Raw genomic sequence first — 288,358 nt, forward strand, 5'->3', positions numbered from 1 at the left:
AAAAAACCCAGTTTGCCAAGACAGAGCAAACATCAGAACCAGACCCAGATATGGCAGGGATGTTGGACTTACCAGACCGTAAATTTAAAACAACTGTGATTAATATGTAAAGGGCTCTAAAGGAAAAAATGGAAAACACACAAGACCAGATGGGTAATAAAAGCAGAGAGATGGAAACTCTAAGAAAGAATCAAAAGAAAATGTTAGAAGTAAAAAATACTGTAACAGAAATCAAGAATACCTTTGATAGGCTCATCAGGGTACTGGACACAGACAAGGAAAGAAACAGTGAGCTTGCAGGTATGTCAATAGAAATTTCCCAAAATGAAAAGCAAATGGAAAAAGGCCTTTAAAAATAATGGAATATCCAGGAACTGTGTGACAACTACAAAAGGTGTAAAAAACACATTATCAGAGTCCAAAAGAAGAAAGAGAGAAAGGAGCAGGAGAAATATATGAAGGATTAATGACTAAGAACTTCCTCAAATTAATTTCAGACACCAAACCATAGATCCAGGATACTCAGAGAATGACAAGCATGAAAAATACTAAAAAAAACCCCTACACTTAGGTATATCATATTCAAACTGTAGAAAATCAAAGATAAAGAAAAAAATCTTCAAAGAAGTCAGAGGAAAAAATAACTTACCAGAAGTGGTATAGTATTATTTGAAAGTGGACTTGGATTAATTGTAAATGTATATTGCAAACTCTAGAGTAACCACTAAGAAAAGGTTATTTTTTAAGCAGTATATCAAGTATACATCAATAAAGCTGTAAAAAATTTTAATTGATATGCTAAGAAAGGAGAGAAAATGGAATTATATAAAATCCTCAATTAAAACCTCAAAAGGCAGAAAAGAGTGGAAGACAACAACAGGAACAAAGAACAAGGGCAACAAATGGAAAATAGTAACAAATATAGTAGGTATTAATCAAACTATGTCAGTAATGACTTTACAGCTACCTTGGAAGACAGTTTGGCAGTTTCTTAAAAAAATAAACATTGTCTTACTGTACCATCCAGCAATCACAACTCCTTGGTATTTACCTAAATGAGTTAAACCTTATATTCACATTTCAAAAGCCTGCACACGAACGTTTATAGCAACTTTATGCATAATTGCCAAAACTTGGAAGCAACCAAGATGTCCTTCAGTAGGTGAATTGATAAACTGTGGTGCATCCAGACAGTGGACTATATTACTCAGGGCCAGAAAGAAATGAGCTATCAAGTCATGAAAAGACATGGAGGCATCTTAAATGCACATTGCTAAGCAAAAGAAGCCAAACTGAAAAGGCTACATAGTGTATGACTGCAACTACATGGAATTCAGGGAAACTCAAAACTTACAGAGACAGTAAGAAGATCAGTAGTTGCTAGGGGTTGGGGGAAGGAGGGATGAATAGGCAGAGCACAGTGGGTTTTTAGGGCAGTGAACTATTCAGCATGATACTATAATGGTGGATACATATCATTATATATTTGTGCAAACCCATAGAATGTACAACAGCAAGAGTGAACCCTAATGTAATCTATGGACTTTAGGTGATAATGATGTGTCAATTCAGGTTCATCGATTTTTGCACATGTGAAAAATTGCAATGTAAAAAAATTTTGCACGGCTGTGGTATAAGATGTCAGTACTGGGAAAGGTGTGCATGTGTAAGGGCAGGGAATGTCTAGGAACTCTCTGTACTTTCTGGTCAATTTTGCTGTGAACCTAAAACTGCTCTAAAAAAATAAAGTCTATTTTCTGGGAAGTTATGTTTTTTTCCTTCAATTTAAAAGACTTTCATTGGGTGTTAAATCCTGGTTGACAGCTTTTTTTCTTTCAACACTTTGAAGATCTCACTCCATTATTTTCTGGAGTACATAGTTTATGAATATGTCTGCTATAATTTTTAATCTTTGTTTTTCTGTGTGTAATGTTTCTTTTTTGTCTTGCTGCCTTCAAGATTTTTCTCTTTGTCTTTGGTTTTCAGCAGTTTGAATATGATATGTCTAAGTGTGATTTTTGGGGAGGTAGTATTTATCCTGCTTGTGATTTCTGAGCTTCTTGTATCTCTAGTTTATATTTTTCATTGTTTTCTGAAAATTCTTGCCTAACCTATCTTTAAATGTTTATTTTTTTTCTTTAATTATATTTCTTCCTTCTAGGATTCTAATTACACATATATTAGACCACTTGATATTGTCTCATAGCTCCTGGATTCTCTGTTCTGGTTTTTACACACCTTTTTCTCTTTGTGTTTACATTTGAGTAATTTCTATTGCCCTATCTTCAGGTTCCCTGATTCTTTCCTTGGCTGTGTTGAGTCTACAATGAGCCTGTCAAAGGCATCCTTCAGCTGTCTTATTGTATTTTTTATTTCTAGAATTCCCATAGTGTAATATCATGATGTAAATATGATTTTTTTCTGGAAGTATGCACATTTCTTCTTTTTGTAAGCCATTAGTGTGCAGAATTGAGTCAATTTAGTTAGTATGTGACCTGGGTTTGAGATCATTTTTGGTTATTATATTTGCCTTCAGTGTACTTTCAGCTTCAAAACACTTTGCTTAGGTAGGGGTGAAGTTTCCAGAAGTTTTGTGTTTTTTAAATACTCCTGCTTCACCTGCAGCTTTGAGACTTCTCAGTGGACTTGCACCTCAGAAGGATTTTCTTGATGCATTCTTGCCCCTCCCCAGCAGTAGTCTTCTTTCGCCTGGTATTCATGCTTGCTAGCCTAGTGGTGGAGACCAGTAGGGATCCTGTGTTGTCCTGGTCCAGCCCCAGTTATAGACAGTTTGCAAACTCTATTGCCCTGTGGGATGTCAGGAAATTATCTGGCCCCAGATCTTTAGAAGTGTTCTACCATTGTGGGAGAGGCATTATACTTTTTCCTGCCCAAGATCCACCAAAGGTACAAGGAAGAGTTTTGAATGTCATGGAGAGGAGGGTCAAGATCACTGAGAAAGCTCCAGGGACAGGAATAATCTTTCTTGTGAGCATCCAGTGAAGGTCTTTGGAGAAGAGATGTGAGAGGTGTGAATTTCCCTTCTGTCTCTGACTCCCAGGAGTCCCATACTCTCACATAACCCATACTTTGCCTTTAGCAATTTATTTAAAAGTTTTATGTGAATTCTTCTTATCTTCTTCTGTGGTACCCAGTGTTTCATCCTTTTGTGTTCTGCCACAGGTGAACATGTGCTTTTTTATTGCTCTATGACTCAGATCTCTGATGGATTCAGGAAAAGTTACCATTTTGTAGTTTATCTGGTTATTGTTGTTGTTGTTAGGGTGTGAGCAGTACTCTTCCCAGCTTTCTCCATCCTGGAATTCTTCTTTGTGTTTTGAGGAATTTTTTCCCTAATCCATTCCATATGTATTTAATATGTAGCATGATAACTGATGTTTCCTTTCATTTACTTGCAATTTTGATTCCCTCTTTGACTTACAGTTATTTAGATAGTGACTTAAAAATTTTTTAAAAAAATATTTATTTATTTGGCTATGCCGGGACTTAGTTGTGGCGTGCGGGATCTTTGTTGCAGCATGTGGGATCTTCAGTTGCAGCATGAGGGATCTTTTAGTTGCAACATGCAGTATCTTTAGTTGAGGCATGCGAACTCTTAGTTGCAGCATGTGAACTCTTAGGTGCGGCATGGCATGCAGGATCTAGTTCCCTGACCAGGGATCGAACCTGGGTCCCCTGCATTGGGAGTACAGAGTCTTAGCCACTGGACCACTAGGGAAGTCCCTAGATAGTGACTTTTAAAAGTCACTATCATTCTTATGACTTTTTGGCCACAAAATATATTCAATACTTATAGGATATAGTGTTTAATATCTCTATTAAGCCAAGTTTATTAATTATTAATAATAGTCAAGTTCTCTATATCTTTATTTGCTTGATCTGTTAAGTATGTTAAGGTATCCATTGCGACAATAGCTTTACACGTTTTTGGTTTTTTTTAAATTACCTTTCTTTCTTCCTGGCTGTTTTAGTTATTTTGTAAGCTGTTTTTCAGCCCAGAAATATTCATGAATGTCTTCGTTTTGGAATATCATAACAAAATAACCCTCTGATTTCATTTAGTTGTTTTTTTTCTATTACAACTTCTGATTTCTTCTTGTTTCATGTATCTTTGGCCACCTCTTTATTTTTAATCTGTTTTGTCCATATCCACTGAAAACTCAAGGGCATGTTTACTGTCCTCCCTTCCCTAGACTACTGATATAGGCTTCTCATTGGTCTCCTCGCTTCTCCTTTTACCTTACTATAATCCATTCTCCACTCAGCAGCCAGAGTAATAATTTTCCAGCTGAAAGCTCTCCTGTGGCTTCTCTCACACTTACACTTCTTACCATGGCTTATGTTAAGTAATGTACCCCAGCCTATCTCTCCAACCTCATCTCATCCGACTCTCCCCTTTGCTCCCTATGCTCTAGCCATGCTGGCTTTATTTCATTTCCTAAACCATGCCGTGTTTTTACCTCAGGGCTTTTACACAAGGTAGTTTCTCTACCTAGAAGGCTTCTTACCATGACTAATGCCCCCTTTTGCTTCAGAACTAAGTGCATTTGTCACCTCACAGAATTCTCCCTGACTACTCAATCTAAAGTAGCCATTCTATCACCAAGTCTCTCTATTATGTTGCTTTATTTTTTTTCTTTAAAGCATTTACTAATATCTAAAATATTTTTAATCATTTATTTGTGGGACTCAGTGAGAGTGGGTACCTTGTGTGAGCTGTTTTCTGTTGTATCCCTGGCACCTGTAACCCTGTATATCTCAGGGAAGTTTTCTTCAGCTATTTCTCTAGGTCTTCATTTAATCAGTTTTCTCCTTCTAAAATTTCTTCTGTACTCACTTATCTTGTCTGGAGTTTTCTTCTAGATGTCATAATTTTCTTCTTTTATGTGTTTCCTTGAATTTCTCAGAATTTCTTTTTAAGTTTGCTCACTAATACACTGATTCTGTTTTCTGTAGTACATAGTTCTTATGTTTACTGCTTCCATTGACATATAAAATCCTCAATTCTGTAATCACATTTTTTCTCTCCGCAATTTTTTCATTGATTATATTGTTCCTCTTGATGCAATGTCCTTTTGGAATTTGTTGGAAAAGTTATTCCTCAGGTTGGGTCACTTTTTTTGAACTGCTAAATTTTTTTTGTTTTGAATTTTATTTTATTTTTTTATACAGCAGGTTCTTATTACTTACCCATTTTATACATATTAGTGTATATATGTCAATCCCAATCTCCCAATTCATCACACCACGACCTCTGCTGCTTTCCCCCTTGGTGTCCATACATTTGTTCTCTACATCGGTGTCTCAATTTCTGCCCTGCAAACTGGTTCATTTGTACCATTTTTTCAGTTCCACATATATGCGTTAATATACGATATTTGTTTTTCTCTTTCTGACTTACTTCACTCTATACGAAAGTCTCTAGATCCATCCACGTCTCAACAAATGACCCAGTATCGTTCCTTTTTATGGCTGAGTAATATTCCACTGTATATATGTACCACATCTTTATCCATTCGTCTGTCAGTGGGCATTTAGGTTGCTTCCATGACCTGACTATTGTAAACAGTGCTGCAGTGAACATTGGGGTGCATGTGTCTTTTTGAATTACGGTTTTCTCTGGGTATATGCCCAGTGGGATTGCTGGATCATATGGTAATTCTATTTTTAGTTTTTTAAGGAACCTCCATACTGTTCTCCATAGTGGCTGTATCAATTTACATTCCCACCAACAGTGCAAGAGGGTTCCCTTTTCTCCACACCCTCTACAGCATTTGTTTGTAGATTTTCTGATGATGCCCATTCTAACTGCTGTGACGTAGTACCTCATTGTAGTTTTGATTTGCATTTCTCTAATAATCAGTGATGTTGAGCAGCTTTTCATGTGCTTCTTGGCCATCTTTGTCTTCTTTGGAGAAATGTCTATTTAGGTCTTCTGCACATTTTTGGATTGGGTTGTTTGTTTTTTTAAAATTGAGCTGCATGAGCTGTTTATATATTTTCGAGATTAATCCTTTGTCTGTTGATTCATTTGCAAATATTTTCTCCAATTCTGAGGGTTGTCTTTTCGTCTTGTTTATGGTTTCCTTTGCTGTGTAAAAGCTTTGAAGTTTCATTAGGTCCCATTTGTTTATTTTTGTTTTTATTTCCATTACTCTAGGAGGTGGATCAAAAAAGATCTTGCTGTGATTTATGTCAAAGAGTGTTCTTCCTATGTTTTCCTCTAAGAGTTTTACAGTGTCCGGTCTTATATCTAGGTCTCTAATCCATTTTGAGTTTATTTTTGTGTATAGTGTTAGAGAGTGTTCTAATTTCATTCTTTTACATGTGGCTGTCCAGTTTTCCCAGCACCACTTATTGAAGAGACTGTCTTTTCTCCAAAATATATCCTTGCCTCCTTTGTCATAGATTAGTTGACCATAAGTACATGGATTGATCTCTGGGCTTTCTACCTTGTTCCATTGATCTATGTTTCTGTTTTTGTGCCAGTACCATATTGTCTTGATTACTGTAGCTTTGTAGTATAGTCTGAAGTCAGGCAGTGTGATTGCCCCAGCTCCGTTTTTTTCCCTGAAGACTGCTTTGGCTCTTTGGGATCTTTTGTGTCTCCATACAAATTTTAAGATTTTTTGTTCCAGTTCTGTAAAAAACTGCCATTGGTAATTTGATAGGGATTGCATTGAATCTGTAGATTGCTTTGGGTAGTATAGTCATTTTCACAATATTGATTCTTCCAATCCAAGAACATGGTATATCTCTCCATCTGTTGGTATCATCTTTAATTTCTTTCATCGGTGTCTTACAGTTTTCTGCATACAGGTCTTTTGTCTCCCTAGGTAGGTTTATTCCTAGGTATTATATTCTTTTTGTTGCAATGGTAGATGGGAGTATTTCCTTAATTTCTCTTTCAGATTTTTCATCATTAGTGTATAAGAATGCAAGAGATTTCTGTGCATTAATTTTGTATCTTGCAACTTTACCAGATTCATTGATTAGCTCTAGTAGTTTTCTGGTGGCATCTTTAGGATTCTCTATGTATAGTATCATGTCATCTGCAAACAGTGACAGTTTTACTTCTTCTTTTCCAATTTGTATTCCTTTTATTTCTTTTTCTTCTCTGATTGCCATGGCTAGGACTTCCAAAACTATGTTGAATACTAGCAGTGAGAGTGGACATCCTTGTCTTGTTCCTGATCTTAGAGGAAATGCTTTCAGTTTTTCACCATTGAGAATGACGTTTGCTGTGGGTTGGTCTTATATGGCCTTTATTATGTTGAGGTAGGTTCCCTCTCTGCCCACTTTCTGGAGAGTTTTTATCATAAACAGGTGTTGAATTTTGTCAAAAGCTTTTTCTGCATCTATTGAGATGATTATATGGTTTTAATTCTTCAGTTTGGTAATATGGTGTATCACATTGATTGATTTGCATATACTGAAGAATCCTTGCATCCCTAGGATAAATCCCACTTAATCATGGTGTATGATCCTTTAAATATGTTGTTGGATTCTGTTTGCTAGTATTTTGTTGAGGATTTTTGCATCTATATTCATCAGTGATATTGGTCTGTAATTTTCTTTTTTTGTAGTATCTTTGTCTGCTTTTGGTGTCAGGGTGATGGTGGCTTCATAGAATGAGTTTGGGAGTGTTCCCTTCCTCGGCAATTTTTTGGAAGAGTTTGAGGCGGATGGGTGTTAACTCTTCTCTAAATGTTTGATAGAATTCACCTGTGAAGCCATCTGGTCCTGAACTTCTGTTTGTTGGAAGATTTTTTTTTTTTTACATCTTTATTGGGGTATAATTGTTTTACAATGGTGTGATAGTTTCTGCTTTATAACAAAGTGAATCAGTTAGCCATATACATATGTTCCCATATCTCTTCCCTCTTGCGTCTCCCTCCCTCCCACCCTCCCTATCCCACCCCTCCAGGCGGTCACAAAGCACTGAGCTGATCTCCCTGTGCTATGCGGCTGCTTCCCACTAGCTATCTACCTTACATTTGGTAGTGTATATATGTCCATGACTCTCTCTCGCCCTGTCACAGCTCACCCTTCCCCCTCCCCATATCCTCAAGTCCGTTCTCTAGTAGGTCTGTGTCTTTATTCCTGTCTTGCCCCTAGGTTCTTCATGACATTTTTTTTCTTAAATTCCATATATATGTGTTAGCATACGGTATTGGTCTTTCTCTTTCTGACTTACTTCACTCTGTATGACAGACTCTAGATCTATCCACCTCATTACAGATAGCTCAATTTCGTTTCTTTTTATGGCTGAGTAATATTCCATTGTATATATGTGCCACATCTTCTTTATCCCTTCATCTGATGATGGACACTTAGGTTGTTTACATCTCCCGGCTATTGTAAATAGAGCTGCAATGAACATTTTGGTACATGACTCTTTTTGAATTTTGGTTTTCCCAGGGTATATGCCCAGTAGTGGGATTGCTGGGTCATATGGTAGTTCTATTTGTAGTTTTTTAAGGAACCTCTATATTGTTCTCCATAGTGGCTGTACCAATTCACATTCCCACCAGCAATGCAAGAGTGTTCCCTTTTCTCCACACCCTCTCCAGCGTTTATTGTTTCTAGATTTTTTGATGATGGCCATTCTGACTGGTGTGACATGATATCTCATTATAGTTTTGATTTGCATTTCTCTAATGATTAATGTTGTTGGGCATTCTCTCATGTGTTTGTTGGCAGTCTGTATATCTTCTTTGGAGAAATGTCTATTTAGGTCTTCTGCCCATTTTTGGATTGGGTTGTTTGTTTTTTTGTTATTGAGCTGCATGAGCTGCCTGTAAATTTTGGAAATTAATCCATTGTCAGTTGCTTCATTTGCAAATATTTTCTCCCATCCTGAGGGTTGTCTTTTGGTCTTGTTTATGGTTTCCTTTGCTGTGCAAAAGCTTTTAAGTTTCATTAGGTCCCATTTGTTTATTTTTATTTCCATTTCTCTAGGAGGTGGGTCAAAAATGATCTTGCTGTGATTTATGTCATAGAGTGTTCTGCCTATGTTTTCCTCTAAGAGTTTGATAGTGTCTGGCCTTCCATTTAGGTCTTTAATCCATTTTGAGCTTATTTTTGTGTATGGTGTTAGGGAGTGATCTAATCTCATACTTTTACGTGTACCTGTCCAGTTTTCCCAGCACCACTTACTGAAGAGGCTGTCCTTTCTCCATTCCTGCCTCCTTTATCAAGGATAAGGTGACCGTATGTGCATGGGTTTATCTCGACTGGTCTTTCTATTCTGGTCCATTGATCTATCTTTCTGTTTTTGTGCCAGTACCATACTGTCTTGATTACTGTAGCTTTGTAGTATAGTCTGAAGTCAGGGAGCCTGATTCCTCCAGCTCCGTTTTTTATTCTTAAGATTGCTTTGGCTATTCGGGGTCTTTTGTGTTTCCATACAAATTGAGAAATTTTTTGTTCTAGTTCTGTGAAAAATGCCAGTGGTAGTTTGATAGGGATTGCCTTGAATCTATAGATTGCTTTGGGTAGTAGAGTCATTTTCACAGTGTTGATTTTTCCAATCCAAGAAGATGGTATATCTCTCCATCTATTTGTATCTTCTTTAATTTCTTTCATCAGTGTCTTATAATTTTCTGCATACAGGTCTTTTGTCTCCTTAGGTAGGTTTATTCCTAGATATTTTATTCTTTTTGTTGCAGTGGGAAATGGAAGTGTTTTCTTGATTTCACTTTCAGATTTTTCATCATTAGTGTATAGGAATGCTAGAGATTTCTGTGCATTAATTTTGTATCCTGCTACTTTACCAAATTCATTGATTAGCTCTAGTAGTTTTCTGGTAGCATCTTTAGGGTTCTCTGTGTATAGTATCATGTCATCTGCAAGCAGTGACGGCTTTACTTCTTTTCCAATTTGGTTTCCTTTTATTTCCTTTTCTTCTCTGATTGCTGTGGCTAAAACTTCCAAAACTATGTTGAATAAGAGTGGTGAGAGTGGGCAACCTTGTCTTCTTCCTGATCTTAGAGGAAATGCTTTCAGTTTTTCACCGTTGACGATGATGTTAGCTGTGGGTTTGCCATATATGGCCGTCTATTATGTTTAGGAGAGTTCCCTCTATGCCTACTTTCTGCAGGGTTTTTATCATAAATGGGTGTTGAATTTTGTCAGAAGCTTTCTCTGCATCTATTGAGTTGATCATATGGTTTTTCTCCTTCAGTTTGTTAATTGAAAGGTGTTAGCTCTTCTGTAAATGTTTGATAGAATTCGCCTGTGAAGGCATCTGGTCCTGGACTTTTGTTTGTTGGAAGATTTTTAATCACAGTGTCAATTTCAGTGCTTGTGATTGGTCTGTTCATATTTTCTATTTCTTCCTGATTCAGTCTTGGCAGGTTGTGCATTTCTAAGAATTTGTCCATTTCTTCCAGGTTGTCCATTTTATTGACATAGAGTTGCTTGTAGTAATCTCTCATGATGTTTTGTATTTCTGCAGTGTCAGTTGTTACTTCTCCTTTTTCATTTCTAATTCTATTGATTTGAGTGTTCTCCCTTTTTTTCTTGATGAGTCTGGCTAATGGTTTATCAAGTTTGTTTATCTTCTCAAAGAACCAGCTTTTAGTTTTATTGATCTTTGCTATCGTTTCCTTCGTTTCTTTTCCATTTATTTCTGATCTGATCTTTATGATTTCTTTCCTTCTGCTAAATTTGGGGGTTTTTTCTTCTTTTTCTAATTGCTTTAGGTGCAAGGTTAGGTTGTTTATTTGAGATGTTTCCTGTTTCTTAAGGTGGGCTTGTATTGCTATAAACTTCCCTCTTAGAACTGCTTTTGCTGCATTCCATAGGTTTTGGGTCGTCGTGTCTCCATTGTCATTTGTTTCTAGGTATTTTTTGATTTCCTCTTTGATTTCTTCAGTGATCACTTCATTATTAAGTAGTGTATTGTTCAGCCTTCATGTGTTTGTATTTTTTCAGATCTTTTCCTGTAATTGATATCTAGTCTCATAGCGTTGTGGTCAGAAAAGATACTTGATACAATTTCAGTTTTCTTAAATTTACCAAGGCTTGATTTGTGACCCAAGGTATGATCTATCCTGGAGAATGTTCCATGAGCACTTGAGAAAAATGTGTATTCTGTTGTTTTTGGATGGAATGTCCTATAAATATCAATTAAGTCCATCTTGTTTAATGTATCATTTAAAGTTTGTGTTTCCTTATTTATTTTCATTTTGGATCATCTGTCCATTGGTGAAAGTGGGGTGTTAAAGTCCCCTACTATGAATGTGTTACTGTCAATTTCCCCTTTTATGGCTGTTAGTATTTGTCTTATGTATTGAGGTGCTCCTATGTTGGGTGCATAAATATTTACAATTGTTATGTCTTCTTCTTGGATCGATCCCTTGATCATTATGTAGTGTCCTTCTTTGTGTCTTCTAATCGTCTTTATTTTAAAGTCTATTTTGTCTGGTATGAGAATTGCTACTCCAGCTTTCTTTTGGTTTCCATTTGCATGGAATATCTTTTTCCATCCCCTTACTTTCAGTCTGTATGTGTCTGTAGGTCTGAAGTGGGTCTCTTGTAGACAGCATATATATGGGTCTTGTTTTTGTCTCCATTCAGCCAATCTGTGTCTTTTTGGTGGGAACATTTAGTCCATTTACATTTAAGGTAATTATCGATATGTATGTTCCTATTCCCATTTTCTAAACTGTTTTGGGTTCGTTATTGTAGGTATTTTCCTTCTCTTGTGTTTCTTGCCTGGAGAAGTTCCCTTAGCATTTGTTGTAAAGCTGGTTTTATGGTGCTGAACTCTCTCAGCTTTTGCTTGTCAGTAAAGGTTTTAATTTCTCCATCAAATCTGAATGAGATCCTTGCTGGGTAGAGTTATGTTGGTTGCAGGTTTTTCTCCTTCATCACTTTAAATATGTCCTGCCACTCCCTTCTGGCTTGCAGACTTTCTGCTGAAAGATCAGCTGTGAACCTTATGGGGATTCCCTTGTGTGTTATTTGTTGTTTTTCCCTTGCTGCTTTTAATATGTTTTCTTTGTATTTAATTTTTGACAGTTTGATTAATATGTGTCTTGGCGTATTTCTCCTTGGATTTATCCTGTACAGGACTCTCTGTGCTTCCTGGACTTGATTAACTAGTTCCTTTCCCATATTAGAGAAGTTTTCAACTATAATCTCTTCAAATATTTTCTCAGTCCCTTTATTTTTCTCTTCTTCTTCTGGGACCCCTAGAATTCGAACGTTGGTGCGTTTAATGTTGTCCCAGAGGTCTCTGAGACTGTCCTCAGTTCTTTTCATTCTTTTTTCTTTATTCTGCTCTGCAGTAGTTATTTCCACTATTTTATCTTCCAGGTCACTTATCCGTTCTTCTGCCTCAGTTATTCTGCTATTGATCCCATCTAGAGTATTTTTAATTTCATTTATTGTGTTGTTCACTGTTGTTTGTTTCATCTTTAGTTCTTCTAGGTCCTTGTTAAATGTTTCTTGAATTTTGTCTATTCTCTTTCCAAGATTTTGGATCATCTTTACTATCATTATTCTGAATTCTTTTTCAGGTAGACTGCCTATTTTCTCTTCATTTGTTACGTCTGGTGGGTTTTTATCTTGCTCCTTCATCTGTGATGTATTTTTCTGTCTTCTCATTTTGCTTCTCTTACTGTGTTTGGGGTCTCCTTTTTGCAGGCTGTCGTAGTTCCCATTGTTTTTGGTGTCTGTCCCCAGTGGCTAAGGTTGGTTCAGGTGGTTGTGTAGGCTTCCTGGTGGAGGGGACTAGTGCCTGTGTTCTGGTGGATGAGGCTGGATCTTGTCTTTCTGGTGGGCAGGTCCACATTTGGTGGTGTGTTTTGGTGTGTCTGTGGAATTATTATGATTTTAGGCAACCTCTCTGCTAATGGGTGGGGTTGTGTTCCTGTTTTGCTAGTTGTTTGGCATAGGGTGTCCAGCACTGTAGGTTGCTGGTCGTTGAGTGAAGCTGGTTGCTGGTGTTGAGATGGCGATCCCTGGGAGATTTTCGCCGTTTGATATTATGTGGATCTGGGAGGTATCTTGTTGACCAGTGTCCTGAAGTTGGCTGTCCCACCTCAGAGGCACAGCACTGACTCCTCGCTGCAGCACCAAGATCCTTTCATCCACACAGCTTAGAATAAAAGGGAGAAAAAGTAGAGAGAAAGAATTAGTAGAAGTAGGAAGAAAGAAAGAAAGAAAGGGAGGGAAGGAGGGAAGGAGTGAGGGAGGGAGGGAGGAAGAAAGAAAGAAAGAAGGAAAGAAGGAAAGGAAGAAAGAAAGGAGGGAGGGAGGAAGGAAGATAGGAAGGAAGTGTTGCAAGATTTTTAATCACAGTTTCAATTTTATTACGTGTGGTTGGTCTGTTCATATTTTCTATTTTTTCCTGGTTCAGTCTTGGAAGGTTATACCTTTCTAAGAATTTGTCCATTTCTTCCAGGCTGTCCATTTTATTTGCATAGAGTTGCATGTAGTAATCTCTTAGGATGCTTTGTATTTCTGTGGTGTCTGTTGTAACTTCTCCTTTTTCATTTCTAATTTTATTGTTTTGAATCCTCTCCCTCTCTTTCTTGATGAGTCTGGCTAATGGTTTATCAATTTTTTTTATGTTCTGAAAGAACCAGCTTTTAGTTTTATCGATCTTTGCTATTCTCTTTGTTTCTATTTCATTTATTTCTGCTCTGATCTTTATGATTTCTTTCCTTCTGCTAACTTTGGGTTTTGTTTGTTCTTCTTTCTCTAGTTCCTTTAGGTGTAAGGTTAGATTGTTTATTTGAGATATTTATTGTTCCTTGATGTAGGCTTGTATAGCTATAAACTTCCACCTTAGAACTTTTTTGCTGCATCCCGTAGGTTTTGGATTGTTGTGTTTTCATGGTCATCTGTCTCTAGGTATTTTTTGATTTCCTCTTTGATTTCTTCAGTGATCTCTTGGTTATTTAGTAACATATTATTTAGCCTCCATGTGTTTGTGTTTTTTATGTTTTTTTTCCTGTAATTAATTTCTAATCTCATAGCGTTGTGGTCAGAAAAGATGCTTGATATGATTTCAATTTTCTTAAATTTACTGCGGCTTGATATGTGACCCAAGATGTGATCTATCCTGGAGAATGTTCCATGCCCACTTGAGAAGTAAGTGTAATCTGCTGTTTTTGGATGGTATGTCCTATAAATATCAATTAAATCTATCTGGTCTATTGTGTCATTTAAAGCTTCTGTTTCCTTATTTATTTTCATTTTGGAGGATCTGTGCAATGGTGTAAGTGAGGTGTTAATGTCCCGCACTATTATTGTGTTATTGTCGATTTCCTGTTTTATAGCTGTTAGCAGTTGCCTTATGTATTGAGGTGCTCCTATGTTGGGTGCATATATATTTATAATTGATATATCTTCTTCGTGGATTGATCCCTTGATCATTATGTAGTGTCCTTCCTTGTCTCTTGTAATAATCTTGATTTTAAAGTCTATTTTATCTTATATGAGTATTGCTACTCCAGCTTTCTTTTGATTTCCATTTGCATGGAATATCTTTTTCCATCCCCTCACTTTCAGTCTGTATGTGTCCCTAGGTCTGAAGTGGGTCTCTTGTAGACAGCATATATATGGGTCTTGTTTTTTTATCCATTCAGCGAGCCTGTGTCTTTTGGTTGAAATTTTTAATCCATTCGCGTTTAAGGTAGTTATCGATATGTATGTTCCTATTACCATTTTCTTAATTGTAATGGGTTTGTTTTTGTAGGTCCTTTTCTTCTCTTGTGTTTACCACTTAGAGAAGTTCCTTTAGCATTTGTTGTAGAGCTCGTTTGGTGGTGCTGAATTCTCTTAGCCTTTGCTTGTCTGTAGAGCTTTTTTTTTTTTTTTTTTTTTTTGTGGTACGCGTGCCTCTCACCTCCACGGCCCCTCCCATTGCTGAGCACAGGCTCCGGACGCACAGGCCCAGTGGCCATGGCCCACGGGCCCAGCCGCTCCGCAGCATGTTGGATCCTCCTGGACCAGGGCACGAACCCGTGTCCCCTGCATCAGCAGGCAGACTCTCAACCACTGTGCCACCAGGGAAGCCCTATCTGTAGAGCTTTTGATTTGTCTGTCGAATCTGAATGAGATCCTTGCCAGGTAGAGTAATCTTGATTGTAGGTTCTTCCGTTTTATCACTTTAAATATGTCATGCCACTCCCTTCTGGCTTGTAGAGTTTCTGCTGAGAAATCAGCTCTTAACTTTATGGGAGTTCACTTGTATGTTATTTGTCGTTTTTCCCTTGTTGCTTTCAATAATTTTTCATTTTCTTTAATTTTTGTCAGTTTGATTATTGTTTGCCTCGATGTGTTTCTCCGTGGGTTTATCCTGCCTGGGACTCTCTGTGCTTCCTGGACTTGGGTGGCTATTTCCTTTACCATGTTAGGGAAGTTTTCGACTGTAATCTCTTCAAATATTTTTCCTGGTCCTTTCTGTCTCTCTTCTCCTTCTGGGACCCCTATAATGCGAATGTTGTTGCATTTAATGTTGTTTCAGAGGTCTCTTAGGCTGTCTTCATTTCTTTTCATTCTTTTTTCTTTATTCTGTTCTGCGGCAGTGAATTCCACCATTCTGTCTTCCAGTTCACTTATCCATTCTTCTGCCTCAGTTATTCTGCTATTGATTCCTTATTGTGTAGTTTTCATTTCAGTTATTGTATTGTTCATCTGTGTTTCTTTGTTCTTTAATTCTTCTAGGTCTTTGTTAAACATTTCTTGCATCTTCTTCATCTTTGCCTCCATTCTCTTTCCGACGTCCTGCATCATCTTCACTATCACTATTCTGAACCTTTTTTGGAAGGTTGCCCATCTCCACTTCATTTAGTTGTTTTTCTGGGGTTTTATCCTGTTCCTTCATCTGGTACATAGCCCTCTGCGTTTTCACCTTGTCTATCTTTCTGTGAATGTGGTTTCTGTTCCGCAGGCTGCAGGATTGTAGTTCCTCTTGCTTCTGCTGTCTGCCCTCTGGTGGATCTAAATTTTTTTTGTTTCTCTCACATTTTGATTCATTTGTTTACTTTTCATTATGGAGGAAGACCTGAGTTTGCCCAGAGATGACTTTGCCATAGATTGTATCTATCCTCCCTCAATGCTTTCAGGCTTCTGAGATGAGCAAGAGCATTATGGGGATTGAAGTTATGGTAAAGGGAAGAGTCAGATCTGATATGGGGAATAGTCTTTTTCATCCAAGGGGGACTCTCTAGCCTTGGAGAATCAGAGGAATTGGGGACTGGTTTAGCTGTATGTGAAGATGGGATAAATGTACTAATAAAATAGAACCGCCTCTCAGTTATCTGTATTGACTCTGGCAGAAACATCTAGCATGGCTCCTGGCACAGAGTTAATACTCAGAATATGTTTGTTGAAATGAACCAGAGCACACTGAGTGATTGCTGTATGCCTGGCTCTGTGCTGGGTGCTGTGGGAAATTCAGAGACTATAATCCCATTCCTGCAGTGGGCTTTATATGGTAGGAATTAATAGCCATTTGAAGAGTTAAGAAACAAAGGAAGAAATTTCTCAGTAAATATAGATGTGTTAAAAGAAGGGAGAGGTCCCTTTGAACTGGTTTGTTGGGTAAGTTTTCCAGAAGGGGACAGTATTAGCTGGGTCTTAAAGTGGTTGGAAAAAGGAAGGATGTGATTAGGGTGAACTCGCTTGGTGGAGTAGCTGGTATAAAGGTGACATAGAGGCCTTAATCAGCATGATGTGCGTGGGAGAAGTAAAAGGATCAATTCGTCTGGAACAGACAAGATGTGGGTATAGAGTAAATAGGCCCTGGCCCCATGAGCCTGAGCCTTGATTTCTAAGTGTAGGATTTTAGCCTTTACCCTGTGGCTGCTGAAAGGTGTTAGAGGCCTTTGAGCCAGGAAGAAAGAACTAGGGTTAGAACTGCTTGAGGAAGCTCCATCGGTACATTTCCACTGGTGTGAGGTGGACAGGATGTAAGATGTCTCCTCTTGTGTTTTTCCTCCTTTCACCTCATCTGTCTCTTCTCTGTTTCTTTTCTTTCTCCAACCTGCATCAGTCTCCTGGGATATTCCCTGGAGTGACTTCTGATTCCTACCATCTCCAAAACAGTAACAAGATCAGCACCACACTCTTTACTTGCTAGTAGCTGCTGCAATCAGGGCTGCGGGTAGTATGCTAGATATGGCAGAGATGTTAGAGTTTTCCAGAGGGAAGTTCTGCATCCTGAGCGCTGAGCTGGGAGCATACAAAATGGATGTTATATTCTTGTCATATGGCTTATGAAAATTGGCCTTAAACGAAATAACAAATGGAAGGAAGTTATTGTCACTCTGTGGCTTGGGGATGGATGGGGAGGAGGGAGTACTGGGTTCACCAGTTGTCTGAGCTTCTAAGAGTTTTTGCACATCTGAAGAACTGCCTTGCCTAAAAGGCCCAGGAGACCATATAGTCTAATGGTTAGAAAGTTGATGCATCTCTCAACCCATCACTCTGCCTCCTGAGTCACTCCCTATGGATGACAGGGAAGTCCAGTCCCAACACTGTGTCCAACCTGGTGCTTCCTTTGGCCACTTGCCAAAGTGGGCTTCTCACTAATGGGAATGGAGATGAAGATTTCACCCAGATATCATTAGGATTACACTGTTCTACCATTCTGAGTTTGTTACGCCTGTTCCACATCTCTCAATTTTACTAATATACTCCCTTTCCTAGGGTTTTTCTGAAAACATCACTTTGTCAAGGTTTTTTTGTGTGATCAGCAGATGCTTGAGAAGATTTGAGGTACTGCAGCTGTTCTGTGCTGTCATGGCACTTGCTCTGAGCTTCATCCATCATAAGGGCTTTGTTTCTCATGTGTTTCATAGTGTTTTCTGTACCAATCTCCACTGTGCATCTCCTACCCTTTGGCAAACTCTGCGTCAAACAAACAGGACAGATTTAGCCTAGAACTGTGCTGTCCAGTACAATAGCTACTAGCCATATATGGCTATTTAATTGAATGTAGCTAATTAATTAAAATTAAATAATATATGGACTTCCCTGGTGGTGCAGTGGTTAAGAATCCACCTGCCAATGCAGGGTACACAGGTTCAAGCCCTGGTCCGGGAAGATCCCACATGCCGCGGAGCAACTAAGCCCTTGCACCACAACTACTGAGCCTGCACTCTAGAGCCTGTGAGCCACAACTACTGAGCCCACGTACCACAACTACTGAACCCCCCTGTGCCTAGAGCCCGTGCTCCGCAACAAGAGAAGCTACTGCAGTGAGAAGCCCATGCACGCGACGAAGAGTAGCCCCAGCACACCACAACTAGAGAAAGCCCGCATGCAGCAATGAAGACCCAATGCAGCCAAAAATAAATAAATAAATTAATTAATTAATTAAAAGTTAAATTAATATAAAAAAATTATCAATTGCCTTAACCATATTTCAAGTGTTTGATGGCCACATATGGCTTGTGGCTCCTATATTGGACAGTGCAGATACATAATTCTCATCGTCACAGAACATTCTATTGGAATGCTGGTCTAGAATAATATAGCCAAATTCCAGCAGGACTGTCCAGGTAGATGTAGGTACTCCAAGGCAGGTTCAAGTTCTTCATTGCCACTATGTGAAGCAGATGTACCTACCTCTTCATTATTCCAGTTCTCCATCTGGTAACTATTAGATTAGACACACACACACACACACACACACACACACACACACACACACACACTCTTGCTTATTAATTCTTAAAGACTGGATATTCTAAACCCATAAGAAAAAAGAGAAGCATTTTCCAAATTGCTCCATAATTTTTCTTACCCATGATATGGTTAATACCCCATGTTATTATTGCAAGGAAGTCCTTCTTTTTCACTGTGTGCCCCTTTGGGCCTGTCATGAAGAAGAAAATAAGCCCATTTTTGAACTTCTCTCCTTTAGTATCAGGCCACTCAGCTCTTAAAAGGATGCAATAGAAGCTCTTCGTATTCATTCCTTTTTAAGAGCCTGATGAAGTCCTCTCTACCTCCCAGTCTCTGCTGAGGCTCTGGAGGTAGAGACCGGGAGTCTCAGCATTGGGAAGTTCTTCTTAGATGCTGTAGTCTTTTGTCATTTCACACCTTAACCTCAAAGGAAGCCCTTTTTCCTGGGATGGAGCACTTTAGTTCCCACAACTCTTCTCTGAAGTCACTGTAGAGTGGGTGGAGGGAGATGAAGGCGATTCTTTGGTCTGAACTTTTTGAGTAACCTTAGGAGTGGATCTGTTAAAACCGGAGGGTTTTTTTCTTTACCACACCACCCCCAGGATTCCATTTCCTGCACATGTGGCATCAGCACCTCTAGTTATCTTGGCCCAAGCCTTTGGACCATGCCTTGGGAGGGCTCTACTCTCTGCATTGAGCTCCATTTATACCTCTCCAGTGGAAACAATGACTTTCTTTGCCCTGACCTGGTAGGAAGGCTCTTTCCTCTTACTTGGTTAACCAAAGTGGGAATTAGGATTACTGCCTCTGTGGGTAAAAGACATTTTGCATGTTGGAGAAAGAGGTACGTAGTGGTTTCATCTGCCACTACTGCCCATAGATGTGACTAGAACCTCCTCCTGATGCAGAACCCTGTCTCTTCCATTGGCCCTTTCCCAGCTCCTATACTATTTTGACTTTCTACTCACCCCTTTTTCTAACCCTGATGCCATCCTAGACCATTCTTTTCTGTCCCTTCTCTTGCCCCAGTTCTAGGCACTGCCCTGGACTCAAGGTCAGTTGAGGGGAACAGTCTCTCAAAATCTGAGCAAAGATCTTTGGGGGTGGGGTGCTGCTGGGATGCAAGGTGAGGACATGAGGAGAGGCACACATAATCTGAATGCTGGTATTTGCCTGACAGGGCTGGATCTTCCATGGCCTTCCTCGCTGTCTGTCTTTGAACTTATTTCATAAGAGGAACCTTTATCTTCTGGCCCCCTGGCTATCCAGTACTTTGTGCCTGCCCCTCATTCCCTATTTGAGGACATTCAACTGTGCTGCAGGAGAGAGCTGGCCCATGCCCCCACCTTCAGGGGCCAGGGAGATCCATGAGCCTGGCAATGAGGCCTAGGCAGAGACATGGCAGATGAACAGAGACTCCATGGCAGGTGGAGTCTAGTCACCGCAGGGACCCCTGCAGAAGAATCAGGCTCGAAACTTTAGCCTTTGCTTGACCAACTCCTAATGATTTTATAAAAAATAGTTTTGTCTTTTAATTACCCAAGTGATGTACGAATACATTCTCCTCTTGTAACGTCTAGAGGAGAATATTATCTTCCTGTAACAAAAAGAAAGCAGTTCAGCCTGACAATTATAAAATTGTAAAGCTAAATAAAGTGCCCTTTGACTGCCTCACCTGATCCTAATCCCCTCTCCCAGTTCCCACAAGTAACCACAGTTCTCAGGTGTATATCCTTCCAGATCTTTTTTTATACTGACCCTGTATATATATATAAAAAAAATAGATAGGGTTCTTTTGTGGTTTTCTGCTTTTCTTTCCTTCTCTCTTTTTCATAAATGGTGTACTATACCTATCACTCTGCAGTTATCAGTCAGTGATATATTAGAGATCACTCTGGGTTGGTTGAAAGAGAGCATGTGCATTTTGGAATTGCTGCACAGTATTCTCTAGCATGAACATACCTCAGTTTATTTATTCATCTCTGGTTGACGGAAATTTTATGCGTCTGCAGAATTACACTATTACACACGGGCTGCAATGAATATTCTTGTATATGCTTCATTAAGCACAAAAGCAAGCATCTTTCCTGGTAGATACAACATAAGAAATTACAGACTCATGGGAATATATATATTTACATTTAGTAGAGTCTGTCAACTTGTTCTCTAGAGAAAAGTTAGATCCACTAACATTACATACCTACGAAGCCTGTTAAAACCATTGTCTTCATAGTATCAAATGTCACATACAGAATTTCTGACTGTTTATTTCTTAAGTTCCTTAGTGATGCTAAACATCTCTCTATATATTTAGTGGGCATTTCTGTTTCATCTTCTGTTAGTTACCTGTTCATATCCTTTTCCTATTAAGTTGTTAAGATTTTTTTAAAAATAAATTTATTTTATTTTTGGCTGTGTTGGGTCTTCGTTGCTGCGTGCAGGCTTTCTCTAGTTGCAGTGTGCGGGCCTCTCATTGCGGTGGCTTCTCATTGCAGAGGACAGGCTCTAGGTGCACAGGCTTCAGTAGTTGTGCCTCACGAGTTCTAGAGCACAGGCTCAGTAGTTGTGGCGCATGGGCTCAGCTGCTCTGCAGCATGTGGGATCTTCCTGGACCAGGGCTCAAACCCGTGTCCCCTGCATGGGCAGGCAGATTCTTAACCACTGTGCCAACAGGGAAGCCCAGAATTGTTAAGATTTTACTTGTTAACTTTTTAATACTCCTTCTATACTCTGGTTATTAATTCTTTGTCTATTATAAGTGTTACAAATGTTTCCTCTCAGTGTTTCACTTGTCTTTTATTTTATAGTATCTTTTATTATACTAAAGTCTTTGATTTTGATGAAGTAAAATGATCGATTTTTAAAGGGACTTGATATTTTTGTGTGGTCTTATTTAAAAAGGCTTCGCCCCTCAAGGTCATAAATACATTATTATATATTTTTCTCCTATGTCTATTCTTTATATTTAGGGCTTTAATATCTCTGATTTTATTTTGTGAACAGTATGAGGAGGACTCTATCAATAGCTTAATGTTTCCTTGTAGGTGATAATTTTGTAGAAGCTTTGTTGATTGTCTTCCCAGTACTTATCCTGCCCTCCTCCCTTGCTAACGGCATTCTGAATTTCCCAGATATGTAGTTTGTGTGGAATTGATCTCACCCTCACCTCTTAAAGTGGCTTAAGGCAATCAATGCATCCCATCTCCCTGGCTACAGGGCATGAATGGTTCAGGTGGGTTAATGACCCTTTGGGCGCCGAGATACACGAAATAATGTTTGTTGGGAGCTTCTGAGAAAGAGGCTTTTCTTCTTTATTGGCTCAGTTGCCACTGACAATTATCTTACTCCCACAAGGGAAGCTAATCTTAGGATGAACCAATACAGTAGAAGACAAAGAAGAGAAATCAGGTTCTTGATAACATCATTGATCTGCTGGACCAATCCTGTTCTGAAATCCAGCCTACCTCTGGACATTTCTTTTACATGAGCCAGTATATTTTCTTCATTATTTAAGCCAGTTTGAGTTAAGTTTTACTTAAAACTAGAAGTATTTCTAACCTATTTAGTCACAGTTGTCTCAATACTGTTCATTGAAAGATTCATCTGTTTCACACTTACATGAAAGACGACTTGTGGTAGACTCAGGCTTGCTTACTGAAAGACCGAGAGTATACATGAACAGAAAGCTCCAAGACTTGGGACTTCCCTGGTGGCGCAGTGGTTAAGAATCCACCTGCCAATGCAGGGGACATGGGTTCAATCCCTGGTCCGGGAAGATCCCACATGCCATGGAGCAACTGGGCCTGTGTGCCACAACTACTGAGCCTGCACTCTAGAGCCTGTGAGCCACAACTACTGAGCACGCGTGCCACAGCTACTGAAGCCCGCGCACCTAGAGCCCATACTCCACAACAAGAGAAGCCACCACAGTGAGAAGCCCACATACTGCAACGAAGAGTAGCCCCCGCTCGCCACAACTAGAGAAAGCCCACACACAGCAACAAAGACCCAACGCAGCCAAAAATTAATTAATTAATTTAAAAAAAGAAAGGAAGAAAAAGAAAACTCCAAGACTCTATAGCTAGGTAAGGATAGGTTGCCCAAAAAACTGGCAACAAGAATTTTCAAGGTCTAGAATATACGTATTAGGACTCTGTGATGTGGCTTACTGAAGAGCAGAATTATTGCTTTATTTGGTAGTATGAGCTGGAGGGATTGCAAAAGTCAGTAAGTGCTCTTCTGGACTCTTCTGACCTGGTGGACATGTCATTCTCTGCAGGCTGCCAAGACCATGAACTTGGGGGTTGCCTTTGTGAGAAAGCAAGACACCTCCACTTGCATCCTCATCTCACTAATATCCTTTGCACTACTAATTAGTAACTACTTAAGGAGCTAACCAAAATAAAACCAACCTTAAAGAGGGTCCAAGTCAGTATTATCACTCATCTCTGAATCTAGACTTTGTCTTGTCTCCATAAATCCCATAAATATGTGGGTCTGTTTTCTGGACTCTTCATTCTGAGTTACTGATTTGTTTATTCATTTAGGTACCAGTACCACACAGTCTTAATTCCTTTTGCTTTATGACATATTTTGAAATTATATACTGCAAATCTTCCACCATAGTTCTTCTACAGAATGATCTCAAATATTCTCCCTTGTGAATTTTAGAATCAGTCTGTCAGGATCCATGAGACTTTCTGTAGGGATTTTGATTTTAATACAATTAAGATGGAATTTATAGACTAATTGGAGGAGAACTCACTTTTGTGGTATTTGGGAAAGCTGCTAATTTTTTATTTATTGATCTTATATCTGGCCACATTGTTCAACTCCTGGGCTTTGTAAAGTCTCACATCATCAAGAGGTAATATAGTATAGCGATTAATAGTACAGAGTCTGAAGTCAGACTTTCTGGGTTTATATTCTGGCTCTGCCGTTCACCAGCCAAGTACCTCAGCATCTCTGTTAGTTTCCTCATCTGTAAAAATTGCTTCTATACTAATACCTACCTCATAAGGTGGTGGTTAGGATTAAATGAGTTAAATGAGATACATAAAGCATTTAATATAAAGCAAGGAGTGATAATAATCATCATCATTTATTTTAAAATAACAAGTTTATCTGTTGTCTTTTTAATCCTCATACGTGTTTTTCTTATCTTAATGCACTTGCTAGGACTTCAGTACAGTATTGCGTGGTAGCATGGGTATCAGGTATTGTTGTCTTGTTCCTGACTTGAATGGAATTTCTTCTAATGTTTCACTATTAAAATATATTTGCTATAGATTTCTGGTATAATCCTTGGTCTTATTAAGGATGCTTTCTGGTGGTCCTAGTATATGAAGAATTGGCTGAAGCAGTGAGTGAAGGCCAAGCCCTGAGCACTAGGCCAACCTTGCTCGCAGCCTATTAGGAATAAAGTACCCAGGGCAAGAGAAGAAGAGACAAGGCTGCAGATGCTTAAAGCAGGCCAGACACCCTCCTTCCTCTGTTGGAGAGTCCCATGCTTTGAAGGGGCATGATGGAGATATGCTTGGGCTGTGCATGTGGTAGTCTGTCTGTAGCAATAATGAAGGCTCTGGCCTGTGTATACAAGACATATGAGGGGTATGTACCTGTGTGCATGGGTGCCCATGCATGCTCATGCTAGTCCTGGTTCCTGCAGCCTCATGGGCCCTGCTTAGCCATCGTTTCTGCAGTAGACGGAGAGGGACTCCTGTATCTCTTTTGGATTGTCATAGTTTTCTGTGTACAGTACCCTTATTTCACCTGCCCCACCCCCTAGAGGCAGTCAGGGTGATGACTGAAGCATCAGAACTGTGGTTTCTGTAACAGGAAGTGATTTCGATGCTGAAAGCTAATTTTAGATGAGTTGATATGGGGTTTTTAAAGAATGTTTCAGGGGTGGTTTCAGGCGTAATGCTCAGCCTCCAGCTCCTCTCATTTATGAGGGGCTGGCAGTTTCCCACTGTCATTGTCATTGTCTAGCTGCGTGAGCTCATGCCCAGCTGGTCAGCACTCTTGGGTGGAAAGCCGGGGCTGGTTTTCCCTGGATTCCAGCCTGCCTGAGTCATTGTTTTTGGCCTTGACCTCAAGGCAGACTCTTGAGACTCAGCATAGGCTGGCTCTAGGCCAGGCTGACTCAGGACCTTTTATCCCTGGCAAGAACTGCCTGGAGGCTCTGAGGGTCCTGTCAGGACAGGACCCCCATCCAGGCTGAGGCGTAGGCCAGTGATGAGATGAGGCTTTTGGGTCAAGAGAAGTGTCATCTTGGATGGCAGGCATTTAGTGGGGCATCTTCTCCAGGTCAGCACTTTCTCGAGCTTCTTAGAAGGGAGAACACTCGGACCCATGATAGCTACACTAGAGATTCCATCACTGCTTCAGACCTGGAGTTTGGGACTCCTGCTAGTAGCAACAGACACAAAAGCAGAATAGGCACAGAACTTTCAGAGAGTCCTGTCTTCTTAGAGCTAAAGCCCCACTGGTTGGCACCCTCAGAGCTGAATGATTTCTGTCTCTGCCAAGGCCTGAACACAGGAAATAGGAGACAGGGGCAGTATGCTCATCTCCACAAGGGTCTACAAAGCCCATTTTCATCTGCTGTCGTGTACCCTAGGGCTTCCACAGCAACCCCTGTAGCAGAGAATGCTGCCCCCATTCTAAAAGAAGACGGGCTTCACTGTGCTAAGAGAGATGGCCCAGGGTTACACAGTTAGTGTGGGTGGCATTAGAGCCAGGTTATGTGCTGACCCTTGCACCATACTGCCAATGGGATACCCAACATTCAGGGAGGGAGCTCTGCATGTCTGATCCAGGCAGCAGCCAGCCATGAACACCTGCCACAAGCCTGGGGCCTCTCAAAAGCTGAAGGAAGCATAATTAAAGTCTCTGCCAGTGCCTAATCTACCCGTTGCCCTGCTTTTGTGTGACGTGTAGCCTGGGAGATGAGGCCAGGCCTTTAGGCCTTGGTTGGTATACAAGAGGAAACACTCTTGTCCCAGAGAGGCCTGTAGACAGGCTTTCTGGGGGCAAAGAGCAGGAAACCTTCTCTTTGGCCTCCATAGTCAGTCAGTCCCCTGAGGAGGATCAAGGAGGGCAGGACTGACGACCAGCCCAGAGCCAGGGCTGGGCTCAGACCTAGAGATGATGAGAATATTCTCACAAAAGCTCCAGTGTTTGCAGTGTATTGACACAGTTTGATGGTATGAGCTAAGGCCTGCTTTGAGAGTTACATAGAAGGTGTCTTTGACCTATTTTCAAGGGCTGTGGTGGCAGGAGGAATTTTTGGCCACATCATAAAGAGTTTTGTGGCCACCTCTGATAGACCAAGCTCAGGAAGTTGTAATTTTCCACAATTAACTTATTAGTCACCAAGATAATCCTTGCCCCAGCTCCTGGCTCCTGCTCCTCTGTGAGAGGCTGACAGGGATGGAGCTCCAGTGTGGCAGCCCTGCCTCCTCAGGGTAGGCCTCAGCAGCAGGCCAGGAGCCCTGGAGGCCTTGAGCACTGAGGTTGGACCATCTGTGTGCCTGTCTTGTTTGTGGAGCTTCTGCACAGCCAACTTCTTTTTTTTTTTCGGTACGTGGGCCTCTCACTGTTGTGGCCTCTCCCGTTGCAGAGCACAGGCTCCAGACACACAGGCTCAGCGGCCATGGCTCATGGGCCCAGACGCTCCACGGCATGTGGGATCCTCCCGGACCGGGGCACGAACCCGTGTCCCCTGCATCAGCAGGCAGACTCTCAACCACTGCACCACCAGGGAAGCCCTGCACAGCCAACTTCTTGTACACTTTGTCCTCCTCAGGAGATTTAGTTTGGACAAGAAATCCTTTACGATCTCAATGAAGGGATGTGGGTAGAGAGTAGATTCCAGAAAATCCACTCAAAGGAAGACCTTTGTACTCTGTGAAGTAACTGTGAAGGCCCAATCTGTGACCTTTCTGGGGCATTTTCATTTTAAGAAAAGAGAATGTCTTAAGCCAAGGAATACATTAATGGAGGCTTTCATAAAGCACTTTCAGGAAACTATATAGTGTTCAGAGCTCCTTGCCCATTAGAAAGATGGGGCTGTGTGGTGTTCACACTTGTATCCCCAGGGTGGACCTCACTCAGGGAGACAGAATTAGGCGAAGGCTACCCCTCTGTGGGAGTTTTGCCTACTCAGCCCCTTCTTTCAAACTACTGGGTTGTCTCATCACAGCTCCTGGACTCCATCGTGTGCCTCTGAGGGGCATTCCTGCTCCTGGAGTTGGGAGCACTGCCAGGCTGAGGGCTGAGGAGAGCTGACCCCTGAACCTTGCCCCCAAAGCCATGGGGATAGTCATGCATCTCGGTTGCCAACTGGTGGCATTTTCCTAAGTGGAAAAGGGTGGAGTGGGGGTCCCCTCTGGCCTCTAGGCAGGCCTCTCCTCCTCAAGCTTACAGCTGGCTCCAGCTTGTCCTCTGTGATGAACTCTTCAGTTGGAGCATGTGTGTGGTGGATAGGAACACAGGGAAGCAGGAGTTGCTGCCTTTGAGGCAGGCAGAGTGGGATGCAGCTAGAGAACCTAGGCTTTTCCTGGTCTTATTTCATTCAGAAATAGTCTTAATGTGGCAAAAGGAATTTGTTTGTTGGTTTGTTTGCTTGCTTGCTTGTCTGAAAGTACCCTTCGTTTTTGGAAGTCTTGGCTGCTGCCTCAGTTCTGGTGGGACCAAGGATTAGCCCAGTGTCCCAGATGTTTGGGAGACTCCAAGGCCCTTTTACATGCCTGTGAAGTGACAGAACCCATCTACCCACCTTACCCAGGCTCCTGGTGCTGATGTAGGTTAGAGGAGGGGACTGAGAAATAACTTAGCCTCCAAGCTTTGGACTGCCTTCTTAGAGTGTACAGTCTTCTTAGGGGAGAGAATTCATGAAGAGGATGGCTTGCTATACATGAGAAGTAGGAGCAGCAAACAAGCTGCCACAGCCTGGGAAGGTTTAGAGGGAGGCTTGTCAGGCAAATGGTGGTTCGTGTACAAACTACAGACAACAAATCGAGAGGACAAATGGGTAGAAGTGAGGTGGTCACTCTGCTCTCAGAAAAACAGGAATCCAAGTTCATAAGGAAGTGACTCTTTTAAATACACAGGTGGGCCAGCCCCAGACATTACTCTAACCTTTCACAGACATCCTTTTCACAGTGTTTCTCATATTGCACCTTAATCAACTGACGCCTTTCGGGGTGACCCAGGGCCACTGCTCAGGCTGGCCATTGTGTGTTGAATCTAGGCGAGGGTACAGTTATAGCTGGAGGTGGGCCCAGCTCTGAATGCACCAACCCCTAAAAAGTCCCCAGATTGTCCTGTAAGCAAAAGCCTCATAGTCAGTTTGCTTTTGGATCCTTTGCCTCCTTCTTTCTGAGAGACATTTGGTAGAAATAGCCCAATTTTTGGAGTCCAAGGGACCTGGCTCCAACTTCTAACTCAGCCACCTACTAGTTGCCAGACCTTAGGTAGTTTACTAAGTCTTCATTTTGCCCCGGTTCATTATTCATTCATTCAGCATATATTGCTTGAGCATCTTCTGTGTACCAGGTACTCATTTAGGTACTTGGGAGTCATCAATAGAGGAAACAGAGAAGTATTCCTGCCTTTAGAAATGTGTATCATAGCATGAGAGGCGGAAAATAAGCAAGCTTGATAACATGTTAGAAGGTGATAAGTGCTACAGGAAAAAAAAAACAGAGCAAGATAAGGGGGATTTGGGCTGCTGGGAGTGCTGGTAGAAGGGGCTTCAGTCTCAAATAGGGTGGGCAGGGCAGATCTCTTTGAGAAAATAACATCTTTGAGAAAATAACATCTGAGCAAAGACTTGAAAGTGGTTGAAGGAGTTTGGCTATTCCAGACAGAGAGAAGAACCAGTGCAAAGGCCCTGAGACTGTTGTGTTCAAGGAACAGCAAGGGAGCTGTCAAGGCTGGAGCAGCATGAGTGAGGGGGTGGGGCACAGGGGAAAAGTCAGAGAGGTAATGGAAAGATGAAGGGGCAGATGACGTTGGGCCTTGTAAGCCATTGTGGGAACTTTGGCTTTTGCTCTGATAAAACACAGAGCCACTGGAGAGTTTTGAAGAGTCCCACGATCTAACCTAGATTGTAACAGGATCACTCTGGCTGCTGAGTTGAGAATAGACTATAAAGCAGAGCACAGGTAGAAGCAGGGAAATTAGCCAGGTGTTTACTGAGGTATATTTTAGGCAGAAGATAATAGTGGCTTGAACCATCACTGGTGCGGTGGAGATGGTAAGAAATGTTGGACTCTCGATGTATTTTGAAAGGAGGGCCATCAGGAGTTGCTGATGGATTAGATATAGAATATATGAGAAAGCAGAGTCAATGTTGACTCCAAGGGTTTTACTCTGGGCAGGTGGAAAGAAGGACTTGACATTGCCTGAGATAAGGAAGGCTACAGTAGGGCAGGTTTGAAGGGTAAGATCAGGAGTTCACTTTCAAACATGTAAGGTGGGATAATGTTATCCACTTCACCGGGCTGTAGTGAGGATTAAATAAGATAATATGTGAAAGTCATTAGCACTCACACATAGCTAGCTCTCAGTAAATGTCACTTTCCCTTTTCCTTTCTCATACAGGTGGGTGAAGCATGAGCAATTAGGGGTCCTCTAAGCCAATTTGACTAATTGCCTTTCTGTAGAAATAATGAGTAGATGTCAAAACAGTCTCCTCCCCAGTGGTTTTCTCACCCTTCAGAAAACTTTCACTGTTGCTAACAGGGTCTTTCAATTTGTCAAAAGTTTCTTGGCAACGTTGACACACCAACGTGATGATGAGCTTCTGCATCAGTGGCACCTTGGTGCCCAGGCAGCCTCTCATCTGTGCGCTCATCATTTCCATGTCAGTCGCTCTGCAGGTGTCAGCTGAGCAAGAGGCAAGACCTTCTCATCACAGTGAGCAGAGATTAAGGGAAGCAATTTCTCCAGAAGCTACACTTTTTATTATCAAAAGAGAGTTAGCTGACATAACATTTGGTCACAACTTTCTCTTAGCTCTTTGAATCATTTGTCTCTGAATAAAGTTGCTGGCATGTGGCACATTGCAGTTACTGAATGAACAAAACAAAAAGGTTATAACATGTATTGTAAGACATTTTTTTCACAAAGGGTATGAATGTGTACTTGACTCTATGAATAAGGAAAGAGAGGTTGAAGGATATTAACCAAAGAGCCATCTCTGGATATGGGATGCTTTTTGCTTTACTTGTTTGGACTTTTTTTTTGTGAGCGTATTTTTTTTTTTTTTGGCTGCGTTGGGTCTTTGTTGCTGTGCACAGGCTTTCTCTAGTTGCGGTGAGCAGGGGCTACTCTTCGTTGTGGTGCGCGGGCTTCTCATTGCGATGGCTTCTCTTGTAGCAGAACATGGGCTCTAGGTGCCCGGGCTTCAGGAGTTGTGGTTCTCAGGCTCTGGAGCACAGGCTCAGTAGTTGTGGTGCACAGGCTTAGTTGCTCCACAGCATGTGGGATCTTCCCAGACCAGGGCTCGAACCCATGTCCCCTGCATTGGCAGGCAGATTCTTAACCACTGTGCCACCAGGGAAGGCCCCTTGTTTGGATTTTTAACAGTAAATTTATATCATTATTAAGACAATAGAGTAATTTTTAAGAAGTCTGTGAAATGTTCAAGTAAGATTTGTGTGGTACCCACGTGATGGATAGGCTTTCTCATGAGGTGTTTTCAGTGGTGACATTTGCTTCATCTGAGGGACAGCCTGACCCTGCTGTAATGCAGTGGGACTGGCCAAGCAAGGGCACGTGAGATGGCAACAGCTTAGGAAAAGAGATAACCTTCCCCAGAAGTGCTCAAACTCCCCTCTTCCATTGCGGTTGGTGACTGCCCAGACCCAGGTCTGTGCTCACTCTCACTCACCTGCACACTTGGAAGGAGCCTTTGCTCCAGGCAGAAGTGTATGAACAGCTCTACACTAGTTGATAGTGTGAGGGCTCCAGGTACGTATATGAAACATCTTTGATAGCTTCAGAATAACAAAATCTTCACGTCCAGAAGTTCTATTTGAGGGCTGCTGATAGGACTGGCATATATGAGAACAGTGATCTTATTCTTATTCTCTTTAAATTCTGGATATTTGGTTTGTGGGCACCTGCCAGTGTTGCCACTTGGTGTTGGCAAGTGAATCTCCAATATACAGGCTTCTTTGGCCTGTAAAATAGTTCAAGGGACAGGCTAAGTTCCCATATGGTTTCTCAAGAAAGCTATCAAATAGTGCAGAAGCAGAGTGCTTGAGTACTTGCCTTTGGAGACTTGGGGTCCTCTAGATCGGAAGCCCATATCCAACAGTGTTTCCTTTCCCTAGGCTCATTCTTAGAGTCCAGAGTAGTCCAGTTCCTGAAAATGACTCCATTCTCATACTCTCTGACCTTTGGAATCCCACTGCAGAGTGCCAAACTGGTGAGGGGGAATATCACTAAACAGGTCACAGATACCTGACCTCTGCTTCCCCGTGCCTGCCCCGCACTGAGGTGTGCTGATGGGAGTGACTTCAGTGACTTTTGCCCCAACACTGAATGCCCCCATGGGGCCTCTGCCTCAAACCTGATATTGCCATTTATGCTGCAGCTGTCGCTGTTTCTGCCCCCTTCATCTTGACACCCCAGCCCTCCTGCTTTGGGAACTTTGGGGCTTGGATGCTGAGTAGATATCCTCCCCTTGGTGGTGAGCAACAGTGTGAGCAGGTAGTAAGCAACAAGCCTCTGCTGACCGCTGACTATTCTTCCTCTGGCAGCCATCCTCCCCTGGCCCTGTGTTGCTAACCTCTGTCTTACACTCCTCTCTGCTCTCCCGTGGCCAGGAGGTCAGAAGCTGCTCCAGATGGGGAGGATGCCAGCTGAGATGCCTGATGACCAACATGCTAGAGCTTCAGTGGGCATCACTCTCTGGGTGTCAGCCTGGATCGTGGCCAAAGTGCTGAGTGGCGAGCAGTGAATAAGCAGCAGCTGTGACATCCACGCTTGAAAGTTCCAGGATTTTGAGGTACAGGAACATTAGGAAGAAGGGTACTTGCTACATTTCAAGTCCAATTTCTCATATGACCAGAATCAGGGTGCCCTGAGAGTGAGGACAGAGCCTGCTGGGTCAGGCCCCACATGCCCTCACAATCTGTCCCCGCCTCCTTCTGGATACTCTGGCTCTGTCCAAGGGCATTCAGTGGAGGCCTCCAAGAGGCCAGGAGAGTCGAGGAGCAGAGGGTGGGAAAGTTGAGGCAAGTGGTATCCACCTACCAGGCCACTGAGCACTGCACCCTGCCTCCCTCCTGTGCTCTGTCTTCTGTTCCCTATTCTCTGTGACCCCTTTCCTGACCCGTCTTGCCCCTTGTTACCCCCACTGTCCAGATCAGTTCATCATCTCTGGCAACCTCCTCACTGATCCCCCTTCCAATGCATTTGGCCAGTACTGTAGCATGAGTGATCCTTTAAAAATGTAAATCCAGCTCCTTTTTGTCAGGTCTCAGCCAAATGTGTCCTCCCATTGATCACTCCAAAGATTCCATGCCATCATCTCTTTTATTATCTCCATTGCTCTTATCTCTGACATTATCTGGGGAATTCTTTTGTTTACTGCTGTGCTATCTCCCCTACCAGAATGTAAGTAGCAAGAGAGCCGACAATCTGTCTTATTTCCCACTTGTCCCCAATGCCCAGGACAGTGCATATGCAGCAGGTAGGTGCTCAATAAGTATTTATTTGTTGAATGAATCCATCAGTCCATTCATCATTCTATCCATCCTTCAGAAGAACTCACATTCCAGTCACTAGGTTGTTTGATAGTCCTTAGAGTGATCTGGGTGCTGAGTGGAGAGGAGACAGCCTCTCCTTGGTGGCGAGCAAGGGACGAGCCTGCTATGACTCCAGGAGATGGGGCAAGGACCTCTTAGCAGGGTGGCAGTCAGCCAGTGGTAGGCCACATGTCTCTTCAAAAGCAGCAGGAAGCCAGGCTCTGAGATAAGAAGCGTGACTGCCAGTGTGATAAAGGTGGGGAGAGGGCCAGAGAGCGGAGAGGTAAGGCTGCTCCGTGGGGATGCCCAGGCCTCTGTGGCTGGCCGGCCAACACCACATTTCCTGTGGGGAACAAGGAGAGGAGATCCCCTCTGAAGGCCCTGGAGCTGGGGCTGCCCCAAGTGCCTCACCCTTGTCCTTACTGAGGTGGCTGAGATACAAGGCTGCTATCCCTCATATCTGCCATTCATGGACACTTGGGGGCCTGCCTTAGGGCAGGTGTTGGACCCATGTGCTCTCAACTGCCCTGGCTCCCTGGGCTCCTCTGTGTTTTAGTCTCTCTGTTGGTAAAATGGTTCCACCATACTGGTGGTTGTGAAGAGTCTGGGTCATCTAGGAGGAAGTTCTCAGTGGGTACTGGGGGCTGACGGCTCAAGGAGGAGTAAGGCTGTGGAAGGCTGAGATGTGAGATATAAGTGGGAGCTCGGGGTGCTAGATGGGCCATAAAGCTCACGCTCAGGGTCCTGAAGCAGGCAGGGGGCAGACACTTAGAGGACCGAGGTCCAGCTGGCATCCTGATGCTACATAGCCAAGACCTGCCATCCCTCTTAGTATCTTATCCTGGCTGGTTCATGCTGAGTGGCAGAGAGGGTAATGGAAGAACACCTGACAAGGAGTCTCGGAGACTAGGTTCCAAGTCTCATCTTTGCTACTCTGGGGCTTTATAGATCTCAACTAATTATTTCTCTGCTTGCAGCTTCAGTTACGCCATCTGTGAAAGAGGGGTGTCATGGTCTCACGTGATTGTGGTGAGCCTTAAAGAAATGATGTAACTCATTCCAGTGACTATGGACTTCAGCTCCCCACTCCTATAGAGTCATCTTCTGGGGTGCAGATGGTAGGGGAATGTGTGGACAGAAAACCGCTGTCCTGATTCAGTGGCTTGCTCCACCCTGGCCTCTGGCCCAGATTCTGGACGCCTTAGTCAAGGGGTGGGGGCCAGAGCTGGGATTTCCCTTTAGGTTCCATGGGACAAAAGCACTGTATCTCACTGGAAAGCCTTCAAAACTGCTGGATATAGCCCTGCCTAAGAAGAGCTCAGAATGGACAGGCGGACCAGTTGAACCCACCCCCGGGGAAACCCAGGGATGAGCTGGCACCTGGACCTGAGTACAGTTCCTGTCCATCCTGCTCCAACAAGCCTCTGGGGGAAGCTTGAGAAAGGAAGCTGGGGTGACCCACAGGCTGAGAGCTGCTCTACCTGAATCCTGCTCAATATCCAACCTGTTAAAAGAGCCCAGCCTCGGGCTTCCCTGGTGGCGCAGTGGTTGAGAGTCCGCCTGCCGATGCAGGGGATGCAGGTTCGTGTCCTGGTCCAGGAAGATCCCACATGCCGCGGAGTGGCTGGGCCCGTGAGCCATGGCCGCTGAACCTGCGCGTCCGGAGCCTGTGCTCTACAACGGGAGAGGCCACAACAGTGAGAGGCCCGTGTACCGCAAAAAAAAAAAAAAAAAAAAAGAGCCCAGCCTCAAGGGTCTGAACTATCTAGGCCTCTTCCACTCACATCACCTCCTCGTTCCCCATCGCCCCTCACCCCCAGCTGCCCCAAGGCCCTGCCAGTAGATGCCATCTCACCCTGCACTGACCTGCTCTCTCCAGGTTCAGGGAAGTTTTCTGACCTCTTGGTCTTCGCTGTCTTCATGATGCCACCACTCCTGGCTCCCTCCCTCCCTCTCTTTTCAGTCCCTAGCGGTTCTTCTGCAGTTGCCTCCTCCTCTGCCTACATTCTAGGTTTGCAAGTTACTTGGGACTCGGTCCTTTCTCTCCTTGGCTACATAAGTGTCTCAAACTTTGGTCTGAGGGCTAAATGAGGACCTGTACCCTCCAACTGGGGCCCCTATCTTTTCTTAATATACTACCCCTAAACAGCACCTCAGACTCATGGTATTCCCCAGACATACTTCTGCATGCCCTTCTCTGGGGAGAAATTGCACCATTTTGAAACCACACTAACTGTGAGCTACTGGGCCCAGAATTCTCCTGTCTGGCTTCAGCCTCCACCCTAGTATTAGCTAATCCCTGCCATGCTTCTCACCAGGACTTCTGCCATGAAGGAAAGGCTCTCTCTTACTCATCCCGTCACAGGCATGTTCTTTCCTACCCCTTTGCCACCTGGCAGATGACTCCTCCTCCTCCCTTCAAAGACTGCCCTGGGACTACCTGCCCAAGAAACTATACCCAACTCCCCAGCTCCCTGACCCAGATGGGGCTGAATCTGCTCATTGCCTGATGGGTGTCCCTGGTACCTGAAGGCTGAGGCACAGTGAGTACTCACTGGCTGCCAGTGAGGACCCACCCCTTCACAGTTTGTGAAGCACGGTCTCTGGCACAAGGTAATAGTGCAGTTGTTAATGTTTCTACTCCTGTTGGAAGAGAGTGCATTAGCTGGTGCAATTTATCAGCTGTTTGAGAAACATAGGGGAATTAGTTACTCCAAGGATAATGGAATTGGGTAACTATTGCTAAGCTTAACTGATTCTCAGGAAAAGATAATGAAAAGCTTAGAGCAAATTTGGATAAACGTTTATGGATTTGAGATCACTGTCCAAGGATGCAGTATTTAAAACTGTGGCAAGGACCCCAGGAGATGATGCAAATACACCATTAGAATGGTTCCTAGAAGCATGGAAAAATAAGTGAGATAGGCATGTTAGAATTGCTGTGGCAGACTGTGGAGGAAGTGGGTGTGCAGGAGTGAGGTACTAAGTAAGGTTGGAAAACCCACCCAAGGACCCCAAAGATACCAAAACAGTAAAGAGTGTCCTGGAGAGAAGGGCACCAGCCTCACTAAGAAGTAAAGCAGTGGTTGTCCTCAGTAGGTCAGGACTGACAGTAGGAGATATTGTCACAGAACTGAGCTCACTGAGAGTAGTACTGCTCATTCAGTACAATCAAAAGAAATCAATCAAGGATGATGAGCCTAGTCATCCCAATCACAAGTCCCTTGCTAAGTTTCCAGACCAGAATCAGTTTTCAGACTCAGAATGCATTGATTGAAGAAGAAGCCAGATCTCCAGAAGGAAAGATCCCATAATACCACAGCAAATGTGCATGATAATGATTTCCCCAGCCCTTCCCCAAGGGAACCTGTGGCCATTTATTTGGATATTTATTTAGATACTGGGAAAAGAATACACCAGCATTTCAAGGACTATGAAACACAGGATTTGAGTTGAAATTATTCTCTAGAGACCTGAAATAGCACCTTCTTGTTAGAGTTGGGGGCATATGTGGTTCAGATAATTAATAGATTCTTGGTCTGAATCCTGCTCATAGCAGGCTCTCTAGGTCCACACACTCACCCGGTGATATAATCAGATAAACATACTTCATGGCTAGCATAATCTTCTATATTGGGTCCCTGGCCTGTGTGGTAAGAGCTATCATAGTGAGGAAAGCCAAGTGGAAACCTTAAAAACTTCTCCCTATTCCAGCCAAAATAGTAAATCAAAAACAATATCACAGGGCTTCCCTGGTGGCGCAGTGGTTGAGAGTCCGCCTGCTGATGCAGGGGACATGGGTTCGTGCCCCAGTCCGGGAAGATCCCACATGCCGCGGAGCAGCTGGGCCCATGAGCCATGGCCGCTGAGCCTGCGCGTCGGGGCCTGTGCTCTGCAACGGGAGAGGCCACAACAGTGAGAGGCCCGTGTACCGCAAAAAACAAACAAACAAACAAACAACAATATCACATTCCAGAGGTGATGGCAGAAATTAGTGCCACCATTAAAGACCTAAAGGAAGTCCATTGTATCTTCTTTAATTTACCAATAAAACTCAGATACACCCTAGAAGATGGCAGTGGGCTACTACCAATTCAGCAAATAGTAGCCACAGTTGCAGCCACTGTGCCTGCCAGGTGTTCTATCTTTGCTGCAGTAGATTAACATGACCTCAGGCATACAGTGTGTGGACACTGATCTGGTGACTCCATTCTTTTCTACCCTTATTAGAAATAGTTTGCATTTACTTGGAACAAACAGCAGTATAAATTTCCAGGGTTAGGTTATCGCTCCTTCCTGCAGAACATCACACTGGTCTACTCTATCAATAATGTTATGCTGTATATACAATGGAATATTACTCAGCCATAAAGAGAAACGAAATTGAGTTATTTGTAGTGAGGTGGATGGACCTAGAGTCTGTCATACAGAATGAAGTAAGTCAGAAAGAGAAAAACAAATACCATATGCTAACACATATATGGAATCTAAAAAAAAAAAAATGGTTCTAATGAACCTAGGGGCAGGACAGGAGTAAAGACACAGATGTAGAGAATGGACTTGAGGACACGGGGAGGGGGAAGGGTAAGCTGGGATGAAGTGAGAGAGTAGCATTGACATATATACACTACCAAATGTAAAATAGACAGCTAGTGGGAAGCAGCTGCATGGCACAGGGAGATCAGCTCGGTGCTTTGTGACCACCTAGAGGGGTGGGATGAGGAGTGTGGGAGGGAGACACAAGAGGGAGGGGATATGGGGATATATGTATGCATATAGCTGATTCACTTTGTTATACAGCAGAAACTAACACAACACTATAAAGCAGTTATACTCCAATAAAGATGTTATAAAATAATGTTGTGCTGATCAGACACGATGATCAAGAAGTGACTAACACATTGATAGCCATGACAAGATACACGTACTCCAGAAGATAACCCCTGTGAAGATTCAGAGCCTGCCACATCAGTAAAGTTTTTAGGAATCCAGTGGTCTAGAGCATGTCAGGAAATTTCCTCTGAAGTATAGGACAAACGACTACATGTTCTACTTCTCACCATGAAGAAGGAAGCACCATGTTTGGTAGGCCTCTTAGGGTTATAGATGTAACCTACTGCACACCTGGGAATATTACTGTGACCCATATACCTGGCAGTAACACAAAGGCCTGCCACCTTTGAGTGGGGCCCCAGGTAGGAAAGGGCTCTGCAGTGTTTTCAGGCTATAGTACAAATAACCCTGCTATTTGGACCATATGAATCATCAGATCCTGTGGTTTTTAAAGATATCAGTAGTGGGAGAATACATTGTGTCCCTGAGGTTATGGAACAAAGCCATAGCATTTGCCTTGAGGAATTATACACCTTTTGAAAAACAGCTCCTGTTATTTTCCTGAGCCCTGATAGATCTGGAGGGTCTGACTGAGAAAGTCAGGCAAGCCTAGCAACAACCCATCATAAAATGGAAGTTGTACATTGGGAATCAAGTATGAGCAGGATTGGAGGGCACAAGTAAGCTTCACAAACAAGTAAGCCAGGACTTCATGTGTCTGCTTCTGTGGCACCAGAGCCTCTCCCTGGGCTCACACCTATGGATACATGGGTGATCCCCTAGACCAGCTGATGGAGGAGGTAAAAGCCCACACTTGGTTTACAAATAGGTCAGATCAGTATGTGAGTCAGGCCAGAAATGGTTAGTTACTATACTACAGCTCCACTCAGGGGTGACCTTGAAAGACAATATTGAGAAAAAATCCGATGGGCTAGAGCTTCAGGTGGTATACCTGGCCATTGACTTTGTGTAGAAAGGTTGTCTGAAATTAAAATATATATGGACTCAAGGGCAGTGGCAAATGGCTTGGCTGGCTGCTCCGGGACCTGGAATGAGAAAGACTAGAAGACCTGGGACAAGGAAGTGTAGTACAGAGGCATGCAATGGAGGGACGTTAGTGGCGTGAAGTATGAAGAGCTTCATGTTGCATGTTAATGCCCACCAGGAAGCATACCACAATGTAAGAGGTACAATAATCGGGTAAACACAATGACTCTACCAGCTAATATCATCCAGCTTCTGTCATTGTACCCCAGTGCTGGCTCAGTGGGTACATGAATGGAGTAGCCTTGGGGACAGGGATGCAAGCTATACATAAACCCAATACCATGAGCTCTTACCACAGTTGAATTAGCTATCGCCATTGTCAGATGTCTAGCCTGCCAGCAACAGAGACCAACTTTGAGCTCCAAATACAGTACCGTGAGTCAGAGAGATCAACAGGCCACTTGGTTGCTAATTGACTACATGGCCCTCTAAAACCCTGGAAGGGCAAGTGATTCATTTTGACAAAAATAAATACACATTCCAGGAATGGGTTTGCCTTTCCTAGCTTCAGGGCCTTAGCCAAATCACTATTCAAGGGCTTTCAGAGTATTTGATCCTCTAGCATAGGATCTCATATAGTATGTCAAACCAAGAGATCCACTTTATGGCAAAGAAGCAGTAAGTCCATGACTCTAGGGACCACTGATCATATCACATACTGCACCATCTAGGAGCTGCCAACCCAATAGAATGTTGTACAACAGCTTGTTGGAGGCATAGTTGAAGCTCCAGCTTAGGAGTGGTACTTTACAGGGATGATAAGCCATCCTCCAAGACATAGTTCTCACTGTAAGTGAAAGACCCTTATATAGATTCAAGTTCCAATAGATATAATACAAGGGTCTGAGAACCAAGGGACAGAAGCAGGAATGACCCATTTTACCATCACCCAGTGACCCACTTGGGAAATTTGTGCTTTCTATCCCTGCAACTCTGGACTCTGTAGGTTTAGAGATCCTGTTTCCCCAGTAAGGAACACTTCCACCTGAGACCACAGCAAGAGTCCCATTAAACTGTAAGCCAAGACTGTTGCCAGGGAATTTTGCCTCCTTTTTTCCAGAGACCAACAGAAAAGAAGTACTCTTGGCAGGGGTACCTAAGCCTGATCTTCAGGAGGAGGAAAGGGTACTGCTACACAGTGCTACACAGTGGGATCCACTTGAGTGAGTCTCTGGTACTCCTCCCCGCAATTTTGACAGTAAAGGGACAAGTGCAGAAACCCCAGGCTAAAATCGAATCAGATCAGGAATTAGATCCTCAGGGATGAGGGACTGGGTTATGCCACTGGGGAAGCCATCAAGATGAGTATATGCTCAGTGCTAACTGAGGGAATCTGCAATAGAAGAGGAGGAGTTGAGTGCTAACTGTGGCCCTGAGATCAACTACAACAGCAGGGGCTGTAGTTCATCTCGCTAATCTTTCTCTTCTATGCTTCCTTTAAGAAGAGAAGCACATCAGAATCATCGGTGATTCAGCCTGGCTTGAGAGAGCCCATTGCTAAGTTTTTGCCAACCAGTTTTCAAACCATTACAAACTTCAGATTGCCTTAGTGGGAGTATTTACACAATGATAATTTATAAATGTTCAAATCAAGGTTTGGCCTTTGTTTTTTAAGAGCCAGTTGTTAAACATGTAACGGCATACACAGCACTAAAATCCTGGAGGAGCTGCTCACAGAACCTATGGGAAGTGGTTATATGAAGAAGTGGATCCAAACAGTTCAAGGGGTCGACTGGTGGATGTGATGGTGTGCTATCCAGAACACCCTTCAGGAGTCAAAGGCTTATTCCCCCAGCTTAGGAGTTCTGCTGGAAGGCACCTCTTGGCAGGCATCCCCTCTCTTTGGGGATTTCCTTGGGTGAAAAAACATTGCCATGCCTGAAGTCATGCCCCCTTCCGGGGACAGCCTACATCTAATTACTGATCAATATCAAGGAATATGGTTTAACCTCCTCACCCCAAATGAGAAAAACTCTGAGGGATCATCCCAGCTCTAGAACTCTCTGTTGGCTCAGCTGAGACTTTTGTTGTGACTGCATTGGATCCAGCTTCTCCTGTTCAATCCTGCCCCCTCCCCTCCTCTCCCCTTCCACGAACAATGCTACATGCCAGTCTCTGTCTCAGAGTCTTCATCCCAGGGGCCCAACTGAGGCAGGCATCCTGGTCATGGTTTCAGCACAAAGGTCCCTTCAAGGTAGGAAAGTCTTACCCCTTCCCAGGGGTTCTTGGACTCTACAGACACAGAGCTGAGTGTGTCCAAGTCAGTCTCAGTCTCAGTCTCTCTAACTATGAAAGAGGCTAATCTTCCCATTCTTGTCTGGCCTGGAGTCTCTCCCCTTGGCCAGGACCTTTTAGGTCCTCAGGTCTCTGGGCCTTGGAGGTCATGGAGGTGAAGAGAAGTTGGCCAATTGGAGCTAAGCATCCTCTGATAACCACAGGAGCACTGGACTGCAGCCTCTACCTGGTACTGTCCACTGTGCCCACAGAGTCTGGACTCACAGTGGCTCCTAATAAGACCTTTTCCAGGACAAGCAGTTCCACTGTGCTGTGAGTAGGTGGCCTCAGGAGGGATATGGGGGAGCTGTTCCTGCCCCACAAGGTTTGGAAGGGGGCATGTGACAGGGATATGAATTGATTCTTGAGTCTGGCCCTGTTGCTGACTCTGTTCACCGGTGCCAAATAGAAACGCGGAGACAGATTTTTGGGTGAAGTAGAAAAGAATAGTTTTATTTCTTTGCCAGGCAGAGGGGACCACAGTGGGCTAATGCCCTCAAAACTGTGTGTCCCACCCTGGAACGGGTAGTGAGGAGTCTTACAGTGTTCAAGGAGCAGGGCGTGATCAGCTCGTGGGCATTCTTCTGATTGGTTGATGGTGAGGTAATCGGGAATCAGCATCATCAACCTTCTGGTTCCAAGTGGTCTGTCTGGGGTCTGTGTGCTTGTGGGCAGCACACAGTTAACTTCTTTCACCTGGTGGGGGTTTCAGGATCTGCAAAACAGCTCAAAAGACATGGCTCAGAATATTATCTATAGCCCTTGAGGAGGAACTAAAGGTCCTTGACTTTATTTAATGGATAAAGTATTATTATTTTGTCTTGCTTGACTGTTTTCCTTTCTTTCTGTATTTTCTCACTTCTCTGATAAAATTTATTCTTTGACTAAAATTTTTCTACAGACAAAAGGCAGGTGGAGGACATGGGTGGGGGTCTATTCTGGGAAGGCCTCATAGGGTCCTGCTCGGTTACAGTTCCAGGGACAGTGAGGGCCGCAGCTTTCTCCATTCCTGAGGATCATGGGGCAGAGGGAATTGTGGCCCTGGAAAGAGTCCCTCAAAGTCTCTGATTGCAGTGCCAAGAGAGAGAAACTCCAAGAACCTCTAGGGCTGAGCTCAGGGCAGAACTGCCACCTCTCACCCTGACCACAGCAGCAGCTGTGTCTTTGTCTGTACCTGCTGGGACTCTAAGTCTGTTCATCTGCCTGTATGTCTGTCACTGCAACTGTCCCCAGGTGGTCTTTGCATCTGTCCCTTCCAAGCTTTGCCTGAATCTGTCAGTGTCAGGGTCTGTCCATCTCTTATTGTCAGGAGCTTCAGTCTGTGTCTCTGTTTGTCTGTCACTGTCATGGGCCTGTTCTGTCTGTCTGCCTGTGACTCCTGGACTTTCCAACTGGCCGACACCAAGGAAAGATACTCCTTCCTACCACGGAAGTTCATGATAACTAGGGGACCCAGGCCCACAGCCATGCCTAGTGTTTTTGTTTGGTCTGGAGCCCAAGCCTGTCTCTGTCCCTAAGCATCAAAGGTGCGGGAGCCTTTGGTGTGACTGTGGCTCGCGGCATGGCCTGAGGCTCTTGCAGCTTCCTTTGATTTCTGCCTGGGTTCCAAAACTGGTTGGTATGCATTTCCAGGGGTTAGACCTGTGAGAGGAGGTGTTAGGGTCTGAGTCACAGGTCTTCTGTGAAGCTAGGCTGGGCACAGCCCCACCTCTGGCCTTGAGGAGGGCTAGAGCTTCTGTTTCAGTTGAAGACCTGGGAGGACCTACAGCAGCTTCCCTACGGAGATCCCAGTAGGAGAAGGGGCCTAAGAGTTGTGGGGTCAGTCAGGGAGACCATCCTGGGTGTGGGGGGATGGGCAAGACTATGAGTTATCATGTAGTTTTTGAGTTGAAGCTGTGGCTCCAGCAACAGTTGCTGTTTCCCTGGCCTCCACTCCCAGCACATGAAATGACCCCACACTTATCCAGCCCTGCTGGCGCAATAGGCCTGGGCGGGAGTCAGGGCCTCCACCGGGACAACTTGGGGCTGCCCCAGGTTCTGGGCAGGAGGAAGTATGACACATTGCCAGGGAGCTGGGCTTCCCTCCCTTCTTTTGCTTCCTTTAAGATAGTTTCTAAATCCGTTAAGTGGGAGAGGGAGCAGGCAGCTATGCTGATGTTGGGTTCTCAGCTCCACCGCCTCCTGGGTGACCCAAGGTCATCCTCTTGGCTCATCTCTCAGTTGCTGTTGTTGATAAGGATAATGATAACAACATCCCTGGTTGTGTATGGAGTACCTTATAGCCTGGTGCTGATCTTTGCCCCACAGAGCATTTTCTAAACTTAGGGAAATTCATGCTGCCTTTCCATCCTGACTTCCATAAAACCTGTAAATATTTCTATTAATCAGAGGTGAGAAGAGGCTCACTTTCCTCAGACTCTGGAACACAGTCACTGCTGGCACCTATGCAGTGAGTGGTCCTCCCCAGACCTGGGGGATAGAGCTGCAGTTCAGAGCAGAGACCTAACAGTCCCCCAACAGATGATAGTGCTCCCCTAAGGCCTAGAAGGTAGCCAAGCAAGCCCCAGAATAAATGTTGAGGAGGAGGATGCCCCAGTAAAGGACGTGTCCACCTCCCACTGGACACTGGTCTGTCCCACTGGGAGAAAAATGTCAGCCATTTGACTGGGATACATTCCAGGCACAGGGGCCTGGAGATGGTAGGAAAGCTGCAGCTGGTTCCTGTTCCTGGAGCCCAGGGCTGTGGTGTGGGAAACAGAGCTACGAGCAGTGAGCCTGGAGGGGTCTCTGGGACCGTGGGGCCAGAATGGCAGAGCAGGGTCTTCGACCAGACCAAAGGGCTTGGAGCTCATACTGAGCCGGCAGGCAGCCCATATGGGACACAGTCAGACTAATGCACTAAAATATAAGCACCTTAAGTGTTGGGTTCTTTGCGGCACCTGGCATAGTTCTTGACACTTTGTAGGACTCAGTCAGTATTTGTTGAGTGAATTAATAGGTGCATGAATCCATCTGGCTGCCTGGGGAGCAAAGCAGGAGGGACCTGTCAAGAGACAAGTGCCCATGGGACAATCGTGGTAGACATCTGTGTGGGAGAGGTGGGGTGGGCCAGGGTGAGGCTGTAGGATAGAGAGGAGTGGAAAGATTTGAAAGGGACAAGGAAGGTGAAAGCACCAGGACATGGCAGGAGACTGGAGACTGACTAGGGAACTGAGACCCCGAGAGGACCCCAAGCTGAGCTCCTTGGCCTGGTCTCTCTCCTAGGACAGTGGTACCTAACAGTTTCTTCAGGCCTCCCAGAGGCTCTGGGGCCAGAGACTTGTGGATGAGGGCTGCACTCCACAGTGCACTGGCAAGACAACATCCACACCCAAGTCAGATCGGGCCCTTCTTGAGCTAACTGCCCCAAGGAGACACTGGAAATGCTGGAAGTAGAGGCAGCCCACCCACAGCCATGACAGCATGGGCAACTGGAGAACAATTAACTGGCTAACTTCTGCTCTTCTCAGTGCACGTGCTTCACTGCAGCCTGCCCAAGCCAAGCCCCCCAAGGGCAGGCCCCACAACCCTGTGAGCAAGGGCTGACCTCGGACCAGGCTTAGTCGGATTTGGGTTTTGTTTCCCGGCAATTGGCTTGTCAGAATGTTGATGGTTGGGCAAGACTGAACAACGTAGAAGAGAATTTCTAATAATGATGAGAATGTTTGGGAAATAGCTTCAGACCATGAGAAGGAAGAGGAGAGATCCAGTGTCTGATGGACAAGCAGTATCTACAGAAGGCAGGAAAATCCACAACAATGTTGTTTATAAAAGACTTCCATGCAAAAAAGTTTGGCAGTACCAACTAAGCTAAAATATGTATATCCTATGACCCAGTAATTCCACACCATTCCCAGCATTTCCAACAGAAATGCATACATATGCTCACCAAACTATGAGCACAAGAGTGTTCATAGTAGCTTTATTAATATTAGCCAGGAAGCAGAAACAGCCAAAATATCCATCAGCAGTAGAATGAGAAAATATATTTGGGATGCAATGGAATACTATACAGAAACAGAAAGGAACCGACTATAGCTACATGCAACAACCAGAAAGAATTGTACAGATATAATACTGAACCAAAGAAGTCAGACATAAAAGAGAGCACAGCCTATGATCCCACTTAAATGAAGTTCAAGAATGGGCAAAACGACTTTATGGTGCTAAGAGGTTGGAAAGGTGGCTATACTTAGGGGAGTGGGTACTGACTAGGAGCGAGAGAGCGCAGGAAGCCTTTGGGGTGCTGGAAAATGTTCTATATCTTGCTCTGGATGCTGGTTATATCGGTATAAACATACGTAAAAGTTCACTGAACTGTACACTTAAGATTTGTGTACTTTATTGTACAATGACTCTATTTTTAAAAAGTAAAATAATTTTAAAAGGTTTTTCTCAGCCTCTAGAAGAACTGCAGGCTCTTGAAGGAAATGCCAACCTTCGCCTTGGGTGAGGACCCAGGAGCTGTGTTTGAGGGCAGAACTTAGGGAGTTTGTACTCATCTTTCTTTGAATTTGAGAAAAAGAAAAGTGAGATAAAATGTTGATTAATCATTTCCAGGTTGAAAGAACAGGTCTGGGCCAGAGATAACATCAGTGGCAGCAACATGAAACTGTTTCACTGTTGTTATCTCAAACCACAATGAAAAATAACTTGTGAAGCTGCATATTTACTGGCAGCCATAACTCGGGGTCTCCTCATAGGTAGGAAGTTGGTCAGTCTTTTCCAAGGGCAACGTCTGTGCCCAGCAGCCCTTCTGAGGGCCTAGAAAGGGGGCTTCTGTGGAACCAGTTTTGAGGATTCTGTCTGGCTCACCTTACTGTCCTGAGGAAGTCCTGGGCCTCTCTGGGCATTAGGGCAGAGAGCTGCCAGCACTGACAGTAGGTGAGATGGCCCTTCCTCATCCCCAGCTCCCATCTTGGGGGCTGGCCCTGCTCTGCAGACCTTGATGCCATGAGCATTCTGGCCTCCCCTCTCCTCAGAGGAATAGGGCCAGTATCAGGGTGCTCTCAGCAGAGCTCTGACCTAGGCCTCGGGCAGCAGGGCCCTGCATCTGTCTGGGCCTCCTTGTGTCAGGCCGAACTAGGGCTGGGGCCTCTCTGCTCCTGCCACAACCCCATTTCACAGATAAGAAAACTGAGACCCCAAGAGACCTACATGCCAGATTTCTTATTTGTGAAGCCCGTGTAACAAGGTGGGAGGGTCCAGAGGAGGAGCTTCTGGATCTACAACAACCAGCCTTGTGCATTCAACACAAATAGCAGGTTGGCACAGTATGCGCCTGGTCCATGCAGCCCCTGCCTTCCACTTCCAATTATATGGACCTCGAATTCCCAAGCACATACATGTGCAGGCAACCAGGAAGCAAAAGGTGTAAGGGCTCAGGCCCTGATTTCCAGGGCCAGTCCTGCTCACTTGGGGCTGGGTGGCAGGCCAGATGTATAGCCCCAGTCAGAGACTCCACGCACAGGACAGTTGTGAGGATAATCAAGGTTGCCTGGACAGCGCCTTGCAACCTCCAGGCCCAAACTGAGAGCTGCCCTGCCTGACAAGGAAGAGCAGACAGGCCTCTTTTGCTATCCATGCTATGTCAGAAAGAAGGTAACAGTGCTCTGGGCTTTGAGAGATGCAGTCCCAATTGCGCGCTAATCACCAGCATCTTGGCTGAACAACCAATTTGGGGAAATCAATCGATGCAATGCAAGCCATCACTGAGGATCCCATTTAGCTGGGGACACTGAGGATGCAAATTTTGTATAAGCAAGGAGACCACATGATGCCCACTGACCTTGGCACTCAGCCTCTCTCCTCAGATCCAGCCGTGGCCACACTAACAGCCATCACAGGGTAGAAAACCAAGGAGAGAACTCACCTGCCATCCCACCACCTAAATCATCATCTAAATTCTCTTCCGGCTCTTGACCCACAGGGGGTCATCCGGGCATCAGTGCCATTCTGGACCTTTCACAGGTTCCTTGACATGTTGTCATGTTAGCTTCATGTCCGTCATTTTATTTCATGGATTGGCAGATTGGTTATTTCTGTGGATGAAGCTTCCCTCCTTCTGTCTTTTGTGTGATCTCCCTGAATGTGAATGCTGAGTCAAAGGATGTGGACACACTATGGCCCTTGAAAGAGACTGCCATGTGGCTGCCAATGGGGCTATTCCAGTTCTCAAGGTCTAGCATATGAGAGAGGGCTGCACTGCTGCTTTAGGTGCATGTTTTCGATTCCTGGTTCCAGCCTCAGTACCACTGATTTCTGAAGGGGGATGGGGCACCCAGGAGGAAGAAAGCGATAGCAGGTTGGGGTGGTCCCTGGGGAGGCCCCCGTGAAGGGAGGGGACTGTTCAAGTGTCCTGGGAAGTCTTGATGTATGGATGTGCCTATCTCCTCAGACCACCCAGCCCTGTTCTTCCTTCTGGCCTAGAGGTGGGCCTGGCACAGCCAAGAGTGTTTCCTTAGGGTTAAAGTGGGCCTGCCGCAGGCCTGCGCATGGTAATCTCCCATGGAAGAATATAATTTGGACCTGTTTCCTGGCCTCCTAGGGAAAGGGGGTACCCAGGATGGTCAGGGCTATGCCTCTTGTGCGTATGTGTCCAGCCCAGAGCTCTGGCCTTCCAATGTGCCAGCCTGTCCTTAGCTCCTGAGGCAGATGTGCCAGTAGGCTCCCAGGGAACTGTGGGCTCAGGCCTACCTAGGGGACCACACGATGGTGGGTCCAGAGCGGTACCCACATGGCCCTCCCAACTGGCAGTTCTTCCTGCCCGCATGTCTCAGCAATTCCATGCTGCCAAACACCCCGCAGACCCTACTTCCAGTCAGAGAGTAGTGGCCTTGGGAACTCTGAGCACTTGTATGGTTTGCTCAAGGGACAGGAGCTCATAGCCTCTGGGGATTGGACCATGGGCTTCCTCTGGGCTGAAACCAGCCTTGGCCCCTGGCCCTGTACCAGCTGAACCTGAATCACAGGTCCATCCTCCACGTTCTGAGATAATTGGGCAACTTCCCTCAGTCACACTTGCTGACCTCCAACCTGTAGTGGCCCTCACAGTGGAGATGAGCAGGGAGAGGCGTGAAAATCCTGGGGCAAGGGATGAGGGTGGGCGGGGCTGTGCTGGATCTGTGTGCTGGCTGCAGGCACAATCTGAAGCTTTATAGCTGAGCAAGACCTGTCAATGGGTAGATGTGCAGACTCTGTACAAGGCTGGCCTGTGCCTAGTTGTGGTTACAGCTTGATGCCTAATTATAGTCCAAAACAATATATCTTTTATCTTTCCTGATTTGGTCTGAACGTTTGGATTGTAGGAAGCTGTTTAGATCGTGGGGTAATCCCAGTCACCTCTAATAAACTGTGCAAATGATTAGGGTTAGGGTTCGAATTGAGGGTGGGGGGGGTCAGAGCTTGGTAGCCCAGTTTGGCAGCCCTTCAGGACCCGAGTGACTGGCGGATTTCCCACAAGCAGGCCCCATGCTTTGAGGGTGTGAGGGTGTTAGTAGTCGGGGAGGAGCTATTATGCCAACGAGACACTGGAGGCTGTTGTGAGAGGCTTAGCCCCCTGACCCCCATGGGCCCCCCCGCCTGGTCCAGGTCCCCCACTGTGCCAAGTCCTCTGTGAGTAGCCTGAAATCCCCCATTCTCCTGAGCCATTTACTAAGGCTGACCCTTCTGTGGCCACAACGAGTCCTCGGGGGGTGGTGGTGGGGATGAACTAGACTTCGAGCTCCCCAGGAGCTGTAGTAGAGACCGAAGGGGGAAGGGCCTTGGACCTTTGGATCAGGCGTGGATGGGTGCTGAGTGAGGCTGGGGAGGGGTGTCTGGGAAAGGATCTGAGTTTTGAAGGACACAGGAAGAAGGGGAGCAATAACAAGCTGGCATTGGCCTTGATGGGGCCCCTACTGTGTGTCCACTGGCACTGGAAGTACAGTGGAGGGGCAGATGAGGCGGGGTTCCCACTCGCCTTCTTGAGCGTCCCTTCCTGAGAGACCCCTGGCCCTCTAGGTCAGGAGCCCTGGTATGGCACCATCAACCCCAGCCCCCTGCCCCTTCCAGTGTATCAAGGCCCCAGAGAGAGTGGACACTATCATGACTCTTACTCGTCAGCATTTCCACACCCCAGCTTTATTAAAGCAGCAAGTGCTGATGTATCAGTTACAGAAATATTTCCTCAAGCACACCCCCATCATTACCCACCCTCAGCCTCATCTGCTGACCCAGGGTCAGCAAAGTCTTACCCCACCCTGGCTGTAAATTGTTCCTGAGGCTACTCCAGTCCCATTTCCTGAAACTCTAGGGCACCAGGACGTGAGAGGATGAGGTCTCAGAGGATGCCCTTGGTCCTTTTACAAATTTCCATCCCTCTGTAGATATGACAACACTCTGTAAGGCTTCTTTGAACTTTGAGAAATTACTTATCTCAGTAGTGCAGTTCTTGTGTGGTTCTGTTGACTAAATAAGAAATACATATTTATCTTCTTAGCAGAAAAAAATAAAAGCAAATTCTGTTCTCCCAGTCATAAAGGCCCTGTAAGACCCCCCCTCATCCCCTAGGAGGTAACTCAGGCAGGCCCTCCCCATCTTTCTTAGGGAGGGCACTGGGGACCATCTGGTGATAGTGGAGCCCCAGGTCTGAGGACCATCCATAGCTCTGGGGAGAGACCCAGCAGGGTGTGGGGAGGTCTTGTGGCTTCCCAGGACAGGGACATGAGGACATGCAGGGCAGGAGGACACAGCAGACAAAGAGCAAGGTGGGCCAAAAAAGCAGGGCACCTCAGTTGTTTCCCCGCAACATGTCTCCCTAAGCCACTGCCCATCCCCACATTGTGGGCTCCCAGTGGAGCTCCTTAGCCCAGAAGGGGCCCCAAGGGCAGGGCAAACCGGAGCCAGTTTAGACTGGCCACCCAACTGGGGTTGGCCCTTCCCTTTCCCCAGGCTGAGTCTACAACCAGCCCTGCTCTTACTACTTTCAGCTACTTACTTTCAGCTTTGGGCAGATTTTGGTAAGTTCTTCCATGTCCTTTACTATGTGGTAATCATTGTTATATTTATTAGAGATTTCATTCAGGGTGGAGATGAAACCCTCTCTAAACTTCCCATAGCAGAGCTCCTAAAACAGGGTTGGGGGCATTGAGTTGGTGGTGGTGCCCAGCAAACCATCGGCTGACCCTCAACCTCATCCATTCCTGGTTACCCTGGCCAGATGGAGCTCTGGACTCAAATTCAGGCGCTACCCTGATTCTCCCACAGGAGACCCATGGACCCTGTGAGCTTTGCAGCGGGGATGTGGTCTCCCTCCAGGCACAGGGCTGCTCTGGGACGGTGATCAGAGAGCCTGGCAAAATCTGGCTGCTGGTTCATCTGCTGACTGAGCCGGAGACTTGATCTTCAAACTCCCAGCTTTCTCCCCAGATTTCTTGACCCAACAACTTTTGTTCTTGTCTCTGCCCTGGGTGATCCCTTTCAAATGTGGTCAGAAATGACCATGGGGTGACTTCTCCTTACCTCACTGGTGTTCTGGGGCCTTTTGAAGGAACCCTAGAAGTGGGAAAAGTTGATTAGAAACCCAAAGGGCCGCTGAGAGCAAAGTGATGTTTGATGAAGACCCAGACTTACGTTGTGTGTTATGTTGTCAGCCATGAGTTCTTTCTGAATCTCAGCACAGACTGCTGTGTGATTGTCCTGGGGAGACACGCTGGCTATCTTCATTGGGGTGGAATGGCTTTCCAAGCCCCAGGAGCATGTATAGGTTCACGGTATGAGTTGAGGGTGGCTCCAAGCTGATCCGAGCCCTGGGCTTGATAGCATTTTTTGGGGAGAGGTACCTATATACAAGTCTAAGAAAATGCTAAATCTCTTATCAGTTATCACTGGCTTATATGGAAGACAGAGAGGACCTACCTTATCTCTGGGCAAGATGTGTTTTTCATGCATTTTCTATGACTACAGCATACTTAGAGGAATCTTGTCTTTGCTGAAATTCAGGCTTTGTCTAAGAAGTTTTATTCATGATCACATCTGAGGTCATGACCTTTCTGCCTGTGTGTGGGGCAGGTCTTTGGCCAGGACCGGCGCTGTCTGCAAGTGAGATAGCCAGAGCAAAGGGAGCAAGTAGGACGGAGAAAGAGCCAGGCAGGAGCTAGAACTACACCAAACGAGCTTCCCCAGGCCCACCCCTGCTGCCCACTTGACGCTTGGGGACACACCCTCTTCCTCACAGACCCCAGGAGGGACACAGGAGAAGAGGTTCAGGAACAAGTCCTCCAGCCCCATTGGCAAAGCAAGGAGAGGAAGGAGAGCTACTATTTTCTCAGCCTGAAGGCCGTGGATTTGGGGGGAAAATGCCTAATTACATGCAAAACTTCATGTAAAAACAAAAACTAGCTCCAAAACATGCCACACTAGAGCCATGTACCAACAAATTATGAACTTAAATTCTGACTCTCAAAGATTAAGATCACTCATCTTGGGGAAAGTTTGGTAAATATACTGAGCTCTGACCCCTGTGGTTTGGTTTCTTTTCCCCTGAACAGCTAATCTATCTGCTGGTTCACCTTGGGAGTGGCTGAAGCCCTGAGTGTGAGGGACAGGGCATGGCCACAGGGTCCAGGCCTCTGAAGGGCACAGGTGTTTTGCCCATTCAGCCAGTGACCAGCCAAGCCCAGGAACCCCCCGCCTGCCCAGGAAGGGTGATCCCCCTTTTCTGGAGCAAGATTCCCACTGTCTGGGTTACTTGGACTTCCAAGTGAACCTGGAAACCTCTCTCTGGGGTGGGAGCCTTTGAGCATCCACGGAAGCATGTCCAGATGTGCAGAATGTTACACCCAGGAGGGCTGTCACCTCCCCTGTGCTCTGACAGCACTGCCTGTCCAATTGTGCCTGATCTGCTGCAGGCCCCTGTTCCCTGCCCCAACTCCCAGTTTCCTCCCCTCCCTGACCTGGGTAAAGGAGAGCACCTTAAGCATTCGCTCATGGTAGAAAACAAACTGAAAAACTGCACAAATAAAAACAGATTTTTAATAATTTATTATTATGGTAAAACATCTTGAATAAATATGGGGTATGAAATAAAATAAATAAATAAATAAATATTAAAATACATAAATATATAAATAAATATTACTGATCCCTGCCAGTGTAAAACATCTCCTGTTTCCCCTACCACACCCGTATCAGGGTCAACATGGCCCAGAGCAAGTCTGTGCTCCCTACAGCCCTGGCCCACCCTGTGGTCCCTCCAGGGTGAAGATCCTGAGTTTTGTTTGGCTCTTTGTGGATGGGAGGGCAGCGATCTGTGAGGTAAGCTCCCAGGCTGGCTTCTGGCCGGTCTGGCCTGCTTCACTTCTGGACTGCCTCCCAGCAGTCAAAGGGGATGGTAAAAAGAAAATCCTTCAGGTTCTCTTTGAAACTTTTAAAGGTGATAATCTGGGTTTCACAAGAAGTTTCCTTAAGAAAGAAAAGAAAAAATATATAAGTTGAGTCCAGGCATGAGTGGGTAATGTGGGGGAAGCATCAGCATGTTTCTGTGCTGCGTCTTAGAACTCAGAGGCCAGAAGGCCTGTCTGGGGCCCACCTGCTGACCTGGGTCAGGTGACATGCTGCCACCCATGTGCACAGCTCTATCAATGGCAGCCGGGGCCAGGGGCCTGATAAAGTGCAAGCCGGAGGCTGGTCTGCTGGGCAGCTGGGCCACTGCCTCTTTGGTCCCAGGCCAGGGCACAGCAGTTGGGCCCAGGCCATCTCTAGGAGCCCAGAAGGGGCAGGAGTCAAGGCCACAGGCTTTACTCTTTTCCCACCGGAAAGGAATGTTTGGGGCCTTTTTCCGTTTCAGGTAAGCTTTCCTCCTTGCTCCCGTGCAATCCAGGCAGTCCCAGGAGGGGCCAGGGGAAAGTGCTTTTAGGAGGCGGCACTTGGACCCCAGAACTTCCTCTGGGCCTTAGGCAGGTCTTGAGTTTGCTTGTATTTGCCTCACCTCTGACCTCATTAATGGTAATAATAAAGATAGTAGCAGCTCCTACTAGGGAGTGCCATAGGCTCTCGAGTCCAGGGTTTTAACTCCTAGAGTTGCTCCCTCTCAGGAGGGGCCAGTCATTAAAAATCTGTTGACTCAGAAACCCTTTGGGGTTGTGAACACCCACAGCCAAAGGTCTCTCCCCAACCATTCCTCCACCCTCCTAGAATGAGACCTTCCCACTTGGGGACCTGATGTGGGCACTCACCTGAGTGGGGGGGCAGTGCTGCTTGTAGTGGTTGGCCATCATGCTCAAGGGGCCCTCGAGACTAGTGAGGCTGCCCCGCAGGCCCTGCTTGTACAGCTCCAGGCGAGTCTGCAGGCATGTCGGCTCCTGGGGGAAATGTCCATTCTTTGGTGAGCAGTGGCCAAGTGTGCTCTGGTAGGCACAGAACATCCTCCCCATCACTCCTTCCTGTTGTCATCCCTATCTCCCAAGAGCAGGGCCTGGGAGGGGCACAGGATTATTCTTGACTAATCTCAGGCTGGACCTGGTTATACACACTGCCCTGTTTCCCTGTCCACTGCAGGCACGAGTCTGACTCGTCCTCACCACTCAGCTCAGGCCATTCCCAGCCAATACAGCCACATTCCCTTGGCCTGGCATCTCAAGAGGGTCCCAGTCTCCAGAAAAAAAGAGGTCACTGTCCTTCCAGCATTCAGGGGGAAGGAGGAGGGGACCCTCGCCCAGACCTGCTGTGTGAGCAAAGTTTGCTCCTGAAACCGTTCTGTGCCCGTCAGTAGCCAGCACCGTGTCCACAGGGCTTGGTCTCAGGCCACAGTGAGTGCCCCATGTCCACATCCCCTGTCTCATGACATAACTCCCACTTACCCACCTGTCCCTTGGTGACCCCTAGCCCCTTGAATGCTAGGTCTGTCCATGGCTGGTCAGCTAGTAAAGAAGCTCACATGACTGCCACAGGGGCAAAGCCAGTGGCCTCCTGAGCAGCCCTCCTTCTGGCAACCAGCTGACTGGAGAGAAAGTGGACAACCCTGTGACAGTCCATCTAAAATGGAGTCACTCCCCAGGGCCGAGGCCTTTGAGAAGTTGTGTCAGAGAGGTATCTTACCTGGGAGTCAAACATTTCAGAGATGACTTCTGTTGTTTCATTCTGTAGAAAAGGAAAATGTTGTGTTATCAAGCTGACAGGCATGCCAGGTCCAGGCCAGCGAGGTGACCCAGGCATGGCCTGTGCTCCCTCCCTCACTCACCATCACAGCAGCAGTGTCTTTACTGTGGTTTAGAATGCTCAGGGCCTCCTTGATGGCATCCACATGCTGCCAGGGCCGGGTGGCAGGGCTGGGTGGGTGGGTGGGTGCGGAGGTGCTGCAGACCACAGTGCTCAGGAGAAGCAGGTTCTGCAGCCACATCCTCCTTAGGACTTTAGCCTTTCTCTCTGAGCACTGGGCTCACTGGCAAAAGAGCTCTTATATACACAGTTAGAGGAAATGATTAATGGTGACCACAAAACACCAGGGAGGCGGGGGAACTACCTGAACTGTGGAATCTCCTGGCCCTTATCGGCTACACATGGAAAGGTGAGCCTTTCCCCAAGGTGGTCAGCCTTGGGGGTTTTCGTTAGTCTTTCCAAGAATTGGCAGCCCACCTGCCCGCCTTCTTGAGCGTTCTCCAGCCCTCCTGGGCAGTCTGACCTGCCAAGTCTTCCCCCTCCCTCTGAGGGGCCTCTGGGCACAGCATGGACTTCCTGGCCTGAAGTGGCTGGGGGGCAGGGCCTGGGAGACATTGAATCGAGCTCCTACCCCCGCCCTCCTCCCCGGCTTCCCATCCTGCCTGTTATCCCAAGAGACCTTTGGGCCGGCTGTGCCACACTGGGGCCCATTCCAATTCCAGCCTCCCTTTCTCTTCCTAGAGCCCGTAGCTGTGGCCACAGTGAGATATGAGTGTGAGGAGGACTCTCACAGGCCTGCCCCACTGTCCACCTAGGCAGATTCCAGCCAAATGACATAGTCCTGCGACAGCTCACCTCATCCCCCACCAAGGACCCAGAGCAGTCAGCAAGCTGTTCCCAGCCAGGAACCTCTGCCCCACAGCCCCTGTGAGCTGAGGGAATGACAACCATGTACAAGTCCAGCCAGCAAGATTCCAGAACATTCCTCCATGGTAAGATCTCATCTAACAGCAACAATCCTGGTTTACACAGCCATATTCAGCTCCCAAGCTGCAGAAGTGAGTTGGGGCTCTCAGTGGGGGTGGGTCAGGGTTCTGAGTTCAAATCCTGCTTCCAACTCCACCTTGCTGAGTGACTCTTCCCTTGAATTATGTGAACCTCGCTTCCCTCTGCAGAGCAGACTGTCCCCTCTGAGGTGGGCACTGTGCTGCTAGCTACAGCCTCTGGCAGGCATTAGGCACCAACAGGGTCATGGCTGCATCCACAGGAGGTACAGGGGACAATGGCTTTTCAACCAAGGTCTTCTGGGCTTAGCTTCCTATGTGGCCCCTGCCCCAGCCCACCTCCAGCTCCAGAGGCCTCCCTCTGGAACAGAAACTGCTTCTGGAAAAGTCACAGGCTCTTGAGGGGCTGACAAGTGTTTGATTTTCACAATGAACTTTGGAGAGCACAGCACGAGTTGGTGTTTACTTCCCCATGCCATGAGTTTTGTGGTCGAAGGGATATGGGTCCACACACTTACGTTTCTGAGTGTCTGTGTGCCAGGGTGGTTGATGTCTGTACTTAGAGATGTGTCAGGAGGGGAGGATGTTTTACATGAGGTACATCTGTGTGAGCCCCCATGCCTCTGCAGGTGCCCTTCTGATATAGGAGAAGCTCCCCACACTGGGAGCTTCTGGGCCCCAGAGGGTGATTTAACCTAGATTGATGGGGTCAGACATAAGTGAGGACATGCTGCTGAGCTCAAGTGGACAGCCCTGGGAAGCAGGTAGAACTCATGGTTTGAGTACTGTGGCCCGAGCCTGCAGCCCTGGCAAGTTTCACTGCATAGCAGGAGGGTTGTTGCCCTTGTACAGAGAAGCCAGGCCTCAGTCCTCCAGACCCCACTGGAGCCCCTGCCAGGATCTGGGGCACACTGTGAGGCCAGCCCTACCCTTCTGAGCCTGATGGGACATTCCTAGGTGGCCAGGCTGGGGGTGAGAGTGTGGCATGTCAAGGCCCTGGCCCTTCCTCTACCTTTTCCAAGAAACCTCTGCTCAGCCCCTACCAGGAAGCACTCAGCGGGGAACAGAGGGTCAAGGACACTGGGTGAAGATGCCACACAGAGTGGAGGTCTGTGTCAGACAGTGCCCTGGAGGCTGTGTGGTGGAGGATGGGGGCCACAGGCTATATGGAGACTGGCCCAGACACTGGCCGTCACTCCCCTCTCATCCTTTCTTTACAAAAGGGAGACAGAGGTGGGAAGAGGGAGGCACCCAGTCAGCCAAAACAGAAAATATCCCCTTATGCAGCCCAGAACTCCCTTGTTAGGGAGTTGTTACCTGCAAAGTGGGCCTTCACCTCCTTGCGGAGATAAACTAACTGGGACCCAGAGGTGGAAGTAACAATCCACAGTCATGCAGTGAGAAGTGGCAAAGCTTGAAGGCAGGCTCCAGCCCTCATCCAACACAAAGGCAGCTGCTGTACCCCTGGCACTGCACAGGGGACTTGGCACACTCTCGCTGAGACGTGGCCTGAGGGAGTAGGATGAGTGTGTGTTTAGGGAGAGGGAGTTATGAGTTGATGGCCCCAGGGCTGAGAGGAGAGATCCCCAAGGACCCCTCCGGTCATCCCAGAGACTTTGTGGGCCACCTCCCTCCCCTTCCCCACAGTTCACTGACCCCTTTATCACTACTCCTGCTGGGCCCTCAGTCTGAGTCCTGGGAGGGGGACTGTCACCCTTGTGAGGGGCTGGGGGGCCTTTGGGGGAGGTGCTGGAAGGAGGTGGGGGGCTCTCTCCAGAGGCAGAGGTACATAACAGGGAGCTCGGGGCTCAAGGCCACGGCCCTCTGGGACCTGAAGAACAGAACTGGAAACAGGAGACACACCTGCCCAAACAGGGCTGCAGGGAGAGTCTGAGGGAGCCCTGACACTTCAGAAAAGTCCTGAAGGAAGGTCGTTCCAGAACCAACCATCTTGCCCAGAATAGAAAGCTTGCATCTGCAACCTTAACTGGCCCATCAGCTCCAGAGGGACTGGTGAGGCAGCTGGGCCAGGGTCCCCAGGCTCCCACCCAGCACCTTTGCCTGGACAAACATAGAGGGCAGTGAGGGGCATCCTCAGGACTTTGGAAGTAGTAAAGGCTTCTGGTAATGATTTCTCTCTCTTCTAATTTTTAATGAAGCCTCCAGTGTTTTTTTTTTTTAATCCCAAGGAGGCAGATGAAGGCAGCAGCCCCTTCTAGCTATCTGATGACACTCCTATCTGGGGATGAGCTTAAGGGATAGAGATTCACAGGTGGGGAATGCATTTCCAACCCTGGAGGAAGTCCTCTGGGCGGGTGGGAGGCATAGGTTGGGGGAGGGCAGGCCTGGTGCACACCCACCCTTGGAGTGTCATTTCCTGAGTGTACAGTTGTTGGATCCTGGGAAACAGCAAGGAAGCTCCAAGAACCAAGGAGTGAAGTGAAGACATCTCATTATCCTTGGCTCTGCCTTAAAGTTGGCATCCCTGGGCACTACCCAAGGCCTGGCTCGCTCTGTGCAGTGCTCTGGTGCTGGGAACTTCCTCTTCACCAGTGACTTCCAGATGTCTTGTGCCATGACTTCTCTCCTACCTTTGGGCCTATGTGGCCACAACTGAGTCTTCTGAAGTTTCCCTGGCCTCTCAAACTTGCCACATCCAGTCCAGTCTGGACTGGCTCCCCAAACCTTTCTGATACCTTGGGTCTCCCCCATCACAGCAAGTGGCCTTGCTGTCCACCCAGCTGCCTGAACCAGAACCCCGATGTCAGAGGTTCCTCATTCACCTCCCACCCCCAACCCACACACCCAGTGAGTCCCCTCAAGGCCTTCTCTTAACTTGCTTCACTCTCATTTCATGACCGCCCCCTCCTGGCTCATTCTCTGTGCACATCTTGATTGGTACCCTTAACACTGTGCCCATGAGTCTGGGCCTTGTCCTCCCTACCACCTACCCAACATGAGCACCAGAAGTGAGCTCTGAGTGCAGGGGCCTGTGAGGTCGGCCACACCTCCAGCTCCCTGGAAGCTGGGCTATATGGATGTAGAGTCCGCACACACATGGTTGGGGGTTAACCACCCTCAGGTCCTCCCAGACCAATCAGGATTCACTAGTGCCAGCGGTCTGGGGATACCCAGAGAGCAGGACAAGAATTGCTCTTCTGGACAGCCTGGCCTTTTTGAGGTGCATCTCTGGAGACTTAGATGAGATGCAGGAAAGCTCCAACTGGAGCTGCAACCACAAAGGTCAAAGATGTAGCTTTGTGTGTATGGTATGGCCTGAGGTGACCAGAAACCCCTCTCAGGAAGGACGAGCCATTCACTGGGTTCTCCTGAGGGTGATGCAGGACCCCATGAGCCCTGAATCTGGGTGGTGGTTGGGCTCTCCACCTTACCACATCTGTCCAGAAAGATGCTATCTAGGTCTGCAGCTGGGCAAAGGGTAGCTATCCCTGAAACTTCCAGTAAGGCTGAGTCTCTGCCCAGTTTGGGCTTTAGAAACCTCCCAAAGTGGTGGGGAGAGGAGAAGAAAGGTTGAAGCACTACCTCCTCCCTGGGAGGATTCCCCCACAAAGTTTCCTGGGACAAGCAACAATTTCCTCTGTGAGGCAGAAATAATTAAACCCATTGTACAGATGAGGGAGTTGAGGATCAGGGAGAAGGAACTTTCTTGGGCTACCCAGGGATCAACGGTAGAGAGTCCAAGCCTGAGACATAGAGATGCCTGGATGGCAGGCTCTGCTGGGGAAATTGTGCCTTTGGCTCCCAGGACTTCCTGGGGACAGTAACAGGACACTCTAGCTTCCCTGCCCACACCTGGAGGAGTCTCCCTTTACAGCTGCCCTGAGGGGGACATCCCTCTGCTGGTCTACCCAGGTGACCAGCATTTCCTGGCTTTCTGATCCCTGAGTTAGAAGACATCAGGGGAGCAGGAACAGATACGGGTTCAAATCCCATCTCTGTCATCAATGATAGTGTGGACTGGGTGGGCCACTGGTCTCCTGGTCCTCAGGTCCCCAGGGAAGACAAGGGGTGGCAGGCCCAGGGAGGGTGAGATCAGCTGAGATGCCTGTGCAGAGGTCCCATGGGATGTGAGGAACTCAGGCCCATTTCCTTCCCCTTCATAACTTCCCCTGTGAAAAAGATTCCGGGGACGCCACAAGCCCCAAATTTTCCCCAGAGTCAGTGGGAGGGACACCCATAGGAAACCCCTTCCAGAGGGTTTTCTCCTGACCCTGTGGGAAACGTGCCAAAAAGGAGTCACACTGCCCATCTGGGTCCTCACCCCCCACCCTCGCCTTAGCACACCACCTCGATGTTATCGCTGTCACTTTCCATGCCATGCAATCTAGGAATGCCTGCCCATGTCATGACCTCAGCCCTGATGTCATCTTTCCAGAAGAAAGATGTGTGGCTCCCCACAAACCTCACTGCCAAACCCATGGACTCCTATCCTTCGTGTGCCAACTTCAATGCCCATAGGCCACCCTGCTGGTGTGGACCTATCCTTGTGGCTCCTGCTCCTCCTTTCCTACTCTCCAAGGACCACTGGCCACTGGCCAGTCTCTTGCCCAGCTATCATGCCTCTGGCCCCTGAACACTGCTGTCCTGGCCTTCAGCTCTTCTTCCCGAATAACACTCTGTGGCCTTAGCCATCACGTGAACGGGGACTGCTCCCAGTCTGTCTCCTACACAGGTAGCCTCTGAACCGTCGAACCCTCCTGTGGGCCCTTAGACCTTGCAGACCTGCTTTTTCATCCCCTGGGTCCTCACCTTTGACACATGGAGAGTAGTTCTAACTCTTCTCGCCTGCACTCCACAGCACACTTTGTAACCTGCCTCCTCTTCACCATACCTGTTCCTAAAACTCTCTGCCTGTCTGTGCCCCAAACACTCTCCCCCTGTCCTATCCTCCTCCTCCCTCTGACAGCCTGACTTGCCCACCTGACTCTACTTGCCCCTTCAGCAAGCACTGGGAGGCAGCATCTCCCAGGAAAAGTCTCTGGCCCCTGGGACCACCAAGCTGGGACAAGTGGTTCCTTGAGATTCCTCAGCTCTGAATTCCCCCCATCCCAGCCTGGACCATACAATGGGAGGGTCCACTGCTCCCCTGCAAGACTGAAAGTCTTCAGGGCCAGATGGAGGGCCAGTGGGAGGGTCCCGTCCTCCTCCTCCCCAGCACAGGGCTTGGTGCAGATAGGAAAAGTTTGTTGACTAATTGTCTGAGCTGTGACAACTCATTTCCAGGAGGAAAGTCACCTTCCATCTCAGAGAGGCCACACCAGCTCTCTGCCTCCCTGGCCACAGGCTTAGCTGGTAGAGGCTTCTGGTAAGGGTGGATTTAAAGGTTTCCTGTGCAGACCTTTCCCCAGTACCCCAACACTGCCCCACACCCAGCCCCAGGAGGCAAACCCTGCCAGGCAGCCTGGGTATTCAAGGTCAGCAGACTGGAAATTACTCAGTCAAATGGATTTTCCTGGAAAGAGTCAATTGACCACACGGCTACAGAGCACTTTCCTCCCTAGTCCTGCCCCCTGTCCTGGGTAGGAGGAGGTGGCCCTGCCAAGGGCCCAGGGCCTTGCCTTGTAGGAAAAAGCAGCCATTGAGTCCGGCCCTCAGCCTGGGGAGAACAGAGTCACATTTATTGGATGCTCACTGATGTGGGGTGGGCTTGGCCAAAGTGTTTCCCCCACCCCCGTTCAAGGCTCAGAGCCCCTCTGAGGGATCCATTGTTTTATTACCATGCTCAAGGGAGCCCTGGTCCTTTTCCCCACAGGGGTCAGGACAGATAACCGCAGAAGGAGAAGGAGCACCCTACCAGCATCACCCCCGGATGTGGACCCTCACTGCCAGCACTCTGCCACCAGTGCCCCAGTACCAGATGCTCTTACAACCCCGTGCTTCCCACCTGGGTACAGGTACGGGCACAGCCACACTCCTTTCCTGGCACAGCTCTCCTCAGAGGTACACATCTTCACTGTCACAGTCTTCTGTCCCTGGCTGCACCACTTCATCTCTGGCGTGGCCCATGTGGTGCCCTCCAGGGCAGGGTGAGTGGAGACACTTGCCCATTGTCTGCTGAAGGAAGTCCCAGGGGCAGCATGGTCAAGGGCGCCTGTCTGAGGAGGAGGCGAGAAGGCCTCAGGCTAGGATTCTGTGGACCCTGGGGAGTAGGGAGGGCTCCTGGAGGGCCACAGCATGAGCCAAGGCTGGAGGTGGAAGTTGAGTCTGGGATCTCTGAGGAGCTGGGTAGGAGAGAGGAAGCCTTGACTACCAGTCAAGGTAGGGGGTGGCTGTGAGCCAGTGGTCTCTCTCCCAAAAACTCCATGAGGTGTGGGTATGGGAACAAGCCTGGATCTAAGCCCAGTGTGTGTGCATATGTGGAGGGTGCTGGGTAGGAGAAGGGACAGATGTGCATGTAGAGGATTTTGGCGATAAACATGTGGTGATTCAATGAATGGAGGATGGAGCTGAGGCACCACGGCTGTGCTGTGCGCCCCTGGAGCTGAAACCAGGAGGTCTTGGAGCCAGTAGGTACTTCTGGAGGCCTGGGTCCAGTCAAGGAGGAGACCCCAGGTAGGCCCTAAACCAGACTTAAAGGGCTCCTCTGCTTCAGTGGGCATTGGCCAAAACACTGTGGCTTGAGGATTCAGAGGCTCTGGAGTCATATTCTCTGTGCCTCATTTTTTTTTCATATGTAAAATGAAGGCAGTCATAGACTTCATCTGGTCATTGAGGGGATTCTGAGTCCCTTTGCCTGATCCATCTTCCCCTCCATGAGCCTGACCTGAGGTTTTCAAGGAGAAAATTGAGATCCCAGCCCATGGTGAGAACTCACTCAACCCTCCACTCTGGCCCACACAACCTCTGCCTCTCCCTCCCTCCTTCCCACCATGGCCCCAGGGATCCGGCTCTGCTTGGCTGGCCCCTCTTTCCTCCAGCTTCTCTCCCTCTGCCCTGGCTCTTTCCTGTTGGCATTAAAAACAGTGATGTAGCCCCATCCTATCCCTCCCCCTCCATACACCCCCGACTCCTCAGGCATGGTTGTCTAGTCTTGCTGTCTCTACAGTGTCCAGGCCAGGCTGGGCTAGGCTAGGCAAAGAGAGGGAGGAATGGCGAGGGACCAGGCTGAGACCCAGAGGTGCCTGGGGCTCCCTGACCAAGGGAGCTCTGGGGGACTTGTCTCTACCTGGCCACCTGGCACCCACACTGTGGCCCTATAAACTGCCTAAACTCTCCTGTGACCCCCAACTCACCCTATGCTCTTAGACCTCCACACCCTTACTCCCTGGTACCATCTGCCTGACGTCCTTCTCTGCACCTCTGGCTGCCTGATGAACTCCTACTCCTTTATCAAGCTCCCTGTGCATTACCTCCTGAGAGAAGCACCTCTGACGAGATCCACACCCATCCATCCATGGCTCTGTATGTAGTAACCCCTCCCACACCATCCTGGGCCAACTGGACATGGCCAAGAGGCCCCCGGAGGCCTGACTCAGTGTCTCCCCAATCCCCTGCCCCAGCCTGGGTAAGCTGTGGAGGGTCCTCAGGGTGTTCGCTGAACTCAGTCAAATGCAGATTCAAGGCCAGGGTGGGAGGAGCAGAGCCCCTTCCTGGAGCAAGAGGATTTGCAGCATGGAGGGAGGTGGGCAATGCCTCTCTGAGTTCTCTCCTCAGGCGTTTGCCTTTCTGGAAATTTCTCTTTGCTTTATTTTTCTGTATTTCAAAATTTATCAGTAAAGCGCATCTATGCTCTCTCATATTGCCCTCGCAGTAAAAAAACAATAATTAAAAAAAATTGAAGTATAGTTGATTTCCAGTGTTTCAGGTGACAGCAGTTATTCAGTTTTAGTTTTATATACATATACATATATTTTTTTCTTCTTCAGATTCTTTTCCATAATATTTTTAAAATTAAAAAATAAAATTCCTGGTTGAGGTTATCTACTTTCCTGCTGAAGAAGCACCTTGGATTTGGGAAGGTGGGAACTTTGGCCTTCACTTGGACATTGTGGGACTTATGATGGGGCTTTGGTGCCCCCTTGTGGCAACTGGACCTATAGACCTGGCACTAAGGACAGTCTGGGCAGGCTCTGAAAAAAGACCTTCAGGAGAGACTCAAGCACCCCAGGGCCTCCTGTTGGGTCATGGAGTCATCAGCCCTTTCCCTGAAGGCAGATGGACATGATGTGAAAATACCCTAACTTGACTGGGAACTGAGCACCTGTTGGTTCTGGGCCCCAGGACCAGGGCCGTGCTTGGGCCTGGTTGTGTTAGACCCAGGCAGGGTCTGAGGTTTGGGGTCAAGGATGAGCCTGAGTGTGCTGGGCTCATGTTTGTCCCACTTCAGCCTGAAGCAGGCTGAACTGCTGTACAAGAAGGGCAATGAAAAGCCCCCAGGAAACCTGAAAAGGCCCACCCCCTTCTCAAGCATGTCACCTCCACCCAGGTCCTGCCTATACTCCATGTCCTCTGATCTTTCTGCACCAAGTCTGTGTTGTCTGACCTGACCACTGACCCCCACCTCCTGCAGTCATTCGCCACTAACACAGGTTGTGGTTTGGGGTTTTGGGGTTTTTTTTTAAATTTTTTTATTAACACAAATGGTAGATCGTTTCACACTGTTTTATATCTTTCTTTTTTCCCATTCTTAACCATGAAGTAGTTAATTTTATAACAAAATATACAGATATAAAGTGAGGGAGGTAGATAGCTAGACAAATACATAAATGTGCCTATAGTCAGAAACCAGATAGCATCCACTTCATAACTATGTTATTTAACAAATTATCTATTAAAGGACATATAGATTATTATTATAAAACATATCAATAGAGTAATAATTATTTGTGCTCATATATACACATGTATGTATATAACAAATAATCACAAGGTATGCCTATCACATTTAAGTAGATAATAGCAGCTTACCTTTCAAAGAGTTTGAAAATTTTACACTTTCATCAGTAATAAATGAGAATGTCTCTTTTCTACAGTATATTCATTTTTAAGCACAAGGTAATTCTAAGTAATATTTTTAAAATAAAATGTGAACAATTAAAATACAGCATTTAAAAAACTCTGGTATGTAGACAATAAAAAAAAAAGAAAAAAATGTGTACACTATGACAATTTCATGAGGTTTTTATTTTCAGGAAAAAAAGTATACACACCAATGTAGGTTTTGAATTTTTATAAAGCCTGAGGAGGGAAGGGAGAGAAACTGAGGGAGAATTGTGGGCTCTTCCTTCTGTTCCATGAGTGCTCTCAGCACATTTCAGTCTCCAGGCACTGGCTGTTGTTCCCTCTTTCCAGAGTTCTTTCCTCCCTGATTGCTGCATGGCTGGCACTTTCTTGTCATTCAGGTTTCAACCTATATGTCCCGTCCTCAGAAAGACCTTCCCAGGCCATTCAATCTAAAGCAAGCTCCCTGGATACTTTCCATCTGTCTAGTCACTGCCATATTCCCAGTGTCCAGTAGAGGGCCTGACACATAGGTGTTCAGCACCCAAAGCTCTTAAGGGACTTGTGAGGAGTCAGAGAGGATGACATTACTCCTTAGCATGGTGACAGGAAAGTTTGCTCTGCCTCTTCTCCCCTGAACCCCCAGACTGGAGGAAGTGCACCTGGGCAGGGTGCAGGGGAACCAGAGAGGGAGGCACTCAGAGCTAAAGGGTCAGTGGGACTCCAACAGTCAGGTGGCAGACTGAAGCCACATTCAGTGATGCCCCAGTCTCCATCATTCAGGTCAGTCTGTGCCACCTCAGGGCCACACTGGCTGTCCTTCCAGTGGGTCCCTGCCTACGCACCTGTTTCAGAGAAGAGCTCTGTCCTGGAGTAGTGTGGATAACCCAGAGGTATGCAACATTTGAGCTGGTCTTGTTTTCCTCCATGTATTCATTTTTTCTTTTTCAATAGGATTCCAAATCCCCCTAAGCACAGACATTTTATAGTAAATTTAAAAAAAAAAGAATTACTGCACACATTTTCGCATCCTTTATAAGATACAGGAGACTGTTTTTGTCTGACTTCTCTTTATTATGTTATTTCTTGTCTACTTTAATAAGAAAGATTTCAGTCTGATCTAATTCAAAAACTACATTGCACCTTCTTTTTCTCTACCTTTATTCATCCCTTTAATGACTATGCATTAGAAAACATGCTGGAAAAGGGCTCTTTAAATAATCAGAGTGTTACTTGTTACTTCAAGTAGTTAACAGCTTCTTTAAATGAACCTGGGCATGTTGAGTCAGGATCAGGGCATGCGAGGCTGAGGTTACAGTGTGGGTAAAGGTTTAGAGGTAGGAAGCAAGGTGTGTGGTTCCTCTAGGAAGCCACAGCGCTTCTGTTACCTGGAGCATCAAGGAGGTAGGTAGCTGTGGGAGAAAGGAAATAGAAGCACTGGGTGGAACCAGGCCTTTTATGCTATCCTAATGATCTGGACAAGGTCCAGAAGACCCTGAGGACTGGAAAATGAAGTATAAACCAACATGGTCATATTTGCATTTTCTAAAACTCAATCTGGCTCCCCAGTGGACCACAGATTGCCAGGGTGTGGGTTCAAGGCCCATCTGGTGGTAGGGAGGTGTGTTAAATCATCAGGCAAGAGAGTTACTAAGACCTGAGTAAAAATGAGACACTAGCAACAAAGCATTTGTTCAGAAAGTGTGGTTTATTTTCACAGATATATAGAAACCAGTTTAAAACCTGAGGTACAAATGAACATGCCCCGAAGTCCCCATCTTGAATTTTGTTCAGAAGGAGCAAGACATGACTCCTCTGCTAAAATAAATACCTCTGCTAAATAAATACATTGCACAGAGTAATAAATAAATACATAAATAAATAGTCTCAATAGAATAAAAATGAGAATAATCACAGAAGGACAAATGGGGGCTGCACATTTCAGGAATTAGGTAATTAACAATTAATCTGACTCCACAGGAGAAAATGAAATTCTTCCAGTCCCGGACTATGTGAGAGACATCCAAGAAACTTAGGACATCTGCTGTTACTGACGTTCCGAGGCTCCAGGGAGGGAGTTGAGCTTCGGACTTCAGACGTTAGGGCTCTGTGTGTTCTTACAATTCAGAGAGTCTCTAATGGCAGACAGATATTCCTTCAGTTTCACCCGGAAATCACCCAGGTTATCCTTCTCAATAAGGATTGGCTCTTCCTGTGAAGAAACCAAGAAGGTGGCATTAGATGGAGCCAGGTTGGAAGGTGGATGACAGGCTGGGGTCAGGTCATAGCTGAGGCCATCACCTGCAGGGACATCTAGGGGGCAACTTACCGTGGTCATGGTTGTGGGCAGGATTGGCTGGATTTCCTGTGGGAAGAGACAGAAGCAGACAGTCAGAGACTTGCCTGGAAAAGAAGCAGGACCTGCTACCCTCCTCCCCAGAGGCAGGGCAGGGCCAAGGCAGGGATGACAAAACCCTTGACAGCTTCACATACCTTAAGATTTTTCGTGATTTTCGAATCCTCTCCAAGGGAATTTGTGGCAAATGTCAGGAATTTTTCCAGGTTTGGCCTCCAGAGGCTTGTTTTCTAAGGGGACAAAGAATTCATGTAAGTGGGGAAAGGTTGGAGAGTGTCCTTCCCATGGCTGGGCTGAAGTCATCCCCACAGTTTTCCAAGCGTGCTTTCAGGGACATGCCTGGACAATCCCCTCCTTGTCCCCTTCTTGCCCCAGGTGGGTCCCTGAACTGCTCTGAAGGGCACAGGCCTAGAGGTGAGTGCACACCCCAGGCAAGCCTTATGTCACCCACATCCCGAGCCCCTGGCTCCTGTGAGCTGCATGAAGGGCCTGGGGGGATCTTTCTGAACTTGGGGAGAAAAAATTTCCCAAAACAGGCTCTAAAAAGGCAAAGGGTTGGCCAAGGATAATATTTGCAGCAAGAGGCCTTGACTGAATTAAGGGCTCCTAGAAATCAGGAAGACAGAGGCCCCAGCATGGAAACAGGTGCAGTGTGTGAACTGTGAGTGCCTAAGAGAGGGGGAATACAAATGGCCAGTAAACTCAGGACAGATTCCACCTCTTGTTTTACCCAAATAATGCCATGCAAGCAAAAGTGAGATAACCACTTTAGGAAAAATAGCTATAAATGATGATAACTAGGGCTGATCAGAGTTGAAAATACGACAATTATTCAAGGAAAAGGAGGGAAGCGAACATGATCCTGAGGGAAATTTTAGTCTGCCAGCCCAGAGGATGCTCCACCGAAAACTGAGCTTAAAACCTATGATATTGTTCACCTAGAACTGCCTTTTCATTTTGTAATTTAAAAAAAATCATTTTCATTATTATAGCCATGACAGGGGAAATGTATTGAGCAGCTGCTAAGCACCAGACGCTGGTCTGGGAACTTGACACACAGTGTGCGTTTAATCCTCACAACAACCCCACTGAGACAGGTGCTGTTAACCCTATTTACAGATGAAAACACCGAAGCTAGTCAAGGTGAAGTGACATGCCTGAGGTCACCCAGGCAGGAGGTGAATGGGGACCCACCCAAGTGCACCCATGAGTGGGGCTGAACTCTTACCATCAGCCTCCTCTTTTCGTTTGAGTTCAAGAAGTCCTGTAGGGGCAGAGGGAGAGAGCCCATGAGTCCTGTTGGCCTGAGGCACCTGCCAGCCCTTCCCTGCCCCTTGCCAACCTTATCCCAGCTACTCACTTCTGAAGCCACAGGTAGCTTGTCTAGCTCATTTATAATTTCCCGGATCAGGTTGAGTACATAGCATTGTTGGGTTCCTGGTGTCTTGACCGGTGCCCCTTGTGCCTGAGGGGTGTGGAGTGCAAGCAGGAACAGGAGCCAATGCAGGATGGGCAGGCTGCGCATGTTTGGGCTGGCAGGATGGATTCTGTCTTGTACGGGTCTTTCGTGGCATTATGAAGTGTCTGAGACAGCCGCCGTCTTTTATGCAGCAGGCCCGTGCCGCGGGCGAGCGGGGGTGTGGCGGGCGGGCTTCAGAAGAATCTTTATCTGACATGGAACCTCCGTAACAAACCACAGACTTATTCATCACTTTTTAGTACTCAAAATCAGTGAAACTTGGAAAAAAAAATTACTTACAGGGTATCTCCTCATCTTGCCAAGGAGGCTAAGAGACAGGCAGGTCACTGGGCAGAGTGGGGACAGGTAAAAGGACCTGTCTGACAGGGGAGCGGCCCCCTGACTCTGAGCTCCCTTGAGCCTCCTGCCCAGTGGGACCTGGTCCTGCCATCCCCTGGACAGCCCTGACCCTCTGCTGCCCGCCCCACCTGGCACTGCCTGGTTCTGCATGGGTGGCCAGGTGAAGGCCCAGTGGAACAGTCAAGAGTTTGTCTGGCAGCCGGTCACATGGCTAACCATCCACCTGTGGGCTCGTCCACTGAGAGCACATCTCTTGATACCCACTCCTAGCACTGAATTACTGGTGTTAAAGCCCCCAGTGGTTTGCCTCCCGGGCTTTGGGCAGCTTCTCCTCTACACTCTCTGTTCCTGGTGGGTGGCAGATGAAGCTCAGGCACCAGACGCCCATTCTCATATTGGTGTGATAATAGCACAGCCCAGCTCTGCCCTGTGCTGTGGGATGTTAGCCCCTGGTGGAGGCCTGGCTGCAGGCCCTGGGCAGTCCCTCTGGTAGCACAGAGGAGCTGGGCTCAGGGGCCCGTTGATGGGGGCCCTTGAGGAAGATGTCACTGGGAAGTAGGAGGAGGGGGCTGGCCTGGGTAGGTTTAGGTGGTGGGATTGACAAGGTCTGAAGGGCGAGGGAAAGGAAGAGAGGTTTCATGCTGGGCCTCTGGTGATGCGGTCCAGTGACCAAAGGAGAGAGTTGTGTCTCAGGGGTCTGGATCCCAGTCTGTGCTGAAGTGTGATTTGGCAGATGCAGGCCAGAAGGAAGGGTTTGCTGAACAGGGCAGAGGGCAGGGATAGACCACGGGAGAGTCCACAAAGAATCAGAGAAGCAGCAGCCAGATGGGAAGCAGGCAAACTAGGAAGGTGGGGGGCTTAGAGGGCAGCCCCTGAAGGAAGAGGTAAACTGCTGCCCCATGGGGCACGTCAGGCCCTGACACAGGCCCAGGGCAGGGGGTGTTGGTAAAGGGATAAGTGTAACAGGGACATGGGGAAGAGTTCTTTGAGATGATTGGGGCTGTGGCAGTGGGGGAGAAGAGAGACAGGATGGAAATGCCAGGGGCTGGGGTGCAGTGTGATATGATCCGTGTGGGGAGATGAAGGATAGGAGGTTATGCTGAGGCGGGGGAATTTGGGTGTTTCAGGCTTCTGAGCAGATGGAGATCTGGTGAAGACAAGGACCAAGATGTGGTTGCAGCAGAGGCAGGTGAAGAGGCTGTGATGCAAGGAAATGTCATGAGAATAATGCCTGTAGCCGATATACGTGGCTTCTAGCTCAGCCCTTGGATCTGGGCCCAGAGCATCCTCAAAAAGCAAGGGGAGTGTCTCAAAGGCATGAGTGAAATGAGGCAACAGAAACAAGTAGGGAGCCTTAGGACTGGGTACCCACTAAGAACAATTCATTCAACAAGCTTACGAAGCACTTGCTTTGTGCAGGCACTGTGAATAAAGCAGATACCGTTCCTCTCCTTAAGAGATGCACCATCTTGTGGGCAGAGATAGACGTAAAGCCTTCCTACTCAGCTTGGACCTCGGACCTGCAGCTTCACCATCAGCTGGGGGCTTGTGTGAAGTTCAGACCCTCAGACTTCACCCCAGACTTTCTGATTCAAAAATTGCCTTTTGACCAGGTCCTCAGGTGATTCACATGACATTTAAGAAGCTCTGATTTAATTGCCAAGATATAGAAGCAACCTAAGTGTCCATCAACAGATGAATGGATAAAGAAAATGTGGTATATATATATACCCAGTGGAATGTTACTCAGCCACGAAAAAGAATGACATTTTGCCATTTGCAACAGTATGGATGGACATGGAGGGCATTATGCTACGTGAAATAAGTCAAACAGAGAAAGATATACTATATTGTATTACTCATATGTGGAATCTAAAAAATACAACAAGCTAGTGAATATAACAAAAAAGAAGCAGACTAACAAATATGGAGAACAAACTAGTGGTTACCTGTGAGGAGAGAAAAGCGGGGAGGGGCAATATAGAAGTAGGGGAGTAAGAGGTACAAACTATGAGGTATAAAATAAGCTACAAGGATATGTTGTACAACAAGCGGAATATAGCCAATGTTTTATAATAACTATAAATGAGTATAAGTTTTAAATTTTGTGAATCACTGTACTGTACACCTATAATTTATATAATATTGTACATTAACTATATTTCAACTTTAAAGTGTGGAAGAAAAATAAGAATTAAAAAAAAAAAGTTCGGATTTAAAGTATTCAACTCAGGCAGGGGCGGGGGTTCATGTCCCAGAGACCCAGGGCTGCTTAAATACTCAACTGTGGTTTGGTATTACATTCTATATAAGAATTTTGAGACCTGTGCACACACACACAAAAATGTGATTTCTTATAGAGAAAAACCTCTTTTTTATGTAAATGAGCTTTTTGAGGGAATTTTAAAGCTATGGAGGCCGAACATTCCTGCAAGCCTTCTTAAACAGTCCTGACTTCACGTTGTATTGTAGCAAAGAAAAATTCTGAGTAGTGTTATTGTAAATCTTGACCTTTGTAGTTTGCCTCTTGTTTAAAAAATAGTTATAAAGCCTATGAAAGGAGGAGGAGGTTTAGGCTTCATGCTAGGAGCGCTGGAAGCATTGTGGGGTTTTCAGCCAGTGACAGGTGTGGTCCCTGGAAGGTTTGGGTCCCAGGAAGCCCAGTCTAGCTACTGTGGGGAGAATGGCTGGGAAGAATCAGGACAGCAGGTTGGCCAGTGCAGAGGCGGGGAAGTTGTCTGGACCACAGATAGTGGGAAGGCTGGAGCTGGTTGATTCTGGTGGGGATGGAGAAAACCAGATGCAGGTAAAGACTCTAACAGCTAACTTCCACTGCCGGGCAGAGTTCTTTTTATGGGTTAATTCATTTAATCCTCACAATGAGCCTGAGGCAGGGATGATTATGATCCCCATTTTACAGAAGAGGAAACTGAGGCTCAGAGAGGTTGAGTTCATGCAGCTAGGAAGCAACATCGCCCAGGGCTGAAAGCAGGCAAGTCTGTCTGACCCCAGAGGCTGAGCACCCACCATGACAGCACTGGAAAGTGACAAATTAGGAGGTGATGCCAGGTGGCAGGAGGGGGACAATAGGGTAAAGATAAGATGTGGCCACTGGGATTGTTGACAAGGAGGCCACTGGAGCCTCTGGGAGAGCAGTTTTAATGTATGGTGGGGGCAGAAGCCGGTGGTAGTGGGCTGAGGAGTGAAGGAGGGTGAGACAGAGACGGCAGGCAGCTCTTTGAAGATCTATTCTGAAGAGAAGGAGAGAAAGGCAGCTAGAGGAGTCAAGGGGTCAGAGAAGGATCTTTCCAGGCAGGGAAACTCGAGTATCTCTCTGATGGAGATGAGCTGGGACTAGGTGAGAGACCTGGATGTTGGGCCAGTGTAGTGAGTGCCTGAGGGGGATGGTCACAGGGAGGGCTCCCGACATCAGGTATCACAGGCCCACCTGAACAGAGAGCTCAGGGGAGGGCTGCCTGGGTGGGCCCAGTCTGGGAAGGTGCAGTGGGTTTGGTGGCAGGAGGGGACAATGGCTTCTGTCTTCCCTGGGAAATAGGAGGCCAAGTCAGCCATTGAAGAATGGAGGGTGGCATGGTTGGGGAATATGAACTGACTGCTAGGGATGACCTTGAGGGGCTGGCATCCAGGGGTCAGAGGGTGAGGAGGTTGGGACAATCCAAGGCTTCGCTGGGCTAGAGTGTAGAAAGCAAGGTGAAGGCAAGGTGAAGGGGCCATGGGAGGAGGCCATGAAGGGCTGGGAAGGGAGCAAGGATGGTGCATTTGTGCGAGGAACAGAGTCACATTCCTCCAAGCAAATGTGATTCAGAAGGGCTGCCCAGCTGCCCCTGTGGAGGACAGGTGGGAACCTTCCACAGAGCTTCTGCAGCTTCTCAGGGGAAGCAGGCAGAGCCTGGGCCTCCTCCAGGAGTCTCCTTTGAGGTTTGCCTTGACTCTAAAGAAGTTGCTTCAGGTGAAATCACAGGAACCCTCCTTTCCTCCCCTGCAGGCCACAGTCCTGCCTGACCCCCTGGGAGAGGCCTGGCCCCCTGTAAGGAAGTGATCTCACCCCAGGCACCTGTGTCAACCCAGCCCAGGGAAAGCTTCCTCCACAGGCTGGCTGATTGTGATCACGAAGGGAAATGAACTAAGGGTGCCCAGCCCTGGGCGGGCACAAGGGAGGCCCTGCTAGAGCTGGGGCAGGAGAGCCAGCCCAGAACTGCTGCCTGGGGTCTGCAGGAAGAGACCCTGTGGGTTTCAGAGTGGGTCCTTGGGCCCCGTCCTACAGACCCCTGCAGGCCTGGCTTGGTCCCGCCTGTTGCCCAGATGCATTCAGAGTGGGGCACAGTGTCCGTGGTCCTGGCCCCTGGGGCCCATTCATCCAGAGGTTCACTCCTGTTCCTTCCTGTCACTCACCCCCATAGACCTGGTGGAGTTTCTGGGTGCCCATCACTGGCAGGGACCCAGGGCTCCATCATCATGACTAGCTCCTCTGTCACGCTCTCCATTGCATAATGTGTCAGATTTATCTTCCCCATGACCTCACTTGCACTTTCACTGGTGGCCCTGACCACACCGCCTGGTTTTGTCAATACAGAAGGCAGCTCAGGGCTCCTGGCTGGCCAAGCAGTGTCATCAGTTTCACGTGTCCACCTCAGCAGAGTGCAGGAAGGAGCCTCCTGGGTAGGCTCAGATGGAGAGGACCAGCTTCCTGTCCCACCCAGCTCTGTACTCCTTCCCTGGGGCCTGTACAACCTCAACCTGTGCACCCTCAGAATTCTAGCCCATGCTGCAGGTATGCGGCCTCCTTGGGGCACACCTGTGCCGAGTGAACCTCCTCCCCAAGCTCAGTCTAATAGAGAAGACAGATGGAGAAGCACAGTTTAGGATGATAAGCCTGGTGGGGTCGGGGGTGGGGTAGGAAAGAGTAGGAAAAGCCCAGAAGCGGGGCAGCCTCTCCCATCTGGACTGTGGGGGAGGACTGGAGGAAGGGGCATCTAACATCTCAAGGATGGTCTGGAGCCAGGCAAGTCGCAGAGGAAGTGCTCCCAAGTAGATCTGAGTTTGGGGATGCAGATGTTCTGTCTGTTGACCTCAACCCTACTAGCCACTGCTCCAGTATCCGGGGAACTGGGGGTGGCCATGTCATTCTTGTTATTAATGTATAGGCATTTGGTGCCTGTCACTCTCTTGTTGCTCACCTGGAATACAAAGACTTGGAACATGTGTTCATTCCTACTGTGTTCATTATATTTATCTCAGACAAAACCAGGAGCCAGGGGAAGGACAGGCATATAGGCCCTTCAGCCCCACAGTCCCCATTCTCAAGGAAGCTGCCCCAAAACTGTGAGGTGACAATGTTGGGACTTAAATGCTAGTAACACAGTGTTCCAGGCTCTTGAAAAATATAGTTGACCCTTGAACAACATGGTTTTGAACTGTGTGGTTCCACTTATACATGGATTTTTTAAATAAATATATTGGAAAAAATTTTGGAGATTTGCAACAATTTGAAAAAATTGACAGATGAGCTGTGGAGCGTAGAAATATTGAAGAAATTAAGAAAACAGTGTGTCATGAATGCATAAAATATATGTGGATACTAGTCTATCCTTATGTAGGCATAAAGTGAGTGACATTTAATATAAAATTAATAATGTGTTAGTTTTCTTACTGTTTTATAACTTTGCTTTCAAAGAATCGCATTACGCTACAGTATGCCTCTCTCTCTTGTAATTGGAAAAATTTCATATCAGCATATTGTCACAGATTGGTGGATTTTAAAAAATGTAACAATGTTTCCAATACTGTATTATGAATATGACTGTAATACAGTATGCCATGACAGTTGTATAACGATTTATTCATTAGTGTATAGGCTAGGCTATCATGAAGCAATCCTGTTGATTACACTGGGCTACAATAAAGCAGTCATATTGCTGCTTCTTCATTATCAATGCATGAATCTTTATACCTTTAAAAAAGTATGAATTTCTTTTTCATATTATCTTTCCATTTTTGATGTCTACTGTTAGTAATACACATAACATCTACAGTGTTTGGTATCATATACGATAGCATTGTTGTAGGTATAGGTACTGACAGGCAGACAATTCATCTTAGAAACACAACATAAACTTGTGGAATCAATAAATACAGTACAGTACTGTAAATGTATTTTCCTTATGATTTTCTTAACATTTTTTTCTCTAGGTTACTTCATTGTAAGAATACAGTGTATAGTACATATACAAAATAAGTGTTAACTGACTGTTACATTATCAGTAAGGCTTCTGGTCAGCAGTAGCCTATTAGTAGTAAAGTTTTTGAGGAGTCAAAAGTTACGTGTGGATTTTCAACTGTGGGGATGTCAGTGCCCCTAATCCCTGTGTTGGTCAAGGGTCAAGTGTACTCTTCTACATGTTTGAGGCTTCACACAAATTGTTAGCCACGTAGAAGATGTTCCCAGGCAGAATCTTGTCTGCCTCTCAGGCAGAGTGGGAGGCCTGTGAGGATGGTGACAGAGAGTCAGAGCTGTCAGAGGGCAACAGGACCAGATCCCAGCTGGGAAGAGGCACAGATAGGCCTGGGCGAACTCAGAGCTAGGCTGCCCTCTCACCTGCGCCCGCTCTGTCCAGTGGGCAGTGGCTCTTATCTTCCTTGGTAAGGTGAAGTGAAACCCTTTGAGGGAATTCCCCGGTGGTCCAGTGGTTAGGCCTCCGTGCTTTCACTACCAAGGGCACAGATTCAATCGCTGGTCAGGGAACTAAGATCCTACAAGACTTGCAGCCAAAAAAAAAAAAAGAAGAAGTAGAAAAGAAAAGAAAGAAAGAAATGCTTTGAGAACAGTTTTTCAAGTTTTACTGATCTTGAGTACCAAAAAATGATGCATAGGTTGATTTGTTTGTCATGGAGGTTCTATATCAGAAAAGGGTATCAACCCATCTGGGGCTTCTTCACACACCCCACCATCACCCCATCTCCCAACCTCCCCCTGACTCCACTGGGCCTTTAAGAGAAGCCAGGCCATTTCAGATTTCCATAGGATCAGGGAGGACCACAGTCAATCCCAGCAGCTCAGAGATGTGGGGATCCCTCTGCCTCCTGCTTCCTCATGTTCCTTCCCTTCAGCCTCCCAAACCCCCGGCCCTTAGGGACCCCCTGAAACCAGCCCCAGGCCTGCTGCTACTGGTACATCCTCTCTGAAATCCAGAATAACCTGACGATCACCTCTGTGAGTAGCTGGGGCCATGCTGGGCATGGGGCAGGGACAGCCTGGCTCAACCTTAGGCCAGTGGCACTCATGGGTTCTCCCTTCTCCCCTGCAGGAATCTAAACACTTTGATCAGTGGCACATGCTGAAGGTGAGCACTGAAGCTGAGGGCCCACTGTCTCCTTGCTGGTGACTGCCATCGTGTTGCTGGTCACTGCTCTAGGCTTGGGTGCACTGGGGTCAGGCGCACCTGGATGGTCTCCTCTGAGTCTTAACTCTTTACCTGGCATATTAATGGGTCTCTCCTGAGTCTTAATCTTTACCTGGCATCTTAATGGCAGATACGTCCATCACCCTATTCTTTGTCTCATGTGGGGCTGTGCCGTAGTTGAGTTTTCCCAAGTGTGGGAGTTCTAAAATTTTATTTTAGCCAAACTGGCTTCCTTCCCTTTGGGTTCTTCTCCGGCAGCTGGTTCAAGAAGTGTTCTCCATTCACCCAAGCCCCTTCCCCAGGCCACCTGGAGCCAGGAGGTGGGATGGGCCCTGCCTTGACTGGCCTTTGCCAGAACATGCTGTGACCACCTCAGGTGTGTGCCCTTGGGGCAGCTGGGTTCTTCCTGGGGTTGGGGTCAGGAGAGAGCTGGTGAGCTGGCGGGCTGCGGGAGAGGGTGGAGGGCTCTGCTGAAGACCTCTCCAGGAAGAAGGCATCAGGGATGACAGACAAGGCCACGAGGAGGACAGCCACTCCCCAGCCCTGTCTCACACACTCTTGGTCCCAGCAGAGAAAAGCCCATCTGAAGTCTAACTTGGCTCCCTTCTGGAACGCCTTAGAGAAGTTTGTCAGTATCTTTAATGTGTCTTTAACCATCAGTAAAAATCTGAAGTAGCGTGAGGTATGTGAAGCTGGGGAGGGTCCCTCTGGCAACAGGGTCTCCACGTCCCCAGAAGAGTCCACTCCAGGTCAGAGTGAGTGACCTTGTCTTGCCCTTTCCCAAACAGGAGCAGATTTTCTGCCCCCGTTTCCCAGTTCCTACCCCCTCCTCTGTGACCAACCCCTCTGGGGCTGGGGGTAGAGCTGCCACCCAATACCTGCTTAGTCACAGAGGCCCCCCACTGCCTTCCTGGCTTCCCCCAAAGGCTGACTGGCTTCTCTTGTCTGTGGTCCACAGGAACTCCTGCAAACCCTGACCATCCCCAAGACCACATCCCAGGTAAGCTGCCAGCCAGGCTGGGGCGCCCACTGCCCCGACTGAGCATGGCACCTTCCACATTCCCCACACCTGACCCAAATTTGTGATTTCCTCAAAGGGAGTAGAGCACACCCTAGCAGAGAGATTTTAAGGAGTTCTTGAGGAAGCTGAGTATCTTCCTGAAAACCCTGGATGATGCCCTGGAGTCCTTACCGAGCTGCCCACTGCTCTCACGACCTTGTGTAGAGTCTCCGAGTCCAGGCCTTTGCCCTCCCAGGGAACAGAGCTGGGCTCAGGTCCCGGGTCTCAGTCCTCCTTGATATTCCAGTTACTGCCCTGCTCCGTCACAGATCTCAGCTGCTGAACATCTGGCTTCTGAACCAGGCTGCTCAAGTTTGGTCTCAGAGTTACCAACAATTGTGTCATAAGTTTATGTAACAGTTTATTTATTTTTTATCTACCCTATTGTGGAGTTATTTATCTTAATAATGGAGGCCTCTAAGGAACCTCTGAGCAGAGCTCACAGGAGGTGAGACACCACTTTCATTTTTATCTCAGATTTCAAAGGGGTTCCTTCTCCTCTGGGAAAAATAATTGCTTTGTAAAGAGTCACTTTGTGCCCAGTGTTGCATTTCTAGAGGTTTCTCCATCTGACTTGAGGCTGGATCATGCTTCCCACACTCTGCAGTTAATTTCATTAACGCTGCGGGGTTGATTCCTCTTGGGATTCTATCTCTGAGTGTATCCCTACTATTTCCCTGTCCTGTGCCCTGAGCAGGCTCACCCAGGACCTGCTCCTTCTCCGTGGCTTGGTCGCCACCATCGGCCTCACCCTCCTGCTCATCACTCTCTCCCCACTGCCTGCATCTGCTTCCTAGTACCTCCCTGCTCTGTCCACCTCTCATCATTCCCATGGGCACCCACATCCTGACCCAGGCCTGGCTGCCTGAGTTCCCACCACAACTCCCAAGCTGACCTCCGACCCTATTTCCCACAGCTGTCAGAGCGGCCTTTCTGGACACCTCTCTGCTCATATCACCCCGGCTTTGTCCTCCAGTGGTCAACCTACTTGGACCAGGCCCCAAGAGAAACATAGCCTAGTTTTCCTCCTAAGGAAATCCCCACTGAAGATCCACAGGGCTCCTTCCAGACCAGGAAACAAGTGGTCCTTGTCAGTTTGGGATCCTGACCCCCTAAATTCCCCTCACCTCTATTTAAATAGGCCTTCGATTCTCTCTCACCCCTCTTGCCATCCTCCACCTCCTGGGAGCCATACCCAGGGGTGTACAGGATAAGAAGAGTATAGCCCACACCACACAATATGAAAATGTGCTTTTTTTTTTATTGGGTGGGCCAAAAAATGTCTTCGGTTTTTTAAGTAAAAATAAGACACATTTTTCGTTTTCACCAAGAACTTTATTGGACAATGTATTCACCCTTTTGTTCCACTACATTCTGCCATTTTTCAGGCAATTTCATAATTACATCTTCCCAAAACTTTTTATCTTTTTGAGCAAGGAAGTGTTCCAGGTGCCTTTTACAGTCTTCCATGGAACGGAGATTTTTTCCATTACAAGAATTTTGTAAAGACCGAAATAACTGGAAATCGAAGGTACAATGTCTGGTGAATATGGTGGATGAACCAGAACTTCCCAGCCAAGCTGTAACAGTTTTTGCCTGGTCATCAAAGAAACATGCGGTCTTGCGTTATCCTGATGGAAGATTATGCATTTTCTGTTAACTAATTTTGGACGCTTTTCATCGAGTGCCGCTTTCAGTTGCTCTAAGTGGGAGCAGTACTTGGAATTAATTGTTTGGTTTTCCGGAAGGAGCTCATAAGAGAGGACTCCCTTCCAATCCCACCATATATACATCACCTTCTTTGGATGAAGACTGGCCCTTTGGTGTAGTTGGTGGTGGTTCATTTCACTTGCGCATGATTTCTTCTGTTCCACATTATTGTACAGTATCCACTTTTCACCACCCGTCAAAATTTGTTTTAAAAATGGAACATTTTCATTACGTTTCAGTAGAGAATCACATGCAGAAATATGGTCAAGAAGGTTTTTTTCCGCTTAACTTACGTGGAACCCAAACATCAAAGCGATTCACATAACCAAGCTGGTGCAAATGATTTTCAGTGCTTGATTTGGATATTTTGAGTATATAGGCTATCTCCAAAGTGATATGACATTGATTGTTCTCAGTTATTGTTTCGATGTGATCACTATCAACTTCAACTGGTCTACCCGACTGTGGAGCATCGTCCAGCAAGAAATCTCCAGCATGAAACTTTGCAAACCACTTTTGACACGTTCGATCAGTCACAGCACCTTCTCCATACACTGAACAAATCTTTTTGTGTGTTTCAGTTACGTTTTTACCTTTCTTGAAATAATAAAGCATAATATGCCAAAAATGTTGCTTTCCTCTTCCATCTTCAATATTAAAATGGCTACACAAAAACCCACCAATTTTGATAAGTCTTTTTTTAAATGCACGCCGGTATGACAGCTGTCACATACAATCTAACAAAATTGTTTCGAATGAAGTTAAAGACAACTAGGTGCTACTAGAGCCATCTTATGGAAAAAATCGAACGAACCCTTTGGCCCACCCAGTAATTGTACTGGCCTCTCTAATGGTTGGTTGTTTTTTTTTTTTTTTTGGCCATGCCACGCAGCATACAGGATCTTAGTTCCCCGACTAAGGATCAAGCCAGGGCCCCTGGCAGTGGAAGCACGAAGTCCTAACCACTGGACCACCAGGGAATTACCTAATGGTTGTTTTCTTAACTGAAATTGCATTAGTTCCTCACTTTGAAACATCTAGTCTTTAGTTATATACCAATGTTCATAGCAGCTATGTTAATCTGTATGGGCTGCTTTAACAAAATACCATAGACAGGGTAGCTAATAAACAACAGAAATTTATTTCTCACAGTTCTGGAGGCTGGAAAGTCCAAGATCAAGATGCTGGCAGATTTGGTGTCTGATGAGGGGCTGTTTCTTGGTTTATAGATGGCTGTCTTTTTGCTATAACCTCACATGGAAGAAGAGGCAAGGGAACTCTCTGTGGTTTCTTTTATAAGGTCACGAAATCCCATTCATGTAGTCTCTGTCCTCATGACCTAATCACCTTCAAAGGCCCCACCTCCAAATACCATCACTTTGGGGATTAGATTTCAACATATGAATTTTGGAGGGACAAAACCTTCAGTCTGCAGTAGCAGCTGTATTCACAATAGCCAAAAGTGGAAACAAACCAAGTGTCCATCAATACATCTAACAAAATATGGCAAATACATACAATGGAATATTATTCAGCCTTAGTAAAGGGAGGGAATTCTGATACATGCTTCAACATGGATGAAGCTTGAAGACACTGTGCTAAGTGAAATAAGCCAGACACAAAAGGACAAATATTGCACTCTGCTTATGTGAGGTACTTCAAGTAGTCAAATTCATAGAGACAGAATGTAGAATGGTGGTTGCCAGGGGCTGAGGGGAGGGGGAACTGAGGAGTTATCCTTTAATAGGTACAGAGTTTCAGTTTGGGAAGATGAAAGAGGAGATGGATGGTGGTGATGGTTGCACAACAATATGAATGCACTTAATGCTACTGAACTGTGCACTTAAAAATGATTTAAATGGTAAATTTTATGTTATGTATATTTTACTCCTAAAAAAAAATCTAGTCTAGATGTTTTCTCAGTTGACCTGGGACTCTTCTTGAGGTTTCCTATTGCTCAGATCTCTCAGTGTAGCGACAGGGCCCGCAGAGCACCAATCCTAGGGTTCTCTCCACCCTGATCCCTGGACCTTCTTCAGCTGGGGGTCCTTGGCTCCTCACTCTCTGGTGAATGCCTCTTCATCTTGAGACTCAACTCATGGTCACCTCTGTGTGGCCCTCCTAGCTTCCTCACCTACCCAGAGAGCAATATCTGCCCTCCTGTATGCCTCGGTTTTACCTACGGTTCTCTCTGTTGATGAGAGCATGTGTACTAGGCCCAGAGGTTTCCGTGGTGAGCCACATCGGCTTCCTCCTGTGCCCTAGGAGCCCTGGGTGGGGGATAGGGGACTAGTCTGGGAGTCCTGTGAGAATAAACATTCTGGGCTTGAACACCAGGCAATCGGGGTAGCAAGCAGGTGGAAGCACCACGTGAAGATGGCTCTAGTGGCTGGAAACCTATTGCTTATGGCAGGATCTGGCGCAGCCCCAGGCTGTATACTTTTGACGTTTGGGAATGTCTGCTAAGTAGATTTAGCTCTGCCATGGAATTTGCTCAGGGTGGAGGAAGAGAGGCTGGTGGAGAAGGCAATGAATTGTACTACCATCTTGCCAAACTCTCTTCATTCTAAAAGCTTTTCTAGTTCTCTTTGGTTTTCCAGACTTGAAAATGTTTTACCATCTGGTAGACATAAATAATATCTCATTGTGCTTTAAATCTGCCTTGTGCTGGTTACTAATGAGGTTGAGAACTTTTTCATAGGTTTATCAACCATTTGGATTTCCTCTGATGTGAAGCATCTGTCCAACCTTTTGCTCTGGGATTATCTGCAACTTTATTTGTAGGATTTCTTTAAATATTCTATATACTAACGCTCTGTGGATTGTATATATGCTGCATGTATCTTCTTCCACTCTGTTTCTTGTCACTCCGTGGTATCTTTTGAGGAAACGAAGTTCTTTAGTAATTTCTTACTTCCCTACCTCAAGGTCATGAGGTTTTCTCATATACTACATAAAAACTTTATAGTTTTGCTTTTCACATTGATGTGTTTAATTGACCTGGGATAGTATAAGGTAGGGCTCTGGTTTGTTTCCATGTTAATACTCATTTTTCCCAGCACCATTTTGAGAAGGCTGTCCTTTCCCTGTTGAATTGCATTACTATCACTATCGTATTTCAAGCGTTCATTTATATGTGGGTGTGGGTCTCTTTCTGGGCTCTCTTTTCTCTTCCATTGGTCTGTTTCTTTTTGAACCAATATCACACTGTCTTAAATTTTATAATTCATCTTTATTATAATGTATAATATATCTGGTAGAACAAATTTTCCCACCTGTCCTTTTTCTTCAAGAGGGTCTTGGCTAGGGGCTTCCCTGGTGGCGCAGTGGTTAAGAATCTGCCTGCTGATGCAGGGGACGCAAGTTTGAACCCTGGCCCAGGAAGATCCCACGTGCCGTGGAGCAACTAAGCCCGTGTGCCACAACTACCGAGCCTGCGCTCTAGAGCCTGCATGCAGGAACTACTGAAGCCCATGCGCCTAGAGCCTGTGCTCTGAAACAAGAGAAGCCACTGCAATGAGAAGACTGCACACCACAACAAAGAGTGGCCTCCGCTCGCTGCAGCTAGAGAAAGCCCATGCGTGGCAACGAAGACCCAACACAGCCAAAAATAAATAAATAAAAAAAAATAAAAAAAAAAACAAGAGTGTCTTGGCTATTCTTTTTTTTTTTTTTTTTGAGGTATGCGGCCTCTCACTGTTGTGGCCTCTCCAGTTGCGGAGCACAGGCTTCAGACGCGCAGGCTCAGCGGCCATGGCTCACAGGCCCAGCCGCCCCGCGGCACATGGGATCCTCCCAGACCCGGGCACGAACCAGTGTCCCCTGCATCGGCAGGCGGACTCTCAACCACTGCGCCACCAGGGAAGCGGTTGGCTATTCTTTATCCACGTCAATTTTAAATCAGCCTGTCAGTTTCTCCCCTCACTCCACCCCCCCCCGCAAAATGCTGGGAGTTTGGGATTGCATTGATTCTATATACCAATTTAAGTAAAATGGTATCCTTTAAAATATTAAGACATAATCCATGGACATAGTATATCCTTTTTTTATTTCTTTTCTTTCTTTTTTTTTTTATTTCTTTTTGTCTTTTTTTATTTCTTTAATGTCTCTCAATAAAGTTTAAAATTTTCTCAGTAGAGAACTTTTACATCTTTTGTTAGATTTATTCTTAGGAAGTTGGTATTTTGATGTAATATTAGTAATGATATATTTTTAAAAATTCACATTAGTAGGTTTTATCTGGTATAGAGAAATATAATTTATATAGATTGATTTTGTATCCAGCAAATTTATAAACTCTCTTATCACTATTAAAGCTTTACCTGTAGATATTTTTGAACTTTATACATATACAGGTAAACCATCTGTGAATAACGGCATTTTGCTTCTACTTTTCTTATTTTTATATCTTTTATTTATTTTCCTTGCTTTACTATACAGACTAGGACATCCTGTGCAGAGTTAAATAGAAGTAGTGGTATCATGCATCATTGTCTTGTTACAGATCTCAAAGGGAAAGATTCAATCGTTTTACCATTAAGTGTGTTTCTTCTAAGTTTAGTGCACATATCCCTTATCAGATTAAGGAAGTTCCCTCTATTCCTAGGTTTGCTGAGAGGTTTTTTTTTAAATCATGAATGGATGTTAATTGTACCAAAATCTTTTCCACATATATTGTGATGATCCTGTGTTTTCTTCTTTAATCTGTTAATGTGGTGAATCACGTTATTTTTAGAGTTAAAATAATCTGTATTCTGAAAAAGCCCAACATGGTTATCATATATTATTACCATTTTTATGTGTTGCTAGTTTGTGTGTCCTAATATTTTTTAGGATTTTTGCATCTATGTTTATGAGTGAGATTGAGGGGAACATATGTCCTGTTTTGCTTGGGACAACCCCAGTTAATACTTGTCATCCTGATATCATTATTAATAGCAGTTTCTTTCACTCTCAAAAGTGCCCTGGTTTGGATGATAAAGCATATCATTATTCTAGTGAGAATGCCTTCTCATATTGTCTGTCCAGTTTTGGTATCACAGCAGTGTTTCCTCATTTTACAGTCTCTGGAGGAGGTTGTATACGATTGGAACTATGTCTTCCTTGAATATTTTGGGAAGAATTCACTGTTGAACCCGTTTGGGGTCAGAGTTTCCTTACCGAATCCGTTATTTTATAGGTTGTAGAATTATTCATGTTTTCTATTTCTCCTTGAGTCAATTTTGAGGTTATAATTTTATCCTAATTTGCTGATTTTTTTCTAGATTTTGTTAGCATATGGCTTTTCATATTGGTTATGAATTCTTCTCTCTACTTTTTTAAAATTATTTCACTAGAGGTTTGTTAATTGTTTTAGGTTTTTCAAAAAGCCAGCTTTGAGCTTTGTTGATCCTTTCTAGCATATGCTCATTTTCTATTTCATTACTGTTTGCTCTTTATTATTTCCTTTCATACATTTTCTTTGGGTTTATTTTGCTGTTCTTTGTCACATTTCTTGACGTGGATGCTTAACTTGTTACCTTTCACTCTTTACTCCTTTCTAATGTATGTACTTAAGGCTCTAAACCAAATAATTTTTCTGTAAAAGACCAAATAGTATATATATTTTTTTTGGGGGGGGTGCTGCATTGGGTCTTCGTTGCTGGGCTCAGGGTTTCTCTAGTTGGGGCGAGCAGGGGCTACTCTTCGCTGTGGTACATGGGCTTCTCATTGCGGTGGCTTCTCATTGAGGAGCATGGGCTCTAGGCGCACAGGCTTCAGTAGTTGTGGCACACAGGCTCAGTAGTTGTGGTTTGCAGCCTCTAGAGTGCAGGCTCAGTAGTTGTGACGCATGGACTTAGTTGCTCTACGGCATGTGGGATCTTACCAGACCAGGGCTCAAACCCGTGTCCCCTGCATTGGTAGGCGGATTCTTAACCACTGTGCCACCAGGGAAGTCCCAGTAAATATATTTTAGCTTGACAGATCTCTGTCAGAGCTACTCAGTTCTGCCTTAATAGCATGAAGTCAGCAACAGGCAATAAATAAACAAATGGAAGTAACTGAGTTCCAATAAAATTTTATTTACAGAATAAGGCTGTGGCCTGGATTTGGTCCATTGGCTGGATTTTGCCAACCCCTGCTCTAAAATTTGCCATATTTACTGCTTTAGCAACATCTCACAGATTTTGGTAAGTTGTATTTTGTATTTTGTTATCCAGTTCAAATATTTTTTAATTTCCATTTTGAATTCCTCTTTGACATGTGGGCTATTTATGAAATGTATTTCTTAATATCCAAGTATTTGGGGATTTCTAGTTTTCTTCCTTTTTTTTTCCTAGTAATTCCTTCTTACTTGTTTTGTGGTCAGAGAATATGCTGTATTATCAGTGCTGCTCAATAGAAATATAATGCAAGCTACATATGTAATTAAAAATTTTCTAATAGCCACATTTAAAAAAGTAAAAAGAGGCAGGTGGAAATTAATTTTAATAATGTGTTTTATCTAACCTCATATATCCAAAATAGTATCAACATGTAATCAATATAAAAATAAATGCCATATTTTAGATTTTTTTTCATACTAAGTCTTCAAAATACAGTGTATATTTTACACATACAGCATATCATAATTAGGACTAGCCACATTTCAAGTCCTTGGCATGTGCCTAGTGGTTACCATATTGGATAGTGTAGCTCTAGATGATGTCACCCTTGGAAATCTGTTAAGACTTACTTTATGGCTTAGTATATAGTCAATTTTTATAAGTGTTCCATGTGTATTTGAAAAGATTCTGTATTCTTTAGTTAATGAATAAAGCATTTTATACAAAATGCATTCATCAAAATTGGTTGGGACATTTTCTTACTGTGTTGTTCAAGTCTTTGTATCCTTACTGAATTTTTGGAATTTTTGGTTGTTATTCCGTCAGTCACAGAGAAAATCTTCCACCATGATTGTGAATTTGTCTCATCATCCTTATAGTTCCCTTTCCTTTACATATTTTGAAGTTATGCATATAATATTTAAATTGTATACTCTTGAGTTGAGCAGTTCATTGTTATAAAGTGACAGTGAATTTTTTTTTGCAGTACACGGGCCTCTCACTGTTGTGGCCTCTCCCGTTGTGGAGCACAGGCTCCGGACACACAGGCTCAGCAGCCATGGCTCACAGGCCTAGCCGCTGTGTGGCATGTGGGATCTTCCCGGACCGGGGCACGAACCCGCGTCCCCTGCATCAGCAGGCGGACTCTCAACCACTGCGCCACCAGGGAAGCCCAGTGACAATGAATTTTAAAATCCTTTTATTTCTAAAAGGATGTTTGTCTTACTTCACATTCTTTTATTATTGTTTGCATGGTATATCTTTCTTCAGTCTTTTGCTTTCAACTTCTCTTACACTTCAGGTATGTCTCTCCTTTTGGTTTTTGTTTTTTGGCTGCGCCATGTGGCATGTGGGATCCAAGTTCCCTGACCAGGGAGAAAACCCGTGCCCCCTGCAGTGGGAGCTTGGAGTCTCAACCACTGGACCCGCAGGGAAGTCCCACTTCTTTTGCTTTTTAATCTAGTCAGACAGCCTTTATCTTTTGCTTGGAATGTTTCATTGTTTTTAATTCAAATGTAATATTACTGTCATATTTTGGATAAGTTTTATCATCTTACATAGTGACTTTAATTTTTCCTGCCTGTTCTATTTATTTATTTTTGTTCTTTTGGATTAGTTTTTTTGGGTTTGTTTTTTTTGTTTGTTTGTTTGTTTTGATCATTTTTTCATCTCTACTAGTTTGGAAAACCTCTAGCTAAACCAAACAAGGGAGTACCCTTCTACACTGAGATCCCTTAAATCCCTCTGGCCAAACTTAAGGAAGGGACGGGACTTTGGCTCCCCCTACCCCGAACACTCCCCTCCACCAGCCCAGGAAACCTTTATCAAGTTGGGCAAGAGACCTGGCACTAAATCATCTTGCAGTTGTACCCTGTGTCCTGAATCCTTAAGAGTCTAAGCTTTTGAAAGTTTAAAGCCTTTTCTCTGTTTCTGAGATAACATCCATCCTTGGAAGTCCTATGTGCTTCATATTCCATCTGCAGGAATTGGGGAAGCCTTGTGGGGCAACATAATTTACTGGGAGAACAAAACTAGCTTAATATTTGCCAGTGTTCTCCTTTTATGTAATTGTCATCAGGTCTTCCTTCCTTGATTTCTTGGGAAATATGGGAAGTTAATAAGGAAAGCAAGAGCCTAGGGACCACAAGTGACAAGGAGGGGGACTGAGGTCTGGGTGGCAGTTCTGTTCTCTCCCCAGCCTCATCTCTCCTTTTTTTCTGCTCCAGTGTGTGCTGTGAGCCCACTACCCAATAAGGCTACCCTAAAGAGAGCACTGCTGGAGGCCTTGCTCCCTCTGAAGCACATGGGCATTCAGGTCTAGTGATTTCATTCTCGTGCTCCTCAAAATGCTTCAGAGTTTCTCTGTTGCCTGGTGCTCAAGGTCATGGCTTCTCGTCCCTCCAGCCTCCTCTCCCATCACTCCCCTTGCCCCTGCAGCTCATGCTCCTTTCCCTCCCATCCAGGCCTGTACTCACTTGTTCTTGCACTCAAGAACGAATGCTGGTGTCCTCCCCTACCTTCCCACACCTCCCTCCTCTTGCCCTCTCAGGCTTGAGCTCAGATACTTCTTCCTCCAGGAAAACTCCACAGCTGGGTCAGACACCTACTCTAGGGTCAGAAAGCCCCAGTGCTTCCTCAGTGGATTGAAGACTTTATTCTCCTTTTCTTTTTTTTTTGCCACTCCGCGCAGCTTGTGGGATCTTATTTCCCTGACCAGGGATCAAACCTGCGCCCTTGGCCGTGAAATCGCGGAGTCCTAACCACTGGACGACCTCTTTTAATGGCCATTTGTCCATCTTTCTCACTACACTATGAAGACTATGTCTTCTTTCCTCTTATAATCTCAGCACCTAGCTCAGTGCCTAGATGACAGCAGTCCTATCATAAATTCTTGTTGACTGAGTGGTTAAATGTATTCTTTCCTTTCTCTCTGTTCTCTTTCTCTCCCTCCTTTCTTTCTTCCTTCATGACTTGTTCATTCATGTCTTTTGCCCATTTTTCCACTGACATCTCAAGTATTTTCCTTGTAAGAGCTTTCCATATTAGCACCACTTTATGTAATATTTGTGGAAAATATTTTCTCCAGAATGTTAAGTACTTGTTAATGTAATTCAAGGTAATTTTTCACACATAGAAGTTTTAAATTTGTATGCTAGCAAATCAACTGGCCTTTTTTGGGTTACTTTTGGGGGGATATTGTGTAGTGGGTGACATGAGGGAGCCTTCTGGAGTACTGGAAATGTCCCAGATCCTGATCTGAGTGTTGCTTACAGAAGTGTATACATATATAAAAATTCACTGAATTGTACACATAATACCTGAACATAATATTACATGTAAGGTATAACTCAGAAGTTTAAAAATCCATTTATCATTTTATCTGTGATTTTTTTCACTGACTTTTTTGAAAGCAGTTTTATTTAGATACAACTGACATACAATAAACTGCACATTTTAAAATTGTACAATTTGATAAGTTTTAACATATGAAGGCAAGTGTAAAGCATAACCACAATTAAGATCATGAACATATACATCACTCCAAAAAGTTTCCTCATACTCCTTTGTAATCTCTTCCTTCTGCCCACTCACTACTATATGCTTTACATTTTCTAGAATTTTATGTAAATGGAATCATACAGTATGTTGTCATTTTTGTCTGGCTTCTTTTAGTCAGCATAATTATTTTGAGAGTCACCTGTGCAGTTGCATGTATCAATAGTAACTTCCTTTTTTTAATGATTTTTTATTGAAGTATAGCTAATTTACAATGTTGTTTTAGTTTAAAGCATACAGCAAAGTGATTTAGTTTTATATGGCTCTTTTTCAGATTCTTTTCCATTATAGGTTATTACAAGATATTGAGTATAGTTCCCTGTGCTAAACAGGAGGTCTTTGCTGTTTACCTATTTTATATATAGTAGGGTGTATATGTTAATTGCAAACTCCTAATTTATCTCTGCCCTACTCCCCACTATCTCCTTTGGTAACCATATATTTGTTTTCTATGTCTGTGAGTCTATTTCTGTTTTATAAATAAGTTCATTTGTATCATTTTTTAAGATTCTACGTATAAATGATATCATATGATATTTGTCTTTGTCTGACTTACTTCACTTAATATGATAATCTCTAGGTCCATCCATGTTGCTGCAAAGGTATAGTACCTTCCTTTTTATTGCTGAGTAGTGCTTCATTGTGTGGCTGGTCCATAATTTGTTTAAACATTTATCTAGCCATGAAAATGTGGGTTGTTTCCAGTTTGGGAGCTACTATGCATAAAACTGCTATCATTCAAGTACAAGTCCTTATGTGGATATATACTTTGATTTCTCTTGGATGAATTCTTTCATTGCTTTTTGTTCTTAGAAAATCCTCTCCCACCAAATGAGAGGATAAATATTTTTTCTTCTATTATTTTTTTTTAACATTTCGTTTTAAGCAGCTGGAATTAATTTTGTTGGGTAGTGTGAGGTAGGGATTTTAACAGGCTTTTTTCCCCCCAAATAACCATTTTGTCCATCACCATTTAATGAAGAATTGGTTCCTTCCTCTTTTTTTTTTGTGGTACGCAGGCCTCTCTCTGTTGTGGCCTCTCCTGTTGCGGAGCACAGACTCCGGACTTGCAGGCTCAGCGGCCATGGCTCACGGGCCCAGCCGCCCCGCAGCATGTGGGATCTTCCCGGACGGGGGCACGAACCCGCGTCCCCTGCGTCGGCAGGCGGACTCTCAACCACTGTGCCACCAGGGAAGCCCCTTCCTTGATTTATATATGTAATTCCCCTCCCCACTGTAATTCCAGGAATTGGGACAATTGCAGGAAATGCCCTTTCCCACACACATCCAGGCCCCTACAATATCCCTCAGTTATTTCTGAGTATCCCCAGAGCATATCTTATGGTCACACAACTCACGCTGATGAAGTTCACACACTTGCTCAGATATTAGAATCATTCACACCCAGGTTCAACTCTCCACTGATGATTGGCAGGAGATTTGGGCATCTGTCCCATTCATGCAGTGATCCAGACATTGACAGAGTGGGCAGACAGGAGTGACCCACAGTGAGGATGGCAAAGCCAATGCATGTGGCCACCCTTTTAGCCATAACCACTTCCTTCCTGCTTTACTTTGCAGAATGAGACTGGCAAGAATCTTGGTTGTAGATGATGGGAGGCTTGAATGCCAGGCTGAAGGCTTTAATTTACTGATTCCTGCTCTGCACACAATCCTTGGCTGAGTGCTGAGGATATAGAGATTCCTTATCTTTAGGCCCTGCCCTAGAGGAGCTCACCAACAAGTAAACAGACAACTATGGTTCCTTTCTTCCATCATTCATTCCACTAATATATTTTGATCACCAGCTAAATGACAGACATTCTTCTGAGGGCTTAATATACATAAGTGAAAGGTCCCTGCCCTTGTGAAGCTTGGCAGGGAGAAAGACAATACAACAATAAGCTCCTAATAAAAAGTATATGGTACATTAGAAGGTGATAAATGCTTTGGAAAACGTAGAGCAGAGTAAGGGATCTGGGAAAGGGTGAGAAGAGGAGGGAGGGATAATGAATTAAAATACGGTGGCCAAGGCGGCCCTTGGGGAACTTGGTGGCAGCCTCCTTGAGAAACACAATGTGGTGCTGAGGTCGTGGGAGCAGAGAGAAGTGCCTCCACTCAGCTGGTGGGGTTGATGGAGGGCTTGCAGGAAGAAGGCCTTGTGAACTGATTCTTGAAGGATAAGATGAGGAGTCAGCCAACAGGAGGGAAGACGGCAGGGAAAGGAGGAAGCAACATGGGCAGCAGTGACAGAGAGAGTGGCCCAGTGGAGCACCATAGACATGCTCTGGCTGGAGGGCAGGGTCAGATGAGGGAGAGGTGTCCATCTTGGAGCCAGTGGGTGCTTGAGTGAAGCTCTCAGCCCAGGGTGGCAGACCACAGGCAGCCCCTCAGTACGTGCATCTGCGCCCACTGCTTAGTGGATCAGTGATTTTTTCCAGAGCATGGAGCTGGAGTGGTGGGGAGCTCTGCCCCGCCTGTGCTGAGTGCAGATCTGCCCAGAGCTCTCTCTGGTCCCTCAGAGCCAGAGCTGCCACTCCCGGAGGTATCGAGCGGGTTGTCACTAGGCATGCCCTGCTCTTAGGGCATCCACTTTGGGAAAGGTGGGGGTGGGGGCAGTGTGCCTGGCCCTGGGTCTCTGAAGCTAGTCTGGCAGGGCAGCTACTGAGACTGCAGCTGTGGCTTCTGATCTCAGAAGGAGGCAGGAAGCTGTGGCCAAGGCCCCAGCAACATTTGCTTCTCTAAAAGGAGAAAGGAAGTATGTGCCAGGAAACGTGTGCAGCAGCCCCTCCTTGGCCTGGGCCTGAGTGGCCTCAGTCCGGCTGAGTCCTGGATGTGACCCAAGGCCTTGTGATGGCAGCAGTACCCACTCCCTCCTAGATAGCACTGCCTGCCCTCAGAACGGCAGTGGCCAAGGTGGTCGCTGACACCAGGGACTCTGGGCCCCAGCAGTAATGGAATCTGTGACCAAAGGCCTCAGGGTGACTGGAGACCTCCCCACACACACCCCACCCCAAGGCTTCTCTGGGCTGGGGCTTCCTGTGACTGCAGCCGCAGAGGTTTTTTGGGCCCCTTTTCTCTGACGCTTTTTCCATAGAACAGCTAGGAACGAATGTGAACCACCATCTGGAGCCCAGGTCTCTGAAAGCCTCATGGATTCTCCCCTGGGCCCTGTCATCTGCCTCCACACCCCCGCTCTGCCCAGAAGCCTGGTGGAGGACTTGGGGCTTCCACTGCAGTGGGACACAGCGTCCTACATTAGCAAGGCCTCAACAATCTGCTGCTGCTTCGACGGCCACAGACATTGCTGAGATTCACAATCTGTCCAAATGCAATGAATGTTAGGTCTTAGGATACAATAATGAACAAGACTGGGCCAGCCATCAAGGAACAACCAGGAGAGGGAGAGAGACAGGCAATAAAGAAGTGAACACATGCACAAAAAAAGACAATTTCAGACAGTGATAAGTGTCATTAATAAAATAAAACAAGGCACTGTGATAGAGTTTGACTGGGTGAGCATCATGAGGTGTCCTGAAGCAAGGCCTCCTGCGGAGGGGACATCTGAGTCCACACCTGAGTGACAAGAGAAGCAACCACAGGAAGAAGTGGGGATATAGAAGAGCAGTGCCAAGGCCTTCCATGGGAGTACAGGGAGACTTTGAGGAAGAGGAAACCAGTGTAGTTGGGGAGGGGCCAGTGGAAGGGGATGACAATAAGGTAGGCAGGGCTAGATCCCATATAGTTGTTAGGCCTGGTAAGGACTCTGAATTCTATTCCAAGTTGGAGGATTTTAAAGCAGGCTAATGATGTAATCTAATTTTAGGTTTTTTAAAGATTCATCTGGCTGCTGTGAGAGAGTAGACAGCAGTGGGACAAGAGTAGGAGAGAATGGATTCTCCATATATTTTGAAAGCAGAACTGAAAGAGTTGCTGACAGATAAGACACAGGGTGTGAGAGTATAAAAGGAGTCAGGGATGAGTTGGAAGATTTGGGCTGAACCATTGAATGGATTGGGGTGCCATGAACTGAAATGGGGAAGACCACAGAAAAGTAGGTTGATAGGGTGGTAGGAACATGAGAGTTCTGTGTTTACTCTCATATGGTCATGAGGCTCCAATTGGAGAGTAACAAAGTACAAGTCAAACTGGCCTAAATATCAAGTGGAACGTATTGACTCTAATAACTGAAAAGTCCAGAATTCAAGCATGTTTTGATCCATGGATCCTTAATCTGGCTTTGTCCTCATCTGGCTTCCCTCAGTGGGATAAAATGACTGTATTGTTTCAGTCTCAACACCCATCAGAAGAAGCTTCTACTGCCTAACCATTAAACAAAATTTCTAAACTTTTGTTCAATTTGATTGGATCAATTTAGATCACCAATCACTGTGGCAAATGGGAATGGGGTTATATTAATTGTCTTCACCAATCAGAGACCATCCCTGGAGGTGTGGACAGGAATATCAGCTTACAAAAGGGGGAGGAACAGAATGGATGCTGGGAAAGCAGCCCTAAGGTCCACAGAGCCATGGTTCATTAGAGATGCCACTTAGATGTACAACAGGAACTACCAAGGGGAAAGCTGGATGTAGGAGTCCGAAGCTCAGGAGAGAGGTCAGAGTGGGAAATAAACACTTGTCATTGGTGTATAGATAGTACTTACAGCATGAGCCTAGAAGAGGATACCTGAGGAGTATAAATGCAAATCTGAGAATTCATTCCTGGGGCATGCCAACATTTCGAGGAAGGACTCTTCTTTTTTTTTTTTTTTTTTTTTTTTTTGTGGCACGCAGGCCTCTCACTGTTGTGGCCTCTCCCGTTGCGGAGCACAGGCTCCAGACACACAGGCCCAGCAGCCGTGGCTCACGGGCCTAGCCGCTCCGCGGCATGTGGGATCCTCCCGGACCAGGGCACGAACCCATGTCCCCTGCATCGGCAGGCGGACTCTCAACCACTGCGCCACCAGGGAAGCCCGGAAGGACTCTTCTAAAGAGAAGCCAGCAAAGGGAGAACAAAGGAGCAGCCAGTGAGATAGAAGGAAAGCCTGGGGAATGTGTAATCATGGACTTAAGAGAGGAAAATATTCAGGAGAATGTTTTCCTTCAGCTGAGTTGAAAGCTGCTGAGCAAAAAAGCTAGATGAGAACAAAGACGTGGATCCAACATGGTGCTCATCAATGACCTTGACAAGTGACACCTCAGAGACAGACTATGAGGTGAGGAAGTGGAATAGTGAATATAGATGACTCTTTCAAGGAGTTTGGCTGTCAATGGGGAAGAAGAAAGGTATGACATCTGGGAGGGTCATGAAATCAAGTAAAACTTAGGTCATCGTGGCTGGATTCAGTGCCCATGTGGTCCATGGAGTTGTGGTCCAAGGGGAGCAGCCTGACCACAGGACAGTCATTTTCTTCTCTGTTCTGGGATGAACTTGGACTCAGAGCAGCCCTGGGCTAGGAGCCCCTCTTTGCCCCTCAGACCACTTGGTGTTAGAGCATGCAGCCTACGATATTGTGACTACCCACATCCACCTCCTCTCAACACACCAGGCTTGCACAGGGGTGAGCAGAGTGAAGTAAAGGACTAAACCCTATTCACTGTGGCATCAGCACAGGAGGAAAGTCCTGGGTTCTGACAAAAATGACTGATAGGGAGTTGGGAGGGGTGGGCACCAGTGCAGCTGGGGTTGGACAGAAATGAAAGTGAAGGATGAGGGACAGTAGAGGTCCAATGGCCAGCATGGTGGGAAGAACAGCATGAGTGCTGGAAAGTCATGAGGCCCTGTTTGTGTGGGATGTATAAGGGTAAGGGCGATGAAAGGAGAGAACTGGGGTCGCAGAAGTTATTGACTGGAAGGGGAGGGCAGGAACAGGGTCCTAAAAGTCCAGGTCATCCTGGAGGCTGCCCTAAGATGATGGTGGTACCTGGCCTGGCAGAAGCCCTATAAACTAGTCTAAGCTATCGCATGTGCCATGTTAATGTTTTGAAGTATTAACCTCCTTCTGAGCTTTGTTTCTTAGTTCATGCTGCAAAGAGGAAATACCAAACTCCACCGCAGAGCTTCATTCACACCAGTGAAAGAAACCACCTGAGGGATGGTCAGCATGCAAAGACCATCACTCTAATTCCCAGGGGCAAGATCTACCCATGGCTGACTCTGGGACCTCAGGTCTCTTGGGAAGAGAGACTTGGCTTGGACGTGGCTGGATTGATTGTCACGGGAATGACAGGGGGGACATCTATAACAGCTGAGGGTGTGGGCAAGAATCTTGGCCACCATTGCCTGGACACTAGAAGGAGCCCAAAAGTGACAACATTTAGTAAATGAAAGTGAACAAGTGATCAAATGAGTGATCAACTCTGAAACCCAGTTTCCAAAAAGGCAGGAGAGATTCAAAAAGGAAAAAGCCAGGAAGGATTGAGTCAAATCAGTGAGCAACCTCTCTGTCCTCAGGGGAGGCTTGGGCCTCAGCCATGCCTGGGCATGAGAGGACACTGACTCATGGGAAAGACACCGTAATCAGGATCAATGTGATTTTGTGGGGGAGGATATTAGGCAAACACCTATAAGATGTTCCTTTGCCTGGACTTTTCTTTCCTCCCACTGTTCACCCTGCGTTATCTGGAGCCCACACCCACTTCCGCTAGTGCAGTCCTTCCCCTGCATCCCCTCAGTCCATCCCCAGAGCAGCCAGCCCACGCCTACCCAGCCTGTCTTCTCTACAGCCACTGCCTGCATAGGTCCCACTCACATTCTTTGAAAAGAGATGACATTTTTTGATTTTCATTCTGGCTACAAATGTAATATATGTTCATGACAGACAATTTGGAAAACTCAGAAAAGTACCAAAAAGAGTACAAAAACCACCCTCAATCCCAAGCTTTCTCTCTTGACACATCATTTTGTGTCTTTTTTGACTCCCTTATATAAAGGGCGATGTGGTTATAAACCACATCTTCCTCTTTTTTTTTAGTTGGAACCATGCTTAGAGTCTGGTTTATAAATTTTATAATGGAACGGAAGCTTTCATGAGAGTAGGAACGTTATCTTGTTCATTGCTGTTCAGTAGTACCTGGGAGTGGTTCAATAAATATTTGTCAGAAGAGTGGATTTTACAGCTTGTTTTCACTTAATGCCATGTGACCATTTTCTGGCATTATTGTGTATTCTCTTACGCCCTTATTTTTAATGGCTGCATGGTATTTTATCCTATGTGTATATAATAATTTTTAAAATATAACCCACTATTGGTAGATATTGAAGTTGCCTCAAATATTTTATGCTATAGGTAATATCAGGCTGAACATCTTTGACTATTCATATATAGCTATTGCTACACATTACTTTCAGAAGATAGATTCCTAGAAGTGCAATTCGTGGATTGAATGTGCTTACTTAAAACTTCTATACATTTGTCTAATTGCCCTGCCACCCCAAAAGGCTGATCCAAACACACGTCCTCAACCCTTTTCAGTGGAATCTATTACCATGTTTTAAACTTTGATAAATAATAGTAAACATGTACCTTATTTTTACTGAATTTTTCTTTGATTACTTGTGAGATTGGCTAATTTTTATGTTTACAAAAAGCTATTTGTATTTTTTTTTCTTTTCTCTATTGCTTGGTCATCTTCTTGCCCCTTATTCTTTTCAGGGTGTGTTTTTTCTAATTGATTTGTAAGAGCTCCTCATATAATAAATATTTTTGAGTTGCAAAATTTAAAACTTTCATGTACTATTTTTGTTTAGTGTTTGAGCTTTCTAGTAAATTGATCTATTTCTGTGCCACAGATTTAATTTTTGTGTGATTCATTATATTATTTATTGTGACATTTATTATTGTGGCAGTATTTTTTTTTTTTTTTTTTTTGGTTGCACCAGGTCTTAGTTGCAGCACATGCACTCCTTAGTTGCAGCAGGCAGGCTCCTTAGCCATGGCGTGTGAACTCTTAGTTGCGGCATGCGTGTGGGATCTAGTTCCCTCACCAGGGATCAAACCCAGGCTCCCTGCTTTGGGAGCGCGGAGTTTTATCCACTGCGCCACCAGGGAAGTCCCTAATTTTTTTTTTCTTTATTTTTTTTACTAGTTATCTATTTTATACATATTAGTGTATATATGTCAATCCCGATCTCCCAATTCATCCCACCACCACCTGTCCCTAATTTTTAGTATTATTCTACTTTAAAAAATGTCTCAGCCGGTATTGTACATGAACATTCTTCAAATTAAATTTAAACCCATTTTGTTAAGTTTTAAATTTAACAAAAGAGATTAATTAAATGAGATTGCATTAAATGTAAATAAAACTTTGGGGAGAATTGATATCTTTGTAATATTTAGTATTTTAATCCAGGAATGTCATTCATCTCTTCATTCATTGGAGCCTTCTTGCTCTTCATCTAGGTCCTGAACATGTCTTGTTTACTCCCATTTTCTATTTTTTTCTTTGTTGCTTTTGTAAAGGAAATATTTCCCTGTATATTTTCTGTTACATTTGTTTTCATATTTAATAAATATTCAATCACCTTACAAACACTCCTGGGTAGTACAAAAGTTTTTAGTTGCTTCTGTTGGAGTTTCTACCCTCTAGGTGCTCACTTTTTGGCTTTCCTCCTTCTCTCTTCCATCTACAGGTGGAGGAAGAACTAAGTTTGAGTACCTCAAACCAGAGGACAGATCAACATGGACTCCTGTCCTCAGAGGAATATGGACGATCTTCCCCCAACGGGATCATTTGTGCTTGCCTTGGAAAGATGAGTCTGATCTGGATGCATAGATGTCTAGGGTGAAACAGGACAGACACGGTTTGCCCAGCCAAGGAACCACAGAATCAGGTCTCCTGGGAGGAGCAAAAACCAGGTGAAGCAGAGAACACATGGTAGGGAGTTGTGGGTAATACAGCTGGAGGTTCAGTAGAATCTGGTCATAGGCATTTGGAGCTAGCTGGAGGCCCTGAATTCCTGCTCTGGCAGGAGGACCTGCCCTTGAGAAACATGGTGATGGGAATGGGAGAGCCCAAGGAAGAAGAGGAGCTGAACGTGTATATGTTGTTGGGCAGGGTCCGTGGAAGGGGGCCAGAGGGAGCAGAGGTGCCTGGAAGGAGGACCAGTCTGCTAATCTCCTTCTTCCTTCAAGTGCCAATGCCTGCTCTCACCACCTGAGGACATCCTTCCTGAGCCTTTCCAAGGGCATAGTTTAGAGGTCCATCCTCCCCACTCCCATAAGACCCATGCTGACTTTGGCACAAAAAATGCTGCCCCTAGGGCAAATTGTTTCTAATTCTCTACCTGAACAGGTCCTGTTGGTATTTACAACTGCTTCATGATTTCTTTTTCATTCTGAAATCCTACAACACCCGACTTGTATTGAGTGTCTCCTGAAAGCCAGATGACTGAGCACATACCAGCATGAGTACTGAGTGGAGGAGGTGGCAGGTGGCAGGCCTCTCTTGGGTGGAGAGGGTGGCCTTGTGGGTTTCAGTCTGATGCTCCCACAGGTGAGCATCACCTCCCTCACTCTTTACCCCACGTTCTCTGGGAATTCACCTTGTGAAACTGTCCTCTCTTCAGTATACGCTTGGGCCCACCATGTCCATCCTGGGTGATTTACGTTCCATTACCTTTTCCTTGTTTGGGAGCTTTCATTCTACAGATTAAAAAGATTTTTTGGAAATTATTTTGAGTGAGGTTGGAGTTGTACAGCACATGTATGCAGGATGAACTGGTATTTTGGTTGGATTCCCTGCTGTATGTCATCACTGAGAGCTTGTGGTTCCCCCCAGTGTTTCTATGAATGCACAGGATATTCTCTTTCCTTCTCTCTGGGGTATGCTGCCACACAAACCACAATGAGGCTTTAATAGCTTTAGGGATGACAGCAGACTCAGGTTCTTAGGGTTATACTTGTCATCTTTTCCCACTAGAAAGTAGATTGCCTCCTGAATTCAAGTCTCCTCTTCCCAAGAAATTAACTCTTGCTTTTCTTTTTTACATAGGAAATCCTCTATTTCTAATTTTAAGAGATTTTATTGAGAAAAGATGTTGAATTGTTGTGGATTCCTCTTTAATATGACTTTTGCCAATTTTCCTGTTAATACGTGTAAAGGAAAGAACATGGGCTTGGGAGTTGGATGGCTTTGGACAAATCTCAGGCTAGTTGTGGGATCTTAGGCAAGTTACTTTACTTCAGCTCTCTAAAACTCAATATCCTCATCTGCAAAATTAGGTATTTTAGTACAAATGATTGCAAGCAGTAGTAACCTACCCAAGCCATCTAAAGATTGATTAGAGGTCACTGGGAAGTACCTCATATGCTCCAAATGCAGGAATGCACCTGGGCCTCCAGGGCACCCTGGAATCAGAGATGCAGCCACAGTTGGAAATGCAGGTCACCAGAAGTTCAGAATCTAGCATGGACTGGCTAAAAAAATCTTCCCCTGGGGATTTGTTTTGAGATGCAACATAGTTGAGCCTGAGCCCTCTTCTGGTCTTGTTTCTCGCACTGACTTCCCTCACCCCTCACTGGCCCATAGAGAACTCAACAATGAATTTCTCTCTGTTTCTCATCTCTGCTTCTCTGGGTATATTTGCTTCATTTTTCATGTTCTCTGCAGATGTGTACTCTCTGCAGAAAAGGACTAAAATTCCAGTTCCAAATTCCCAGGGAAGAACTACAATGGGTCCAGCGATTGTTCCAGTTATTGGCCATTTTGACCAATCACTGGTGACCAGAGTACAGAGTCACCTGTGTGAACATGACAGCCCCCATTGTAAAGCTTTGGATGGATTGAAGGTCATAGTGAGAGCAACATTTCCTAAAGAAGCTGCTGTAGAGATAATCCTAGCATCCTTATATCTTAGAGTTGCTAAGGGTAGAACATGAGCTCATTGTGTAATTACAGCTGGATAATGCTCAACAAATCTTTAGGTACTGCCCTGACTGCTTGTTCCATATCAGCCTGGCACACTGGAGATATATTGTATTTTATGTTAGTGGAAATTCAAGTTACATATTTAATCATCAGTTAACATTTTATTTAGGATTTTTTTGGTGCCCATATTTATATCTGATATTGGCCTATTTTAAAAAAATATTTATTTTTATTTATTTTGGCTGTGCCAGGTCTTAGTTGCAGCACGTGGGATCTTTGTTGCAGCATGCAGGATCTTTAGTTGTGGCATGCAAGTGTGATCTAGTTCCCCGACCAGGGATCAAACCCAGGCCCCCTGCATTGGGAGCAGAGTCTTACCCACTGGACCACCAGGGAAGTCCTTGACCTATCGTTTTTTCTTTTTTAATTTATTATTATTTTTTAATTGAAGTATAGTTGATGTACAATATTATAAAGTAAAATGTGTACAATATAGTAATTCACAATTTTTAAAGTTTATATTCCATTTATAGTTATTATAAAATATTGGCTATATTCCCCATGTTGTACAATATATTCTTATAGCTTATTTTATAGCTAATAGTTTGTACCTCTTAATCCCTTACCCCTGTATTTCCTCCCCATTCCCTCTCCCCACTAGTAACCACTAGTTTGTTCTCTATATTTGTGAGTCTGCTTCTGTTTTGTGATACTCACTAGAGACCTATCTATTTTTAATTGTTTAAAAGTTTGATGTCACATCAACTTTTGGAATTCTGTCTATATTTACTTCATAAATTGAATTAGATGACAAATAATGTTTTTATATGGTTTCAAATACTTTATATAATATAGTGATTATTTATGTCTTCAACTTAAATAAAATTCTCCTTAGGGGGTAATGGATAGCACGTTAGACTGGGAGTCAGAATGTCCGTGATTTGGTCTTTGTCTTAATTTTCTGTGTGACCTCGAGCAAGTCCCTGCTCCTCCCTGGGCCTCTGTGGGATTAGGGAGGACGGGACAGCTGGCTCAGATGTGTTGAGCTCCCACTTAGGTGGCTCTTCTGGGGAGTCAGCCACAGGTCCTTGGGGTTGTTTCTTTTGGCAGCCCCCTTCTGCACCTTTCTGGTGCCTTCTAGGAGATTTCTAACCAGTAGTTTTTTCCCCACCTATTTTTTTTTAATTGGCATATAATTGCTTTACAATGTTGTATTTGTTTCCACTGTACAACAAAGTGAATCAGCTATATGCATACCTATATCCCCTCCCACTTGGACCTCCCTCCCACCCACCCCCATCCCCATTCCACCCAACTAGGTCATCACAGATCACTGAGCTGAGCTCCCTGTGCTATACAGCAGGTTCTCACTAGCTATCTCTTTTACACATGGTAGTGTATATATGTCAGTCCTAATCTTTGAAGTGCTTTGTGTTGTGCTCTTGTTTCTCTCCTGGCCCTGAGGGTACCCTCTCAAAGCACTGTTTTTTGTTATCTGTGGGTCTGAGCCCATGTGGGCAGTGTCTTGGGCATTGATTTTTTGGTTCCCTGTAAGAAGCTCTGAGACTGGGAAGCAGCCTGACTCCCTCCAGGAGATGTACCATCCTGTTCTGAAAATTCACTTCTCCTTTGACTTCCCAGCACTGGCCCCTCCTCGAGAGCTCCTCCTTCCACCACCTCTAAAAAGGTCTGCCTCTGTCCACCTCCTACCCTCTATAACATCTTCCTGGGCTGCCATGAGTCACTCTTAAGGTCCACATGGCCACCTCCAGTCCTGACCGTGTGGACTTCTAATGGCCACCAGAGAAGGGGAGGACTGGGGCAGATGCCAAGAAACCACAGGTCAGGGTGTGAGGAGTCCAGTAGCACTGACCCTCTACTCACGCCTTGTAGTTCATGCCATGTAGGAGGGGACATCATTCTGATTTCTGTCATGATCTTCCCATGACATGCTTCTCCCTCTCAAACATCCCAACCCTTTCTGAACCAAGAGAGAGCTCTGGAAATACTTCTTTTTATAATAGATTTTTTTCTTGTTGCAAAAATGTCTATTCATTGTAGCAAATTTGGTAAATTCAAAGAAAAGAAAAAATAACCCCTTATAATCCGACCACTCGGTGATAATCACTATTAACCTTTCTTCCATTTTTCCCCATGAATGTATAAATGCTTTTAAACATAATTGGAATCATACTGAATATATTGTTTTATAACCTGCATTTTTCAACTGGCCACATGCCACAAACATCTCTCTGTGTCATTGTTCAGTCTTACTGCGTCATCATTTTTTTTAATAATGTATTTTATTTATTTATTATTTTTAAAATTTATTTATTTTTGGCTGCGTTGGGTTTTCATTGCTGCACGCGGGCTTTCTCTAGTTGTGGCGAGCGGGGGCTACTCTGCATTGCGGTGCGCGAGCTTCTCGTTGCGGTGGCTTCTCTTGTTGTGGAGCATGGGCTCTAGGCACACAGGCTTCAGTAGTTGTGGCACGCAGGCTCAGTAGTTGTGGCTCGCAGGCTCTAGAGCGCAGTGTCAGTAGTTGTGGTTCATGGGCTTAGTTGCTCCGTGGCATGTGGGATCTTCCGGACCAGGGCTTGAAGCCGTGTCCCCTGCATTGGCAGGCGGATTCTTGCTTCTGCCTTGTTTCAGCAAGATGGAGCCCACGTGTATGACTCTCTCCCACTCATTGTTGGCTTTTGAATCAAAGGCTCATGAGGGTTCATCTCACTGGTACAGTCTAAGTCACTTATCTACCTGTTCCTGCAAGGGAGGCTGGAAAAGAAAGTTTTCTGGATCTACCTTGGGAAGGAGGTACTTACAATGTGTATACAATCAAAATATCAAAATATAGGAGAGTGTTCAAAAATGTTGGAGAGCTCAAATAACAGAGGATCCATCACTATCAGAGAAGCATGGCCCAGATGTCCTAGCTGCAGGAAAACCTGGGCCCAAAGTGGCTGAGTCCATCCTTGACTGGCTCTTAGGGTCACTAGCAGGCTGGACATAGAGTGGACATGAGGCCTTGCAGAACAGAAAGTTGCCACTTGTGATGATAAAGAGGCAGCAGATTTATCACTAGTTAGTCCTGATGCCCAGAAGCCTCTAGATCCGCCCCCACTTGTACCAGTGAACACAGAGAGGGACAAACTTGCTCAGGGCTGCACAGCATGACAACATCAGAGCCAGGACTGGGAGTGCTGTCCTATGCCCCACTTTGATGCCTGGCAAGATGTAAGAGCCCAACTCAAATATTTTCCTCCTCCAGGAGGTCTCCCTGGGTTGAATGTGTGTCATCATGTTCACCACCCTGGACTGCTTTGACTGCTGCTTCCTATTTGTCTCTCCTGCCTCTGCAGTGCCCAGGAGGGGGCCAGGCACATTATTGGTAAACATGAGCTGAATGAATGAACAAATAAGAGTCTGGAGGCCAGAAGTGCTGTGTGACCTGAGGCAGATGCTCTCACCTCTAGACTTCAGTCTTCTGCTCTGTTGAGTGGGATAAGGTTCTCTGCATTCTTTGGGTCAGGCCCTGTGCCAGGGCTGAAAACATGATCAGGATCATGCTTGCCTGCCCTCTCAGAGATGCTGATCTGGGAGGAGATGGCATGAACAGTGCCATGCCAAGGTCATGTGCCAAGGTCAGTGCCAAGGTCACGTGGGTGACCTTGCTAAAAAAGAGAAATCCAAGGGTCCTCCAGCCTGGCCTAGGTACCTCTGGGCCCTGGATTCCCTCCTGTTGGGTTCCATGGCTGCCACGCCCATGCAGAGTCACAACTGCCCAGGCTCACAAATGGTGCATAGATGGTTAACCACAGAGCAGGGAGGAGATCTCTGAAGCCCAGGATAGGAAAGAACAAAACCCCTTACCTAGTGATAGGAACAGGCCTAGAGAGGAGAGGTCTTCCTGGTCTTCCTTCCCCATTCCTCAGGGAGGTACCAAGCCACGCTCAGTGAAAAAAAAGGAAAATAATAACGTTAAGCTGTAATGTGTCACAGCTTCAGTACAGGTTTTTGAATTAAAATGTTTACAAGTAGCAGAGATAGCTGTAGGAATAGTAACTGGATGCGACATCCTGCAGGAGGCCAGACTAAATGTGTCCCATGACATCACTCTGGAGAGGAGGCTGCCAGGAGTCACACAAGGACCTGGAGTACTTCTGCACCTGAGTGCTGCAGAGGAAGGCTGGGCCTGGGGCTTGAGGCATGGCTCCTGGGCCACTTGCTCTGCGAAGAAATGCTTTGCTGGCCCTCTGACCTAGGAGAAATTATCTGTCCACTTCTCTAAGATAATCTGATATGGGGACATACATTCTTTCTGCCCAGCCTTCTGGTTTCCCCTGAGTTTCCTTCTGAGTACCAGAAGGTCTTTAGTTAATCTGCTGCTAGTGGGAGTAAAGGGATGGGATTCTGACAGCCGTATGACACTCTCTTGGAGGATCCCTGCCAAGCTTGGAGCATGAGAGATTCCAAAGTCCCTGCCAGGCTGTGTCTGAGTTCAGCAGGAGCAGCTCTCCTAGGAGTCCAGGTTCTACGATGGGGAAGAAGGTGGAAGTGCCTATTATAAACACAGGAAGTGTCTCAGAGGTATATACCTGCACACTTGCATCCACAAGGTGTACATAGACAGGCTGGGCACACATATGTCATATATTGGTACTACAGGCACAGGCCCCTACACAAACTCACACCCTAGCTGCTGAGCTGTGAGCGCACATGCACACAGGGAAGGTGGCCTCTGCTGGGTCTGAAGAGACCTCTGGCCCTTCCACCCTCCACTGCCTGACCTCTGCTCTCTGATTTCCTACCCTTTTCTTCCTGAGTCAGCTAATGCCTGGCCTGGGAGGGCTGCTTATAGACAGGGTTGGGCTGCCTGAGCACTGTCCTCGGTGCTGGAGACCTGGTGGTACATGCATATTTGAGAACAAGAAAGAGTATTGGAGGAGGTGACCTTGAAATCCAGGTGTACGTGTCCACTAGAACCCACCAAAATAACTACACTCATTCTCCCAGAAGAATGTGCAACTGGGCTTCCTCCTTTCAATCCCAGACACTGAAACAGAAGGTGTCCAGCTGAAACCAAGTCTGCCTAAAACTGAGTTCCCTTACTGAGTTTATGATGATCTCTCTATCCAAAACTTTATCCCCTTTCTTGTCCCCTCTGATCTCAGTCCTCTGCTAACTGAACAGTAATCAACCAGTCAGATGACTATGATGTCAGTAGCGTCATTAATGTGCTAAAATTGCTATTATAGATACCATCACTAATGTACAAACACAGATTGTTTCTCCAGGGCAAGATGAGCTAACAGATCCTGAGTCATGGACCACCTAGCAAGAGAATCATAAATCAGAGGCATCCTGACTCACGAAACTAGGATTAAGAAATGTCACAAGATGATTAATTCCAGCCTCTTTGTTCTTCCCCTTTTAAAAAAAACCCTAACTCAAAGACCAGGTTGGAGTGGATTTGAGGCTTATCTTCCGCTCTCTTGCTTAGCACTGTGCACTAAATGCTGTACTTTCCTTTACCAAAACCTGGTGTCAGTAGATTGGTTTTGCTGAGCATTAGGTGAGTAGCCCGGAGTTTAGTTAAGTTACAATTTTTACAACCACAAAAGGACCACCATCCCGTGTAGACATCTCACCCACGGCACATTGGCCCCTGGCCAGTGGTGGCTCTCAGATCCTGTCTAGCAGCTGCCTGAATGCTTCTGTCTCATGGAGAGCCCTGAGGGCTTTCTGCTGACTGGGCATTGTTGGCCGATGGAGCTCTCAGTTATGTGGTGAAAGACACAAGTCACTGGCTTGTTGAGAGGTCTCTGGCAAGTAGCAGAGCTCATGTGTGACAACAGCAGGGTATTTTTCTCTGATGCATTTGCCTTCATCTTTGGCAGGGCATTGGTTGGGATTTTCCCTTTTGAATTAGGGAACTGTGACCCCGAGAGACCGCTTTGCATTGGTTGGTTTGTTTGCTTGATATTTGACAACGCTGGCCGTGAACAGCTAATAATAGGTAATCAGAGCTCTTTTCCATCTTGTAGCCCCCTAGGGTGTATTTTACAGAATTGGGAAATTTTAGTTATGCATCTATGAAAAGAAAAAAATTGTATTTTATTGTAACACTGCTTAACTTCAGTACTCCTTAAAATCAGAACAATGGCCCCTAATGGCTCTGTAAATTATAATGCCATTTATCAACTAGAACTGTTTTGTAAAAGGGAAGGAAAACGTGATGAAGTTCCTTATGTGTAGGCTTCTATGCTATTGTATTGCAGTGAGCCTCTGGGAACTTGGCTTTGAGCCTTTCGGAACTGGTTTGACTTACCTCGGTTTGACTTAGGTACGTGTGCGAGTGTATATTTGTGTTGAAGCAGGTGCACTATTTTACTTGGCAGACAGGGGCAACAAAAGTTCAGTTCCTAAAAACAGCCCTTTATGACGCATCCTATGAAATTGGACCACCTTATTTATGGTTCTGTGACTAAAGTCAAATGTATATTGGTAACACCACATGGTCACAATATTCTTTAGGCTCTGGAGAAAAATGACCAAGACAAGGCTCATTTAACAATCCAAAACTGGTTTTGCTGGCTTGATAAAACATCTTTTCAGAACTTTTACCCTAAGGGAACAAGCCCTTCTAGGGGGAAATTGCTTTTCTCTCCCTGTGCCTTTGAGATGTAAATGTTCTAACAGGCTCTCAGGAACTCACCTTTATCTTATCTAGACCATCTCCAGTTCTTGAGACTGAAGAAAAAAAGGCTTTTTAAAACTTATTCCAACTAGTATTTATAACTAGTGAGTTTTATATTGTAATACCTGATTCATTACTAAGTTTTAAAATGAAGCGCTGAAATCTCTGGTTGTGTCTCTCTATATGTTTATGTGTGCATTGTAAATATATGTCTTTATATTTGGATGGTCTTACCAAAAAAAATTTTTTAACATCTTTATTGAAGTATAATTGCTTTACAATGGTGTGTTAGTTTCTGCTTTATAACAAAGTGAATCAGCTATATGTATACATATATCCCCATATCTCCTCCTTCTTGTGTCTCCCTCCCACCCTCCCTATCCCAGCCTTCTAGGTGGGCACAAAGCACGGAGCTGATCTCCCTATGCTATGCAGCTGCTATGCAGCTGCTTCCCACTAGCTATCTCTTTTACATTTGGTGATGTATATATGTCCATGCCACTCTCTCACTTTGTCCCAGCTTCCCCTTCCCCTTCCCTGTGTCCTCAAGTCCTATGTCTGCGTCTTTATTCCTGTCCTGTCCCTAGGTTCTTCAGAACCTTTTTTTTTTTTTTGGATTCCATATATATATGTTAGCATACGGTATTTGCTTTTCTCTTTCTGGCTTACTTCACTCTGTATGACAGTCTCTAGGCCCATCCACCTCACTACAAATAACTCAAATTTCATTTCTTTTTATGGCTGAGTAATATTCCATTGTATATATGTGCCACATCTTCTTTATGCATTCATCCGATGATGGACACTTAGGTTGTTTCCACCTCCTGGCTATTGTAAATAGAGCTGCAATGAACATTGTGGTACATAACCCTTTCTGAATTATGGTTCTCTCAGAGTATATGCCCAGTAGTGGGATTGCTGGGTCATATGGTAGTTCTATTTTTAGCTTTATAAGGAACCTCCATACTGTTCTCCATAGTGGCTGTATCAGTTTACATTCCCACCAACAGTGCAAGGCAGTACCCTTTTCTCCACATCCCCCCAGCATTTATTGTTTGTACATTTTTTAATGATGGCCATTCTGACTGGTGTGAGGTGATACCTCATTGTAGTTTTGATTTGCATTTCTCTAATGATTGGTGATGTTGATCAGCCTTTCATGTGTTTGTTGGCAGTCTGTATATCTTCTTTGGAGAAATGTCTATTTAGGTCTTCTGCCCATTTTTGGATTGGGTTGTTTGTTTTTTTGATATTGAGCTGCACGAGCTGCTTGTAAATTTTAGAGATTAATCCTTTGTCAGTTGCTTCATTTGCAAATATTTTCTCCCATTCTGAGGGTTGTCTTTTCGTCTTGTTTATGGTGTCCTTTGCTGTGCAAAAGCTTTTAAGTTTCATTAGGTCCCATTTATTTGTTTTTGTTTTTATTTCCATTTCTCTAGGAGGTGGGTCAAAAAGGATCTTGCTGTGATTTATGTCATAGAGTGTTCTGCCTGTGTTTTCCTCTAAGAGTTTGATAGTGCCTGGCCTTACATTTAGGTCTTTAATCCATTTGGGGTTTATTTTTGTGTATGGTGTCAGGGAGAGTTCTAGTTTCATTCTTTTACATGTAGCTGTCCAGTTTTCCCAGCACCACTTATTGAAGAGACTGTCTTTTCTCCATTGTATATTCTTGCCTCCTTTACCAAAGATAAAGTGACCATATGTGTGTGGGTTTATCTCTGGGCTTTCTATCCTGTTCCATTGATCTATATTTCTGTTTATGTGCCAGTACCATATTGTCTTGATTACTGTAGCTTGGTAGTATAGTCTGAAGTCAGGGAGCTGGATTCCTCCAGCTCTGTTTTTCTTTCTCAACATTACTTTGGCTATTTGTGGTCTTTTGTGTTTCCATACAAATTGTGAAATTCTTTGTTCTAGTTCTGTGAAAAATGCCATTGGTAGTTTGATAGGGATTGCATTGAACCTGTAGATTGCTTTGGGTAGTATAATCATTTTCACAGTGTTGATTCTTCCAATCCAAGAACATGGTATATCTCTCCATCTGTTTCCATCATCTTTAATTTCTTTCATCAGTGTCTTATAGTTTTCTGCATACAGGTCTTTTTCTCCCTAGGTAGCTTTATTCCTAGATATTTTATACTTTTTGTTGCAATGGTAAATGGGAGAGTTTTCTTAATTTCTCTTTCAAGTTCTTTGTCATTAGTGTATAGGAATGCAAGAGATTTCTGTACATTAATTTTGTATCCTGCTAATTTACCAAATTGATTGATTAGCTCTAGTAGTTTTCTGGTAGCATCTTTAGGATTCTCTACGTATAGTATCGTATTATCTGCAAACAGTGACAGCTTTACTTCTTCTTTTCTGATTTGGATTACTTTTATTTCTTTTTATTCTCTGATTGCTGTGGCTAAAACTTCCAAAACTATGTTGAATAATAGTGGTAAGAGTGGACAACCTTGTCTTCTTCCTGATCATAGAGGAATTGGTTTCAGTGTTTCACCATTGAAAACGATGTTGGCTGTGGGTTTGTCATATATGGCCTTTATTATGTTGAGGTAAGTTCCTCTATGCCTACTTTCTGTAGGGATTTTATCATAAATGGGTGTTGAATTTTGTCAAAAGCTTTTTCTGCATCTATTGAGATGATTATATGGTTTTTCTCCTTCAATTTGTTAATATGGTATATCACATTGATTGATTTGTGTTTATTGAAGAATCCTTGCATTCCTGGGATAAACCCCACTTGATCATGGTGTATTATCCTTTTAATGTGCTGTTGGATTCTGTTTCCTAGAATTTTGTTGAGGAGTTTTGCATCTATATTCAACAGTGATATTGGCTTGTAGTTTTCTTTCTTTGTGACATCCTTGTCTGGTTTTGGTATCAGGGTGATGGTGACCTCGTAGAATGGTTTTGGGAGTGTTCCTCCCTCTGCTATATTGTGGAAGAGTTTGAGAAGGATAGGTGTTAGCTCTTCTCTAAATGTTTGATAGAATTCACCTGTGAAGCCATCTGGTCCTGGGCTTTTGTTTGTTGGAAGATTTTAAATCACAGTCTCAATTTCAGTGCTTGTGATTTGTCAGTTTATATTTTCTATTTCTTCCTGGTTCAGTCTCGGAAGGTTGTGCTTTTCTAAGAATTTGTCCAATTCTTCCAGGTTGTCCATTTTATTGGCATATAGTTGCTTGTAGTAATCTCTCATGACACTTTGTATTTCTGCAGTCTCAGTTGTTACTTCTCCTTTTTCATTTCCAATTCTATTGATCTGAGTCTTCTCCCTTTTTTTCTTGATGAGTCTGACTAATGGTTTATCCATTTTGTTTATCTTCTCAAAGAACCAGGTTTTAGTTTTATTGATCTTTGCTATTGTTTCCTTCATTTCTTTTTCATTTATTTCTGATCTGATCTTTATGATTTCTTTCCTTCTGCTAACTTTGGGGTTTTTTGTTCTTTCTCTATTTGCCTTAGGTGTAAGGTTAGATTGTTTATTTGAGATGTTGTTTCTTGCTTCTTGAGGTAGGATTGTATTGCTCTAAACTCCCCTCTTAGAACTGCTTTTGCTGCATCCCATAGGTTTTGGGTCATCGTGTTTTCATTGTCATTTGTCTCTAGGTATTTTTTGATTTCCTCTTTGATTTCTTCAGTGATCTCTTGGTTATTTAGTAGTGTACTGTTCAGCCTTTATGTATTTGTATTTTTTACAGATTTTTTCCTGTAATTGATATCTAGTGTCATAATGTTGTGATCGGAAAAGATACTTGATACGATTTCAATTTTCTTAAATTTACCAAGGCTTGATTTGTGACCCAGGATATGATCTGTCCTGGAGAATGTTCCATGAGTACTTGAGAAGAAAGGGTATTCTGTTGTTTTTGGATGGAATGTCCTATAAATATCAATTAAGTCCATCTTGTTTAATGTATCATTTAAAGCTTGTGTTTCCTTATTTATTTTCATTTTGGATGATCTATCCATTGGTGAAAGTGGGGTGTTAAAGTCCCCTACTATGAATGTGTTACTGTCGATTTCCCCTTTTATGGCTGTTAGCATTTGCCTTATGTATTGAGGTGCTCCTATGTTGGGAGCATAAAAATTTACAATTGTTATATCTTCTTCTTGGATTGATCATTATGTAGTGTCCTTCTTTGTCTCTTGTAATAATCTTGATTTTTAAAGTCTGTTTTGTCTGATATGAGAATTGCTACTCCAGCTTTCTTTTGATTTCCATTTGCATGGAATATCTTTTTCCATCCCCTCACTTTCAGTCTGTATGTGTCCCTAGGTCTGAAGTGGGTCTCTTGTAGACAGGATATATACGGGTCTTGTTTTTGTATCCATTTAGCCAGTCTATGTCTTTTGGTTGGAGCATTTAATCCATTTACATTTTAGGTAGTTATCAATATGTATGTTCTTATTAGCATTTTCTTAATTGTTTGGGGGTTGTTATTGTAGGTCTTATCCTTCTCTTGTGTTTCCTGCCTAGAGAAGTTTCTTTAGCATTTGTTGTGAAGCTGGTTTGGTGGTGCTGAATGCTCTTAGCTTTTGCTTGTCTGTAAAGGTCTTAATTTCTCTGTCGAATCTGAATGAGATCCTTGCTGGATATAGTAATCTTGGTTGTAGGTTTTTCCCTTTCATCACTTTAAATACGTCCTGCCACTCCCTTCTGGCCTGCAGAGTTTCTGCTGAAAGAGCAGCTGTTAAGCTTATGGGGATTCCCTTGTGTGTTATTTGTTGTTTTTCCCTTGCTGCTTTTAATATTCTTCTTTGTACTTAATATTTGATAGTTTGATTAATATGTGTCTTGGTGTGTCTCTCCTTGGATTTATCCTGTATGGGACTCTCTGCACTTCCTGGACTTGATTGACTATATCCTTTCCCATATTAGGGAAGTTTTCAAATATAATCTCTTCAAATATTTTCTCAGTCCCTTCCTTTTTCTCTTCTTCTTCTGGGACCCCTAGAATTCGAATGTTGGTGCATTTAATGTTGTCCCAGAGGTCTCTGAGACTGTCCTCAATTCTTTTCATTCTTTTTTTAAATTTTTCCCTGTGGTAGTTATTTCCACTATTTTCTCTTCCAGGTCACTTATCCGTTCTTCTCCCTCAGTTATTCTGCTATTGATTCCTTCTAGAGAGTTTTTAATTTCATTTATTGTGTTGTTCATCATTGTTTGTTTTCTCTTTAGTTCTTCTAGGTCCTTGTTAAATGTTTCTTGCATTTTCTCCATTCTATTTCCAAGATTTTGGATCACCTTTACTATCATTACTCTGAATTCTTTTTCAGGTAGACTGCCTATTATTTGTTTGGTCTGGTGAGTTTTTACCTTGCTCCTTCATCTGCTGTGTGTTTCTGTGTCTTCTCATTTTGCTTAACTTATTGTGTTTGGGGTTTCCTTTTTGCAGGCTGCAGGTTCGTAGTTCCCGTTGTTTTTGGTGTCTGCCCCTAGTGGCTAAGTTTGGCTCAATGGGTTGTGTAGGCTTCCTGGTGGAGGAGACTGGTGCCTGTTTTCTGGTGGATGAGGCTGGATCTTGTCTTTCTGGTGGTATGACCATGTCCAGTGGTGTGTTTTGGGGTGTCTGTGACCTTATTATGGTTTTAGGCAGCCTCTCTGTTAATGGTTGGGGTTGTGTTCCTGTCTTACTAGCTGTTTGGCATAGGGTGTCTGGCACTGTAGCTTGCTGGTCGTTGAGTGGAGCTGGGTCTTAGCATTGAGATACAGATGTCTGGGAGAGATTTCACCATTTGATATTATGTGGAGCTGGGAGGTCTCTGGTAGACCAATGTCCTCAACTCAGCTCTCCCACCTCAGAGGCACAGGCCTGACACCTGGCCAGAGCACGAAGACCCTGCCAGCCACATGGCTCAGAAGAAAAGGGAGAAATAAAGAAAGAAAGAAAGAAAAATAAATAAGTAAAATATTTTTTAAAAATTTTAAGTAATAAAAAAAGAAAGAGAGAAGAGAGCAACCAAACCAAAACACAAATCGATCAATGATAACAAGTGCTAAAAACTATAGTAAAAAAAAAAAAAAAAAAAATATATATATATATATAGAGAGAGAGAGAGAGAGAGAGAGAGACAGACAGACAGACAGACAGAACCCTAGGACAAATAGTAAAAGCAAAGCTATAGAGGCAAAATCACACAAAGAAGCATACATATACACACAAAAAGAGAAAAAGGAAAAAAATACATATATCTATATATATAAAAAAAATGGAAGAGAGCAACCAAATCAATAAACAAATCTACCAATGATAATAAGTTCTAAATACTAAACTAAGATAAACATGAGACCAGAAACTAAAACCAAATCAATAAACAAATCTACCAATGATAATAAGTTCTAAATACTAAACTAAGATAAACATGAGACCAGAAACTAATTAGATGCAGAAAGCAAACCCCAAGTCTACGGCTGCTCCCAAACTCCACCACCTCAATTTTGGGATGATTTGTTGTGTATTCATGTATTCCACAGATGCAGGGTACATCAGGTTGACTGTGGAGATTTAATCCGCTGCTCCTGAGGCTGATGGGAGAAATTTCCCTTTCTCTTCTTTGTTCACACAGCTCCCGGGGTTCAGCTTTGGATTTGGCCCCGTCTCTGCATGTAGGTCGCCTGAGGGCGTCTGTTACTTCCTGGACAGGATGGGGTTAAAGTAGCAGCTGATTCAGAGGCTCTGCCTCATTCGAGTCAAGGGTAGGGAGGGGTACAGAACGTGGAGCGAGACTGCGTCGGCAGAGGCCCGCATGACGTTGCACTAGCCTGAGGCATGCTGTGTGTTCTCCTGGGGACGTTGTCCCTGGATCACAGGACCCTGGCAGTGGTGGGCTGCACAGGCTCCTGGGAGGGGAGGTGTGGATAGTGTGACCTGTGCTTGCACACAGGTTTCCTGGTGGCTGCAGCAGCAGCCTTATTGTCTCCTGCCCTTGTCTTGTGTTCAAGCTGATAGCCGCGGCTCACGCCCATCTCTGGAGCTCGTTTAGGTGATGCTCTGAGTCCCCCCTCCTCGCGCAGCGTGAAACAACGGTCTCTTGCCTCTTAGGCAGCTCCAGACTTTTTCCCGGACTCCCTCCCAGCCAGCTGTGGCGCACTAGCCCCTTTCAGGCTGTGTTCACGCCACCAACCCCAGTCCTCTCTCTGGGATCTGACCTCTGAAGCCAGAGCCTCAGCTCCCAGCCCCCACCCGCCTCGGTGGGTGAGCAGACAAGCCTCTTGGGCTGGTGAGTGCTGGTTGGCACTGATCCTCCATGCAGGAATCTCTCCACTTTGCCCTCTGCACCCCTGTTGCTGCAGTCTCCTCTGTGGCTCTGAAGCTTCCCCCTCCCGCCCAGCCCTTGTCTCTGCCCGCGAAGGGGCTTCCTAGTGTGTGGAAACTTTTCCTCCTTCACAGCTCCCTCCCAGAGGTGCAGGTCCTGTCCCTATTCTTTTGTTTCTGTTTTTTCTTTTTTGTTTTGCCCTACCCAGGTACCTGGGAAGTTTCTTGCCTTTTGGAAAGTCTGAGGTCTTCTGCCAGCGTTCAGTAGGTGTTCTACAGGAGTTGTGCCACATGTAGATGTATTTCTGATGTATTTGTGGGGAGGAAGGTGATCTCCAAGTCTTACTCCTCTGCCATCTTGAAGATCTCAGTCTTACCAAAATTAATTTCTAAATAGCTCTATTTAATCGGCTTAAAGGAAGTTGAATGCATACATAATTCCCAGAAATATAAAAGTAACTAACCCCAGTGAATTTCAGGTTTACATGAGCTGGGAAATATTTCATATTAAATTAATATTTGGTATTAAAGTTAGTTTAAGTGAACTGGTTTAATTAATACAGACATGTCGGGACTTCCTTGGCGGTCCAGTGGCAAAGATTCCATGCCCCCAATGCAGGGGACCCGAGTTCGATCCCTGGGTAGGGAACTATATCCCACATGCCACAACTAAGAGTTCTTATGCTGCAACTAAAGATCCCATATGCTTCCAGGAAGATCCCGCACGCAGCAACAAAGATCCCATGTACTGCAATTAAGACCTGGCATAGCCAAGTAAATACATAAATAAATATTAAAAGAAAATACAGACATGTCTTTAGAGCCATCAACATTAAGTATAATAATTTTATTGTACCTAGGTTTACTAGACATCAAATAAGATCTTATTATATCTGTTACAAAATTTGTCAGCAAAAACAATAATAACTTGGTATGATGAAATTTTTATAAGTCAATTAAATATAAGTGAGATAAAAGCTTTTAGGTAAACTCTTCAAGGATAATTATGTTTTAGGAATGTCTGCTTAAAAACAGTCTCTCCAGCTTTTGGTTGCTTGAAACTTTAAATGTTTGCTAAATTAAGTGATGAAAGTTTTCAAAATATCTAGGTCATTCCCAAATAAAATAAAATACTAGAACATTAATTGCTGAACATAGGCTTCCTTTTACAGGGACACTAAAGATATTTAGAACTATTAATAAATATGTTTAGTGTCACACCAAGACATTTTTGGAATGTAAGCACATGTTTTTAGAAATTACAAATAATATTTATAAGTTTGCCAATCTACAGAATGCTAATGTAAGACAGTTCATAATTGCTTACTTCTTACTTTTCACTAGAAATTAAAGTTTTTAAGAGTTGAGAATTCTAATTATATATGTAATTAAAACTGAAAATAAGGAAAACATCTTTGTATGCAAGGAAAAAGAAGGTATGAGGAATGGAAAGGCATCTTGTTAAGGGAAAATAATTTTGTCTGAAATCTGGTTATTTCTAAATAGGAGAGAAAATAAGGGACAAATTAATATAGATATAGAAAGTTGTAGAAGATTTGCAAGAAGAAAAAATAATCTTTAGAAAGGAATTCGAGTCCCTCCCATCAGGAAACTTACACAAGCCTCTTAGATAGCCTCATCCACCAGAGGGCAGACAGCAGAAGCAAGAAGAACTATAATCCTGCAGCCTGTGGAACAAAAACCATATTCACAAAAAGACAGACAAGGTGAAAAGGCAGAGGGCTATATACCAGATGAAGGAACAAGATAAAACCCCAGGAAAACAACTAAAGGAAATGGAGATAGGCAATGTTCCAGAAAAAGAATTCAGAAGAATGATAGTGAAGATGATCCAGGACCTCAGAAAAAGAGTGGAGGCAAAGATCGAGAAGATGCAAGAAATGTTTAACAAAGATCTATAAGAATTAAAGAACAAGCAAACAGAGATGGGCTTCCCTGGTGGAGCAGTGGTTGAGCGTCTGCCTGCCGATGCAGGGGACATGGGTTTGTGCCCTGGTCCGGGAATATCCCACATGCCATGGAGCAGCTGGGCCTATGAGCCATGGCTGCTGAGCCTGTGGAGCCTGTGCTCCGCAATGGGAGAGGCCACAACAGTGAGAGGCCCGCATACTGCCAAAAAAAACAAACAAACAAAAAAACAGAGATGAACAATACAATAACAGAATGAAAAATACACTAGAAGGAATCAATAGCAGAACAACTGTGGCAGAAGAACGGATAAGTGACCTGGAAGACAGAATGGTGGAATTCACTGCTGCAGAACAGAATAAAGAAAAAAGAATGAAGAGAAATGAAGACAGCCTAAGTGACCTCTGGGACAACATTAGACACAACAACATTCGCATTATAGGGGTCCCAGAAGGAGAAGAGAGAGAAAGGACCCAAGAAAATATTTGAAGAGATTATAGTTGAAAACTTCCCTAACATGGGAAAAGAAATAGCCACCCAAGTCCAGGAAGTGCAGAGAGTCCCATACAGGATAAGCCCAAGGAGAAACATGCCAAGATACATAGTAATCAAATTGGCAAAAATTAAAGACAAAGAAAATTATTGAAAGCAGCAAGGAAAAAACGACAAATAACATACAAGAGACCTCCCATAAGGTTAACAGCTGATTTCTCAGCAGAAACTCTACAAGCCAGAAGGGAGTGGCATGATATACTTAAAGTGATGAAAGGGAAGAACCTACAACCAAGATTACTCTACCTGACAAGGATCTCATTCAGATTCGATGGAGAAGTCAAAAGCTTTACAGACAAGCAAAAGCTACGAGAATTCAGCACCACCAAACCAGCTCTACAACAGATGCTAAAGGAACTTCTCTAGGCAGGAAACACAAGAGAAGAAAAGAACCTGCAAAAACAAACCCAAAACAATTAAGAAAATGGTAATAGGAACATACATATCGATAATTAACCTTAAACTTGAATGGATTAAATGCTCCAACCAAAAGACACAGACTTGCGGAATGGATACAAAAACAAGACCCATATATATATGCTGTCTACAAGAGACCCACTTCAGACCTAGGGACACATACAGACTGAAAGTGGGGGGGATGGAAAAAGATATTCCATGCATGGAAATCAAAAGAAAGCTGGAGTAGCAATACTCATATCAGATAAAATAGACTTTAAAATAAAGAATGTTACAAGAGACAAGGAAGGACACTATGTAATGATCAAGGGATCAATCCAAGAAGAAGATATAGCAATTATAAATGCTTATGCACCCAACACAGGAGCACCTTAATACATAAGTCAACTGCTAACAGCTCTAAAAGAGGAAGTCGACAGTAACACAATAATAGTGGGGGACTTTAACACCTCACTTACAGCAATGGACAGATCATCCAAACAGAAAATTAGTAGGAAAACACAAGCTTTAAATGACACAATAGACCAGATAAATTTAATTGATATTTATAAGACATTCCATCCAAAAACAGCAGATTACACTTTCTTCTCAAGTGCGCACAGATCATTCTCCAGGATAGATGACACCTTGTGTCACAAATCAAGACTCAGTAAATTTAAGAAAATTGAAATCATATCAAGCATCTTTTCTGACCACAACTCTATGAGATTAGAAATTAATGACAGGGAAAAAAACGTTAAAAACACAAGCACATGGAGGGTAAACAATACGTTACTAAATAACCAAGAGATCACTGAAGAAATCAAAGAGGAAATCAAAAAATACCTAGAGACAGATGACCATGAAAACACGATGATCCAAAACCTATGGGATGCAGCATAAGCAGTTCTAAGAGGGAAGTTTATAGCTATACAAGCCTACCTCAAGAAACAAGAAAAGTCTCAAATAAACAATCTAACCTTACACCTAAAGCAACTAGAGAAAGAACAAGCAAAACCCAAAGTTAGCAGAAGGAAAGAAATCATAAAAATCAGAGCAGAAATAAATGAAATAGAAACAAAGAATACAATAGCAAAGATCAATAAAAGTAAAAGCTGGTTATTTGAGAAGATAAACAAAATTGTTAAATATTAGACTCATCAAGAAAAAGAGGGAGAGGACTCAAATCAATAAAATTAGAAATGAAAAAGGAGAAGTTACAACGGACACCGCAGAAATACAAAGCATCCTAAGAGTACTACAAGCAATTGTATGCCAATAAAATGGACAACCTGGAAAAAATGGGCAAATTCTTAGAAAGGTATAACCTTCCAAGACTGAACCAGGAAGAAATAGAAAATATGAACAGACCAATCACAAGTACTGAAATTGAAAGTGTGATTAAAAATCTTCCAACAAACAAAAGCCCAGGACCAGATAGCTTCACAGGTGAATTCTATCAAACATTTAGAGAAGAGCTAACACCCATCCTTCTCAAACTCTTCCAAAAAGTTGCAGAGGAAGGAACTCCCAAATTCATTCTATGAGGCCACCATCACCCTGATACCAAAACCAGACAAAGATACTACAAAAAAAGAAAATTACAGACCAATATCACTGATTGAATATAGATGCAAAAATCTTCAACAAAATACTAGCAAACAGAATCCAACAACTCACCATGATCACACACCATGATCAAGTGGGATTTATCCCAGTGATGCAAGGATTCTTCAATATATGCAAATCAATCAATGTGATACACCATATTAACAAATTGAAGAATAAAAACCATATGATTGGGCTTCCCTGGTGGTGCAGTGGTTGAGAGTCCGCTTGCTGATGCAGGGGACACGGGTTCGTTCCCTGGTCCAGGAAGATCTCACATGCCATGGAGCGGCTGGGCTCGTGAGCCATGGCCGTTGAGCCTGTGCGTCCGAAGCCTGTGCTCCACAACGGGAGAGGCCACAACAGTGAGAGGCCCATGTACCAAGAAACAAAAAAAAACCAAAAAACATATGATCATCTCAATAGACGCAGAAAAAGCTTTTGACAAAATTCAACACCCATTTATGATAAAAAACCTACAGAAAGTGGGCATAGAGGGAACCTACCTCAACATAATAAAGGCCATATATGATATACCCACAGCAAACATCATTCTCAATGGTGCAAAACTGAAGGCACTTCCTCTAAGATCAGGAACAAGACAAGGATGTCCACTCTCACCACTATTATTCAACATAATTTTGGAAGTTCTAGCCATGGCAATCAGAGAAGAAAAATAAATAAAAGGAATAGAAATCAGAAAAGAAGAAGTAAAACTGTCACTGTTTGCAGATGACATGATACTATACATAGAGAATCCTAAAGATGCCACCAGAAAACTACTAGAGCTAATCAATGAATTTGGTAAAGTTCAAATTTTGCAGGATACAAAATTAATGCAGAGAAATCTCTTGCATTCCTATACACTAATGATGAAAAATCTGAAAGAGAAATTAAGGAAACACTCCCATTTACCACTGCATCAAAAAGAATAAAATACTTAGGAATAAAGCTACCTAGGGAGACAAAAGACCTGTATGCAGAAAACTATAAGACACTGATGAAAGAAATTAAAGATGATACCATCAGATCGAGAGATATACCACATTCTTGGATTGGAAGAATCAATATTGTGAAAATGACTATACTACCCAAAGCAGTCTACAGGTTCAATGCAATCCCTATCAAATTACCAATGGCAATTTTTACAGAACTAGAACAAGAAATCTTAAAATTTGTATGGAGACACAGAAGACCCCGAATAGCCAAAGCAGTCTTGGGGGAAAAAAACAGACCTGGAGGAATCAGGCTCCCTGACTTCAGACTATACTACAAAGCTACAGTAATCAAGACAATATGGTACTGGCACAAAAACAGAAATATAGATCAATGGAGCAGGAGAGAAAGCCCAGAGATAAACCCACGCACCTATGGTCAACTAATCTATGACAAAGGAGGCAAAGATATACAACGGAGAAGAGACAGTCTCTTCAATAAGTGGTGCTGGGGAAACTGGACAGCTACATGTAAAAGAATGAAATTAGAACACTCCCTAACACCATACAGAAAAATAAACTCAAAATGGATTAGAGACCTACATGTAAGACCGGGCACTATAAAACTCTTAGAGGAAAACATAGGAAGAACACTCTTTGACATAAATCGCAGCAAGATATTTTTTGATTCACCTCCTAAGGTAATGGAAATAAAAACAAAAATAGAGAAATGGGACCTAATGAAACTTCAAATCTTTTTTTTTTTTTTTTTTTTTGCAGTACATGGGCCTCTCACTGTTGTGGCCTCTCCCATTGTGGAGCACAGTCTCCAGACGCACAGGTTCAGTGGCCATGGCTCACGGGCCCAGCCGCTCGGCGGCATGTGGTATCTTCCCGGACCGGGGCACGAACCCATGTCCCCTGCATCAGTAGGTGGACTCTCAACCTCTGCACCACCAGGGAAGCCCATCTTCAAAGCTTTTGCACAGCAAAGGAAACCATAAACAAGACGAAAAGACAGCCCTCAGAATGGGAGAAAATATTTGCAAATGAATCATCACACAAAGGTTAATCTCCAAAATATATAAACAGCTCATGCAGCTCAATATTAAAAAAATAATGCAATCCAAAAGTGGATAGAAGACCTAAATAGACATTTCTCCAAAGAAGACATACAGATGGCCAAGAAGCACATGAAGAGCTGCCTCAACATCACTAATTATTAGAGAAATGCAAATCAAAACTACAATGAGGTATCACCTCACACCAGTTAGAATGGGCATCATCAGAACATCTACAAACAACAAATGCTGGAGATGGTGTGGAGAAAAGGGAACCCTCTTGCACTGTTTTGGGGACTGTAAATTGATACAGCCACTATGGAGAACAGTATGGAGGTTCCTTAAAGAACTAAAAATAGCACTACCATGTGACCCAGCAATCCCACTACTGGGCATATACCCAGAGAAAACCATAATTCAAAAAGACACATGCACCCCAATGTTCATTGCAGCACTGTTTACAATAGCCAGGTCATGGAAGCAACGTAAATGCCCAGCGGCAGACAAATGGATGAAGAAGTTGTGGTACATATATACAATGGAATATTACTCAGCCATAAAAAGGAACGAAATTGGGTCATTTGTAGAGATGTGGATGCATCTAGAGACTGTCATACAGAGTGAAGTAAGTCAGAAAGAGAAAAACAAATATCATATATTAACGCATATATGTGGAACCTAGAAAAATGGTACAGACGAACCAGTTTGTAGGACAGAATTAGAGACACAGATGTAGAGAACAAACCTATGGACACCAAGGGGGGAAAGTGGTGGGGGGTTGGTGGTGTGATGAACTGGGAGATTGGGATTGACATGTATACACTGATGTGTATAAAATGGATGACTAATAAGAAAAAAAATACATAAAAGTTGGGTGGAAATACAAAGAAAATTCCTAGAGAAAAAAAAGAAAGGAATTCTGTGTGTGGTCAGGAGTAAATAAAATCAGAATGAATTTGAGTAAATCAATGTTAATATTAAAGGTAAGATGGTGAAAAACCTGAATTTGGTTTCTCTCTGTCAAGAGAACAAAGGGTTTTTGTTCTTTTTTTTTAATATTGAGCTGCTTTTGGTAACATCATAAGTTTCTTTACAAGCTTTTAAGAAATTTGTTGTAACTCTTTGTATTTGCTTTTGATATCTTTTTTTTTTTTTTTTTTTTTTTGCGGTACGCGGGCCTCTCACTGTTGTGGCCTCTCCCGTGGTGGAGCACAGGCTCCAGACACGCAGGCTCAGCGTCCATGGCTCACAGGCCTAGCCGCTCCGTGGCATGTGGGATCTTCCCTGACAGGGGCACGAACCCATGTTCCCTGCATCAGCAGGCGGACTTTCAACCACTGAGCCACCAGGGAAGCCCTGCTTTTGATATCTTTTATTGTCAGTTTGGTTAAGTGAATAAGTACTGTTTCACAGTGACCTATGACCCTATTTGACCAAGTGTTTTGAAACTTTTTGATATTTTTGACAAATTTCCCAAAGGTCAAATTCTAATTAAAGTTCATTTGACCTCTAGCTAACTTTGAGTTTTCTAAAGGGCCCCTGAAGAACCTCAGAGAGAGAGATTAAACTAACTAGGATTATTTGGTATTTTAAATTACATGGGAAGCATTGTCAAAGAGTGATAAACATTCTCAGGTTATACTGTATGGGTAAATATTGTTAATATAGATATGTTAGAAATTATATGCAATTCCTAAAAAATCTGGTATGCCCTAATAAAACGCTATCAGTCATAATTCTAGTTATTATCTTAACAATGTTGTCTGTCATAGCAGTAACCAAGTTTCTTTGTCAGTTGCATTGTAATAAGATCTTTAATGATGCCTTTTGAAGTTTTTTTGTCATTTATAGAGTTTATTATTGTACTATAATGCTTTTGCAAAAAATGCCTCATCTTCAAAAAGATTCATGGAAAGTACAGGTTTCTGATATCTTGCAGATTATGCCACTGAACTGAGTAAGAAAAACGAATCCTGATGAAGGATTCGTTACATAGGACTGAGTGAACTGGAGAATATGGTTTTATAAAATGGTTTTTATCTGAAATATTACTGACTTTAATCTGTGTTCTCCAGATATAAGTAAAGCTTTCTCCTTAAGCTAATTATGACTTCCAGCAGCTTGATAAATTATACCTTCATAAGGAGAACTGAAATATTTATCTTTTCTCTCTACCTGATCCCTCCAGAAATTGTAAACTCTTAGGTTTCCAGCAGCCTTATCAGGTGAATAAGGAAGATCACCTCCTGACGGGTGCAGGAATCTCAAGGTATTTGGGGGTCCTCGAGAAGAAAAGAATTCACCCAAATCTATAGATATCGCAAGCAGAATCTGTGATAAGCCCTTGGCTGGAGTGGCTTTCCTGGCCTTGAGAGTCCTTTTAAAAAGTTCAATCTGAGATTCCTTATGAAAAGTTCCAGCACAGCTGATTTAAAAGAGCCTATATGATCAATTACACTTTTGTAAATAATCAGGCCAAGTTTACTAAAACCAGACTTATTTTGCAAACAAATTAGTCTTTAAAAAAAATTTCTTTTCTATTTCTTTATTTCTTTATTATTTTTTTGGGCTGTGTTGGGTCTTCGTTGCTGCACGCAGGCTTTCTCTAGTTGCAGCAGGAGAGTGGGGGCTACTCTTCGTTGTGGTGTGCAGGCTTCTCATTGCGATGGCTTCTCTGGTTGTAGGAGCACGGGCTCTAGGGGCGCAGGCTTCAGTAGTTGAGCACGCAGGCTCAGTAGTTGTGGCTTGTGGGCTCTAGAGCGCAGGCTCAGTAGTTGTGGCGCATGGACTTAGTTGCTCCACAGCATGTGGGATCTTCCTGGACCAGGGCAGGAACCTGTGTCCTCTGCACTGGCAGGCAGATTCTTAACCAGTGCACCACCAGGGAAGCCCGACAAATTAGTCTTAATTTGGCTATATTTGGTAGAAATTAGGGTAATTTTAGAGAGAAAAAGATTATGTTCCAGTGGATATTAAATTCTAGTTTTGTTAGTTGAGAACTGTATTTACTGCCTAAGACTCACTTCCCAGATAACTCCTTGTTATTATACTACATTATTGTAACGTTTAATTGAATTATTAAAAGGACACTCTAAATTTGTTTCTGAAGCTTATCACAGCAGTTTATCTTTGGATGAAGATCAGATGCCCCATGACCTGCAACCAGGAAATTATTCATCCTGGAAAAGGCATCAGTTAAAGGACTGTTTCTAACCTAGATGAAAAGACCCTTATTAGGTACTCTTAAGTAGCTCTTGCACAGCAAAACTGAAAGGAATTGACTCTTGAATTCAGATTTCCCACTTAAAAAGGGTATCTTCACTGGACTGGCCTACAGAAAGGACTACTGACCGCAAATGACACCCACATCAAGATGAGAAGGAGAAGAAGATGACAGCAGTGGTAGACTGTTGACCCAAGAATCTAGACCAGGTCTGTAAGACCCATCTTACTAATTCAATTGAACTGTTTACCAAATGTTTGTCTCCTATCAAAATTGAAAGTTATTATTTTACTTCTAACCATACTGTTGCCCCAATGTTCAGGATAGAAGGAAAATTCTCTAGTGAAGTTATCAGAGTATAACTGCTCATGACAGGTATCACTGCTTGCTTTAGGTCTTCTGCTAAAAGCACATGTACAATATTTGTGTGACAGTTTGGTGTAATGGATAAAATGTATATCCTATAAAATGTTTCCCCATAATCAGACCTCTGAACTTGTTCACTATGTCTGATTAGTTTTCACCCAATGTAGATAACTAGGCATATCTCTCTGTCTATGTATATATAGAGATAGATAGACATAGTAGATATAGATATCTATATAGATATAGCTATAGATATATATAAACAAAAAGGAGGTCTAGCACTGAGGGACATGATGGATTCAGGGAGGCAGCAATCATCTTGGCATCACAGGACAAATATTTTGATCTATCGAAAGATTTGCAAACAAAAGTGTAAATGATCAAAGAAATTTTCACAGATTGAGGTCTGGGAAAGTCATTCTGGCTTATACATCATTTAAATTAAACTGGAACAGCCTATTCTGTGGCTTGTTGAACATACATTGTATTACATCTGCTTTAACCATTAAGGAAAAAAATGTATTTAGAAATCAAAATAGAGTAACTGTGGTTCAGACATCCCAAATAGAACTGGGTGGCCATGGTTTCAGATTTCTTCCTATATTACTGAGGACTTGAATTTTCTGAACTGTATCAGACTCAAGAACACCACCAGCTGTTCTCAACATCTGCTAGCAGCCCTCAACTGCAACCTTATGGTCTCAAGGTGACTATGAAATCTTGATTCACTAGAGAATATCAGTAACAAATGAGACAGCTTTAGCCTCCCAGCAGAAGGCATTAGATTCTTTAGCCAGACTAGTACTAGACAATAAAATTGATTTAGAATAGATTTTAGCAGAAAAAGGAAACATATGTGTAGTAGCTAATAGCTCCTGTTATGTATATGTTAATACCATATCAGAAGTTAAAACCTACTTATACAGAATTAGGAAATTGGCTACCTGGCTACAAGTCTCCCCATTAGTACCAGGTCCAGGCTGTTTTTCAGGCTTATTCTCCTGAATTCCTCAGGGAACAAGATCTGTTTTCCAAGGTTTATTAAAGTTTGGGTTGTCACTCCTCTTCTAATTGGTTATCTGATTGTAAAATGTGCTGTACAGGGAGATCAGCTCAGTGTTTTGTGACCACCTAGAGGGGTGGGATAGGGAGGATGGGAGGGAGACACAAGAGGGAGGGGATATGGGGATATATGTATATGTATAGCTGATTCACGTTGTTATAAAGCAGAAACTAACACACCATTGTAAAGCAATTATACTCCAATAAAGATGTTTTGAAAAATAAATAAATAAAATGTGCTATAAGCTGTTGCACCAAAATGGTGGACCAGGGGACTAAAATTTAATCACATAAGTCTTGGGTCTAAGACCTGGAAGTCGGAAACATGTCCAACTTGGTATGCAATGTTTCCATTCCCCAAATTGAGGCAGGACTATGCCCCATTTCAGCAGGAAATAGAATAGTCATCACTCTGTTCCCTCAAAGATTTGGGGGAAAGTTAAAACAGGAGTGGGGATTGATGCCGAAAGCTCAACTTCTCTGTACACCGGTGCCAAATTGAATCTGAGAGACAGAGTTTTGGGTGAAGTAGAAAAGGATAGCTTTGTTACTTTGCCAGGCAAAGGGGGACGCAGTGGGCTCCTGCCTCAAAAAACTATGTGTCCCAACCCAGGACGATTTGATGAGGAGTTTTGACAATACTTCCCAAGGGTGGGGTTGCTGACAAGATTAGGGTGTGTGCTGTCTCAGATGGTCAGGTCTCCTAATCTTGACTCAGGTGGTTTCTTGGCTGCTCCTCCCTTGATTAGCAACTGTTCGAATCTGCCCTTTGAACTCCGGGAAGGTCACGGAGGCTGGAGTCTTGCCTACAAGAAATGGGGGACAAAAAGAAACCTCTGTGCCTGGGAGCCCCACAGGGCCCTGCTCAGTTTCAGGATTGAAGCCAAGTCCCCCTAAAATTGAGTTCCTTTACTGAGTTTATGATTAATCTCTCTACCCAAAACTTTATCCCCTTTCTTATCCCCTCTGACCTCAATCCTCTGCTAACTAAACAGTAATCAACCAGAATCAGATGACTAAAATTGCTGTTGTTGATAACATTATTAATGTACTAAAAGCTATTAGAGATATCATCATTAATATGCAAACTCAGGTTGTTTCTCCAGGGCAAGATGAGCTAACAGACTGCAAGCCATGGACCACCTGGCCAGAGCATCATAAACCAGGGACATCCCAACTTTCAAAACTACAATGAAGAAGTGTCACAAGACAATTAATTCCAGCCTGTTTGTTCTTTAAAAAAATCCTAACTCAAAGACCAAGTTGAAGTGTATCTGAGGTTTATCTTCCACTCCCTTGCTTGGAGCACTGTGATAAACACTTTACTTTCCTTCACCAAAACCTGGTGTCAGTAGATTCGCTTTGCTGTGCCTCAGGCGGGATGAGTTCAGTTTGGTAACCGCTCAGCTAGCAGTGTGGCGATCTGTGACCGTGGGTTCCTATGTGGCCATTCATTTTAGCTACTAGGGGCCTCTTGAGACCTCATGTGCCACATAAGATTGTGTGTGAAGACCAGGATTGCCTGTGTTCTGGTGGAACACCTGTGATTCCATGTGGCTTCCTGTGACTTCATGTGACCCTGTGTGGCAGCCTGTTACCACATGGAGCCTCCTGTGACCTTGGGTGGCCTCAGATCCAATCTTCCCAGAAAGAGAGATCTGAGGTCCCCAGAGAATATGGGCACTATCCGGCGTAGCTGCCCCTTTTCCAGATCCTAAATAGACCCTCACCGCCCTCTCTCCTCTTTGGCTTGCAGACCTGACATCCAGAGGCTCCTGGTGTCTGAAAACTGGGGTCCTAGGGGGCGTTAGCGTCAGCCGCAACCGGCCCACCGGAAAGTGTGCCTCCTAGAACAGGTTACCGCGACCTCTCTGCCACCCGAGCCCGCCCAGCCATAAAAGCCAGCATCGCGCTGGGTAGGGGTAAGGGTCGCACGTTGGTGGGGTGCGCGCGGCGTCGCGCTCCTACGCTCGTCGCCCGTGCTGCCCTCTCCTGCCGGTTTCCCCAGAACTCCGGGTCGTGACGTTAGGCGGGGCGGAGAGGGCCGGTCGGCTCTGCAGCCTGGCCCCTCCCCTGCTCGGGGCCTCGGCGGTTCCCACGCGGCTGTGAGCTTGCGGAGCGCCCGGACCTGGACCGCGGCGGGGCTGGAAGGGGGCTGGAAGGGGGCTCCGGTGCAGAGCGGGCCCGTGGCGCCCTCCCCCTCCCGCCAAGACACGGCAGCCGCGCGCGGAGGCGGGGCGCTGCGGAGCCGGGCGCGGGGGGGGGGGGGCGGGGGCTAAAAATACCCGGCGGCAGCGGCTGCGCGGCTTCTGCTGGGGCTGCGGGGCTGTGGGCCGGGGAGGCCGTGCCGGGCCCATCTGGGTCCCGCTGAGCGACATGCTGACCTTCTTCCTTGTGTCGGGGGGCTCCCTCTGGCTGTTCTCGGGTAAGTCTTCCCCCTCTCCCCGTCCTCTTCTGTGACCCTCACCCCTGGCACGCTGTGGGATCTTGGTCCCGGGCTGGGGGTGATCCCCCAGCCCCGGCTGCCGAGCCATCCTTTCAGGACTACCCTGGGCCCCCCAGGTCTACCCCCTTCCAAATTCTGGCGGGCTCCGGGCCGCGTTTGGGAAGTGCCTGTGTCAGTGAAAATGAGGGGCCTTGCTCTCCGAGACCTCACAACAACTTCCCTCCGGTTCTCGACTCCCCCCGCCCCTTATAGTGAGGACCATCCGCCGAGCAGACTAGGCCCTGAGTCCTCTCGTCCCCCAAGGCCAAGTCCAGGGACAGACAGTTCATCCTTGTCCATCTCCAGGATGCAGACCCTGAGGATGTTGGACCCTGAGGTCCCACAGCAGGTCAAGGACATGACCGGGACTGACCTGGGGCTTCCTGATGCTGGTGAGAGGGCTTCCTCACAACCCCTCCTGCCCACCCCCACCCTTCAGCCGGAGTACACGATTTCTGTAAAGCAGGGTTCACCTGGCTCCTCAGCTATGCCCATGACTTGTGTCCCCACCCTGCCAGCGCCCACTTCTCCCCCTCACAGGAGTCAGCCTCTCACCCCTGCATCCTCTCAAGAAACCTTGAGAACCCCTTCTGAATCCCTGCCCAATGCTCTTGCCCCCTCCCCACACAGGACCTGGCCTCTCACCCAGGGCGCAGTCATCCACCAGTTTTGCTGCCTACACCAGCCACTCCCCTCTGTGAGTGTTGGGTTCCTCTAGGTTATGATACCACTAAAGGGTCTCCACCCACCCCCACCCATACCCCCATGTGCAAATTCAGTCTCATAATGTATGTGAAGTGCTCGAACCTTAAAGGCTTTAAGCTGGACCTGACCCAGAGCAAGTGCTTTATGAATGTTAGTTTTATTATTATTTCATGCTCAAACAGCATCATCAGAGGAGGTAGTAAGGTTCTTTCTGAGCCGAAGAAGGGGAGGAAGGCGACCCTTTTGAAATCCTTAACTGAAATTTTGCCTGTGTTATTTAATATTCACAGCAAATCCTAGGAGGTTGGTGGTGCTCTTTTTTTACTGAGGTTCAGAGGTTAATTGACTTGCCCAATGTCACACGGATAATATCTGGCAGATTAGGATTTGATCTGAGTTTTAATTGATTCATCATTGCTAAGTGCTTCCTGGTATCAGGCTTGAACCTAGAGGGTTGGTAGGCCAGGTAGTGGTGGGCAGCCCCTGCCACCATTGCCCTGAGTCAGGCCACAGGGACACCTCTCCTGAGCTGGGGAGAGTGAGGCCTCCCTAATCCCCTCAGCTCCCTAAGCTCCTTCTGTCTGCCGTGTTTGAGGCCAAGCGGTGCAGGGGCACTCTGGGCCTGATGTGCTCATCCAACAGGCAGGGTTGGAGCTAGAGCTAGGGTTAAGTATAAAGGGCAGGAGTCATCAAAATAATGGTAATGATGATGATGATGATAGTAACAGCCACCATTTATTGCTTGGATGATGGTCTCAGAGGCTTTTCCCTGTGCCAGGACCCCTTTGCCCTACCCTTAGGAGGCCCCCACCCAGCCATGGGTCCAAGGGTAGCTCTCTGGAGCCTTGGTCTTCTGCGGCTACAGGGAAGTGCCTGGGGGCTACAGAGCCACATGTGGCAGGAGTCATCAGCCTCTGAGAAAAAAAGTCCTTACAGTGTGGGATGCTTGTCTGAAAGTGGAATTCAGCAGATGCTAACTCAAACTGGTCTTCTGTCCTGCTTCGGCCTGGAGTGTTTCCCAAAGCGGTCAGGCGCCTCCTAGAATGGGGAGACTGCCTCAATGAAAGACTGTTCAGGGGCCTCAGAATAGTCAAGCAGGGTGACTCTTGGTACAGGTGACATCTTCTTCCCTACAGACCAAGTTTCTCAGTGGGTACAGGAAATTCCTCAAAGATGCCATACTTGGTATAAGAGTGAGACACTGAGGCTGGTGTGTGGTACCCACTTCAGACACATTGTGGCATTCTCAGATCACGTCCGCCTTGCTTGGGACTTTACCTGGACCCCAGCCTTTTTTTGAGGGCAGAGAGGACACCTAGGCTAACACTGAGAACACATTCTGCCTTGTAATCGCCAGGGTCCCATGGCAGCTGCCAGATCTCTCTGGCTCAGTTAGAAATAGGAGAGGCCCCCTGAAGTGATATTACTCTTTGTAGAGTTATGTGCCGTTTGCCACCCAATCCAGCCCTAGGGAGACAAGGGAAGGGTAGAGGGGAGCCACCTGGAGAAGGAACTGATTATATGGGGGAAGCAGCCATGTACTCTGAGCCTTAGGAGAGCTAAGGCTGTATTTGTCCTGTTCCCTGCTGAGGCCAGCCCAGATCCCACCTGTGTATTGAGTAATAAACAAGGAAACAAAATAGATCCAGTGTGGTGAGTCAGATGCTGTGCCTGGCCCAGGAAAACATGGTCTCAGTGCTGTGAGCACTCAGAGGACTATGGGAGCAATGGATTGGCACTTCTGCCTGCCTATATGGCACCCTTGTACAAAGTGGAAAGAGGCTCCCCTCCTGGTGGATGAATTTCTAGGCTGATGCAGCCCTGTGTCCTTCTACAGTGTCCAGTCTGTGCACCATATACCCAACCATTGGTCTGAGTGGGCTTTTGCAGCATATAGGGAGGGGTGTTTTGTCAGAGTCAGGTAGGCCAAACCCCAGGTAGAGAAAATCAGGCCAGCAAAAGTGTGCAGGAAGAACTGTGGTGGAGGTGGGTCTTTAGGGTCTTGTGCCTGAGGAGCCTAGCTTGTAGGAGGGGATGGAGTCAGAATGGAGTCTGGATGGGAGGGGATTCTAGAGAAAAGGGTTTTATTTAGGGGGGCAGAGGAGCTAGTGGCCAGGCTGAGCCAGAAGGAGGAGGGTGGAGGCTGGGAGAGCAGTGGGAGGCTGTTGTGATGTTATGGATGAGAATAACTGTGGCCCAAGGATGGCCCAGTTGAGGCTGGGTTCCAGGAAGGGGAAGGTAGGAGGCCCTAGCTGTGACCCTTAGGGGAATGGAGGCTGGCCCTGGTGGCAGAGATTGGTGTGGCAGCAACCTGGCTGTAGGTATCCAGGGCAGGTGCAGATTTGCACAGCCTAGCTCAGCCCAGCCCCATCAAATTCTCCCCACACCCCTGCTCCCATTAGGGTGGAGGACTGGTGTGAGGTCTGGGGCCATCCCAGGGGGCCCAAGAAGGCAGCCAGGGCCCTGACAGATGGTGGGGCACCAGGCAGCACATCTGAGGGCATGCCTCACAAGATAAGGCCTGGATTTGCACATGGTACACCACTGTGTGGGAGAATTCATACCTCAGTGCCTTCTCTCCCTCCCCGGCCCGTGGTAGGATACAGGGGTGCTCCCAGTGAGAGCACACTGACACCAGGTGGTGGCAGAACCTGGCCATTCTGCTCTCTGGCAGGTTTTCTGTCCCTTGTGATTACAGGGGCTCTTGGGTTGACCTTCAGAAGGCTGAACTTGGCTCAGCTACAGTCCCAGATGGGACCCAGGACTGTCCCCCACACACAGCATGCAGGATAAGTGAGCATGAGGAGTTTGCAAAAAGAGGCCGAAGTTACAGGCATTGGTGTAACAGAAGCTGCAGTGTGTAACTAGCCAGTGCCTGGCACGTAGTAGGCACTCAGATATTCGTTGAATGAAGTACTTTTGGGGGGGAGCAGTGTTTTCATGGGGGAAGTGTTGTTGCAAACATGCTGACTTGACTGCTGTTGCCCTGAGCACCCATCACGTGTCCAGCACCATGTTCTACAGTTCCCCAAGCTTTCCTTCAATCTTACCCACAACATTGTGGTGCTGTTATCCCCATTTAATAGACGTGGCACAAAGACACAAGGAGGTTCAGTGGTGAAGCAACTCCTGAGAGCTGTGAGTCAGACCACATGCTCAGACTCCAGGCCAAGAAGGGACCCGGAGGATCAGGCAGGATCAGGCAGGGCCTGAGCCCCTCCAGCAGGCTAAGTCAGTGGGCACAGACAAAGGAGCAGTCCTTGGACGGGGAGGGTTTAAAGAGAAGACAGGTGTAAAGAGCAAAGAGCAGGGGCTGGCACATAGGAAAGGGCTCACTGAATGTTAGCTAAAGTTATAACACCTTGAGCTAAACCTTCCTCAAAGGAGGTGCAGGATTCTGACGTGCAGAAAGGGGGTAGGGAAAGAAAAGGCGTTCCAGGCAGAGGGATCCGTGTGAGAAAAGATTGGGAAGGTGAATCAATGAGAGTTAGGGACAGACTCTGCTCAGCCAGCGGGGTCTCCAGGGCTGGCCTCTGCGGGCACTAGAAGGCCAGGCCAGGCAGCACAGGCTTCATTCTGTGTGGTAGATGCATCAAGGACATATGGCCCAAACTGGGCATGTGGATGGCCAAGGTGACACTGTCCCTACACTACTCAAGCCGCATGCATCTCCTGGTGGCACACGTGCCACTGAACTACAGTCTTTTGCTTCCTCTACTAGCCCTCTGATCTCCTTGAGGGCAGAGCCAGGGTGTCTTCTCCCCGCGCCCAAGCCAGGGCCGGTACACAGTGTGCATCAGTGTTGATTGCATAAATGAATGATATGAAGAATTCCCTGAGAACAATTTATCTTAATAATGAGGTGTTTTCTCACTGCAAGTCCATTGGCTGACAACAGACCTTGAGTGTTCTCCTACTGGGTGCCAGGCTCTATGCCTAGCTGGTGGATATCACCAATATGGTAGAAGCTGTAGGGGAAAGCAGGTGTGAACTCCTTGCAGGCAGAGCCAGATCAGCCTTCAGTGGAGAACCCGGAACAGAAGGGGGTGCTCCAGAAGTGTTTGTTGAATTAACGAGTGAGTGAATGACCACACTGGCAGCTGTGGTGTGACTGGTTTCACAGAAGATAGTCTTCTCTGAGGATGAGATTCTGTTGTTTCCTTAGAGCTCCAAATTTCCAGTCTCCCAGTAGGCTGGGAACTCCGGCCAAGCAGAGCTGAAGGAGGCCCTAGTCAAGGTCCTCAGCTCACTGGATGATCTGGTGTGATGGCCCCACTCCTGCGTTGGCCTGGCCAGAGTCCCCACTAACCACCCATTGGGCCCCAGGAGGGGAGCACTGTTAGTGAGATGCTACTTTGGGCCCTTGGGGTTGGCCTTCAGGTGAGGCTCAGGGGTGGTCCCACATAATTGCTCAGCTGCTCCAGGAGCCCATAGTTGGTGTGGTCATTCTCAGACCCAGTTACTTTGTGTGGCTCCTGATATGTGTGAGGCTTGGGATCTGTGACAGGCAGAAGTAGGAGGATGGGAAATGGGCTTGGACGGATTCTGAGCCAAGCTGAGCTATCTGTTCAGAAGCCCAATTTGTAATCTCAGAGCCTGAAAGATTTCAAATCCCATAAAGTCCCATCTGTGCCTGCTTACGAGCTCTTCCTGGAGAACTTTGCTCTCCCGACAGCTACTCCAGGGAGTAGGGGTGCCTGGGGGTGTCCATGGAGAGTTGGGGGTGGTGAGCTTCTGATTTGTCATCTGCTCATTCAGGCCTGCATTCTGAGGTAACTGTCTCCTGGAGCTTTAGAATAGGAAGCCAGGCCTGGATGGTGCCAGTGAGGTAACAGTCAGCATCTGTTCCCAGACCCTGGGGTAAGCAAATCTGGGTTGGCACCTGTTAGGGCCAGGAGCAGACCTAGTGATTGATGGCTATTGGAGGAATGGAGAGAGAGGACAGGCAGGCCCAGGTTGAGTGGGCAGCTCTGTGACAGAGCCCACTAATCAACACCGGCAACACTGCCCTACTCCCAGGGTACCACAGCTTGACCTACCAGCACGGGAGGTAGATAATCAGGGACTGAGCAGGACTTGTCCTGCTGCAGAGCCCTGTTTTTACCACTAGTGTGTTTTCCCTGTTTGTTTGTTTCTCTAGATTGTTCTGGTGGCTGAAGAGTCCCCAGTGGGGTTCCTCCTGACCACTCACCCTTGCCCCAGCCTTGGTTATAAACCATTCTGGGCACTGACTGTAGGTCCTGCCACATAGACAGGAGGGCTACTGGGAGGGACAGTAAGGTCAGCCAGAGAGTAGACAGCAAGGCCAACTGGAGGCCACACAGCAAGGACAGAAACGGGGATGGGAAGGTAGCCAGAGCTGGGACAAAGAGGGCAGCAAGATGGGATGTGGGCCTGCCAGTGAGATGGGACAGGGAGGTTGGCCAGAGGCTGATGGTGAGGCCCTAGAGACCAATAAGAGGAAAGCAGGTATCAGCATGGAGAAGGGGGCCTCAGGGAGGACCCATCTAGGCCTGCAGTGACCCCTTGACTTTGTTTGCTTAATTTATTTATTTTTGGCTGCGTAGGGTCTTCCTTGCTGCGCAGGCTTTCTCTAGTTGCGGAGAGTGGCGGGCTACTCTTCGTTGCAGTGTGCAGGCTTCTCATTGTGGTGGCTTCTCTTGTTGCAGAGCAGGGGCTCTAGGCATGCGGCCTTCAGTAGTTGTGGCTCACGGACTCTAGAGCGCAGGCTCACTAGTTGTGGTGCATGGGCTTAGTTGTTTCGCGGCATGTGGGATCTTCCCGGACCAGGGATTGAACCCGTGACCCCTGCACTGGCAGATGGATTCTTAACCACTGCGCCACCAGGGAAGTCCCCCTCTTGACTTTGGAAGGAGCAGTGTTTCTGGCCCTTCTTCTGTGTCCCCTAGCTGCATGAAGCCACCTAGACCTTAGGACCCTGCTTAATGGTGGAGAATGTACCTTCGTGCAGATGGATTGGATGTGCTTCTCTGGGGGACACCTTCTACTCACCCATACTCAGCCCCCACCCAGCCTGCAGGCTGCCTCCGCCTCAGCCTGGCTCTGCCTGGGGTGGTGGAGAGAAAGGGAGGGTGGCCTTCCCCTGGCCAGTGGGCTGTTGGGAGATTTGGGTACATGTGTCCCTGATCTCCTTACCACAGGTCAGACAGCAGGGAAAGCTGTGACCTGTGAAGACCCCTTTTCCATCTGGACTGACGTTTCTTTTCTTTCTCCTCTACCTCCTGCTTTTCCTCCCTGGGGCAGCCCCATGAACCCTCCCAGAGACATGCCTGGCCTCTGGGCTTCATGGGCATACTGTGTGGCCCCAGCTGACAGTAGGAGGACCTGAGGAGGGAGGCAGAAGTGCACGGTCATCAAAGATGGGCATTTTCTCTGGGCTGAGAGGCTGACAGGGCCTGTTTCCTTTGGATTGCAGGAGATCTGTGGAGCATCTCCAAACCCTCCTATTGGTTCAGAATCAGCTCCCGGGTGGTTTTGTCCTAGATTTCCTCTCAGGCCAAATGATCATACGTGTGATTGAGATCTTGCTGTGTCATTGTCTCCTGTTAATGGGAGTCTGAGTAGCAGCCATGCTTCATAGGTTATAAGCTTTGTGCTGTACACATAGATTAGCCTCACCTGTGTTTGTCCTGTCTCTGGGAGAATAGTGCCTAGAGTGTGCACTGTTTTGTGCCTGGTTTCTTCACTCAGTATCATCCACAGTGCTATGTGTAATGAGGAAATTTGCAACAATACATTCCAAAAAAATGTGGAAAATGAAGGCAACACTGTTGAGTTGTTCAAGTCAAATGACTCTCCTTTATTCTGAGATCATGTTCTTCCATCTATCTTGCAATAAAATATGCTGGCAGTTTGGTTGGGTTTTGTTTTGTTATTGATACATTTGTTTAAAAAATAAGTAGGTAGATATAGATACAGACATTTGTATATTTGTGCCATGGTTAATGGACAGCTCCTCGTGACCCTAGGGTGTCAGAAGAGCAGCATTTCTGGCCTCTGAAAGTCTGAACAAGATTGAAGTCTGACCTTGTCGTGGAGCCTCTGTGGTGGATGGAGTCCAAGCTCTGGAGCGTGATTGTGCACATTGGGCTCTGGGTCACAAACCCCACCCACAGCTCGAGGGCCACCTGTGGCAGCAACACTCTGGGCAGCAGGCAGAGAGTACATGTGACCTCCATTCTTCAAAGTCCTGTCAGTGCCCTGCAAGGGCTTTTGTTTACTGTCACATTTTTCTTCCCCTTTCTTTGTCCACATTTACCATCAACACCATGAGAATTGCTGGAAGTTCCCTCATTAAAAAGGGTTGCTACCTGAGGCCCAGTCATTACTATTTCTGAGAAGGACAAAACAACAGAGCCTCAGAATGGGCCGATCCCATTTCTTGGTCCCGCCCACCCCGACCTGACGCAGTGCTTTCTTTCCGCAGTGGCCGCAGAGGCCTCCCTCCAGCTCCCTCTGGAAAGGTGGGGGGTTCAGTGAGAATCCAAGTGATGGGTGCTCTCAGTGGGTCGGTGTGAACAACGTCCAGCAACCTTCCTGGGCCAGCCAGGGCCTCGTTTTGCTTTGGTCTGAAAGAGATTTTTGTTTTCCGGTGAGAACAGCCCCAGCCTGGCCGGGTGCCAGAGGCAGCGGCAGGAATACAAACACTTTCATGTGACAGACCCGGGTGGAGAGGTGTGGGCCTGCCAGCAGTGGGTCCTCCCCTGCCGCTGCTCCTTGGGAGGCAGTGATTTGAATATTCCCCATTCATCTTGGCCTTGAAAAGGAGGCCTGCGTTCTCAGTCCTCCGGACCAGCTGAGGGCTGGGCTGCTTGAGCCTGGTTTTAACTCTGTGGATGCCACTGGCTCTCACCGGTCAACAGCAGGTCTTGGTGGCTGAAGGGTGGTGAAAGGCAGCAGCTGCTGTGTGGCCCTGGCCTCCAGAGGGATGATTGAGGAAGTGGCAGGGTCCCACTGAACAGCACAGGTTTCTGCTGAGCGGAGTGAGGTTCAGATTTGTTTCTCCTTGTGCCATTCAGAAGAGGAACTTTGTCAAAGTATGAGGAAGCCAGAAAATTAAGGTGTTTATCAGAGTCCCAGAAAATTTGCCTTTAACCAAAAGCAAAACTCCCTTTTCTCCGCTCATTGTCATTCCTGCAAAATAACAGTGACCCCTGGAATGGTGGGTATAGGCGCCTTATTGGCTCCTGGCTGCAGCAGGGGTCCCTTTGGCTGGGATCTGGAAGGACAGCTTGCCTGGGACACTTTGGCATCCTAAAACCCCAAGGGGCTAGGTCAGGTGAGCGGATGGGTCCTGTTAGCTTGTGGCTGGGACTTCAAAAGCATGAGGCTATATATAGTACAAATCACCATCTTTTTCCCTCTGCAGCTAAATGCTATCTTCCCAGCCTCGCTGCCTCCTTCCCAGGAGCCCCAGCATCTAGTAAGCTCTTTCTAGGACTCTGTCCCCTTCTCAGAACTCTCCTTCCCGCCCTGTTCCTGATCTCCTTGCTCCCCGTTCCTGACTGAAGATATGTCTTAGGTTCTGTCTTGTGAATCTCCCCTCCCCCTGCCCCAGCAGGTTGTCCCCAGTTGCTCCTGAGGGAACAAGTGGGCAAAAGCAAATCCCTCTGTTGCTCTCCCCACCTCAACGACCCGAACCGCATCTCAACAGAACCCTCCTCCCTCCTGCAAGGTGCTTCCCCCTCGCTGGAGGTGGTTACATCCTGTTTCCCCTGTACCCTGGCCACCTGCAGTTGAGCTCTGACAGCATGGCCCTGCCTGGAGCAGCCCATGTTCTCTTTCTGAGCTTGAGCCTGTAGGGTTTGCATTGTGTCCTCAGTTTGGGCCAGTGATGGAAATGGATCACTGCTCCTGAGGCCAGGACACTGGTTGCCCTAACCTAGACGGGCTGGGAGGGGAAAGGATCATGTTGCAGCCACAGGATTTGGCTTCCTGCACAGTGGGGCCTGGCCAGGGGGTGTCCTCTGCTTGTGTAGCGCTCATTGGCCCTTGCCACTGTCCCTAGGGTTCTGCCTGCCATCCCAGGGCTTGGTGTGGAAGGAAGGACGATGAGGCCAAGGCTCATCTACACCGTCAGTCCTAGTCTTCGTCCCCTGGAAATATTTCTAAAGGGAGCGTTGCCACTGTCGTAACCTCTGCTGTCCCTCCTCGTTCTGAGAATTTTGTCAGGCCTGATTCGTGGTAAGGACAACTTTTATCTCAGAGCTCGTGAAAGACACTGTTTCTCTTTGCTCCTCTGCTCTCAAGGCTATTTGTATTTTTAAGTGTCTGAAAGTATTGTTTGAGCCTGGCTTCCTGGTGGTGTTGTCAGGACTGTGGGCCCACGTTCCCTGACCAGGGCTTAGGGTGAGTGAGATTCTTAAGAGGTGCTGGCCTGAGGATGGGGGCGGAGGGTGCTGGGGGCTGCTTCCCACCCCCAGTGAATTGCTGGAGGGGAGGCATGTTCACGGTGGGGTCGGGCTATTGAGACAGGGGCCCTGTGCAGTGGTCAGGCACAGCCAACTTTAGTTAGGCCTTTCTACATTCAAGAGGCTTAAGTAAACCTTCAGAGCTATAATCAGGCTCCTCAGGGAGGTTCGGCAGGCGAGCCACCCTGTAACCCAGCAACCCTGAATCCTGGGCCCGTCTCTCTTGGGGGAACATGCGGTGGGTCTCACCTGGCAATTCCCAGCTCGGGGATGCCCTTGACCCCATGTCTGCCCCAGTCGTCTGTGGTTCTGTGACTCTAATTAAAACCCAGGAGGAAGGTGGAGAGAAAGCCCCTCTCACAGCACAGACAAGCGTGAATCCCTGTGTGGATGGGGTGGGGGCCAGCTGAGTGTGGGCTGCTGTGTTTGTGTCTCTACAGATCAGGGTCACACAGGTGTGATGGTGAGATTTGTGCTTTTCTTAACCTAGTACCTGGGCCACACACTTCCTGGGGCAGCACTGCTGGGCCGTGACTCTCTGCCTCTGGCACCCTGTGTGGCTTTCCATCAGCCAGGACCTTGGTTGTGTCTATTGGATTTTCTGCCCCAGAAGCTGCCCTGAGAAGCATTAAAGGAGGCTTTCGTCTTAGTTAACAACATCTCTGAAAAGGTACAGAGAAAAGTAAAGGTCCTGCCAAGAAGGAAAGAAAAGGGGCTTTGGGGGCTGAGGGTTGGTCCTCAGGCATTTGTGCATTTTAAAGCTTCCTCCAGGTGTGTTGCCGGAGGCTGGGGCCTGGGGGCCCAGGCAAGCTTTTGCCAAGTTCCAGGTTAGTGCTGCTGAGGCAGGAAGCTCTCTGCACGGCCCACCTGCCCCAGATGGTGGGGTGAGCAGTGGAAGCCCTATCAGCCCCAGGGAAAATGTTGCAAGGCCTGCGGGCTCTAGAGTTTCCAGGCAGGTTATGAACACAGCTCTCGAGAGGGAGCTCAGAGTACTGGGCCGCGACCTGGGGCGGTCTTGCTGCAGAGGAGGCGGATGGTGTTGGGCAGACAGCGGCCCTGTCCTGGAAGACTTGGAAGCACCGGTTGTGAGTAGGGCCTGGGAGTGGTGAGCTGGGTCCTGCGGGCTGGACCTGCCTTTTACTCTCCACAGCGGCTACCATGTGCCTGCTGTGAGCCCAGCCACACCCTGGCCTTGGAAGTAGGAGTCAAAAAAGGCCATACGCAATCACCACCCCAACTCCTCACCCAGTGGAGAAATCTTGCAGGAGTGAGGCCCTGGGTGTCCTGGGTCCCAGTCTGTCTGCCAGAGGCGTTGAGGGAGTTTGGGGCTCAGCTTTGGTTCCAACAGGCCTGGGTGTGGATTCTGGCTCCAGGATGGCCATCCCCCTGGCAAGCCAGGAAAGTGTCTCTCAGGGCAGGCTTTAAGGAGGGGCTGGTGTGCTGCCCTGGGGTCTGTTGGGGAGCTAAGCCATTATCTTCTACCTGCTGACCTTGGTGCTTGGTCTGGAGTGTCCCCACTGCCCAGAGCATCTCTGAGCAGATGTTTTATCTGGGACTGTGCCTAATCTCCTTCCTCTCCCCAAGTAGACTGGTTGTGACCTTGTGGGGTTGGGGGGTAGAGACAGCCCCTGGAAGGTGCTGGAGGAGATTCCTGGGCAACGGTGCAGGCCGCCCTGGGCACCAGGGATCTGGCCTCTCCACGCCCACTTCCACCATTCCCACCACCCCTACCGCTGTGCGGCCTGCAGGTCCCCAGCCCACGGCTGAGGGCCTGGCCCTTAATCAGTGCCACAGATAGTTGTGTAAGAAGACTTTGTCCTTAGGCAACCCTTCTGACGAATTCCTCTCCAGAACTGAAGACAGGGTAGGGGTGGGGAGAAGCAGAGGGGTGTGAACTGAGGCTCTTGCAACCTGGCAGAGTTGGGGTTAAGGCTGGGTTGCTTGCCTCTGAGCTGATCTGAGCCAGCACTGCCCCGTGTGCAGATGCAGGGGAGGGGCAGCGGGGGGCCTGGAGGGGCCAGCGGCTCCCCATAGAACTGTTCTGTGCCCGGGTCCCTGCCAGACCTGCTGCCACAGCTGCCAGGGAGCCTCTGCCACCACTGCTAGAGCCTCTACCACCAGCTGGCTTCTCAGAGCAGGCATTTGTTGCCATCGGCTGACCCCAGGAGGGCAGACCTGGGGCAGGGCCTTCACCACTTTTGAGCTTTGATCAAGATGTGGTAAGCTCTCTCCCTAAACCCCACGCATCCTTCATAAAGGGAGGCTGGTACTAGTGGGACCAGCTCAGCTGCCTCCCCAGTGCCAGGAGCCTGCTGGAAAGGTAGGATGTGAATGCATGTAATTTTGCAAGTTGTCTTTGAGCCCTTTTGGCTGGCAGAGACAGAGTAACTGCTTCAGCTAACTTCTATCTACTGAATGTCTCCCTTACTGCATGCCTGGTACCTTATTCTCTGTCCATGAGATTTTTGATATGAGGCTAGAGGGGTAAAGTGACTTGTCCAAGGTCATACAGCTGTCAAGAGTATGAGTCAGGATTTGGACCTGGGTCAGTCCAGCACAAGAACTTCCCTTTGGGCCCTTTCCCTGACTTGTTTGCTGGTGACCCTGGCCCCTGGGAGGTTATGATTTCATTTCAGAGCTCTTCATTGGGAGTTAAGGAGGTTCTTTAATGATCTGCTGGCTTGCCTTGTGCTTCCCCGTTTCTGAAGCCCTCAGAAGTTTGCACAGACCCGGAACCCCATTGCAAGGACCCCCACCTGCCTCCAGGCTGATACAGAGCGAAGCTGGTGTGATTCTAAGGGGAGGGAAGAATCTGAGGATCATGGAGGGTCTCAGTGTCAGCATTATGAGTTTGAATTTTTGTCCTAAGGTAGGAGGGAGCCAGGTAAGGTTTTTGAGCAGCGGCATGATATGGTTATGTCTGTGTATCAGGAACATAACTTTGGTGTCAGTGTAAACACTGGTTAGAGCAAGGAGACCTGTGAGGAGATTGGTGTGGGAGTCTGGACAGCACTTGGTGGTGGCTGGACCAGGCCAGGCCAGGAGGCTGGAGAGGAGTGGTCACGTTTGGGAGGTGTTTAGGAAGTAGTCCTGATAGAACCATCTTGCTAGATCGTGAAGGTCTAGAGTCAGGAAGCTGGACCAGCAGAGGGCTCTTGGAGTGGAGCCATGGGTCTCAGGGCCATCTCCGCTGGAAATGTGCCCTGTGGCTCTGCTTCTGCCCCCTTGAAGTCAAAATATTTCTGACCAGGGCCCCCTTCCTCCCATTCTCTTCCTTCCTGGGTTTTGACAGCTATGCCTCTCACTACCCACCTTCCATGTGCCCTGAACCAGTTTGTGCCACCACTTGGTATTCTGAACTGGTCTATGCCCAAGGCGAAGGCATAGGATGTGCTAGAGGAGAAGAGGCTAGTTGATGCTGAGGGCTGGGTACCCCTGCCAGGTGAATATTTACAAACACTCATAGCCGCTTTCTTGGCAACACCAGCACCACTGATTCCCTTGGGTGCTGTCCCCCTCCCCCATGCCCCCTGTGCCCCATGCTGCTGCAATCAAGAGAGCCTCCTGGGGGCATGGAAGGAGGCAGCCATGGCTGGGACCCCAGGGACAGAGAAGGAGAGGAGGTCAGAAGAGGCCAAGGCCCTGTGAAATAATGAGATAAGACCAGACTCCCAGGCCCAGGCTCTGCTCAGCCCCAAGCCAAAGGCCTGGTGGCACAGGCTGGCTCTGAGGTCCATGTCCTCAGAGGACCTGAATTTGCAGCTCTCCACTCCAGTGGCTCCCGGCGGTCTGAAGGGCATCTCACGGTATGTGCAAGCACCCGTGACTGTCTGAGGTTGGCAAACCTGTACGAATGACACCCTCTGGTTGCTGCCCAGCCAGGAAGGGGCACAGGCTCAGCCTTAGGACTAGAGGAGCTGCAGTCACTTCAGACGCCTCCTTAGGGGTGGACACCTAAATAGAAGCCTGAGGAGGAGTGGGTAGCCAAGCCTTTTTCCCACCACCCTCCAGTGTCCTAGGCAAGTGGGCTTCCTGGAAGAGAACCTAGCCATAGGAGGATGGCAAGTTCATAAGGTGAGGCCAGGAGGGAGCCCACCTGTGGTGTGTGCGTGGTGAAGAGCAAGTGACTGGCCTGACTGGCGGAGCCCTGCTTACGGGCTCTGGTGGCCCCTACCCCCTGCAACCTGCCTGGGCTCTTCTGAGCAGGCCTGAAGATGGTTTTCTGTGGGTTCAGCACTACTGCAGAGGAGAGCATGGCTTTGGGTATGGATCGTACAGTGTGGGCAAGGGTTAGGGTTGCGCTGCAACACAAGGCAGTGGTTTGAGAGGCCATGGTCGTCTGGGGCTCGAGTCCTGGCTCCCTTGCTTGCTCACTGTTTCCCTGTGAATGGCAGGTAACTTCTTCAGTGGAGTCTCTATGTCCTCACCTTATAATGAGTACGTGGAGCTGTCATGAGGATCGAGCAGTGCAGTGTGTAGGCATGGGCTCCCACACACTAGCAATTCAGGAAGTTTAGGCAAGTTCTCTTCTCCCCTCTCCTGGAAACTGTGATACTTTGGTGCTGGCCGAAAGCTCTGCACATCTGGGAAACCAGCCTCAGACTTGTGGCACTGACCCTCGTACAAGATTTCATGGGCTCAAGACTTTATTTCCTGAGAGAATATATAGTTTGCTAAGTGCTCCATGGTCTCCCTCAGCTCCAACCTTTGCATATTTGCTTCCCTCTGCTTGGGACACCCTTTCCTCTTTATCCTTCAGTCTCAGCATCAATACCACTTCCTGCCAGAAGCCTGCCCTGACTCTCCATACCTGAGTTGGGCATCTTCTCTGGTTCCCCATGCACAGCCCAAACGGCACTCACGGCACTGCCTACTGCCTCATGTATTTCCCCCGTAAGATTGTGGGCAGGCCCACATCTGGCTTGTCCCAGTGCCCAGCACTGAGCTAGCTCAGAGCAGAGGCCATATGAGAGTCTGCTAGGTGAATGGGTAGGTGGATGGGTGGGTGGGTGGATGCCTTGGCCATTCTTGTCTGTGCTTTGTGACAACCCCAGCATTGCAGCCAGTGCCCACTTTCGGCTGTAGCTTAGGGCCTGTGAGCAACTGCCAAGGGCTGGGGACTGGAGGTAGTAAGGCATCCTTCCGGGGTTTTCTCTAAAACTTTTGGGACCACGTACTTGAGCCTTAGAGCTGAGCCAGGACTTCTTGGGCCTTGGCTTCCTAGCCCATGGAGTCAGTTCAGTCCATTAGAGGAAACCTCACTCAGCTCTCAGAGCTCACCCCAGGAGCTGGTGGGCATATCTAGATTTTCCACTATGTAGTGAGTCATTTATCTGATGGGCCTGGCTGTGACTTAGTCTGCCATTTGCAGCTTAAGGAAGTAAATCTCCCAGGAAAGCCAGCTGGCCTCCTGCCAAGCGTCTTCCCCAGAGCAGTTTTCCTTGGTGAATTCACTGCGGTCCATAGCCTGCCCTCTGCTGATGCAGAACCTTAATTTGACCAGTATGCCAGGAGTGGTTTGTTCCTGTGGGATGGCCTCAAAACTGATCCCGTTCAAGGAGGCTGCTGGTAAAACTGGATCCCCGCCTCAGGGGCTCAGTGAGAGTGCTCTGGCTGGCTGGGGGCTCACTTCTCTCACCCAGAGCCTGTAGGTGGTTGATGAGTGTTCCCCGGACTCAGACAGCCTGTCGGGCCATCTGTAGAGCATAAACTCCTGTGGGTCCGTACTACCTGGATTCGGCCACCTCTGTCCAGTGGTTATTCCTACCTGGACTGAGCAGCCTCCTTGGTCTGACAGGCATACCTGTAGCCATCTCTTTAGTCCCAGCATGCCTCCAGCTATGCCAGATCCAGTATGAGGAGCTTTACATGCCTGAGTGATAATGTCCCCATTTTAAAGATGGGGAAGAAGAGGTCTAAAGAAATGAGGTGTGCTCGACCTGGCATAGCTCATAAGTGCAGGAGAGGGGGCTTGAACTCCGGAGTTTTGCCTGCTTTCTCTACGATGGCTTCGCACAGCCTTGACCTTATTTTTGGTGTGGTGATGTTACAGTTCAGCACAAATGCCACTTGTTGGGAGTTCAGCAGACCTCTCTTCTCTCTTCTCAGAATTGCTGTTTGGCTCATATCCCGTGGCTGCAGAGTAGCTGTTGTTGGGTTTCTCATTCTTTCCCAAGAAGGAAAACAACAGCCATGCTCCCAAAGGTTGGGGATGGAAGGCCAGTGACTGTCAGCCTGGAGCCCACACAATCCTCATTGAGCTGGCAGACCTATAGGTGTCATACAGCACTTCTAGCTTTAGGCCCTTGAGGTGGACGGTAACACCAAGAAGGCCCCAGTGGGGATAAAGTATCCAGCTGGCCCTCCCTGGCTACCTTTCTCAGTCCTAGGCAAAGTGCAGACAGACCCCTGAGCCCTGCTGGTCATGTGTCTGTTCTGCCAACACTACTTAGCAGCTAACAGGAGGACATGGTAGCACTTGGGGACTTCCCTCTTTGAACCAAATTCAGTCACCAGTGCTTCTCACAGAAAAGCTCCCACTGCCCACCTCAGGGCGTCCTCCATGTGCCCCTGTAGGCCCACTGTGTCCACTTGGACTGCAGTGGGTGAGCGTGGCACCCAGACCACCATATGCAATGTCACGAGAGATTCTCGTTATCCCTAGGAGTGCACACAGCACTTTGCTGAGCCCTTTCTCTCCGAGCCTTCATTCCTTTCCCTTCCCACCAGCTTACATCCTGCTCCCCTCTGGCACCTCCTTTTTCCTCTGGACATTAGCAGATGGGATCCCAGGGAGGACAACGCAGGCCTAGTTAATGGTGGGGCTAGCTCTTCTTCTTGGGTCTTGGTCTGTGGTGGTGCAGAGCTGCAGTGCAGTCTGGGGTCAGAGAACAGTGCCCGGACCTCACCCTGGCTGCTCTTGGGATATCTGCTATTCCTCAGAAAGATGGCCCCAGCATTACCTCTGGCGCTGGCAGGCCTTTGGCTACAACTTTTCTTCAGGGAGACCCCATGGTGGGCCAGGATGTGGGCCTAAGGGGACTCTGCTGTGTGTCATCCACTGGACCCTTGTCAGGTAGGTCATTGTCCTCAGATCTCGGGGGCAGGGAGTGTCTGTCAGGGCTGTTCTGTGGGCTCTGCCACCTTGCTTTCTCTGGGTCCCTTAGGGTGAGAGCCTGGTGCTGGCAGCTTTGAGGTGGAGTGGAAGGAGTTTGCATCCCTTCACCCCCCATCGTTCTGGGCACTGTGCTAGGCACACCTGCTGCCCCTCTGTCCAGTCCACGTCGCAGGAGCAAGGATAAGCAAAATTCTATGACCACACAGGAGAGGCAGTACACCCGGGCCCTAGGGCTCAGGAGGTGTTAACTCCAGAGCTGTCAGAGCACGCTCTCTATTCCTGAAAGATGTGGAAGTACGTGTCAGGCAGGGCCCAGGGCCTGAGTGTATGTTTCTCAGGAAAACTGGGCCGGATGTCTGACTGTCAGGTATGACCGCTAAGGGCTCTCTGGCCTGTCACCGGGAAAGGCCCTTCCAGGCACCCAGCTTTCAGGATACACTGTGTTGCACCAGGAGCCTGTGTACCCCAACTCTCTCGAGGCCTGGCCAAGATCACTGTGTCGCCTGTGACGCAAGACAGGTGGGAGGAGAGGCCCAGGACTGCTCCCTTGCCTCCTATCAGGGCTCCTCCTTCACCTGCCTCTTGTTTCCTGCAGAGTTCATCCTCTCGCTTCTGGAGAAGATGCAGACTCAGGAGATCCTGAGGATGCTGCGGCTGCCCGAGCTAGGCGACTTGGGCCAGTTTTTCCGCAGCCTCTCAGCCACCACCCTCGTGAGTATGGGTGCACTGGCTGCCATCCTCGCCTACTGGTTCACTCACCGGCCAAAAGCCTTGCAACCACCGTGCAATCTCCTGCTGCAGTCAGAGGAGGTGGAGGTGAGCAGGGTGTGAGCAATTGGGCTGTGGGAAGTAGTAGGCGGGGGACAGGCATCTTGAAGGAAGAAGCCAAACTTATGGCTTATTTGACCTCAGATGGCCCAGAGAATCTCCGTTTCTCCCGGCAGCCAGCCAGTAAGCCCAGAAGTGCCCCTGGGCAGGCTATCCTACTAGATGCTCCTTCTGCCTCTCCCAGTAACTAAAGCCTGGGCAGAGACGGACCTTGGCTTTGCCCTGGGCCTCTGGTTTTCCTGCTTCTTGGGTAGGGGGCCTTGGCTTACAGTTGCCTTAGTAGGTGGTCTAAGCATGTGCTCAAGGGGCTGCCAGGTAAATTCCCTCCCAGATTCTCCCTGTGCCCAACCCTGGTCTGGAACTGGGACCCAGAGCTGAGCCCACCCAGGGCTCTGCCCTCCCAGAGCACATGGACTCACAGGTAGAGCCACTGAGGGAAGAAGGGATGGTGGCCCAGCCTGGACAAGCGTGTTCCAGGCTCTGTCTAGAAGGACCAGTAAGATTTCTTTCTTAAGTTTGTGGAGTTTATTTTGCCTTTTTAAAGAACTTTAATTCCATTTATTTTGAATAGATGATATAGTCACACAGTTCAAAAGCAACCAAAGGACATAGACTGAAAAGCTTCCACCTTCTTCCCCTTGCCTCTAAGTTCTCTTCCCCTGAGAATTGTGTTAGCACTTGTCCACAAGCAAATGTATAGATGTCTGCCCACCTTTTAAAATGATAACATACCGCATACACTGTGCAGCACCTTGCTTTTGCTCTCGATGGTATGTCGTGCAGGTACCGATCAAAAGCATGACAGAGTTTGGCCTGGTGGGAGAGGGCTCAGGTCGAGATAGGGCTGGGATCTTTAGGGCATTTTTCCAGCAGAGGGAATGATGTGTGCAGAGGTGAGAGTGTGTGATAACACACCTGGTGCCTTTGGGAAATGGCGATTCATGTGGTGTGGCTGGGAGGTGGAGAGGGGCTGTGGATGCGTCAGTAGCCTGTGGTTACCAGCAGCCGTGGGTTTGCAGGCTGGCTGTGCCTCTTACTAGCCTGATGGTCCTCGGCTGTTTCTTAACTCTCTGAGCCTCAGTTTCCTCATGTGTCAAGTGGGCAATAAAAAGAGTATCTGCTTCCTAAAGTTATGGTAAGGATTTGGTGAGATGATGCAGAGAAAGCACTAAGATGAATTATTTTTGGTAAGCTTACAGTTACAACTCATCTGGAGAGGCCAGCAAGGACAAAGCCCCATTAACTGGGCAGGGACCCTTGGAGATGGACAGCCTGGATTTATTTGAGGCTGTCAGTAGTAGGAGAGACAGGGCCAGTTTTTGCTGTGGCTTTGGCAGGGGCAGGCATGAGGAGGCAACTGGGGCTTCTGGGCTGGAGGTGACAGTGGTCTGGATGGGGTCATGTTGAGCACCACAGAGTGAGTCGCCTCACAGGTCTGGCTGGGAGGACAGGGCATGGACACAGCTAAGGTCTCCCTTCCTGGGGAGGATGGAGCCCTCCTTTGCTTCATCCCCCAGGAGTGTAGGAATCTGGAGTGACTATAGTGAAGGAGGAAAGGAGAGTGGTAGGAAATGAGATGAGAGAGGTAAGAGGGGCCCAGATCATAGAGGGCCTGGTAGCATTTACTCTGTGTGCTACACGGTAGGAAACAATTCATATCATGTCACTCACCCTGGCTTAAAATCCTTGCCTGCTCCCTGTTGCCCTCAACCTAAAGCTCAGACTCCTCACCTTGATCTGCAGCCTCTCTGGCCTCCTCCATTTACCACTTGGAGTGGCATGATTGCCTAGTCTCCCAGGTGCCTCCTGCCCCATGTGTTTGCACTCCCTGTTGCCTCTGGTGAAACCGCCATTCCTTGTTCCTCGTTCTTCCCAGTAAATCCTTTTGTTTTTAAAAAAAATTTTTTTCTATTTCTTTATTTAATTAATTAGTTTATTTTGGCTGCGTTGGGTCTTTGTTGCTGCGCATGGGCTTTCTCTAGTTGCGGCGAGCGGGGGCTACTCTTTGTTGCAGTGCGAAGACTTCTCATTGTGGTGGCTCCTCTTGTTGCGGAGCACAGGCTCTAGGCACGCGGGCTTCAGTAGTTGTGGCACATGGGCTCAGTAATTGTGGCTCGCGGGCTCTAGAGTGCAGGCTCTGTAGTTGTGGCGCATGGGCTTAGTTGCTCTGCAGCATGTGGGATCTTCCCGGACCAGGGCTCAAACCCGTGTCCCCTGCATTGGCAGGCGGATTCTTAACCACTGCGCCATCAGGGAAGCCCCCTCTTTGTATCCTTCAAAACCCAGCTCAGCAGCCACTCTCTGACATACCTGCCCACTGAGCCCCTTCTGTCACTGGCACACAGTCTCTTGCTGTCTCATTTCTGTGAGTGCTAACCAGGTCTGACTGTATCTGTCCCCAGATTCCCACAGAGGTCCTGCATGGGCCTGGTGCTCAGGAAGCACTGGCCAAACAGAACTTTCCACTGCAGAACAGCTGAGTGCTGCCTGTGGTTTTGAGTTTGGCTGTTGGCTCTGTGGCTGTCACATTTTTCCTCAGACCTGATGTTCCAAGAGGGGTAGCGGATCGTGGGCCAGCCCAGTGCAGCCCAAATAGTGCTCAGAGAAGAGGTGGAGCCGTGATACTGGAGAGTTCTGGGTTTGGGGAGCCTGAGGAGGGGTGGCATGTGGAAGGGAAAGAGGCAGGAGAAGCCCAGCTCCTTTCCCCCGCCCCCCAGCACAGATGGTGTTTGCTACAGTCCCACTCTGGATCCATACCACTGAGGGCCCAGGCATCTACTACGCCATTCCCTCCACCGCCTTCTAGGCCTCTTTTCCCATCCAGTCCTCCAACTCATCACACTGTTATGTGAATGATGGATGGCAGCCTTCTTAGCTAAAGACAGCTCCCAAGTGATTCTTAACCTACGTGCATAGCAGCAACACCTTTGCAGGTTGGTCCTGATGCAAGGGGCAGCCTGACTCTAGCCAGCACTCCCCACTCTGCTGTATGAGTGAACCACAGGTGTGTATGAACAGTAACTGAAGATTCTGGGCATTTAGTGTATACTGCCTGGTGTGTGTGTATGTGTGTGGGAGACCAGTGTACTGGGCCCCTGGGCATGAGCCTCCTGTATTTGAGTGTGGATGCATACAGGTCCAGTGTGTACAAGCCATGTGTACATGAATGTGTGTGGAGTTTGTGTGTGTACAGCCCAGGTGCGTGTAGGCCACGTGTGTGAGTGCACACAGAGTGTGTCCCAGCTCCAACTATGTGGCCCAGGTATGTATCCAAGCCATGTACAGCCTGGTGCATGCTGGTGCCCTCTCCTGATACCCCTGCCTGCCTGCATCAGCCAGCTTCTCTGGCCTGTGCTTGGCTCATAGGACAGTGGTGGGGCCCGGCGATCCGTGATAGGGGATGGCCCTCAACTGCTCACCCACTACTATGACGATGCCAGGACCATGTACGAGGTGTTCCGCCGTGGACTTAGCATCTCAGGTGAGAGGGGCCATGGGGGTGTGGAAGGGCTGTGGCAGGGGTTGAGCAGGTGCAAGGGTGTGGGTGAGCAAGCATGGTTCCAGGGGTATGGCAGGCGAGTCACGCCCAGGTTCAGAGGAGAGAAGCCATTCTTGGCCCTCCTGCCACCCAGACAAGTAGCTGCATTATGAGGCCAAAGGGCTGACCTCAGCTTTATTACAGCCCTGAGAACTGCTGACCTTAAGCTGTCTCTTTGCTCATATTCTATATCACCTATTTGCAGCCCCTCGTGAGCCTTGAACTCGCAGGCTACTGGCTGGCATGGTTCTGAACCTGAGCCTCCGAGATGTCTGGGTGACCCGTGGCGTGGGGTGAAGGGAGTTGTCACAGAGAGGCAAACTGCCACCTCTGGCCAGTGGCCCCCAGGTCTCCATGTCTTATTGGGGCTGCATCACACAGGTCATTGTGGGAACTAGCGCTGTGTCAGTTCCCATTCCTGGGCCTTCCTGATCTCCCTGGGGAGATGCCATGCTTGTGCACTTTAGGCCTTCTTGGACTTCAGCAGGTTAGACAGACAGCTGGGGAGCAGTTCATTTGGCCCATGCGCCTCCCAGGATGGGATATTGATCCAGGTGTCTGATGGGCAGGTTCAGTGGCTCCCACACCCTGCCCTCCTCCCTGGCACAAGGCCTGCTTATCTCTATGTAGGGAATGGACCCTGTCTTGGCTTCAGGAATCCCAAGAAGCCTTATCAGTGGCTGTCCTACCAGGAGGTGAGTAATAGAAGACAGGCCCCACCCTGTCCACCCACACAGACCTGGCACTTGGCGGGGGGGCAGGGGGGGGCGGCTTGTGGGCACCCTGGAGGCTCTCAGAGAGTCATTTTTTTCCTTGCCTGGACTGTCTGCCAAACTCCAGGCAGCATCCTCTCAGGACTTCCAGCATCACTGAGTAGGGAGTCGGGGAGCTCCCTCAGACCTTAGAAATCCCACCTGGGGATCTCCCTTCCCTGCTGAAGAGTCCTTGCTTTCCCATCACTGCCCCATCACTGTTTGTGTGCAGGTGGCCGACAGGGCTGAATTTCTAGGGTCTGGACTTCTCCAGCACAATTGTAAACCATGTACAGATCAGTTTATCGGCATTTTTGCACAAAATCGACCAGAGGTGAGCACCTGCCTTAACTGGTTTTAGAAGCATCAGTGGAACACAAGCTTGGGTACCGTAGAACAGCTCTGCTCCCGCTGTCTGTAGGGCCTGGGACAAGAGGAAAACTGGAGATCGTTGGTCCATGCCATCCCCCACTCCCTTGGCTCTGTCCCTCATCAGGGCTGGACATTCCAGCCAAGTTCCATCTACACCCTACCTAGCTGTCCAAACAGTGGCTCCCTGAGCCATGGGGGAAGAAGGATCTGGGGAAGAAGACCATGCAAACCCCGGAGGTGGGCCTGGGGTTATTTTGAGTCCCGTAATTCCCTGGGGCAAGCAAGTCTAGAAGACCGTGGGGGAGCAGGCTCAACGGGTCAGCTTTATGGATCCCTTGCCTTGTGCGGAGCGCTCGGCACAGGACCCCAATCAGGGAGCCCCGTGCCTAAGGCCTGAGGGCAGTGCAGCCCTGCTGTCTGTTCTGTGCTCCCCCTTTCCCCCAACCTGTGTGTCTCCACAGTGGATCATCACAGAACTTGCCTGCTACACATACTCTATGGTGGTGGTCCCGCTCTATGACACCCTGGGCCCAGGGGCAGTCTGCTACATCATCGATACAGGTGAGCCCAGCTGCCCACTCCTGCCCCTGGCAGCCAGCCCCACCTCCTCCTCCCAGCCCTTTTCAGCTTATGCTGATTGTTTGACACTAGTAAGTACTTTGCTTCTGCTCTCAGAGAACGCTGGGGGCTTCCACTTTGGCCCTTGAGTTGGCTTCCTGAGTCCAGCTGTCCCCAGTTGGACTTCACCCAAAGGCTCCTTCCACAGGGTAGGGCTGCCAAGAAGGAGACTCTGTACCAGCCTCCACGTAGGGCTGCCAACCCTCTGAGTTCACTTCAGCTTGAGGAAGATGCTGTGGGGTGGTAAATATCTCAAACAGACCAGGGACGATGGGGGCTGAGCCTGAAGAAAAGGAATACTTGGAATCTACCCCGGGAGACTCCCTAGTCTTCTGCCCTTGGCTCCATCCAGGCTCTGTGCACTTTCCTCTGGACACAATACATGTCCCACATGGCCTGTCGTATTTATTTATTTACACACAAGCTTATCATGTGGCACACACAGCCCATGGTTCCACTGCCTGGCCTGTGCTGCCCACGGTCACAGCCTGTGCCCGCACAGCCTGACTCTCCTTGGTGGTCCCTGCAGCCGACATCAGCACTGTGATCGTGGATAAACCTCAGAAAGCCGTGGTTCTGCTGGAGCACGTGGAGAGGAAGGAGACACCAGGGCTCAAGCTGATCATCCTCATGGAACCATTTGAGGAAGCTTTGAAAGACAGAGGGCAAGACTGCGGGGTGGTCATTAAGTCCATGCAGGCTGTGGAGGTGAGGGTCTGCTTCTGGGCTGTTTTCTGGCCACAGCTGGTTGGCCACTGAGCCAGAGCTGCCAGTTATCTGCCCGTCTTATGCCCTAGGATGGATGTCTTGGGCCATCAGGGTGTGTCAGGGTTCAAACAGGGCAGGCTTCACAAGGGCTGGTGGTGGGTAGTGGGGTTGGCACCCACAGGCATCCTCTTTGAGATGGGCTCAGTTATTTGGCACAGTTAGTGACACAGGCACCAACAGGTAGATGGTGGTGCCAGCCTGCCCCAGAGCTACCCCCACAGCCTCCGGAGCCTCCTCATTTCCAGCTAACAGCCAGCCTGTCTGAGCCTGAGGACTGTAGTAAACTTGAGGTCCAGAAGTCTTGGAGAGGTTCTTGCAGTTGTGTCCCAGACCCCCAGCAGCCAGCAGAACCAATTTTCCTTTGCATGGCCTCTGCAGAGACATTAGGCTGGTGGCAGCTTATGGCCTGCTGGAGTGACCCAGGACATCCTCTGGGGCCTCAGGCCTTTTGCTCAGTAGCAGCTGACCCCCACTGTGCCCTCCTGGATCTAGGCCTGTGGGCCCTCCATTTCTCCTCCTGTCTCCCTGTCTGCTCTTAAATGTACCCACAAAGCCATGGAGGGCCTGTGCCCCTCCATGGCTTTAGGGGCCACACCTAAGCTGGCAGCCCCCATCTGCCCCTCCAGCCCTGACCACTTAGTTGCAAGCCCGGGCCACCTAGCCACTGTGTCTTGAGCATGCGTCTAGACGTACCGTGGGCCCCTCAGGCTGTCTCCCCCTTGTGCATGTGCACAGTGCTTAGCCTCTTCCTGGGCCCCAGGCCGCTGTCTGGGATGCATGCGTGGCCAAGGCCTGGATGGGTATCTGAGGAGAGACCGCTGAGGCGGTGCCTCTGGGCAGGGAGTCTGGGACTCTGGGCTTGCTGCGGGAACAGGGCATACTGTGCTGAGTTTATTTTGATTGATTAGAACTCTCGAGCATTTAAAAACAGTGTTTTCCTCTTCCAGGACTGTGGCCAGCAGAATCACCACGTTCCTGTGGTAAGCTCATCTGCCAGCAGGTTTTGACTGAGCACTATAGTGTCCAGGGCATGTCCTCACAGACTCCCTCGCTGTGCACAAGGCTCGGTAGAGGGGCCAGAGTAGCAGCTTTGTGTTAATAAGCAACTCAGGAAATGTCCCCTTGGGGCACCCAGGACGACCTGGAACGGGAGTCAGACATTGGGAGGGAGATAAAAGGGCAGCCAATCCTGGACACCCTTGGGTCTCCAGTAACTTTTTCTTTGGGAGGGCTTATGTTTTTCCTTTCGATGTAGCAGTCTCTCCCGAGGATGGGATGGACAGGAGCAGCAACAGACTCGGAAGTGGACCCCTTGTAGCATCTGCTGTCTTTGTTCATCTTTGCTCTCTGAACTTTTCTGGGTGTCGGCCCCGAGTGATCCTCCCTGGACTCGAGTCACCAGAGAGGGTCACAGCCCCTGGGAGGGTCTTGTAGGGGCTGTGAGCTTTCTAACCAGGCCTCTTGCCTCCAGCTCCCTCTGCAGCTCAGCTCTTCCCGCTCTCACCAGCCTGTGAGCTTTCTCACACACAGGTCTCAGCAGGTCAATCCCTGCTTCCCAGGGCCCTTCACCATGAGTAGCCCCTGGTATGTCCCCACCTCTACACACTGTGCCCCAGCCTTAGAGAGCTGCTCTCTGGCCCCACAGCATGCTGTCTCTTGTGCCTCTGACAGTGCCCAGGCTGGTTCCTCTCCCAGAATGCCCACCGTCACTTCATCTGGAGAGATCTTGCTTGTCCTTCAGTCTCAACTCATGTCACCTCCTCTACATGCAAGTGGTCATGGTGGGCTCCTCCTGGTGACCCCAGGACTATGTGCACAGTGCCAGGGCAAGGGCCTGATGCAGAGCAATCTTAGTGATAGAGTGGGCAGCTCAGTTCTTGGGTTACATTTTCCGTTCCCAAGCCTAAACCCAGACACTTGGGAGAAAGTGGGAAGGAAGGAGGAAGTGGGTCACATTCCCTAGAACGGTGAGATCTTTGATAGAGGCCTAGGTATGGCCACTGCAACCCAATCCCATTAGAATTCAGCTAAGCCTCAAGTAGGCGAGGCAGCAGGAGCAGGTGTGAGGTTGGTGGGACAGATCGACGTCCATGTCCGGTTAGGTTTCCTTGGTTTTTCTTCCTCTTTCCTGGGGACTTGCCTGCTCACCTTTCCAATGACAGCATGCAGGGCCATGCACATGTGCTGACACATGCCTGCACCCTCACACAGTGCACACACGGGGGTGTGCTCAGAGGGGCTGGCTGGTGGAGGAGCCCAGGCTGGGCACACTGGGTCTCTTTAACACACTCCTCTTCTCACCTCTGCAGCCCCCGAAACCCAGTGACCTCTCCATTGTGTGTTTCACAAGCGGCACGACAGGTAAGCAGAGGCTCCTAGCCCACCAGCCAGGGCCACCTGCACCTTTCCCTGGCAGCTTTGGCAGAGTGACTGAGACGTCTCTGGCACCCTCTGTGGGATGGGCTGGGCCTTGTCCTGTGCCTGGCTCCAGACACTGGGTCCTTCCTGCTGCTCCCGGTGGCCAACGCGAGGCAACATGGGGCGGCTGGAAGTGAATGGACGGTGTGGACTGGGGGTGTCTGGGGTGGGGTGGGTGCTACAGACTTCCTGGAGCTGGGGCCAGAGGTGGGCTGGGCAGCTGGGGCACGTCATTACTCTGAGGAGGGGCTCTCACTCCTCTGCTTTCCTGCCCCTGCCTGGACTTTGTGTCAGGGACTGGGGAAGGAGTGTGGGATTTGGTGTCTGAGAGCCTGGTTTTAAGTCCCACCTCCACCACTTGCTGGGGGGCCATGAGCCCCCCTGCCACCACTGTCCCCAGTTTCTTTCTTTCTTTTTTTAATATTTATTTATTTGGCTGTGCCGGATCTTAGTTGCGGCACACGGGATCTTCAGTTGCAGCCTGAGGGATCTAGTTCCCTGACCAGGGTTAGAACCCGGGCCCCCATGCATTGGAGCATGGAGTCTTAACTGCTGGACCACCAGGGAAGTCCCTGTCCCCATTTCTTACCTGGGTGGTTAAAGGTGCCAAGTTGGAGGTGGGAAAGTGTGTGAAAGGGCAGTGCAGATGATCTGGGGCAAGATCATCTGCACAGATGATGTATGCCGTGGGCAAGGCTGTCAGGGAGAGAAAATGATGCAGTCCATGCCCAGTGCTGACAGAGGAACATGTGCATCAGTGTCAGTGTGAACAGCCAAGGAAGGCTTCCTAGGGGAGGCAGAACGCACCTGAGGACCACGGCTACAGGCACAGTACTTTGCAGCCTGCAGTGGCCCGTTCACCCTATCACTGTGTCACTGGGGCCTCAGCACGACCTGTGAGGCAGGTGGGGTGGAGACTGTCCAAGGCGGCACCAACAGCAATTGGAGGCAGAGGCCTTGTGCCCTGTTCTCCCATTTCACAGCCCAGTGCTCTCCCCACTGCTGCCTCTTCATCTCATCTGATGACTCGGGAAGTCACTTGCCCTCGGCCTGAAGGGGCAAGAAGGTTCCAGCCTGTTTTCCAGACCTAGGGCTGGCCTACCTTGATGATAGCTCTTGATGGGCAGTGACCTGGAGTTCCCCACGCCTTCCACAGATGGAGCCTCCAAGGCAGTTGGCAGATCCTTGACCAGCCCCCCAGGCAGGATAATCCTTGTGGGTAGATCACAATAAACATGATGTTATTGAATCAGAGTGGGTTTTTGCCATTAACTCAAGTGGGTCTGAGAATTTCCACCTGACTGCTAAACCCTGTCAGGAGAGAAATAACACAGCCTTTGCTTTCCAGGAGCTGACATCCAGAGCCAGCCCAGAATTCAAAAATGCTCTTCAGGTTTTTGTTGCTTTTTGTCAAGAGTTTCACAATGTGAAATTTTGGTGACATGTCCCTCCACCCTGGGTTTGGGGGCAGGTCACTACTGCGGCCTTTAGCTTTGGACCCTTGCTGTTCAAGAGTGCCCCCTGGCTTTTTTTTTTTTTTAACATCTTTATTGGAGTATAATTGCTTTACAATGGTGTGTTAGTTTCTGCTTTATAACAAAGTGAATCAGTTATACATCTGTTCCCATATCTCTTCCCTCCTGCGTCTCCCTCCCTCCCACCCTCCCTATCCCACCCCTCTAGGTGGTCACAAAGCACTGAGCTGATCTCCCTGTGCTATGCGGCTGCTTCCCACTAGCTATCTGTTTTACGTTTGATAGTGTATATATGTCCATGGCACTCTCTCACTTTGGCACAGCTTACCCTTCCCCATCCCCATATCCTCAAGTCCATTCTCTAGTAGGTCTGTGACTTTATTCCCATCTTACCCCTAGGTTCTTCATGACCTTTTTTTTTTTTAGATTCCATATATATGTGTTAGCATACGGTATTTGTCTATCTCTTTCTGACTTACTTCACTCTGTATGACAGACTCTAGGTCCATCCACCTCACTCCAAATAACTCAATTTCGTTTCTTTTTATGGCTGAGTAATATTCCATTGTATATAGATGCCACATCTTCTGAGTCAGTTAGTCACAGCTGCTGCCCCTGGATCTGGAAAAGAACTTGATGATGTAGAAATGTGTTGTTGCCTAGCTGCAGAGGGCAGGCCTCATGTCCAGTGCTTTTTCAGCCCATGGAGTCTCAATTGGAAGCTGAGCCATCCTGCCCAGGCTCTATGTGGTAGAAGCAGAATGTATGGAGGCTAGAAAACAGGTTGTGATTCGGTGCCCAAACCTCCCACTCCAGCAGTGTGGCTGGTGCCAGGGCAGAGCTGGGGGAGTGAGCAGGCCTCTTACCTGACGTTACCCTGCTTGGCTGCACGTGTGGATTTCCTTGGCATTAGCTTAAGCCTGTGCTGTGCCTCTGGTGGCCATCCTCTTGTCCAGCACATCACAGCTGTGGATACAGCTTCCCTTCCATAAGTGTCCTGGCCTCAGCTTCATCAAGAGCCACATCGTTCTTTCAATGAGGAAAGATGGAAAATATGATCTGAATCTGACATTTGAATCATGATTCTGGTGGGATCATTCTGGGAAGATTTTTCTCTTGATGTGTGATGGAAACATCTGTGGAAATTCCCAGAATGGGCCAGTGCTTTGGAGCCACTAGTTAGGGCAAGAAGGCCCTGGAGGAGGTGAGAGCTTGGGGTTTGTCTGTACTCAGGGATGGCTAATGGGTGGGTGTGTGGTTGGTTGTTCGTTTCAGAATAACCATCAGCTGGACTGAAATCAAGCTGCCCTCTCCAAATAAAAGATAATTTGTGGGTATAACGTAGCCCAGTCTGGGGACTTGGGCCCCATGAATGATAGTTCAGATGTATCTTTATGTGTTCATGTGCTACCCTCCCTTCCTAGAGAAGAAAATACAGTGGTCTTTTATTTTATTATTTATTTATTTATTATTTATTTATTTTATATATTTTTGGCTGCATTGGGTCTTAGTTGAGGCATGCGGGATCTTCATTGAGGCATGCGGGATCTTTCGTTGTGGTGCGCAGTCTCCTCTTTAGTTGTGGCATGCGGGTTTTCTCTTCTCTAGTTGTGGCGCACAGGCTCCAGGGCACGTGGGCTTAGTTGCCCTGCGGCATGTGGGATTGAACCCACGTCCCCTGCATTGTAAGGCAGATTCTTTACCACTGGACCACCAGGGAAGTCCCTACAGTGGTCTTTTAAAACATATCGTTCTTAGTCTATGGGTTTTTAGCATTCTTTTTCTAATTTATGTAGATTCATTCATTCAGCTCATTTATTGAGCATCCACTATGCATCAGACCTAGTGTTGGAGGCTGAGGACACAGGGATGGACAAGACATGACCCTGCCCTCATGAGCACACAGCTCATGTCATGAGGCAGTTCACTGCCTCGAGGGTCTGCATCCCAGGGTACATGGAGTGCTAGGCCACCAAGAGGTCAGGACAGCAGGACAGAAAAGATTTCAAATCTAAGCAGAGTCTTGAAGGATTGGCAGCTGGAAGAGAAGAGGAGGAAGGGCATTCTCAGCAAAGGGAACAGCATGTGCAGAGGACCAGCAGCAAGAAAGAAAATGTTTCTTTGAGGGAGAGTCGACTGAGGAAAAGAGAGGTCTGGTTGCAGGGCCTGGGAATCCTGACAGGAGAGGAATGATGGGGGTAGGAGTTCCAAATAAAGGCTGAGCAGGAGCAGCCAGAGAGGCTAGAGGAGAATAGAACCTGTCAGCATTGTCGATGGCTAAGCTGTACCCATAGGATGCTGCCACAAAAACACCTGCTGGTGCTCCTGAGACAGGGGAGGTTGGAAGCAGAAACTGATTATGGTGGACTGAGGAGTGGATGGGAGGTAAGGATGTCAACTCAGCAAGTGTGGACAATTCTTTTTTTTTTGGCGGTACGCGGTCCTCTCACTGTTGTGGCCTCTCCCGTTGCAGAGCACGGGCTCTGGACGTGCAGGCTTAGCGGCCATGGCCCACGGGCCCAGCCGCTCCGCGGCACGTGGGATCTTCCCAGACCAGGGCATGAACCCGCGTCCCCTGCATCGGCTGGTGGACTCTCAACCACTGCGCCACCAGGGAAGCCTGACAATTCTTTTAAGAAGCTTGGCTGTGTCACCAAAAGGCATGCTCCATAATGTTCCCAGCAACACGATTTGAAAAGTCAAAGTCTGGAAACAACTCAAATGACCCTTCAGCAATAGAATGGTATATCTGCAAATAGAAAATTATATACCTTAATGTTGAGCGAAAGAAAAAAGGCACAAAATATTGTATGATTTCTTTTTTTTTATAACAAAGTAAATCAGTTATACATACACATATGTTCCCATAGCTCTTCCCTCTTGCATCTCCCTCTCTCCCACCCTCCCTATCCCACCCCTCTAGGTGGTCACAAAGCACCGAGCTGATCTCCCTGTGCTATACAGCTGCTTCCCACTAGCTATTGGTTTTACATTGGGTAGTGTATATATGTCCATGCCACTCTCTCACTTTGTCCCAGCTTACCCTTCCCCCTCCCCATATCCTCAAGTCCATTCTCTAGTAGGTCTGTGTCTTTTTTCCTGTGCTGCCGCTAGGTTCTTCATGACCTATTTTTTTAGATTCCATATATATATGTTAGCATACGGTATTTGTCTTTCTCTTTCGGACTTACTTCGCTCTGTTTGACAGACTCTAGGTCCATCCACCTCACTCCAAATAACTCAATTTCGTTTCTTTTTATGGCTGGGTAATATTCCATTGTATATATGTGCCACATCTTCTTTATCCATTCATCTGTCGATGGACACTTAGGTTGCTTCCATGTCCTGGTTACTGTAAATAGTGCTTCAGTGAACATTGTGGTACATGACTCTTTTTGAATTATGGTTTGCTCAGGGTTTATGCCCAGGAGTGGGATTGATGGGTCATATGGTAGTGCTATTTTTAGTTTTTTAAGGAACCTCCATACTGTTCTCCATAGTAGCTGTATCAATTTACGTTCCCACCAACAGTGCAAGAGGGTTCCCTTTTCTCCACACCCTCTCTAGCATTTATTGTTTGTAGGTTTCTTGATGATGGCCATTCTGACTGGTGTGAGGTGATACCTCACTGTAGTTCTGATTTGCATTTCTCTAATGATTAATGATGTTGAGCACTGTTTCATATGTTTGTTGGCATTCCATATATCTTCTTTGGAGGAATGTCTGTTTAGGTCTTCTGCCCATTTTTGGATTGGGTTGTTTGTTTTTTTGATATTGAGCTGCGTGGAGTGCTTGTGAATTTTGGAGATTAATCCTTTGTCTGTTGCTTCATTTGCAAATATTTTCTCCCATTCTGAGGGTTGTCTTTTTGTCTTGTTTATGGTCTCCTTTGCTGTGAAAAAGCTTTTAAGTTTCATTAGGTCCCATTTGTGTATTTTTGTTTTTATTTCCATTTCTCTGGGAGGTGGGTCAAAAAGGATCTTGCTGTGATGTATGTCATAGAGTGTTCTGCCTATGTTTTCCTCTAAGAGTTTGACAGTGTCTGGCCTTACATTTAGGTCTTTAATCCATTTGGAGTTTATTTTTGTGTATGGTGTTAGGGAGAGTTCTAGTTTCATTCTTTTACATGTAGCTGTCCAGTTTTCCCAGCACCATTTATTGAAGAGGCTATCTTTTCTCCACTCTATATTCTTGCCTCCTTTTATCAAAGATAAGGTGACCATATGTGTGTGGGTTTATCTCTGGGCTTTCTATCCTGTTCCATTGATCTATATTTCTGTTTTTGTGCCAGTACCATACTGTCTTGATTACTGTAGCTTTGTAGTATAGTCTGAAGTCAGGGAGCCTGACTCCTCCAGCTCTATTTTTCTTTCTTCAAGATTGTGTTGGCTATTTGGGGTCTTTTGTGTTTCCATACAAATTGTGAAATTCTTTGTTCTAGTTCTGTGAAAGTGCCAGTGGTAGTTTGATAGGGATTACATTGAATCTTTAGATTGCTTTGGGTAGTATAGTCATTTTCACAATGTTGATTCTTCCAATCCAAGAACATGGTATATCTCTCCATCTATTTGTATCATCTAATTTCTTTCCTCAGTGTCTTATAGTTTTCTGCCTACAGGTCCTTTTTCTCCTTAGGTAGGTTTATTCCTAGGTATTTTATTCTTTTTGTTGCAATGGTAAATGGGAGTGTTCCTTAATTTCACTTTCAGATTTTTTGTTGTTAGTGTAGATGAATGCAAGACATCTCTGTGCATTAATTTTGTATCCTGCTCCTTTACCACATTCATTGATTAGCTCTAGTAGTTTTCTGGTAGCATCTTTAGGATTCTCTATGTATAGTATCATGTCATCTGCAAACAGTGACAGCTTTACTTCTTTTCTGATTTGTGTTCCTTTTATTTCTTTTTCTTCTCTGATTGCTGTGGCTAAACCTTCCAAAACTATGTTGAATAATAGTGGTGAGAGTGGGCAGCCTTGTCTTGTTCCTGATCTTAGTGGAAATGGTTTCAGTTTTTGACCATTGAGGATGATGTTGACCATGGGTTTGTCATATATGGCCTTTATTATGTTGAGGTAGGTTCCCTCTATGCCTAGTTTCTGGAGGGTTTTTATCGTAAGTGGATGTTGAATTTTGTTGAAAGATTTTTCTGCATCTATTGGGAGGATCATATGGTTTTTATTCTTCAGTTTGTTAATATGGGGTATCACATTGATTGATTTGCGTATATTGAAGAATATTTGAATTTCTGAGATAAACCCCACTTGATCATGGTGTATGATCCTTTTAATGTGCTGTTGGATTCTGTTTGCTAGTATTTTGTTGAGGATTTTTGCATGTATGTTCATCAGTGATACTGGCCTGTAGTTTTCTTTCTTTGTGACATTTTAAAACAAATTAATTAATTTATTTTTTATTTTTGGCTGCATTGGGTCTTTGTTGCTGTGTGCAGGCTTTTTCTAGTTGCGGCAAGTGGGGGCTACTCTTCACTGCAGTGCACGGCCTTCTCATTGTGGTGGCTTCTCTTGCTGTGAGGCACGGGATCTAGGTGCCCAGGCTTCAGTAGTTGTGGCGCATGGGCTTAGGTTCTCCGCGGCATGTGGGATCTTCCCGGACCAGAACTTAAACCCGTGTCCCCTGCATTAGCAGGCGGATTCTTAACCACTGTGCCACCAGGGAAGCCCCCCTTTGTGACATCTTTGTCTGGTTTTGGTATCAGGGTGATGGTGGCCTCGTAGAATGAGTTTGGGAGTGTTCCTCCCTCTGCTATATTTTGGAAGAGTTTAAGAAGGATGGGTGTTAGCTCTTCTCTAAATGTTTGATAGGATTTGCTTATGAGGCCATCTGGTCCTGGGCTTTTTTTTTGTTGGAAGACTTTTAATCACAGTTTCAGTTTCCGTGCTTGTGATTGGTCTGTTTATATTTTCTAGTTTTCCTGCTTCAGTCTTGGAAGGTTGTGCTTTTCTAAGAATTTGCCCATTTCTTCCAGGTTGTCCATTTTACTGGCATAGAGTTGCTCGTAGTAATCTCTCCTGATCCTTTGTATTTTTGTAGTGTCAGTTGTTACTTCTCCTTTTTCATTTCTAATTCTATGACTTGAGTCTTCTCCCTTTTTTTCTTGCTGAGTCTGGCTAATGGTTTATCAATTTAGTTTATCTTCTCAAAGAACCAGCATTTTGTTTTATTGATCTTTGCTATTGTTTCCTTCAAGATTCCTTTTTAACACACCATTCCCACCACCACTATTGTTCCTTCTGCAGACTCCATATCCAGTTTCTGGGATTTATTGGTTTTTTTGCAGCCACGGCCTTCTTCACCTTTCTTTTTGGGACCCCCCAGCCCAAGCTGTAGGGAACATGATTGGGCTTTTGAAGCAATCTCATTAGCGGCTGAGTTAGCTTGGGTTTCAGATTGGAGATGGGAGAGAGGACCCCTCATTTCTCCCCTTTTGATGGGCTATAGCACTCAGCATAGCTCTCTCGCCAAAGAAATCCTTCTCACAAATTCTTCCTCATTCATTCATATTCTCTCTCCCCAACCCCCACCCCTTTCTTATGGAGGTGAAATTCACATAGCATAAAATTAACCATTTTAAAGTGAAAAATTCAGTGGCATTTACTATAATACTCTTTCAACCTCAACTCAGCCCTTTTTTTAACCTCTTTCTGGGTGAGGGTTGCAAAGTTAACATTTTGGTTTATTTGATATTTCTTGGGTAAATTCTGCACATGGTCTAACCCCTCACTTTTGGAGTTTCACAGCTGTTGTATCTTCTGCCTCAGTGGAAACTTCTAATTTAATGTCTTTTGTACATGGCTGTGTCCTTAGACCTTATAGAGCCCTATGAGGTGGGTGTCATTGTCCCTATTTTATAGGTTAGGAAACTGAGAGAGGAAAAATGACTTGCCAGTGTTACACTGCCAAGGAGGGGCAAGGCCAGGATTTGAGCCTGCTCAGATCTGTCCAGCAGCAGTGGCAGTGTTGTATCCACGTTGACATGAAATGGTGGCCAACAGCCTCCCTCCACAGCCTGCTGTGCCTTCTGTCCCCACCTGGTCTCTGTCCTCTGAGCCATCCTAGCAGCCCAGGGCTTCCTCATGAGCAGCAGTGAAAGGTCGTGTCAAGACAAAGCAAGAATATCCATGTCCCATCTCTGCCAGTGAGCAGGCAGGAGGGCTGCCCCAGCAGTCTGGACCTCCGGCCTGGCCTGAGCTGGGGCCTTTCCAGGTGCTGGATGCAGCAAGGAAGTCCTCTGCCAGCACAATTGACTGCTGGATTCTGGACACTAGAACTGCTCAGGCCCAGAGAGTGGCATAGTTTACTGGGTATATGTATAAGGAGACTGGAGGCCAAGAGCCTGTGCTCCTTGAGGAAGGCAGAAGGGAAGGTGCAGGCCAACCCATCAGTCCTGAGGCACTCCTTGAGGTGCTTGAGGTGACTCCAAGCTGTGTCACCTGCCTTCTGGTCTCAAGCACCTGGGAGCCTCAAGATGGGCTTCAAGTGTCTACAGAATGAAGGTCCCTGACACAGCATTCATCTGCCTGGGACTCTGAAGGCGGCTGTGGACGAAGGCCAGAAGTTTGTGTGGACAGCTCAGGGTGTCTGGGACTGGTGACTCCGGTGCTGTTCTCAAGGAGTGGCCCTTGAGCTTCCCACTAATTCTCCTTCTTGCTCTCTCCTTTCAGGGAACCCAAAAGGTGCGATGCTCACCCATGGGAACGTGGTGGCTGATTTCTCAGGCTTTCTGAAAGTGACAGAGGTGAATAAAGTAGACTCATCAATGCAGGTGTCTCTCAAGGACACCCTCAAGCCTCAGAGGTTTTTTGGGTTTTCTTTTTTTTCCCTGATACAATCTGGGCTGCCTTTCACAGGCAGGAGTTTCTGTTCTCATTAGAGCAACCTCACTTTCACAGATACTTTTAACCCCAAACACTGAAATGATCCATACCTGGTAAATATTCAGTTGATTTCTGAGAGTGCTCAGATCCCAGAAAGAAAAACGTGGAAACCTATTTTTCATTTTTAACTTCAAATATTAAGATACCTGATGGTTTTACGTATACCTTTATTTAAAAGTAATCGTTAATAACTTGTTTTTCCAAGTAGGTCAGGGTTTAATTCAGTCATTTTGTGTTTAAGGACTACTAGAGTCTGAGAAACAATGGCAACTGCTAATTTATAAAGCTGTACTTAAAAAAAGGTAAATCTAAAATCAAAAAAGCTTGATAACTTGACCTGGCAAAAACATGTTAGCACTTTTTAAGCGGCTAAGAAAGAAGGACCTTTTTCCACAAGTGGTGAGTATCTGAATGTCCTACACTTTCCTAAAGGAGAAAGGAATGTACCTTTTCCTATATAAATTAAGCTTTTTCTCTACTGTGGAGAAAATCGCTATCCACATTTATGCCAGATGGCATTATGGAGCATATGCCCATTTGCTATATATTTTGGTGGAAAACTGTGAGACACTGTTGGTAGCTGAGCCCAGACCAGGAGCCATGAGCAAGGTTCCCTGGGCTTGTCCAAACTCGTCCAAAAGCCAGCCCAGGAGACTGAAGACCTCTGTAAAAGGGCGGAGGGCAGGGAACTCAGCCAAGGAGAGCTCATCCCTGAATGGGGCCCCCTGGCCAGGGCAGCCCCTGTCCCTGAGGTCAGACCCATCCTGGAGAGTGGGGTCCCTCTTGGCCATCCGCTTTAAGGCCATGTTCCCAGGCTGTAGCTTATGAGGCCTGGTTCCACCCACCACACCTCTGTCCGGGGCACGTACCCCAGCCCCAGTAGGCATAGACCTAGGGTTCTCTTGGCCCCTTTCTCTCGAAGGAGGACCAGAAAGTGCCAACAGGCTGAGACCCTCTGAATCGCTGTCCGGGTGGCCCAGGAAAGCTGGTGAAGTGGGGCCTGAGGCAGATCCTGCAGCTGTGGGGAGGGAGAGGCATGCCGGTCTGGCGTGAAGACTGAACGAGGTGCAGGCCCTCCCAGAGGAGACTTCCCTGCGGAGCTCGACTCTGCTGGTTTATGTGTGCTTCAGTTGGCTCTTTGCTTCTGCAGATAACCTAGACCCACTGGTGCTTCTACCTAACACTCCGCTTCCTACACTGCCCTGTCTCTCTCTCTCTTTTCTTTCTGCGCCTCCCATCTTCCTCTCTCTCCTCTCTCTCTCACTTTTCTCTCGCTGTCATCTCACCTCTCTCTCTGTCCCCCCTTCCCCACTGCCCTTCCCCTCTTCATGTTTGCCCCTCCAGGTCATTTTCTCTTTATTGTTTTATGACTCTCTTGTCGTCTTCCTGTCAGTGTTTCTTTCCTTTCTGTCTCCCATGCCCGGCACCTGCAGAAAGTGATCTTTCCGAGACAGGACGATGTGCTCATCTCCTTCCTGCCTCTGGCTCACATGTTTGAGAGAGTCATCCAGGTAAGACGCCCGCCTGACTGACCGGGCCTTGCCTGGGCTCCTTCTGTTTTCTTACAGAGTCAGTGGGCTCCCACTTGTGCGGATGTGCATATTTCCTATTTGCCTTTAGCACACATGTTTGAGCGAATGGTGCAGGTAAGGCCCTGGCTTCAGGGAGGCACAGTCTGAGCCCAGAACCCAGAACCCTAGCAGGGTGTCACACTTGTCACTGGCAGCTTGAAGTAGAACTAAACTGGCCTGTCCTCGGAAGGTGCCACAGGGGTCAGAGGACCTTGGACCCCCTGATCTGTCCCTCCTGTGAGCACTGCTCCAGGGAGGACCCAGGCCTGCTTGTCTTACTGTGGACACACCTTGGCTGAGAAAGGCCCCAGCTGCTCAGAGAGCATTGCAGCTCTGCAGAAGTGCTTTACCATTCAAGCTCTGTGCAGTATGGCTCCATTTATGGCCCAAACACCTATATTCTGTAACTTTCATCACTCACTAAACTCCTAAAAAAGGAAACAAGACAGTGAAGTTGAAAGGGGAGTCAAACTATCATGGCCCCTCAGGCTGTGGATGGGACTGGTGTTATGGTTGGACCTGGGACAGGCCTTGTGGGGACACAGAGAGAATGGAGGAGTCCTCCTGAGGTTGTGGGGACAAAGAATTATCCGTGTGTGTCACTTAAGGGACCAGCCTGTGCATAAACTATCTCCTAAGCCTCTCCCGTTTTGCCTTGGGGGAGGTCTGGTACACTGGGGCGTGCTATCAAGCTTTCCAGACCTGGATTCACATGCCAGCAATTACCGTGAACTAGTTTTGGAACTCTAGGCAAATCCCTTTCTTTACCTCTGTGACCTTTGCATTCCTCATCTGTAAAACAGAGATTAGAAATTCTGTTTCCCGTATAGAATAGCTCTGAGCATGACAGAAAGGAGCCCCTGGCATACTCTTAGTCCCATTAGCAACCAGCCAGGCTCTGCCTGGCCTCCCACCGCCAACATTAGCAGCACCTCCAGTACTTGTGGGCACTGCATACCTTTCCAGAGTTGCCGAGGTATCCCTGGGGAAGACCACAGGCGCTCTGAGACCTGGAGCGGACACACTGATAGGGTGTTGTACAGCTCAGAGACTGAGTCCTCAGGGAGGCCCCTGTCCAGGCTTTGGGAGTAAGCTTAAAGGGGCAGGCACCAGTGAGACTGGCTGCTCTGGCATCTCCCAAAGGCTCAGGATTCCACCCTGTCTCCTGCTTCTTCTCTCCATGTCTGAGTGGGACTTGGTGGGGAGGGGTGTGTGTGTGTGGGGGGTGTCACCTCTAATGGCTTCCTTCAGTGTCCCAAGGCAGCAGCCAGAGCTGGGTGAGGGGTGTCACCGGCACCCTCCATGTGGGGCAGAGCTTTGGACAGCTCTGGATTACAGCCAGGAGTGACCGCCCTGAGGGACTCCTCCCTTCCTGTCCACTTCTTCCAGTCTGTCGTCTACTGCCACGGAGGGCGCGTCGGCTTCTTCCAGGGAGACATCCGCCTCCTCTCAGATGACATGAAGGCTCTGTGTCCCACCATCTTCCCTGTGGTCCCACGACTACTGAACCGCATGTACGACAAGGTGAGCTCCGCGGGGAGTCTCTGGCCAGGCTGAGCAACTGCATATCTGCTTGTTTGGACAGAGGCTGGAGCCCCAGGCAGGCTTTCTACACCACCAGCCCCAAGTCCTGGAAATTGCCTCTTCTCTTGTATTCTCTGACTGTCACCCCTCCTTCTCCTGTTTTCTTCCTATTCTCCAAAACCCTGGTTGGGAGATTTTGGGGGGAGGGCTTCTTTCCCAACAACGTGCCTGGGCCTTGGTAGCGTTAACCTTTAGCTGGATGTCACACATTCAGTGACCTCCTGCAGGGGCAGAAATAGAGTGTGGCTTCTCTGCTGGCCAATCTAGGCCTTCTTCCTGGGGGTGTATCTAGAGGTGGGACCTGCAGTCTTTACAGCTGTTTCCAACTTCTGTTCCTCAGATCTTCAGCCAGGCAGACACATCATTAAAGCGCTGGCTCCTGGAATTTGCAGCAAAGCGTAAACAGGCTGAGGTCCAGAGTGGAATCATCAGGAATGATAGTATCTGGGATGAACTCTTCTTTCATAAGATTCAGGTAAGAAAATGAACAAGTGATGATAGAGTGGCACCCAAGTGTCCAATGGGTGACCTTACAGAAGAATTAGAGAAGTTCATCCCAATGGTGTGTAATCTTATAAAACAGTAACTTTTTGCTAATGAAATCAAAGCTTAAGCTACCACTGAAATTTTAAAGGACCCATTTTTGTTCATTGGAGATGTGTTATATTTGCCAAAGGCAACCAGCAAGGAGGACTCCTGGAAAGTAAGTTCCTTGACCTCTATAGGCAGTAGGGCAGCTTTGCCCTTGGGTAGTCAGATTCACCAAGCAAGCAGCTCTTGGGGCTCGAAGATTCTCTTGCCCCTCCCTGTAACCTTGGCCACGGTGGCTTTCCAGTAGCACAAGGTTCTAGCCAGATGACCAAGAATCTTCCTTTCCCTCCGTGTTTCCCATCTCTTCAGCCTCTCCTAAACCAAGCTGTTTATGAATTACTCATTCCTGTCTCCTCACTAAAGTTTTAAAGCTGTGCATTACTCAAAGAACTTGTAGTTAATGTGTACCAGTACTCATTTTTCCTTACTACTCTATTTTTAGCTATGAAAATTAATATTTAAAATCTTTTGGCTCAACTTACAGAAACAAAGTGTTTAAAAAATTCTTTGACCTCTGCAGTGCATAGTAAATAGCTCATGGCATTGATTTAGAAATGAAAAAAGGCCATGCCATTAAGGTGGAAGTGGGAAGAAATTGTCCTCAGTAATTGTATTGGATGCTTGCAAATGATGGGAGAGTGAGGGAACAGCTGTGTATTTTAAGAAAGGGAGAACCAAAATTATAGAATGCCACACAGATTAATGGCCCTTATCTCAAAATACATAAAAGAGTTCGCCATATTGTGGGTTGGATTGCAAAGCTGATTGGGCTGATTCCTTTGGAAGAAGGGGGCTTCCTCAGCTCATGTGTTGTACAGCCTCAGGCGGCCTCTCTGATCCCAATCCTAGGGTCCAGGTAGGGTACAGCTGCTGAACGTTGATGTTAGGTGAGGCCCAGGTGCGCTACACTCCACTTGCCACAGCACAGACTCTGGCAGGTTCTTCTCTCTTCCCACAGGCCAGTCTTGGTGGGTGCGTGCGGATGATTGTTACTGGAGCAGCCCCCGCGTCACCAACGGTCCTGGGATTCCTCCGGGCAGCTCTGGGGTGCCAGGTATTTCCTTTATGTGGCCTTCCCTGGGGGCAGTGGGGTGAGTGTTAGGACAGGGCAGGAAACCCATTATACCCTCTACTGTACAGAGAAATATTCTAGGGGCAAGATGTTTGTGGAATAAAAGCTCCCTTCTCTGAAGATGTAAAAAGCCCAGGGTCACTGAAAGCCAAGAATACCTTGTGACATTGTGGAAAGCCCAGATGTGTATCCACTCTGGGAGAAAACTGTATATGGATCATCAGTGTGCTGGAGAACCTGTCCCACACCTGTACCAGCATCTCTGCATTCTCCAGCCTGCAGGCTATTTCCCAGCCCAGAGAAGGAGCACGAGGGAGGGGGATAAAAGTTCATTTGTGTGTTTTTATTTGATTCAGTAGGTTTTGTCATTGCTAAAAAAATTCATTCCTTTATTTATCCATTCAATTAATGTTTGTCAGGTTCCTACTTATGCAGACTATAGTAACATAGTTGTGACTGGTGGGTTTTAAGTAAAGTAGGCACATCTACTTCATAAATGTGCATGCTTAAAATTTTATCCTTTAGAAGCCGTGGGCTTCTTGGGAATTCCCTGGCGGTCCAGTTGTTAGGACTCAGTGCTTTCACTGCCATGGGCTCAATCCCTGTCCTGGGGAACTAAGATCCTGCAAGCCGCCAAAAAAAAAAAAAAGGAAGGTAAAAAGAAGCCATGGGCTTCTTACGCTGACTTCCTGTTCTACACCAACATGAGCTGACCGCTCCTAAAGGCAGCTCTCCCACATGGTCTATTCATGTGAGCACATGGGGCTCTGAAGGGGAATATCTTACAGAGACAAAACCTTTATTGGATTTTAAAATGTTTGTCTTTAATACATTTTATTCAAATTAGAAATAGAGTCAGTGGTTGAAAATAGGTTATAAGTCTTTATCCCAAACCATATAACCTTATCTACTAAGTGTCTGTGGTTAAAAATAGCATTTCTTCCAAGCAGAGTAGCTACGCCTGTTGTCTGTGTTCAGTTTCTCCTGAAGGTACCTACTTCCAGAGCACCTCCCCTCCCACCGTCCCCAGCATGGAGCAGCCAGATGCTCCGTGAGAGGTTAGCTGGCTGAAAAGGGCAGCCAGCTATCTGCAGGCAGGTGGGCACCTACAGTATGGTTTCTGTGTTTTGCTTGAAGGTTTATGAAGGTTATGGCCAAACTGAGTGCACAGCTGGATGTACCTTCACTACACCCGGGGACTGGACATCAGGTAGGATTGGCTGGAGATGTGGGAATGAGTTAGAACAGCAGGCTCTAAACTTCCTCATGGAAAGTATATTTACATGGGCACATAGGAAACAGCAGAAGAAACAGAAGAAAAACAATGATGGTAGTTTTGTCTGTGTTGTGGCATTATGGATCTGTTTCTTTTTGTTACATATTTTTGTATTTCCTACTATATTTTGTATTTTCCTATTTCTTTTATAAATAAATAGAAGTTATGTTAAAAAAAAAAGTAATAGATCACAAAATACAGCTCCAGGTAGAAAAATGCCTATGATATCAATATATTGGATTTTCTAGTTTCTAAATATCACACAGTCTTGCTTACAGTCATTTCAGAATGAAGGAAGCAGGCTGTGAATTGGATATGATTTAGGAAGGAGAGGCAAGTTTATAGCAGCCAGTGCGCTGTTTCTTGAAGAGCCATTTCAGAGGCTCTTTGGAACTATGGTCTCCTGTGATAGCAACATCTAAAAGGCAGTGGCAACCTCAGAAAGGAGCAGCTACTATCCACACCCTCATTCTGAAGGGACCTATCTTTCAGGGCAAGGAGGAAGCAGTAGGTAGCCCATGTATTGGCTGTCACTAAACTTGGACCAAATACAATCATCTGAAAAATATTCAGCAAAAGAATTCTTCAGGATACCAACTTCCTCTGTGAGCCTGGAGCCACGCTTCACGCTTAAGTTTGCTCAACTACAAACTAGAAAATTTGGGATGATGTGCACAGAAAAAGAAATATGCTTAGTAGTGTAATACTATTTTCAGAGCACCTTGAGGTAGTCAGCAGAAACATGATAGGTGGATTCTAAATTGAAATTACATTTGGCAAAGTCAGGTACAGAAGTTTTATCTCCTTAAACTCTAGCTGAATAAAGCCTATCTTGTATATGAAATTTTTGATCTCCCTACCACTGGCACCTTTACTACACGGACCATCTTCTGAGGTCCTGGCTCATTAACTTTGTTCTTGTTACTGCGATCATATTTACTGATCATTTACATGTATACCCTTCCTTTGGACACTTTCTTCCCTCTTATGATGTCCTGCATTTTCCTATGTGAGGCTTTTGAGGTTTTACCTTTTTTATGCATCCTTACCATAAAAACTTGCAAAGGTTATTGAGTATGAGAGGATCGGTATCTTTGTACAATATTATAAAAGATTTGGCGGTCTCTCATTTAAAAGAGAAACGAAAGTGTCACAGCCTGCTTTTTGTTTGTGTGGCTCACTTTATTTCAGGACCTTGGCCAGCATCTGCTTAAAAATCCTCCGCCTTGCCAGTGAATTGTGTAACAACCACAATTACTAGAAAATGACTTAGATGTAGTTTTGTGGTTGGAGTATATAAGACCAAGAAAATTTGCAGTCTTATTTGAGGGGGTGGGGTGGCGAGTTGCCTCATCCTTGTTTTTCATTTCAACAGTCTGGTGACTGGAAGAAAAAGCAATAATGACTATATTTTATGATCCCCAAACCAAAACATATGATCTGATGATGGGGAAAGTGTTTTAATATAAAAAAATCCTGACTATTTGGTTGGTGTGGGTATGAGCCTCCCCAGAGACCCTGTACAGGTTGGCTCTGGGCCATGTAAGCCTGGCCGGCTGTTTAAGAATCAGATGTAAAACAAAGGCCCAGCAGAGGTTGGCCTCTCTTTTCTCCAGAACTTTGTTTTATCATCAATGCTTGCTTGTGACAAACGCCCATCTAGAGGTGTATTGCTTTCCATCCACGATTCCCCACTTTGACCACTTGAGGGGTTTCACATGGCGTGGAGCATCTTCAGTGCCGAAATTGATCTGAACACTGACAAATGCACATTGTTCTGGTGTTCTAGGACACGTAGGAGCACCTCTGCCCTGCAATCATATCAAGCTCGTGGATGTCAAGGAACTGAACTATTGGACCAGCAAAGGAGAAGGAGAGGTAAACTTGAACGTTTAGCCATTCATGTTTGTGGATGCTCTACATGTAGCGAGGAAAAGAAAAAAAATGGAAATGAAATTGTTTTCCTTTCACCCTATGTGTAAAGTCATTTCATATTATTGATTAATTTGACTCAACTGAATTGAGCATTTTCTCTCCTGTTTATGAAGTAACCAACCCTCAAGGCTGGGACTGGGCTGGTCCAAAACAAGATTTGGGATTCGCAGACTGTTTTAAAAATCCATTTTTTTCTTAACTGGCACGGCTTGTTGCTGTGTATCTGTGCAGGCAGAAACATGACCATTTGCAAATAGGCCAGATGGGGTAGATAGAGCTGGCCTGTGCTTGTTCATTCCATGGGAGTAGATAGGAAAGCTGAGTGCCTGGTCATGAAGCAGGGGGCTCAAGCACCTCTGGTAGAATCAGCCAGCTTTCAGTATCTGATGAGACCCCATCCAGTGTCACAAAGCAGCGCATACTGAAAGCCGCAGTGTTCCTGAGGAAGAAGGGACGGCAGAGAGGTAGTTGGAGAGGACACTGCTTGAGAGAAGGCAGGAGACAGGTGAGAACGCTGGCGGCTATTCCTGTCCTCTGTTTCCATCACTGTAGTTTCCACAGTGGATTTCCTGAGGGATAGTGTACATTTTTCTACACATGCCTCGTGACAGCCTCATATCAGGATTCCTTATGCTGTGGGCTGAGAGAAACCGGGCATTTGTCCCTACAGATATGTGTGAGAGGACCAAATGTGTTCAAAGGTTACTTGAAAGATCCGGAGAGGACAAAGGAGGCCCTGGACGACGACGGCTGGCTTCACACTGGAGACATTGGGAAGTGGCTGCCAGTATGTATGTTTGGAACCATGGGCCTCCACACATGTTGGTGGTGGGGGTGTGTATAATCTGATTCACTCCAAGGCAGGAGTCTTTATATCCACCCTGACAAGTAATCATTCCAGAATACCTCTGGGAAATGGGAGGTTCTTCCTTACCCCACCCCCAGAGCCTCCTCCTGCATCCTCCTGATGAAGGTGACAGGGATCTTCTGGGAGCGTAGAACTGGAGTTTGAGGCCTACCCCCTACCCTTAAGAGGTTTCCAGGAAGAGATCTGACAGTGTTCTGGAATCCGATGGGTGAAGTACAAGGAGCATGGGGCTCGTAACTCTGGGAGATCTGACGAAGGCAGGGCCTGGGAGCCCATGGACACTGGCCGCCAGCTGACAGGTGGCACTGAGCAGTGTGACGAGCTTGGAGCTGGGCAGGAGGATGCTGGCGTTCCTTTGTCTCTGCTAGCAGCTGCTCTCATGACCTTGAGCAAAGCTTCATCCCTCTCTGGGGCTCTGTATTGACTCAGTTATAGAATAAGAAAGTAAGGCTACATGGCATTCTTTAGCGGTGGCCCCCAACTTTTAGCCCAAACCAGTAATGGTGCCTCATTCTGTCATTTGTAAAATGGAGGTGATATCATTGCTTACCTCTGTGGTCATTGTTGTAAGGAACAAATGAGATTATACCTGTAAAGCCCTTAGCACAATACCTGGCACACAGGAGATGCTTAGATGGAAACTATGACCAGAAAAAAACTATGTAACTGAAACCGAGAGCCTCCACCTGCAGCAGCCCACCCCAGGAAACCTTTCCTGTGTCTCTGGGAGATTGCTAAGATTTTGGGTGGAGTTCTGAGATGTTGAATTTATTGGACAGGTGAACGATGTTGAGCCCTCCAGGGGCCCTCTGGGCTGGTGAGCTGATTTGCCCCTGCTTGGAACTGCGCATTTCACTTTGAGACACCCTCACTCTTGCAGCAGACATGGATGTATCCCTGGGCCAGGGACTATGCTCAGGGGAGAGACACATCTTTAGACAGTTCCCAACCCAGTGTGATGGGCATGAGATGAGGGTCATGCTCACCTAGGGGAGAAAGACAAGCGCCTACTGGCTCTGAGTCTCAGCATTTAAGTCCTGTTCCAAGAGGAGAAGGGAGAGTGGGAAGGACAGTCAGGGCAGGAGTAATAGCATGTGCTAAGTAGAGAGACACTAGAGGTGTGAGGCAAGGAATTCTAACTGAGGGCCCGCAGATGTGGAGGAGGGAGGCTGGAGAAGCAGCAGGGCCCTGGACACTGGCAGAGGGTAGATTGTCCCATCAGCTAACGAAGCCTAGGCTTCAGCCTTCACTTGCGTAGGCCCCTTTCAAGGCTCTGCACTTCATTTTATATTATTTTTCTTAAAGGTGGGGGTCTCAAAACTGGAAAAAACTTGAAGTCCCACAAAACTCTGGATCTGCCACTGATGCCCTGTAACTTGGATGAAACCACCCACCTTGCAGGGTGTTGTGAGAAGCAAGTAAATTGATTCATGTGAAGCACCTAGTGCTGTGCCTGAACTCAGAGCCCAAGGCAGTAGGCAGGCAGTCTGTGGGAGTCAGCTTTTAAAATTATTGCTATTTTGAAATAGTATTAGATAGATCAAGGAAAAGGTCTAAGTGATCCAGAAAGACCTGGTTTAAGTCCTGGTTCTCCCACCTCCTAGCTGTGTGGCCTTGGAGGCGTTAACTGACCTCTCTAATCCTCACCTTCACCATTTATGAAATGGAGGTGATGACAACCAGCTCATGGGGTGCCACGAGGACCAAAGAAGCCAGTGTAGGGAAAGGCTCTGATGTCCAGCCTGGATTTTGAGCAAAACAAGGCCTGCTTGTTTTTCTCTTCTGGCGAGACTACTCTGGTTCTGATGATTGAACAGATACAGCAGGGCCAGAGTGTGTGCACATGTTCAGTAAGGAAGTGGTTTTGATGGAGGAGGAGGTGTCTGTGAGAAGGATTTATGAGTGAGGACAGATGAGCCTGACTGCTGGAAGTCCCAGGAGAGGCCAGTGGCAAGGCCATCTCCAGGTTTGGGGCTTGGGAAATGGGACAGGCTTGAGGAGGAGAAGGATGAGCTTCCTTTAGGGCATGTTGCATCGTGCAGGGAAAAGGGCCTGGTTTTTGTAGAGTTTGGAGGATAGTGAGGTTCTGGGTCTGGAACTCAGTGAAGAGCTCTGGCTGGAAGCTCAGACATATGCAGGAGTGGCCACTTAGGAGATAAATGGTGGTCACCTCAAGGAGCATCGTCAGTGAAGGTGAGGAAGTTGCAACATTCAAGGAGAGAGCCAAAGGAGAGAGACCCACCTATTCACCTTGGAAATTCAAAAAGTTTTGAAGGGAGGCAGGGAGGTGAGTGGGGTTCCTGGAGGCCAGGGGCACAAGCACTCACTGCCCAAGGGGTGGCCTGCCTGCTGCAGAGGTCCTGGAGGGAGAGGGCTCCTAATGCCACCTGGGGTCCTCTGCCAGAGCTGTGCTATGTGCTGAAGGATGGAGAGGCTGCTCTTTGGGAGTGGTGGCCTAAGCATGGTTCAAGGGGGAGAATCTGAAGATGCTGCTGAGAAAAGCGACAGCTGGAGCGAGGGCCTGGGTGAGAGGAGCCCTGATGGGAAGGTGGGTGGCCTCCTGAGGAGGAGGGCACCTGTTGCTGGGCACCAGGTTGGCAGGGGTGGGAGGGGGAGTAGGGCACATGGTGAGGGTACAGGACAGTGGGCACTCAGGGCCCAGCAGAGCTTGGGAGCCATCCACCCTTGTGCACGGTGTCCCTCTCCAGCCGTGCAGTGGCTCCATGAGAGCAGAGATGTCAGGTGCACGAGCAGATCTGGTGGGACTTGCAGGGTGAGACCGGGCGTTGGAGAGGTGAGGGGCTCAGGCACTAATGAGTGAGGGGCTCAGGCTTGGGAATGCCGCCATTTTATGAAGCTGCTTGTCCAATTCCACAGGCTGGAACTCTTAAAATTATTGATCGGAAGAAGCACATATTTAAACTTGCTCAGGGAGAATATATTGCGCCCGAGATGATTGAGAACATCTACATCCGGAGTGAGCCTGTTGCACAAATGTATGTCCATGGGGACAGCTTAAAGGTGAGTCCCCTAGGCCTCAGCCCTCCCACACGTACTTTGGGCCTGATGAGTACTCTGGGAGTGGTTTCCTAAGTAACTGGTATTTGATTAAAGTGATGAACATTAATTTCCAATCAGATACTGGTATTCTCTGGTGTATAGGATCATGAGAGAAAATGCCTTTCTAAGGGAGAAATCTTAATTGCTTATAGTTTGGTAAATTGCAGTTAGGTAACTAAGTTGCTTAAAGTAGTAGTAATAACGTTCCCACTACTTTTAACTTATGCTCTGTCTACTTCCAAGAGGAATTTTGAGGTAATATGCTGAAGCAAGATTCAGGGTTTCTGCTGTTTTGATTTTGAAATACACATAAGAACTTTACAGATAAATAGGTGCAGTATTGCAAATAATGATACTGATGATATATCTTAATATATTAAGCTAATGTGCTAATATAGTACAGGATTAAATTATTTGAAGAGGATTTATATTTATTCTGCTTTCTGGTATCATTTAGATCTGAAGTCAGAAAGATCGCTGTGAATATATTCTGTGCTATCATTGGATTTATGTAATTAAAGACTATTAAATTATTTTTTAAGAAAATGATTTAAAAATTAAAATGGTGTTCTTAAAGAATGAGGACCATACTAATGAATCAATTTCAAAATGGTCTGGAAATCCTTAGAAATGTATGTGTTTTGGATTGTAGAGTTGGTTGATCAGTATCCTAAAGATGTACTCATTTAAGATTGGCATGAGAATCAAAGGTACATACAGGACTAACCTTACTGATTCCTAATCTTCTTAAGCTTATTTTTTATTAATAAAATTTTTACGAAGTTAGGGAAATATATCAGAAATATTCAAGAATATTTCTGTCAAGAATGTGTGATATGTTTCATAACATAAACATATACATATTTTTAGAAAAGAGTGGAGTCTGAGAATACCAAGAGATTAGTTTTAACGCTAGACTGCAAATAACCACTTTAAAAGCTTTTGTCCTAACTGTGTTTTCTTTTGGTGGGAACGCAGGCCTTTTTGGTGGGCATAGTCGTGCCCGACCCGGAAGTCATGCCCTCTTGGGCCCAGAAGAGAGGAATTGAAGGGACGTATGCAGAGCTCTGCACAAATAAGGTCTGTACCTTGGGGCTGTTCCCCAAAAGACTGCTGGACCTTCTGTGATACTGCATAACGAGAGGACATACAAAAACAGTAGCCCAAGTGAAATTTGAACCTATAGGGAAATTTCTAACTTTATTTTATAAATGGTAGGAATCCTAAACCAGAGGTTTGTCTTTTGTCATTGTTGTAGAAGGAGCTCATATCTCCTCTTAGAACACTTGATAAACTATTGAATTTTCCAGCCAGGAGACATCAGAGAAAGCTTGTCCAGCCCTGTTGTTTTGCAGCTTTCAGGAGAGTCCAGAGAGGGAGGCGGCTTGCCCAAAGCCACACAGCTGGTTAACAGCAGTGTCAGATGTGAGAATAGGCCTTCTGACTCACTGGCCCTGCTCTCTCCTAATGAGAGGTAGCTTTTATATCTACTGGGCTTAGAGAAACAGTCATGGAATTGAAAAAGGAGCACAGTTCTCCCTGCTTAGAACATTTGCCGCTCACACCTTCCGGAAGCCTTCTCCTGGCACATGCACTGTGCCAGGATCTCTGTGCCCTGACTCAGAGGATCTCTGTGCCCTGACTCAGCATAGGCCCCTCAGTCACATGATCTGTTTCTTAGGAGCAGCCATGAACCCTAGAGCTCCCACCAGGCCCTGGGCTCTTCTGGGGGTGACAGGGCCCCTGAGACTAGGCTGACCAGAGGTCTGCTTTAAAAAACAAAATTGAGTGGTCCCTTAGCCTGTTGTTGGACACTCCTTAGGCCATGCGGGCACTTACTTGCCAGATGAGGGATGGTGATTGGCTTGCTGCCAGGGAGCGTCAGCCCTAGTTGGGGGTTTGAAAGGTGGGGGGAGTGTTGGTATGATTGCCAGTTGTACTTTGCTCACAACTCATTGATTCTTCTATCTCCATTTTGAAATGTGTTTTTGCCTTGTAATTTTACCTATATGGTTCAATTCAGGAGCTGAGGAAAGCCATTTTGGAAGATATGGTGAGGTTAGGAAAAGAAAGTGGACTCCATTCTTTTGAACAGGTAACTGTTACCTTCTCCATACTTGTTACTGCCCTTTATGCAGGGATGAGAATTAAAGTAACCAACAGTGACCCTGACCTAGATTCCCTATCCTCCACGCTGTGGCCTGCAGGCAGGCTGTGTACCAACGGACCCCAGAAGGCCTGTTCTAAGCTGACTTTGCAACAGCCTGCATCCTAACTAAAATCGGTCGTAGGCTGAGTGAGACTGTGCTTATTGTCCTCATAATCACAGATGTTCATAAAGCTGAAATATTACCCTAGCCATAACTGGTTCAGCATGTCTACATGGTGTGTCTCCAAGCTGCGTGCAGTACTCAAGACCAGAGTCCTGTCTTATTTTTATTTTTATGGGGACTGTCTTCTTGGCTGCAGCAGGCAAGCTTACTTGCTAGGACATCAGAAAGATTGCACTCCTGGGGCCAGTGATCTGTCAGCCCAGCATGCCCTGAACAAAGAGGAGGAAACAAAGAGTGTGTTGGGAGTGGACACAGCAGACCTCTAAGACTTTCCGTCTTTGCAAGGTTGGGGTTCTTTTTTGTAACTGAGTTCATAAGTGTACTTGGTCCTACTTACACATGCCATTTATAATCCTCTTTAGTCACAAATTCAAAAAGAAAAATTCTTCAAACAGAAAAATATTAATATGCTGATTTTTAAAAATTTCCTAGTATGTATTTAATATAATTGTTTTTCATAAAATGATTCTCCAACAGTGTCCCCAAATATAGTATTAAGGATCTGCAAGGTTTATGAGAATTTTAAATTTTATCTGTTCTTTTTTTTTTAAATATAAATTTATTTATTTATTTATTTTTGGCTGTGTTGGGTCTTCGTTGCTGCACACGGGCTTTCTCTAGTTGCAGCGAGCGGGAGCTACTGTTTGTTGTGGTGCGTGGGCTTCTCACTGTGATGGCTTCTCTTGTTGCGGAGCATGGGCTCTGGGGCACTTGGGCTTCAGTAGTTGTGGCACACGGGCTCAGTAGTTGTGGCTCACGGGCTTAGTTGCTCCGCGGCATGCGAGATCTTCCCGGACCAGGGCTTGAACCCGTGTCTCCTGCATTGGCAGGCAGATTCTCAACTACTGCGCCACCAGGGAAGCCCCTTTGTATATGTTCATTTTGATGTTAACCTAAAAACATTTTTAAACCGGTTTTAAATATAAACCCTTACAGCAGTTGTTTGACAATTAGAAAACATTTCCACAGATTAAGACTTTTAATTTCTTAAGTTTCAAAGTGAGGAAATCTAAATATAGTTTCAGGGTTTGAGGGAATTGTTTTTCTTTTGAAATGGATCTTTACATTAATCTAGCTTGAGAGAAACTGCTTTACCCTCATCCGTCAGTGTGTTTTAGGGCAAATAAGCCCTGGATGAATAAATCCTTATTTTTAAAAATTATAAAATCTGAGGCATTCAGGCAAGTCATATTTATCTTTCTGAATGCAAGGTCATCTCTGGCATGATAATTAAATTTCTAAATTTGCTAAAACTGACTTCATTGCTCTTCCATTACGGGGAGCTGTGTGACTGTAGATGTGATCCTGTAGAGCAGGCGCCACAAATGAGTGGTTGGAGACCTGGTTGATCTGGGCTCTCTATTACCTGAATGGATGGCTGTAAGGGCGCTGGGGGTGCACTGGGGAATCCTGCGGATACCCTTGTGATTCCCAAGGCTTGCATGCCCCCTGCTGGATGTGGGCTGCGTGATCTGCCTCAGAGCAGGTGGAGAATTCCTCTCCTTGGAAAAGACTACCACTCTTAAGCTTATGTTTAAAAGAAACCTTTGGTTAAGGTTCCAGTGTTAACCATTGCTCAAGTTAGAGCTTTTACTGAGAGGACACGTATTCTTGACTTTCCATACGCCTTAAGCAGAGTTTCTGCTCTAATAATCGGCCCTCCCTCGCCATGGTAACCTTAAATACAGAGAAGTCATGTGGCATCCCAAAGGCCTGAGTTTTATTGCCAAGGCTGTTACCTCTTCATTTTCTCTGTTCTCATTCTCCTCTTTGTTGGTGTGTGCTCCTAGTTGTGTTCCAAAGCTCAACATAAATTACTTGAGTTAATCCATAATCTATTGTCAGCTAGTCCTTTTCCCTTTTCCTCAAAAAGGAATGATCAATTAAGGCTTAATGCTAATTTTTTTACCCCCCCCCTGCCCCCCGCATAGATATCCAAGCCCAAGGCTTAAATCATTCAACAGAAGCTTTAGGAGTTCAGACTTACTGGGCAGCATTGATCTGAATGAAACTTTGAATTAGATGAAAAATTAATGTAATTTGATTTCCAGAAACAGACAATTCCTAGAACTAGGCCAACCATTATCAATTTATGGAGATTTAATGAGTAGATAAGAAGCATTTAAAATAACTGTTACCAATAATTAAAATATGTAGGTTCTTGTGAAGTATCTGAGCATACTTAACTGTGATTTAACCTTTTTTTTTGACATTTCTATGCCTTATTAGTTTGCATAGGCATATAAAATACAAAGTGAACTTTGAAACTTGACAGTTTTCAAATTCGGACTGCAAAGCCCTTGCTAAATATATTTTACTGTATTTCTTGTCATTGAAGTGAATACTTACGTAATCAATTTACCTTTAAATCAGAAATGAATTGAACATTTCCCCAATTTAAAATTTTAAAATTTCTCTTGTCCTAAATTATTCACTCTGTGTTTATTATCTACAAGCAATATTGTGTGTTAAAGTGTTTCACAGAGTAATACCATTGAAAGATTTTAAATAGTTTTTTTTCAGAATTATGAAAATTTCTATGCTTTAATGAGTTGGGATACATTGACATTTTTGAGGCATTATATTCCAATATAATATTTAAATGTTATAGTATCTTTAAATTTAAAAAAAACTATAGAATCACTTTTCTGTGACAAGAGTGTAGTTTCAGAAAGGGAGGTAACATTAAGCATCTCCTTCCTTCTTTCCTCAACAAAAACTTTGCTTATTGCAAACTGGAAAACAAGTTTTATGTTGTGTTAGGCATAAAGGGAGACTAAAGACTCTCGTTCCTTTTTCCCCCCATAATTCAACAGTTTGGTTTTATTAGAAAATATGTAATTATTTATAAAAAATGAAAATTCGTTTTACCATTGGTTTACTTCTGAAAATAAACTAACTATAGGTTTTGGGGCCCACAGTTAAGGTCAGTTAAAGAACTGTTTTGACTCATTTTTTTCCCACTTACTGATTAGACTTTTAGTCACTGGCGCAATTTGTATAGGTATTTTCATGGAAGAATTTAAATAGAGCCAGGGCTGTAGGTCAGACTGGAGCAGGGACTGGCAGTAGTGCCACTCTGATCTGCTCACTAAGTGGCTGAAAGGTGAGCTGAGTGCCATATTACTTGGCTTCCCTCAACACTGTATTTAATTGTGTTTCCTCTCCTCAGGCAGAGACTATGTTGTAGAGAGCCACATTGAACTGCAGATGCCCCAGTCAGCACTTTAGCCCTGCTACAGGTTGCTGGTTTGACGGATACTCAAAATCTACCAGCAGATGCAGGTCTTTCTTCCTAAGATCATAGTGTTTTCTTTTACATTCTACTTACCATCTAAATAGTGTATGTAGCTCTCCCTATGAGAGTCGTCTTCCCTGTACTGTATTGTTTGAAGCTTCTGCTTGTCACTGCTGTATTTTCAAAGGTGTTCTCCCAAGTCCCTGTACTGAACATAGATTCTTGTCTCAATTACACATGTTCTCCACATGCTGTTAGGAATGCAGATGAGCTGAAACCCAGGCTGCCAGGACACTTGTAGAAATTGTATCTTGGCATTGGCATCTCCTATAAAATTATATTATTAATTTCATTTACAGAAGAAGGTGGATAGATCGTTTACACTTGCTAGAAGTCTTTATGTGATACTGTTTCTATCAGAAAGGAACTTTAAAAAAAAAATTAAGGGATATTAGCACTGCCAGTTTTTCATTTCATGGAGGTAAACATGAGTTACTAAGTTAAATCACTGTATCTAGGATTAAGTTTGATTTGGATTTTGTTCATATTTTCTTCAAGCTAGCTAGTTTTGTTATCAAATGGTGATTTCTGAACTTGAGTAGCAGAACTTAGATGACATCTTATGCACCTTAGGAGCACGTACAAAAACATAAGAGCAGTGCTACTCCGGTAGGTTTGGGGCTTGAGCCAGAGCCTGTCTTCCACCTCCCACCCCTCAACCCAGCCCCCTCACTCATCCCTCCCCCACCCCGCCTCCAATGCACTTCTGCCTCTCCCCCATCTCATCCCACCCGTGTCTGTCTACACTCCACCTTCACGCCCATCTCCACCTCTATACCCCCGCCCAGCAGAGGCCACTGCAGAACCCCTAGCTCTCAGTGCACTATGGTCTGAAAACGTCTCCCTTGGGACCTGTTTCCAGTGAATTTTGGATCCCCTAGGATGATTGATGTTTGATCAAAACAAATTAGGAAAAAAGTATATTCCAGAGGGTACAAAAACTGGCAGCCCTATTCCTTACCAAATCCTTGCTTCTTTGAGCATCAAAAACACTGAGAGAATTTTCTTTTTTTTAATTTTTTTTATTTTGCCATGAAAACAATTCAGAAAAATTTTATTTTATATTGGAGTTGAGAGAATTTTCAAACAAAACACTTTTTACAAGAACCTTAACAAATTTTGATAATGCCTCTTTTTAGCCAAGAGCCTCAGATTTCCAGTTATTTATGCTGGATATCCAAGTAGAAATCCTTTCAGTGTGTAAGGTAAAGTTGAGGCGGCTACCTGTAATGCTAGCTTTAATTTTAGCCTAAAGTCCAGTCCTCCCCTTCCCACCACACACGAATCCCTTAAAATGCTGTTCTTTTTATAGCAAAAGTGAATCCTTCATTTGAACAAATTTCTAAAGAGACAAAGATGAATCTCATTTATTAATGCTGTGCTCATTTGAAAATTATCACATTTTAAAATTACAAGCATGGGTTTAAAAAATGCCAGAATTTGTTAGAATTTTTCTTAAAAACTTTTTAAGAAGTAGAAAGTGTAGCTGTTTTAGGGGTCTTCTTTGTATATTGAGTCTTTGATCTGAAAAATCAGTGAATGCAATGGAGAATTTTCTGAGGAAAGACTTCTTTGTCATATTGCAATGCCCACCTGCCAGGACACTAGACTGTTAGCATCAGAGATTTGGAAAACAATCACTGACATGTTGAATTTTTTGCAACTATTTGCATACATTGATTTTTTCCAATTTAAAAATTTTTGGTGGTTAAATACACATAACATAAAATTTACCATCTTAACCATTTTTAATGTGTGCAGTTCAGTGGCATTAATACATTCATAATGTTGTACAACCATCACCACCATCCATCTCTGTAACTCTTTTCATTTTGTAGAATGAAACTCTGTACCCCTTGAACAATAACTCCCAATTCCCTCCCTCCCCCCAGCCTCCAGAAACCACCATTTTACTTTCTGTCCCTATGACTTTGACTACTCTAAGTACTTGTGTTTTTGTGACTGGCTTATTTCACTTAGCCTAACGCCCTCAAAGTTCATCCATGTTGTAGCATGTGTCAGAATTTCCTTACTTTATATAAATAATATTCCATTGTATGTCTATGCCACATTTTGCCTATCCATTCATCTGCTGATGGACATTTGCGTTGCTTCCCTGTTTTAGCTATTGTGAATAATGCTGCTATGAACATGGATTTACAAATATCTCTTTGAGATCATGCTTTCAATTCTTTTGGGTATATATTCCAGTTTCTCTATATCCTCACCAACACTTGTTATTTCTGTTTTCTGGATAATAGCCAGCCTAATGGGTGTGAGGTGGTGCATAGACTGATTTTTGAAATAAGTCATTTCCTGATTGTATCCATTGATTTTAATTAACAATTCTCATATGACAGTAACATATGCCACAGTAACCTTTCACTCTTGTTCTCCTGGCTTCTGTAACCCACACCCCCGTTCCTTTCTACTCCTCAAGAAACTCCTTCTCTGTCTCAAGCCCAGGCTGAAGCTGTGTCCTACATACTAATACTAATATATCCAATGTCCAAAAACCACTTGGATGTCTCAGAAGCATTTCAAACTTGACATGAATACTTGATCTTCCTGCCTCCAAAGAATCTTTCTGCTCCTCCTCCAGTTTTTCTGTTCAAGCAGAAATCTAGAGCCAGTCTTAAAATCTCTTTCTCTATCAATTACCCAAACCAGTTGTAAGTCCTGTCCTTTCTACTCCCCAAATCTATTTCCATCTCCACAGCCAACTTTATAGCCTAAATCACCATCAATCTTGCCTTTTGGCTGGTCTTCCAGCTTCCACTTTTACCTCATTTTAATCTCTCTTAACAGGGTAATCTTTCCAAAGATGCATTCTAGTACTGTCTCTCACTGTTTAAAAATTGTTTAAACAATTATGTCCAAAATCCCTACCTTGGCATGTTGATCCTTTGTAATTTGGCCCCAGCCTATCTCCACAGCCCCATCTCTTTCTTCTTCTTTATTTGTATCACCTGGTGCAGCCTATACTTGCGATGTCCCAAGTGTGTTTTGGCACATGTTGCCTCTGCCTAGAGCCATATAACAGCCTCTCCCTTCCCCTTGCTATCTTCATCTGGCCAAAGCCTACTTATCCTCCAGAGTTCAACTCAAGCATCCCTTTTCAATGAATCCTGCTCCAGAGACTGGGTTAGGTGCTATATCAGAAAGGCATTCAGCTCTAAAAGAAAACCCTCAGGGTCTTAAACACATAGGGTGTGTTTTTTTGGTGTTCTCACATAAGAAGTCCGAACATAGGCAGTCCAAGGCAGGTACAGGTTCTCAAAGACCTAGGCTCTGCCTATCTTTCCACCCTCCCTTCTTAGTATGTTGGCTTATCACTTTCTGTGGCTGCTACAGCTTTGGACATTGTCCATATTCAAGGAAGGAAAAAAAGAGAGTGGGTAGAAATAGGTATGTCTGAACCTTTTATTAGGAAAGCAAAAGCTTTCCCTTCTCACTAGCCACAGATGGATCTTATGACTACACCTTAGCTGCAAGGGAGCCTGGGAAATCAGGACATAGGATTGTCATAGTTTACATAGAACATTTTGGCCCCAAACAAAACCTGGGTTTTATTAGCGTGGAAGATAGGGAGTGATACTGGGAAAGCAACTGGCAACTGCTCGTCCCTATAGTAGTAGTATCATACTGCAGCATCCCTCATTAGATTGTAAGCTCCATGTGTGCAGAGATTGTGTCTTGTTCTTCTTTGTATCCCTGGTGCCTTACACTATACCTGACATATGGTAGTTGCTCAATAAATGCCAATTAAGCAAAACAACAAGTGAAAATATATATGTATTTAGCGCATATATTTTGAGTTAATTTTTTAAAGTCTATATATAGCAATTCATTTGCCATTTAATAATATGGATCTGTTGTCTCAACAAAATAATTGAATGTAGACCCAGTTGTCAGTCAGGATACAATTTCTTAGAGACACTGTCACTCCAGGATTCAGCTCAAGCCCAGATCATAAAATTCTGGTTGAATTGACAGTCACCCTTTCAGCTGGAATCTCACGTGGGAGGAGACTGCCCAGGCCCTCCCAGGTTAGTTCATCTATCTCTCTGGTCCCCCATTCAGGCTTGCAAAGAGACTTTGCATGAGGAGGCCTGGAATCTGCCTCATGGAAATAGGCAACACGAACACTAAGTCTGATCCCTCCATTCCTCCTTCCAATAATGTGATCACATTTTCTGGCAGAACTTTTTTTTTTTAACACAGACTCGTCATGTCCCCGCCTAGACTTTATATTTCTCCTGTGAATAGCACCACTGTCCATGCAGCCCTCCAAGCCGGAAACCTGGAAGTCCTCAAGGCTGCCTCCTTCTTTATTACATCCTGCCCATTTATCTCTAAATCGCTCTTAGAACTGCTTACTTGTCTCTGTCTCTGCCACTTCTGTAGGTGCAGGCCCTTATCTTCTTCTCTCCTGTGGATTGGTCAGGTCCTTCTGATTGGTTTCCCTGCTTCTAATCTTAACATTCTTAAAAGCCATCTTCACATTTCTCTTGGAGAGATCTTTATAAATTGTATATTCAGCCATGTCATTGTCCTGTATAAAAATCTCCTACTGTTTTCCTCTATAAACTGCCCCATCTACCACTTCAGCTTCATCTCTCACCCACTTTGCCTCCTACTTTATGTAACTACAACAGAAATCACTTGGATTTCCTTTTTCATACTCTGCCATTTCTCACTCCCATAGCTTTGTTCATAGGGTTGCCTCTGCCTGGAAATGCCCTTCTCCACCCACCTCTCCTCCTTTGCTGGTTAACTCTTACTCGTCCTTTAACACTCACCTGATCTGAGAAGGCTTCCCTGACTGCTCCTCTCTCTTCCCTGCCATAACTGAGTTAGGTGCCCTTCATCCTGTGTATACCGCATTGTCTAATAATTGCCCAGTGTGTCTGCTCTACTGGATTCCAGTGTGCACTCCCCGAGGGCAGGGGTGCTCATGATCCCCCTTTGTGTCCTCCGTGCCTGGCACAGAGTAAGGAACTAACTCATTTCTGTTGACTGGCTAAATGGAGGAGTAAGAAGGAAAAAAGGTGGCTTTCAGACATATCAAATAGGCTGAAATGTTATTAGGATAACTCTGACTTTTAAATAGGCATAGTGTTTTTATATCAATATTTCTATTCCCATATGCCTGTCTACTTTTATCATGTATGCTATGAATGCTGTGTTATATTCCTGATAAAGATGTATTCTGCATTTGGTTTTTAGGTTAAAGCCATTCACATCCACTCTGATATGTTCTCAGTTCAAAATGGCTTGCTGACACCAACACTAAAGGCTAAGAGACCTGAGCTGAGAGAGTACTTCAAAAAACAAATAGAAGAGCTTTACTCAATCTCCATGTGAAGTTCAAGGGAAGTTCTTCTCAGTATAATGGACAATGTAGCAATATTATAGTTATTTTTTGAAAGTAATGTGTCAGAATGATGCAGCTGAAAATGAAAAGCACGTGACCTTATGACTGAGCCTCTTCCTGTCCCAAGAGGTCTTTAACAATATTTTCTCTCTCATCACCGAGTATACTTTATTTTTATTACAATGATATTGTAGTAAGCTGCTAAAAATATCACAAATGGCATTGTAAAAATCAAGACTTTTCTCAAGAACTGTGTACCACTAAAAGTAATATATTCTCAGTGTTCACAGAACCTCTATTAAACATAAAGGAAAAACATAACTGATATATTGTACTTAATTATTTGTGGAATAGTAACCAGGTACAGCAAATATCTAGGCAATGTGGACTACCTCATTCAATAACTGATGGTCAAAATCACAATTAAATCAGACTTAAAAAATTAAAACTAATACAGAATCATTCTGAAACAAAACATGATAGCTCACATTCTACATAACTTCAGATTCTTTAAACATAACAATCCTCATTGACGTGAAAAAATTTTCTCTCCAATTTTTACTTTTATTTATGAAGAATGCAAATTCAAGTATTCTTAAAACAAATGTATTTACATAACATTTTACAAAGATCTTTCAATACATTTTCTTATTTATTAAGCTCATTCAAATATTAAGGAGCTACCCAGAAAAAAATGTAATGTACAACTACTTCAAGGATAGTATGTGTATATTCATGGATGTCTTACCACATGAATTATAAAAGATGTCTGTTTGACTCTGCTCTGCAATGAATGGACCTTTAGGGAAGGCTTGGGAGAAGAAACCCAGAATTATTTCTCAGGGTGGGCAGCAATTAACGTACTGATGTTCCTTGCTGGGTTCTTCCAGTCTTTCCATTCTCAATGTGTCCATGCCAGGCCTGCGAAACCCACATGGCAATAATTCTGAACAGCTTCACTTTCTTCCAGTAAGAGATTATCACGGCAGGATGTAGGGAGGGGGGGATGTTATTTCCAAATGAAATAATTTTTCAACAACGTAAGTTTGAAGAACCTCTTCAGAATACCCCTAGAAAACTATTTACGTCCATCATAGATAAATATCTCCTTGGGAAATAATTTCATGCATAGAATCTCTAAACCCTTCTAAGCTTACCCATGAAAACCTCCTTTCTTGGCGTTATGTGTTTAAATACTTCTTGCACCTGGGTGCCAACAATGTCGTATAATTAAAGCCCAGCATGGACAGCAGTTAGGTTCCAAGCTACAGACTGCATCTACAGAAGAAACTGTCCCTAGGAAAGTGTTTTCTTCTGTAGAGACAGGACTCTGAAAGCAGAGATGGGGGCAGTATTCACAGTCCAGAAGCTCCTTACCCCTGGAGCAAATCCAAACTGTCAATAAATGCTGTCGGTTAGAAACTGCATAATCACACAGGCTTACTAGATGAATCTGCACCAGTGATTATACACTTATATTTCAGTCTTCACGAAAGTGGACAACCGCAGCTTCATTTGATGTACTTATCCAATCTTTTACCTATTCCTTTGCTGGATTCTCTCTGCAGTCCCACTACTTGCACTTATAAATTTGACTTTTAGTAAATGACCTAGTTCTGTGCACATTAATTTTTAAAGGCATTTCTAAATAAACAAATACTAAAAATGTCCAAGGCCACATCTATTATACATAGCATTAATTTTTTTACATTTAATATATATTTGACTAATTAAAAGAGAAAATCATTACCTGAATTGGATATTTGTATTATTTTAAAGGCAAGTAGCTTCACATCTTGAGGAAAATGAACCTCTTTCCCATTGTCCTTCTGCTCAACTAAATTTCACATTTGTCTTTGTTTCCAAAGGATTTTAGACAATGAAATTATAAGCAAATAATTTAAAATTTATTTTGATAACATTTATACCTAATAATAGTTAGAGATAATTGATTATGGATAACTTAAGATTTCTTCTCTTTCTCACTTTAAAGATCTTATGTTTCTATTCGCCTTCCTGATTCCTGTGAAAATCATCACACTTGGGCATATAAATAGGTTCTGGCAGATGTGCTGAGAACAGTAAACAGTGGGCCCTAAATATATTGCTTGTACATTTATTTTTTCCACTGTTTAACTCTACTGAATTTTTTAATAAAGGAGAAATGAAACAATATGTGTTAATGGAAAAAAAATCCTTCTTACTTCAGATTTCCCAACTTGAGGGGGAAAAGTTTGTATTTCTCTTTAACCAATGTAGAAAAAGGCTATGTACTTAAGACATTTACATTCATAGTGGACATCAGATCCAATTTAAGTCTAGAGGTATAACGGAGATCAATTACTTAACATAAACATGTTCTTAAATGTTTGGCCTTTTATCTCTTTCTCATTTAAATGTGTTAGTAATTCTTACATTTTACAAACTAATCTTGTTGTTTATAAAGATATAAAATAGAATATACACCAATTTTTTTTTCCTTTTGCCATAAAAGACATCTTTGTATTGTGATTCTCCTCCAGGTGAGAGAGGAAACTGACCAGGTATGTGCAGGCCTAGCTTCACATATTAGGAACTCACGAACTCAGGAGTCTAAGGAATAAATATACCTAGTCTCCCTCACATGAGCAAGTCAACCTTTCGTTCTAAATTTGGGTAAAACTGCAAGCATGAGAAAAAATAGGATTTTTTCATTGCAATTTTTATAGTCAAAACAGGTAATGTTTTAGCAACTTGAAGTCAGCACTTAATTTGATTGTATTACCCATCAAAGAACCTCTGATCTTTTATTTTTCTGCAGTAAAGGGAATGAATTATTCTTTATTTTCCAAATGTATAAAGCACAAATGTGATATAGTTACTTAGAATACAAAATACTGTGAAATGAATGTAAAGAATGGAAAAATGTATTTTTGCATGAAAACAGACCACTTACAAACTTGCTTCATAACTCAGGAAAAAAAGAATGGAAAATCATATATAAAATTGATAAACTATATGAGCTAAGTTGCTGTATTTTCTTGCCTATTTCTATTTTAAGGAAGCATATACATGAAAAGAAAAAATGATCCTGGTAGTCTGAATTTTTCTCTCAAGTATGCTGCACAGTCCTTTCTGTGAATCTACAGTTAACTGCAGTAAGAATGGAATTAGCATTCAAGTGAGGACAAAGCCCTAATGAGAAACTCTTCAGTTAGAACACATGAATGGTTATAACCCAGAGGCAATAGATATATACTACCTGGAACACAAGCATTTCTAAACTTGGTCCCAAACAAAAGGTTTTCATGAGGTGACAGTGGCTTTTAAGCATTCATTTGACTGATTATTTTTATTTTCCTTGTTAAGTCATTGCAAAAATTGCATGGAGGGCAATGGATATTTTTGCAAGAACTGCTTATCCTACTTTCAATTTTTAAAAGTTGAGATTAAAAAATTACCTTTTAAATATGCATAAAATTATTTTAACTGTAATTATATTTTTAGTTGCTTTGTTATAGTAGCATGCATATCAAATATAAAATGCATTTATGAAAACATTTGTAAAAAATAAAGATTTTTTGTTTCTCAAAGTTGCTTATAATTACTATTTTATAATATTTATTTAGCATAATCCCCTGATGTTAGTATACTTGGTGATCATAGATCATAGTGCTTATGGTAAACACTGTATCAAGCTATATCACTAGTCAGCATACTCTACGTCCTTTATAAGGGTCCCCAAACTCTAAAGACTTATGGCCCCCCCAGAGAACCTATCCTTTTCCTTGCACGTTTGCTATTACCAAATGTGTCCTGTATTTACTTCATTTTTATATTTTTAAAAGAACAAAAAATTGTATTCAAATTTTCCATCATGATGGTCCTTAAACAGTATTTCCATAATGTCTTTTACCCATACACAGTGGTACACTTTCTTAAAACTGTACATTCTGCCATGTCTAATTATGCAGATTCTGCCATATATTTGCTACCATCTACTCCTCTCTGTTTTCACAGCTTTTAGTGTAGTTGGGGCCACTCTCATCTCTTGTCTGGAATATTACACTGCTTTTGAAATTAGTCTTCCTGTTTCCACCCCAGCTTCCTCAAATTTCACCACCCACATTTCAGTCAGGGGGATCTTTCTAAATTGAAAATCTGGTCGTGCCACTCTCCTGCTTAATATTCCACAGTTTCCAGGATAAAGTTCAGACTCCCTGCTTCAGCACACAAGGCCCAGCATCTCTTCTCCAGCCCTTCCTCCATAGAGTATTGGCTCCAATCATACCAATTACTTTTTGCAGTGCCCTAAAAGCATCATGCTTTTAGGTCCCCTTTTCATAGAATACCCTTTCCTTTAATCCCCCCAATTCCTATCATTCATATCTTAAAACTCAGTTCAACTGTCCTTTTCTCTAAGAAGCTTCCCACATGGTTGCATGGTTGATTGTCCCTTTGCCCCACTCTCACTAAGACTGAGTTGCCTGGGGCTGCAGAAGGTCTGGCCCATAGTGGATGCTCAAGAAATGTCTATAATCCCCTTGGCCCTTTTACATATGTTGCATAGCATTAAGACTGCAATACCTAAAGATACTTTTCATCTATCACTGTTATTTTTTTTCCAATCCTGTCAACTAAGCAAAAATAAGCCGATTTTCAGTTGGACCCTAAAGCTTGTGGATGGTACCACAAATGAAGCCTCTTGGGGCTGGGGGGTGGGGGAGTCACTTGATAAGAAAACGGTATTCAGAAAGATTTCCTCTCGGCTCCAGGGAATCCTAAACCCATGAACTGGCTGTTTTCCCAAAAGCTTTCTTCAGAAATCTATTAAAAATTTGGATTTTCTTTTCCCATGGAAGTTAGCATCTCCATGACTGTTCCAATCTAGTCAAAACCACATGACTGAACTGAAACACTGAAAGAATTCTGAGTGTAGATATGGAAGCAATACAACAGGGAAATGGAAGATGTTCAGTTTAACACTCATGGCTGAATGCTTGCACTGGCATTTGTGTATTTGAGGACGGAGTGGAGGGAGACAGGTGATTGAGTTGAGATATCTCTGCCCTACCTCACCCTTTTGTAGGGGACACATTTCATTCCCCTTTTATAGGCTGGGTAGGTGAAACCTTAAATTGCAAGTCTGTATGTAGTCCCTTCCCCTCCCCTTGCTACTTAGGGCTTCGAGCTCTTTTCCTTGTTCCCCTCATCCCTTTCCCAGCCATGTGTTAGGAGGAATGGGAGCATGGCAAGCACACTAGCCAAATGTCAGGAGATCCATGCCACCTAGGTCAACCACCTGTCATAATGAGCCTCCTACGTTGTGGTTTGCTCAGCTTCGAATTGAGGGGACAGCAAGATCATCTCTAAGGACCCTTTTGGCTCAAGGAATCACACCAAAGGTTATTTCCAGTTTTGAAACCCTAGGCATTAACTCCCATAAACCTTTACTTGATGGCACTTCAGTGAATGTAATTCAGTATAGAGAGACAGTTCTAGAGAATAGGGCCACCAAAGGGCAGATCAACTTTTGCTTTAAGCTGTTTTCCTTTTTCAATGTTTCTTCCATTTCTAGGTCTAGGGCATCCCAGGATCTATACCTCCCAAAGGTCATTTAAGAGCTCCAAGTTTTTTTTTCACAACATTCTCCAAAGGGCAAGAAGGGAGCCTGGAGACCTGGCTTGTAAACTAGAGACTGCCTGTCAGCATATTATGGATGTGACTAAAGAGAAGATGTTGAAATACGATAACTGCTTTATACTGCAACAAAATTGTGAGATCCTTGATTGAAGAACCATTTCTAATTCACTTCTGTATCCCCAGGACCTACCACAATGCCTAACACAGAGTGAGGTGCTAAGTAAGTAGTGATTCAGTGACTCAAAGCACTATATCTAATCAGGTAAGAATGCCTACCCTCTGTTCTTTACAAAGTTAAGTCTAATGATTAATTAGTGATTGTTTTAATTATTAATAAGTGACTATGAGCAGATCTTGAATAAAAAATTCAGTGATTTTATTATGAAAATATTGTGGCTATATGTGTGCTATATTTACAGACAATATTGGAGCATCACAGAAAAAGTCTGTGTTTTTCTAATTTCATCTATACGAACAGCATTTTTTAATGTTGTGAAATGACATTTTTTTTAAAATAAGAAGATGGTTATTATAGGCACAATATGTTTATCAGATGCAGCCAGATGGTTCAACCTGGGTGTATGGAGAGAATGAGTGGTCATTCCTATGTTACTTCCTTTGGGCAGAGCAAAAGAGCTGAGCCTCAGGGCACTAGCAGGGCATCCCTTGTGGAACTCACTACCTTAACCACAACGCTGCCCAGGGATGTCCAGGAGGTAGCTTCTAGGCAGGGGCTAAGGGATTCTGCTTGTCCCTGAGAAGAAACCTCCTGGAACCTAAGCTCTTCTAATGCCTGGTTAGACTCTCAAGTTCCATGCCCGCCCCCAGTAAATTGGCGGCCCCGGGACTGAAGTTGATTGCTCAGGAGGACACGCCCCGTCACCATAACGTGCTTTCATTCCTCTCTGACCTTCCTGCACTGAGTCAGGCTGACCCCCAGCTAGACTCCATGTGCTTAGAGACTTCAAACTCCATTACCATGGCCTTCCTGGTAATGTTGCTAAGGAGAGCGGCCCAGGCATCAGTACCAGGTGTTGGGCCCATCAGACTAATGAGAAAATGAAAAGCAAAAGAACAACCTCCTGGACGATGAAAGGTCTTTTTCCATTAATTTTCCCTTCAGCACGAGGCGAGAGAGCCTGCGCCTAGAGTCCAAGGTCCAGGCCCCCCGTCCACCACCAAGTTCCCTGGCGCTGCGCCTCCAGGAGGGCGGGGCACTGCCACTTCACTGTGTCTTCCCAGAAGCCACCGCGTGACTCCTCGGAGATAAAAAGGCGGGAGTGAGGCGGCGTTTCCAGACCAGCGTGGGGGTTGGCGCTGTGGGCCTGTTGTTTTTTTCTCACCTCTTTCATTCCTCTCGGGCTGCCCCGCAGGCCAGGCCTGGACGCTGGTTCCCTCTGGCGTAGCTCGGTTCCTCAGGAAGAAGACGAGACAGGCCTTCGAGGGCCAAGAGCCCTCCGAGGCCTGGTGGTGGGGTGGCAATGTGGTCACTACGGGTCTATACACGCAAAAAGCGGGCCAGCCATAGGCTCAACCTAACCCCAACGCCAGATCTAGGTGACCCGGCTAAGGCGGAGGCCCCGTCAGGGCCCGGCCGGAAGCTGTCTGCCCACTGTAAGCGCCGTGTGGCTGGCCTACGGAGTGGGACACGGGGTGGGCTGGGCCTAAGCCCCAGGGACCTCCGAGGCCCGCGGGCAGGCCTCCAAAGCTTTTTCCCTGAAGCATGTCACCCTCTCTTAGGCCTGAAAAGAAGTGGCAAAACGCGCGGTTTGCAGAGAATCACAGAGAAATCAGAGCGGAGTCGGCTGGGAGGTAGCAGCTCTGGGCCACCGAGGTGCGTATCCACGAGTAACGGCCCCATGCCTCTGGCCACCTCAAAATTTCAATCCTGATTTTCTCCTAATAACCTTTCATTCTAAGAGTCAGTGAAGAAAATAGTGTGTTCTGATTTCGCTGTTCTCCGAACACAGAGCCAGAAATTTGACTTAGGAAAGAGATATATTAAAAAAAAAAAAAAAAAAATTTTACCAAGTTGCCTGAAAGCAAGTGAGAGAAAACCTCCGGGAAAGCGTTCGTGGCATCAATTGGTTATTGATACAATTCACCTACTGTGTTCCTTACTTCTTGTTAATTATGTTCCCACAGAGCTTTTCAGACTATAACAGTGTGAATAGTGATCAGGGACGTGGAGAGCCAAGTCCAGACGGTGCAAACTAATTGTGTTGTTTTTTTGTTAGCACTCAGTTAAGAGGTACAGGAGAGAAAAGCCTGCATGAAAATAGCACTAGTGAAGAAGCCCAGGATGAGAAGATTGCTCCATTGAGTGTATGTATGCTTCTCCTATGGTCCTTGGATAAGCTTAGGGTAGAGACCAGTGGTGCCTGATGTACCTCTGGTCTTATATGAAAATATAATATGGTCTTTGTTCTATAGAGACTACATAGCTTTCTAGTGTTTTTATAAACATTGATGCTGTATCTTCAGACAGGGCCTTGAATTAATGATTCTGGTAGACTCATAGCCATGCATTTTTGTTTTTTCTTTCCTTTGACAAAAATTTAAGAAATATTCATTACTGGCTAATTTTCTGTGTGACAGATATAAAGTGTTTCTTAGTAATTCTCTAATGTTTGGTAGCACTTAAACATTTCAAAGCCATTTTCATGTTTTCTCATTTGACTTTGCATTAACAGTTAGAAACAGAGGATTCATTATCATTAGAATATTATATAACTTCCTGATCTACTGTATTTAATGTGGATTCTGTACAGTATTTTAAACATGTGTAGCAGTAGTTTGGAGAAATCCAGATTTTAAAAATTGCTTGTGACTCATCTGACATTAGCATTAAATTGGATAGTCACAGTCCAGCATTTTAGCTTGCGTATTTCTCTTTGACATGTTTTTTGGGGGAGGGCAGTTTTAACAAAAGGCATTTTTTTAAAAAAGGCTTTTCCCCAGATTTTAACAGTGTTAACTGTCCCTAATAGATTATTCAGACTATGCAAAAAAATGTTTAATCAGTTTCTTTTAAGTTTTGTACTTTTCCTTCCATTCCTTTTTTCTGTGCCTTTAAAATTTTTTTTTTACAAATTATCTTATTGTGTAAATTCCTCTAACATTAAGTAATCTTCAAAAATATGGTTTTTAGTGTCTGCATAGTGTCGGCCTGTGCTTTGTCTTATACATAAGTATACTATAATTTGTATAACTATTTTTCTGTGGTTGGGAGATTGAGATTGTTTCTAAGGTTTTGCTGTTTTAGATATCAGTAGATATCCTACCACAGAAATTTTTTGTGTGTACCTCAGATTGATATCCTAAGACAAATACATTGCAGTGGGTCAAGGGTTGTATTATATTTAAAGTTTTGATTCATGTTGGCCAGTTGGCACCATGTTATCTGAAACTTAAAATATCTATCTATCTACTTATCGATCGATAGATAGATATTTGATAGATGAAAAGTAGCATGTTGTTTTACTTTCCATTTCTTTGAATACTAGTAAGGTTGATATTTTTTCTCATTTTATTGGCCATTTGTGTGATTTTTTGGTGAAATACTTATTCATTATATATTGAAGATTGTTGTACTTTTACACACACATGTTACAAATATTTCCACATTTGTTTGCCTTTAATTTTATTTTTGGTATTTTAGACTTATTTATCAATCATTTTCTTTTGATTTATTTTGCTTTCATATTTAGAGGGAAAAAATTCTTTCCTACTTACGGTGTCAGAAAAATATTCATCTTTATTTTCTAGTTGCTGTTTTATCCCACAATAGTTAGTTGACTAGTATATTGTTGACTCCCTATATATGTCCATAATATTATATTTTAAGATTTAATATTAAATATAAGACTACATCTGTATCAATAAGCTGAAAGAATGTATTACATATGAAACTGATATACAAAGTTGATATTAGTTTTGCATTTTTGAAATAACCAAATCAATGTGTTATAATATTATAATATAAAAATATTCCATCTCATAATTGGTGTTATATCTTTAATTCTTATTTCACATAGGAGTCAGTGACAGATGGCCTCCAGGTTGATAGTAGTTTATCAAATAGTGAACGAGTATCAGGTAAGACTGGCAATGTGAACTTCTTCAACTTGCTTTCTTACAAACATAAGCATCCATTTGTATCTCTGCCTTATCTTCCCATCTCAGTGGAAGAGATGTCTTTCTCCTGGTCCAAGTTGAATCCTTCGGCCTGTGCTGTAGACTTCATCCTCAAAGCCTTCAAGCACACACCAGTAAATTATAATTGCGATAAGTGCTACAAAAGTGAGGTTAACTTGAGTGTAACTGAATTTAGTTGAAGAGATTAGGGAAGACTTCCATGAGGGAATGGCAATTTAATTGAGATCTGAAAAAAAGAAGAGCTGAACTATAAAGAGAGGTGAATAAAGAGAAATCCAGGCAGAAGGAACAACATGTGCAAAGACCCTAACATGGGACTGAGCATTTTGTGTTCAGTGAACTGAAAGAAGGCCAGTGTGGCTGAAGTAGAGAGGAGGAAGTGTGATAATAAGACAAGGTTGGACAAACTGAGGCTTTGCATAGCCTTATAGGCCATGCCAAAGATACTGATGTTTATCTTTGGAGCAGCAGGAAGCCACTGAAGTTTTTTAAATACAGAATGATATGATCGTATTAGCTACAGTATGGAAAAAAGTAGGAGTAGATGTAAATAGACCAGTTGGGAGGCTATCACAGTAGTTAAGGGGAGGAATAATGGCTTTTTGTACTATGGGATGACATTGGAAATGGAAAGAAGTGGGCATATCTTATGGCTGTTGTAGGAAATGAAATTGACAGAATTTGGCAAATGAAGAGTGAAGAAGATGGAGGTATCAAAGATGACACGTGTTTCTGGCTTGCATAACTGAGTATAAGGTGGTAGCATTCACTGAAAAAACCTTGTTTGAGGGAAAGATAATAAATTCTCTTTTTAATAAGTTATGGGTATGTTTAAGATGTCTAAGTAGTAATGTCAAATAGGCAGTTGGATATGGAGGGCTACTGATAGAAGTTTGGTGTAATTGAAGTTATTTTTGAAAACAAGAAAGGATGCCATTACCACATCAAAAATACTGAGGAATTCTTAAAAACAGATGAGATCCAGCTGATGAATAAATGAAGAGCAGAGAAAAACCACTGCAGAGGTAAGAATAGCTCTGGAGATGCACTTAACTCAAAACACTTGGTCAGTAAATGCAAAACACTGTAATAGATGGGACCCTGAAGGAGTTGTCAAGGTGGTGGATTAAGCACTACATTCTGGCACTGTATGACCTGTCACCCTTCTCATCCCCTTCTTACAGTGGAAACACTGGCAGCTCCCAGTGCCTGCTGCCAGGTCAAAACCCTAGGAATTACTGCCAAGCAAAGTGAACTAAGTCTTCACTTTGGCTCCTTAGGGTCAATGTTGGAACTGGAGTGAGAAGCAGAAGGGAGTCTGAAGGAACTCCAGATTGCCACACAGAGAGCAGAGGGGCAAAAAAGTTAAAAATATAGATTATGCTTATGGTTGCTAAGCCCAGGAAGAAGATACATTATGATACATTATGAAGTGGGAATTCTGATATAAGAGACTTCCAATGTGGATAGTAGCCAAATAGGGCAGTGTCCCCATGTAACCTACAATACCTGGAAAATACAGGAGGACATCCCCACCTAGACCGTAAGTTCCAAGAATGTCTCATCACTCTTCTAAAATCTCCAGAGGTAGGTTGTTGTTTCAGAATTTATACTCTGTGCCATACAAACAGATTCTCAAATAGAGATATGAACAATCAGAAACAGTCAAATCTTTGAAGAAAATCAGTGCCATGGAAGAGAGGCCACAAGTGCAACAAACAAAAGAATTAACACCTGAGGGAAATGGTAGAAAACTTTAAATATCTCTTTAGAGACAAGAGGCCGTTGAATCCATAATATAACATGCTGCTATAAAAAAAAATTATAGTCCCTGGAAACTAAAAATATCATCAAATTTTAAAACAAGAAATTAACCTAATATTGAGATGTATTCAGCTGAAAATTAACTTAGCTAGCTAGAAAATAGAATAGAGGAATTTTCTTAAACTATAGTGCAAAAGAGCATGGGAGGTTCTCAACAAATGCTTTTCCCTCCTTCTTCTTCTCTCCTCTTTGCCTGGTTAACTTCTGCTAGTTCTTCAAAAATAGATTCAGGTGCTATCTCTACTGGGAAGCCTTTCCTGACTGCTCTTCTCTCTTTCTAGATGAATTGTTCTATCCTGGTAATTCTATGGCACTGTCATAGGACTCAAAACAGCAGTATAATTGTTTTTGTTCCTCTAGGCCCTAAAGCTATTGAAAATAAGCACTATCTTTTATCTTCCTATTCCATTCTTGGGACATAAAATAGTTTGAAATGCTTGTTGAATGAGTTTTCTACTCTATTTAGAGGAAATAAACAATTTTACCATAATCAGTATTTTTTTAAATTGTAGTTTAAATATATGATAAACGTCCTTGGTTACTAGCTTTATCAAATTGATGTGTGAAAGGTATGAGGAAATAGAAAATAGACTCTCTAATTAACAAACTGGTTGTATTCTGAGTTCATTTGTTGATTGATATTTGAGACCTAGAATACTTTATGCTATAATAAAATATAAATGGTTAGGTTTTGAGCAGCCCACAGAATTCTATTTAACATATAATTACTTGTTTTAATTCTGTCTTGGAATCTAGTAATTTTGCAACATGATGAAAATTAACTCAGGATTTCATATTTAGTATGGAGGATTGAACATATATGTTTACTTCTCCCTTCTGAAACCTCACTAAAATACCAATAAAGGCATTAAAAAAGGCATGAATCCACAACATAGAGAAAAAGAGACCTCAGCTGACAAGAGATAATCAGCAAAAGTTTGGAATTTGGAATGTAGATGAATAAATTATAATAGGCCTAACAGACAGAAAAAAAAAAGCTGAAACCTAGATACCTAGAACAAACCAAGAAGCAAACTGAGGCAAGCTGAAGTTTCAGAAATTAGAGGAATCACATACTCCTGAAGGAATAGATAGAGTTAATGTTGAAAATAGGATATTTGGAAATCCTTAAAAGTAGCAGTTAGATGGGCTTCCCTGGTGGCACAGTGGTTGAGAGTCCGCCTGCCGATGCAGGGAACACGGGTTCGTGCCCCGGTCCAGGAAGATCCCACATGCCGCGGAGCGGCTGGGCCCATGAGCCCATGAGCCATGGCCGCTGAGCCTGCGCGTCCGGAGCCTGTGCTCCGCAGCGGGAGAGGCCACAACAGTGACAGGCCCGCATACCGCAAAAAAAAAAGTATACATTTTATTTATTTATATTTATTTTTTATTGAAGTATAGTTGATAAAACTTGCATTTTTGAGCCAAGAATTATAACTGAACCAAAGTAGGTAAGGAATAAATTATAAAACTTTGAAAAACAATGGAAAAGATTTATAGTGCATTTTCTCCATATCAGAAACAGAATTATTTTCTCAGATTGAAGTACAATTTAAGATTGTGTACAATAGTATACCTTTTCAGTTGTATGTGTAATTTTACATTATTAGTATATAACTGCATGTACATTTCTACAACTTTGAATTCTTAGGATTTTGAATCTGTTTACTATTGAAACATTTTACCCTTTTTGTTTGTTTGTTTATTCTACAGGACTAAGTTTACAGCATGATATTTCTAGCTCTCTTCTAAGTTACTCAATCACAGACTCTTATACAGAATACAAGACTTTTGAAGAGAGTTTAAGTAGCTTCCCATCGCCTGAACTCTTCAGAGGATCAAATTATTTAGGTGAGAAAATAATTTCAACCTTAAGTTGCTCCACTATAGCAATTGCTCCTTTGTCCTGCAATGAATAATGTTCCTTTTGAGGAGGTATACTTCTTTTCCACCAAAACCTTCTTCTGCCCACTATCCATTGTGTTCCATGCTCAGTCACATAGGGCTATAGATCAAAAGCCCTCAGATCAGGGAAGGATGAAAAGATTAGCATTTATATGTAATACATATCCAGTTAGTAAGCAGTTTTGCACATAACATATGTATACTTGTTCTCTTGAACCATGGGCTATCTTTTACTTCCTATACTTCTCTTACTTTTCAATAACTAAAAACTTGACTAGACCATCTCCCTGTCTGAATTTTTTCTACAAATTAACAGTTATTTACATTTAGTATATGTATAATTAAGAGCCTTTGGTTAATGATGCAGATTGAACACATGCCTTCCTCCACAACTTTGCACAATGGCTTTTTTAAAAAGACATAAGCACATAAGAGTAAAGAGAATGGGGAAGAATAAAGCATAAAGTTTGGAAAGCTAGAGAGCAAATGGTCTGATAAAGCAGAATTGAAAAAACTGAGTCCTAAATCAACAGTGAGAATACCCCAGAAACAAGTTAGTTTGTACAATACCATAGTATCCCAGAAAAGTTTTCAATGTGGCTTGTAAAATACTTGTAAAAAGCTGTGTCTGAAACACAAAAGATGTGGTGACTTCTCCTTTCCTACTCAAATGGAGTCTGGAGATTTATTCTTTGGGGTGTTTTGAAACAGAGGGACTCTGGACTGGAGGATACTAGGCACTGTTAATAGCAGGGATACCATGGTATTTTGAAATGTTAGTCCCAATTACTCATTCCCCTGTAGTAGTATTATATAGCCATACCCTTGTCATAGCCTCATAGTGGATGAAGTGTACTTCCTCACTCTTTTGCTTTGGAGTTGACCATATGACTTACTTTGGGCAATAGGATATCAGTGAGTGATACATAAACAAACTTTTGATATGTGCATACATGATTGGGCTTGTCCTCTTATCCTTTTGCCATCGTGAGACAAATACAGATCTTCTTCCACTTATGATGGAAAAAACTGTAAGTTGAACCATTATAAGTCAGGGACCACATGTATATCCTAATTAGCTTTTACCTCTCCTGTGGGACTCCAGAATAAGAGATACAGAGCAGGATAGCCCCAGGCAGACTGCAGACTTCAGAGAGCTGCTCCAGCTGATCACCAGACCCATATAATCTAAAGCAGAGTTGCTTGAGCCAAACAGTAGACATGAGTATAAGAAATAAATGCTTTCATTTTATGCTACTGGCATTTCAGTGTTATTTATTATACAGAAAAAACCAACTGCTTCAGATACTGTAGTGAATGCAGAAAGGGGGAATTAAATGCAAGTGTACATTCCAAATTGTGGTACTTGCTCACCCAGTGCCTATTCTCATCCTAACCCAACAACTCATTACTCTGTTCAGCTTCCAGAATGCTAGCACCCAGAATTGAAACTTTCAGGCAAGAGAATGTAAGGTTTTTTCCTGAGAAATCTGAGCAACCCTAAAGAAAGTATCTAAAGATACTGGCCTCAGTAGTCCTTCAGTGAAACTGACAAGGACCCTACAGTGAAGCTGCCTATGTGACAAGCCCCAACTAAGCCATAGAGATCCCACTTAGCCATTTAGGGCCCCCAGAGAGCCAAGGACTACTAGACTTCTGAGAAAACCCTCTAACATAAAACATAGAGATCAGAACAAAGCAAAATATGGTAGTGAGTCAGTAAGGTGTTGGAATAGGAAACCCTAGACCTGCCTTCCCCCAGGGACACACCAATTCAACAACAATACATGGACTAATTACCTTTGTGAGAAATCTAAAAACTAGTTGGGCGGCTCCTGCACCTCAGGCAAGCTTGAGACCAGTCACATCAAAGGCAGTAGGAAGGACTTCCCTGGTGGCACAGTAGTTAAGAATCCACTTGCCAATGCAGGGGACACGGGTTTGATCCCTGGTCCGGGAAGATCCCACGTGCCGCGGAGCAACCAAGCCCTTGTGCCACAAGTACTGAGCCTGTGCTCTAGAGCCTGCAAGCCACAACTACTGAAGCCCGCACACCTAGAACCCATGCTCAGCAACAAGAGAAGCCACCACAATGAGAAGCCCGTGCACCACAACAAAGAAGAGTAACCCCCACTTGACGCAACTAGAGAAAAGCCCGCACGCAGCAACAAAGACCCAACGCAGCCCCCCCCACACCCAGAGAAGCCAGTAGGAAAATTCAAGACACCCTTTCACCATAATTCACACCCCCAGCACAGGTTGGCAGGAAACCTTCAGCTTCCAGCTTCTCCCTAGGGAGGGAGGGAAAGGACTGAAGCATGTGTCAAAAGTTCTCAATTTTCTGGGAATGGTCAAAGAATTGCCTACTGTCTTATCTGCCTCAGAGGGCTGATGGGACCTGACATACTCTAGAAGTCTGATGGGTGCTGAAACAAAGATAGTATTTTGTCCTAGCATAAAAACATTCACTAGATCCCAGCTTCTCTCTGGAGCAGGAAAGAGTTGGACTGTGTCCAACATTCCAACATTTCCGGGGGCTGCTCAAAGGAATAGTTTTTGTCTCATCTGTCTTGGAGCACTGATGGGACTTGGTGTATTCTAGATTCCTCATGGGCACTAAGAACAAAGACTATGGTTTGAGCTGGCAAGAAGGTTTGAGAGGATCCCAGAATCTCTGGTTGGGAAGATTGGTGAAAGTCTTCTGTACGACACCTATCTGTGAAGACTGGGAGAGGTGGCTGTTTTTTCTAATGTGCAGATACCAACACAAATCATTAAAGAAAAAGAAACAGGGAAACATGGTCCAAAAAATGGGAATAAGATAAAGCTCCAGAAACTGACCCTAATTAAATGGAAATATATGAACTACCTGACAGAGAATTCAAAATAATTGTCATAAAGATGTTCAACAAATGTTCATAAAGAGCTCAGGAGAACAATGCACAGAGAAAGTGAGAATTTTAAGAAAGAGATAGGGAAAAAAGTTAACCAAAAAGAAATCTTAGAGCTGAGAAAAACAGTAAATGAATTTTAAAAACCCAGCAAAAGAGATTGGACTAGATCAAGCAGAAGAAAGAATCGGCAAACTCAAAGATAAGTCATTTGAAATTATCCAGTCAGAGGAGCAAAAAGGAAAAAGAATATAAAAGAATGAAGAAAGTTTGAGATTTCTGTTAAGAAAACAGATCAGTATATGGATTGTGGGAGTCCCATAGGGAAAAGGGAGGTAGGAAGGGAGGGAACGAGAAAGGGCCAGAAGGCTTTTTCACGGAAATGGTGGCTGAAAACTTCTTAAGTCTGGGGAAGGAAATCTACATCCAGACCTAGGAACCCCAACAAACCTCAAATAAGGTGAACCAAAGAAATTCACATGGGTGCACATAATCAAATTGTCAGAAGTCAAAGACAAAAAGAGAATTTTGAAAGCAGCAACTAAAAAAGTGACTTGATATGTACAAGGGGACCCCATTAGACTATCAGCGGATTTCTCAGGAGAAACCTTGCAGGCAAGAAGGGAGTGGAATTTTACAGACAAAGTGCTGAAAGAAAAAAACTGTCAACCAACAATACTCTAACCAGCAAAGCTGTCCTTAAGAAATGAAGAGAAGATAAGGAATTTTCCAGACAAACAAAAGCTGAAGGAGTTAATCATCACTAGACCTGCCTTACAAGAAATGCTAGAGGGAGTTTTTCAAGTTGAAACAAAGGACTCTAAAACAGCAACATAAAAGCATATGAAAGTATAAAACTCACTGGTAAGTATATAGACAAATATACTAATACTATAACAGTGGCATATAAATCACTTAATTCTAGTATAAAAGTTAAATGACAAAAGTATTAAATATGACTATAAAAATATGTCAATGGATACACCATATAAAAGGATGTAAATTGTAACATCAGTATTGCAAAGTGTGTTTGAGGGGTGAAGTAAAAGTGTAGAGTTTTTGTTAAATTGTTATCAGCTTAAAGTAGACCGTTTAAACTATGTTTTATGTAAGCCCCATGGTAACCACACACTCACAAAATACCTATAGAGGAGACACAAAAGAAAAATAGAAAGGAGTCAAAGCATATCAACATAAAAGAATCAGTGAAAGACAAAGGAACATGGCAAAAGAGGAAAGAGAGGTAAAAGAACTACAAAACAGAAAACAACAAAATTGTAATAGTCCTTCTCTATCAATAATTACTGTAACTATAAATGGATTAAACCCAATCAAAAGACAAAGAGTGGCTGAATAGATTGAAAAAAAATCCAGCCATATGCTGTCTACAAAAGACTCATTTTAGATTTAAGGACACACATGGACTGAAAGTAAATGGGTGGGGAAAGATACTCCATGCAAATGGTGACCAAAAGAGAGCAGGAGGGGCTATACTTAGATAAAAATAGACTTTAAGTCAATAACTATTATAAGAGGCAAAGAAGGATGTTATATAATTATATAAGGGTCAGTTCATCAGGAACACATAACAATTATGAATAAATATTCACCCAACATCAGAACACCTAACATATGAGGCAAACACTGACAGAAATGAAGGTAGGAATAGGCATCAATACAATCATAGTAGGAGACTTCAGTACCCCCACTTGTAATACTGGATAGAACATTTGGACAGAAAATCAACACTTAACTGATTTCAAAGTATCAATATATTGCAAAGCTCCAGTAAATATAACATTATAGTACTGGCAATACAGACATGTAGACCAGTAGGACAGAATATAGGGCCCAAAACTAAATCCATAAATATATGGTCACCTGATCTTTCACAAGAGTGCCAAGAATACACACTGTGGGAGAAATAGTCTCTTCAACAAATGATGTTGATAAAACTGGATATCCAGATACAAAAGAATTAAATTGGACCCTTACCTTATATCATACAGAAAAGTCAACTCAAAATGTAGTAAGGACTTAAACGTGAGAACAGCAACTGTAAAACTCCTAGAAGAAAACATAGGGGAAAATCTTCATGGCAATTGGTCTTGGCAGTTATTTCTTTATGTGACACCAAAAGCACAGGGAACAAAAGCAAAATTAGACAAGTGAGCCTTGATAAAACTAAAAAGCTTCTGCAGAGAAGAAGAAACAATCAACAGGGTGAAAAGGCAACCTATAAAAAGGGAGAAAATATTTGCAAACCACATACCTGATAAGGGATTAATATCCAAAATATATTGGAAACTCCCACAATTCAAAAGGAAAAAAAATCCAAATAACTTGATTAAAAAATGACAAAGAACTTGAATAGACATTTCCCCTAAAGAAGACATTCACATTGCCAACAGGTATATGAAAAGATCACTAACCATTAGGGAAACGCAAATCAAGACCATAGTGAGATATCACCTCACAACTCTTAGGATGGTTATTATTTAAAAAAAAAGAAGTGTTGGCAAGGATATGGAGAAATTGGACACCCTTCTACACTGTTGATGGGAATGTAACATAGTGAAGCTGCAATGGAACACCGTATGGCAGTTACTCAAAAAATTAGAAGTAGAACTACCATATATGATCCACCAATCCCACTTCTGAGTGTTTATTCAAACTAATTGCAGTCAGGACCTAGAAGATATATTTGCACTCCCGTGTTCATTGCAGCCTTTTTCACAATAACCCAATGTGGAAACAACCTAAGTGACCATTGAAGGACGAATGGAGGAAGAAAATAAGGTATATGCATACAATGGAATATTATTCAGCCTTAAAAAAGAAGGAATATCAGGATATATGTATAGCTGATTCACTTTGTTATAAAGCAGAAACTAACACACCATTGTAAAGCAATTATACTCCAGTAAAGATGTGGGAAAAAAAAAAGAAGGATATCCTGCTATATGCAACACTATGGAAGAACTTTGAGGACACTATGGTAAGTGAAATAAGCCAGTCACAGGAAGAAAAATACTATATGATTCCACCTGTATGAGATATCTAAAGAAGTCAAATTCATAGAAGTAGAGAGTAGAATGTTGGTTGCCAGGGCCCTGGAAGAAAGGGGTGTGGGGAGTTGCTATTCAACAGGAATAATTTCAGTTATGCAAGATGAATAAGTTCTAGAAATCTGCTGCACAGCACTGTGCCTACAGTTAACAATACTCTATTGCACTCTTACAAATTTGAGGGTATGTCTTATGTTAAGTGTTCCCACCATAATAAAATTAAAAATAAGAGAAGAAACCAAGCAGAAATAGGAATACAAGGAAGATACTGGAAAAAAAAACCTTCACTGAGATAAAAAAATGTATATTGCATCCATTGAATAGGAATAGGATGCTGTGGGGAAAAAGGGGGGGTGAATATTCAGACAACAAATTAAATGCAGTAGCAGAATGGAAAACTCAATAGAAGGATTAGAAGATAAGTTGAGGAGATTTCACAGAAAAAAAAAAAAAGTCAGGAGGAAAACACAAAAAATGGAGAAAAAAGGTAAGTTAGAGAAGCAATATATGAAATCTAATATCAAACAATAGGAGTTCCAGAAAAAGATAATGAAATAAACAGAAGGAAGAAAATTATCAGAGATACAATTCCAGAACACTTTCTAGAGCTAAAGAATATGATTTCTGGGTTAAAAGGGCCATACTGTGCCTAGCACAATAGATGAAAAACACCAACACAAAACATTATGAAATTTCAGAACATCTGAGGATGGAATAAACAGAATGGATTTATACAATTTGGTAGAGTTTAGGATTAAATAGATGAAAAATACAGAGAAAACTAAACAAACAAGACTTTTATTGACTCCAGGAAAAACAAAAGGTGGTCATGGTATATACCACAAGAGTAAAAATTAAGATTTTTATGGCAATTTATCATCATTATGTCTATATTGAATATTGGCCTAAATAAATATGTGATATAATAGTATGAGGACAATGGGAAAGGTGGGTTAAAGGAAATGAGTGTTAGGGGACTGCAAAAGCCCAAAGATTATTAATATCCTGATGCCGTCAAGGCTCGTCTGTTTTTCTCTGTCTCACCCAAACTTTCTTCAACTACCATAGCTTAGTATGGGCTGGGGACCTAAGTTGAGGAGAAAAAGGTAATCTGCCACTTGTGTGCTGTTGTTCAAAATTTTGTGCCATTTCTCCCTGCTTTTTTAGATTGGGAGTGTCCCACGTTGGAAGAAAACTTGCTATGTAAGAATTCCACTCTTTTGGACACCAGTAAAGCAGTACCGATACAGAAGACACTACAGTTTTCAAACCTCTCTGCAATTTTAGGTAAGTTTCACATTCTTTTTCCTCATATCACAAGAGGAAACCCTTGTCTATATTGGAAAAGCAAAGTACTTTTTCTTTTGAATGATTTCTAAGCTAAATTCATTGATTAGGATTACCTTTGGCTACACATCATATCTGACTAATAGTAAGCAGCTTAAGTACATATGGGTTTACTTTCTTAAAACATTGATTTTGAATTTTAGACTTGAAGAAAAGTTGCAAAAGTAATACTAAGGGTTCCCATATACCTCCCATCCAGCTTTCTGAAATATCATCTTATACAACCGTAATACAATGGTGATAATCAGGAAATTAACATTGGTATTAAACTGTTAACTAAACTACAGACCTTATTCACGTTTCACCAGTTTTTCCACTAACATCTTTTTTTCTGTTTCAGGATCCTATCTAGGATCCTACATTGAATTAGATTGTTATTTCTCCCTTAGTCTACTGAGATCTGTGACAGATCCTCAGTGTTTGTCTTTCATAAGCTTGATACTTTTGAAGATTACTGATCAGTTATTTTGTAGAATGTCCCTCAGTTTGAATTTTTCTAGTGTTTTCTCATGATTGGAAAGAGATTATGCAATTTTTAATACGAACACCACAGAAATAATGTATTAAGGAATTCTTAATGTCAGTACATATATCTTCTTATTGGTGATGTTAAACTTCACTTAATTAAGGTGGTATATGCTGGTTTTCTCCACTGTAAAGTTACTAGTTTCCCTCTGTAGTTAATAAATACCTAGAAAAAGATAGTTTGAGGCTCCATAAGTCCTGTTTCTCCTCAAACTTTCATTCACTGATATTACCATTCATCAGAAGAACTTGATTGCCACAGTTCTTTCTGTGGTGTTCATCTCATGGTGATTTTCTTTTTATTTTTTTATCTTTATTGGAGTATAATTGCTTTACAATACTGTGTTAGTTTCTGCTTTATAACAAAGTGAATCAGTTATACATATACATATGTTCCCATAGCTCTTCCCTCTTACGTCTCCCTCCCTCACACCCTCCCTATCCCACCCCTCCAAGCGGTCACAAAGCACCGAGCTGATCTCCCTGTGCTATGCGGCTGCTTCCCACTAGCTATCTACCTTACGTTTGGTAGTGTATATATGTCCATGCCTCTCTCTCACTTTGTCACAGCTTACCTTTCCCCCTCCCCATATCCTCAAGTCCATTCTCAAGTAGGTCTGTGTCTTTATTCCTGTCTTACCCCTAGCTTCTTGATGACATTTTTTTTCTTAGATTCCATATATATGTGTTAGCATACGGTATTTGTCTTTCTCTTTCTGACTTACTTCACTCTGTATGACAGACTCTAGGTCCATCCAGCTCACTACAAATAACTCAATTTCCTTTCTTTTTATGGCTGAGTAATATTCCATTGTGTATATGTGCCACATCTTCTTTATCCATTCGTCCAATGATGGACACTTAGGTTGTTTCCATCTCCTGGCTATTGTAAATAGAGCTGCAATGAACATTTTGGTACATGACTCTTTTTGAATTATGGTTTTCTCAGGGTATATGCCCAGTAGTGGGATTGCTGGGTCATATGGTAGTTCTATTTGTAGTTTTTTAAGGAACCTCCATACTGTTCTCCATAGTGGCTGTATCAATTTACATTCCCACCAACAGTGCAAGAGGGTTCCCTTTTCTCCACACCGTCTCCAGCATTTATTGTTTCTAGATTTTTTTGGTGATGGCCATTCTGACTGGTGTGAGGTGATATCTCATTGTAGTTTTGATTTGCATTTCTCTAATGATTAATGATGTTGAGCATTCCTTCATGTGTTTGTTGGCAGTCTGTATATCTGCTTTGGAGAAATGTCTGTTTAGGTCTTCTGCCCATTTTTGGATTAGGTTGTTTGTTTTTTTGTTACTGAGCTGCATGAGCTGCTCATAAATTTTAGAGATTAATCCTTTGTCAGTTGCTTCATTTGCAAATATTTTCTCCCATTCTGAGGGTTGTCTTTTGGTCCTGTTTATGGTTTCCTTTGCTGTACAAAAGCTTTGAAGTTTCATTAGGTCCCATTTGTGTATTTTCGTTTTTATTTCCATTTCTCTAGGAGGTGGGTCAAAAAGGATCTTGCTGTGATTTATGTCATAGGGTGTTCTGCCTATGTTTTCCTCTAAGAGTTTGATAGTTTCTGGCCTTACATTTAGGTCTTCAATCCATTTGGAGTTTATTTTTGTGTATGGTGTTAAGGAGAGTTCTACTTTCATTCTTTTACATGTACCTGTCCAGTTTTCCCAGCACCACTTATTGAAGAGGCTGTCCTTTCTCCACTGTACATCCCTGCCTCCTTTATCAAAGATAAGGTGACCATATGTGCTTGGTTTATCTCTGGGCTTTCTATCCTGTTCCATTGATGTATATTTCTGATTTTGTACCAGTACCATACTGTCTTGATTACTGTAGCTTTGTAGTATAGTCTGAAGTCAGGGAGCCTGATTCCTCCAGCTCTGTTTTTCGTTCTCAAGATTGCTTTGGCTATTCGGGGTCTTTTGTGTTTCCATACAGGTTGTGAAATTTTTTGTTCTAGTTCTGTGAAGAATGCCAGGGGTAGTTTGATAGGGATTGCACTGAATCTGTAGATTGCTTTGGGTAGTATAGTCATTTTCACAGTGTTGATTCTTCCAATCCAAGAACATGGTATATCTCTCCATCTGTCTGTATCATCTTTAATTTCTTTCATCAGTGTCTTATAATTTTCTGCATACAGGTCTTTTGTCTCCTTAGGTAGGTTTATTCCTAGGTATTTGATTCTTTTCGTTGCCATAGTAAATGGGAGTGTTTTCTTGATTTCACATTCAGATTTTTAATCATTAGTGTGTAGGAATGCCAGAGATTATTGTGCATTAATTTTGTATCCTGCTACTTTACCAAATTCATTGATTAGCTCTAGTAGTTTTCTGGTAGCATCTTTAGGATTCTCTGTGTATGGTATCATGTCATCTGCAAACAGTGACAGCTTCTTCTTTTCTGATTTGGATTCCTTTATTTCCTTTTCTTCTCTGATTGCTGTGGCTAAAACTTCCAAAACTATGTTGAATAAGAGTGGTGAGAGTGGGCAACCTTGTCTTGTTCCTGATCTTAGTGGAAATGCTTTCAGTTTTTCACCATTGAGGATGATGCTGGCTGTGGGTTTGTCATATATGGCCTTTATTATGTTGAGGTAAGTTCCCACTATGCCTTCTTTCTGCAGGGTTTTTATCATAAATGGGTGTTGAATTTTGTCGAAAGCTTTCTCTGCATCTATTGAGATGATCATATGGTTTTTCTCCTTCAATTTGTTAATATGGTGTATCACATTCATTGATTTGCGTATATTGAAGAATCCTTGCATTCCTGGAATAAACCCCACTTGATCATGGTGTATGATCCTTTTAATGTGCTGTTGGATTCTGTTTGCTGGTATTTTGTTGAGGATTTTTGCGTCTATGTTCATCAGTGATATTGGCCTGTAGTTTTGTTTCTTTGTGACATCCTTGTTGGGTTTTGGTATCAGGGTGATGGTGGCCTCGTAGAATGAGTTTGGGAGTGTTCCTCCCTCTGCTATATTTTGGAAGAGTTTGAGAAGGGTAGGTGTTAGCTCTTCTCTAAAGGTTTGATAGAATTGGCCTGTGAAGCCATCTGGTCCTCGGCTTTTGTTTGTTGGAAGATTTTTAATCACCGTTTCAATTTCAGTGCTTGTGATTGGTCTGTTCATATTTTCTATTTTTTCCTGATTCAGTCTTGGCAGGTTGTGCATTTCTAAGAATCTGTGCATTTCTTCCAGGTTGTCCATTTTATTGGCATAGAGTTGCTTGTAGTAATCTCTCCTGAGCCTTTGTATTTCTGCAGTGTCAGTTGTTACTTCTTCTTTTTCATTTCTAATTCTATTGATTTGAGTCTTCTCCCTTTTTTTCTTGATGAGTCTGGCTAATGGTTTATCAATTTTGTTTATCTTCTCAAAGAACCAGCTTTTAGTTTTATTGATCTTTGCTATTGTTTCCTTCATTTCTTTCTCATTTATTTCTGATCTGATCTTTATGATTTCTTTCCTTCTGCTAACTTTGGGGTTTTTTTGTTCTTCTTTCTCTAATTGCTTTAGGTGCAAGGTTGGTTTTTTATTCGAGAGATTTCCTGTTTCTTAAGGTAGGACTGTATTGCTATAAACTTCTCTCTTAGAACTGCTTTTGCTGCATCCCATAGGTTTTGGGTTGTCATGTCTCCATTGTCATTTGTTTCTAGGTATTTTTTGATTTCCTCTTTGATTTCTTCAGTGATCACTTCGTTATTAAGTAGTGTATTGTTTAGCCGCCATGTGTTTGTATTTTTTACAGATCTTTTCCTGTAATTGATACCTAGTCTCATAGCGTTGTGGTCGGAAAAGATACTTGATACAATTTCAATTTTCTTAAGTTTACCAAGGCTTGATTTGTGACCCAAGATATGATCTATCCTGGAGAATGTTCCATGAGCACTTGAGAAAAATGTGTATTCTGTTGTTTTTGGATGGAATGTCCTATAAATATCAATTAAGTCCATATTGTTTAATGTATCATTTAAAGCTTGTGTTTCCTTATTTATTTTCATTTTGGATGATCTATCCATTGGTGAAAGTGAGGCGTTAAAGTCCCCTACTATGAATGTGTTACTGTCAATTTCCCTTTTTATGGCTGTTAGTATTTGCCTTATGTATTGAGGTGCTCCTATGTTGGGTGCATAAATATATACAATTGTTATATCTTCTTGGATCGATCCCTTGATCAGTATGTAGTGGCCTTCTTTGTCTCTTGTAATAGTCTTTATTTTAAAGTCTATTTTGTCTGATATGAGAATTGCTACTCCAGCTTTCTTTTGGTTTCCATTTGCATGGAATATCTTTTTCCTTCTCGTCACTTTCAGTCTGTATGTGTCCCTAGGTCTGAAGTCGGTCTCTTGTAGACAGCATATATATGGGTCTTGTTTTTGTATCCATTCAGCCAGTCTGTGTCTTTTGGTGGGAGCATTTAATCCGTTTACATTTATGGTAATTATCGATCTGTATGTTCCTATTCCCATTTTCTTAATTGTTTGGGGTTTGTTATTGTAGGTCTTTTCCTTCTCTTATGTTTCTTGCCTAGAGAAGTTCCTTTAGCATTTGTTGTAAAGCTGGTTTTATGGTGCTGAACTCTCTCAGCTTTTGCTTGTCTGTAAAGGTTTTAATTTCTCCATGAGATCCTTGCTGGGTAGAGTAATCTTGGTTGCAGGTTTTCTCCTTCATCACTTTAAATATGTCCTGCCAGCCTCCTCTGGCTTGCAGAGTTTCTACTGAAAGATCAGCTGTTAACCTTATGGGGATTCCCTTGTGTGTTATTTGTTGGTTTTCCCTTGCTGCTTTTAATATGTTTTCTTTGTGTTTAATTTTTGACAGTTTGAGTAATATGTGTCTTGGCATGTTTCTCCTTGGATTTATCCTGTATGGGACTCTCTGTGCTTCCTGGACTTGATTAACTATTTCCTTTCCCATATTATGGAAATTTTCAACTATAATCTCTTCAGATATTTTCTCAGTCCCTTTCTTTCTCTCTTCTTCTTCTGGGACCCCTATAATTCGAATGTTGGTGCGTTTAATGTTGTCCCAGAGGTCTCTGAGACTGTCCTCAGTTCTTTTCATTCTTTTTTCTGCTCTGCAGTAGTTATTTCCACTATTTTATCTTTCAGATCTCTTATCTGTTCTTCTGCCTCAGTTATTCTGCTATTGATCCCTTCTAGAGTATTTTTAATTTCATTTATTGTGTTGTTAATTGTTGCTTGTTTCCTCTTTAGTTCTTCTAGGTCCTTATTAAATGTTTCTTGCATTTTCTGTATTCTATTTCCAAGATTTTGGATCATCTTTACTATCGTTATTCTGACTTCTTTTTCAGGTAGACTGCCTATTTCCTCTTCATTTGTTAGGTCTGGTGGGTTTTCACCTTGCTCCTTCATCTGCTGTGTGTTTCCCTGTCTTCTCATTTTGCTTATCTTACTGTGTTTGGGGTCTCGTTTTTGCAGGCTACAGGTTCGTATTTCCCGTTGTTTTTGGTGTCTGTCCCCAGTGGCTAAAGTTGGTTCAGTGGGTTGTGTAGGCTTCCTGGTGGAGGGGACTAGTGCCTGTGTTCTGGTGGATGAGACTGGATCTTGTCTTCCTGGTTGGCAGGTCCACGTCTGGTGGTGTGTTTTGGGGTGTCTGTTGCCTTATTATGATTTTAGGCAGCCTCTCTGCTAATGGGTGGGGTTGTGTTCCTGTCTTGCTAGTTGTTTGGCATAGGATGTCCAGCACTGTAGCTTGCTGGTCGTTGAGTGAAGCTGGGTGTTGGTGTTGAGATGGAGATCTCTGAGAGATTTTCGCCAGTTGATATTATGTGGAGCTGGGAGGTCTCTTGTGGACCAGTGTCCCAAAGTTGGCTCTCCCATGTCAGAGGCACAGCACTGACTCCTGGCTGCAGCACCAAGAGCCTTTCATCCACACGGCTCAGAATAAATGGGAGAAAAAGTAGAAAGAAAGAAAGAAAGAAAGAGGATAAAATAGAGTAAGATAAAATAAAATAAATTTATTAATATAAAAAATAATTATTAAGAAAAAAAAAATTTTTTAATGTAAAAAACAAAAAATGGACGGACAGAACCCTGTGACAAATGGTGAAAGCAAAGCTATACAGACAAAATCTCACACAGAAGCATACACATACACACTTACAAAAAGAGGAAAAGGGGAAAAAATAATAAATCTTGCTCTCAAAGTCCACTTCCTCAATTTGGGATGATTCGGTGTCTATTCATGTATTCCACCAATGCAGGGTACATCAAGTTGATTGTGGAGATTGAATCCGCTGCTTCTGAGGCTGCTGGGAGAAATTTCCCTTTCTCTTCTTTGTTCGCACAGCTCCTGGGGTTCAGCTTTGGATTTGGCCCGCCTCCGTGTGTAGGTCGCCGGAGGGTGTCTGTTCTTCGCTCAGACAGGACGGGGTTAAAGGAGCCGCTGATTCAGGGGCTCTGGCTCACTCGGTCCTGGTGGAGGGTGGGGTACGGATGCGGGGCGAGCCTGCGGCGGCAGAGGCCAGCATGACGTTGCAGCAGCCTGAAGTGCGCCGTTCTCCCGGGGAAGTTGTCCCTGGATCCTGGGACCCTGGCAGTGGCGGGCTGCACAGGCTTCCGGGAGGGTAGGTGTGGATAGTGACCTGTACTCGCACACAGGATTCTTGGTGGCGGCAGCAGCAGCCTTAGCGTCTCATGCCCGTCTCTGGGGTCTTCGCTGATATCCGCGGCTCGCGCCCGTCTCTGGTACTCCTTTAAGCAGCGCTCTTAATCCCCTCTCCTCGCGCACCAGGAAACAAAGAGGGAAGAAAAAGTCTCTTACCTCTTTGGTAGGTGCAGACTTTTTCCCAGACTCCCTCCCGGCTACCTGTGGTGCACTAACCCCTTCAGGCTGTGTTCACGCCCCAGTCCTCTCCCTGTGCTCTGACCGTAGCCTGACTCAGCTCCCAGCCCCCACCCACCCCAGCGGGTGAGCAGACAAGCTTCTAGGGCTGGTGAGTGCCTGTTGGCACCGATCCTCTGTGCGGGAATCTCTCCGGTTTGCCCTCCGCACCCCTGTTGCTTATCTGCTGTTCTGCTTGGGTGATTTCTATTATTCTATCTTCCAGATCACTTATTTGTTCTACTGTGACATTTAGTTTGCTATTCATTGCTTCTAGATTAGTTTTTATCTTGGTAATTGAATTGTCCATTTTTGATTGGTTCATTTTTATAATTTCTAGTTCCTTGTTACAGTGATCTGCATTTCTATCAATAATCTTTCTTAATTATGTTAGCCTTTTTATTACTGCCTTTTTGAGTTCAAGGTCTAGTAGACTGGTGAGCTCAGTTTCATTGTTTTTTTCTTACAGAGGATCGTTGTTCTTTTAATTCGGAGTAGTTCCTCTGACTTTTCATTTTACTTAACTTTGTCTCTATTAATTTAAGAGAAACAGTTATCTACCATGGTCTTGAAAGGGTGTTTTTATGTGGGAGCATCCTGGTGCAGGCTGTGTGTGTCCAATGTTTTGGTGCAAAGGCTGGTTTTGGTATAGACCCCAGCCATGTCCTTCCTCAGGTTTTTCTGGCTGTTATCCCCTTGATAGGGGGTGTGGTTCATGCTAGAGTATCTAGAGCCTATGCAGAATGTGAGACAGGGCTTCCTCTCTGCTCAGTGGCTGTCACCACTTTGTCAGAGGCAGGTCTGCTCCCCAGTTGTTGGATTAGAAGTTCTGAGGGTTGGGTCTGATCAGGCTCTGTTGCCCTTGAGTCTGTCCCCTGTCCCAAAGCAAGTGAGGCTTGTTCAGTCACAGAGGACCTGTGTGCCACCTGTGTAGGCATCTGTTATTCTGCTCAGCAGCTGCTTAAGTTCGCATCCCTTCCTCTGTTGTATTTGTCCCAGATATAGTGCAAGGCTGTGGTGTGACATAGGCTGTGGCTGGCGGTCAGGGCATTGTGGATATAGGAACTGAGGTGGCTGTGCTTCCTCCTGAGATCTGGTCTGCCTCTGTAGCAGACCTCTCCCAAGACCTGCCTGCTCCACACCTACCACTAAGGTGTGGTGTGGAATTGGTGGAGCCAGGGCACTCTCACTGGGAGCCGAACCACCATGTATTCCTGAGCGTGCTGACAATGGCCTCCACGGCTCCACCCAGATCACACTCCAGGCCCTCTTGGTGGTCTCTGCGTAGCTAGATGGAGCCCTCTCCCAGGGCCTATGTGCTCGAAGTTCAGGGCTTAACCACTGCACACTCTTTTGATGCCACCCTATGCGCACGCTGACAGTACCTACCACAGCTCAACCCGGATCTCACCCCAGGCACCCTGGTCTGTCTCTGGGTAGCTAGATCAAGTCTGCCCAGAACCTACACCAGGCTATAGTGTGGAGTGAGTGGGGCTGGGGTACTTGCCCCTTTGGGTTGAGAAGTGACATGAGGTTCTCTTTGCCCTGATTGTTAGCAAGCCAGAATGTGTGTACTCCTTAAGGTAGAGTCTAGGCTTTTTCAGCCCTTCTATCTGTCTCAGCAGATTTCCCAGCAGGCCAGGGCGCTTGTCTCCTGTGCACAGGACCCAAGGACTGTGATGTCCAGGTTGGACTTGACTTGCTTGCTCCCCAGGGTGAGGGTCCACCCATGTGGACCTTTTCTTCCTTACAGATCTCTCCCAGGGGCACAAGTCCTGACCCAGTGCCGTTTTCTTCCGTCTCACCTGGTTATGTGGAGATCTGTCTCACAGCTTTGGTTGTATAGGAGTTTTTTCTGCCAGTTTCCAGTTAGTTTTCCATGAGAATTGTTCTACATGTATATGTATTTTTGATGTGTTTGCTGTGGGAGGTGAGTTCCACATTCTTCTATTCTGCCATCTTGGTTACCCTCCCCTGAATTATATTTCTAACAGATTGTTTTTTTTCCTTTCTTAGGTACCTCTTCAGAAGACTATCAGAAATGCCATAGGAAAGTGTAAGAACTAACATTTTAAAAGTTGTTGTGCTTTTAAAACTTTGTGTACTAATAGTTATATAGCAAGTATGATTGGTAACCCACAAATTCAGATGTTTGTTTATTCAATGTTTGTTGAGGGCTCACTGTATACCAGAACTGTTCTGATTGCTGGAGGTATATTTGCTAACTATCCATCTGTCTGTCTATCTATCTAATTGCTGTAATGAACAAAATTGATTAAAAACAAAATCTCTGCCTTCTTTGAGTCCACATTCTAGTTGGAGGAGATGGACAATAAATAAATAAGCAAGTAAATTTATACCATGCTATATGGTAATGAATGCTATGGAGAAAAATAAAACAAAATAGGGGACTAGGGAGTATTGGGATAGAGATTTGCTCTTTTAAGTGGTGTGGTCCGAGACTCACCATTGAAAAGGCAGCATTTGAGCAGAGACCTAAAGAAGGAGACAGAGCAAGCTGTGTAACTCATTGGAGAAAAGAGCATTCCAGGTAGAGGGAATAGCTGGAGCCATGCCCTGAGGCAAGAAGGCCTGGGCTCCCGGTGTGAAGTGAGGGAGGAGGAGTGACGTAAGAGATAAAGTGAGAGAAGAAGCAAGAGGCCAGATCATATAAGGCACTTTAGTCAAATATAAGTGAATTGGAAGGCCTTTGAAGGGTTTAGAAGGATGATATGATATGACTTATGTTTTAAAAGAATCATGCTAGCTGCTGTGTTGAGAATAGACTATAATGAGGCAAGGAATTAGGGAAATTATAGTTAGGAGACTACTGCCCTAATCTGGGCAAGAAATATTGGAGTATGGACCAGAGTGGCAAGAGGGGAGATAGTAAGAGGTAGGATTTTGGATATATTTTGAAAGCAGAACTAAGAGGATCCACTGAAGGACTGAGTGGTGAAGTATGAAAGTAGTCAAGGCTAACACCATGGTTTTGGCTTGAGCAACTGGAAGGATGGAGTTGCCATTTATTAAGATGGGGAAGACTGAGGAGAAACATATTACCAGGGGCAGATGAGTTTGGCTTAGTGCATGTAGACTGAAAGGTAAGGTATGTGAGAGAGATGTTCAAGGAGGTGGTCACATTCTGGATCATGAATACCTTAAGAGCTGGTATTTTTATTTTTTCCTGAATATGATGAGAGCCTATGAAAGATTTTCAGTAGGACTGAAAATATAACGATTTTTTTTAACACCTAATCTTCAAAGGTTGAAAGAACTTACACAAAATTCATACAAGTTTAAAAACAAAGTCAGGAGACACCATCACGAAAGTGAAAAGACAGTATACACAATGGGAGAATATATTTGCAAATCATATATCTAATAAGGGAATTGTATGCAGAGTATGTAAAGAAGTCTTACAACTCAACAATAAAAGGACAAATAACCTGATTTAAAAATGGACAAAGCATCTGAACAGGCATTTCTCCATAGAAGATAAACAAATGGCCAATAAGCACATGAAAAGATACTTACTATCATTATCCATTCGGGAAATGCAAATCAACTTCATTGAGATACCACTTCACACCCACTGGGATGGTTATAATCAAAGAGACAGATAACAAGTATTGTCTTGGATGTGGAGAAGCTGGAACTCTCATACATGGCTGATGAGAATTTTAAATAGCAAAGGTGCTTTGGAAAATAGTTTGGCAGCTCCTCCAAATGTGACCCAGCAATTCAGTCCTAGTTTTGCATACCTAATAGAAATGAAAACTATGTGTACACAAAAACTTGTACATGAATGTTCACAGCAAGTTTATTCATAACAGCCAAAAAGTAGAAACAATCCAAATATCCATCTACTGAATAGATAAATAAAATATGGTATATCTGTAATGGGATGTTATTCAACAGCAAAAAGAAGTGAAATTCTGATATGCACTAAACATGGATGAACCCTGTAAATATTATGCTAACTGAAAGAAGCCAGTCATACAAGACCACATATTTTATGGTTTCATTCATATAAGATAGCAAGAATAGACAAATCTATAGAGACAGAAAGCAGATTAATGATTGCCTAAGACTGGGGGTGTTTGGGAAGAAATGAGCATTGACTACTAGTGGGTACAGGGTTTCCTTTTGGGGTGATGAAAATGTTCTAAAATTGACTGTGGTTGCACAACTCTCTGAATATACTAAAAACCATTGAATTACACACTCTAAATTGGTAAATTATATGGTATATGAATTATATCAGTAAATCTGTTAAAAAAGACAAAGTTAGGACCAAGGAAACCAAGGAGATATGATTTTTAATAGGCAATACAGATATAACCAGATTTTTTTTTTACCAGAATTAAATGGTAGACAGTACAATGTGGTCTTCTTTGATGAGGATCTATAGTATTGGTACTTTGTGTTGCTGAGTGTGTGGGGGCAAGGACTGATAAACTGCTGAGCAAAAATTTCTGTGGAATTTTTAATTACCCAACCAAAATTCTTGCCAATCATCCTACCTCTTCGCAAACATATGCATCATATTTCTGTCTTGTGCAATCACCCTTGCAGCAAAGAAGAAGATGGATTAGGAGTGATTAGATTGAAGGGATGACTATTGTGGCATTCCAAGTGAGGCATGATTAGGACCTGAACTTTAGTGGCAAGGATTGCTTAGAAGGAAAACTTGAGAACAATTCAAGAGTGATAATCAACTGTTGTTAATGATTGGATGGTTAAGAAAGGAAGATGGAGTCCATGATGACCCTCAGCCCTCTGACTTAGGAAACAGGATGAATGATGGCTCATTCACTACGTGAAGGAACACAAATAGAAAAGCAAGAGTGAGTTGGAGTGACAGGTCTGGAAAACACTGAAATACCTACAGCACTTTGAAGTGGAGATATCTAGCAGGCATTTGTATATCCCAGCCTGGAAAGCAAGGGAAAGGTTCTGGGCTGAAAGCATAGTTGTTCCCTTGGGAAAGTGTGTAGAGTGAGAAAAGAATAGTTTTAGTGTGATAGGCTCCTTATAGTTATGCTTGCATCTAAATGATGAGAAATTTCTGAAGAAAAGAAAATCAATGACTGTTATTCTTGGGTGAATTATTCTTCCTTGGTGAACAACAGTGAAAATTCTAAGGCTAAATTATTAAGAAAATATAGCTTTATTGATTTATTTTTTTAAATAACTGATCTAAACTTCTCATGGGCTTTGATCACCTTTCTCCCCTGTTTAGCAGGGAAATGATGAGTTAAAGTTATTAATGACATCCAGTTACTTCCAGGTAAAAGTCTCTTTTGGGTAAAAGCTGAGTCTTTCATATTTTCTCCCACTCCATATTCCTGAGGATGATCACACCTCTTGATTTGCCTGGGACAGTCCCAGTGTGTGCCTGCTGTTCTCACATAATCTTTTATAGAGCTTCCTTTTACTCTCAGAAAAGTCCCAGTTTGGACAAATCGTCACCCTAAATATAGGTGTATAGGCCAGAGGTGGGGGAGGGGTGAAGTTGGGTCTTGAGGGTGTCTGGGATCCACAAGTTGTCTCTGAATTTTTACTGATTTGTGCTGCAGGTTTCAAGACTAGTTCATACCTGGGCTGGACTCTACTGATAAAGTCATTGATGAACTTACAGCTGTATTTTGGGCCTGAAGTCCTCCGTTGCTGATTTTTCCTCACCTTAGCTTTTATTGCCGCCCCAAACCCCTTAAGTCTCATTGAAGTCCTCCATCCAGACTTTGACTTAGTTGCCTTTCTACAACCTTCGTGGTAAACTCACCTAGACACAACTGCCCTATGCCAGGTATTTTGGTTCTAAATTTGACCACCTTCTCTGCATTGCCTTTGATATGTGGAACCTTGAGAACCAGTTTACAGGAATTAAGGGACTCTTAGGAGGGCTGAGGCCTCCTCTCTGCCTGAGTATCCCAAGCTCTTATTTTTATGTTGAGTTTCCTCCTTGTGTGGATGTTTTCTCCTAGAGTTCTAAACAGGGAGTTTGGCACATGCCCTCTACTTTGGGCTTTCTCTTCACCTCTTCTGATGTCATCATCACACCTGTTACCCCCACCTCCAGATTTTGGGCTTGAAGGAGAGAAGTCAGTCCCCATTGTCTAACTGCTTGTTTCCTAAGCCTATGTCCCCTTTATCTTTCCAATAAACCTTTAGGCTGGAAGGCATAGAGGGGGATCTATCTTAGGTCACATGAGTTCTTACAGTAAAACTCTGTAGTTCATGTAAAACTCTGTGGTTCTGTCTACAAGCCTTAATCTATATATGTTAATAGGACCTTGAGGAATGTAGCAGGATGTTAAATGTGCTTTCATGTAGTCTTAGAGTTTGGACAGTGACCTTAATAGATGAGAACAAAATAAAAATGACAATTACCCCATCCCCTATTCTGTGTAGAATCATCTATGTAGAATTTGTAATAGGTGAGATCAAAACCTAATTCTTTCAACATTAGACCATCACCAATCTCTAAGCTATTTTAAGAAAAGACAAAGAATGCACTGAGAGGATGAAATGATCAAGAATGTTTCTTTGATAAGAGTTATTGATGTCATATGCAAGGAGAGGAGAAAACTTCTCCCTCACCTCAACACAAGAGAGAAGCTTCCAGAGATCCATTTGGAAAGTTCAACGTATGTTCCCTGGAATTTGGTTTCTGACTCACACCTGGTAAAGCTAAAAGCAAGAAAGTCTGTTAGATGCTTTGGAATGGCTGATAAAGAGGACACTAGAAATACTTTCAGAGTTTGGCACAGCAAAGATTTGTGCATATTACCCAGACGTCAGACATAGATCCCACAGAAGGGATCATCTTGAAAGGGATCATGCCAAATACGACTTCCTGGAAAGGACAAAATAAACTTGACTGAAAGAGACTGGAAATTTTACCATCAAATTGAAAAGCTGAGGACATCATAAAGAGCAAGTGAGACAGCCCCAGAGATAGGGAAATCTTATCACTGAACCCTTCAAAATACTTCAGGTTTGGGCTTCCCTGGTGGCGCAGTGGTTAAGAATCCGCCTGCTAATGCAGGGGACACAGGTTCAAGCCCTGGTCCAGGAAGATCCCCCATGCTGCGGAACAACTAGGCCCGTGTGCCACAATTACTGAGCCCGCGCTCTAGAGCCTGCAAGCCACAACTACCGAAGCCTGTGCACCTAGAGCCCGTGCTCTGCAACAAGAGAAGCCACTGCAGTGAGAGGCCCACGCACCGCAACGAAGAGTAGCCCCCACTCGCTGCAACTAGAGAAAGCCCGTGCACAGCAACAAAGACCCAACGCAGCCAAAAATAAAATAAATTTATTTTTAAAAAACTACTTCAGGTTTGAAAGAGTCAGCATTTGGTTATCTGTCATGCCCAAAGGGCACCAAGGACATATTAGAGTAGTATCAGTTAAGAAAGACCTTTCCTACAGTTCTTTCCTGCTACTCCAATGCCAAAGGATCCTAAAGAGTAGTTAACAAATGGGGAAGGAAAAAGAGCAAGAAATAGAGGAAAAAAACGGCGATGGTTGCTTTCCTCACTGCAGGCTATGAGTCTAAATCAGACCTCAGTTGGGAGAAGGAAGAGGTTTAAGTTGGATAATAAGAGTTTAGTGTTGTGATATTATGCTGGGCTTTTTATTACCTAAAAATGTCTATTGGGCTTCCCTGGTGGCGTAGTGGTTGAGAGTCCGCCTGCCGATGCAGGGGACACGGGTTCGTGCCCCGGTCCGGGAAGACCCCACATGCCGCGGAGCGGCTGGGCCCGTGAGCCATGGCCGCTGAGCCTGCGCGTCCGGAGCCTGTGCTCCGCAACGGGAGAGGCCACAACAGTGAGAGGCCCGAGTACCGCAAAAAATAAATAAATGAAATAAAATAAAATAAAAATGACTATTTATAGGCCAGAGAATACCACAAAAGCAACAGAATACACCTGAAAGGGGCAAGAAAGTACTATTTTGACAGGATGAATTAATTTTTTTGTATCTGATTCCTTTTTCCAATATTTTTTATTGAAGTATATTTACAATGCTGTGTTAATTTCTGCTGTGCAGCAAAGTGATTCCGTTATACATATATATACATTCTTTTTAAAATATTCTTTTCCATTATGGTTTATCATAGGATATTGAATATAGTTCTCTGTGCTATACAGTAGGACCTTGTTGTTTATAAATTCTATGTATAAAAGCTTACATCTGCTAACTCCAACCTCCCACTCCATCCCTCCCCCAATCCTCTCCCCTTTGGCAACCACCAGTCTATTCTCTATGTCTGTCATTCTGTTTCTGTTTCATAGATAGGTTCTTTTGTGTCATATTTTAGATTCCATGTATAAGTGATATAGTATGGTATTTGTCTTTCTCTTTCTTATTTCACTTAGTATGATAATCTCTAGTTGCATCCATGTTGCTGCAAATAGCATTATTTTGTTCTTTTTTATGACTGAGTAGTATTCCATTGTATATATGTACCACATCTTCTTTATTCATTCATCTACTGATGGACATTTAGGTTGTTTCCATGTCTTGGCTATTGTGAATAGTGCTACTATGAACATGGGGGTGTATGTGTCTTTCTGAATTATAGTTTTTTTTTTTAACATCTTTATTGGGGTATAATTGCTTTACAATGGTGTGTTAGTTTCTGCTTTATAACAAAGTGAATCAGTTATACATATGTTCCCATATCTCTTCCCTCTTGCGTCTCCCTCCCTCCCACCCTCCCTATCCCACCCCTCCAGGCGGTCACAAAGCACCGAGCCGATATCCCTGTGCCATGCGGCTGCTTCCCACTAGCTATCTACCTTACGTTTGTTAGTGTGTATATGTCCATGACTCTCTTTCGCCCTGTCACAGCTCACCCTTCCCCCTCCCCATATCCTCAAGTCCGTTCTCCAGTAGGTCTGTGTCTTTATTCCTGTCTTACCCCTAGGTTCTTCATGACATATTTTTTTCTTCTTAAATTCCATATATATGTGTTAGCATATGGTATTTGTCTTTTTCTTTCTGACTTACTTCACTCTGTATGACAGACTCTAGGTCTATCCACCTCATTACAAATAGCTCAATTTCGTTTCTTTTTATGGCTGAGTAATATTCCATTGTATATATGTGCCACATCTTCTTTATCCATTCATCCGATGATGGGCACTTAGGTTGTTTCCATTTCCGGGCTTGAATTATAGTTTTTAACAGGATGAATTTAAAGAGGAAATATGAAGGAATAAAATACTTTTTTGCGTACTGAGTTCAACTTTTCACTAAAGCAGTAATAGGAATTTAAAAATCATTTTCTCACATTCAGTTTTCAACTCCACTGTCTTGCTGGGGACTCAGAAATTCCACTTTGGTGGTCAAAGGCTGAGGTTTGATTCTTTTGTATTCCTCTTGTAATAGCTAATCCTCTTTTACACATTTCGATAAGATTGGGGGCAGTCTCATTTGTGAAAGTATAAAATAGAATAGAGTATTAATTTTTTTAAGTATTATTTCTAATGTTACTTGAGATCCTTACCACAAGAATCCTGGAAAACAAGGGACTTCCCAGGTGGTCTAGTGGGTAAGACTCCACGCTCCCAATACAGGGGGCCCAGGTTCGATACCTAGTTGGGGAACTAGATCCCACATGTATGCCACAACTAAGAGTCATGCTGCAACTAAGAGTCGGCATGCCTCAACTAAGAAGTCCACATGCTGCAACTAAAAAAAAAGATCCTGCATTTGCAAAGAACATCCTGCGTGTCACAACTAAAACCCAGCACAGCCAAAATAAATAAATATTTTCTTTAAAAAGGTAATGAGGTATCATTTCTTAAAAAAAAAAAAAAAAAGAATCCTGGAAAACAAGATTGCTATTCCTTTTCCATAAATGACATAATCAAGACTCAAGACAGGTAAAGTAACTTTCCCAAGGCCACTGAAGTGTAAGTAGCAGAACTGAGCTTTAAATCAAGGTCTGTCTGATTCTAAATACTATGCTTTGTCCTCTACACATATTATCTCACATTGATGAACGTATAAGTATATTGCCCTTTATTATGAAACTATTTGTTCATATAAATATGTTAGCATTTTTTCTAACTAGCTTTATTTTTTCTATAGGATAATTGATTGCATAGAAATGTCTTTAAGTATTATTTGAGGATTCTCAAAAGTTACTGAAAGAATAAAAGAATCCCATTAATTTGTTCTTATTCTAGCATGATGATGTTAGCAGACCAAAGTATTTCTCCAAAACCAAAGAGTACTGCAAGTTCAGAATCAGGTAATTAGTAATGAAACTAATCATCTTCATAATCCTCTACTTATTTTTAACATCTTTATTGGAGTATAATTGCTTTACAGTGTTGTGTTAGTTTCTGCTGTATAACAAACTGAATCAGCTATATGCATACATGTATTACCACATCCCCTCCCTCTTGCATCTCCCTCCCACCCTCCTTATCTGACCCCTCTAGGTAGTTGCAAAGCACTGAGCTGATCTCCTGGTGCCATGCAGCTGCTTCCCAGTAGCAATCTATGTTACCTTTGGTAGTGTATATATGTCAATGCTACTCTCTCACTTCGTCCCTGCTTACCCTTCCCCCTCCCCATTCCTCAAGTCCATTCTCTACGTCTGTGTCTTTATTCCTGTCCTGCCCCTAGGTTCATTAGAACCATTTTTTTTAGATTCCATATATATATGTTAGCATACACTATTTCTTTTTCTCTTTCTGACTTACTTCACTCTGTATGACAGACTCTAGGTCCATCCACCTCACTACAAATAACTGAATTTCATTTCTTTTTATGGCTGAGTAATATTCCATTGTATATATGTGCCACATCTTCTTTATCCATTCATCTATTGATGGACACTTAGGTTGCTTCCATGTCCTGGCTATTGTAAATACAGCTGCACTGAACATTGTGGTACATGACTCTGTCTGAATTACGGTTTTCTCAGGGTCCATGCCCAGTAGAGGGATTGCTGGGTCATGTGGTAGTTCTGTTTTTAGCTTTTTAAGGAACCTCCATACTGTTCTCCATAGTGGCTGTATCAATTTACATTCTCACCAACAGTGCAACAGGATTCCCTTTTCTCCACACCCTCTCCAGCATTTATTGTTTGTAGATTTTTTGTTGATGGCCATTCTGACTGGTGTGAGGTGATACCTCATTATAGTTTTGTTTTGCATTTCTCTAATGATTAGTGATGTTGAGCATCTTTTCATGTGTTTGTTGGCAATCTGTATATCTGCTTTGGAGAAATGTCTGTTTAGGTCTTCTGCCCATTTTTGGGTTGGGTTGTTTGTTTTTTTGATATTGAGCAACATGAGCTGTTGTATATTTTGAGATTAATCCTTTGTCACTTGCTTCGTTTGCAAATATTTTCTCCCATCTGAGGGTTGCCTTTGAGTCATGTTTATGGTTTCCTTTACTGTGCAAAAGCTTTGAAGTTTCATTAGGTCCCCTTTGTTTATTTTTGTTTTTATTTCCATTTCTCTACGAGGTGGGTCAAAAAGGATCTTGTTGTGATTTATGTCATAGAATATTCTGCCTATGTTTTCCTCTAAGAGTTTTAGAGTGGCCTTACATTTAGGTTTTTAATCCATTTGGAGTTTATTTTTGTGTATGGTGTTAGGGAGTGTTCTAATTTCATTCTTTTACATGCAGCTGTCCAGTTTTCCCAGCACCACTTATTGAAGAGACTGTCTTTTCTCCATTGTATACTCATGCCTCGTTTATCAAAGATAAGGTGATCGTATGTGCGTGGGTTTATCTCTGGGCTTTCTGTCCTCTTCCATTGATCTATATTTCTGTTTTTGTGCCAGTACCATATGGTCTTGATTACTGTAGCTTTGTAGTATAGTCTGAAGTCTGGGAGCCTGATTCGTCCAGCTCTGTTTTTTTTTCTCAAGATTGTTTTGGCTATTTGGGGTCTTTTGTGTTTCCATACAAATTGTGCAATTTTTTGTTCTAGTTCTGTGAAAAATGACATTGGTAGTTTGATAGGGATTGCACTGAATCTGTAGATTGCTTTGGGTAGTATAGTCATTTTCACAATGTTGATTCTTCCAATCCAAGAATATGGTATATCCCTCCATTTGTTTGTATCATCTTTAATTTCCTTCATCAGTGTCTTATAGTTTTCTGCATACAGGTCTTTTTTCTCCTTAGGTAGGTTTATTCCTAGGCATTTTATTCTTTTTGTTGCAATGGTAAATGAGAGTGTTTCAATAATTTATCAGATTTTTCATCATTAGCGTATAGGAATGCAAGTGATTTCTGTGCATTAATTTTGTATCCTGCTACTCTACCAAATTGATTGATTAGCTCTAGTACTTTTCTGGTAGCATCTTTAGGATTCTCTATGTATAGTATCATGTTATCTGCAAACAGTGACAGTTTTACTTCTTCTTTTCCAATTTGGAATCCTTTTATTTCTTTTTCTTCTCTGATTGCTGTGACTAAAACTTCCAAAACTATGTTGAATAAGAGTGGTGAGAGTGGGCAACCTTGTCTTGTTCTTGATCTTAGAGGAAATGGTTTCATTTTTTCACGATTGAGAATGATGTTGGCTGTGGGGTTGTCTTATATGGCCTTTATTATGTTTAGGTAGGTTCCCTCTATGCCTACTTTCTGGAGAGATTTTTTCATAAATTCATGTTGAATTTTGTCAAAAGCTTTTTATGCATCTATTGAGATGATCATATGGTTTTTATCCTTCTGTTTGTTAATATGTTGTATCACAATGATTGATTGGCATATTTTGAAGAATCTTTGCATTCCTGGGATAAACCCCACTTATCATGGTGTATGATCCTTTTAATGTGCTGTTGGATTGTTTGCTAGTATTTTTTTGAGGATTTTTGCATCTAGGTTCATCAGTGATATTGGCCTGTAGTTTCTTTGTGACATCTTTGTCTGGTATTTTGTTTGTTTTTGTTGTTTTTTTGCAGTATGCGGGCCTCTCACTGTTGTGGCCTCTCCCGTTGTGGAGCACAGGCTCCGGATGCGCAGGCTCAGTGGCCATGGCCCACGGGCCCAGCCGCTCCGCTCATGTGGGATCTTCCCGGACCAGGGCACGAACCTGTATCCCCTGCATCGGCAGGCAGACTCTCAACCACTGTGCCACCAGGGAAGCCCATTTGTCTGGTTTTGGTATCAGGGTAATGGTGGCCTTGTAGAATGAGTTTGGGAGTGTTCCTCCCTCTGCTATATTTTGGCAGAGTTTCAGAAGGATAGGTGTTAAGTCTTCTCTAAATGTTTGATAGAATTTGCCCGTGAAGCCATCTGGTCCTAGGCTTTTGTTTGTTGGAAGATTTTTAATCACAGTTTCAATTTCAATGCTTGTGATTGGTCTGTTCATATTTTCTATTTCTTCCTGGTTCAGTCACGGAAGGTTGTGCTTTTCTTAGAATTTGTCCATTTCTTCCGGGTTTCCATTTTATTGGCATATAGTTGCTTGTAGTAATCTCTCATGAGCCTTTGTATTTCTGCAGTCTCAGTTGTTACTTTTCCTTTTTTTTTTTTTTTTATGCGTTACGCGGGCCTCTCACTGTTGTGGCCTCTCCCGTTGCGGAGGACAGGCTCCGGACGCGCAGGCTCAGCGGCCATGGCTCACGGGCCCAGCCGCTCCGCGGCATGTGGGATCCTCCCAGACCGGGGCACGAACCCGTGTCCCCTGCATCGGCAGGCGGACTCTCAACCACTGCGCCACCAGGGAAGCCCTACTTTTCCTTTTTCATTTCCAATTCTATTGATCTGAGTCTTCTCCCTTTTTTTCTTAGTGAGTCTGGCTAATGTTTTATCCATTTTGTTTATCTTGTTAAAGAACCAGGTTTTAGTTTTATTGATCTTTGCTGTTGTTACCTTCATTTATTTTTCATTTATTTCTGATCTGATCTTTATGATTTCTTTCCTTCTGCTAACTTTGGGGTTTTTTGGTTCTTCTTTCTCTAACTGCTTTAGGTGTAAGGTTAGGTTGTTTGAGATTTTTCTTTTTTCTTGAGGTAGGATTGTATTGCTCTAAACTTCCCTCTTAGAATTGCTTTTGCTGCATCCCATAGGTTTTGGGTCATCCTGTTTTCATTGTCATTTGTTTCTAGGTATTTTTTGATTTCCTCTTTGATTTCTTCAGTGATCTCTTGTTTATTTAGTAGTGTATTGTTTAGCCTCCGTGTGTTTGTATTTTTTACAGGGTTTTTTCTGTAATAGATATGTAGTCTCATAGTGTTGTGATCAGAAAAGATACTTGATACAATTTCAATTTTCTTAAATTTACCAAGGCTTGATTTGTGACCCAAGATATGATCTATCCTAGAGAATGTTCCATGAGCACTTGAGAAGAAAGTGTATTCTGTTGTTTTTGGATGGAATGTCCTATAAATATCAATTATGTCCATCTTGTTTAATGTATCATTTAAAGCTTGTGTTTCCTTATTTATTTTCATTTTGGATGATCTGTCCATTGGTGAAAGTGGGGTGTTAAAGTCCCCTACTATGATTGTGTTACTGTCGATTTCCCCTTTTATGGCTGTTAGCATTTCCCTTATATATTGAGGTGCTCCTATGTTGGGTGCATAAATATTTACAATTGTTATATCTTCTTCTTGGATTGATCTCTTGATCATTATGTAGTGTCCTTCTTTGTCTCTTGTAATAGTCTTTATTTTAAGGTCTCTTGTGTCTGATATGAGAATTGCTACTCCTGCTTTCTTGTAATTTCCATTTGCATGGAACATCTTTTTCCATCCCCTCACTTTCAGTCTGTATGTGTTCCTAGGTCTGAAGTGGGTCTCTTGTAGACAGCATATATACGGGTCTTGTTTTTGTATCCATTCAGCCAGTCTGTGTCTTTTGGTTGGAGCATTTAATCCATTTGCACTTAAGGTAATTATCAAAATGTGTGTTCCTATTACCATTTTGTTAATTGCTTTGGGTTTGTTTTTGTAGGTCTTTTCCTTCTCTTGTGTTTTCCGCCTAGAGAAGTTCCTTCAGCATTTATTGTAAAGCTGGTTTGGTGGTGCTGAATTCTCTTAACTTTTGCTTATCTGTAAAGGTTTTAATTTCTCCATCAAATCTGAATGAGATCCTTGCTGGGTAGAGTAATCTTGGTTGTATGTTTTTCCTTTTCATCACTTTAAATATGTCCTGCCACTCCCTTATGGCTTGCAGAGTTTCTGCTGGAAAATCGGCTGTTAACCTTATGGGGATTCCCTTGTATGTTATTTGTTCCTTTTTCCTTGCTGCTTTTAATATTTTTTCTTTCTACTTAATTTTTGATAGTTTGATTAATATGTGTCTTGGCGTGTTTCTCCTTGGATTTATCCTGTATGGGACTCTCTGCGCTTCCTGGAATTGATTAACTATTTCCATTCTCATGTTGGGACGTTTTCAACTATAATCTCTTCAAATATTTTCTCAGATCCCTTTTTTTCTCTACTTTTTTGGGACCCCTATAACTTGAACATTGGTGCATTTAATGTTGTCCCAGAGGTCTCTGAGACTGTCCTCAATTCTTTTCATTCTTTTTTCTTTATTCTGCTCCCTGGCAGTTATTTCCACTATGTTATCTTCCAGCTCACTTATCTGTTCTTCTGCCTCAGTTATTCTGTTATTGATTCCTTCTAGAGTATTTTTAATTTCACTAATTGTGTTCTTCATCACTATTTGTTTGCTCTTTAGTTCTTCTAGAGCCTTGTTAAGTGTTTCTTGTATTTTCTCCATTCTGTGTCTGAGATTTTGGATCATCTTTACTATCATTACTCTGAATTCTTTTTCAGGTAGGTTGCCTATTTCGCCTTCATTTATTTGGTCTTGTAGGTTTTTACCTTGCTCCTTTGTCTGTAACATATTTTTTTGTTGCTTCATTTTTGGTTTATTTTTTTGATGTGTGGTGCTGTATTCCTGTCTTACTGGTTGTTTGGCCTGAGACATCCAGAACTGGAGTTTGCAGGCAGTTGGATAGAGCTGGGTCTTGGTGCTGAGATGAGGATCTCCAGGAGACCTCACTCTGATTGATATTCCCTGGGATCTGAAGTTTCTCTGTTAGCCCAGTGGTTTTGACTTGGAACTCCCACCACAGGAGCTTCAGCCTGACCTCCAGCTTGGCAACCAAGATCCCACAAGCTTCGTGGTGTGGTTAAAAAAAAATAAGAAGAAAAAAAGGAGCAGTACAGTATCAAAGAATTAAAAAAAATAAAATTAGAAAGATGAAAAATATATTAGGAAAAATAAAACTATAATTGAAACATCTGCAACAAGGTAAAATAAAACCACAACAGAAAAAAGAAAAAATAAGGGTGGGGTGGGGTGGGGGTACAAGCCAGAAGGAGAGATCACCAGTCATTGGGGGTTCCTCCATCCCCTTAGGTGTCTGTGGTCCCCCATCGGTGCCTGCTAGGTGCCCTAGTTGTGAGGAGATGCGAATTTTGTTTCCTCCTAGTACACCATCTTGACCCTGACTCCCTCTATTCATTTTTGTCACAGTGCTGCAGTATATGTTAAGAAAACTGGTAGCTCAGGAAACTGAGTGCTTTTTAGTGTGGTTGTATTTAAGAAATGAAGATATGTGAGGTGAGGTCTTTAACTATCCCCACAGCACCCATCATTAATTCATTTAATAAACATTTACTGAGTATGTATTCTGTACTAGGTATTACTATATATACCGATAGGGAGTGATGTAGTTTCCCTGACCTTGTAAATTTCATTCTTAGGAGAGGAAGATAATCAGTAAACAGATGCATTGGAGTTATGTGTGATGGTTGAAAAATAAAAGAATCAACAAAGTGCCTTGCATTTTTGGCCCTCTATTATTTAGTTTACTATTAGAATAAACATAGCAAGACCTTTACAACCTTATTAACATCTATTGTATTTCAGATTTCTATTTTATTTCCTGCAAGAAGTTTTATAGCATCTGTTTGGGGATAAATTTAAAAAATTGCTTGTTTTGCTCCTGACGGATATAAATGTTTGTATGAACTGAAAAAAAAGAGTTTTTTTGGTGTTGTCTTCACTTTAAGCGGTTGTCTTAATGAGCATTTAGAAAATGCCAGGTATTATGTTAGGAAGTGTGGGTATAAAAATGCTTAAGATGGTTTCTGTTCTAAGGGAAATGAATCTAGTGATAAAAACTAAACTTGTAAAAGCACACATCCTTGGAAAGAGTAGCACCTACTACCTTGGAGGGTGAGCATTAGAAGGAAGATTTGCTTTATAGATCACAATTAAGGAACTTGTGAACAAGGGAAGAAAGATATGAAAGGGAAAGTTGGTAAGGGTATCAAAAACAATCATGATTTTACCTAGTTCTTGCCAGATTTTGGCTGTGGAAAATATTATTTATAAAGCCTGGTAGTAAGGCAGAATATTGATTCTGTAATTATGTATGCTTGTGTATTCTTACTTTTATGTGGTTGATTGACTTAAAATTTCAAATTAAATAAATTACATCTTACTCTAGAGTTATTTTTTACACATTCTTTAATTCAGCAAATCCAAGTTTGTTCCAGTTGTTTGTTAGGCTCTTTACTAAGTGTTAGGAAACCAAGAATTGTCTCTATTCCTGCCCTCAGGGGTTCATAGTCTAGTAATAGAAACAAACAAACAAGAAATTACTTCTCAGACATCTCCTGCTCAGTCTTCTTTGCAATCTTATCTACTGCTATTAGCTATTAAATGTGGGAGTTCTTAAAGGCTGATTCCTAGATTTTAATTTCTGTTCAGTCTACTCCCTGATATGTATAAGTGTCCTATAGAAGACAGGGCTTCCAAATTTTCCATTCTAGACTCTCCTCTGAGGTAAGACCCTTATATGTAGCTGCCTTCTGGACATCTCCACTTGGATGTTTCAGAGACACCTTATCTCATCATTCGTTAATTTCACTCATTCAACGAATATTTATTAAGCACCTACAGTGTAACACAAACTGTTTTAGTTGCTGGGGAACATGACAAATTTCTTGCCCTAACAGAGTTTATGTTATAGTGGAGAAAGAAAGAAAATAAACAGATAAAAACAGATAAACAAATACATATATCACAACATCAAAAATAAGAGTAATGAGGGAAAATAAAGAAGGGTAAAAACAGAGTGTGTGACTAGGGATGCTGTTTTAGACAGGCTAATCAGGATAGGCCTCTCTGAGGAGGTGACATTCGCACAGAGCTTGAATGAAGTGAGAGAGTGGGCCATGTGAAAATCTGGTGGCAGAGCATGCCAGGCATAAGGGCATCACAAGTGAAAAGTCCATGAGATGGGAATGTGTTTATCATGTTGGAAAAAGAGAAAAGAGGCTAGTGTGACTGGAGCAAGATGAGGAAATAAAAATGAATGGTTGAAATTGTAGTTGGTGAGCAAGTGGTATAATGTAGTCTCATATGCCATCGCAAAGATTAGGGATTTTTTTCTAAATGTGTTGATAAGTGCATCTTAGAGCAGAGGAATGACATGATCAGGTACATATTTTAGAATTATCACTCTGGCTACTATGTGGATAATAGACTATGTGGGGTAAGAGTGGAAGCAAGGAAACCTTGTGAAATAAAGTATTGCAATGGTCAGATAATGGTGTTTGAGACTAAAGTGATAACAGTGGTCTGATTTGGAATATATTTTAAAGGCAGATGGGCCAGGATTTCCTGATTAGGTTGGTTGTTGGGTAAGAGAGAAAAGTCAAGAATGACTCTTAAATTATTGGTTTGAGCAACTAGATGAATGGTGGTATCATTTCTTGAGATAGGAACATCGTAGGGCAAAGCAAGTTAGGAGAATAATTAAGAGTCTTTGGTTTATGCATATTAAATTTGGTCTGTCAGCTCATGTACATAATGTTACATGAAAGAATGGAAACACAAACAGGTATAAACTCATTTATTTTATATATATATATAAAGTTCAAGAACAGGCAAGACTTATTCTGGCTAACAGAAGTTAGAATAGTGGTAATCTTTAAAAAGGGGGTGCTGACTGGGAAAAAAACATATAGGAAATTTCTGGGGTGTTGGAAATATTTTATGTCTTGATCTGGGTGATAATTATATGGACGAATACATGTAAATATAAGATTTGTTCCCATTACTGTACATATGGAGTACCTTAAGAAAATATTAAAACATTAAGAGGATTTTTAACCTTCAGTTGGAGATGTTGTGAAAGCAGTTTGTGACACAGAGTCCGGAGTTCAGGGCAGAGACTGGGGCTGCAGATAAATATCTAGAGTCAGGTATAGATGTTTTGAAGCTGTTACTTAGGAAGAGAAAAGAAATAGAAAAGAGACATGTAAAAGAATGTAAATGGAACACTTCAACATTTAGAAACAGCTGTAACAAAATTTTCCAAGAGATCAAATAAAACAAGGGTTGATGACTGAGAATTGTTACAACCAAGACCTAACCTAGTCTTCCTCCTCCAGTGTCCTCCATCTCAACAAATGTAGCTTAATAAACCAAAACATGGGATCATCCTCAACACCTTCCTGTTTGTCATTTCTGTCTCTAAGTACTAATTTTATCTTTTACAGAACTCTCAAACCTACAGCTTCTCTCTACATTGGGAGATGAAGATGAGAGGAATGATTAGCCACAAAGTTTACCAGATTTAGCAAATAAAGATACACAATGCCCAGTGAAATTAGAATTCAGAAGCAAATAATTTTTTAATATAATTATGTCATGAACATTGCCTAGGCTGTACTATTACACAGAAAATACTTAAACTAAAAAGAATTTGTAATTCATCTAAACTTCACATTTAAATGGGCATCCTATGTTTAATTTCTGCAATGAGGCTGGAAATATGTAAGCAATACAGGGATTATAAAAATAGGATTTTGTATGCCAATTTAAGGAGCTTAAGTTTTAACTTGAGGGCAGTGGAAAGCCTTTAAAGAGTGTTAAGCAGATGATATTAGATTTGTATTTTAGGTATACAGTGTGGATAGTGGACTGCAGAAGGAGGTGATTTGAAAGGCTATTGGGATCTATGTAGCAGGAAAGGTTTTGGGGTACAGATAAAGTTTTTGGTAAGATGAAAGAGGCCTGAGTATGTTTTAAGTGCTGGTAGGAAAGTTGGAGTAGAAAGGGAGAGACTGAAAATACAGGATAGTAGAAATGGAAGGATAATTAATGAAGAATTCTCATCACATGCAACTTTCTCTACTAATTGAAAGGTAAATCTTTTATATACAGTTTATTTACTCCTGTGAAACCTGGAGCTCTTGAGATAAAGGTGTTTTTAAGAATTCTTTCTCCTTTCTGTAGCAAGTCAGGTTGTTCAACATACATTAAGTTTTTCTTCTAAAACTATTACAAAATCATAGTCATTAAAATCCATTTTTTCCTCAAATTTGAGTTCTCTTTTCTGTATTTAGAGTTAATGACAGGTTAAATAATGAAAATACTGAAGTATATTTTTATTATAGATAATGCATCTTGTGGAGTTTTACTTGCTGAGAAAAATTACCCTTCAACCCCTCAAAAAACAAAGAAAAAAGCAAGTATTGAAGCAGAATAACCTTATAAACCATAAATTTCATTAATATGGGACATACTATTTTCTTTTAAACAACACTTTTATAGGATTTATTTTTCAGCTATTTAAGCCAATAATGGAAAACATTTTTGGAGCTTAGCAATTAGATTGCATTATTGTTACATGAATATGTACTCTATATAAAGTTAATGAAAGAGGATTAAAACTTAAAAACTTTCCAATTTCCTTAAATTGGATGTCTATTAATAATTAATTTAAAGTGAAAATAACACATTTGCTTTGTAGCCAGAACTGTGTTCTTTGCTAAGGAACTGAAAATCAGTACATTAGGCCTGGAATCTAGAGGTCTTTGGGGAGGAATTCAGACTTGATTATGTATATAACAGGAGCTACTATCTGAGTGGCTACTCAGAGTAAAGTATTATTATACTTTTCATTATATGTTTTTTATAGCATTCCTATCAGGTAAGTTTTTCATTTGTTTTATTTTTTAGCAATTTTATAACTGAGAAAAATGAGGTTTAGATATGAACCAATATGCTTGAGGAGCTTGTGGCAAGTCTTTCTCAATCTAAAACCTGTACTTTTTCCACTGTACCGTATGGTCACTATATACTTTGGGGAGCAAATTGGAAGAGGGCAAGAGTGTCAGCAGGAAGATTCATTAATAGAAAGTTGCAAAGGTTTTTGGTGGGAGATTGTGGTGGCTTTAACTAGGATGTTTTGTAGGAGAGATGGAATAATATGCGTGGATTAAAGATAATTTTGCCTATAGAGTTTATGGATTGGACATAGAGGATGAAAGAGTGAGAGGTGTCAATAAAGGCTTCTAGGTTTGTGTCTTAAGCAGCTTTGATGGATAAAGGTGCTAGATAATGTGATAGGAAAGGCAGGAGATCTGAAGGCACATAAAGATGAAAATGTTGGAAGGGCCATTGGCTGTAAGTTTCCAGGTCAGGAAAGCAGAACAGGAGTATACAATATTATAGATATTTTAAAATTCATGGTAATGGGTGAAATCACCCGGGAAAGAGTATCTAGAGAGTAAGCAAGAAAAGGGGGTTCAGGATCAATTCTTGAAAAACTCTACAGTCACATGGAAAAGGAAAAGTGGGCAGAGAGAACGGGGAAAATAAACAGCATATGGTATCATAGAAGGTAAAGGAGAGCTTTTGCTCCTTAAAGGGAGAGTGGCCAACTATGCTGAGTGCTGCTTGGAGGTCCAGTGTTATAAAGAATTTTGAAAAATTGGAGGACTTCCAGTTTCTGGTCCAACATGAAAGGAACTTAGAAGTCACTACTCTGTCCTAACAACAAGTAGAAACCTGAACAAACTGAAAAATAAGCAACTCTTTATAGATCTTTCGAAGAAGTAAGTAAGGTCACATGGTCAACTGCTACACCAAAATATGGAAAGACAGACAGGTGGATACATAGAATAATGACTTACCAGAGCAGAAACACATGAACAGAAACCTCCCTGTGAACCAGTGCTGGGGTGGGAAACCCAAAAGTGTGATTGATGAATTGCTAAAGGCTCAGTGTGGACAACTCTGAAAGTTAAAAACTCAAGAGGGACCCAGTCATCAGAGGAACCTCCACACTTTTGTGAGTTTTACCTCCAGAAACTCTACCAGATCCTCACAGTGAAAATCAGAGAAGAATACCCTCATGCTTCTGGTAGTGGAAAGGGAAAAGGAACCATTTTGAAATACATCAGAATATTCTGTTCTTCTTAACAAAGCCTGCCCTCAACAGAAAGTGTTTTAAAATAGCCTAACTTGCTGGGGTTTTATCAGAGCCTAACCTACCTGGGGAGGGGAAGTACCTGATTCCAGCCAGCTCTCCCCTTCCAAGTGGAGGAAGGAAATTATTCAATTCCAGCTCCCTCTAGCCTTCCACATGGGCGAATGGAAGTACCCGATTACTACAAGATGGTCCTTTCTAGCCATCCTGTCTCAACTCACGGGGGAAAAAACTGAGAAGAACTGGTGATGTTTGCAGTCCAGGGACACAGGCTCAATAAAAGACTGAGACCTAATCATAGAACTGTAGAATGCTTCCCCATCCCTACAATTTATCAGTGCATTACTAAAGACGTATTCACCACAGTTGCTATTACCCAGTACATCATGTCCACATTTTAGCAAAAAATTACAAGCCATACTAAAGGGCAAAAATTACTGTTTAAAGAGGCTGAATAAGCATCAGAGCCAGAGTCAGATGTGGCAGTAGTGTTAGAATGATCAGACCAGAAATGTAAAATAACTATGATTAATGTGCTAAGGCAGTTATAGGAAAAAGTAAACAACATGCAATATAAGCAGAGAGATGGAAATTCTAAGAAATAATCAAAGGAGTGCTAGAGATCAAAAACACTATAGCAGGAATGAAGAATGCCTTTGATGGACTCAGTAGTAGAATAGACACAGCTAAGGAAAAAATATCTGAGTCTGAGGACATGACAATAGAAACTTCCCAAACTGAAAAGCAAAGAGAAAAAAGGACTAAAAAAAAAAAAAGAACTGTGGGACAACTACAAAAGGTGTGACATATACATAATTAGAATTCCAGATGGAAAGAAACAGAGAAAGGAACAGAAGCAACATTTGAAACAATAATGACTAAAAATTTTCCAATATTAAAATGTCAGACATTAAACCACAGATCCAGGAAATTGAGAGAATACAAAGCAGGATAAATGCCCCCAAAACTACATATAGAAATATCAGATTTGAACATCAGAAAATCAAGCAAAGAAAATATCTTGAAAGAAGTCAGAAGGAAAAACACCTTACCTATAGAAGAGCAAAGATAAAATTTACAGACCTCTCCTCAGAAACCATTCAAGCAAGAAGAGAGTGAAGTGAAATATTTAAAGTATTGAGAGAAAACAACCACCAACTAGAATTCAGTACCCTGTGAAGTTATCCTTCAAAAGTGGGGGAGAAATACATACTTTCTCAGACAAACAAAAATTGAGGGAATTTGTTGCCAGTAGGCTTGCCTTGTAAGAACTATTTAAAGTTCTTCAGGAAGAAGGAAAATAACATGACAGTATAGGTTTATCTATCTTAACAAATGTACCACTGTGGTGTAGTGTGTCAATAGTAGGGGAGGTTGTGCATGATTGGGGACAAAGGGGTATATGGGAACTCTGTACATTCAGCTGAGTTTTGCTGTGAACCTCAAACTGCTGTAAAATATGAAGTTTGTTAATTTTTTAAAAGTCAATTGCATTTAGGATCAAGAAGGAAATTGATGACTTTGGCAATAATAATTTTAGTGGACTAGTAAGGAAACTAGATTGGAATAGGTTAAAGAGTTATAGAAATTGAGAAAGAATAAAATATATAAAGAAGCAAATTGGGACATAAACAATATAAAATGTGTGTGTGGAAGGGAAAGTAAATGTGTAAAACTTTTTAATGCAATTGAAGTTAATTTGTTTTCAGCTTAAAGTAGACTATTATAAGATGTATTATGAATGCCTTAGGTAATCAAAAAGCAAAAATCTGTGAGAGATACACAATGATAAAGAGAAAAGAATCAAAGCATACCACTAGAAAAAAACCCCATCAATTCACAAAGAAAGACAGCAATAGAGGAAGAAAGGAACTATAAAATAATCAGAAAGCAATTAACAAAATGGTGATAGTCCTTACTATCAATAAGTCTGCACCTCTCAGTAATTATTCTAAATGTAAATGTTTTAAATTCTTCATTTAAAAGATATAGAGCAGCTAAATGAAAACAAAATAACTATATGCTGTCTACTAGAGACCCACTTAAGCTTTAAGGACACTAAGGCTGAAAGTGAAGGGATGGACAAAGTTATTCCATACAAATAGAAACCCAAATAAAACAAGGGTAGCTATACTTATATGAGACAAAATAGATTTTTAAGTCAAAAGCTGTAATAAGAGACAAAGGATGCCATTATATAGTGATAAAGGGGTCAGTTCATCAAGAGGATATAACAACTGTAAGTATATACTTACTGAATTTTGAAGCACTGAAGTATATTAAACAATTATTAACAGATCTAAAAGCAGAAATAGGCAGCAGTGCAATAAGAGTAAGGGACTTCAATACCTGACTTTCAAAAATGGATAAATTATCCAGACTGAAAATCAGTGAGGAAATAGTGGACTTGAACTACACTTCAGACTAAATGCACCTAACAGACATATACAGAACATTCCACCCAACAACAGTAGAATCCACATTCTTCTCAAGTGCACAGGAAACATGTTCCAGAATAGATCATATGTTAGGTCACAAAACAAGTCTCTAACAAATTTAATAAGATTGAAATTATATCAAGTATATTTTCTGATTGCAATGGTATAAAACTAAAAATCAACAATAAGAGCAAAGCTGGAAAACTCAAATATTTGGAAATTAAACAACATACTTATGAAAAACCGATGAGTCAAAGAATAAATCAAAAGAGCTATTAAAAATATATTGAGGGGGGGCTTCCCTGGTGGTGCAGTGGTTGAGAGTCTGCCTGCTGGTGCAGGGGACACAGGTTCGAGCCCTGGTCTGGGAGGATCCCACATGCTGCGGAGTGGCTAGGCCCATGAGCCACAACTACTGAGCCTGCACGTCTGGAGCTTGTGCTCCACAACAAGAGAGGCTGCGATAGTGAGAGGCCCACGCACCGTGATGAAGGGTGGTCCCCGCTTGCCACAACTAGAGAAAGCCCTCTCATCAAAACGAAGACCCAACACAACAAAAATAAATAAAGTAATTAAAAAATATATCTTGAGGGCTTCCCTGGTGGCGCAGTGGTTGAGAGTCCGCCTGCCAATGCAGGGGACATGGGTTCGTGCCCCGGTCCAGGAAGATCCCACATGTTGCGGAGTGGCTAGGCCCATAAGCCATGGCCGCTGAGCCTGCACATCCGGAGCCTGTGCTCCGCAATGGGAGAGTCCACAACAGTGAGAGGCCCGCGTACTGCAAAAAAAAAAAAATCTTGAGACAAATGAAAATGGAAACACAACATACCAAAACTTATGGGATACATCAAAAGCAGCCTTACAAGAGAAGTTTATAGTGTTAAACACCTACATTAAGAAAAAATTAAGACCTCAAGTAACAGCCTAATCTTATACTTCAGGGAACTAGAAAAAGAAGAACAAACTAAGTCCAAAGTTAGCAGAAGGAAGAAAATTAAAATATTAGAGCAGAAAGAAATGATCTAGAAACTAGAGAGACAATAAAAATGATTAACTAAACTAAGAGTTGGTTTCATTAAAAGATAAACAATTGAGAACTTCTATCTAGACTAAGAAAAAAAGAGAGATGACTCAAATTAATAAATTATAAATGAAAGAGGAGGCATTACAACTGATACCACAGAAATGCAGAGGGTCATAACAGACTTTTATGAATAATTATATATCAACAAATTTGATAACTTAGAAGATATGGATAAATTCCTAGAAATGTACAACTTACCAAAACTGAATCACAAAGTAATAGGGAATCTGAACAGACCAATAATGACCAAGGAGATTAAATCAGTAATTAAAAATTTCCCAGCAAATAAAAGGAACCAGCTAGCTTCACTGGTGCATTCTACCAAACGTTTAAAGAAGAATTAATATGAGTCTTTCTCAAACTCTTCCAAAAAGTTGAAGAGGAACACTTCCAAAGTCATTTCTGAGGCCAGCATTACCACGGTTACTAAATTCAGATCAGGGCATTGAAAGAAAATTACAGGCCAATATCCCCACTGAACATAGATGTAAAAATCCTCACCAAAATGCCATCAAACCAAATTTAAGGACACATTAAAAGGACCATATACCGTTATCAAGTGAGATTTATCCCTGGGACTCAAGGATGGTTCAACATAGGGAAATAAATTCATGTGATACACCACATTAACAGAATGAAGGGTAAAAACCATATGAGCATTTCAATAGATGTTGAAAAAGCATTTGACAAAATTCAACATCGTTTCATGATGAAAATTCTCATTAAATTAGGTATAGAAGGAATGTACCTCATCATAATAAAGGCCATATATGACAAGCGCATAGCTAACATCATAGTCAGTAGTGAAAAGTTCAAAGCCCTTCCTCTAAGATCAAGAATAAGAAAAGGATGCCCACTCTTGCCACTTCTACTATACTATTCAACATAGTATTGGAAGTCCTAGCCAGAGCAATTAGGCAAGAAAGAGAAATAAAAGGCATCCAATTAAGAAAGGAAGAAGTGAAATTATCTCTGTTTACAGATGACTTGATCCTATATTGAAAACCATAAAGACTCCACCAAAAACCTTTAGAACTAATAAACAAATTCAATAAAATTGTAGGATACAAACTCAACATACAAAAATCGGTTTCATTTCTATACACTAACAAAAAACTATCTGAAAGAGAAATTAGAAGGCAATCCTGTGAGATAATAGAAAAAATATATATACTGGGTCTCTGCCCCCAGTTTCTGGCACAGAACTCCTAAACCCTTATAATTTCCTAAGTGTAAGAATGCTAGGAGCATCTCTTTGTTTTAGTATGTGGTCTTTGACCTCATCCCTGACACAGGACTCCTACAACCTTGTAAATTCCTAAGTGATAAGAGTACTAGTGGATATTTTGTTTTAATGAAGCAACTCTGGATGGGCTTCTGGATGGCTCTGGTATAGGGACTGGTCACCAGAAAGATGAAGCCATGATTAGAAGCTTGGAATTTTCAGCCCACAGCCTCCCCTTCTCCAGAGAGGGGTGAGGGGCTGGAAATGAAGTTAATAATTGATCATGACTATGTGAGGAAACCTCCATAAAAGTCCCAATAGTAGAGGGTACGGAGAGCTGCCAGGTTGAGCACAGAAGCTCCTGCACTTGGAACTCTCCCAGACCTCACCTGATGTGTTTTTTTATCTGGTTGTTCATATATATCCTTTAATAAATTGGTAAATGTAAGTAAGTGTTTCCCTCAGTTCTGTAAGCTGCCCTAGCAAATTAATCAAACCTGAGGTGGGGGTGATGGGAACCTCTGATTTGTATCCAAATCAGACAGAAGTTGTGGGTAACCTACTACTCACAATTGTCATCTGAAGTACGATGGGAACAGTCTTGTGAGACTGAGCCCTTAACCTGTGGGATTTGACACTATCCCCAGGAAGATAGTGTTAGTACTGAGTTGAACTGTAGGCTGCCTAGCTGGCGTTGTAGAAAATTGCTTGTTCTGGAGAAACCCACACACACATTTGGTGACCAGACCGTGCGGGTTTTGTGTGAGTAGTAAAGTAGACTCACAGGAGAAAGACTCATAAGAGGTAAAACAGGTTTTTCCTTTTAAAATCCCATTTACAGTAGCATCAAAAACAATAAAATACTTAGAGATAAATTTAACCAAGCAAGTAAAAGACCTGTACACTGAAAACTGAAAGACATTGATGAAAGTAATTGAAGAAGACAGAAATAAATGGAAAAATATCCCGTATTCTTGGATTGGAAGAATTAGTGTTGTGAAAATGTCCATACTATCCAAAGTGATCAACAGATTCAGTGCAATCCCTATCAAAATTCCAATGGCAGTTTTCACAGAAATAGAAAAACTATTCAAAAATTTGTATCAAACCACAATAGAACCGAAATACCTAAGGCAATCTTGAGAAAGAAAAAAGCTGGAGACATCACATTTCTTGTTTTCACTTTATATTACAAAACTATAGAAATGAAAACAGTATGGTACTGGCATAAAAAGAGGCACATAGACCAGTAGAGAGCACACACATAAACCTACGCATGTATAGCCAATTGATTTTTTTTTTTTTGCGGTACGCAGGCCTATCACTGCTGTGGCTTCTCCCGTCGCGGAGCATAGGCTCCAGACGCGCAGGCTCAGCGGCCCTGGCCCATGAGCCCAGCCTCTCCGCGGCATGTGGGATCCTCCCAGACCAGGGCACGAACCCATATCCCCTGCATCGGCAGGTGGACTCTCAACCACTGTGCCACCAGGGAAGCCCTAGCCAATTGATTTTTGACAAGGGTGCCAAGAACATAAAATGGGGAAAGGATAGTCTCTTCAATAAATGGTAATAGGGAAACTGGATATCCACATGCAAAGGAATGAAACTGGAACCCCATCTTACATTAGTCACAGAAATTAGCTCGAAATGGACCTGAAACCCTAAAAACTCAAAGAAGAAAACCATAGGGGAAAAGCTTGACATGGGTCTTGGCAATGATTTCTTTGATAAGGCACCAGAACACACAACAAAAGCTAAAATAAACAAGTGGGACTACATCAAACTAAAGAACTTCTGCATAGAAAAGGAACAGTCAGTAAATTTAAAAGGTAACCTACAGAACGAGTGAAAATATTTGCAAATCACATATCTTCTAAGGGGTTAATATCCAAAATATATAAAGAACCTATATAACTCAAGAGCAAAAAGCAAATAATTCAATTTTTAAATGGACAAAGTACCTGAATAGACATTTTCCCAAAGAGCATATACAGGTGGTCGATAGGTACATGAAAATGTGCTCAATATCACTAATCATAAGGGAAATGCAAATCAAAACCACAATGAAATATCACCTTGAACCTGTTAGGATGGCTATTATCAAAAAGCCAAAGCTAACAAATGTTGGCAACGATGTGGAGAAAAGGGAACATTTATACACTGTTGGCGAGAATGTAAATTGGTACAACCATTATGGACAACCATATAGCAGTTCCTCAAAAAATTAAAAATAAAACTACCATGTAATCCAGCAATCTCACTCCCAGGTATGTATCCAAAGGAAGTGAAATAAGTATCTTGAGGAGTTATCTGCACTCCCATGTTCATTGCAGCATTATTCACAATAACGAGATATGGAAACAACCTAAATGTCCTTCACTGGATGAATGGATAAAGGAAATATGATATAGATGTAGAAAATGGCATATTATTCAGCCATAAAAAGAAGGAAATCTTGCCATTTGCGACAATCTGTATGAACCTGTAGGGCATTATGCTAAGTGAAATAAACCAGAGAAAGATAAATACTGTATGGTATTGCTTATATGTGGGGGGAAAAAGCCAATTTCATTACAGAGAATAGAACAGTGGTTGCCAGGGTCTGGGGGATGAGGAAATGGTGAGATGTAGGTTAAACAGTACAAACTTTCAGTTATAAGAAAAATAAGTTCTGAGGGTCTGACATTAGCATGGTGAATAGTTAATAATATGGTATTGTATATTTTAAAAGTTGCTGAAAATATATTTTAAGCTTTCTCACAATGCACACTCCACTAATGTTAACTATGTGAGGTGATGGATATGTTAATTACCTTGATCTTGGTAACCATTCCACAATGTATATGTATATCAAATTATCACTTGTATGCTTTAAATATATATATTATTATATTTGTCAATTATTCCTCAATAAAGGTGGGAAAAAAAGAAAAAAATAAAGTAAGGAAGTAATGATTATCTATAGAGATTAACTCTGATGGGAAATAGGGGAAAAGAACAGTAACTAGAGGGAGAGGCAGGGTCAGAGGAAATTTATTCTGTTTTGTTTTAAAGATGGGATATGTGGGACCATTTTTGAGGGCTAATGGGAATAATAGAAGGAAAGAAGAGGGAATAGTTGAATGTAACTCAGTAGGCAACTGGAGCTCCCTGTGACATAGAGATCTAGTTGAAGTTGACCTGAATTTCACTTTTTTAACCTAAAGCAATGAAAAATCTTCCACATACTTCTATGTTTTCTTTTCCATGCTTCTTTGCTTCCTCCTGGTTACATTTCCCTTTCCTGTTTCCATGCATGCTGTCTCAGTTTCATATTCCATCATCTCTCTCTCTCTCTCTCTCTCACACACACACACACAAACACACACATGCACACCTTTCTATACAAATCAAGCATCTTATAATTTGTGTGTCATGTGTTACATTAAATGCCATTTCTTATGCTCTTGCATGTTCTGCCCCTTCTCAAAAGCTGTGTTCCTAAGTTTCTCTTCCTGACTATAGCTTTACCATTTCTGGGATGCTGGTCTATGAGAACTTCCTTATATTATTTTGAAGAAGATATACAGATGGCCAATTAGTACATGAAAAGATGCTCAATATCCTTAGTCATTAGGGAAATGCAAATCAAAACCACAATAAGGTATGACTTCATATCCACTAGGATGACTATAATCAAAAAGACAGATAAGGGAATTCCATAGTGGTCCAGTGGTTAGGACTCGGCACTTTCACTGCTGTGGCCTGGGTTCATTCCCTGGTCGGGGAACTACAATTCTGCAAGCTGCACAGCACAGCCAAAAAAAGAAAAACAAGACAGACAATAATAAATGTTGGTGATAATGTGGAGAAATGAGAACCTTCAAGCATTGTGGGGTGAATGTAAAATAGTACAGCTGATTTGTAAAACAATTTGGCAGTTTCTTCAAAATTTTAAACGTGGAGTTACCGTAGGACTCAGCAATTCTACTCTTAGGTTTATACCCAGGAGAAATAAAAGCATACATCCTTACAAAACTTATACATGAATGTTCTTGACAGCATTTATTCACAACAGGCAAAAAGTGGAAACAACAGCAGTGTCCATCTCCTGATGAATGGGTAAATAAAATGTGGTATATCCATACAATAGAATATTATTTGGCAATAAAAACCAATGAAGCACTGATACATGCTACAACTTGGATGAACCTTGAAAAAACTATGCACTGTGAAATAAGCCAGTCACAAAAGGCCACATATTATATGACCTCATTTATAAGACGTGTCCAGGATAGGCAAATATATAAAGACAGCCATAGATTAGTAGTTACTTAGGGCTGATGGGGATGGAATGGAGATTGACTGCTAATGGTTATGGGGTTTCTTTTAGTGGGGACAAAAATGTTCTAAAATAGGCTGTGGTGATGATTGCACAACCCTGTGAATGTATTAAAAACCATTGAATTTTACTCTTTAAATGGGTGAATTTTATGGTGATTTATATCTCAATAAAGCTATTTTAAAAAATAAAAACAAAAAGCTCCCTATACTATTAAATGGAGAAAAGAAGTCCTTGAAAAGATGAGGAAGGATGAGATCCAGAATACCAGTGGAGGAACTGGCATTTAAAAGAGGGAGATTTCTGTTGTGATATACTTGTAGATACAGTGGTAGCAGGGCAGGTATTGTGCTTAGAAGGACCCCATGCTTCATTTAATGCTCTGTTTTCACCATCTTGACATTTTAAATAGCTTTTAAACATTGGGGCCCCACAATTTTAATTTGCACTGGGCCCCCAAAATTATGAGTCTCGAGTGAGTAGTTGGATGCTGTTTGATGTCTTTTATTGTTGCAGGGAAGAGTGAGCCAAAGATGTCAGTTGCAGATGGTAGAAGGAAGGAGGCTAGAGGTTTAAGGAAAATTGGGTGATTTTGAAATAGTCATGAGAAGCTAGAGAAGTGTAGAAGAGGTGCCAATCTGTGGCTACTCCTTTTGAGTTTGTGGTGCTGTTGGTATGCCACATTGTATAATTTTCTCCAACACTTAATTGCACTGTGGTACAGTGGCTACTGATGTTAGGGTTCATCAGGCTGGGGATTTGTCAGGCATCTGTGATAGGAGGAGAAAGCAATAAGAAGGTAGTTATAATGATGGTTGGTGGTAGATAAGGAAGGAATAAGACAGGAGAAAGATCATGGATGAGATAACATTGTAGGATCAGTAAATTGGAGATTTCAGTGACAGGGAAGTTTATTTCCTGAAGATAATTGTGCAGGGGTTGGACAAATATAGGAAGCTATTTGAATTGATTGATTCTGTAGTTTCTATTGATGGCAAGGGCTAAGTTTGGTCATAGAGTGAATGAAATGCCATGAGGGGAAAAGGTTATTGGAAATGCAGAGATCAAGCAACTTAGAGACCAGTTGGTTGGCTGGGTTATTCCCTTGGATGATGAAATTGCTGAGAATGATGACAGGAGTGAGAGAAAAGGCTGTATGCAAGGTGTGAAATTTTCAGTGAAAGAAAGGAGTTAATAGTTGACAGTAAGTACCTCACTCTTTGCTCCATACCTTTGTTCTTTCCTTTGCTTGGACTATATCAATACCTTACCTCTTCTACTTCCCTCCCCTCCTCTTTCTTTATCATCCTCTTTATCCCCTTACCCTCAACTCAAAATCTTGTCATTCTCAAATTGCATTCTCCTCAGTTATGTTGAATATATTTAAACTTTGAATATTATTCTACTTTATTTATTTATTTTAATTAATTAATTTATTTATTTTTGGCTGTGTTGGGTCTTCGTTGCCGTGCACCGGCTTTCTCTAGTTGCAGCAAGCAGGGGCTACTCTTCGTTGCAGTGCACGGGCTTCTCATTGCGGTGGCTTGTCTTTATTGTGTAGCATGGGCTCTAGGCATGTGGGCTTCAGTAGTTGTGGCACACGGACTCAGTAGTTGTGGCTCGTGGGCTCTAGAGTGCAGGCTCAGTAGTTGTAGCGCATGGGCTTAGCTGCTCCACGGCATGTGGGATCTTCCCAGACCAGGGCTCGAACCCATGTCCCCTGCATTGGCAGGTGGATTCTTAACCACCAGGGAAGTCCCTGAAAATTATTATAAACACATCTTGAAAGCATAAGACAAGTCACATAACTTAGGACAAGCAGTCACTGAACAGTTTTCAGTGCAGGGACTAGTTGGTAAAGCAATACACTTTCCTTTTTTGTTTGTTTGGTTGTTTTTGTTTTTGTTTTTTGGCAGTACGCGGGCCTCTCACTGTTGTGGCCTCTCCCATTGCAGAGCACAGGCTCCGGACGCACAGGCTCATCGGCCATGGCTCACGGGCCCAGCCGCTCCACGGCATGTGGGATCTTCCTGGACCGGAGCACGAACCCGTGTCCCCTGCATCGGCAGGTGGACTCTCAACCACTGCGCCCCCAGGGAAGCCCGCAATACACTTTCTTGTAGTTGCAGCTTCCTGATGTCTTAGAAAGGACTCTTTATTTTTTAAATAAAGATTATTGCATAATAAAGATATTTATATAAATATATTTAATGTTTTCTCTAAAATTTAGTTTTAAATAGTGACAAATAAATAGATCTTGTTATCATTTTTCTTTTCACAAAACACTATTTGGGAGATGTTACCTTAAATTTGGTAGGACAATTTTTTGAGCTGAGTATATTTCAGACTATTTTGTCTTTCAACAGATTTTTTTTTCCTTAAATATATTAAAAACCTTACTTTTTTTAAAAAAACTTTTTAAGTTTAAAACTTTCTTTCAAGTTGAGGGAATTATAGATAGAAATATAGATCCCATTTTAATTATAACAATTATAACACAAATATATAAAAAACAATAAAAATAGGACATCTGAGACATGATACAAATGTTTTTATAGCATTGTAAAATGTGTTTTATGATTCTGAATTTGTTTCAGCCTGAAAAAGATCCTGAACCTAGAGATACAAGTTCTCGAACAACATTAAGCTCTCATCACCTAAATATCAGGGTTCCATCATCTCACCAGAGGTCTGTTGTAGAAAGCAGTGCAGGTAGATCAGTTGCTAAAGTTCTGCTGCCTCAGCCCCTCAAACCTGCGTTGGTAAGCACTGGCCTTTTATTAACTAATTCTTGAAAAGACTATAAAAAGAAAATGTACTTATTAGGAAAATTTAGGTATGCATTAATGTCTTAGCAAATCTAGGAAAAAATGCGGAGAATCTATGTACTTACAGCTATATACAGGCAGATTTTTTTTTTTTTTTTTTGCGGTACGCGGGCCTCTCACTGTTGCGGCGTCTCCCGTTGCGGAGCACAGGCTCCGGACGCGCAGGCTCAGCGGCCATGGCTCACAGGGCCAGCCGCTCTGCAGCATGTGGGATCTTCCCGTACCAGGGCACGAACCCATGTCCCCTGCATCGGCAGGCGGACTCTCGACCACTGCGCCACCAGGGAAGCCCCAGGCAGATGTTTTTTAAATGGATTGGCTGTTGACAATTGTGTCACTTGAGACCACTGGGAAGAGATTATTCCGGCAGAATTAAGAGTTCAGAGCTTCCCTGGTGGCGCAGTGGTTGAGAGTCTGCCTGCCGATGCAGGGGACACGGGTTCGTGCCCCGGTCCGGGAAGATCCCACATGCCGCGGAGCGGCTGGGCCCGTGAGCCATGGCCGCTGAGCCTGTGTGTCCGGAGCCTGTGCTCCGCAACGGGAGAGGCCACAACAGTGAGAGGCCCTAATAACGCAAAAAAAAAAAAAAAGCATTCAAATGGCATATTGGAGGGGGTAATACCTGAGAAAGGAAAGCAGGGAGGAAGGAAGATTGGGCTGGAATAGCCTCAGTCTTCAATGCAGATCTGACAAAGTCTCTCCCAGTGGGGAGGTCTGGAGCAAAGATTGTCCATTACAGGAATATTATGTTGGGCTGCTATGCTTAGATGTTGGCTGAGGCTTGCCCTAGAAGGTGATGGCCTCAACCTGAAAGCTGAAGCAGATTCTAAAGGTGTTGCAGCTGGGCAGTATCAGCTAACTGCACTCCTTGCAGTGGAACAGCATTATTTGTAACCTTTGCATGGCAATTCCTAGGGTAGAATAATCCCTATTGTTCAGATGAACAAATTAAAAGATCATATAGGTAATAAATTAGAGAACTAACATATTTAGTGTACTAGGTAAATTTACTTATAATTTTTTTGATAAAATCTTCCTAATAATTCCAGATTATGTCTTGAACAACTAGTTTAAGAGATTTTAAGCCAGAAAGAAAGAGTTCAAGAAAGAAAAGACGAAAGAAAGAAAAAAGAAACCTAACACAACTTCCCTGTGATGTTCAGGTTTTATGAATTTGGGTTCCAGGCTTTGCAGCATGTAATGACACCTATTCAAAGAGATATATAATTTTTACCACATAGAGTTCTCTTGGAGGTTGTTTGACCTAGCTCAAGCCAAAAAATTCTTTAGTTTCCTGTCTAGTGTTTTAAAAGTTAATTAGCATATTAAAATTTTATTATTATGACATATGATCTAGTATACTATTAAAATTTTGTTTGTACTGTATTAAGGTATTTTATTTATTTCTGCTATTCAATTCCCTATTTCACAAAATACTGATAGAACACACATTCCAGTACTTCTGATAAGAAAAGCAGAGGCCTGTTAACAAGTACTCCGTCTTCACAAACAGCTAGTTTAATGGTAAGTGTTATTAGCATTTGGCACTGGTAGTATCTATTTTCTGGTTCCCTGTTCTTCCCATTATTCTATTTCTCTTAGACCAGGGGAATATCGCACATAGACAATAATGTCTGTAATTTCTGTTGCATAAACATACTTTCACTGGAAGTACTCTATATACTGGTATACATGAAAGAAAGATTTCTGTCTTCTTTAAAAATTTTTTTTATTGTGGCAAAATATATATAACATAAAATTTACCATTTTAACCTTTTTTTTGTGTGTGTGTGTGGTACGCGGGCCTCTCACTGTTGCGGCGTCTCCTGTTGTGGAGCACAGGCTCCGGACGCGCAGGCTCAGCTGCCATGGCTCACGGGCCCAGCCGCTCCACGGCATGTGGGATCTTCCTGGACCGGGGCACGAACCCGTGTCCCCTGCATCGGCAGGTGGACTCTCAACCACTGTGCCACCAGGGAAGCCCCATTTTAACCATTTTTAAATGTGCAGTTCAAGTACATTCACATTGTTGTGCAACCATCACCACCAACCATACTACGAAATTTTTCATCTTGCAAAACTGAAATTTCATACCCATTAAACAGTAACTCCCCATTCTTTCCTCCCCGAGTCCCTTGCTACCACCATTCTACTTTCTGTCTCTATGAATCTGATTGTTCTAGGTACTTCATATAAATGGAATCATACAGTATTTGTCTTTTTTGTGACTGACTTATTTCACTTAGCATAATGTCTTCAAGGTTTATCTATGTTGTAGCATGTGTCAGAATATACTTCCTTTTTAAAGGCTAAATAATAATACATTGTGTGAATATACCAATTTTGTTTATCCATTCTTCTGTCTATGGGCATTTGGTTGCTTCCATCTTTTGGCTATTGTGAATAATGCTGCTATGAATATGAGTGTAAAAATATCTCTTTGTGACCCTGCTTTCAATTCTTTTGGGTATATTACTTGAAGTAGAATTGCTAGATTCTATAGTAATTCTCTTTTTACCTTTTTGAGGAGCCACCATACTGTTTTCCATGTCAGTTGCACTATTTTACATTTGCACCACAATTTACAAAGGTTCCAATTTCTCTACATCCTTGCTAACACTTGTTACTTTCTGTGTTTTTTTTTAAATAATAGATGTGAGATGGTATCTCCTTGTGGTTTTTTTTTTTAACACCTTTATTGGAGTATAATTGCTTTACAATTGTGTGCTAGCCTCTGCTCTACAACAAAGTGAATCAGCCATACATATACACACATTCCCGTATCTCTTCCCTCTTGCATCTCCCTCCCGCACACCCCCCTCTAGGTGGTCACAAAGCACCGAGCTGATCTCCCTGTGCTATGCGGCTGCTTCCCACTAGCTATCGGTTTTACATTTGGTAGTGTATATATGTCCATGCCACTCTCTCACTTTGTGCCAGTTTACCCTTCCCCCTCCCCGTATCCTCAAGTCCATTCTCTAGTAGGTCTGCATCTTTATTCCCATCTTCCCCTTAGGTTCTTCATGACCTTTTTTTTTTTTAGATTCCATATATATGTGTTACCATACAGTAATTGTTTTTCTCTTTCTGATTTCACTCTATATGGCAGACTCTAGGTCCATCCACCGCACTCCAAATAACTCAATTTTGTTACTTTTTATGGCTGAGTAATATTCCATTGTATATATGTGCCACATCTTCTTTATCCATTTATCTGATGATGGACACTTAGGTTGCTTCCATGTCCTGGCTATTGTAAATAGAGCATGTCCTGGCTATTGTAAATAGAGGAGCAGTGACCGTTGTGGTACATGACTCTTTTTGAATTATGGTTTCCTCAGGGTATATGCCCAGTAGTGGGATTGCTGGGTTGTATGGTAGTGCTATTTTTAGTTTTTTAAGGAACCTCCATAATGTTCTCCATAGTGGCTGTATCAATTCCCACCAACAGTGCAACAGGATTCCCATTTCTCCACACCCTCTCCAGCATTTATTGTTTGTAGATTTTTTGTGATGGCCATTCTGACTGGTGTGAGATGATATCTCATTGTAGTTTTGATTTTCATTTCTCTAATGATAAATGAAGTTGAGCATTCTTTTATGTGTTTGTTGGCAATCTGTGTATCTTCTTTGGAGAAATGTCTATATAGATCTTCTGCCCATTTTTGGATTGCATTGTTTGTTTTTTTGATATTGAGCTGCATGAGCTGCTCATAAATTTTAGAGATTAATCCTTTGTCAGTTGCTTCATTTGCAAATATTTTCTCCCATTCTGAGGGTTGTCTTTTCGTCTTCTTTATGGTTTCCTTTGCTGTACAAAAGCTTTTAAGTTTCATTAGGTCCCATTTGTTTATTTTTGGTTTTATTTCCATTTACCTAAGAGGTGGGTCAAAAAGGATCTTGCTGTGATTTACGTCATAGAGTGTTCTGCCTGTGTTTTCCTCTAAGAGTTTGATAGTGTCTGGCCTTACATTTAGGTCTTTAATCCATTTGGAGTTTATTATTGTGTATGGTGTTAGGAAGTGTTCTAATTTCATTCTTTTACATGTAGCTGTCCAGTTTTCCTAGCGCCACTTATTGAAGAGGCTGTGTTTTCTCCACTGTACATTCTTGCCTTCTTTATTGAAGGTAAGGTGACCATATGTGCGTGGGTTTATCTCTGGGCTTTCTATCCTGTACCATTGTTCTATATTTCTGTTTTTGTGCTAGTACCATACTGTCTTGATTACTGTACCTTTGTAGTATAGTCTGAAGTCAGGGAGCTTGATTCCTTCAGCTCCTGTTTTTCTTTCTCAAGATTGCTTTGGCTATTTGGACTCTTTTGTGTTTCTATACAAATTGTGCAATTTTTGGTACTAGTTCTGTGAAAAATGCCAGTGGTAGTTTGATAGGGATTGCACTGAATCTGTAGATTGCTTTGGGTAGTATAGTCATTTTCACAATGTTGATTCTTCCAATCCAAGGAAATGGTATATCTCTCCATCTGTCTGTATCATCTTTAATTTCTTTCATCAGTGTCTTATAATTTTCTGCATACAGGTCTTTTGTCTCCTTAGGTAGGTTTATTCCTAGGTATTTGATTCTTTTTGTTGCAATGGTAAATGGGCGTGTTTCCTTAATTTCTCTTTCAGATTTTTCATCACTAGTGTATAGGAATGCCAGAGATTTCTGTGCACTTAATTTTGTATCCTGCTACTTTACGAAGTTCATTGATTAGCTCTAGTAGTTTTCTGGTAGCATCTTGAGGATTCTCTACGTATAGTGTCATGTCATCTGCAAACAGTGACAGCTTTACTTCTTCTTTTCCGATTTGGATTCCTTTTATTTCTTTTTCTTCTCTGATTGCTGTGGCTAAAACTTCCAAAACTATGTTGAATAAGAGTGGTGAGAGTGGGCAACCTTGTCTTGTGCCTGATCTTAGTGGAAATGCTTTCAGTTTTTCACCATTGAGGACAACATTGGCTGTGTGTTTGTCATATATGGCCTTTATTATGTTGAGGTAAGTTCCCTCTATACCTAGTTTCTGGAGGGTTTTTATCATAAATGGGTATTGAAGTTTGTCGAAAGCTTTCTCTGCATCTATTGAGATGATCATATCGTTTTTCTCCTTCAATTTGTTAATATGTTGTATCACATTGATTGATTTGTGTATATTGAAGAATCCTTGCATTTGTGGGATAAACCCCACTTGATCATGGTGTATGATGCTTTTAATGTGCTGTTGGATTCTGTTTGCTTGTATTTTGTTGAGGATTTTTGCATCTATGTTCATCAGTGATATTGGCCTGTAGTTTTCTTTCTTTGTGACATCTTTGTCTGGTTTTGGTATCAGGGTGATGATGGCCTCATAGAATGAGTTTGGGAGTGTTCCTCCCTCTGCTATATTTTGGAAGAGTTTCATAAGGATAGGTGTTAGCTCTTCTCTAAATGTTTGATAGAATTCGCCTGTGAAGCCATCTGGTCCTGAGCTCTTGTCTGTTGGAAGATTTTTAATCACAGTTTCACTTTCAGTGCTTGTGATTGGTCTGTTTATATTTTCTATTTCTTCCTGGTTCAGTCTCGAAAGGTTGTGCATTTCTAAGAATTTGTCCATTTCTTCCAGATTTTCCATTTTATTGGCATATAGTTGCTTGTAGTAATCTCTCATGACACTTTGTATTTCTGCAGTGTCAGTTGTTACTTCTCCTTTTTCATTTCTAATTCTATTGATTTGAGCCTTCTCCCTTTTTTTCTGGATGAGACTGGCTAATGGTTTATCAATTTTGTTTATCTTCTCAAAGAACCAGCTTTTAGTTTTATTGATCTTTGCTATTGCTTCCTTCATTTCTTTTTCATTTATTTCTGATCTGATCTTTATGATTTCTTTCCTTCTGCTCACTTTGTGGTTTTTTTGTTCTTCTTTCACTAATTGTTTTAGGTGTAAGGTTAGGTTGTTTATATAAGATGTTTCCTGTTTCTCAAGGTAGGATTGTATTGCTCTAAACTTCCCTCTTAGAACTGCTTTTGTGGCGTCGCATAGGTTTTGGGTCTTGTGTTTTCATTGTCATTTGTTTCTAGGTATTTTTTGATTTCCTCTTAGATTTCTTCAGTGATCTCTTGGTTATTAAGTAGTGTATTGTTTAGCTTCCATGTGTTTGTATTTTTTACAGATTTTTTCCTGTAGTTGATATCTAGTTTCATAGCATTGTGGTCGGAAAAGATACTTGATATGATTTCAATTTTCTTAAATTTACCAAGGCTTGATTTGTGACCCAAGATATTATCTATCCTGGAGAATAATCCATGAGCACTTGAGAAGAAAGTGTATTCTGTTGTTTTTGGATGGAATGTCCTATAAATATCAATTAAGTCCATCTTGTTTAACGTATCATTTAAAGCCTGTGTTTCCGTATTTGTTTTCATTTTGGATGATCTGTCCATTGGTGAAAGTGGGGTGTTAAAGTCCCCTACTATGATTGTGTTACTGTTGATTTCCCCTTTTATGGTGGTTAGCATTTGCCTTATGTATTGAGGTGCTCCTGTGTTGGGTGCATAAATATTTACTATTGTTATATCTTCTTCTTGGATTGATCCCTTCATCGTTATGTAGTGTCCTTCTTTGTCTCTTGTAATAATCTTGATTTTAAAGTCTATTTTGTCTGATATGAGAATTGCTACTCCAGATTTCTTTTGATTTCCATTTGCATGGAATATCTTTTTCCATCCCCTCACTTTCACTCTATATGTGTCCCTAGGTCTGAAGTGGGTCTCTTGTAGACAGCATATATTCGTGTCTTGTTTTTGTATCCATTCAGCCAGTCTGTGTCTTTTGGTTGGAGTCTTTAATCCATTTACATTTAAGGTAGTTATCAATATGTATGGTCCTATTACCATTTTCTAAATTGTTTTGGGTTTGTTATTGTAGGTGTTTTTCTTCTCTTGTGTTTTCTGCCTAGAGAAGTTCCTTTAGCATTTGTTGTAAAGCTGGTTTGGTGGTGCTGAATTCTCTTAGCTTTTGCTTGTCTGTAAAGGTTTTGATTTGTCCATCAAATCTGAATGAGATCCTGGCTGGGTAGAGTAATCTATGTTGTAGGTTTTTCCCCTTCATCACTTTATATATGTCCTGCCACTCCCTACTGGCTTGCAGAGTTTCTGCTGAAAGATCAGCTGTTAACCTTATGTGGATTCCCTTTTGCATTATTTGTTGTTTTTCCCTTGCTGCTTTTAATATGTTTTCTTTTATTTAATTTTTGACAGTTTGATTAATATGTGTCTTGGCGTGTTTCTCCTTGAATTTATCCTGTATGGGACTCTCTGTGCTTCCTCGACTTGATTAACTATTTCCTTGCTCATATTATTGAAGTTTTCAACTATAATCTCTTCACATATTTTCCCAGTCCGTTTCTTTTTCTATTCTTCTTCTGGGACCCCTATAATTCGAATGTTGGTGAGTTTAATGTTGTCCCAGAAGTCTCTGAGACTGTCCTCAATTCTTTTCATTCTTTTTTCTTTATTCTGCTCTGCAGTAGCTATTTCCACTACTTTACCTTCCAGGTCACTTATCCATTCTTCTGCCTCAGTTATTCTGCTATTGATCCCTTCTAGAGTACTTTTAATTTCATTTTTTGTGTTGTTAATCGTTGCTTGTTTCCTCTTTAGTTCTTCTAGGTCCTTGTTAAACGTTTTTTGTATTTTCTCCATTCTATTTCCAAGAGTTTGGATCGTCTTTACTATCATTATTCTGAATTCTTTTTCAGGTAGACTGCCTATTTCCTCTTCATTTGTTAGGTCTAGTGTGTTTTTACCTTGCTCCTTCATCTGCAGTATGTTTCTCTCTCTTCTCATTTTGCTTAACTTACTGTGTTTGGGGTCTCATTTTCGCAGGTTACAGGTTCGTAGTTCCTGTTGTTTTTGGTTTCTGCCCCCAGTGGCTAAGGTTGGTTCAGTGGGTTGTGTAAGCGTCCTGGTTGAGGGGACTAGTGCCTGTGTTCTGGTGGATGAGGCTGGATCTTGTCTTTCTGGTGCGCAGGTCCACGTCTGGTGGTGTGTTTTGGGGTGTCTGTGGCCTTATGATGATTTTAGGCAACCTCTCTGCTAATGGGTGGGGGTGTGTTCCTGTCCTGCTAGTTGTTTGGCATAGGGTGTCGAGCACTGTAGCTTGCTGGTCATTGAGTGGAGCTGGGTCTTGGCGTTGAGATGGAGATCTCTGGGAGATTTTCACCATTTGATATTACATGGAGCTGTGCGGTCTCTTGTGGACCAGTGTCCTGAACTTGGCTCTCCCACCTCAGAGGCACAGCCCTGATGCCTGGCTGGAGCACCAAGAGCCTGTCATACACACAGCTCAGACCAGGTACGTGGGGAGTTTCTTGCCTTTTGGGAGGTCTGAGTTCTTCTGCCAACGTTCAGTAGGTGTTCTGTAGGAGTTGTTCCACATGTAGATGTATTTCTGATGTATTTGTGGGGAGGAACGTGATCTCCACGTCTTACTCCTCCACCATCTTGAAGCTCCTCTCTCTCCTTGTGGTTTTGATTTGTATTTCCCTAATGGCCAATGATGTTGAGCATCTTTTCATATGCTTATTAACCATTTTTATATCTTCTTTTGAGAAGTGTCTTTTCAAGTTCTTTGCACATTTAAAAAATCAGGTTGTTTATTTTTTTGTTGTTCAGTTATAGGAGTTCTTTATATATTCTAGATATTAACCCCTTATCAGATATATGGTTTGCAAATATTTTCTCCTATTTTGTGGGTTACCTTTTCATTCTGTTGATAGTGTCCTTTGATGCAGAAAAGTTTAAAATTTTTATGTAGTCCAGTTTATCTTTTGTTGTTGTTGCCTTTGCTTTTGTGTCATATCAAAGAATTCATTATTAAATGCAGTGTCATGAAGGTTTCTCCCTGTGTTTTCTTCTAAGAATCTATAATTTAGCTCTTACCCAGCCGGGGTTCTTCTTAGGTTCAACTAAACAACAGGTATACAGCTGTTTAGGTATACAGCAGGTATACAGTAGAGGAGGATCAGATATTCCTCTTCAGCAGGAGCAGTCCTCACAGAAGTCCATGTAGTAGCTTATATAGCAGCTTATATAGCAGTCTGGGGCAGCTCAGATACAAGGAGATGAGATCCAGTATCTTTTGTAATAACACATAGGCGCAGCTTCCAGGGTCCCCACAAGGGATATGCCTAATTACAAGAGTCAGGGAAGCCCAAAATATGGTGCCTTTTCTGGTATTTATTTACTTATAGTGTGCATATAGTTCCTCCCAGTCCAGATGCAATTTCTCAATCAGATACCATTTTTACCCTAAGCAATGTTACCTAGTAATACAGTTGACATTCTTACCTTTATCCTAGTGGAACAGAGTTGGAGAGTTAACCAAAGATCACTTTTTCAAGATGGGGAAAAGATTTCTGTGAACACTCTGCTCATAATCTTTCCAGTGTTCTAAAGATTAATACTTTTTCCAGAAAATGACTTTCATTTTTTATTCATTTTTGTTTTATATTTTGGGTTAAAATGTATATATGAGAAATAAGTGTTTAAAAATGAGTTTTTTCCCCTACAAAACTAATCTTTTGACTATTTTGTAAATACCAACATCTTTTTAAAATTAAGCTATAATTCACATTTTATAAAATTCACCTTGCTAAAGTGTGAATTCAGTGACTTTTAGTATACTCAGAAGGTTGTGCAGCCGTTGACCCCTAATTTAGGAACATTCAGGAACATTTTTCATCACCCCCTTAGCAGTCACTTACCATTCCCCCCATCTCACCCTTCAGCTCCTGGAAATTACTAATCTACTTTCTGTGTTTTTAGGTTTGCTTATTAATAAGTGGCCATTTCATAGAAATTGTATCATACAGTATGTGGCCTTTTTGTGTCTAGCTGCTTTCACTTATAATATTTTCAAGATTCATCCATGTTACAGCATTTATCAGTACATTGTTCCTTATTTATGGCTGAATAATATCCCATTATAAGGATATACCACATTTTATTTTCTAATTCATCAGTTTATGGGCATTTGGATGAATAATAGTGCTATGAGTGTTCGTGTACAAGTCTTTGTATGGATATGTGTTTTCAGTTTTCTTGGGTATATACCTATAAGAGGAAAAAGAATTGGTTACATGGTAACTGTATGTTTAATACTTTTTTTGTGGTGGACTTTTAAAAACAGCTTTATTGAGGTACAGTTCACCTATTTAGAGTATAAATTTCAGCGTTTTTTAGTATATTCACAAATATGTGCCATTATCACCCCAGTCAATTTTAGAACATTTTTATCACCTTAAAAACAAACCCTGTACCCTTTAACCATTACTATTATCCCCTTATTCCTCCATCCCACTATCTGGCCCCAAGAAACCACTAATCCGCTTTCCATCTCAGTAGATTTCCTGGACATTTTATATAAATAAAATCATATAATATGTAGTCTTTTGTGACTAACTTCTTTTACTTAGCATAATGTTTTCAAGGTATAAGTACTTCTTTCCTTTTCATGGCCAAACAATATTCTATTGTGTTCATGGCCATTTGGGTTATTTCTGCCTTTGGACTATTATGAATAAAGCTGCCATAAACATCCAGGTACAAGCTTTTGTGTGGATATATGTTTTCATTTCTCTTGAATGTATACCTAGAAGTAAAATTGAAGGGTTATAAGGTAACTCTATGGTTGGTCATTAGAGGAATTGATAGACTGTTTTCCAAAGTGGTTGAATAGTTTTACATTCCCAGCAGCAGTGTATGAGTGTTCTGATTTGTCTATATTCTTACCAACACTTACTATCATCCATCTTTTTGGGTGTGAGGTTGTATCTCATTGTGATTTTGTAATGGAGCTTATTGGCCCTTTGTATATCTTCTTTGGAGAAATGTCTACTCAGATCCTTTGCTCATTTAAAAGTTAGGTTATTTGTCTTTTTATTGTTGAGTTGTAAGTGTTCTTTATATGTTCTACATACTAGACCCTTATCAGACAAAGGATTTTCAAATATTTTCTCCCATTCTGTAGGTAAATACCAGTGTCTTTTAATAAATAAAAATACTTTTGAGGGCTTCCCTGGTGGCGCAGTGGTTGAGAGTCCGCCTGCCAATGCAGGGGACACGGGTTCGTGCCCCAGTCAGGGAAGATCCCACATGCCGCAGAGCGGCTGGGCCCGTGCGCCATGGCCGCTGAGCCTGCGCGTCCGGAGCCTGTGCTCCGCAACAGGAGAGGCCACAACAGTGAGAGGCCCGCGTAACAAAAAAAAAAAAAAAACAAAACAAAAAAAAAAAAAAAAAAAATACTTTTGAGAACACTTAATGGCTTAACATTTTAAGGTTTACATTTTGTTACCAAATGAGTCTGAGACTAATTGCCCTTTGGTTCTTCTACACCAAATGAGGCATATAGATTCCCCTCAATTCCAAGCTGTCATTCCTTGGCTGACTACACTGAAAGGAGGCCAGGTGACTCAAGGATTTCTGGAGATTTTCATTTTCTAGGGCCTCACTTTAATGTGACCTTCCTAACACTGTTTCAAGATACACATTGATAGGCCTGAAGTTGCTCTGTCCTCCTACAAGGAAGAGGAGCTAGGCAAAGGCAGATGCCTCCCACTCCCTACCCAGCACAGTTGATAATTCATTTTGGGCACACATACATGTGGTGTAGCCTAGGTTCAGGCCAGACCTAGTCTGATCTGGATAGTCAACATGACAAAGCTTCTTGGAATCCCAAACTAAAGAGTATGGATCATGACTTTGGTTTTAAATATTTTGAATTTGATGTAGAAATATGTGGTGATTTAAGTAACCTGATAATGCTATGGTTATGGTGCTCAGGAAAGAGATAGAGATTTAAAAATCTCTAGTATACAATTGGTAGGCAAAAAGAAGGCAAGGGTAGAACACTGGGGAAGGCTGACAGTTAAGGGAAGAGCAGTAGAAATTATTCCATGAGGTGTAGTTGCTGGGTATGTGAATTTCATTTAGTAGGTACTTAATATATAAAAATTAAATTGTACTTTAGCAAATGAAAATTCCTATTTAAAAAATAATTTTAAAGCTAAAGAGCCTTGTATTCTTCTTTATAGATTCACTTGTTCCCAGTTAAACATGCATCTTTTGAAAAAGTATTTCTAAATATCAGCAAGTATATTAATTCAGATAAAATTATTCATATGTCAAGTTCACAAGAAAATCATTCTGTTGAGAGAGTAGTTCAACTTTCCTTTAATTAAAAATATTGTTTTTGCCACATTGAGCTTCTACAAAAGAGTAATATATTCTTTTATAGATTGATTTGTCCTCAGTGCAAAAAACATCTTTTGAAGAACTGTTTCCAAATGTCAGCAATTATGTTAATTCAAGTGAAATTGTTCCTGTGTCAACTTTGCAAGAAAATTCTTCAAATGAGGTAGTATTTTCAAATTTTCCTTCACTTACTAAAAGAAATAATTACTGTTATATTGGATACTTTGTATATGAGATACTTTAAGAGATCTGTAACTCAGTTGAGGCTAACATCATCTACTTGTGGAGTCAGCTATCAGATATAATTCCAAATAAAGGATATTAGGCTGCCACAGCCAAAACACTTTGCATCATCAGGACCTAGGGATATTAAACAACTAGAGGAAATAGTATTATCCTACTTGAATCCAAAACTCAGTTTTTGTCTGTGCATATACATTGTAGACATCAACCTAGTTGTGTTAGAATGAATATATGGAAGTACTATGATCCACTAATAAAACTCATAACTCTAAGGGCCATGGGGTGTGGGGTGGGAGTAAAGAAAGAGGATGACCAGAAAAAGAGAGAAGAACAGAAGAGAGAGAGGGAGAGAGAAAGAGACAGAAAGAAGGGGAAAGAGGGCAGACAAGAGAGACAGAGATAAAGAATAAGACAAGAAAGAGGCAGAGAGAAAAAGAAATTAAGAGGCAGAACTTAGGGATGGGCAGTGGTTCATTGCAGCTAGATCTTTTCACTGTGACCCTGGAGTGAAGGTGGGCATGCAGGTGGTGAGGAGAAAGCTGGAGATGAGATTGTAGAGATCAACAGGGGCCAGTATCAAAGAGCGTCTTATAATCCATGTTAAGGAATTTGGATTTTTTCTTGAGGTGGGGCTGGTAAGGGATTGTAAACAGGATATATCAAATGTTCTTGTATAAAGTTTATTTTGGCTCCAGAGGTGGAGAGCAGATTGTAAAAGTCTGAGACTAGAGGCATCTTGAGGGATAATCTTCAGAGAAAGAGAGTAAGAGAAAGAAAGAATATAGGGTAAGAGGCTTAAGGATAGTAAAAATAGTTTGAAATAGGAGTTTGGGGGAATGGAAGAATTAGGGAAACCAAGATTATAGCCCATTGTTGAGATCCCAGTTGAAACTGAGAACTATTGCCTTTTTTTTTTTTTTTTTTTGCGGTACGCGGGCCTCTCACTGTTGTGGCCTCTCCCGTTGCGGAGCACAGGCTCCGGACGCGCAGGCTCAGCAGCCATGGCTCAAGGGCCCAGCCGCTCCGCGGCATGTGGGATCTTCCCGGATCGGGGCACGAACCCATGTCCCGTGCATCGGCAGGTGGACTCTCAACCACTGCGCCACCAGGGAAGCCCAGAACTATTGCTTTTTTAAAAAAACATTCTTTATTGAGGTATAATATAATTGACATGCAATAAACTGCACATATTTAAAGTATGCAATTTAAAAGTTTTTACGTATGTAAGCACCTTTGAAACAACCACCACAATCAAGATAGTGAAAATATCCATCACCAAAATTTCCGCCTACCATTTTATAATTTCTTTCTTCCTGCCCCATCCTCTGCTCCCTAAGAAACTACTGATCTAGTTACTGTCATTATAGATTGGATTTTGGAGGAGAGAGAGAGAGGGGGGTGGGAGGGGGAGGGGGAAGGGAGGAGGAGAGGGGGAGAGAGAGAGAGACTGAGAGAGAGAGAGGGAGAGTTTTTTGGTCTGTCTTCTTTTACTCAGCATAATTATGAGATTCAGCCATGTTGTTGAGTGTATCAATAGTTTGTTCCTTTTTATTGCTAAGTAGTATTCCATTGCATGGTATACCATAATTTATTTAACCATTCACCTATTTATGGACATTCAGATTGTTTAGCTGCTGGGAACATTTGTGTACAAGTATTTGTATTGACAAACAATCTCTCCTTGATCAAACTTGAGTTAGGCTACTCTGAGCCCTCTTCTCAACTTGGCCTTGACCTTGGGCTTCCGTGTCCATCCTTGAATACAGTTTTAGCAAGAATTCTGCTACATCAGTTTAGAGAGAGTTCCCCACCCCTGATACCTGATCACCCTGGCTGCCTTTAGCAGCCTGGCCTATTAAGTCTAATTCGGTTCCTGGACCCAATTTCAACGAGTGTGCAATGGGGAGGGTTTCCCCACACTTCCAACAAGCGATGCTCCAGGCACCAGCTGGGTATCATAGATTTCAACCCAATTCTGACACTATCTACCCAGAGATAGCATCAGATTCTGCAGATAAAGGACTCCGTCCCACAGGAACACCTTCCACTTCAGACACCAATTGCAAGCCCAGGTTATTACCTATGTTTCTGACAGACTGGCTACAAATTGGAGGTTCCTATGACCCCATTCTTGGACTTCAGACTCCAGTCACAAGTCCAGGTTGTTACATTTACTTCTGACTTACTGGCTATAAATCAGAGGTTCTCACAACCCTCTCCTTGGGTTTGATTAATTTTTTAGAGCAGTTCACAGAACTCAGAAAAACATTTTATTTACTAAATTACTGGTTTATTATAAAAGGATATAATTAAGGAACAGCCAGATAGAAGACATGCATAGGGCAAGGTATGAGGAAAGGGTGCAGAGCTTCCATGCTTTTTCTTGGAGTGCCGTTCTCCCCAAATCTCACCAACCCAGAAGCTGTTTGAACCCTGTACTTTTGGAGTTTTATGGAGGCTTCATTACACAGGCATGGTTGATTAAATCAATGGTCATTGGTGATTCATTCAACCTCTAGCTTCTCTCTCTTCCCTTATGAGGAGAGGTTATGGTGTGGGCCTGAAATTTCCAACCCTGTAATCACATAGCTGGTTTCCCTGGCAACCAGCCCCATCCTTTTTTTTTTTTAAATTAATTAACTTATTTATTTATTTTTTGGCTATGTTGGGTCTTTGTTGCTGCACGCAGGCCTTCTCTAGTTGTGGTGAGCGGGGGCTACTCTTCGTTGCAGTGCGTGGGCTTCTCATTGTGGTGGCTTCTCTTGTTGCAGAGCATGGTCTCTAGGTCCGCGGGCTTCAGTAGTTGTGGCACGTGGGCTCAGTAGTTGTGGCTTGCAGGCTCTAGAGCGCAGGTTCAGTAGTTGTGGCACACAGGCTTAGTTGCTCAACGGCATGTGGGATCTTCCCGGACAAGGCTCAAACCCATGTCCCCTGCATTGGCAGGTGGATTCTTAACCACTGCACCATCAGGGAAGTCCCTTATCCTTAAGTGCAGTTCAAAAGTCACTTTATTAATGTAACAAAAGATACCTCATTGCTCTCATCACTTAGAAAATTCCAAGGGTTTTAGGAGCTCTATACCAGAAATGCGGGCAAAAATCAAATATATATTTCCTATCATAAATCATAGTATCACAGATCAGTTTAGCAAGAATCCCCGTATCCTTGTTGTCTTCTCATAGCAGTTTTCCATCCTCTGATGACTTCACTCTCTTCATTGGCTATAAATCTCCAGCTGTCTTTGCTGTATTTGGAGTTGGACCCAATCTCTCTCTGCTATTGCAGTACCCCTATTACAATAGTTTTGAATAAAGTCTTCCTTATTGTTTTAACAAGTATCAGAATATACTTTCTTTTACAGTATGGATGTATATTTTCTTTCCTCTTGGGTAGATATCTAAGAGTGGAAATTGCCAAGCTGTTTTCCAAAGTGGTTCTATCATATTTTACATTTCCACTAGCAGTGTTTGAAACATGTAGTTGCTTGTGAAACAGTGTCATTTGAAGAATATAAATTTTTAACTTCAACAAAGTCCAACTTGTCAGTTTTTTAATGGGGTGTGCCTTTGTTGTCATATCTAAGAAATCTTTGCCTAACCCAAGGTCACAAAGATATTCTATGTTTTCTTTTTTTTTAAATAAATAAATTTATTTATTTATTTATTTTTGGCTGCGTCGGGTCTTCATTGCTACATGCAGGCTTTGTCTAGTTGCAGCGAGTGGGGGCTACTCTTTGTTGCAGTGCACAGGCTTCTCACTGTGGTGGCTTCTCTTGTTGTGGAGTATGGGCTCTAGGCACGTGGGCTTCAGTAGTTGTGGCACACATGCTCAGTAGTTGTAGCTTGCGGGTTCTAGAGCGCAGGCTCAGTAGTTGTGGCGCACAGGCCCAGTCGCTCCTCAGCATGTGGGATCTTCCCAGACCAGGGATCAAACCCGTGTCCCCTGCATTGGCAGGCAGATTCTTAACTACTGCGCCACCAGGGAAGTCCGATCTTCTATGTTTTCTTCTAGAAGTTTTATAATTTAAAGTTTTACACTTACGCCTATGAATTAATTTTTTTTAAAGGGAATGCTATTTATTTATTTATTTTTGGCTATGTTGGGTCTTCGTTTCTGTGTGAGGGCTTTCTCTAGTTGCGGTGAGTGGGGGCCACTCTTCATCGCAGTGCACGGGCCTCTCACTGTCGCGGCCTCTCTTGTTGTGGAGCACAAGCTCCAGATGCGCATGCTCAGTAGTTGTGGCTCACGGGCCTAGTTGTTCCGTGGCATGTGGGATCTTCCCAGACCAGGGCTCAAACCCGTGTCCCCTGCATTGGCAGGCAGATTCTCAACCACTGCGCCACCAGGGAAGCCCTGAATTAATTTTATTATATGATGTAAGGTACGGATTCAAGTTCATTTTTTTGCATATTGACATTCAGTTATTCTAGCACCATTTGTGGAAATGCTATCCTTTCTTCACTGTATTGCCTTTGCATCTTTGCTGAAAAACAGTTATCCCTATATATGTATGGGTTTGTGTCTGGATTCTCTATATTGTTCCATTCATCTACTTGTTTGCCTTTATGCCAATACCATGCAGTATTGAATAATGTGGCACTATAGTAATTCTTGAAATCAGATAGTGTTACCCCTCTAACTTTGTTATTCTTTTTCAGTTGTTTTGGCTATTCTAGGTCCTTTGCATTTCTATATGAATTTTAGGATCAGCTTGTCAATTTCTACAAAAAAAGAAAAAAACAAAACCCTGACAGGATTTTGATTTAGATTGCATTGAATCTGTAGATTAATTTGAGGGTAATTGACATCATAGCAAGATTGAGTTTCCCATCTTAAGAAAAAGGTGTATCTGTCCATTTATTTAGGTGTTTTTCAATATTTCTCCGAAATATTTTGTAATTTTTACTGTACAGGTCATTATTCCCACCTGATGTTATTATTTCTCACCTAATTTCAATATTTCATATTTTTGATGCTATTAATTTCAGTTTCTCACTATTCATTGCTAGCATATAGAAATACACTTTTTTTGGTATTTGATTATTACATTAGTCTTCTTGGGCTGCCATAACAAAATACCATAGACTGGGGGGAGATTAAACAACAGAAGTTTATTTTTTCCCAGTTCTGGAGGCCAGGAAGTCCAAGACCAAAGTGCTGGCCTATTCAGTTCCTGATAGGGCTCTTTTCCTCACTTGTAGATGGCCACCATCTTGCTATGACTTCACATGGTCTTTTCTCTCTTTGCACAAAGAAAGAGAGGGCTCTGGTGTTTCTTCCTTTTCTTATGAGGGCACCAGACCTCTCAGATTTGGGCCTCACCCTTATGAACTCATATCACCCTCTCATAGACCGTATCTCCACATACAGTCTCATTGAGGGTTATGACTTCAACATATGAATTTTGTAGGGACACAAACCCTCAGTTCATAACAAAGGTACTGTAAACTTGCTAGTCTTAATTATTAGCTCTAGTAGTTTCTTCCCCTAAAGGTTCCATTAGACCATAGGCAATTATGTCATCTGTGAATAAAAACAGTCTTACTTCTTCCTTTCCAATATGGATGCCTTTTTTTTCTTGCATAATTGCATTGGCTCCATCCTCCTGTACAATGTTGAGAGAGAGCAGTAGGGAGAGCAGACATCCTTGCAGTAGTTCACTATTAAGTATGATATTATCTGTAGGTTTTTCTTAGGTTGAGGAAGTTTCCTTCTATTCCTAATATGCTTGAGAGAGTTTATCAGGAATGGATGTTGGATTTTTGCCAAAGGTACTTCTTGTGTCTTTTAAGGTGATCATAGGGTTTTTCTTTTTCAGTTTGTTAATATGGTGAATTAATGATGATTGTGAATTGAATATGATTGACATTATGTTAAATCAACTCTGCATCCTAGGATAAACCCTACTTGGTTGTGGTGTATTTTTCTTTTTATATATTTTTGGATTTGATTTGCTTAAATTTTTGCATCATTGTTCATGAGGGTCCGTACTTTTATTTTCTTTTGATGTGTATGTCTGGTTTTGGTATCAGAGTAATGATAACCTCATAGAACAAGTCAGGAAGTATTCCTCTTCGATTTTCTGGAAAAGAGATAGTATTATTTTTGCCTTAAATGTTGGGTGGAATTCACTATTGAAGCCATCTAGGCCTGGAATTTTCTGTGTTGGAAGGAAATAAACTATAGTTACAACCTCTTTAGGGCTATTCAACTTATCTCTTTCTTCTTGAGTGAACTTTGGTAGTTTGTGTATTTCAAGGAATTTGTCCATTTTTTATAAACTTATTCATTTATTGTCAAATATTTATAATCTCTTATTATTCTTTAATATATTGGCATCTGTAGTAATATAATCTTTCTCATTCCTGATATTGATAATTTGTGTTTTCTCTCTTTTTTTTTTTTCCCTGAACAACCTGGTTTCTGCTCTCTGATATTTTCTTTAGTCTGCTTACTTTGGGTTTAATTAGCTCTTCTTTTTTCACTTTCTTAAGGTGGAAGCTGAGGTCATTGATATGAGACCTTTCTTCTTTTCTAATATAGGTTTTAATGCTACACAGTTCCTTCAACTACTGCTTTAGCAGCAACCCACAAGTTTTGACATGCTGTGTTTTCATTTTCATGTACTTCAAATACTTTCCACTTCCCCTATTTATTTATTCTTTGATCCATGGGCTTTTAGAAGTGTTCTATTACCCAAATGTCTGAAAAATTTCCAGAGATGTTTCTGTTACAGATTTCTAATTTCATTCCATTGTGGTCTGAGACCATACTTTATATGCCTAGAATCCTTTTAAATTTGTTGAGACATGTTTTATAACCAATATGGTTTATTTTGGTGAATGTTCTGTTTGTACTTGAGCATAATGTGTATTCTGCTTTTGTTGGGTAAAGTGGTCTATAAATGTCAATCAGGTCAGATTGATTGGTAATGATGTTCAAGTTGACAATATTCTTGCTAATTTTTTGCCTACTTGGTCTATTGATTATTAAGAGGTATTGAAATCTTGTACTATAATGGTAGATTTCTCTATTTCTCCTTTTAGTCCTATTCTTTTTTGTTTCACATATTTTGAAGCTCTGTTACTAGGTGTATAAACATTTACAGTGTTTAGGATTGTTATGTCTTCTTGATTAATTCACCCCTTTATCATGAAAGACCTTATTTATCCCTGGTAATATTCTTTGCATAGAAATCTCCTTTGTCTGATACTAATATAGCTACTCCAGCTTTCTTTTGACTGTTGTTAGCATGGTGTATATTTTTGCATCTTTTTACTTTAAAAAATTTTTAGAGAAGTCTTAGTTTTATAGCAAAATTGAGAGGAAGGTTCAGTGATCTCTCATATACTCACTACTCCCACACATGCATAGCCATAACCATTATCAACATCATTCACCAGAATGGTACATTTTTTTACCAAGAATAAGCCTACATTGACATATCATAATCACCCAAATCCATAGTTTAAATTGGACTTCAATCTTGGTGTTGTACATTCTGTGGGTTTGGACAAAAGTATAATGATATTACAGGCATACCTCAGAGTTATTGCAGGTTCAGTTCCAGACCACAGCAATAAAGTGACTATCACAATAAAGTGAGTTATACAAGTATTTTGGTTTCAGAAAACTTGCATATAAAATTATATGCAGGGCTTCCCTGGTGGCGCAGTGGTTGAGAGTCCGCCTGCCGATGCAGGGGACGCGGGTTCGTGCCCCGGTCTGGGAAGATCCCACATGCCGTGGAGCGGCTGGGCCCGTGAGCCATGGCCGCTGAGCCTGCGCGTCCGGAGCCTGTGCTCCGCAACGGGAGAGGCCACAACAGTGAGAGGCCCGCGTACCGCAAAAAAAAAAAAAAAAATAAAAAAAAAAATTATATGCATATAAAATTATATTTATACTATACTGTAGTTGTTTAAGTGTGTAGTAGCATTAAATCAAAAAAAACTTAATTAAAAAATACTTTATTGCTAAAAAATGCCAAAACAATTATAATAATCAAAGTTCACTGATCGCTAATGACCATAACAAATATAATAATGAAAATATTTGAAATATGTATGAATTACTGAAATGTGACACAGAAACATGAAGTGAGCAAATGCTATTGGAAAAATGGCACCAGTAGACTTGCTGAACACAAGGTTGCCACAAAACATCAATTTGTAAAAGAAATATAGTATGTGCAAAGTGCAATAAAGCAGAGAGCAATAAAACAAGGTACGCCTATAATTATAGTATTGTATAGAGTATTTTCACTGCCCTAAATATCCTCTGTGCTCTACCTATTCATCTCCCCTCACCTACCCCTGACAATCATTGATCTTTTAATTTAATTATCTCCATAGTTTTACCTTTTCCAAAATGTCATATAGTTGGAAACATACAGTATGTAGCTTTTTCAGTTTGTCTCCTTTCACTTAGTAATGTGCATTTTAGGTTCCTCCATGTCTTTTCAAGACTTAATAGCTCATTTCTTTTTAGCACTGAGTGATATTCCATTGTCTGGATGTTTATTTATCCACTCACCTATAGAAAGACATCTTGGTTGCTTCCAGGTTTTAGCAATTATGAATAAAAGCTGCTGTAAATATCCATGTGCAGATTTTTGTGTAGACATAAGTTTTCAACTGATTTGGATAAATACCATGGAGTGAAATTGCTAGATCAAATGGTAGGAGTATGTTTAGTTTTGTAAGAAATCACCAAATTATCCTACAAAACGGCTATACCATTTTGCAGGCCCACCAGCAAGGAATGAGAGTTTGTCTTGCTCCACATCTTCACCAACATTTACTGTTTTCAGTGTTTTGGGGTTTGGCCATTCTAGTAGGTGTGTAGTGGCATCTCATTGTTGTTTTAATTTGCATATCCCTGATGTGAAAATATGATATGGAGCATCCTTTCCTATGCTTACTTGCCAGCTGTATATCTTCTTTGGTTAGGTGTCTGTTAAGCTGTTTGGCCATATTTTTTTTGCAGTACGCGGGCCTCTCACTGTTGTGGCCTCTCCCGTTGCAGAGCACAGGCTCCGGACACGCAGGCTCAGCGACCATGGCTCACGGGCCTAGCCGCTCCGCGGCATGTGGGATCTTCCCGGACCGGGGCACGAACCCGTGTCTCCTGCATAGGCAGGCGGACTCTCAACCACTGCGCCACCAGGGAAGCCCTGGCCCATTTTTTAATTGTGTTGTTTGTTTTCTTATTGTTGAGTTTAACAGCTCTTTGTATATTTGGGGGATTTTTGGGGTTTTTTGTTTTTTTTATTATTTATTTATTTGGCTGTGTCTGGTCTTAGCTGAGGCGTATAGGCTCTTCGTTGCGGCGTGCGGACTTCTCTCTAGTTGTGGTGCGTAGGCTCCAGAGTGTGCAGGCTCAGTAGTTGCAGCGCATGGGCTCTAGAGCGTGCAGGCTTAGTTGCCCCCCGGCATGTGGGATCTTAGTTCTCCAACCAGGGATCATTAGTCCCCTGCATTGGAAGGTAGATTCTTAACCACTGGACCATCAGGGAAGTCCCTCTTTGTATATTTTGAATAACAGTCCTTTATCAGATGTACATTTTACAAATATTTTCTCCCAATTTGTGGCTTTTCTTCTAATTTTCTTGATACTCCCTTCTGCAAAGCAGAAATTTTAAATTTTAAGTAAATCTAGCTTATCAATTATTTCTTTCATGGATCATGTCTTTGATGTCATATCTAAAAAAAATCACCATACCCAAGTTCATCTAGGTTTTCTCCTATGTTGTCTTTTAGGAGTTTCATAATTTTGCATTTTACCTTTAGACCTGTGATCCATTTTGAGTTATTTTTGGTGAAGATTGTAAGGTCTGTGTATAAATCCATTTTTTTTTGTATATGGATGTCCATTGTTCCAGCACCATTTGTTGAATAGAGTATTTTGCTTCATTGTATTTCCTTTGCTTCTTTGTCAAAGATCAGTTGAGTATGTATGAGGGTCTATTTCTGGGTTCTCTCTTCTGTTCCATTGATCTATTTGTCCACTTTTTTGCCAATATCACACTCTCATGATTACTATAGCTTTATAATAAGTCTTAAAGTTGGATAGTGTCTGTCCTCTGACTTTGTTCTTCTCCTTCAATATTGTGTTCTCTAATCTGGGTCTTTTGCCTTTTCATATAAACTTTAGAATCAGTTTTTCAATATCCACAAAATAACTTGGTGAGATTTTTATTGGGATTGTGCTGAATCTATAGATTAAGTTGGGATGAACTGCCGTTTTGACAATATTGAGTTGTCTTATCTATGACCATGAAATATATCTCCATTTATTTCATTCTTTTTTGATGTCTTTAATCAGTTTTATAGTTTTTCTCATATAGATCTTATGCATATTTTGTTAGATTTATACCTAAATAATTCATTTTGGGGGGTGCTAATATAAATGGTAATGTGTTTTTAATTTCAAATTCCAATTGTCCATTGTTGGTATATAGGAAAGCAATTGACTTTTGTATATTAACCTTGTATCCTGCAACCTTGCCATAATTGCTTACTAGCTCCAGGAGTTTTGCTGTTGTTGTTGTTGTTGTTGACTCCTTTGGATTTTCTGCATAGACAATCATGTCATCTGCAAATAACAACAGCTTTATGCCTTCTTTACACTCTGTATATCTTTTATTTCCTTTCTTGCCTTCTTGAATTAGCAAAGACTTCCAGTACAATGTTGAAAAACAGTGGTGAGAGGGGACATCCTTGTCTTATACCTGATCTCAGTGGGAAAGTTTCAAGTTTTTTACCATTAAATATGATGTTAGCTGTAGGTATTTTTTAATAGATGTTCTTTAGCAAGTTGAAGAAGTTCCCCTCTATTCCTAGTTTACTGAGAGTTTTTAATCATAAATGAGTATTGTATTTTGTCAATGCTTTTTCTGCATCTACTGATACGATTATGTGGTTTTTCTTCCTTAGCCTGTTAATGTGATAGGTTGCATTAATTGATTTTTAAATGATGAGCCAGCCTTGCATACCTGGGTTAAATCCCACTTGATCTTGGTGTATAATTCTTTTTTATACATTGTTGCATTTGATTTGTTAATATTTTGCTGAGGATTTTACATCTATGTTCATGAGAGATATTGGTCTATAGTTTTCTTACTTGTAATGTCTTTTTTTAGTGTTAGTATTAGGATTATGCTGGGCTTGGAGAATAAGTTAGGAAGTGTCCCCTCTGCTTTTGTCTTCTGATAAAGATTGTAGAGAATTGGTGTAATTCATTCCTTAAATGTTTGGTGGAATTCACCATTGAACTCATCTGGGCCTGGTGCTTTCTGTTTTGGAAGGTTATTCATTATTGATTCAATATCTTTAATAGATATAGGGCTATCCAGGTTGTCTTTTTTTTGAGTGCATTTTGGAAGATTGTGCCTTTCAAGGAACTGGTCCATTTCATGTAAGTTATCAAAGGTGTAGGCATAAAGTTATTCATAGTATTCTTTTATCATCCTTTTAAATTTTGTGGGCTCTATTGTAGTATTGTCTTCTCTTTCATTTCTGATAGTAATAATTTGGGTCATTTCTCCTTTTTTTGCCTAGTTAGCCTGTATAGAGGCTTGTCAATTTTATTGACCTCTTCAAAGAACCAGCTTTTGTTTTTGTTCATTTTCTCTATTGGTTTTCTCTTTTCAATTTCATTGGTTTTTGCTCTAATTCTTATTATTTCTTTTCTTCTGTTTACTTTGGATTTAATTTGCTCTCTTTTTTTTTTTTCTGTTTTCCTAGGTGCAAACGTAGATTCTTTATTTTAGGTCTTTCGTCTTTTCTGATATGAATATTCAACGCTATCAATTTCCCTCTAAGCACTGCTTTTGCTGTACCCCACAAAGTTTCATAGGTTATGTTTTCATTTTCATTTAGTTCAAAATGGTTTAAAATATATCTTGAGATTTCTTCTTTGACCCATGTGTTATTTATCTCTAAGTATTAATCTCTAAGTATTTGGGGATTTTCCAGTTGTCTTTCTGTTACTGATTTCTAGTTTCATTCCATTGTGACCTATTAGCACATACTGTATGACTTCTATTATTTTAAACTTGTTAAGATATGTTTTGTTGCCTAGAATGTGATATATCTTGGTGAACATTCCATGTGAGCTTGATAAAAATGTGTAATCTGCTGTTGTTGGATGAAATAGTCTGTAGATGTCCAATGTATCCAGTTGATTGATGGTGCTGTTGAGTTCGACTATGTCGCCACTTGTTTTCTGCCTGCTGGATCTATTTCAGAGAGAGAGGGTTTTAAAGTCTCAAGGTACTATAGTGGATTTATCCATTTCTCCTTTCTGTTCTATCCATTTTTGCCTCATATAGATGCTCTGTTGTTAGGTACATACACATTAAGAATTTTTATGTCTTCATGAAAAATTGATTTATTTATCATTATGTAATGCCCTGCTCTACCCCTTATAACTTTCCTTACTTTGGAGTCTGTTCTATCTAATATTAACATAGCTACTACTACTTTCTTTTGATTAGTGTTAGCATGTTATACCTTTCTCCATTTACTTTTTCTTTTAAATTTTTGTTGGAGTATAGTTTATTTACAAGTTGTTATTCAATAGTTTCAGATGTACAACAAAGTGAATCTGTTATACGTATACATATATCCACTCGTTTTTAGATTTTTTTCCTATATAGGCCATTACAGAGTACTGTAAGTACAGTAGGTCCTTAATTACTGTACTATTAAGTACAGTAGGTCCTTAATAGTTATCTATTTTATATATATTACTGTGTATATGTCAATCCCAATCTTCCAATTTATCCCTCCCCCCCATACTCTCTGGTAACCATAAGTTTTTATTTTCTACATCTGTAACTATATTTCTGTTTTGTAGATAAGTTCATTTGTACCCTTTTTTTTAAGATGCCACATATAAGTGATATCATATGATATTTGTCGTTCTCTGACTTACTTCACTCAGTATGACAATCTCTAGGTTCATCTTGTTGCTGCAAATGGCATTACAGTATTTCATTCTTTTATGGCTAAGTAATATTCCATTGTATATATGTACCACAACTTCTTTATCCATTCTGCTGCTGATGGACGTTTAGGTTGCTCCCATGTCCTGGCTATTGTAAGTAATGCTGCAATGAACATTGTGGCGCATGTATCTTTTCAAATGATGGTTTTCTCTGGATATATGTCCAGGAGTGGGATTGCTGGATCATATGTTAGCACTATTTTCAGTTTTTTAAGGAACCTCCATACTGTTCTCCATAGTGGCTGTACCAGTTTACATTCCCACCAACAGTGTAGGAGGATTCCCTTTTCTCCACAGCCTCTCCAGCATTTATTGTTTGTAGATTTTTTGATGAGGGCTATTCTGACTGGTGTGAGGTGATACTTCATTGCAGTTTTGATTTGCATTTCTCTAATAATTAGTGACAAGCATCTTTTCATGTGATTTTTAACCATCTGTATGTCTTCTTCGGAGAAATGTCTATTTAGATCTTCCACCCATTTTTTGATTGGATTGTTTGGTTTTTTTAATACTGAGCTGCATGAGGTGTTTATATATTTTGGAGATTAAGCCCTTGTCGGTCGCTTCATTGGCAAATATTTTCTTCCATTCTCAGGGTTGTCTCATAGGTTGTCTCTTTTCATTTTGTTGATGGTTTTTTTTTTGCTGTGCAAAAGCTTTTAAGTTTAATAAGATCCCGTTTGTTTATTTTTGTTTTTATTTTCATTACTCTGGGAGGTAGACTGAAAAAGATTTTGCTGCAATTTATGTCAGAGAGTGTTCTGAAAAAGATTTTGCTGCAATTTATGTCAGAGAGTGTTCTAAGTTTTCCTCTAAGAGTTTTATAGTACTCAGCCTTAACATTTAGGTCTTTAATCCATTTTGCGTTTATTTTTGTGTATGGTGTTAGGGAATGTTCAAATTTCATTCTTTTACATGTAGCTGTCCAGGTTTTCTAGCACCACTTATTGAAGAGACTGTCTCTTCTCCACTGTATATTCTTGCCTCCTTTGTCATAGATTAGGTAGCCACAGGTGCATGGGTTTATCTCTGGACTTTCTATCCTATTCTGTTGATCTATATTTCTGTTTTTGTGCCAGTTCCATACTATTTTGGTTACTGTAACTTTGTATTATAGTATAGTCTTAAGTCAGGGACTTCCTCCAGCTCTGTTTTTCTTTCTCAGGATTGCTTTGGCTATTTGTGCCCTTTTGTGTTTCCATACAGATCATAAAATTTTTTTTCTAATTCTGTGAAAAATGCCATTGGTAATTTCATAGGGATTGCACTGAAACTGTAGATTGCTTTGGGTAGTATAGTCATTTTCACAATATTGATTCTTCCAATCCAAGAGCATGGTACATCTCTTCATCTGTTTGTGTCATCTTTGATTTCTTTCATCAGTATTGTATAGTTTTTTGAGTACACGTCTTTTGCCTCCTTAGGTAGGTTTATTTCTAGGTATTTTATTCTTTTTGATGCAATGGGATTGTTTTCTTGATTTCTCTTTCTGATCTTTCATTGTTAGTGTATAGGAATGCAAGAGATTTCTGTGTATTAATTTTGTATCCTGCAACTTTACCGAATGCATTGATGAGCTCTAGTAGTTTTATGGTAGCATCTTTAAGGTTTTCTATGTATAGTATCATGTCATCTGCAAACAGTGACAGTTTTACTTCTTTTCTGATTTGGATTCCTTTCATTTCTTTTTCTTCTCTGATTGCCATGGCTAAAACTTCCAAAACTATGTTGAATAATAGTGGTGAGAGTGGACATCCTTGTCTTGTTCCTGATCTTAGAGGAAATTCTTTCAGCTTTTCACCACTGAGAATAATGTTTGCTGTGGGTTTGTCGTATATGGCCTTTATTATGTTGAAGTATCTATGCCCACTTTCTGGAGAATTTTTATCATAAATGGGTGTTGAATTTCATCAAAAGCTTTTTCCACATCTATTGAGATGATCATATCATTTTTATTCTTCAGATTGTTGATGTGGTGCATCACACTGATTGACTTGCAGATATTGAAAAATCCTTGCATCCCTGGGGAAAATTCCACTTGATCGTGGTGTATGATCCTTTTAATGTGCTGTTGGATTCTGTTTGCTAGTATTTTGTTGAGGATTTTTGCATCTATGTTCATCAGTGATATTGGCCTGTAATTTTTTTTTGTGATACCTTTGTCTGGTTTTGGTACCAGGGTGATGGTGACCTCGTAGAATGAGCTTGGGAGTGTTCCTTCCTCTGCAACTTTTTGGAAGAGTTTCAGAAGGGTAGATGTTAACTCTTCTCTAAATGTTTGATAGAATTCGCCTCTGAAGCCATCTGGTCCTGGACTTTTGTTTGTTGCAAGTTTTTTAGTCACAGTTTCAAATTCAGTACTTGTGATTGGTCTGTTCATATTTTCTATTTCTTCCTGGTTTAGTCTTGGAAGGTTGTATCTTTCTAAGAATTTGTCCATTTCTTCAAGGTTGTCCATTTTATTGGTGTATAGTTGCTTGTAGTAGTCTTTTATTTTATTTATTTATTTTTTTATTTATTTATTTTTTTGGCTCTATTTTTTTTTTTTAACATCTTTATTGGGGTACAATTGCTTTACAATGGTGTGTTAGTTTCTGCTCCATAACAAAGTGAATCAGCTATACATATACATATGCTCCCACGTGTCTTCCCTCTTGCGTCTCCCTCCCTCCCACCCTCCCCATCCCACCCCTCCAGGCAGTCCCAAAGCCCCGAGCTAATATCCTTGTGCCTTGCGGCTGCTTCCCCCTAGCTATCTACCTTACTACGTTTGTTAGTGTGTATATGTCCATGACTCTCTCTCGCCCTGTCAAAACTCACCCTTCCCCCTCCCCATATCCTCAAGTCCGTTCTCCAGTAGGTCTGAGCCTCTATTCCTGTCTTATCCCTAGGTTCTTCATGACATTTTTTTCCCTTAAATTCCATATATATGTGTTAGCATACGGTATTTGTCTTTTTCTTTCTGACTTACTTCACTCTCTTTGACAGACTCTAGGTCTATCCATCTCATTACAAATAACTCAATTTCATTTCTTTTTAAGGCTGAGTAATATTCCATTGTGTATATGTGCCACATCTTCTTTATCCATTCGTCCGATGATGGGCACTTAGGTTCTTTCCATCTCCGGGCTATTGTAAATAGAGCTGCAATGAACATTTTGGTACATGACTCTTTTTGAATTTTGGTTTTCTCAGGGTATATGCCCAGTAGTGGGATTGCAGGGTCATATGGTAATTCTATTTGTAGTTTTTTAAGGAACCTCCATACTGTTCTCCATAATGGCTGAACCAATTCACATTCCCACCAGCAGTGCAAGAGTGTCCCCTTTTCTCCACACCCTCTCCAGCATTTATTGTTTCTAGATTTTTTGATGATGGCCATTCTGACTGGTGTGAGATGATATCTCATTGCAGTTTTGATTTGCATTTCTCTAATGATTAATGATGTTGAGCATTCTTTCATGTGTTTGTTGGCATTCTTTATATCTTCTTTGGAGAAATGTCTGTTTAGGTCTTCTGCCCATTTTTGGATGGGGTTGTTTGTTTTTTTGTTATTGAGCTGCATGAGCTGCTTGTAAATTTTGGAGATTAATCCTTTGTCAGTTGCTTCATTTGCAAATGTTTTCTCCCATTCTGAGGGTTGTCTTTTGGTCTTGATTATGGTTTCCTTTGCTGTGCAAAAGCTTTGAAGTTTCATTAGGTCCCATTTGTTTATTTTTGTTTTTATTTCCATTACTCTAGGAGGTGGGTCAGAAAGGATCTTGCTGTGATTTATGTCATAGAGTGTTCTTCCTAGGTTTTCCTCTAAGAGTTTGATAGTTTCTGGCCTTACATTTAGGTCTTTAATCCATTTTGAGCTTATTTTTGTGTATGGTGTTAGGGAGTGATCTAATCTCATACTTTTACATGTACCTGTCCAGTTTTCCCAGCACCATTTATTGAAGAGGCTGTCCTTTCTCCACTGTACATTCCTGCCTCCTTTATCAAAGATAAGGTGTCCATATGTGCGTGGGTTTATCTCTGGGCTTTCTATCCTGTTCCACTGATCTATCTTTCTGTTTTTGTGCCAGTACCATACTGTCTTGATTACTGTTGCTTTGTAGTATAGTCTGAAGTCAGGGAGCCTGATTCCTCCAGCTCCTTTTTTCATTCTCAAGATTGCTTTGGCTATTCGGGGTCTTTTGTGTTTCCATACAAATTGTGAAATTTTTTGTTCTAGTTCTGTGAAAAATGCCAGTGGTAGTTTGATAGGGATTTCATTGAATCTGTAGATTGCTTTGGGTAGTAGAGTCATTTTCACAATGTTGATTCTTCCCATCCAAGAACATGGTATATCTCTCCATCTATTTGTATCATCTTTAATTTCTTTCATCAGTGTCTTATAATCTTCTGCATACAGGTCTTTCGTATCCTTAGGTAGGTTTATTCCTAGATATTTTATTCTTTTTGTTGCAATGGTAAATGGGAGTGTTTTCTTGATTTCACTTTCAGATTTTTCATCATTAGTATATAGGAATGCCAGAGATTTCTGTGCATTAATGTTGTATCCTGCTACTTTACCAAATTCATTGATTAGCTCTGGTAGTTTTCTGGTAGCATCTTTAGGATTCTCTATGTATAGTATCATGTTATCTGCAAACAGTGACAGCTTTACTTCTTCTTGTCCGATTTGGATTCCTTTTATTTCCTTTTCTTCTCTGATTGCTGTGGCTAAAACTTCCAAAACTATGTTGAATAAGAGTGGTGAGAGTGGGCAACCTTGTCTTGTTCCTGATCTTAGTGGAAATGCTTTCAGTTTTTCACCATTGAGGATGATGTTTGCTGTGGGCTTGTCATATATGGCCTTTATTATGTTGAGGAAAGTTCCCTCTATGCCTACTTTCTGGAAGATTTTTATCATAAATGGGTGTTGAATTTTGTCGAAAGCTTTCTCTGCATCTATTGAGATGATCACATGGTTTTTCTCCTTCAATTTGTTAATATGGTTTATCACATTGATAGATTTGCGTATATTGAAGAATCCTTGCATTCCTGGAATAAACCCCACTTGATCATGGTGTATGATCCTTTTAATGTGCTGTTGGATTCTGTTTGCTAGTATTTTGTTGAGGATTTTTGCATCTATGTTCATCAGTGATATTGGCCTGTAATTTTTTTTTGTGATACCTTTGTCTGGTTTTGGTACCAGGGTGGTGGTGACCTCGTAGAATGAGCTTGGGAGTGTTCCTTCCTCTGCAACTTTTTGGAAGAGTTTCAGAAGGGTAGGTGTTAACTCTTCTCTAAATGTTTGATAGAATTCGCCTCTGAAGCCATCTGGTCCTGGACTTTTGTTTGTTGCAAGTTTTTTAGTCACAGTTTCAAATTCAGTACTTGTGATTGGTCTGTTCATATTTTCTATTTCTTCCTGGTTTAGTCTTGGAAGGTTGTATCTTTCTAAGAATTTGTCCATTTCTTCAAGGTTGTCCATTTTATTGGTGTATAGTTGCTTGTAGTAGTCTTTTATGATCCTTTGTATTTCTGTGGTGTCTGTTGTAACTTGTTTTTCGTTTCTAATTTTATTGATTTGCATCCTCTCCCTTTTTTTCTTGATGAGTCTGGCTAAGGGTTTATCAATTTTGTTTATCTTCTCAAAGAAGCAGCTTTTAGTTTCGGTGATCTTTGTTATTTTCTTTGCCTGTATTTTATTTATTTCTGTTCTGATCTTTATGATTTCTTTCCTTCTGCTAATCTGGGTTTTGTTTGTTCTTGTTTGTTTAGTTACTTTAGGTGTAAGGATAGGTTGCTTATTTGAGATTTTTCTTGTTTTTTGAGGTAAGATGTATTACTATAAATTTCCCTCTTAGAACTGCTTTTGCTGCATCCCATAGGTTTTGGATTGTCATGTGCTCATTGTCATTTGTCTCTAGGTATTTTTTGATTTCCTCTTTGATTTCTTCAGTGATGCACTGATTATTTAGTAACATACTTTTTAGCCTCCACATGTTTGTGTTTTTTACAGATTTTTTCTTGTAATTGATTTCTAATCTCACAGCGTTGTGAGATGTGTTGATATGACTTCAGTTTTCTTAAATTTACCGAGGCTTGATTTGTGGCCCAAGGTTAGATCTATCCTGGAGAATGTTCTGTGTGCAACTGAGAAGAATGTATATTCTGCTGCTTTCGGATGGAATGTCCTATAAATATCAGTTAAGTCTGTCTGGTCTAATCTGTCATTTAAGGCTTGTGTTTCCTTACTAATTTTCTGTCTGAATGATCTGTCCATTGGTGTGAGTGGGGTGTTAAAGTCCCCCACTATTATTGTGTTACTATCGATTTCCCCTGTTATGGCTGTTAGCATGTCCCTTATATATTGACGTGCTCCTATGTTGGGTGCATATATATTTACAATTATTATATCTTCTTCTCGGATTGATCCCTTGATCATTGTGTAGTGTCCTTCTTGTCTCTTGTAATAGTCTTTTAAAGTGTATTTTGTCTGATATGAGTATTGCTACTCCAGCTTTCTTTTGATTTCCATTTGTATGGAATATCTTTTTCCATCCCCTCACTTTTAGTCTGTATGTGGGTCTCTTGTAAACAGTGGGTCTCATTTTTGTATCCATTTAGCCAGTTGCGTCTTTTGGTCGGAACATTTAATCCATTTACATTTAAGGTAACTATCCATATGTATGTTCCGATTGCCATTTTCTTAATTGTTTTGGGTTTGTTTCTGTATGTCTTTTTTCTTTCTTTCCTCTTTTGTTGTCTTCTCTTGTGTTTCTTGCCTAGAGAAGTTCCTTTAGCATTTGTTGTACTGCTGGTTTGGTGATGCTGAATTCTCTTAACTTTTGCTTGTCTGTAAAGCTTTTAATACCTCTGTTGAATCTGAATGAGAGTCTCCTGGGTAGAGTATTCTTGGTTGTAGGTTTTTCCCTTTTATCACTTTAAATATATCATGCCACTCCCTTTTGGCCTGCTGAGTTTCTGCTGGAAAATCAGCTGATAACCTTATGTGGATTCCCTTGTATGTTATTTGTTGCTTTTTTCTTGCTGCTTTTAATATTTTTTCCTTGTATTTAATTTTTGTTTAAGTTAGATTAATTAATAAGTGTCTCTGTGTGTTTCTCCTTGGGTTTATCCTGTATGGGACTCTCTGTGCTTCCTGGCCTTGGGTTACTATTTCCTTTCCCATGTTAGGGAAGTTTTCAATTATAATCCCTTCAAATATTTTCTCAGTCCCTTCTCTTTCTCTTCTTCTTCTGGGACCCCTATCATTTGATGCATTTAATGTTGTCCCAGAGTGTCCTCATTTCTTTTCATTCTTTTTTCCTTTATTCTGTTCTGCAGCAGTGATTTCACCATTCTATCTTCCAGCTCACTTATCTGTTCTTCTGCCTCAGTTATTCTGCTATTGATTCCTTCTAGTGTATTTTTCATTTCAGTTATGATATTGTTCATCACTATTTCTTTGTTCTTTAGTTCTTCTAGGTCCTTGTTAAACATTTCTTGTATCTTCTTGATCTGTGCCTCCTTTCCTTTTCTAAGATCTTGGATTATCTTTACTATTGTTACTTTGAATTCTTCTTGAGGTAGATTGCCTATCTCCTCTTCATTTAGTTCGTCTTACAGGTTTTTACCTTGTTCCTTCATCTGCTGCATATTTCTTTGTCTCATTTTGTTTGACTTTCTGTGTTTGTGGTCTGCTTTCCGCATGCTGCAGGGTAATAATTCCTCTTGCTTCTGTTGCCTGCCCCCTGCTGGGTGAGGTTGGTCCAGGGGCTTTTGTAGGCTTCCTGGTGGGAGGGACTGGTGCCTGCCTTCTGGTGGGTGGAGCTGGGTCTTGTCCCTCTGGTGGGCAGGGCCATGTCAAAGGGTGTGTTTTGGGGTGTCTGTGAGCTTAGTATGACTTTAGGCAGCCTGTCAGCTGATGGGATGGGTGGGGCTGTATTCCTCTCTTGCTGGTTGTTTGCCTGAGGCATTCCAGCATTGGAGCTTACAGGCTGTTAGGTGGTACTGGGTCTTGGTGCCGAGATGGGGACCTTCAGGAGAGCTCACACCAATTAATATTCCCTGGGGCTGGGAATTCCCTGGCAGTCCATGGCCAGGACTTGGTGCTCCCATTGCAGGGGCTTGGGTTCGACCCCCAGCTGGGGAACCAAGACCCCAAGCTGTGCAGCGTGGCCAAAAAAAAAAAGAGAGAGACCACAAAACAAGACAAACAAACAAAAACCAAAACAAACCATAAAAACAAAACAAACAAAAAAACCCAAAGAAAACAAAAAACAAAACAACCAACCAAAGAAAAACCCAAAAACACAACTAAAAATAACCAAAGAAAACAACAAACAAAAACAACCAAAAAAACAGAACCCCCCCAAATCCAAACAAAAACATACAAGAAATAAATATAATAAAATATAGAAAAATTAAAAATGCTTAAAAATTTTAAGAAAAATAAAAAGTAGAACAACAAAATTTCCCTGGAGTCTCTGCTACCAGTGTTCTTGCCCCCATGGTGAGCTACAGCCAACTCCTGCCTCCCCAGGAGACCCTCCAAGACCTTGAGAAAGGTCTATGGACCTGCTGTCGGCACTGTGGGGGCAGCTCAGACTCTGACCTGCAGGTACTGGGTTTACCAACTGATTGCAGGGGTTTAATCTACAGCTTGTGCATCTATAAGGAGAGATTTCAGTTCTTCGTTAGTCACACAGCCCCTGGGACTCAGCTTTGGTTTTGGCCCCACCTCTGCTTATGGGCCACCCTCAGGCATCTGCTCCCTGCCCAGGCAAGAGGGGGCGAAGGCAGCCACTGGGGGCGCTCTGGCCTGTTTCAGTGGGAGGGGTTGGGGCAGCAGCTTATTGGGGCATGCTCGCTCACTTAGGTGGGAGGGGCAGGAGGCGGTGACCAACTGGGTCACCAGCAAGTGCGCTTGCTCCAGCGGGAGCCGCTCCTAGTGTCTGTGGAAGCAGGGGCTGGTGTGTGAGGAGAGGCTGTGATGGCAGCTCCGCCCTTCACGCATCACTCAAAATGCACCTCGTTTCTATGGCAGTCCAAGCTTCTTCCAGGAGCATTCTTGGTTGCATAACTCCTCACTGCCATCCCCTCAGGCTGTCTCCATGCAGCCAACAGCAGTCCTTTCCCCGGGTCCACTCTCCAAACCCCACATTCTAGCACCCAACCCCTGTCAGCACTGGTGGACACCCATCTTAGGCTGGGGCATGCAGAGCTGTGGCACAGACCATTTGTGTAAGTCTTGCTCTGTTCTGCCTGCCACAGACCAGTTGCTGCACTTTCCTCCAGTAGCTCCTGAAGCTCCCCTTCTGTCTCAGCTGATCTCCCTGTGGTGAGGGGGCTTCTCCTCTCCTTCAGCTCCCCCGCAGTGGTGTGGGTTCCATCCTGTTTCCTCTTTTCTTTTTCTTCCTTTACTCTCTTTTGTCCTACCTGGTTATTTGGGGATCTTTTCTTGTCCTTTTAGGCGTACGAGGTCCTTTGCTAGTGTTCAGCAGGTTCTCTATGCTAATTGTTCCATTTGTAGATGTATTCTTGATGTATTTGTGGGGAGAGGTGAACTCCAGGTCCTCCTATTCTGCCATATTTACCTCATCACATCTCTCTATTTAGTTTTAATCTATGTGTGTCTTTATATTTAAAGTGTTTTTCTTGTAGCCAACATATAGTTGTGTTGTGGTTTTTGATGCACTCTAAACATCTCTGTCTTTAAATTGGTGCATTTAGGCCATTGACATTCAAAGTGATTAGTGATATAATTGGATAAATATCTAGCATATTTGCTACTGTTTTTCTATTTGTTGCCCCATTCTTTGTTCCTATTTTTGTCTTCCTCATTTTTTCTGCCTTTTGCAGTTTTAATTGAGCATATTGCATGATTATGTTTTCTCTTCTTTCTTAACACATTAGTTATACTTCTTTTTTACTTTTTTTAGAGGTTACCCTAGTGTTTTCAGTATACATTTACAGCTGATCCAAGTTCACTTTTAAATAACACTATCCACTTCACAGGTAGTGCAAGTACCTTATAATAACAAAATAATCCTAATTCATTTTCCCCATCCCTTATATCACTGTTGTCATTCATTTCATTATACATAAGCATATGTACATTTACACCTAAGATATTTACATAAGTGTTCATAATTGAATATATTATTGCTATTATTATTTTGAACAGTTATCTGTTAGAACAATTAATAATTGGTTTTTAATTGATTGTTTATTTTAATTGACAATTGATTTTTCAATTAAAAAGATAAAAGTTTTAATTTATCTTCACTTACTTATTCTCCATTGCTCTTTCTTTCTTTATGTAGATCCAAGTTTCTGATCTATATCATTTTCCTTCTTCCTGAGGAAATTGTATTAATATTTCTTTCAAAGCAGGCCTACTGGCAACAAATTCCCTCAATTTTTGTTTGTCTGAGAAAGTCTGTATTTCTCCTTCACTTTTGAAGGATAATTTCACAGAGTACTGAATTCTAGTTTTGTTTGTTTTTCTGTCAGCACTTTAAATATTTCACTTCATTCTTGTCTTTCCTGAATGATTTCTGAGGAGAGGTCTGTAAATCTTATCTTAGCTCTTCTATAAGTAAGGTGTTTTCCCCTCTGGTTTCCTTCAAGATATTTTCTTTCTGTTTGATTTTCTTATGTTCACATCTGATATGCTTATATGTAGTTTTTTGAGCATTTATCCTGTTTTGTATTCTCTTAGGTTCCTGGATCTGTGATTTGATGTCTGACATTAATTTATGAAAATTCTTAGTCATCATTGCTTCAAATGTTGTTTCTGTTCCTTCTCCTTCTGGAATTCCAATTATGTATATGTCACTCCTTTTGTAGTTGTCCCACAATTCTTAGCATTCTATTATGGTTTTTTCAGTCTTTTTTCTCTTAGCTTTTCAGTTTGGGAAGTTTCTATTGTACTATCTTCAGACTCAAATATTCTTTCCTCAGCTGTGTCTAGTCTAATAATGAGTCCATCAAAGGCATTCTTCATTAGAAAATGCAGGGACTTCCCTGGCAGTCCACTGGTTAAGACTTTGCCTTCCAATGCAGGGATTGCAGGTTCAATACCTGGTCAGGGAGCTAAGATCCCACATGCCTTGGAACCAAAAAAACAAAACATAAAAAAAAAACCCAAAACAGAAACAGTATTGTAACAAATTCAATAAAGACTTTGAAAATATCCACATCAAAAAAATCTTTAAAAAAAAAGGAAATGCGGACAAAGTATCTTCCTTTCTTCCTGGTGAGGAAGAGAGACACAAGAGGAAAATTACAACTCTGACAAGTACTACAAAGAGAGCGGTACATGGTACTATGAGAACCTATGAGAGGGGCACTTGGCCTGGTTGAGAAGGTAATGGAAAGCTTTTCTAAGGAACTAAAAGTTGATGTTAGGTCCTAATGATAAGTAAGAGTAATCTAGGCAAGGAAGGTTAGGAAGGGTGTTTCAGGACTACTTGGTGTAAAGCCCTTAATCCTTATATCAAGACTATAAGGGCCTGAGGGAATGCTATCATGACTGGAGTGGTGAAAACAAGTGGGAGGATGATACAAGATAAGGCCGAATGGTGAGAAGAAGCTGGTCAATTTAGAGTTTTGAGTACCATTTTATTGATTTTGACCTTTATGATTTTGTTAGAATTAAGTAACTCAAACTTTCTTTTAAATTTGTCATTTAGAGTCAAATTTGATCTACTAATAAATTGTCAGTATAGTTCAATAAAAATGTATATCTCAAAATTCAAAAATTCAGTAACTTTGCTGTGTTTTTATTGTATTTGTGTTTTTTATAAATTTATTTATTTATTATTTTTGGCCACATTGGGTCTTCTCACAGTGCTGCATGTGGCTTTTTCTAGTTGCAGCGAGCGAGGGCTACTCTTTGTTGCAGTGCACAGGCTTCTCACTGCGGTGGCTTCTCTTGTTGGGGAGCTCAGGCTCTAGGCATGCGGGCTTCAGTAGTTGTGGCACGTGGGCTCAGTAGTGGTGGCGCATGAGCTTAGCTGCTCTGCGGCATGTGGGATCTTCCTGGACCAGGGCTCGAACCCATGTCCCTTGCATTGTCAAGCAGATTCTTAACCACTGAGCCACCAGGGAAGCCCTTTATTGTATTTGTTTTTAGGATTACCTTTTATTTATGACAAGTATTAATAATTATCCATTCATGAAAATAATGCACATTTTCCTCGTTTGTTTGTTTATATTTATTTTAGTTTTATTTTGATAAGAATACTTACATGAGGTCTACCCTTTTAACAGATTTTTAAAGATTATTGTCTATAGGCACAATATTATACAGCAGGTCTCTAGAGCTTATTCATTTTGCGTCACTGAAATCTTATATCCATTGATTAGCAACTCCTCCCCCCCCACCCCACCCCAGTTTCTGGCAAGCACAATTCTGTTCTTTGCTATTTTTTTAAAAAGGGCAACAAATGTTAGCGAAGTTGTGGGGATATTGGAACCCTTGTACACTGTTGGTGGAAATGCAGAAATGGTGCAGTTGCTATGGAAAGCAGTGTGGAGGTTTCTTTAAAAATTAAAAATAGAACTGCTGTATGATCCAGCAATCTCACTTATGGGTATTTATCCAAAGAATTGAAATCAGTATCTCAAAGAACTATTAGCACTCCAGGTTCATTGCAGCACTATTCACAATAGCCAAAATGTGCAAACAGCCTAAATCTCCCATTGACAGATGGATAGATTTTTTTTTTAAATGTGGTGTACAGTGGAACATTATTCAGCATTTTAAAAAGAAGGAAATCCTGAGATACAGGATAACATGAAGAAACCTAGAGAACATTATGCTAAGTGAAATAAGGCATTCACAGAAGGACAAATACTTCTTTTTTAAAATTTATTATTATTTATTTTCTTTAATTGTTTTTTTTGGCTGTGTCGGGTCTTAGTTGTGGCATGCAGGATCTTTCGTTGTGGGGCTCAGTCTCCATTGTGGTGCGCGGGCTTCTCTCTGGTTCTGGCATGCAGGTTTTCTCTCTCTAGTTGTGGTGCATGGGCTCCAGGGCACGTGAGCTCTGTAGTTGTGGTGCACGGGCTCCAGAGTGTGTGTGGGCTCTGTAGTTAGTGGCACGTGGGCTCTCTCGTTGAGGTGTGCGAGCTCAGTAGCTGTGGTGCATGGGCTTAGTTGCCCCGCAGCATGTGGGATCTTAGTTCCCTGACTAGGGATCGAACCTGCCTTCCCCTGCATTGGATGGCAGATTCTTTAACACTGGACCACCAGGGAAGTCACAAGGACAAATACTTCTCGATTCCACTTATATGAGGTATATAAAATAGTTTCCTTTTAAAATTAAATAAAAAGTTAGTTAATTTAAAGAAAATATTAATAGTAAAATTGCTGTGTAGATATGGCAAAACAAATAAGATCGTATGGAATAAACTTCGAGATTAGTGCTTTAGAGAGTAATTTGGAGGAAGGGGGAGCTAGAAGACAAAACCTGCAGAAGTGCTGTTCATGATGAAATTCAACTGGTCTAGATGTTTTCATATAAATTTTTAAATTATCTTGGTGTGTATCCCATAGCCTACTGCTGCTCAATTTGTTCATGCCATTAATTCTAGGTTTAGAGTTTTCCTGACGTGCTTTTAGGAAGAACAACACAAACTTACCTCTGATTTTTCTTTTTTGGTCTTGTTGAGATATAATTGACATAAAATATTGTATAATTTAAGGTTACAATGTGATAATTTCATACATGTATATATTGCTATTATGTGTGTGTGTATACATACCCCACAATAAGGTTAATTAACATATCCTTCCCCTCACACAGTTACCATTTAGTTTTTTGTTGTTATGGTGAGAACATTAAAACTATGTTCTCATGCCAACATTCAAGTATACTATAGTTATCATGCTGTACCTTACTTAGATCCCTGGGATTTATTCATTTTATAACTAAAAGTTTGGATCCCTTGACCATCATCTCCCCATTTCCTCCACTCCTCAGCTCCCGGCAACCATCATTCTACTCTGTTTCTGAGTTTGATGTTTTTAGATTCCACATATAGATGAGTTCATACAGTTTTTGTCTTTTGCTGTCTTACTTCACTTAGCATTATGCTCTTGAGGCTTATGTATATTGTTACAAATGGCAGAATTTCCTTCTTTTTATGGCTGAATAGTATTCCATTGTGTGTATGTGTGTGTGTGTGTGTGTGTGTGTATATATACACATATATATATGTAGTTTCATTCTTTTTTATATATAATCAATAAACTATCTCGATCCAGAAGCTTCACCTTTAAACTTTTCAGAAGTCTACTTTAACATGTTATTCATTCTCAGAGAAAAACACTATCATTTGAGTCCCTGCATTTAAAATGATGATTTTAGTATACCTTTCCTTCCTAACTAAAATATTTGCATTCAGTTTTGTAGCTAAATTTACAATTATTAACAGGTATCATGTTTCAGTATTTGGCACCCCTTGTCTTATATCAGAGGCCTCCCTTTTTTGAGTTCTTAAGTTTCATTTATTTCTTAGGTGAGGTGTGTCTAAAGACAAGATTTTCGTGAAGAATACAGTGACACATTTTTAGAGCTTTTATTATTTGAAAATCTCTTTATCCATATGAAGGAAGGATGAGTTAGGTATAAAAATCCTTTGCTATGCAAAAGCTTTTAAGTTTAATTAGGTCCTGTTTGTTTATTTTTGCTTCTATTTCCTTTACTTTAGGAGACAGAGTCAAAAAAAAATTTCTAAGATCTATGTCACAGAGTGTTCCACCTATGTTTTCTTCTAGGATTTTTATGGTTTCCAGTCTTACGTTTAGGTCTTTAATCCATTTTGAGTTTATTTTGTATATGGTGTCAAAGAATGTTCTAACCTCATTCTTTTACATGTAGCTGTCCAGTTTTCCCAGTTTCCTCTTTTTTGTTGAAGAGACTTTTTTCTTCATTGTATATTCTTGTGTCCTTTGTTGTAGATTAATTGACCATAAGAGAGCCATTTCTGGGCTCTCTATTCAGTTCCATTGATCTGTGTGTCTGTTTTTGTGCCAGTACTATGCTGTTTTGATTACTGTAGCTTTGTAGTACAGTCTGAAGTCACGGGGGTGGCTTCTCCAGCTCTGTTCTTTCTCAAGATTATTTTGGCAGTTTGGGGTCTTTTATGTTTACATACAAATTTTAAAATTATTTCTTCTAGTTCTGTGAAAAATGCCGTTGGTACTTTGATAGGGATTGCATTGACTCTGTAGATTGCCCTGGGCAGCGTGGTCATTTTAACAACTAATTCTTCTAATTCACGAACATGGTATCTCTCTCCATCTGTTTCTGTTGTCTTCAGTTTCTTTCATCATATCTTATAGTTTTTTGAGTATAGGTTTTTTACCTCCTTAGGTAGGTTTATTCCTAGGTATTTTATTCTTTTTGATGCAATGGTAAATGTCCTCGTTCTGATTGTTTGTTGTTAGTATGTAGAAATGCAACAGATTTCTGTATTTTAATATT

At 43.2% G+C, this 288,358-nt stretch overlaps 4 protein-coding genes across 14 annotated transcripts; 2 read left to right on the top strand and 2 right to left on the bottom strand.

Moving 5' to 3' along the window:
- Window positions 1-51,635: 51,635 nt before the first annotated feature.
- CSF2 (colony stimulating factor 2) lies at window positions 51,636-54,038 on the bottom strand. The gene is made up of 4 exons (XM_032627091.1): window positions 53,851-54,038; window positions 53,709-53,750; window positions 52,847-52,972; window positions 51,636-52,073 (listed from the first exon to the last, which is right to left on the bottom strand). Exons 1-4 carry the CDS (start codon window positions 54,007-54,009, stop codon window positions 51,966-51,968), a joined length of 435 nt encoding a protein of 144 aa, XP_032482982.1. The 5' UTR covers window positions 54,010-54,038; the 3' UTR covers window positions 51,636-51,965.
- Window positions 54,039-65,825: 11,787 nt separating this feature from the next.
- LOC116751037 (interleukin-3-like) lies at window positions 65,826-67,614 on the bottom strand. Its single transcript, XM_032626520.1, has 4 exons — window positions 67,450-67,614; window positions 66,227-66,319; window positions 66,063-66,098; window positions 65,826-65,945 (listed from the first exon to the last, which is right to left on the bottom strand). The coding sequence occupies exons 1-4, from the start codon at window positions 67,612-67,614 to the stop codon at window positions 65,826-65,828; spliced, it is 414 nt and encodes a 137-aa protein (XP_032482411.1).
- Window positions 67,615-125,990: 58,376 nt separating this feature from the next.
- Window positions 125,991-185,394, top strand: ACSL6 (acyl-CoA synthetase long chain family member 6). Of its 10 annotated transcripts, none has more exons than XM_032626815.1 (22): window positions 126,067-126,130; window positions 126,497-126,582; window positions 144,039-144,259; window positions 147,638-147,752; window positions 148,440-148,504; window positions 148,794-148,895; window positions 149,395-149,494; window positions 150,081-150,259; window positions 151,267-151,299; window positions 152,629-152,680; window positions 161,896-161,969; window positions 163,542-163,619; window positions 165,069-165,203; window positions 165,604-165,738; window positions 166,813-166,908; window positions 168,064-168,136; window positions 169,992-170,080; window positions 170,808-170,924; window positions 173,883-174,026; window positions 175,044-175,145; window positions 176,089-176,160; window positions 184,926-185,394. In XM_032626815.1, exons 2-22 carry the CDS (start codon window positions 126,498-126,500, stop codon window positions 185,061-185,063), a joined length of 2,205 nt encoding a protein of 734 aa, XP_032482706.1. In that variant the 5' UTR covers window positions 126,067-126,130; window position 126,497; the 3' UTR covers window positions 185,064-185,394. The 10 variants fall into 10 exon arrangements, with proteins under 10 accessions (XP_032482711.1, XP_032482713.1, XP_032482712.1 ...); XM_032626817.1 differs by having other exon boundaries at window positions 163,563-163,619; XM_032626816.1 differs by lacking the exon at window positions 163,542-163,619 and adding an exon at window positions 163,677-163,754 and having other exon boundaries at window positions 126,068-126,130.
- Window positions 185,395-190,934: 5,540 nt separating this feature from the next.
- On the top strand, window positions 190,935-218,935 carry MEIKIN (meiotic kinetochore factor). 2 transcript variants are annotated; one of them, XM_032626827.1, is made up of 8 exons: window positions 190,935-192,309; window positions 192,436-192,529; window positions 192,933-193,020; window positions 194,733-194,793; window positions 198,391-198,528; window positions 205,709-205,828; window positions 215,284-215,323; window positions 218,850-218,935. In XM_032626827.1, exons 1-8 carry the CDS (start codon window positions 192,177-192,179, stop codon window positions 218,860-218,862), a joined length of 687 nt encoding a protein of 228 aa, XP_032482718.1. In that variant the 5' UTR covers window positions 190,935-192,176; the 3' UTR covers window positions 218,863-218,935. The 2 variants fall into 2 exon arrangements, with proteins under 2 accessions (XP_032482718.1, XP_032482717.1); XM_032626826.1 differs by having other exon boundaries at window positions 190,935-192,529.
- Window positions 218,936-288,358: the final 69,423 nt, after the last annotated feature.

The sequence above is a fragment of the Phocoena sinus genome, chromosome 3, assembly GCF_008692025.1.
Source record: "Phocoena sinus isolate mPhoSin1 chromosome 3, mPhoSin1.pri, whole genome shotgun sequence".
Classification (NCBI taxonomy): Eukaryota; Metazoa; Chordata; class Mammalia; order Artiodactyla; family Phocoenidae; genus Phocoena; species Phocoena sinus.

Bases quoted from the DNA above. Each gene is read 5' to 3' on its own strand.
- ACSL6 (XM_032626815.1), top strand. From the start codon at position 126,498: ATGCAGACCCTGAGGATGTTGGACCCTGAGGTCCCACAGCAGGTCAAG. The intron at 147,753-148,439 runs GTGAGAGGGGCC...ATCTCTATGTAG, and splicing joins CCGTGGACTTAGCATCTCAG to GGAATGGACCCTGTCTTGGC. The intron at 148,505-148,793 runs GTGAGTAATAGA...GTTTGTGTGCAG, and splicing joins AGTGGCTGTCCTACCAGGAG to GTGGCCGACAGGGCTGAATT.
- LOC116751037 (XM_032626520.1), bottom strand. From the start codon at position 67,614: ATGCGCAGCCTGCCCATCCTGCATTGGCTCCTGTTCCTGCTTGCACTC. The intron at 66,099-66,226 runs GTATGTGAAGCT...CTCTTCCCACAG, and splicing joins AAATCACGAAAAATCTTAAG to GAAATCCAGCCAATCCTGCC. The intron at 65,946-66,062 runs GTAAGTTGCCCC...GTTTCTTCACAG, and splicing joins TGCCCACAACCATGACCACG to GAAGAGCCAATCCTTATTGA.
- MEIKIN (XM_032626826.1), top strand. From the start codon at position 192,177: ATGTGGTCACTACGGGTCTATACACGCAAAAAGCGGGCCAGCCATAGG. The intron at 193,021-194,732 runs GTATGTATGCTT...TATTTCACATAG, and splicing joins AGAAGATTGCTCCATTGAGT to GAGTCAGTGACAGATGGCCT. The intron at 205,829-215,283 runs GTAAGTTTCACA...TTCCTTTCTTAG, and splicing joins AAACCTCTCTGCAATTTTAG to GTACCTCTTCAGAAGACTAT.
- CSF2 (XM_032627091.1), bottom strand. From the start codon at position 54,009: ATGTGGCTGCAGAACCTGCTTCTCCTGAGCACTGTGGTCTGCAGCACC. The intron at 53,751-53,850 runs GTGAGTGAGGGA...CCTTTTCTACAG, and splicing joins AAGACACTGCTGCTGTGATG to AATGAAACAACAGAAGTCAT. The intron at 52,074-52,846 runs GTGAGTGCCCAC...TTCTTTCTTAAG, and splicing joins AGCACTGCCCCCCCACTCAG to GAAACTTCTTGTGAAACCCA.